Raw genomic sequence first — 271,498 nt, 5'->3', positions numbered from 1 at the left:
GCAAAATCAAAAGATAAAAGACATCAAATGAATGGATAACAACTGTAATATTTCTGACTTGGTATAGCCATTTTCTTATGTAGAAAATGGTTAATTGAAGCTAATTTTATAATGAAAGTGGCCGTAAACACCAATCAATTAAAGAGAAATGTGTCTCTTTAATCATGTGACAATTTATTGCGCGTTTTGCATTTCTGCTAATTTTTCCAAGTTCCAATGCTACATTTCTGGAAACATAAAGTATACGATTGCAGAAAATGTATTTATTACTTTTCCGAAAATTTTACTTGGTAGTAAATTATTGATATGTTAAATGATTTATTAATTCATATTTTTAAACAAAAAGGTTCTGATCTTATGTCTAAAATATACTAGATATAAAAAAAAATTAAAGTTTCACCTTAGTGAAAGATGATGATGTCGGAATCGTTATATTTTTATGTTTCACCAACTTAAAATGTCTATTATCGTCCATGCAATGATATAACTGATATTTTTATAAATGGCACAGTTAGTTATTCAATACATGGATTAAAAATGGTAACTACATTACTCTTGCGTTTGCGTTACTTACACTTTTTATCAAAATGTGGGATCTGCTCGAGGAGGATTATATTGACTTTGAATATATGCAATGCATACTGCTGCTACAAAAAAAAATCATGCTGTTACAACCAGTTGTTGCAGGTTTCATTTAAACAAAATTCAAAGAACAGTTTTACTCCTTAATAATTTTCTCGAAAAAGTAACAATTTATTTTTTTCCGAAATCGTGACTATTTTCTCAGGAAAAGTACGTATTTATTTATGGACACGCAGACTTTTTTGCAGAAACGTGATCTTTTTACCAGGAAAAGTAATGCCAATTTGCGGAAACGTAAAACCCCGATCTTATTTGACCATTCCGCTAGGATGTGGTATCATCCGAGGCATTAACTATTGTACTATCATACAATTGCAGCTGTACATAACCTTCGAAAACGATAAAGTTGAAAAATATAGCACAGTGACCTTTTCCTAAAGTTTCTTGGCAAAAAAGAAAGTTACAACGCAATTCTATTGTAAAAATACTGATAAAATAGTTAATTATGTCAACATCTTGTACTGCATAAGCGGAATACACTTTGAAGTATTGATAAGTTGGATTTTAAATTGCATTAAATAAACAGATTGCGATTTGTTGATAAGACAAATGCATATAATTGCACCTGCTTCGAAGTTCTGTATTTTGTTAAAAAGTTATACATTTTAGTATAATGCAGGATGAGGTTGAGATGAGGGTCATAATGGGGTTTATGCAAAACATGCAGCATAAAGCATGATAGTAATGCCCTTTACCGTCAGGCGTCAAACGGTCATTTTGGGCTACCGTTAGCGTCAAAAACGTTAAAACGTTCACGTGATTCGTCAAGATACCCTGGTCGTGATTCGTCAGAAGTCTTAAATAATTATTGTTACCGTTATTTTTGGAAAAAGGTTAATGTGATTCGTCAAAATCATTAGATTTTTTTATCGTCTGAAAGAATGTTCATTTTCATGTCATCGTCATTTTACAAGATTTTTATTCGTCATGAAGGTACCCCAGTACGACCCTCATAAAAAAACCAAACTAATATAAAGAATGGAGAATAACAGGAAAATTTATAAAGAAAGAAGAAAAATGGCTATGAATTTGAGCGAGATACAGAATTAACGGACCCCGCCCAGACCCTCTTAGACAGAATCACGTTTCTTTAAATGACGTAAAACCATGCTCTTTTCGTTTTTTAACTTGTAGAATAATAATGTTTGATGTTCATCTGAATCAATTAATTATCGAAAATAGATCGCTTACAAGCTGGATGTAATTTCTAACATAAAATGTTAAAATGTAGTAACATCACATCCGTAACATGTAAAACCTTGACATTTTAATTTTGGTTTCAGCATCAAATATCAATTATGACGTCATATTGACTTTATAAAAACATGATAACAGAAAAAAGTCTTGAGACGAATGATTTCGATTTGAATGATTTGATGTTATTCTGGAAATCTAATTTATTCTGGATGATATATCAAAGTTGTACACCTCAATGCATTGAATGGCTAACAACGTTCGAAACAATGGAAATTTAGCAAATGACGTGACGTCGTTGTAAGGTTCAAACAATAAAATCGCAAATCGAACTCAAATAGCGAATAACTTCATCAAATAATCCTGAAACTAAATGTTGTAAAAACCAAAATGTACATGTTAACCTATAGAAAGTTCTATGGGAAACTTAACCAATTTCATTATTAAAGTTGTAATTTTACTAGTTTAACTTGATGCTGAGGATTATGTTTATCGCTCATAATAGTGTGTGATTGCCATATTACAGGATGATATTGCACGTGCTGATACCATGAATACAGATATATTTAGGGAAAACGGTACTATTTATTCTGCCATAGGCCACAATACTAACATTTTCTAATTTTACCACTTTTTATAACAAAAACCTGGATAAAACAGTTATGTGTTGTGTTAGTACTTTATTACTCTATTTTAAAAATTGAAGCCAAATAGTATCATGACCAATTTCCAACGGAGCTTGTTTATGTTATCCATGCCCACCGTCATTTTGCAGCAAATTTATAAAATTTTGAAAGCCTTTTCGAATAATTCTCTAGAAAATATTTCAATAGGTTTTAAAATTTATATTGTAAACATGAACACTGCAGTTGTTCATAGATAAATAAAAAAATATATTGTACCCTTACATCCAATCACGGCGCTCCTAAGTTGACTTCCTTCACCTGTCAAGGGCCAACCTAATGCTAGGAAAATGTAATACTACCGTTTTCCCTTTAGTGAATTAATCTTCAAAAGGAGACAGGTATATTTTTTTTCCTAACTGATCCCCGTTTTGCTCGAAGAATGATGTGGTCATTAGACAAGCAGATGTCAAAAAAACAAATATTCTGAATCCAGATTTTCTCAATACCCTATTGTGTTAAATTATATGAAAAAAATAATTTGGTAACGTCGAAAAAGTAGATTATACTCAGACAAGTCGTAGCCCCCCTTTTTTAAACAGTTAAATGGTTGCTTCCTTGTTGGTATCACTCGTGGGACATCGTTTAACTGATGTTGCCTCTGGTTTGTATGAGACTAGGATGGTTATCCTTCTTGGCAAACTCCGTACAGTGATCGTTTCCGTTCCGGAACTATTTTCCTTTACTCCATCGCGTAACGAAAAAAGCCGAAGGCAGTGATTAGTGTAGAGTAGTATGCGAACCCGTGTGCGAATCGGAGCTGGAACTGCCGGGGAGATTGCCTCCTTGGTGAATACGTCAGAGCCAAACAGATAAAGGACAGGGAATCCAGTTAGAGACAAACATGCAAAGTATGCTTGTTATGTATTGGTATAAACAAAATCACCCTCTCGAAATTATTTTATCTCTTTTCTGAAATACACTTGTTCAATAATTGTCGATTGCTTGATTACGGGTCGTTTATTGCTCAACATCCAGTGGCAAATACTTGATTCATGTTCAAGACAACAGATTAACAAAAAATACCTAGATCATGTAATAAAGGCCGTCTGGAATGAAGATCGGAAAGTCGAAAACAATTTTTAATGTGATGTTCCAACGTGAAATTATTGTATGTTAACAATAATATAGCAACTATTTCTTTGTGAAATATGTAATATTTTGGCCGAATTTAAAAACATCAGAAATTTAAGGACAATTTTTGATTAATACTTCGTGAACCCTTCTGTGGACGTCGTAATTAAAAATTGACCATTAAAACACTATAACGGCATGGACAGTCTACAGGGTGCTCATTATGAATTGCTCATTGTGACGTCATCCGCAGAATATAGATAGATGCTACATTCATTACAAAATTGTTAAGGCAACAATCTATAACACATTCTTGTTCGGTCCCGCTATTGCCTAAAGTTATGGGAAGTTTAAACACTCACATGTTTACACTCGCTACATTCTGTATATATACATGTCTTCAGGAGTTGTGTTGAATATTATTTGCCAAAATATTAATTTTTCGTTCCTTACTTTAGCATATATCTGATCGTTAGTTTTCTCATTTGAGTTGTTTGGAATTATGTCATGTAAAAGGACCTTTTTTACTTTTTTAAAGGTATAGTTTTGCTCATTGTTGAAGGTCCTATAGTGCACTATATACACTCTCGTTCTTTGCTCTCCGATGGATATATAGTTGTTTTATTAGCGATCATACCAGATCTTCTTAGTTTTTACAATATTTGCACGCTGTATGGATTATCGAAAATTCATCGCACTGCAGACGCTGAAATGGGGTCAAACTTTTAACTTTTCCCGTTTTGATTATTTTTTGAAACTGGTATTGAATTATACAGATAACAAGACGTCGATTTATAAGTTAGCGGGAACAATGCAATGTCACTTTGAGTGTCGATTTCAGCAGACGTGACCTGTCATATCATTTCACGAGATAATTGTTGCTACACTAATTGCTTTCTAGGGAATGTGTTCAATAAGATATTTTAATTAAATTGGAAAATAAATACATCATAATGTCTGCTGTTGTTGATGATTTTCTTTGTGATCCATTAATTAGACCATGGTTTTTATTCCGTTTTAGACGTATTTACAACTTTAACGACATTTATCACATTTTACGACATTACTACGTACGAGAAATTGTTTTACGTTAATGCAAAGAAGTTAGAAATTATTAAAAGTTCATCTCTATTCAGTTAAGAATTACAGATACAGACAAAACTGCATGCTTATTTGATTTAAAAGTCAATCAACTTTATAAAGAAATGCACGTTTTTAAGAAAGTCTCGTGCATGCTGCAAATTAAAAAAGAAAACAGAAGTACATTGCTACCTATAGGAACAAGAATGCATTTATGGACCCGTGTCCTATTCAGCTCACCTGGCCAAAAGTGGTTATTATAATGAATATTATTATAGATAGAGATAAACTGTAAAATGCAATTGTGTCCTGACAGCAAAGTAAGATCTACAAATAAGTCAAATGATCAAAGTGGTCATGTGACCCCTTAAGGAGTTATTGCCCTTTATAGTCAATGTTTAACAATTTTTCGTAAATTATTGTTATCTTTTACAAAAATCTTCTCCTCTGAAACTACTAAGACAAATTTAACCAAACTTGTCCACAATCATCATTAGGGTACGTAGTTTTAAAATTGTGTCCGATGACCCACCGGCAAACCAAGATGGCAGACATGGCTAAAAATAGAATATAGGGGTCAAATGCAGTTTTTGGCTCATATCTCTGAAAGCAAAGCATTTAGAGCAAATCTGATGAGGATTAAATTGTTCATTAGGTCAAGATGTATTTATTATGAAATGTTTAGACCATTCAGGCAACCTGTTGTTGGGTTCCTTCCCCTGAATTGGTAACTTTTGGTTATCATCTTGAATATTATTATAGATAGAGAAAAACTGTAAGCAGCAATAATGTACATCAAAGTACGACCTAAAAATAAGTCAACATGACCAAAATGGTCAATTGACCCTTAAGGAGTTATTGCCCTTTATAATCAATTTTTAACAATTTTCATAAATTTTGTAAATTTTCACAAAACATTTTCCACTGTTACCACTGGGCCAAGTTTATCGTAGACAGAGCAGCAAGATTATTCAGTAAGTAAGATTTACACACACATCACCATCAGCAAAACGCAATTTTATCATGAATCCATCTGTGTTTTTTCTCTAATATGCACATAGATTAAGGTTAGCGACACAGGCTCTTTAGAGCCACTAGTTATGTTAACAAATAATCTTCTTTATAACCTAAATTGGAAAATTCAAGAAAACATTTAACCGATTGAAAGGATATTTTTATGTTGCTAAGTTTTTACTAAAGAGTTTTTTTATGTTGTGTCTTGTGTACTATTACGAGTAATTTTGTCTTTTTAGTTTGAAGCCATGGTTTTGCAAATTTATTTTCAATCTATGAGTTTGGCTGTTCCTCTGGTATTTTCGCCCCTCTTTGGTAAAAATAATTGAAACAGAGAACCAAACTATTTAAAGAAATATTACGGTCATTTTAAAAATTAATTTAAATATACCTATATATATATATATGTTTCCGATGTGACCTGCTGATTCTAATCTATAAAGATATTCATTTTATTTTTCAAAACCAATTTAAAACTAATTATAAACATTAGATGACGCAAATACAACTGATTCTTTGATTATTCTATTCTTATGTACAGTAATTAATCTCCTGCAAATACGGAACAATTGATGTTCAATTTGAATCTAAAATAAACATTTATAGGTCGAAACCAATCTTATTCGAAACAACTTACTATTTTTGAAGTGATGGATTAACATATCAATCTCGTTAAATAATATAAAAATAGTTCAAAATAGATATAGTTTAATTTCAGTTCAACATGTATGTACTTTATATATATTTGTCTTTTTATGAAGATTTTTTTCTAAATGTATGTTTCGAAATTTAAAAGATATATTCGGTTTACTTCATCCATTTATAAATATCTTCCAATTATATCATCAGACCTTTCTGCATTCACCAATCAGGGGCGGATCCAGCTATTTTGTAAAGGGGGTTCCAACCTAGGATACAAAAAAGGGGGGAGTGTTCTGGCCATATTTTCCCATTCCTACCCAGACCTGACCCTACTTAGATCCGACGATGCCATGAACAAAACGATCACTGAAATTTCATTTTCTGAAAAAAAAATATCCGAGTGTCAGGATACTTCTTGATCACATGTACCTTTACAAAAAGTCAACTGCATCTATTGCCCTTAATTGAATTAAAGAAAGTACATGATTCTTATAATAAATCAATCACTGCGGACTTTTTCCAATTGTGTTTCCAATTTGGTGTCGACATACAAACACAAATCACGTTGGTCTGCTTCTTAGGCCTGCTTCAAATGATCCCGACAACAATGATAGTCGTGTCATACACTATTTTGTAGATATATCAATTTAGATTGACGGCATTATAAGTTTAAATAGGTTTGACAACTTAGAAATCGAAATATAACGCAAGTTCGCGACTTTGTGACATTTTTCAATAAGTTTAGTTAAGTACCTTGTGTTATATTAAGGTATATCGGACTTTTTTTTTAGACAAGTGCATGTGGCCAAAGATTAGAGAATGTAGTCATCTTTTATTTCCTTCTGAATGTGGAATACATGCGTAATAGAGGCTTCCGTTTTATAGTTCGGGATAACTTTTAGTGTACTAGCCATGTCCGATCACAACATGGATGCTAAAATAGTACTATTGTATTGTCATAGTTTTCAATCATTCGTCACATCTCGGCCGATTCCGTACCTCATCTAACGAGAGTAGCGGATTCACCCGAGGATTGCCGATTGAGTTTTCAATAATAAATAAAGCTTAATTTTAGTATATAATTATCTAAAAGAGTCACAAAGTACGACATTATGTTTGTGTGCCTCAAAGTGTAAGAATTTTTCTTGGGTCTAATTACGACTTAGATCTTTATAAATGTCCATATTTATATAAGATCAGATTTGGAGAATTTTGAATATTATAGACCAAGAAAATATGGACACTGCAACTAAATATCCTCTGGTAAGTTGATCGTTGTTATTTAAGATTCTTTTTGTCATACAGCTTTTCGAATGTAAATCCAGGAAAGCAATTCGGACGCATGGAATTAATAAATCAAAAATGTTTTTTTTTCGTCAAGCGTGCTGTCGTTGTTTTGTCGGATGTTGATTGATTGATTGATTGATTGATTGTTTATGTTTTAAGCACCACATTTGGGCTATTTCGTGGCGGCCAGTTTTTATAGTAGGAGGTAGCCGGAGCGCCCGGTGAAAACCACCAACCCTCGATAGGAAAACTGACAATCGTAGTCAATTAAGATTGGAGTCGAGTACACCCGCACAATCGGGGTTCAAACTCACAGTCTTAGTGTCGACTGGCTAGTGATTACAGTAGTAGAAGTACTTAGACCACATGGACACCGAGGAACCTGACGTATTTATAAATCTAGAACAAAGGACGCCCATGTAAGTAAGGGCTTTAAACACTGCTGGACTGCAGCAATCATTGGTGGTTATATTTCCATATCATAGTCAAACCTCAGAGTAAAGTTATTAAGGACCCATAATAGGTACTAGTGTAAAACCATTCAAACGGGAAAACCAACGGTCTAATCTATATAAAAAATGAGAAACACTTATGCACCACATCAACAAACGACAACTACTGAACATCGGATTCATATTGTTTATTTATATTAACGTAGCAATATCAAGGTTACCTTGACATTATGTAGGTTTATATCCCCGTCATAATATGTTAGCATACAAAACAGGGACTGCATGGGGGGTCCTTTATTTCAGTTTTCTTAAAAAAAATTCTCTGTTCTTTAAATTTTTATGCCGTTTTTCTCTATTATTTTCCTTCTTCTCTTTTCTGTATTTTTTTGCCCATTTTTCGTTATTCTTTACACCCTCAAACCACCTGCATTATTATCTATTCTGTAAACCCCCAACGACACCCTCATAAAATTGCTTGTAAATCCCGATCATAACGTGTTAACATATAAAATAACTTGTTACCTGATTGAGTAATTAGTTTCGACAGATATTTACATTCCAGAAATTAGTTCTTCCTACATTTTGCATAATTTACATAATTATGCTTCTGTTAATTATGATTGCTAATTTGTATCAAAGATTAAATCCCAGCTCCTTTGTTCTAACAGGGGTGATCTGAGCCGGATCACATCTACCAGATCACCCCAGTTTGAGTTTCTTTGTTATGCATGCTTTCCTTTGTTCTGTAACATTTTGGCGGGAATGTCAAATCCACTATAAAATTTATAATTAAATATACAATTATACCGAAAAGACTATCTATCAAAATTCACGTAGAAAAAAAACCCAGTGTATATGCTGGTATTCAAACTCAAGACCTTTAGCATATCAAGCCACGACACAACCACTACACTAGGAAGACTGGATAAGAACTATCAGTTATTTAACATACTTAAAGGAAGCAAGATATTTTTATAAGTGGGGCGAGTTGGCAGACATTTATTCAGTGGGGTTTAAACCCTTTTCGTTAATAAGTGAGTTGTCAGTGATTGTTCAGTTCGATTTTACACTTTTTCAAAAGTTGGGCAAGCCGGTAACAAGAGTGGGGCAATTTTTTTTCATAAAGTGGCGATATAGGTTGGGCCGATTGGCCAGTGAGGCGAGTTTACATTGTTTGATATCTACTCTACGGGGGTCAATTGGATATAAATCATATAGTAATGTATAAAGTATATTACTATTATAATGGTTGTGTGGCGTTCAAAACTAGATTATATGAATTGTAAATGGTTTTTCGTCTAATCTCAAACAGCTTGGATGTAAAATAGTTATCCCACTCGGACTTGGTGTGTCAGTGTTAGATCACCCTCTGGCCTCCGGCCATCGGGGTGATCTTACACTGACACACCGCGTCATCGTGGGATAACTATTACAGTGCACTGGGTTTACAATTATCGTTAATTAAATTCAATCTGCTCGCAGTGCGGTTTTATTTTTCATCCTTGATGTAAGTACTGAGTGCCAGTCCAAAATCGATGTCCTTCTTCCCGGTCGACATTATCTAATTCTGAATATACATGAAATATTTGCCGCTGGACAATTATCAAACAACAACCCAGGAAACACATGACGTCCTTGCGACGTTATGTATTGGTCGCTGGAAGGTCATGGCTGACGTTACGTTAGTACGACGTTGTTGCAACGTTGTGAGAATGTAATTTTACGTCACGTCAGATACGACGTAGAACCGACGTCAGGACAACGTTATTAATGTTTTTAATAACGTTTATATTACGTTGTTGCAATGTCATATTGCGACGCATCTGTCACGTATCTGTGCCGTTATAGCAACGTCGTCATATTTTTGGTCGATAAAGTATTAAGTTGATGGATTTTACGCTATTATAAAAGAGGAACCATGTTTTTGTCATCAATAAAACATCGTAATAATTAAAAAAATAATAAAAAATAATTGCAAATTCCAATATGTACTGTACATCGATCAAATAAATCACGTAATTTAAACGTTGTAGCAACGTAATTGTCGACATCCCTAAAATTTACAATAGCAAAATTTCTTCTTTTATTATGTACTAGATTTAATTTGTCTTGTTTGTATTGGTAGAACTAATGAACAATATTTGATATGAGGCAGGCATTACCTGTGAAAGGGGACGAAGTCTGTACGAATTTATTCATGTTAAAAAAAGATACGGAAATACCGTAACGTTTCCGATTTTGGTTCCGTTGTTAGGGCTTTTAGTTGTGACGCTATTTAACAAACTCCGGACAGTGATCGTTTCCGTTCCGGAACTGTTTTCCTTTACTCCATCAAAATTAGTGTAGAGTAGTATTCGGGCCCGTATGCGGATCGAACTGGAACTGCCGGGGAGTTTGGCTATTTAAGTGATGACGTCATATTCAAAGTAAACGCCATTCACCAAGCCACTGCACTAAGATCCAACGTAAGTACATTTATCTGTATTCTTTAACTGTTGTTTTTTTCTTCTTACTTTTTATAAAGTTTCTATTATAAAGGAACAGAATGATGTTCCCGTAAAGTTTTGACGTCATAAAACAAAACATCTGACGCCACAATGGAAAAGTGATTGTCAAAAGTTAGAGAGGCCGGTATATATGTCAAAATACAGGATTTAGTGTTTCAAGCATGATTTTTGTGCTCCAAGCATTATCACTACCAGCGACGTCACAATGTGCAAAATGATGTGAGAGGTGAAATTATCTGACAGTAACGTCACAATCGTGCCAATGCGGGTTTTCTTCGTATATATGTCGGAAAATATCAGCCGCTCGTCAAAAAGGTTCACATTGTGCCTCGGGGCTGATATTTTTACGATATCAGCAAGTAGAAAACCCGATAATTTATACATATCGCACCACTATTCTGGTTTTACAAGACGTGCATGATGTAATACATAAAACCATTTTCGAAGAGAGACATGATAGATATGAAATTAAATTTTGTCGAACTCTTGCTTTATAAATTATTTTTACAAAAAACTTTTGCTAATTTCGTCTGCAGAAACCTTACACACGTGTAGCTAATTTGATTATAATTGAGGTCAGGAGAGCGGGACTCTGAACGAGCTATCAGTGGTATGTATTTGCCATGTCATGTTAACTTTATACACAGACACAGTGATGGCATACCTTGAAAATAACTCAAGTGTATTTACAATATAAAGTCTTGTGCATTGAACTCATAAACTAGAGAACTGATAAAAATTTAGTATGAATAAATACAAAAGATTTTTTACAAAAATCAACTTTGTAGTTTTTAATTTCTGTCATTTTGGTCTCTTGTGGAGAGTTGTCTCATTGGCATTCATACCACATCTTCTTTTTTATATTTATATTTCTGTTTTTAAATTAAGGTTATGTTTTTTTTAATTACATATTTTAATTTTTATTATTATTTGAAAAATCCGGATAATTTTAAACATTTTTGACATTTTACTATGTTTTACAATTTGTATTTGTTAAATAGGTATATATTTGTATATAGTGTCTCATAAGCCTATGTAGGCTGGGTATTTGTCTTATCTTACTATTGTGTAGCTGCGGAACCGTAGATCTTAGGTCCTTATGTTATTTTTTTGACTATTTGCGGACCTCCGCAAATAGTCAAAAAATAACATAAGGACCTATAGGAGCTACGGTTCCGCAGCTAACTATTGTGCAATGTATATTATATAATATTATCTGTATCTATAACATCAGTAGACGAGTATGTGACACTTTAATAAAATAAATTATTATTTATAATTATTTATTTTTGCAAGGGACAATATAATTTACAAAAAAATCATACCACTACTCCTTTAATTATTATTATGTATATAATGACTGAATAAATAGTCAACGATTAATCTGTATTATATAATATATGTTCCAGACCGTATCTATGAGTTTTTGGACCGTATGCTTACTTTTTCAAAATACTCATACGGTAGAACTAATATAACATGTATAAAGAAGTTGTTCAAGTTTAATGCAAATGCATATATAAACAGATCAAGATAACTTAACTCTCAAATTTATATAAAAAAGTTCAAATGTAATTGAAATAAAAACTTTATATTTTAACTATTTAAAAAATTCGCGCTAATAAATCTGTCAATTTCTTGTATGTCTTAACATGTCGACCAGTAATACATTAATTGAATTATATGATCACTGAAATTGAAGATATCGGAAGAAAACATAATGTGGGAGGACACTATTTAGCAATTTTAGAAACAAAAATGTAAATGCAAGGGAACATGCATGAACAGCACACATTTCAACGCAAAAAAAATACGTCCATCTAATTGTAATAACAATTTGTAATACTAAAAATAAAGATTGTGATAATGGTTGTCTAAATTTAAACCATATGATCCAATAACATTAGGTCAGCTCGTACTGGACCATACTCATATACTCATACGGTCCGACCGCACGCGTATGGTTGGACCGTACGAGTATAACGTGACGGTACCCAAATTGCACCTATTTTGACAGTTTATTCATCTACGTTTTTTTATGATAAAGACACAAATGTCCATTCTGTGTTTATTTTGTAGCCGTATCCTTTGTTATAAAGGTACACCAATTTGATTTTTATTCCATATGGAATCATAGAAAAATTGGTCTAAACTGACCTCCAAACCATCAATGATTCTGAAATGAGGAGTACCCAAATTGCATCCATGCTTAAATTCACATCGTCAAAAGTCTAATAACAGAGCTTTTGTTTAATTTCTTCAAATATTTTGAACAATTGGATATTAGTCCATGCTTACTCTTCATTATTTTTTAAATTGATACTTGTAACATATTGTATTTGCTCATATTAAAAAGATGACGTTTCAGTACATTTTGCTTTTTCAGTAAATACTTCATCTGTTGATAAATACTGTGAACGTTTTGTGCATATCTAAATAGTTTTACCTATGTTGAAAGATGTGCTAAGTATCAAATCATAAAAATACAAATTGTTTAGTCTCTATGAAATCTTGTAAGATTTTCGCTGCTAGTTTTGCTAAATAGGTGCAATTTGGGTACCGTTACGTTACGTATATACGGTCCGGACCCCGCCATATATATGGCAAATTTGTAAATGTAAATTTTAAACATACATTTATGGTCATAATTTTCAATTATATTTTTTTTTTATATTTTGGCAGTGGCTTATTTGCCGGTGAAACAGTAATTATATAATATGATTATAATATCTCGATTAAAAGCGAGCTATAAATAGCTATAGCATAATTCAAAGTAATGGCTATTTTGCCGGCGCTGACAATACTGTAAATTTGTTTTTTTTACCGGTTCTTTGTGGAGTTTAAAAAGATATATCAGTCACAATGAAGATTGGAATATGTCATAATGTAAAAAGTAATAAAAAATGTAAAAAAGCTGTGTATTTAATTTGATAAATGATAAATCATTATGCCATCTAACAAAATCAATAGTGTAGCTTCAAACTCATAAATATTTAATGAAAATACCGAATTTGCCTTTGAAATTAGGGAACCACCATTTAACTATAGAAAAAAAAGGGGGGGGGGGTCATGGAGTTTTTTCTTAAGATTTCCAAATTGATGAAACAAAATATTCTGTTCGAGTACAGGACAAAAAATATTCTGAATCCAGATTCCACCCATACCTTATAGTGTTAGACTTAAAAAAAAAAATTTGATTGATATCGTTGAAAAATTAAATAAAATTGTTTGCACTTCACTGACTCAAGCAAAAACCATGACCCTCCTTGAAGTTAAATTGTTGCTCCCTGACAGTCTACGGTTTATTTTTAAATTATATTTAATATCACTATGCAAATTTTATCAATGTCAATTTTTGTAGAGTCTTACATGAAGAACTACATGTACCCCTCAGCAAGGACATCAGATATTGAAGAATTGATTGGGGAAACCCTAAAACATACACCCCCAGAACCAGGCGGAACACGCTATATGGTAAGAATACCATTATTTCCCCGTATAGTGCAACCTATATTGGAATATTTCCCAACATTATTATTGTTTGTATTCTATGTTGTTGTTTTTTATAATTCAGTACGAAATTGTTATAAGGTCTAAAATTTTGTCTTGTTCTGCCGTCTGTTTGTTCAAGAATATGCGATGGAATGGCAACAAGACAATGTATTACTTTATAAAATAAAATAAGTCTGGTTTTTAAGCGTCTCTCAGCTAGTGGTGGCCATTTCAACTGATTTAGCATGTTTGTGACACTGCTCGTGTAATCGTAGTTGTTGTGTACATAACGAGCAGCACGTCTCTGTACCTTTTCTAATTGTATCTGTTGTTCTTTCATATGGGGGTCCCAGACACTACAACTATATTCCAGTTTGGGTCTTACTAGTGCCTGGTATGCTCTTGATTTTGTTTCTGTGTATGATGTAGAATGTGACATTGACGGTTGACCCCTTTCAAAGAAACCACCAGCATGTACACACAACAATGCTGCAATGCTTTAGACAACATTGATCTAGAGACTTCATGATTTACATGTATAAAGTTTTTAAATGTAAAAAAAAAAAAAAATTTCCCTACCTACCTACCCACCTGCTGATAGTGTGGGTCGGCTATGCCAAACAAACAATTTTTTAAGGGTGGCCTTATAGATATGCATTTGTAACTAGCATTGTGAAGATCAAGATACTCTTTTGAGACAATAAATTAAGGGGAACATTAAATTTAACTGAATATATAATTATGTGGTTTGTGTGTTTTTCAAGGAGATTTGGAAAGCCACGTCTTACACACAGCTACATAGATCTAGTATTTATTTGCAATAATGTTTGACCTAGAATAATTACAATTTAACTTTTTGTACAAATAAGTTTTTGTATTGGCATTGCAGGAACCAACTGTTAAGAGGACAATTGCAGCAGCTCCGGAAATACCACTACCAGGGACCCAGGAGAACATATTTAAAATAAACAAAGTTAACGATCAATTCTTCACTTTTTGATATACAGATATAGGAAGATGTTGTGTGAGTGCCAATGAGACTACATCCGTCCAAATAATAATTTTAAAAAAGTAAACCATTATACGTCAATGTACGGCCTTCAACACGGAGCCTTGGCTCACACCGAACAACAAGCTATAAAGGGCCCCAAAATTACTAGTGTAAAAACCATTCAAACGAGAAAACCAACGGTCTAATCTATATAAAATAAAAAAACGAGAAACGAGAAACGCGTATAAATTACATAAACAAACGACAACTACTGTACATCAGATTCCTGACTTAGGACAGGTGCAAACATTTGCAGGCATTATTTACTTTTCATAAACTTTTTTTTATAACTTTCATGGGTGGGTATTTAGCTAGCCAGATATTATATTCAGAACGTGAACATGCTTAATGAGAAATGTATACTACGATGAAATAAATTGAATATAAAACCCTATAAAAAAAGAAGATGTGGTACTATGATTGCCAACGAGACTCTCCACAAGAGACCAAACGACACAGAAAATAACTATAGAGGTCAATGTACTGCCTGCAACAATGGGCAACTCCCATATCGTATAAGCAGCAATTAAAGACGGGTTAAAGAGACCGGGGCAACATCCCTCTTATAGAGTAACATATATGATAAATGCATATTATTTTTACAAGCACTATCAAGAACTGCATACGAATAGGCAGCCACTCAGCTATAGATGGCCCTAGGATTCATTTCTGTTATATCACAATTACTGAAACAGTAATTCGATTGAAGCTACATGTACAAAAAAAAAAGATGATGATGCAGAATATACGAATTCCTTTAGAGAATATAACCAACATATATCATCTAGAGATCACCTCATGGTCCCAAACACAGTTGATACTATGTGTTTGTATATACGATAATTTCTTGGCCAACTATAAAGCAAAATATAAAAGTGCAAGTATATTACGTCGACATAATGTGATATGAACGTTGTAGAAACGTAATTTTACGTTTTACGTCACCACAACGTTAATGTATAATGTTGCGATAACGTGATATAAACGTTGTTGTAATGTCAGGAATAACGTTGTAGAAACGTAATTTTACGTCACCACAACGTTGATGTATGACGTTGTGACAACATCGACATAACGTGATATAAACGTTGTTGTAATGTCAGGAATAACGTTGTAGAAACGTAATTTTACGTCACCACAACGTTAATGTACGACGTTGTGACAACGTCAAGAAAACCATACACTTTTACGTAAATACAACGTAATAACCTGACGTCAATGCGACGAAAACATGACGTTGTCACGACGTAATTATGACGTAACATTGTTAGCTGGGATTAGTAACCGAACTAACAATCCTACTATGAGAACAAAAAACCAAACTTAAAAATAATTGGCTTTCAACGACTTTATTTTAAATATAAGGGTCTGGATGGGGTTAACAGAATGGAAAATAATAGGCAAATTAAAAAAAATAAAAATTGTAAAATATTATGTCATTAATCAGACCGATAGTTTTCTCAGTTAAACTACTTCATAGTTTTCGGGTCATTTTATAGCTCACTATATATTAGTTTTTTTTTTCATTGTTTAAGGCTGTATGGTCGCCTATGATTCCTTAATAATTACGTCCACTTCATTTGAACTGATGTGGTCAGTTGCCTCAGTTGCAATCCTACCACATCTCCTTATTGTATTTACCGAATTTTCTGACACGATTAGATAATCACCTTCATTCTGTCAGTGTTGCTGTAACAACCTCAGTATTTGAAGTCACGAACTGCGAGATTTGCTTCAGGTGGAATAACTCCAAAAAATTCATAGAAAATAAACCTCGACTAGTGAATCACGTTAACGTCAGTTTTGTTTTCTTTTTAGGAATACGACATGTATTCGAAATTTGATTAAATATTGCCATTTAACCCTCTTGCTGCCGAGTTTTTTTCTTGCTTTGTCGCGCCAAAAGCATCTTGACGTTTCTTATCTGTGACGTTGCAAAACTTGTGCCTATCTGTAGAACTGCGCTTTCCCGCCGTCCATAATTTTTCCCGCGTCAATGTAGCCGTAATTATGAAAACGATGTATAAGTAATTTTACGGAAGTTAAATATGCTCTAAGATTGTCATAAACGATGTTTTTAATACCAGATTATTTACAAATACAACTTTTAACCTTGGAATATATTTTTTTAATCTTTCTTGTCTTAAAATAAAGTGAAAATAATATACCAATTGCTATACTAGCTTTAAGGGCGACTTTGTTTTATCTTTGTCAAGTGAAATGCATAAATGATTCTTAACCACCTATAAAATAGTAAAATATTTATTCTCGTTTTTTATTAGGTAATTGGTATAAGTACTGTAAAAAAATCTCTAAAATCATTATATAAACGGCAAAACAACGGCACTCAATGAAAATGAAAACAAAAACAAAGCGTGTACAAATTCATAAAAATAAATAAAATCTCCGAGCAGCTGTTCTATGTTCTATGTTCTATGATTCTATGAACTACTTCTTGTTGTAAAGTATCAAACGTGTCAGATTAAAATTATCATGATTTAAATCCTTGTTTCGGTAGGCGAGGAAATATTTTTTATATAAAAATTATTATCCATATTCATTTTGCTTATTTTTTAATCATGTTTATCATAATTTTGTTGACCACTTATTGCTCAAAATTTTAGAGAATACGAATTAAAAAAAAAAAACCCAGTAAAAACGAGGAAAGAAGTTCTCTAAAATGAATTTCTATTGTCTACAAGTGAACCTGAATCAATAATAAATCATTTTCATTTACTATGATAAGTACACACTGTAATTGACATACACGAAATATCTTTAAATCTGTTAATTGATAAATTATTCTCTTCTCAACGTTCAGTGGCAAATATTTCATGCACTATTAAGGACATTTGAAACTCAATATACAATAAATCTATTGCTCAATGAGTCCTACAAAGTAAAAGATCTGTGGTGAATGCCAGAAAAAAAAGAGGTTGCCACTTTGTGTCTATGTGTCTACTACTAATTTAACATCCCCATTTCGAATGAAAATAAACATTTTGAAGGCAGTGCTTCCATGATGAAACAGGTTTAAAATGTATTGAAATATCGCATGGCAATACAAGTACATCGGTTAACATGTGTGTACCTTTACAAAAAAAAATCCTAGCTGAGATTTCAATCGTGGTATTTGAGCCCTAAATAAATTATCCAGTTCTTTTAGCTAAAGCGTGTTTGGTGTAGTGTGAATGAATATTAATATTAAACGTAATCAAGTATAACAGTTACCTTTTTTTATGATTATTAATCAGGGATAAGATTTTTGATTTATATGAGATATTCTAATTGATAGATGTACGAAAAAAAACCGTAAAACAAATTTCTCGAAAGAATGCAACATTTTACATGAAAATGACGAACTAGATAATTAGTAAACACGTTAAATAAATTTGTATTATAGTACTAACAAGCTTATCATCCTGTATCATTTCTTGACATCCGTTTAAAGTATACTTTTAAAGCATTTTATTCAGTTTGCTTCATTCCCGCCAAAATCGCCCTTTTGACGCCGTATTTTGACGTTGTCAGTGCCCCTGAGTATTGTGACGTTACAAGGGACCTTTGACGTTCTACACAATCAACAAGATTTGTGTGTAAAAGCCATAAATGTCCCTTTGGCAGCAAGAGGGTTAAGGGGCAATAACTCCACAATTAGCCTTTCCAATTTAAAATTCATTGCCTGTTGGTCATTTATTCATCAAGCATAAATTAGTCCATAATACACAATCCTTTAGATAACCAAGAAAAGCGGACTGACCATAAGGAAAGGCGAGAAGTTATTACTACTTAAATAAAAGAGAGTTTTTAACATGACAAGCACATTTTGCCATATTAACACAACTGAAAGAGTTTAAGAAGGGTTGTATCTAAAAAAAAGTTTTTGTGTCTTCCTCTGTGACTTATTCGGATCTTCGGGCAAAGAAAAAACCCAACTAGCCCTATATCTGTCTATTTAACCCTCTTGCTGCCGACCGTTTTTCAAGGTTGCATTTCATATGCCGGAAAATACGACAGAACAACGTCTGTGACGTAACATGCCAAACAACGACGTCATTCGATATATGACGTCACGACATAATGACCAATACATTTGGGACCCACTGGAGAAAACATAACTCTGTTTTATCTTCGGTATTTTAATTGAAAGAGATACAGCATTGATGAGAAGCTTGCATAAATTTATCCATGGACATATGTGTCCCTCCGGCACTGCCGGTTTGGACATATGTGTCCCTCCGGCAGCAAGAGGGTTAACGGATTCGAAGTTGTGATTGTATAATGTATAATGTATCTTTTTTTTAAGAGTTATTGCCCCTGACATGTCAATAGTTAAGCAAATTTCGCAGTCGTGTTTGATTTTTAAACAACTATTAAATAACAGCAACGCTGACAGAGTGAAAATGATTAAAATTGAGAATGGAAATGGGGAATGTATCAAAAAGACAATAACCCGACCAAAGAGCCGAAAATGGCCAAAGGCAACACACGTGTTTCAAAACCACGAGAAAAACCCGCGGGATTTAGCTGTTGTTCAAATACTATACAGTAACATCAACTAACTGTCAATAGTATTTTCAAAGTCAGCATATTCTAATCTTATTAATAGTAACGACTAACTGAAAATTCGTGTCACGTGCACATTGCCTGCATTCAATTATAAACGGTAATTGTGCTTGTCATTTAAACCATTGTGGTGACGTCAGCCGATTCATTTAACGTGGATTCTTTTTCTAGAATCAACGCTTCCTAAATCCGTCGCTGAAATGGACTCACCAGATTATATTCTATTGTTTCCGTTGTGTGTCTAATTTCATTAAGGTTGAATTGACTAATTTACTGATTTCTGTTCACAAATGGAATTATTTTAAAAACTTACCTTTAATTTTTGTAATTTCTGTATGCCTTCACTGGGAATCGAACCCGTCCATGAATTCTGTTAAATGTTACTGACTTCAACATATCGATGAAACCTCTGGGCTACCAATTGGTTACGATTTATATAGGTTTATTTTATATATATAAATGAATAAATGATATACATCGGTTCAACATACACACAGGGCTTGTACCTTTATATATTAATAATAGGCAAATGTACAATATAAGTTGGTAGCCACGAGGTTTCATGGTTAAGATTAATGAGGTAAAGTTTAGGTCTTGTCTGTTTAGGTTCGAATCCCTGAATTCTCTTTGTTGTCAATAATCTCTGGTTTTCCAGTTTTTGTTCTTGTTTTGTATGTTATTGTGGATATTTTGTGTAATAAAAGCGAGTTTAGTCGTTTATAATCGGATTAATGTTGGCTATTCCACATCCACTTGTATTTCTGTTCATCTGATGAGTTAAGCCTGTTTCAACTGATTTTTATAGTTCGTTCTTATGTTGTACTGTTATACCACTGTCCCAGGTTAGGGGGGTTGGGATCCCGCTAACTTTTTTAACCCCGCCACATTCTGTATGTATGTGCCTGTCCTAAGTCAGGAGCCTAGCTGTAATTCAGTGGGTTTTTTGTTCAATTTTTACATAAATAAGCCATTAGTTTTCTCGTTTGAATTGTTTTACATTGTCATTTCGGGGCCTTTTATAGCTGACTATGCGGTGTGGGCTTTGTTCATTGTTAAAGGCCGTACGGTGACCTATAGTTGTTAATTTCTGTGTTATTTTGGTCTCATAATAAGAGTTGTCTCATTGACAATCATACCACATCTTCTTTTTTTATATTCCACATGTTTGAAATAAAAATGAATACATTCTTTTTGTCCATTATTATTTTATAAATTAATATAATAGGATTTCATCTGTTTTACCTCATAATTTTACAAATGTTAATTCGCAAATTCCTATGCAAGAAAATCGTTATGTGCCTAGAATTAGGCTTCGTGTTAAAAAATTGCGGAAACACATTTATTATATGCACTATATGTATCTTTTTCCATTTTCAATTTTAATAGAAATGAGTCCGAATAGAACTTATTTTGTATAAACAGATAATATTCAGATGCCTGATAATATGAAAATCTTAAAGGGCAGACGTGTTGTGTAATAATGTATTTGTATTTTTAAACATTTATTTGTGATATTTAATTTATTGTAATGGATCGTTTAACACGATAACATGGTTATTTAAACTCACTTACCTACAATACCTTCTAATAAAGAATAGGCGTTAATTTTGACAAGACATTAACACAATAGTTTAAGTTATAGATACAATGGATAAGCGTTGATTCATGAAAAACAAACCATTCGCCCTCCGGGCTCATGGTTTCCGGGCTCATGGTTTCTTTTTCAAGAATCAACGCTTATCCATTGTATCTATATCACTGAAATAGTCATTTGGGACTGAGTTATTTAGAACCTTGATCAATCTTATCAAAAATCTACGTGTCTCTTGATTTTGTTGTACATAACAATTGATTTATTCAGTTTTTGTAAAAACATATGTCCTAAAAAGTCAGTTGAATGATTGTCGTCAATTTGCGTTCGTCGTCCGCCCAGTCGTCTTCATAAATTTAACCATTTTGTTATAAATGATCGAAAACTTTCGAGACGTTCCGAGAATTTTATTCGGACTTCCGGCCGAGAGATATCGAGTGGCCCAAAGACATATCCAAAACTCGCCAATATATTTCGAAACAATTCCCCTCGAATCATTTTGCCAACTTTTACTAAATTTATTTTGAATCTTCCGTACGGAACCATTTTTTGAAACAGCATCCTGGATTTGACTAATCAACATGTAACCATCGATTTAGTCATAGATGCATAATTGGTTTTATTAGTTGTTCATTGGCTATGAACTAACTGTCAGTAACTGTAAATACTCTCTGATGTGTGCTTAATGTCTTTTTGTTGTTTGGATGTACAAGTACACGGCAACGTCCATTTAGGAGATTACTATATTGTATTTTTAGTTCCGACGGCATCAATTGGGGATTTGATGGTCGCAAATACCCGTTTACTGTCTCTGTGGCATCAATTGGGGATTTGATGGTCGCAAATTAAGTTTACTGACGACGCGTTTCATATTATCATATCCACAATTGATGCCGTCGGAGCTTAAATTACAATATTGTTATCTTCATTCTAATGAAACTGACTGAAAACGACCTTAAAACATGTATTTGAAATTTGTCATATGCCGCCTGCGCTTGCTCGTACGTCCCATAGCATCAATTGTCAATTGATGCCATGTAAATAAGTGACGTCATCCAATCAAAATGCATTAGCATTTGTTAGATGTCTTCTCTTCTTCTTTAGGTTTCTAGCGATCCTTCAATTATTGAAGATTATTCGCCGGGCGTCGACTATAAAATTTATAATTTACACTTTAGCAACAAAAATCCAAAATAACAAAATCAAAAAATCAACATAACGTATTTACATTTGAAAAAATGAATTGTGATAAAACTATATACATTTGATAACAGAATAGTTAGGGATAGAATATGGGGATGAGAGCAGATTCTGAGATCATACTCTTGAATCCCTGTACTGTACTGCATGATACTATTTGTTGTGGCAGATGATTCCAATTTATAACAGTTCGTGGATAAAATGAATATTTATAACTGTCTTTAGATGTTTGTATTTGCCTTAATGAGTGTGGATTGCTATGTCTGGTTCTATGTTCTAGTGGGATCAAAAGGTTATGTGTAGGGACTGCAACAATTTCATGTATAATTTTGTAAAAGAAAACAAGTCTGTATCGTAAACGCCTAATTTCGAGTGGGTACCAATTTAGGTCTGTCATCATTTCAGTAACTGAGCTGGTGTTATGGAAGCGGTTGCATGAGAAGCGTGCTGCTATTCTTTGAACTTTTTCGATTTGTGAAATTTGCTGTTTTTGATGTGGGTCCCAAATTGTTGAGCAGTACTCTAATTTTGGTCGGACAAGAGCTTTATATGCGTGAGCTTTAACTTTCGGTGATGCTATTTTTAGGTTTCTACGAATAAATCCAAGGGACTGGTTTGCTTTTGATGTCATGTTATCGATATGTTTGTCCCATTTTAAATTTGATTGAAGAGTTAGGCCTAAATATTTTGTAGAGTCGACTTTTTCTAGAGAGTGATTGTGTAATTTATAAGTGAAGTCTAAAGGTTTCCGTTTTTGAGTTACACTGAGAATGTTGCACTTATCAGGGTGAAAATGCATGAGCCAGTCCTGCTCCCACCTGACGGCCGCTTCTAAGTCAGACTGTAATTTAAGTGTGTCATCTGGTTTTTTAATTTCCCTATAAAAAAAGCTATCATCTGCAAACAATCTTAATGTACTATGTTCAATATATTCTGCCAAATCATTAATAAAGATTAAAAATAAAATTGGACCAAGCACTGTGCCTTGAGGTACCTCAGATGTTACAGGAATTTTATTTGATGTTTCACCTTCAAGGACTACTGTTTGTGTTCTGTTTGTTAAGAAATCTTGAATCCAATGATATGCATTACAATTTATACCGTAGAAACCAATTGTATACATGAGGTGGTGGTGTGAAACTTTATCGAATGCTTTTGCAAAATCCATTATTATGATGTCTATTTGGATGTTTTTATTATTTGAATTTGCAAGATCTTGAATAAATGATATTAGCTGAGTTTCTCAGGAGCGGGAGGATCGAAAACCGTGTTGTAAGTCATATAGAATTTTATTTTTTCCAGATGTTTCATTATGCTACTAGCAACAACATGTTCTAATAGTTTGCAGCAGATGCAAGTCAATGATATTGGGCGATAGTTTATGGGATCGTGTTTGTCGCCTTTTTTGAAAGCTGGACATACACTTGCGTGACGCCAGTCGTCTGGGATCTTTCCAGAGTTCAGTGATGCTTGAAATATGATTGATAAGATGGGAGTAATAGATGATTTACACTCTTTTAAAATTTTTCCATGGATGAGATCAGGCCCAGCGGCTTTGTTGATATTGATATTATTTAGAAGTTTTTATATGCCCTGTTGTTGTATCTTAATATCGGGCATCTGTGGATGTTTACTGACGCCCTTATCTGGTATTGGGTCATCTGTTACAGGTGTAAATGCTTTTTTGAACTGTTCATTTAAAATGTTTGCTTTTGCTTTTGAGTCAGATGTTAGTGAGCCCTCTTTTCGGAGTGGTGGTATGTTAGAGCTTTCAGACTTTTGTGTTTTTATGTAACTGAACAGATTTTTTGGGAAGCTCTTTGATATAGTAGTAGGGTTGTCATCAACTGGTATACCACATATCATATTTTCAATATAATGCCAATAAGATGTTCTTTGTTGTTTTTGTATATCATGTTTTAGTTTTTTAAGTTGGTCTAGTTTCCCTTTGCCTTTCAATTTGTACTTTTGATATTTTTTCTTGCACTTTTTCATTTGCCGTCTTATACTGTCTGTTATCCAAGGTAAATTTTTGCTGTTTCTCATCATTTTCTGTGGTATGTTCTCGGTGATAGTGTTTTGTATGTATTTCTATTTGTATCTATCTGATGATTTTAGCCTTTTCAACTGATTTTTATAGTTCGTTCTTATGTTGTATTACTGGTTAGGGGAGGGTTAGGATTTTGCTAACATGTTAAACCTCACCAAATTCTGTTCGTTTGTGCCTGTGATAATTCAGGAACCTGCAATGTTAGTCTTTTGATGTTGTGTTACATAATTGTTTTCCCTCATTATTTGAAAAGTAATTAGGCCGTTTCTTGATTTAATTGTTTTCCAATTGTATTTCGTGGTCTTTTAAAGCTGACTATGCGGTATGTGCTCTGCTCATTGTTGAAGGCCGTACGGTGATTTATAGTTGTTATTTTCTGTATCATATTTGGTCTCTTATCTCAGGTTAGGAGGAGGGTTTGGATCCTGCTTACATGTTTAAACCCGTCACATTATGTATGTATTTGTTAAGGTCCGTTAGTATATGATTTGTTAAGTTTAGCACGAAAAAATATTATTTTAATGGCAAAGCAATATATATTTCAGGAACAGTGGCATGTTTGTCAATAGGACAACCTCCACCAAAGATCATGCAAATGAAGTGAACGTGTTAGGAATTATGTGATATAGATACAATGGATAAGCGTTGATTCTTGAAAAAGAAACCATGAGCCCGCAGGGCGAATGGTTTGTTTTTCATGAATCAACGCTTATCCATTGTATCCATAACTTAAACTATTGTGATAATATCTATTCAAAATTAAAGCCTATTCTTAATTGGAAGGTATTGTAAGTGAGTTTAAATAACCATGTTATCGTGACAAATGATGCATAACAATAAATTATATATTATAAATAAATGGTCAAAACAATACAAATACATGTTGAAAACACCACGTCTGCCCTTAAAGATTTTATCAGGCATCTGATCATTTTTGACTAAATGAGACATATTCTATCTTATTTCTAATAAGATTGAGAATGAAAATGGGGAATATATCAAAGCCGGGGACAACAACTTGACAAAAAACATATATATAGCATATATTTAAAGCATGTGTCAGAAATTTTCAACAAGAAGTCTTATTCTAGGCATATCACGATTTTCTAGCATAGGAATTTGCAAATAAACAGATGAAATCATACTATATTGATTTATAAAACAAAAATGAACACCTAGAATGTAAACATTTTCATTTCAAACATGTGGAATAGTTAACAATTACACCCCAGTTCCTTTGTTCTAACAGGGGTGATCTGAGCCGGATCACCCCTGCCAGATCACCCCAGTTTGAGTTTCTTTGTTATGCATGCTTTCCTTTGTTCTGTAACATTTTGGCGGGAATGTCAAATCCACTATAAAACTTATAATTAATTTTACGGAAAAGACTATCTATCAAAATTCACGTAGAAAAAATCCAGTGGATATGCTGGGATTCGAACTCAAGACCTTTAGCATATCAAGCCACCACACATACCACTACACTAGGACGACTGGATACGAAGAATAGTAATTTGACATACTTAAAGGAAGCAAGATATTTTCATAAGTGGGGCGAGTTGTCAAACCTTTATTCAGTGGGGTTTTAACCTTTTATGTTAATTTGTGAGTTTTCAGACTGATTGTTCAATTTGATTTTACACTTTTTCAAAGTGGGGCAAGTCGGTAAACAAGATTGGGACGATATTTTTACAAAGTGGCGATATAGTGTGGGCCGATTGGCAAGTGGGGCGAGTTGACATTGTTTGATATCTATTCATCATGTTTGGGGGTCAAAAAGGGTATACATCATATAGTAATATATAAAGTATATTGTTATGGTTGTGTGGCGTTCGATTATATGAATTGTAAATGGTTTTTCGTCTAATCTAAAACAGCTGGGATGTAAAATAGTTATCCCAGTTGGACTTGGTGTGTCAGTGTTAGATCACCCTCCGGCCATCGGGGTGATCTTACACTGACACACCGCGTCCTTATGGGATAACTATTAATGATCCGATTATAAACTCGCTTTTATTAAACAAAATATCCACAATAACTTAAAAAACAAGAAACAAAACAGAAAAACTAGAGAATAGAGGCAAAAAAATAATAATATAAGGATTCGAACCTAAACCACCGAGTTCTAACTCATTAACGCATAACCATGAAACCTCGCGGCTACCAACTGATACACTACAATTGCCTATTATTGTATATTTAAATGTACAATCCATGTGTGTCCGTTGTACCGATGTTTATCAAATATTCATTTATATATATAAGTTAGACAATTGATTCGTAACCAATTGGTAGCCGAAAGGTTTCGTCGATATGATCATGTTAGTGACACTTAGGATAATTCATGGTTCGATTCCCAGTGCAGGCATATAAAAATTACAAAAATTAAAGGTAAGTTTTTAAAATAATTCCATTAGTGAACAGAAATCAGTAAATTGGCCAATTCAAACTTAATGAAATTAGACACACAAAGAACACAATTGAATATAATTTGGTGAGTCTATTTCAGCGACGGATTTAGGAAGCGTTGATTCTAGAAAAAGAATCCACGGTAAATGAATAGGTTGACGTCACCACAATGGTTTAAAGACAAGTACGGCCTACAGTAACACACCCATACTGTATAGTAGGCTATTAACATGATTAAAGGTCCCGACATGAAAAATATAAAACAATTCAATTGAAAAATTAACGGCCTAAGTTTAACAAAACAATTTTCGACAAACAAAACCATCGACAACTACTTAACAACAGTCTACTGATTTGCAACTTTTTTTCAACAGGTCAAAACAAACATTAGTTCAACACTTTATGAAATTAAAACGAGCTAAATCTATGTAAAACGGTGCACCCCTCCTTTATTGAGTCTTTGGTATGCAAACTTATGTTACATTACAAACCTTATAATGATTGATCTTATTTCTATTAAAATGTATATGACAAATCTTATATTTCAGTATCTAAGTTATATATTTCAGTAACATCACTTTAAAAGTCATATATGTAATATATTATTTGATTGCCACAGCATGTAAATGTTTTTACAAATAAATAAATTCATTCAAATTCATTCAAAAGCTGATCTCCATTAAATGCCAAATAGTATGTAAGTAATGTAATTAGTTCTCTAGTTGATGTTTAATTTACTGGTAAAACTTTTCCAACGTTGTAAACAAATTTCTAGAATTGATTTGACATTTGCAAACTTGTATATGAAAATTTATATTGTAAATATCAAATTAAGAAAGTTGCTTAGATTGATTGAATAGATAAATATAACTCTGCGTCAAATTTAATGTTTAGATTTTCTGTAAGCATTGCATCGATTAGTTTTAGGTCATTGAAACCATCACTTGCAGTATTGACGATTAGACAGTTTGTAATTAATATTTTATTATGGTAGTGTCTTGCCTTAAGAAAACTCTTTGCTTCCGTTATATTTTTTCTTTATTACACCCAAACGTAAACAACGTTAACACATTTAAACGAGGGTCTTCAACGGCGTCGTCTTCATTAGAACATAAGGGTAAAATGTAGATGTTGGCCTATATCTCTGAAACCAAAGCATTCAGAGCAAATCTGACATTGGATACAATTGTTTATCTATTTGTCATGAAATTTTAAGACAAACCGGACAACCTGTTGTTGGGTTGCTGCACCTGAATTGGTAATTTTTAAGGAAATTTAGCAGTTTTTGGTTATAATCTTAAATATTTTTATAGATACAGATAAAGTGTAAACAGCAATAATGTTTAGCAAAGTAAGATTTACAAATAAGTCAACATAACCAAAATGGTCAACTGACCCCTCAAGGAATTATTGTCCTTAATAGTAAATTTTTAACAATTTTTTTAATTTTTTTTGTAATTTTTGTATAAAAATCTTCTCTTCTCAAACTACTGAGACAAATTTAACAAAACTTTGTCACAATCATTATAAGGGTATCTTGTTTAAAAAAATATGTAAAATTGAGAATGGAAATGGGGAATGTGCCAAAGAGACAACAACCCGACCATAGAAAAAAACAACAGCAGAAAGTCACCAACAGGTCTTCAATGTAGCGAGAAATTCCCGCACCTTGAGGCGTCCTTCAGCTGGCCCCTAAACAAATATATACTAGTTCCCTGTTTGTCAATCAACAAGGCAGACCTAACTAACAAAAGAACATAGGGAGACAATGCAGTTTTTGACTTATATCTCAGAAACTAAAGCAAAAGTGAAACGGTTGTATTATTTCATGCATCAATTGTAAATAAAGATATCAGGTGAGCGACACTGGCTCCTTGGAGCCTCTAGTTCATTTTAAAAAAAAATTCTCTCATCTTTTCTTTGTTGACCTTTATTCTGCATTTTTTTTCAATTATTCTATTCTCTATAAACCCCATCCCGACCCTCAAATATAAAAAAAGAAGATGTGGTATGATTGCCAATCAGACAGCTCTCCACAAGAGACAAAAACGACACAGAAGTTAACATCTATAGGTCTACGTACGGCCTTCAACAATCAAAGTATCACATAGATTGTATCGTCCGTCATCATATATAACTTTTGGATAATTTCCGTTGTTTTATATTACTGCACCGCAGTTTCTGTTATCGTTATTTTTATGACAATTTTCTCTTTTATAAATTTTTTCAGACATTTAACATTTTTATTTCTTTGTGGACATTTTTCTCTCTTCTTTATTTCCTGGTTTAGTATTCTCCCCCCCCCCCTTTCTACTATTCTCATTTTTTGCTCAATATTGTCTATTCTATAAGACCCATTCACACCCTCTGACATGGTATTCGGATCTATCGCCTTAATAAGTCATTCATATTCACCACTGGGCGTCCGTCGTCTGTCGTCGTTTTCTTTTTACAGTTTGAGCTTTTTCTAGAGAACCACTGAATGGAATGCAACTAAATATAGCATGGATGTTCCTTATGAGGTGATGACCAAGTGTTGTTACTTTGAAGCCAATCCACCATCCAAGATGGCCGCCATCGGGGAACTTAGTTTAACATAAGACCCTATGGGAAATACATACAAATGTCTTCTTTTAGAGAACCACTAAATGGAATGGAACAAAATATAGCATGAATGTTCCTTATGAGGAGCTGAACAAGGTTTGTTACTTTGAAGCCAACCAATTGTCCAAGATGGCCGCCAGCTTATGTGCGCATGATCAACTCTTTTACAACTAATGCAATTAAACAAAGAGGCATTCAATTTTTATAATCAGTGTCGGACCCAGAAAGGGAGGGGATGTCGGTCAAGCAGTTGGAATCCCCCTTGTTATGTTGGACCATCAATGTATATGAATGGGGGTATACAGTCTCTTTCACCTGGGTTTAGAACCCCCTTTAAAAAAAAAAAAAAGACAAGACCCACCCCTGCATAACGATGCAACCATGAAATTGAGAGTTATATCGAACTATTCGTTTAATTTCCATGTATCATTCTAACATTGCCACACATATATAGCACGTATAGAAATAGCTGTTGTATTTTGTAAGGAAATAGATTGATGATATTGGAGTGTCTTGCGATTGTTGAAGGCAATTAAAAAAACGGGATTTATTGAAAAAATGTAATGGTTCCATAATATGACCATCTTCATCAAGTTGTACCTGCCAACTGTCACTATTGCGGGGGATTTCTCCCATGGAGGCTCCCAAATGTTAATTTTGACAAGCAAATTTGTCCACAATTTTTTGGACAAAACAATTATTAATTTATAATGGCCATAGCAAAAAAAAAACCAACAACATATAATGGTTTGTAGGACTATAAGAGACATCTTTCACATAAAATTCCCATTTTTAAAAGTTGACATGTATGTCAAGATATTTTACTTCTAGTTTTAATAAGCAGCCTTGTGAAATAAATTAATTCTGAAAATACAGATTAAAAGAAGTCTAAATAACGTGACCGCTTTATATTTCACTCAATCAATATTGACGATTTTTTTTATATGTAACTATTTACTATGTAAATTATAATCACAAATCGTAGTAAAATCAATACCGGTATAGTGTAAGTGATACCAAAGACGAACGGAGACCGACAAACAGAAACATGACAAATGTCCAATGTTTGTGTGACCTACATTTAAAATTATCCCAATTACGGCATTTCTTTACGATAATCCATTACGTTTTACGACAGTCTATCTCCCTTGTAGCATGTTGTTTTTCTTATAGATTTTGTTTTGTTGACAAAAGTTTTTGTCTCAAGGGCTATGTACAATTTTCTGCTAAGTAAACTTATTGAAATTGTCACGGAAAAATGTAAAAGCCTTACTAAGAGTGCATTTAATTCTACGAAAATGCTTTTCGACAGGAAACTAATCAATTATTTCATTTTAAGTTTCTCAGCCGAATAAACTTAGTTGTCTACGTTTTACATGATGACATTCACTACGAAGAGTTCAGTTTTCGGTGCACAAGAACATTTACAGTGGTTTGTTTTTTAATCTTTAGTACACTGTCAATAAACTCACCGTAGATCTCAGGATTAAAATGTTATACGACAGACGCACATTTTGTCTAATTAGGACTCTTCAATGACCCTCAAAGCAAAAAGTAAAAAGGCAAATGCTTTTAAAAAAGTTTAAAATGAAAATTTAGTTTAAAGACTTAAGATCTAATTTATAATAAATTTTAAGTAAATGAGATAATATCATCAACGGCAACATTTAAAAATCTTACAGACATAATGGTATTGTTGAATATTGACACTTTCTTGGTTGTTGTTGATAGCAAAATATATGAGACTCTGGATGGTTTTTTGAATAGAGAATAATGGGCAACAAGTTCAGAAATAAGGTAAAAAAATAAAAAAAAGATCGGGAAAAAATAAACCCAAACACTAAAGAAAGGAGAACTCATGTAGTGTTAATATATGTATATATGTTACAGTGAATTTGTATAATCAGGGATTATGTAGAATCCCTAAAATTTTCAGGGATTATGTATAATCACTGGTTAGTTTAGGGATTATATATAATCACTATAATTTGCAGGGATTATGTATAATCACTAGAAAAAACGTCAGGGATTATACAGAATAACTGAAATGATACTAAAATATATAACGGTGTCTTCCCATTTATCCAACTTTTTAATTTTTTAATTATTGGGTGTTGTCAGTTTGTTTTAGATTTATGAGTTTGACTGTCCCTTTGGTATCTTTCGTCCCTCTTTTAAACTTTTATGGTTCCAATCCTTCTGTTGAGATATTATCAATTATCTCAACATTGTCATAAGAATATGGGTTACGTTTCTTTGGTGTAGTTTGGAAACCTGATTCAAACCAGAAGGCGGACACATTTTATATAGTAATTTAACTGACAAACAGGTATTATATGAGGAAAATATACTATTGCGGTAATAATTTTCGATTTGAGTTATCTTTCATGGTTCTGATTACAACAAATTTATATCAACACTCTTTGCAAACGAATGCAACAATTTCTTTATGTATTTGCATATGTTAAACCCAATATGTTCTTTATTTTTAATTTATCTATTTTATCTTTAAGCTAAATGGGTGTCCTTTATTTCAGTATTGTTTGATTTTAGGTCGTTTTTCTCTAAAATTTTGTTTATATCTTTTACCTTTTTTTTACCCCCCCCCCCTTTATTCTCTTTTCTTCATTATTTTAATCATACGTTTCCCTAGTGTTTTTTGTCTGTTGATTGATTATTTTTTGTAAATTAGTCCATTCTCGGTTCTATGAAAGTAAAATATTAAAAAAAGAACCGACCTTCATTGAAAATTCAAAACGGAAAGTCCCTCCTCAAATGGTAAAAAATCAAAAGTTCAAAATAATCAAACTCATCCAATCTCTTTTACATTTTTGTTGGAAGGATATTTTACTGGGTTTGTCTCTTGGCAAAACTTTGTGTTACTGAATAAATCATTGAAGTGCATATTTCATAAATAAGATTTAGAAAAAAAATGTGAAAACGATTTCGATGCGCTATATAGTAAAATGTACAAATATAAATTGTTTTAGAGTTTTTGATGTATTCCAGATGCAGTGCAGAAGATCCCAAACGTACAAAACGCTGAAATATAAGTATTAAAAGGATGTAGTACTATGCATGTTCATTGCATTTTTAGTTTTATTATGAACAGTACTCTAAGTCAAAATGTGAAATAATTAAAACAAAAAATCCAATGACACAAAAAGAGGCATCTGCATAGTCAAAATGTGAAATAATTAAAACAAAAAATCCAATGACACAAAAAGATGCTTCTGAAATACAATACAAAAGTAAATAGAATCAGCTTGATATATTCAATAACGCGTATATATGTATCAAATTAGCGTAGAGTCAATTTTACCTAGAATAACATGTTCAGTTTTTGTATTCAAGCACAATACATAGATTGTTTATCTTTTTATTTGTTTGATTCTTTTCTGTGTCATGAAAAATAATAATCAGTTACAACAATTAAAAAAACCCACTGAAATGATAACAAATGGAACTGAAAGATATATGCCTGTGTTTTTGTGTTTACTCGGAACATCAGTGCTTCGACGTTCTTATTTAGACAAAAAATAATGATATATCCATCATATATCCACAGTTGTGAAAAAGATGTTTTAGGGTTTCGTTTTCTGTGTTACAAAATGATATTTCACTTGGGATTACTACTTGATTCTGTGTATCGTAAAATTTATCATTAATTCCTGGCATACCATTTGTTGTTCCTTTCTCGTCTGTCATTCTTTGTTTTGTTTTTTTAAATATTTACTTTAATAATAAATTTTCATCCTTTGCCTTTAAATGTTTGGATTTTATTATTCCTGATTATGGTAAATTTAGTAAAGTACGAAATTTATTTAGTCTCCAGTATATTTATCAGTCAAGATTGTTTTTTATTTGTCTTTTTAAATAATTATTTTACTTTTTATTGTATTTATTGTGATATCCATTTGACGTGACTCGGTACTTGTACATCCCGTCATTGTTTTATAAGGCTATGGTAATTTTTTTTTTATTTTTGTCTTTCTTTTTCATAATGTTCTTTGTTAATATGCACTTTTGTGTTTCTTTGTTACATATTTGTTTGGTTTTATAGTGATTAGGACTATTACACAATGTCGACTCCTTTTTGATATAAGTACCAATTATGCTGTTTGTTTTGTTTACACATCAATATAACGGAATTTTATGCGACTTTCATACAAGTGAGCGGTTTAGCTATCCACGAAAACAAGGTTTTATAAACTATTTCTATGTAAGAAAATGTCTGTACAAAGAGTTATTACATGTACCAGTTTTATAATTTGATACGCCAGACGCGTGTTTCGTCTGCATAAGACTTATCAGTGACACTTTGATCAAAACAGTTAGAAAGCCGAACAAGTATAAAGTTGAAGAGCATTATAACCCATGTCAGGAATATAAAGTTTGTCAAAGTAGCGTCAAACACCAAAATAAATCAAGCAATCTGGAATTTGCAGTGGCAGTAAAGAAAATATCAATCATTTCGATAAAACGAAGTGGTTCAATTTAAGGTTTAGACTATTTCAGGTTTTGTTTCTTTGTCAATTTATGTTATAATTATATATACCTCACCTACTTTTCTATTTGTTAGAAGCCCTATGTCATGACATTTTTGTCTGTTTATCTCTTTCAATTTTAGCCATGCCGTTGTCAGTTTATTTTCGATTAATGAGTTTGGTTGTCTTTCTAGTATCTTTAGTCCCTCTTTTCAAAGTTATTTCCTCTACACAATTTGTTAACTTAACATTAGCAATTTTTGCAGAACCAAACTTTTTTGTAGTGTACGAAAACTATCGAATTGTTCTTCACTGACCTACTTACATCTATGATGATACTATTTATATGTTAGTTATGCCTCTAAATGAATTATATGAGTTTTACAAATACAACCTATATCACTAATGACATAGAAAGAAAGACAACCAAAAAAAAATCCGAAATTATTTCACAAATATGAAATTAGGATTTATATACAGTCATTGAAAATAGATTGATTGTTGGTTGCTTAACGGCCAGTGGGAAATATTTCATGCATATTCAGGACGATTGAAAATAGATGATATTCAATACTTTTCGGGAAAATTTAGAGAATAAAAATGCACATATTTTCTAAATTTAAATGTTCATTTCAAATTCGCCAAATAACAGCAAGCATATAAACGAAATGATCCGAGGACGTTGGTGCTATATTTTGTCCAATATGCTGGTCCGTGATAGTATCACTGATGAGTCTTACGTAGACTAAATGCGCGTCTGATGTATTAAATTATAAGCTTGGTATATTTTGATAGCTATTATTTGTGTGTTTCTCTGTCCTTTATGTTCTCCTACTATTTGTATTGTAGTCCTGTCATGTAATGTTATCATTTTAATTTTATATTTAACATTGCCATAAAAGCCGGAGGTTTGGCTAGCCACAAAACCACGTTCAACCCACCATTTTTTCTTAAAATGTTTTGTACCAAGTCGGAGTAAATTGCCATTGTTACATTATAGTTCGTTTCTGTATGTGTTGCATTTTGGTGTTGTGTTTCAGTTATGTCGTTTTTCTCCTTTTATATTTGATCCCTCAGTTTTAATTTGTAACAGGATTTGGTTTTTTTTCGAAATCGATTTATGAATTTCAAGCAGCAGTATACTAGGAATAGATTACCTTAGCCGTATTTGGCACAACTTTTTTGAATTTTGGGTCCTCAATGCTCTTCAACTTTGTACTCTCGTCCTGAATATGCATGAAATATTTGCCACATGACGTTAAGCAACCAACAATCAATCAATCAACTGTGTACTTGTTTGGCTTTATAATTATTTTGATCTGAGCGTCACTGATGAGTCTTATTTAGACGAAACGCGCGTCTGGCGTATTAACTTATAATCCTGGTACCTTTGATAACTATATACTACTGTTGCCTTTATTTACAATCATGCTACTATCCTTTTATTCGGCACAAAATGTGCTACTCTTAGATTCATTATGTAGATTATACGTCTTTAAAAAGCTACTTCTGGTAAAATAATAATAATAAAATAATAATAATGGCGTCTTTCTTAGTTACCGACTGATAGAACGTGTTATTTACCCCTTCAAAATATTTGTCAACGTCCAACGAAAATTGTCGTTACAAACGAATTGCAATAGAATTAGCAATAGTTCAGTACAGATCGAGGATTGAAGGAAAGGGAGACAAAGCGTTATTGCACAAATTGGTAGAAATAGCGCCGAGTGAAGTGAAGCAATTTTTTTTAAACGTTCCTTTCAATCAAAGCCGCCCCTTCCAATTGACACATTGATAATCAGACCGAATATCCTTGTAAGGATATCTATGGTTAAAGTTATCCTCTCTTATTTAACTACAGTTGATATACCAGTTGGTCTCTTATTGAAAATTGTCTCATTGCAACATCTCTTTATGCTTACCTTCATAGTCGCAACGACTATGTCGTTTGGAGTCTGGGGGTTTAGTTGTGGGACCTTGGTAGTAATACAACATCAATACTTCTTACATGATTTGCATATTAGGGAATAATTTGATATGTTAGTCGGGAGGACCTCCGGTAGTTGATCGTGACATTGGTTTTTTTTTTGATAGACGACGTTGACAGAACTTCTTTTCGTAACAAATGTGAAGAAGACGACGGCGATATTAACCACGACGTTAACAAAATATTTCATTGCACATTAATCGTTATATTCCTTATTTCCAATTCCAAAGAATTATATGGATAAAACGCCCTTTTAAAGGAATTTATTGGTGCATGAACTGGACTAACTCACTCACAAACATATCATCAAAGTCCTGTGGACTTTAATCTGTTAATGAGTGAATTGGTCGAGATTATACACCAATAAATTCATTTAAAAAGGCGTTTAATTCTAATTTGACAATGTTGAATTGCATATTTGATTTTACTTTGACGTTTCATCGCTGAGCTCATTTTATGATTGCCTAGCTGACACATGATAGCGATTGTCGTCTACAGATGGTCATTGATATTGGGTATGGCTATGATAGATATGATAGATATCATAGAATACATGAGTAATATTTTAATTTTAATTCTAATAGGTACAACATAAAATGTTGTGTGTTACCAAATATTACTGTTAACATGATAAACAATCAATAAATTGCTACTTAATCTACAATCTCAATAAAAGTGATCTGAAGGTACTCATTCAGTTTATCTTTTAAATTATTTTAAAACTTAGTGTTAAAGACGATAACAATTACAGAAAAAATAAGTAAAACCTAAATCTTAGACATTAAACAAAAAACTGATGTTGACAGTTTGCCAAAAGAGTGAAATCTTTCAAATACATTTTTAACTGATTCTTAAAATTTACGCTGAAATATAAAAAAAAAGTTAAAATATCTGGAACATTTTTTCTAAAGAATCTGTCTCTTTTTTGTGATATTGTTTTACCTGTTAATCATGAAAAGATGAATTAGAGTTTTATTTAATATCTGATATTAATTGTTTAAATATTTCTTTCTGTAATTGTAACCATTCATGTGTTTGTTTATAAATGATTTTGAAATAAATGAAGAAGCTGGATAAATGCCTCTTGTTAAAACTGTTATTTTCTCTGTCAGTTAAGTTAAAATATATTAAATATGTGATGGTCTGCTTGAAATAAGAATGTTTGGTTACAATTACAGAAAGAAATATTTAAACAATCCATATCGGATATTAAACAAAAATCTAATTTTGAGAGTTTGCAAAAACAAGTACTCTCACAAAGTATTCTAGCTAGTTCTTTGAAAAATTAACTGAAATATATAATAAAACAAAATAATCTAAACATCTTGAACTTTTATAATTAACATAAAGATGATTTTTTCTAAGGGAGATTATTTTCATAAATACATTGCAAGTTAAAGAAATGGCATTTTTCACCGGTAAAATAGACAAATATTGATAGTAAATAAACAGAAAACAGAAAGAAAAAAAATGTTTATAAATCTAACAAATAATTTTATTCTGGTTTTTTTTTCTGATGACACATGAATATAAACGATTTATATCTTTTGTAACAATAAAAAGCAGTAGCAATCAGTATATATTATCATAATAACACAAAAATAATAATCAGTGGATAGTTTACGTAAAAACAAATCCATTTTTGAAACTGTTATAAAATCCTTGCATTTTTTTCAAAATCAAATATCTATGTAAAATTAATAACAAAATCTTGAGAGAAACAATCAATCCCCTTAAAATTTTCAATAGCTTTTTATCTGAAAAAAAAACCCAGGAATCAACATTGACTGCCAAAAAAAAAATTCCTACTCTAAGCATCAAATAGTAATTAATCTAACACCACAGATACTGGTTGAAATTAGGTTTACTCCATAAACATGAATATCATGTTCAAAATATAGAGTTGAAAACAAACCCGACAATGAAAGGTAAAATGATAGTTTAAAAAAATCTACCGTTAGGCTCCATGTAGTAAATTATCAAACAACACAAGTAATGTACCAAAATTTGATTGCAAAAAAAAACACAACAAAATGACAATATGAACAAAGTCCTACTACAAGATATATCAAGTAATAAATCTAACATCAAAAGCAATTATAGCAGAATTTCTCTATGTTTAATAGATTAAAAAAAAATCTAGAGATAAATATTCCGTTAAAATTTTCTAGCCTTATCTCAAAAACAAAGACAGGCATCTTTCTTTTTTTGTTGCTTTTTTAGTTTTGTTATTTATATACTTTCAATTTACAACAGTTTTACCAAAAGTTAGCTCTTTTTAAACAGTGTAGCACACATCCTTTAAAAGTATGAATATGACTTGTGTTGTGATAAACAAATACGCTTGCAGTGTATCTAATGTCATACAAATACATATATACAAGAAACACAACAAGGATCTGCAGAACTTTTAACATGTTTAACATATCAATTTAATAAGTAAATTTATATATTTCTCCTATTGTGAAATCCGAAAATAAGACAGTAAATTTTTTTCGAACTTCAGTTTTTACTAATGACACTAGTAACTTTTATAACACGTGTTTATGCGTCGTAAAGCAATCAACAATCAATCAACAGATCAACTCGTTATGACAACAAAATATAAAGTAACACGATAAGTATGTACAAAACTTTTGAGGAAAAAAAAAAAAAATACAAAAAATACAAACATCAGGTAGTGAAAAATCTAACAACTCAAGTAATGGAAGAACATACGTTAACTTCATTAACATGTGTATTATGTACAAAAGATAGAGTTGAAAAACAAAAACCAAAATTGAAAAATAAATACAAAAAAAAAAACATTTCTGTAAATTTTAAGTATGATTTTTTTTATTTAGTAATGGTATTAAAATATGTAATCTTAAGTGATGTAAGTATTATATATGCAAAAATTAATGTTTAAACCCTAACTACACAATGATCGCAAAAAAAAATAATTTTGAAACTAAAAAAAAAATAATCGCAAAATGACAATCTGAAAAAAAAATCCTACTCCAGAAAGGGGTGGGGGACTCTTTTGTTGGAAAAATTTTGTTGATTATATAGGGAGGTAAAAAAAACCAACAACACAATCAATCTGCAGCATTTGTCAACTTGATAATTTTAAATAATTTGCTTAAAATTTAGAGTAGGACTCAACAATTATAGCAAACACAAATCTTAAAATGACAATATGCAAAATACTACATGCTACCTTGAGACAGTAATTCAACAATATTACAATCAGAATAACATAAACATTTACATTAAAATAGTACCTCATATTTGTGAACATTGTATCACGTCTGAATATATTCGTGACCTTTAATTCATATTTTTATTACACAGGTGTGTACTTCAAAAAGATGGTATCTAATAAGCATGTGCAATATTTTTCTTCTGTTCCTGGTGATGATATTACATATTTTCTACTATTACTGTTAAATAAATCAGAACGAAAAAAATGTGACTTTAGAAAACTACTAAGAAACCTAAAACACCAACATAATGGCAGGATTACAATGGTTACGTAATCGTTATATCCATTGGCTTCAACAGAATACTTTGACTGCACAATAAGATCAGATATCTCTCGTCTGTTCCAGTGAAAAATTCAGGTAAACTGAAGCTGTGCTACATACATCTTGTGATAATTGTAGTATAACAGATATATTTATCATGTTTTATGAAATGAATATCAGTAAATATTATACAGAGACAGAAATAATGAAATGGATATCAAAAGACATCAAAAAGAGACAGAAGTAATATAATAATGGATTTCAGTAAATTTCAAACAGAGACAAAAGTACTGGATTGAAAAGAAATAGATATCAAACGAATACAGATATAATATGATAAATAGTTATAGACAGTAAACAGAGACATAAGTTACCGGATGAATCACAGTATACATCAAACATTCAGAGGTAATGGCACATATATCAGTAGATAACAAACAGAGACAGACGCAAAGGGACGAATAACAGTAGATATTGAACAGAGACAAATCTAATCATATAATTATCTCAACTTATCAAATAGAGACATGAATAATAGGACGAATAACAGAAGATATAAAACAGAGTCAGAAGTAATGGAATGAATGGCAGTAAACACCAAAAACAAAGACAGACATTGTGGGATGAATAGTAGAATATAGCAAATACATACAGACGTAAGAAATAGAAATAGATTTCAAGCAAAAAGGCAAACAACAAAATATTGAAAAAAGATCATCGTTTCATAGATCAACATTGGAATTCGTCTCAGTATGTCCTTGTTGACTTGCGATTTTGCTCTAAAAGTCAATGACTATTTTAATATGTCCTTCAAGACTTGCAATGAACAGAGAAAAACAGAAATTAATCATTAATATTGTCCCATTTATCAACGATAGGATTTATCTATAGCAACAACTTCACAATATCAGTATGTCCATTCTTAATTGTCTGTCTCAGCGGACTCCAGTTATCATTTTTATTATAACAGTTTGTCCTAATTGACTTGCCATGAACAGAGGACAACATACATTATTGCCACATAGATCAATATTTGGATCCTTCGAAAAACCAGCAACTTAACTATACGAGTATGTACATTGTGATTTGCCTGTCCCAGATTACTACAGCCATTATTGTCACATAGATCGCATTATGATCTTATGTCCTCATTGACTTGCCATGATCAGGTGACTACAACCATCATTGTTTCATAGATTAATATTGAAATTCCTCTTTTAGCAACAACGTTACGATTTCAGTGTGTCCATTCTGCATTGCTACTGTCAGCGGAGTACGGCCATCATTGGCACATAGATTAATATTAGGATTCTTCTCTAACAACAATTTTACAATATCAATATGTCCTTGCTGACTTGCCTTGTACAGAGGACTACAGCCATTATTGTCACATAGATCAATATTGGGATTCCTCTCTAACAACAATTTTACTATTTCAGTATGTCCGTTCTGACATGCCCTGTTTAGTGGACTACCATAATTATCGCCACATGGATCAATATTTGGATTCTTCTTTAACAACAACTTTACTATTTCAGTATGTCCATTCTGACTTGCCTGTCTCAGAGGACTACATCCCTGATTGGAACAAAGATCAACATTAGAACCCCTATTTAACAACAACTTTACTATATCAATATGTCCTTCCTGACTTGCCTTGTACAGAGGACTACAGCCATTATTGGCACATAGATCAATATTGGGATTCCTCTCTAACAACAATTTTACTATTTCAGTATGTCCGTTCTGACTTGCAATGTTTAGCGGACTACCATAATTATCGCCACATGGATCAATATTTGGATTCTTCTTTAACAACAACTTTACTATTTCAGTATGTCCATTCTGACTTGCCTGTCTCAGTGGACTACATCCCTGATTGGAACAAAGATCAACATTAGAACCCCTATTTAACAACAACTTTACTATATCAATATGTCCTTCCTCACTTGCCTTGTACAGAGGACTACAGCCATTATTGGCACATAGATCAATATTAGGGTTTTTCTCTAATAGCAACTTTACAATTTCAGTATGTCCTTCCTGACTTGCCATGTTTAGCGGACTACCATAATTATCGCCACATGGATCAATATTTGGATTCTTCTTTAACAACAACTTTACTATTTCAGTATGTCCATTCTTACTTGCCTGTCTCAGTGGACTACATCCCTGATTGGAACAAAGATCAACATTAGAACCCCTATTTAACAACAAATTTACTATATCAATATGTCCTTCCTGACTTGCCTTGTACAGAGGACTACAGCCATTATTGGCACATAGATCAATATTAGGGTTTTTCTCTAATAGCAACTTTACAATTTCAGTATGTCCTTCCTGACTTGCCATGTTAAGCGGACTACCATAATTATCGCCACATGGATCAATATTTGGATTCTTCTTTAACAACAACTTTACTATTTCAGTATGTCCATTCTGACTTGCCTGTCTCAGTGGACTACATCCCTGATTGGAACAAAGATCAACATTAGAACCCCTATTTAACAACAACTTTACTATATCAATATGTCCTTCCTGACTTGCCTTGTACAGAGGACTGCAGCCATTATTGGCACATAGATCAATATTAGGGGTTTTCTCTAATAGCAACTTTACAATTTCAGTAAGTCCGTTCTGACTTGCCATGTTCAGCCCAGTAGCTCCTTCATCATTACACTGGTTCACATCCACAATATTATGTAACACCCACTGAGCCATATCAGTATAACCATAACCACAAGCTAATACCAATGGAGTACTACCTGATACATAACGCTCCTTTGGTGAATGTGTATCATAGGTATTGGCCAATGTTACTTGATGTGATTTGTCCATGTATGTTAAATGATCTAATAGCTTTTGTCTAAATAATGGTTCGTTCGTATTTTTGTTATCGAAAACAACTCCTACCTTTCCTGCTGTCCAGTCCTTTACAAACCTTTCTAAATATGTTTCTAAATAATCATCTGGTATTTCAATAATGAAGTCTATATTTCTATTCTTGTCATCTGGTGATTTCCTCCATTGAAACCGTTCATGTACTAATTCACTATCACCATGGTCTATTACACATTCAATCATTTTCTGACCAAAGTAATGAGCAAGGAAATCAAACAATTTGTCATGTACAGTTTTATAAATACCATTATGTTTATGTACAAATGTGCCATCTAAAGTGTTAAGGGCCTCTTTAAGTTCTTCCTTAGAAGTACCTCTGTTTAATCTACAAGCTCCACATGTGTCTTCTAGGAGATGTCGTTGCTCGTTTGTAACTTTTCCTTTGAACCATTTTTCATTCAGTTTATTATCAAAAAGAACTAATAAACATAGACTACATATTTTATAGTTTCCTCCGTCACCATTACTTCTTAAATTATCTAGTTCATTTTGATAGATACTAAATGGATTTTTGAAAAATTCTTTAGCATCTCCATGTTTCTCCTCATGATATAAAGAGCATAAAAGTGGAAAAAATTCACAGTTCTGTGATAACCTATCAATATCGCTTAAGCTTAAACGAGTATACGTTTTTATCAAATGATTTTTTTCCACAGATGTAAGACATAACTTATCTGACATTAAATTGCATTCGCATGATTTAAAAGGTGCTAATATATTGAACTTATCATCTTTATATACTTGTAGCCTACATGATACAATAATCTTACAATATTTGTCTGCAATAACTGTGTTTATCAGAGATAACAGTTGTGTCCAGATCTGAATCTGTTGTTGGTTGGCAGTGAACTTTCCACAAATATCATCAACAATAAAGACTGTTTGTTTACCAGGTTGATAATAATTTCTGATATCATCTGGTTTTAACACGGGTATTACTTTGTACCCTTTCTTTTGTAAAACAAGTGCTGTATGTCTTGCAATAAATGATTTTCCTACTCCTGATGGGCCAGTTAAAGTCAAACAGCTGTTGTCCGATATACACTCAATTGCATAATCACTGGCTCGTGTAGTAACACACATCTCATCCTTTTTTTCCCAGTCTTTTAATTGTATTTCAATTTGATCTGGAAAAAAATACAATGTATATAGTTAGAAATAGAAAAATGATTGATTGATTGACTTTTAATGTCACTTTCAGCGCCGTTGGTTATATTATGGCGGTCAGTTTTTATTGTTGGAAGAAGACATATTGCCCAGAGCCACCGACCTTCTGTAGGAAAAGTATCATACCTAATTAATTATGATTGGAATCAAGTACACCAGCCATGTTGACGATTAAGATCAACTACATTTAAGTTTTCGCATGCTAATAATATAATACCCTCACCACTCAGCCACTGAGGCCCAATTAGAAATTCTCTCTTTCATAATTTTTTATAATCAGAAACGGCATTCATAAAATAGAGAAGAACAAAGTATATGGTATACTTAGTTGTTTCACATTTTGTATAGCTTACTATACATTATCGATTCTACTTTTTGTTGATGTGTGTTTATATGTTTGCATATGGAACTTTATAGACTCCGCTGTAAAACATAATCCTGTTCGGATTGATTTTACTAAAATATTATCAAAATAACAGAGTTCCAATGTCCTGCGTTTTACATCTTTTGCCTGTCAATACCAAATTTCATAAATCACTGGCAACATTTGTACATGGGAAAGCACTAACAATGCAATGTCCTATATAATTTACAATTCTAAGAGACATATCTCCTTTGAAAATGATCAGTACTGATTTTCGAAGTGTCCGACACACTCTAAATATACAACTTTGATAATCTAACTGGATTCGTACATACTGGCAAAGAAAATTAATATTATTCATATATTGGAATAGACATCAAGATTTCTGTTTACATGATTTCGTTAAAGATGCACAATCTTTTTCAACTAAGTCGATGATTTTCAACTATTTTGTGACCTTTTTTTTTAATAAATGCTTCAAACATTCCATGGTTATTGCGAACACATTGTATTAAATATAGACAAATTTAAATATTATGAGGTAACTAGAACCTGTTGGAAGCTCCTCGTCCCACATTATAAAATCTATAGTTAAAGTTGTGGCAATCATTGTTTTTGCAAATCGCCGATAACAACTGTTCGAATCGCCGATAACAACTTTGAATTTTTCGAAAACTAAGGATTTTCTTATCCCAGGCATAGATTACCTTAGCCGTATTTGGCACAACTTTTTGGAATTTTGGATCCTCAATGCTTTTTACTTGTTTGGCTTAATAAATATTTTGATATGAGCGTCACTGATGAGTCTTGTGTAGACGAAACGCGCGTCTGGCGTACTAAATTATAATCCTGGTACCTTTGATAACTATTTACACCACTGGGTCGATGCCACTGCTGGTGGACGTTTCGTCCCCGAGGGTATCACCAGCCCAGTAGTCAACACTTCGGTGATGACATGAATATCAATAATGTGGTCATTTTTACAAATTTCCTGTTAACAAAACTTTGAATTTTTCGAAAACTAAGGATTTTCTTATCCCAGGCATAGATTACCTTAGCCGTATTTGGCACAACTTTTTGGAATTTTGGATCCTCAATGCTCTTCGACTTTTTACTTGTTTGGCTTAATAAATATTTTGATATGAGCGTCACTGATGAGTCTTATGTAGACGAAACGCGCGTCTGGCGTACTAAATTATAATCCTGGTACCTTTGATAACTATTTACACCACTGGGTCGATGCCACTGCTGGTGGACGTTTCGTCCCCGAGGGTATCACCAGCCCAGTAGTCAACACTTCGGTGTTGACATGAATATCAATAATGTGGTCATTTTTACAAATTTCCTGTTAACAAAACTTTGAATTTTTCGAAAACTAAGGATTTTCTTATCCCAGGCATAGATTACCTTAGCCGTATTTGGCACAACTTTTTGGAATTTTGGATCCTCAATGCTCTTCGACTTTTTACTTGTTTGGATTAATAAATATTTTGATATGAGCGTCACTGATGAGTCTTATGTAGACGAAACGCGCGTCTGGCGTACTAAATTATAATCCTGGTACCTTTGATAACTATTTACACCACTGGGTCGATGCCACTGCTGGTGGACGTTTCGTCCCCGAGGGTATCACCAGCCCAGTAGTCAACACTTCGGTGTTGACATGAATATCAATAATGTGGTCATTTTTACAAATTTCCTGTTAACAAAACTTTGAATTTTTCGAAAACTAAGGATTTTCTTATCCCAGGCATAGATTACCTTAGCCGTATTTGACACAACTTTTTGGAATTTTGGATCCTCAATGCTCTTCGACTTTTTACTTGTTTGGATTAATAAATATTTTGATATGAGCGTCACTGATGAGTCTTATGTAGACGAAACGCGCGTCTGGCGTACTAAATTATAATCCTGGTACCTTTGATAACTATTCGATAAACATTATACTGTACAATACTAACACTGATTTTATCATTTTGAGATAACCCCCGTTACTTGAACTGTGACTCGTATTCGGACTTCAGTCGGAATCATATACTCATTGTGAATCTGTAATAGGGAGTATTTACGGATTCTACTGTACCCTCGCAGCTCTTCAGGGTTGCCTCGAATAATTGATAAATTTACATACAAACAAACAAGCACAATAATTGATATGTGTTACTGAATCACAAAAGCAATATGAAATACATTCAAAATATTTTGTGTACACAAGCTAGACTATGAAAACCAATTTTCGAAAGTACATGATGTATGTACGGACAAGTGTAAGTTTGTATTCCCCGTCGTCTATCATGCACACTATTTTACTATTATAGTCATTCGTAAATACATGATGTCTTTGTTCTGTACAGGGTTCATTTCTATAATCAGTAGTGTATTCTTTTCTTTTTTTACCACTGTCATTCTTAATATTTGTACTACCCATTTTTCTCCAATTATTTTTGTTGGGTCATTGTTCTCTATTCATTTATAGATTTGGCTCTATTCTCTTTTTGTTACCCCATCAACACTCTATATTGCATATTATTTTGCCTTTGAGTGGTCGATTTCCAAATGCTCTAGCAAATTTAAATGACAGCTGTAATGATCAACTGTCAGCCATTCTAACACGATTAAAAATTACCGTATTTGGTCATGTATAACCTTTTTTTACCCACGACTAGTTTGTAGATCGAATGTGTAGTAGACAAACATGTGGAGGGTTTTTATTGTTTTTCAATTTTATAATGTTTGACGTCCTGTGGCAAATACTTAATGAATATTCTCTACAAGTACTAGTTAGTATTATTACAGGCTTTTATTGTGAAAATATAAAATATTAAAACACATGACATCAACTAATATATACCTCTAATATTCTTTGGTATACATTCTTCCTGCTCAATTTCTATTTTCGTAATTTTCTCTTTTAGATCTGAATGTTCTTCTGTTCCTGAAATACGAACAGAAATTCTGTTGTCTATTATACTACGCGAATCGCATAAGCGTAATGTTAAATTCAAAATTATCATGCAAAACATATGTTAATATAAGAATTGGAAGATGGGACATGCACGACCTTTACAGACGAGCAAAACATATACCTTATAAAAAACTTTAAATGGCCTCAACAAGACAAATAAAACAATTGCAACCCTTTATTTAACATGGGAAGTTCATGTAACAGCAAACCGTGAAACCAAACGATATAAACAGACCCCGAAGAGCCTGTGTCCCTAACCACTATCTACAACATGGAAAATTAGTAGTTAACATTTTTTAAAGGGAAACAACGCAAGTATGAGTTAACTGAACATTTCAATTATTTTGACAACTTTAAAGATCGTATCCTGTTGATAACTTTTCCTTTCTTTTAATCATTCTAGTTTTAGTATTAAAAAAACGTAAAAAGAACCAGTAAAGGGCAATAACTTCATTAACCAGTTGTATGAAGATTAAATTCACTGTGATTTTACTGTAGATCTCGCCTTGTTGTCCATTTATGCTTTTCACTGTTTCTAATCTTATATTACAATTTTCCAGATAATAGGCAAACATTGAAAATAATGGGAAATCGTCACTTATGGACAGTTACTTCATTACAGATTAAATTAATTTGTCAAGTCTCATTACTAGTATATCTTAACTTTTGATGATAACTGCTTTTTAAGGTTTCCATTGAGATAGAGTTTTTTTTTAATTTTGTTATTAGACAAAACGCAAAAAATTCGGAAAAATCGTCATGAAAGGCCAATACATATAAAGTGTCGTCTGACGATTTTAGTTTTTGTGTCTTATTTGTGGATCTTGTCTTGCAGATCAGTTTTGCGATTTTTTTTTCTCTATCTATCTTTATTTTTGAGATATATTGTAAAAGAGGAAAAAATGGCAACATTCATTATTTACCAAAAAAAATCGTCTGACTGTTTTGACGTAAACGGACAATAGCTAGAACTCAACATTCTAAATAAATTTGCTCATATCAGAAATTCTCTTTTTTAGCGGTTTTCATAATAATAAGCAAAACTTGCACTTTAGTTCTATTTTAGCTATGTCGGCCGTCTTGGTTGACAAACGGAATCGTACAGATATTTTAAACTAAAAACCCAATGATATTTTTGGCCAATATTGGTAAAATTTGGCAAAGTGGTTTCAGACCACGTACGCAATGTGATCAGAAATGCTCATATGGCCTTGCAGCTTGGTGATATAAAAGTAGTTTAAAAACGGTATGACTCTTCAGATTGATATAAATCACACAATTATCAACTAACAAACCGACCTATGACACTGAGTACTGATCTTGGGTAAGTTATTTCAGACAGCAGCAGTCTGAGAGGGTTTGCCCTTGAACGACGTCAACATACGAGTGTGATGATAGTTTGCATAACAATAATAGTGTTGCTTTCTGTATATATATAACATATCAAGCAAACGAAAAAAACTCGAAAATAAATCGCTGCGAATTCGACTGAAAAGGATCCAATGCCGACAATGTGTCTTTTAAACTTTGTTTATTTTTTTAATCTAAATTATACGAAAAGGGTAGGTCCCAGAACCCCAGCGGTTCCACTATCGATTGAGTATTGAAATGTACTTCCTCCTTTATTTGACCTGATTAATTAGTTATCAAAGGTACCAGGATTATAATTTAATACGCCAGACGCGCGTTTCGTCTACATAAGATTCATCAGTGACGCTCAGATCAAAATGATTATAATGCCAAACAAGTAAAAAGTTGAAGATCATTGAGGGCCCAAATGTTTGTTCATTGACTTGAATACAAAACAAAACAAACACACCTGAAACTAAGCGCACCCTACAATGATATTCACTTTCCCTGTTAAATTCAACTTAAAAGAATAAACATCTATACCAAACAAAATAAAGAGTTCATAAGACTTCGGAAATTATAAAATGATTAAGAAATAAGCTTAATTATGACTACAAATTATTTCCGCAAAATGGCCTTATAACGGCATATAACTATACAAAGCAGTTATTGTATATATATATATATATATATATATATACACACATAGATTGAAAGGGGGGCCTAGATAAAATGTAAGTGTACTTGTATTGTTTAAATCTGTATTCTCATTGTTTGACCTCATGATGTAATTAATGAATCCAACGAATAAACTATAAATCAAAATCACTAAAGAAATTATGTTTTATTTGGCTGTAAATTTGTCATGGCATTATTGCAAGAAAGAAACACAATCAACTTGTCAATCAAAACTTGATGACGATTGAATTACTGAAGGATTATCCAGCAGTAACAAAGTTATATCAGGAGCCACTGGGTAGTCCATAGCAGCTTAAAGTAAATTCCGCCAAAATTACAAGTTGAGTAACTAGTTGCACAACTTGTAATCCGCCATAAAATTTACCGCATGACAAATTTAACAGCAAGAATCAACATCAATCAACTTCAACATCATTATCAACTTCGATGTCATTATCAACTTCAACATCATAATCAATTTCAACATCAACAATATTAACAACATCATTATCAACTCAACATCATTATCAACTTCAACATTATTATCAACTTAAATATTACCAACTTCAACATTATTACCAACTTCAACATTATTATCAACTTCAACATTATTATCAACTTCAATATTATCAACTTCAATATTATTATCAACTTCAATATTATCAACTACAACATTATTATCAACTTCAATATTATCAACTTCAACATTATTATCAACTTCAACACAAACATCAAAAACTTCAACATCAACTTAAATTCAATACTTAGAACTTCATTTCATTGATATTCATGTGGCAACATCAACATAAACCCCAGCTAAAATGCAATACTGTCAACATCTAAGCTATGTTATTCATTGTAAGGGAAAACCAAACAATGAGGAAATTTAAAGAAAATATATACATAACATTTTCAGAGCTCCTGGAATACACCCAACTATCTCTAATCCGAACGATGCACCTATAAGTTTAATATGACAGCTCCTATGACAATAAAAGAGCCAATTACCCAAATATCTTTCAGGTACCCTGTATTTAAGTGTTTCAACTATACAAGGTTTGTTCATACATAACCTTTTTTTAAAGTGTATGAAAATGTCCATCGTCTTTGTGTCTCAGCAATGTAGTCCGACATCAACCGGACAGGACAAATTGAAGTAGTTTATTCTTTTCCAGAATTGTCGTTACTGAATTACCCAGCTGATCTGTTTTCTGAGAAGGAACTTTTATAATAAGTGACCCTGAATAAGCATCAAATTATATCTTGGATCGTTTTACAATAAGATTTTCATAAAAACTTGAATTTGCAATTTCTCCAAAACTAAGAAACCCAAAATTCTAGCTGAAAATGAAGCTTTGAATAAACATGTTTCATATATTGAATAACAAACTAAATTAAGCGCATCTAAAAGTCTAGTTAATATACCAATAGTAATAGGCTTACGACAGACGTGTCGCTTATGTCACTGAGCATCTTTTGAACAATAAAAGAATGAGTGTTGTCCAATAAACCATTGATCTTATGATTAAACATAATGCCTGAAAGGTACGCATTCCCAGTGGAATAAGAATATTCATCCTTAAATATGTCAGCTACTATTAACTAAATGTGAAACGGGGCATGGCCATACGTCATACAGGTTTAGTTTATGTTTAAAGTTTTGAAATTAAATTAGTCCATTTGATACATAAGCCAAGTATTTGAATAACTCTTACACTACCGGTAAAGAGATTTAAAACAGAACTCGACAACCACTTGTCACCCAAAATATAAGAAATGCCATTATAATTTCTAAAATTATTTTCCAAACACGTAGATTAGAAATAGGTCGATAATAAAAAGGCCCCGTAATTCTACCATTTTTCAATTCACTCATGATTTTTCCAAGCTAAATTTGGATCTTGTAAAACAGACTTCAATGTTTTGCTTGTATGATGTGCTCGAAAACCATAATATCATACTGTGATTGCAAGCTGTAAACAAAATTATAAAATTTGAAATGATTAAATTGCATCCGTGGAACATTTGCCTGCTGACAGGGAAATCTTTAATTATTTATCGAAAAACGAGTATTTGGGTTAAAATTTCCATGTGTATTCAAAAACCTGTTTGACTGCTCTAGCACTGGACTGATACCTTGGTGCAAAATTGTTTGCATCAGGTGCCCTAGGGTAGTTTTGATACCTAGGAGCAGAATAGTCCGAAGTTACAGAACTTCGAGGATTATTCTTGTTATATGAATAATTTGTACAGTACATCGAAGGATGGAACTGGCTACATCTTATACATGAATTCATGGCTGTATACACAATTCATACGAGTACAAACGGCCTTAAAATTATAATCGTAGCAAGGACTAATAACTGTGTGAGAAGTATAAGAAGATGTCTGTGGCACATGATTTATGCCTACTGCAATAAACGGAAGCCATAGCTGCCCATCAATGACGTCCCATGCACGCATATGATCACGAGCTTCTCTAAGTCGAAATTGCATGTCAAATTTATAAACGTTCTCAAAAGTTACACCCCCTTATAATCGTCATGTAGCTAATCAATTCATTTGCCAATTCCGGGAATCTTTGCAATAAAATTTTCATATAATTTAAAAACCCTTCAGTCCACTCACCTAAGTTAGATAATGATTTACTTTTGAATATTTGTTTATGTCAATTAAAATGTCTCCATCTTCATCAAAACCGAGCACTTTTTTCGGTTGATCAATATTTGAAACAAATTTTTTTTAATTTTTTTTTGTAAAGTAATTGTGCCAAATCAACATATTCTAAATTCCATATTTGGTTTATAATTTTTTGTGGTACAAACACATCAACATCAGTATTAGTAGGTATAACTAAAATCTCACCGTTTTGTACAGAATTACGAGCTGTGGGCTGCCCTGGGTGTACACATCCCTGATCAGGAACTTGTTGTTCAGCGTGCTGCTGAGGAAGTTTGAGGTTCAAATGAGTTGTGGTTGTAGAATTGGCTGTAATGGTACAAACGGCTGTTGTGGTTATAACTGATGTGGTGGCAATAACTGATGTGGTGGCATTAATGGCTGTTGTTGTGGCATTAATGGCTGTTGTGGTGGTATTAACAGCTGTTGTGGAATGGCTATATTTTGTCTTACAATTTCAGCTCTCTTTGGGCGAAGCCTTCTGTTTACCGGTAGCTGTATTTGATTTTGCCTACGTACAGCACGGTTTGGCAGCACCCTCTCCCCTTTCCTCTCGGCATACTGGCTTAAACAAAATAATTACAATGTTAGTCAATGCATTAGTAAAATAGTATATCATTTGTCAATGTTACATCCCTTAATCAAACAATTGAATCAATATTGAAATACAAATATTTCAATTTTTACCATTGACTAATTAGTATTAAGATACAATGGCAATAACCAAAGTAGAAAAAACCGCAAATGCTTGATTGTGGCTGTCTATGTCCAGTGGCAGATATTTCAAGTATATTCATAATGATAATATCATATTGATAACGAAAGTCATAAAAGACAATAATTATTGTATCTACCGAATATCAATTGAAATGGCCTTCGTTAATGAGAAATATTCCTATCCTATAATCGACTATAATACATGAAAACTATGAAACAATTAAATCGAAAAGTATATATATTTAAATAGTCAACTAACATCCTTGATGGCTCGCAAAAGTTTACAAAAAGAAATGATTCATTAGGTACGGAAAGTGATCTAAGAAAACTTGACCTCATTTAAAGGCATTTTGAAGACATTTTCAAAACAATTTCACTTTTATCAATACACATAATAACAACGAAGAAATAGCAAATTTTCAAAATGGTAATGTTTTACTACTCTGGAAAAACTGTTGCCTCTCTTTAAAAATTAATAAAATATATATATATATTTTTTTTTTTTTTTTTTTTTAATTTTAATCATTTGGGTTATAGCTTTTGTTTATTTTCTTCTTTTACATCTTGTTAGTCAATTTCGATCCTCCATATTAAGTTTTTTGGTCAAAATAGAAGCTTAAAGCATGAAAATGTCAACCACTCTCATGAAATTCTATCGTCCAAAGTCACATAACATTACGATTTTTGTTTATTCCTTTTTTCAGAGCATCAGTTGGTATATTGAAAACGTAAAGTAAAACTTTATTAACATTTGAATGTAAAGAAACAAAATATGAAATATTACTCTTTATATACAAATGTATATGTTTGTGTGTGTGTATAAAAAAGATGTGGTATGATTGCCAATGAGACAACTCTCCACAAGCGACCAAATGATACAGAAATTAACAACTATAGGTCATCGTATAGCCTTCAACAATGGGCAAAGCCCATACCGCAAAGTCAGCTATAAAAGGCCCCGAAATGACAAATGTAAAACAATTCAAACGAGAAAACTAACGGCCTAATTTATGTACAAAAAATGAACGAAAAACAAATATTTAACATATCTACAAACGAAAACAACTGAATTACAGGCTCCTGACTTTGGACAGGCACATACGTACAGAATGTGGTGGGGTTAAACTTGTAAGCAGGCGCCCCCCCCCTGACATGTGACAGTACAACATAAGAACAACTATAAAAATCAGTTGTACCATGAGAAACAAGAAAAGTTTTGAAATATGTCATCTGTCTTTGTATTGTCATGATAGTTTTAGAATGTTCCCTTTTCATTAACATTTAATGAAATATTCTTATTCTTATATAGCATGTATAGTGAATGCTTATAAATAAAGATAAACAACAACCTTTTATTAATTATTCTACTGGACTAAAATACCTGTTGCACTGAAAAACAATGAAAATAATATAACATTATTCTTATTCCAGACATTTCAAACAAGTAATTATGTCAGATCACTGTATTAAAATACTTGTATTTATAAAAGTAAAGTAAATTCATATCTGTATATCAGTTACAATATTTATACAGTGAAATCTGTAAACCAATCTCATTCAGAATGCATTGAATGTGAATAGCATTCGTTGCCATACCTAGATTCATAGATTGTTTTCTTTATGTCCAGTGGCACCTATTTCATGCATATTTAGACTAAAAAGAATTTATATATACATTTATGTTGAAATTAATATGTGGCTTACTCACCGGTTACTTCGCGCTGCAAGATTTGGATTTGGATTAAGAATAAATAACATGGTAAATGTTCATTAGCGTATTAAGACAGTTAAACAATTAGATATAACAACTCGCACAATAAGTATAACCATCTACTCAATTTACAAATATAAATATAAAATAATATCCAAGAAAAGATTGACAATTTACGCAATGATAGAATTTAAATTCAGTTATAACACCAAAGAAAAAGTTCACGACTATTTAAAGCATTTAACAAAGTTAAAATTATTTAAGAAAGAAAAACCAGATTAACAGTTTAAATTGTTGAGCTATTATTTTTATAAAATGTTGCTTAATTCTAAAACTAAAAAAGAATACTCATCTTTTCTTCTGTGTTTTAAATTCTATAGCTTTGGTCAAGCTCCGTGTAAGGTTTGAATTCAAATGACCAAACCACACGAGGTAAATTGCACGGACTAACATTTCGCGGGCTAAACTAATTAGCATATTAAAGTGACCAGTATAAAATGAATCGAACACACCGTCAATTTAAATCAATAATAGGCATACCAAGTTATATAATTACAATAACTGAATTTAATTATTATTGAATTAAATTCTAATATTTAGCCAAATTATTTTATAACGCATTTACTCCAAAAAGTAAATCGGGTCGATAAAAGTGTAATACGGCGACTTTCCTGTTGTACCTTTAAAACACATCTATATAGCACGTGCACATAATGCCAGGTCGAAAATCATGAATTTTCCGCGTTATTTTCAACTATTTTCAGATGCATACAACTCCACATAAAGAACTACTTTAAACATGCCTTCATAGTTTATGAACTTCTTGAGTAACTGTATTTGCCAATTTCGTTCACAAATTATGTTTAGAAGGGACAAGTTATGAGATGTTTCTACTGAATCAGCAGTGGAGTATTCGTTGTAAGTTGAAAATATCGTCAGTTAAGGCTGTTTGCAACGTCATTTGTACCAGATTAGATATTTACGACAAACATTTTTTTGAAGCTGGATAATCGATAGACAATATTTAATATCTAAAATTGTCCTCTCCGCCGCTCAACTATTTACACCACTGTCTCGGGTAAGGGGTGGGTTTGGATCCCGCTAACATGGCCTGTACCAAGTCAGGAATATGGCCATTGATATATTATAGTTCGTTTTTGTGTGTGTTACATTTTGACGTTGCGTCGTTTGTTTTCTCTTATTTTTGAGTGAAAATACACATTGCGATTAGACGTGTCACGGTACTTGTACATCCCAAATTCATGTATTTGGTTTTGATGTTATATTTGTTATTCTCGTGGGATTTTGTCTGATGCTTGGTCCGTTTCTGTGTGTGTTACATTGTAGTTTTGTTTCGTTGTTCTCCTCTTATATTTAATGCGTTTCCCTCAGTTTTAGTTTGGCCCGATTTTGTTTTTTGTCCATGGTTTTATGAGTTTGAACCGCGATATACTGTTTACTCCCGCCATACTCTGGTTGTATGTGCCTGTACCAAGTCAGGTGCCTGTAATTCAGTGGTTGTCGTTTGTTGATGTTTAACATATTTACTTTTGTGGTATGTGATTTGCTCACTGTCGATGGACATACGGTGACCTTTAGTTATAAATTTCTCTGTTATTTAGTCTATTGTTGAAAGTTGTCTAACTGGCAATCATACTACATCTTCTTTTTATATATTTAGTTGGTTCATTTTTTAATCATACATTTAGAACTAGTATGCAAAAGCATTTCAGATTCCAATAAATTCTTTTTCTACAGTCATGCTTGAAGATTGCTCAGGAAACTTTCTTTTTCTAATAAAACAATACCTTTTTGCATAGTTGTTTCTAGCTTTGTTATTTTTGAACTTTGCACTTCTAGTTCATTGCTCTGATCATTCAATCTTTTGAGATTATGCCGAATACTGTCATCAAAATTCACAAGTTTCTTCAGTGTGTTGTAGTCTAAACTTTTGGATTTTGCAGCAGCTGCATCTGTAACATCTTGCTGATTTCCCAAACTATGAATCGCCTGAAAATCATAACAATGAAAACAATAAAATGATATTTATAAATCAAAGACATGTTATCATTGTAATCATCAGTTTTATTTCATCTTTCATGCAGATTATACTTGAATAAGCAGATAAGGATTGCCAATGAGACAACTGTTTACCAAAAGGTAAGTGAAAAGGACGTCAGCAATAACAAACATTGTTTTAATTGAAGTCGATTCTGAACCCTGAGATAGTTTTTGCTAAACTATATGTTGATCAAATTGTCATATGTAATGACAATGAAATATAACTAATTTGTTGATCATTATGGTTTAACAAAACAATAAACGATTAGACCAAATTAAAAAAAAATAGTATCAATTACTCTGAAAAAAGAAACAGGCAGAATAAAAATCAATCAGACAACGATCTTTTAAGTTGATTCAATAACGGCATGCTATAAACAAAGAAATGTCTAATCATTTAGAACTGAAAGATGTTATTAAATTAAGAATATGTTTGCGTGCTATATTTGTACGTACAATTCTCCTATCAACACAATTATTCTATTTAAATGTGTATGTTACTTTAGTTAACGCCATTTTGTTCTTTGTTAAAGTTGTCTTTTTGACATTGTTACACATTTGTTTATTTATATCGTTTCGCCGATCCAACTTATTCGTTAACTGCATGTTTACTTGTTTTTGTTTATATGTTTTTTTCCTCGATTTTTATTTTATTCTGTCTTTTAATATTTGAAGTTTATTTTATGTTATGGTAAAGTTGGTGACATTTGAAATGTTGTTCAGTGGTTATCAATTCTTATTTGTATATTTAGATAAGACCGTTAGTGTGTTGGTTTGAATCGTTGTAGAAGAGGGACGAACGATACCAAAGGGACAGTCAAACTCATAAATCCAAAACAAACTGAAAACGCCAGAGGGCAATCACTTGTCGAAAAAATGAAAGTCAAATTATTTTATCGGCTAAATGCCACTTGTTTGTAAATCTCGCCTTTCCATTGAAAACTCATTTTTGATTTAACGCCTATAAGTGAGGCACAAAAAACAGACTTGTAACGTTTATGTCCGTGGTCTGAATATGTTTATATATGTAATTGCCAATGAACCAATGATCTTGAGTATTGCCCTTGTTTTAGATTTAATCAATTTTTAATTGTATGGTACATCCCTCAACCATTTTTTGTAAACACTGAGCTAATCGTCTACGATATATTTACATATTTGTATATTTACTATGCATGTTGTTTATTTTTGTTTATAACCTTAAAAAATAATGATATTCATACCATTTCCAAATCAATCCATATTCTGTTGAAGTCTGTATCTGATAATTTGCCGTCTTTTGAATGTGAAACAATGAAATTTTTATAATGCTTTATCCGTGCTATGTGTGCACCATTAGACAATTCATGTGACGGTGGTAATGCATCAAATCCAAAAGCTGGTGGTAAGATATTTGGTGGCAAATGTCGTAGAAGACAGACCATTAACGTGGTATCTAAATCGACAGAGGAAACGACAGGTGACCCTACAAAAGCGAGATTAATTTAAGGCTAATGTGATTATCCAAAGTTCTATACTTTCAAAATTTTAACATTTGTCCTATATATTTCAATGTAAAGCGTACCTGCCAATCAAAGTGCATTATTATAGCAATATTCAACAGAGTAATGTTATTGAGTTTTTTTTCATTTTGCATTTCATTCATATGTGTCTCTCTCTATCTCTGCTTTAAATATATTGCCTAATCGTGTACTAGCTTGATAATCGAGGTCTGTTCTCGTATTAAACTCTGTCCAAATTTGTTAACATTAGCAAAATTATTACATAAGCAATGCATCAATACATTTACATTTTTTTCAAATACTGTTAAACAGTGTTATGTAATTGAACGTAATTGAGTGTCGCCATTAGCAAAGAAATCTACCACCTTATGTGTTGAATTTGTATAGTGTTAGTTTTTCGTTTTAATGAAGCAAACACGATGACTTTCTAATAGAATTATGATCTCTTAGTCAGTTGTCTCTATAACATTTTTGTTCTGTTCATACCCGAAATCGAATTAAGGAATGACTATAATATTTTTTCTGTCTATTAAGAAATAACATAAAAAATTGGTTCACACTGAAGAACAGGCGTAACGGGTTATTTAACAGTGTGCACAACATTTTTTATGTTATTTCGAATAGACAGACAAAATATTATAGTCATTCCTTATAATTTAATTCTAAATTCCATTTTAAACCGTAAAAAACCATGGAAAAACGTTGATGACGTCACGGTCACATGATTAAATAATGTATATGGGCTGATAACAAAATAACGTCAGCCAATCAGAAGACGCGTTACATCCAAAATTAAATTATTAAGAAATGTACCTGATGATGGGTATGAAATATTCCATTATTCCTGATACAATACTTTCCTTTGTCCTCTAGGTGGTTTGTGCAGGTCTAAAAGTATTGCCTTATTTGGTGGAAATGACAAATCTGATTGCAAATTTGGATGGAAACCATCAAAATACCGCCTGAGCGCTGTTGTTCCTACTCGGTAATTAAGGTAAACAATGCGAAGAAAATTATCTTCTTCCTTAGTTATGTTAGTCGCCATGACTATTTCACGTAGTGTAAACCTATACTATTCGTATAATTTTTTTTGCTGCACCCAACAAAGCATCATTGTTTTCTGAAAATGATATATTTCAAAAGGATTAAGATTCATTGTACACAAAGCGTTTAAGTTCAACAGTGTAATAAGCTGTAACTATGTATAAGTATATAGTGTCTTTGTTTATATATATGTATTAAAATGCATATGAATAGGCAAAGCAAGGCCCCCTCGAAGTAAGAATATATGTACATAGTATGAATACCATGGTCGTAGAGTAGGATTTGCTAAATGTAATAAAATTGAGAATGGAAATGGGGAATGTGTCAAAGAAACAACAACCAAACCATAGTAAAAACAACAGCAGAAGGTCACCAACAGGTCTTCAATGTAGCGATTAATGCTTACAATGTATATATGATTGTAGCAAGTATTAAATTTATGTTTAGTTGCTAGAGAATTTGTAAAAGATATATCTGTTTTTGATACATGTTATACTTTGAATAATATTTTGAGAAGGTCAATGGCAGATTTTATGAACAAAAACGACGTATACCGTTTTCTTTCTTCGCCGTACCGTGGAGTCGTACTATATAACTAAACCATTGTACCTGAGGGATCAATCATAAAAGTTCAAACTCCATATCGTGTAAAAAAATATTTAACTACTTTGCAAACACCTGATTATTCAAAACAGATAACACATATTTAAAGATTCCGCAAACAATTTTGAAACGTTACATCCTACGAAAAGAAAGGGTACAGTTATATATAAGTCCCTTGACAGAAGAAGGCAAGCGACCAAACAATCATATGGTCGAAAATAAACCAACAACGATATGAGACAGAGTTAACCCCAAGTGTGCTTCAGAAGCAGATGTGAAACTGACTATTGAAAAGAACATGAAAAATGGTTAAAATAAAAAAACTATCCATAACGGGTAAAGAGAAAAATCACTAACGAAAGAAGACTGATATGATCCAGAGTGTATCTAAGGTATTCTAGAACGGCAATAAACCTATTAAAAATATGGCACTTGCGTGAGGTTCAAATAATACAAAAACAAAATAACAAAATAATGAACTAAAAAAATTTGAAAAGTCCTTTATCAAATGATAAATTTCAAAAGCTCAAACCTATCAAACGAATAGAAAACAACTGTCAAATTGCTGACTTACTAAACTCAATTTCTGATGTAGAAAAATGTTAATTAAACTTGGTTTCATAGCTAGCTAGACCTGTCAGTTGTCGTAAATAACATACTCGCATAATGCATCGCATACAATTATGAGTTTTTCTTAAGCGAGGAATATAATTAAATATTTTTGACTTAAACCCAATTTTTTGTTTATGCTTATTAACTTGTAAAAATAAGTTCTGATATTTTTTTAATTTCTGATATTGGCCAACCCATTTTCAGTCTTAAACATTTGCCCTAAACAAGATCCATATACTTAAAAAATCCTACGAATTAAACTCAACGGACACTATTGTAAGAGTGGTAGGAAACAGAATCGTATACTTTGTTTGGTTGTCTTATTTATTTACCCCGTGTGAGACCTAATTTGTAAAACATGTACTGGTTCAAGAATATATCGGTGCCTTAATTATTTTACCTGACATGCAAGTCCATTTTTATAACTATATTCACATGTCTATTTCGTACGTATATGATATTCAAAATGGTAAGCTTTTTAAACCACTCAATCAGGGATTAATAAAGGACTCAAAAGAGCATTAATATAAAAAAAAAAGGTCAATGTGCTTGTTTTGGAGATATTAGCCATTAGAATGTTGGCGGGGAATGTTTTCTCTTGACTATTCATAGCTTTATCATTGACAACTTCAAGTTTAAGTTATCAAAAACTAAAAAAAAAAATTATAACGTTAAAAGACTTTTACAGATGGCTTATCATTATACATGTGAAGGATTCATAAACAGAAATATCAATAAAGGCATATGAGTTTGTGTTTAACTTGTCCATAATTTTAATACTTTTTCATTAAACATAATTTCGCTTTGATAGACAGTAGAAACATATTTGAAAGCTTGACATTGAAAAAGGAAATGGACCTAAAACACAATGTTTTGGATTGATAACGTAAAAAAATGGCACAAAAAAAAACTATTTGTGTTTGTTTAAGTAAATATACCCGACTTATATCGTTTTTATGTTAAGGGCATACATGTACTAATAAATACAAATGTGAAGTATGTGTACATTACAACTACTAGATTTGTATTTCATATTTTCATACGGAAAAAATAATGAAACAGAGGAGCAAAAGCCATGTGGATTCGCATGCACGTTATAATACCTGATATGTGTATACATAAGATCGGGAACATTTGTTTATCGTCTTTTTGAAAATGTTTTGTAATGACGTCATGCTACCCCATAGTCATCGTCCATACGCGCCATTCATTTCCATACGCGTCAAATAATAAATGAAATGCGACTTCATTCATACAATCAAACATCTATCACAATTCCTTTTCTACGCGGCAAAAGGTTTTACTTACTATTGAATTGTATTTTGTATTTTCAAACCAAAAACATATAGTTTTAAACACAATTGTCGATAAAAACAGTAAAGACATTCTTCTTTTTTGTATAATAAATTGATTAGCTTGAATATCTGATCGCCGCCCTTGTCGGGGTAGCTTGATACTCTTGCTGATAAAACAAGTAAATTAAACAAAAAGGCCTTATATGTGTAAATCAATAACACACAATAAAAGAAACAAACTCACCCTTCCTCATAGAAGAGATACAAGATGGCGTTTGAATGAAGTGATTAAAAATGGCGTTTAAATGCCTGTATTTGTTGATTTTGTATATCTTTTAAAACAGGTTTTATTCATTATTGTTCAAGTGTACAGTTACATGAAGTTTAAAGGGACAATAGTTCAATGGGAGCAACGAAATGGAACGAAGGCCTAATTCATAATTATACACGTGTTAAAATATTTTTAAATGTCTGATGATTTTACATGTGTGTGCTATCATAAGGTAGCTTTTAAAGTTATAATATGGACAGTAATTTAACAGGTTTTTAAAGTTTTGAAACACAACACAAGTACGTTTGACACTCTAAAAATATCATAATGGGATATTGATTTCCCATTTATAATTAGGATTTCAATAATATTTGTATTGTATGTTGAAACTAACCTAATAAGAATAAAAATGTATGATATTAGTAAAACATGTATGCTGCCAGACAGCCAAATATTGGGCCGTCTCAACATTCATGGTGATGGACAAACATGTATAAAACTTAAAAAAAAGAAACATTTTGTTAAACATATAAGAAAAACTCGACAAAAACATACTTAAAAGGCTTTGAGATGATTTCAGACGTTTGCAAGAATTAGAAATGACTTTTGACGATCAAAGATAACACATTTCCAAATTCAAACAACTTAAGCGACTTTTTCATGCAACAAATCGTTTGTTGCATTTTAAATACATTGATACATTAACAACAGAAAACACTCGGACAGTTTATATAAATATATTATGGTATGATAGACATGGCGTGGACCCAGCAATTTTTAAAAAGAGGGGTTTCCACACATGCATTGAATTGAAATGGGGGAGGGCGATTAACCCCGTATGCTCCCTTATAAAATCAACACATAACGGGAATACAACCGCCCAACATCCCCTGTATACGTCACTATAGGATAAATAGTTCAAGAAACTGAAATTACCAAAATGACGTATTCGGTTTTTTTATTTTTTGGTTCGTTGTTATAATTTGAATATGATACTAATGCATATAACTTGAAGGGGTATAGTTATCATTTGAATGAGCCTTGTGTAAAATGTTTGGTGTTTTTTTTTATAGAATTTATAACAGAAATGCATAACATATTCGAATTCATTAACTGTTGTTATATATTCATTGACAAATATAGCAGTTATATTTGAAGTTAAAACATTGTTTTGTTGTGATGTCATTCTATTGTTTTACCTGTTCTTTATTTCAGTGATTGGGCTATCATTTACTTGTAAGAAACCATTATTTTACCTTAAGCTGTCCAATATTTTTAAGAATAGCCCTCTTCTTTCTTAAAAATATTAAAGGTAGCATAACCGAATCGTACAGGTAAATGATAGTTCAATCACTGAAATAATAAAAAAAAACTATTGATTACCATCATTGTTTATATCATCACGGGTAGTAAGGTCGTCATATATAATATTATCCTAATTTAGAGCAATTTGATTGGCTGATATTGTCCTAATAAATTTCAGTACAATTTTTTATTACGTCAATTAGAATTATCTCCCTTATTTATTACGTCAATTGTAATTGTCTCCCTTATACCAGTGACCAAATAAAAAAAAGTTATATTTTTAATTTTTTACAGTTTAGATTAAATATCTAAAATATATTTGTTTGATACCGTCCTAATATTGAATTTAAATATAATAATATGTCAAAATCAGGATAAATTCGTTACACAGTGTTCAATTGTCCTAATACGGAATTTATCGGGTCAATAAAACTCATATCGGGTGAGGCAAATTTACCACTGTGTAACTAACAGTGCACTCATTGAAACTTAAGATACATTAACAGAATATAAATATAAAGCCCTCGTGAATTAAATCTTAAAGCATTTACTTAGTACCTTGTATCACAAGACAGTAAATTAGAATCAGAAATGGTAGTAAATTCTTCATATCTTGCAGATAACTGTTAAAAACAATATGGCAAACGATCAATTATGTTCATGGAATACACAAAACATTTATTTAACTACATAGTTCCTTCTTAAAGACAATCCATATGTGTAAACTTGTCTCATTTAGGACAACTATCTTAAAACGATCTTATTCTCAGAGATACATGCACACATTATAACATCTAACACATGCATATGTCTCTTTCACTGTTCACACACTCCCACCATTGTACATCGTACGTTATTACTTAGAGACAATTGTCACTGATCATATATGTCAACCTTCACCAATCATGCATTTTAACAAATAAATATTGTATTGAGCATGTTTATCTGTTACACATCATACTCCGTCATTGTTATCAATTCATTATTAAAACTATAACAAACATTTGTGTATGTTCTAGTAATGTTCACTGTCACAAATCATACTTTATTAAGCATATACATGAGGAGACTCAAATGTTTCCCTGTCACGCATGCACTTTCGCACATTACCGCTTTATAATACAGACATTAATTCCTGTTACTGATCACAACGTCAAATATCGCTTTTCATACATTCTCAAATCATATGTATAATCTAGACCATCATATATTTTAATTTTGATCTGCAAGCAAATCAAGACCATCACGTATACACGCCATGACAATATTTAATTTCATTCTGCAACCAGATCAATATCATAAAGCAATCACATCCTGATCATCCTGTATTCCAACTGCATCTGCAAGCAAATCAGGACCATTACGTTATCAAGACGATTATGCGATTAATATATGATAAGGATGTCAACACGTTTTCAAGTGGGCAATTCACGATATCCTTGTTTTCGTTTTAACAGTCTCAATAACACTGACTAATACAATTTATAATCTATATTGTTTGGCGTATAGATAATCTACCTGTACTGCTATTTCTATTTCTATTCGTTACTTACATATTTTTGTCTTTAAAACAATAAATGATAATCACCACTGACACTTATAGCATTCTGGAAACAAATAAAATAGGGGTTGTCAATATAAATATATAAGTAAAGAATTTGTATGGCTGATATTACATAGTTGTCTATTTCTTATTAGCATAGTCGTTAATAAAACTAATACAGCATATTCATCCTCTATTGTTGATTTAGAAACTTGCCTTTTGCGACACTCGAACAAGTGATTTGTCTTTTAAAATTCAATGATAAGAAAATAAATAACGTGACGTTTTCTGTATGAACAACACCTTATACATGTAGTATACAATATAGACCATACTTACAGTCGACGTATGAGTTATGTTTCTAATCCAAAACACCTTTGAAATTGCACATTTTTGTTGAAATTGGTGGGAAAGTTGTGTACAAATAATGACGGCATAAAACATCCAGTTTTTGCTGCTCGATCTCGATTATTGACATTTATCCTTATGTCTGTTTTGATTGTTCCCTTAATCTTGTCAATTTACCGAAGCTTAAAACAACTAGCATTTAACTAATGGATTTTGCTAGCTATAATACCCACCATAGTACTTGGAAAAATGTTTCTACTAAGTCACGAGTACGATAGATGGTTTCCATTCTTTCTATGGGTTGATACAGTTTTATTCTTGATTTGGCATTTTTTAAAGACTTCACCTTTCTAAATATACCTTTGAGTTCGGTGTTTTTGTTAATACGTTTAAAAAGATAAAATAGTAAACCACCTTGCTAACTGGTTGATCATTTTCATATCAGACAAATCTTGGATAGTTTAATCTATAAAACTGCAATTTACACAATATCTAAATAAAGCTTTGTCTTGACAAAATCCATGGAAAACTTGCAGAACTGTATGACCAAAATAGACCTATAAATCCACAATGAATTCAAGATCAAATTTGACATTTGGGAAACATAAAAAAGGATAGGAATTGAACATTTTTTTCTTGGTAATCCATGAGATTAGATAATTAAAGTGAGGTATAAGGAATTACATATATTTAAATGAAGATTGAAATCTAAGTCATGTGATTTACAGCCAAACTTCCAGTTTATCAATTAATTTACATCGGTACATAGTGTTGTGACCATTATATGTAATTTGATACTTGCTATCAATTATTCAACAATTTTCAAACTGACATTCGACTTTATCAAATAAAAAAAAGAATGTCATTTGTACAAACACATAATCAACAAATAACAAAAAATATCTTAAAAAAAAGATATCCGACGTTTTAAATTTGAGTATATTTTTAAAACTATCATTTCGATAACCTTCAGAAGCACAAAGATACCATTTAAATAACGTTTTCTCTGTTTGTGTTCAGTATTCTCGGTCCTCGTATCTTTCTGTTTACATTCACCCAAACCCCGCGGAAATATCACATGCCGGTAGGTGCGTTCTTAAAGTCATGTACGTTCGTATAACAAAGTTTACATTAAAAATTATATAATTGTCCCGAATAAACAGCTGTCACGGATGCAAAGAGCTATTGGAAAAACAATTATTTTAATAAAAATATAAATCTTTGTAAGATCTTGTTCAAATATTTATAGTTTTTCACTTGCTTTCCATCACGATATAGAGACATTTTTTCAAACACAACCAAATCACCCACCATGACAGCATTTTGTCAAATCACAGAAAGGATTTTCGAGCATGCGTATTCTGTTGTCATAGTTAAGCGTCCTTAAGTTCAAAGGGCACAAACCGAAACTCTACCGACTACGTCGGAAAAACTATATACAAAATTTACGCAATGTGTAAGGACAGTTAAGAAACCTAAGCACCCATCGGCGTTATAAACACCTTCCTAATTTTGAAGGCATTTTCCCCTTTCGTTCTAAAACTTGTTGCGGATTCAAAGCTTAAAACATTCAGATATTGATTCATAAAAATCCGATTGCGTTTTTTTTTTTGGTGGGTTTTAAACAAATGTTTAATACTTATGTTAATTGGAAAAATATTCAAACTTACCGTCCTACAGGTCAGAAAGCTGGTACATGAAATGACAAGATAAATATGATATATTGTTTTATTACTATTGTATTTGTTGTTATACATGCATATCTTATAGTATTGAATTTCAAGACAACATCAAAATTATTAAAATTTCACCAAATATATATATGAGATTTATTCAACAAACCAAAGACGATATTACGCGACGTTATGTTTGTTATATGAGTGATAATTTAAAAAAAAAAAGGAACACCGACTTCATTTGATGTACCCTGCCATACAAAGTTCAATTTCACTTATGAATTTGTTGTTTTGAACATTTTAAATGTTGATAATACATTATATTAAGAAGGTGTCATAAAGAGAGGTTTAGTTAATTTTACTGAATACAATTATAAGTAATAGTTTTCAAGCTAACTGCTAAACGAAATAAAAAGTAAAGCGTATTACCTGTTATTGGTAGTATTATTTTTTACTATTTTCTCTTCAGTTTTTCCTAACAAAATCACCGACAGGCATATAACGTATTGATTTAGTCGAATACAGTAATAAAAAATCTATCTAACATGTTCAAAGTCAAGTATTTGTAATATGAGTCACATACTCTTATTTCAATTTAAAAACAGATACAGATTTCTTGATTAATAAAGTTTTTCTATTCGATATACTTATATAAAGTATTATTTTTGGTTAAAAATCCTTTGTATTAATAACACTCGTTATAATACCAGTTTATAAGTGTGGCTTATCGTTCATTCAGCATAAAATTGCGTTTTCGTCCTGAACATTCATGAACCATTTGCCACTAAACGTTCTGCGACCATGCACTACTTATCAATCTTCCAAGAATGATTTTGGAGCTAGGCAAACGCGAGTGCCTCTACTCAGTAGACACCTTCATATCCTCATATTCTTGATCTTCGCTTTGGTGTTTTATACACAGCTAAGTTAGAGACATCAACGGTTAATGTTAATTTTCCAATACACCTATTGATTTCATTTTCTGTTTGTGTTTTAGGTGTTTCTACTAATAAATGACCATTATACAGTATCAACTATGTGACGTTCCAATTATGCTTAATTCACATGTTGGTGATCATTATTTGTTGGTTGGTAGTGGACAATATACATTATCTCCTTCATATCCGAAGATATGTAATTTTAACAGCATGAACAATCAAGTATGCCATGTGACGCAGCCGATTGGTAAACAGAAAACTGACGGGTGTTAACATATCAATATCAACAATATCTTGTCAAAAACAAGAGGATCAAAGAAGCAAGATCATTTGATTTCACTTTCAGATATATTGATGATTTTCTTTCCATAAACAATCTGAACTTTTCTAATTGGGTTGCATTAATATATCCCCCAGAATTAGGAATTAAAGAAACAACATACACGGCTTCCTCCGCCTCATTTTTAAACTTATATATCGAATAACTTCACCTGTATATAACATATATATTTCCCAACTTATTCGATATTTAAAAGCTCCATTTAACGTGGCTCGGTACTTAAACATCCCGTCAATGTACTTGTATTATCTTTCATCTTTTGCTGGTGTGTTTTGTATATGCGACTTTTTGTGATTCTTTGGTTCTTATAACGTGACTCTGTACTTATAAAGATCCCGTCAGTATGATTTTGTTCTATTATATGTAATAATGATATATTTCTATTATGAATTACAAAAATCTTTAAACCACAAACTTCAAAATTGTTCAATCGCGTAGTGGAGTGAACTATTTGTGGATTCCTATAAATTCTAAACATCTTTTGGACTATTTTTAATCTCGGTCTATTTCTGAATGTAATTCTCACATACTTTAGAATTTTCAACCCTGTATGCTAATATTGCCCATGTGTAATTTTACAATTCTTTGTATATACATTGAACGACAAATATATGTGACGTATAAACTATTCTGACGTCAGACACACGAATCAATGAATGTGTCAACCCACCATTTTTTATATAAGAAAATGCCTGTACCAAGTCAGAAATATGACAGTTGATATCAATTCGTTCGACAATGCCAAATGCACCACTGATTGGTTCACAATTATAAGACGATCAAAAGATGTTAACGACGTGTAAAAGAATATTGTAAACTCACTGAAGATGATAAAAAAATATATTACCAGTTGACAAAACAGACCATTAGAATCATATGTATCAACAACCATAAACTTTAAGGGAGTGGGGATATAGTATTTGTTCCGTTCCACCTTTGTTTTTAGCGGTTGTAAGAGTAATATGACTTTTTTTCACATTTAACATTATTAGAAGAAGAAAAAAATACCGAAATTTTTTTTTTCCGAGATTTAATTCACATTACTTTTTCAAAACAGTGCAGCATTCTTCTCTTGCAAATCTGGATGATCCAAGTTCAGAATTAAATTTGATGATAGCATACTCATTAGGAATAAAACTCTTGTGAATCGTGTCGTAAAATTTATTCTTCAAACTTTAATAATTTTGATAAAATTGTGATATTCGTGGTCAACATAAGGTAACGTATCGGACGTTATTGTATTTGAAACTATTTTTCTTTATTTTATCCAAAGTCGTTTGGAAAGTTTCGATTGTCTTTGTCGGTCGCCAACTTTGATTACTTGTAAAAAAAACAAGTTGTCTACCTTTTACCGATTGTGATACCGGTTTCACTTCACCATGAAGTCAGTCGGCCGGCTAGTTTGAGCGTCACTATGAGTTTTATGTAGACGAAACGCGCATTTTAAGTATCAAATTATAAGCCTGGTACCTGTGATAACTTAATATATACAGAAGGATGGTATTTTCTGTATTTAATAGTTTAAAAGGGAAACTTAATTGAAATAAATGTTTCTATGTGGCGATGCATTTTTTTTTAAATTTGGAGAATCAGTATAGAATATTTGATAACTTTATCTCTCACAATTTTGCGTTTTAGACGTATTCTGATATCAGTATTTCAATCCAAAATGTGTTTCCGGAATGTTCAAGATGGTTAAATGTCTATAAGAACGTACTTTCTACCTTCAGTCCAAATATTAAAATGATCCTTTTTAGTATCCCCCCTCTGCACCATCTTTTTTCGATTAATTATTGTCCATGATTTTCATTTAGATATACTATTCAAATTGTATATACATATAACTATGAACCAATCTGTTGAATGTTTAAAGTTTTCTGTTAACTTGTAAATGTGTAATATAACAAACAATAGTTATAATATATTGTAAAAAAAAAAAAAAAAAAATGAAAATTGTGTGAGAAATTTACAAACAAATACACTAAACAGATACAGACATTATTATTTAAAAGTTTTGTATACATCGAATTTCTCATTATGTACTAACATATTTCCGTTTACAAAGTACAACTGTTTCCTGACGAAAAGTCCGTCATAATATGGCGGATTACTTCATGATGTGAATAATTGGATTGTTAAACAAGAAAAGGTAAGGATTAGTATCATTGTTTTCATATTTGATAAATAACGGAAGAATAGGCAAATGAATTTTGGCAATTAATTTAGGTTTTTTTCGCTTTCCAACAACGAAGTTTGATCTTACAGTGTTTGCATATTATCTATTCACGATACTTCCGCCTCAATGACGTCAGTGTTATCTAATGACCAAGTAATAGTCTCGTTATTGCTTCTTCCTGTTACCAAAGATGACTGCAAGTGGAGTAGCATATATATATACAATTTGAATAGTATATCTAAATGAAAATCATGGACAAGAATTAATCGAAAAAAGATGGTGCAGAGGGGGGATACTAAAAAGGATCATTTTAATATTTGGACTGAAGGTAGAAAGTACGTTCTTATAGACATTTAACCATCTTGAACATTCCGGAAACACATTTTGGATTGAAATACTGATATCAGAATACGTCTAAAACGCAAAATTGTGAGAGATAAAATTATCAAATATTCTATACTGATTCTCCAAATTTAAAAAAAAAATGCATCGCCACATAGAAACATTTATTTCAATTAAGTTTCCCTTTTAAACTATTAAATACAGAAAATACCATCCTTCTGTATATATTAAGTTATCACAGGTACCAGGCTTATAATTTGATACTTAAAATGCGCGTTTCGTCTACATAAAACTCACCAGTGACGCTCAAACTAGCCGGCCGACTGACTTCATGGTGAAGTGAAACCGGTATCACAATCGGTAAAAGGTAGACAACTTGTTTTTTTTTTACAAGTCATCAAAGTTGGCGACCGACAAAGACAATCGAAACTTTCCAAACGACTTTGGATAAAATAAAGAAAAATAGTTTCAAATACAATAACGTCCTATACGTTACCTTATGTTGACCACTAATATCACAATTTTATCAAAATTATTAAAGTTTGAAGAATAAAATTACGACACGTTTCACAAGAGTTTTATTCCTAATGAGTATGCTATCATCAAATTTAATTCTGAACTTGGATCATCCAGATTTGCAAGAGAAGAATGCTGCACTGTTTTGAAAAAGTAATGTGAATTAAATCTCGGAAAAAAAAAATTTCGGTATTTTTTTCTTCTTCTAATAATGTTAAATGTGAAAAAAAGTCATATTACTCTTACAACCGCTAAAAACAAAGGTGGAACGGAACAAATACTATATCCCCACTCCCTTAAAGTTTATGGATGTTGATACATATGATTCTAATGGTCTGTTTTGTCAACTGGTAATATATTTTTTTATCATCTTCAGTGAGTTTACAATATTCTTTTACACGTCGTTCACATCTTTTGATCGTCTTATAATTATGAACCAATCAGTGGTGCATTTGGCATTGTCAAACGAATGGATAACAACTGTCATATTCCTGACTTGGTACAGGCATTTTCTTATGTAGAAAATGGCGGGTTGACACATTCATTGATTCGTGTGTCTGACGTTAAAATATTTTATACGTCACATATATTTGTCGTTCAATGTATATACAAAGAATTGTAAAATTACACATGGGCAATATTAGCATACAGGGTTGAAAATTCAAAAGTATGTGTTTTACTTTCAGAAATGGACCGAGATTAAAAATAGTCCAAAATTTGTTTAGAATTTATAAGAATCCACAAAAAGTTGACTCCACATCGAGATTGAACAATTTTGACGTTTGTGGTTAAAATATTTTTGTAATTCATAATAGAAATATATCATTATTACATATAATAGAACAATATCATACTGACGGGATCTTTATAAGTACAGAGTCACGTTATAAGAACCGAAGAAACACAAAAAGTCGCATATACAAAACACACCTGCAAAAAATGAAAGATAATACAAGTACATTGACGGGATGTTTAAGTACCGAGCCACGTTAAATGGAGCTTTTAAATATCGAATAAATTGAGAAATATATATGTTATATGCAGGTGAATTTGTTCGATATATACATGATGTAAGTTTTAAAATGAGGCGTAGGAAGCCGTGTATGTTGTTTCTTTAATTCCTAATTTTGGGGGAAATATTAATGCAACCCAATTAGAAAAGTTCAGATTGTTTATGGAAAGAAAATCATCAATATATCTGAAAGTGAAATCAAATAATCTTGCTTCTTTGATCCTCTTGTTTTTGACAGTGTTTGAAGGAACTCCGTTTCATATGAAAATAAGAAGAGGTCGGCAAGAATGGGACAACAGACTTAGCTTTGCAAATGACCCCCGTGATTACTCGCCGTTTATGATGTCTCTGTCTCTAGATTAAAACGTCTTATATTTTACAATCTGTCAACCACAGGGAGTACTCTACATTCCGTAAAAAAAATGTCAAATTCCTAAATTTCAATAAAAGATATTTAAAAAAATGAAAAAAAAACGTTGCTTTCGCGTTACTCTTTGTTGTCGAGTATCTCTCAAAATAACCAGATTAAGATTAAGACCGGATATACATTTGTTATCTACTTTGATATCCGTTGATATTGATATGTTAACACCCTTCAGTTTTCTGTTTACCATTCGGCTGCGCCACATGGTATACTTGATTGTTCATGCTGTTAAAATTCCGTATCTACGGATATGAAGGGGATAATGTATATTGTCCACTACCAACCAACAAATAATGATCACCAACATGTGACTTAAGCATAATTTGAACGTCACATAGTTGATACTGTATAACGGTCATTTATTAGTAGATATACCTAAAACTCAAACAGAAAATTAAATCAATAGGTGTTTAGGAAAATTAACATTAACCGTTGATGTCTCTAACTTAGCTGTGTATAAAACACCAAAGCGAAGATCAAGAATATGAGAATATGAAGGTGTCTACTAAGTAGAGGCACTCGCGTTTGCCTAACTCAACAATCATTTTTGGAAGATTGATAAGTAGTGCATGGTCGCAGAACGTTCAGTGGCAAATGGTTCATGAATGAACAGGACGAAAACGCAATTTTATGCTGAATGTACGATAAGCCACACTTATAAACTGGTATTATAACAAGTGTTATTAATACAAAGGATTTTTAACCAAAAATAATACTTTATATAAGTATATCGAATAGAAAAACTTGATTAATCAAGAAATCTGTATCTGTTTTTAAATTGAAATAAGAGTATGTGACTCATATTACAAATACTTGACCTTGAACATATAAGATAGATTTGTTATTACTGTATTCGACTAAATCAATACGTTATATGCCTGTCGGTGATTTTGTTAGGAAAAAATGAGGAGAAAATAGTAAAAAATAATACTATCAATAACAATCAGGTAATACGCTTTACTTTTTATTTCGGTTAGCAGTTAGCTTGAAAACTATTACTTATAATTGTATTCAGTAAAATTAACTAAACCTCTCTTTATGACACCTTCTTAATATAATGTATTATCAACATTTAAAATGCCCAAAACAACAAATTCATACGTGAAATTGAACTTTGTTCCTTTTTTTTTTAAATTATCACTCTTAAAACATACATAACGTCGCGTAATATCGTCCTTGGTTTGTTGAATAAATCTCATATATATTTGGTGAAATTTTAATAATTTTGATGTTGTCTTGAAATTCAATACTATTAGATATGCATGTATGACAACAAATACAATAGTAATAAAACAACACATCATATTTATCTTGTCATTTCATGTACCAGCTTTCTGACCTGTAGGACGGTAAGTTTGAATATTTTTCCAATTAACATAAGTATTAAAAATTTGTTTAAAACCCACCAAAAAAAAAAACGCAATCGGATTTTTATAAATCAATATCTGAATGTTTTAAGTTTTGAATCCGCACCAAGTTTTAGAACGAAAGGGGAAAATGCCTTCAAAATTAGGAAGGTGTTTATAACACCGATGGGTGCTTAGGTTTCTTAACTGTCCTTACACATTGCGTACATTTTGTATATAGTTTTTCCGACGTAGTCGGTAGAGTTTCGGATTGTGTCCTTTGAACTTAAGGACGCTTAACTATGACAACAGAATACGCATGCTCGAAAATCCTTTCTGTGATTGGATAAAATGCTGTCATGGTGGGTGATTTGATGGTGTTTGAAAAAACATCTCTATATCGTGATGGAAAGCAAGTGAAAAACTATAAATATTTGAACTAGATCTTACAAAGATTTATATTTTTATTAAAATAATTGTTGATCCAATAGCTCTTTGCATCCGTGACAGCTGTTTATTCGGGACAATTATATAATTTTTAATGTAAACTTTGTTGAACGAATGTACATGACTTTTAGAACGCACGTACGCATGTGAGATTTCCGCAGGGTTTTGGTGAATGTAAACAGAAAGATACGAGGACCGAGAATACGGAACACAAACAGAGAAAACGTTATTTTAATGGTATCTTTGTGCTTCTGAAGGTTATTAAAATAATAGTTTTAAACATATTCCTTAAATTTAAATACGTCGGTTATCTTTTTTAAAGATAGTTCTTGTTATTTGTTGATTATATGTTTGTACAAATGACATTCTTTTTTTAATTTGATAAAGTCGAATGTCAGTTAGAAAACTGTTGAATAATTGATAGCAAGTATCAAATTACATATAATGGTCACATAACTATGTACCGATGTAACTTAATTGATAAACTGGAAGTTTGGCTGTAAATCACATGACGTAGATTTCAATCTTCATTTAAATATATGTAATTCCTTATACCTCACTAGCATTATCTAATCTCATGGATTATCCAGAAAAATTGTTTAATTCCTAATCCTTTTTTATGTTTCCCAAATGTCAAATTTGATCTTGAATTCATTGTGGATTTATAGGTCTATTTTGGTCATACAGTTTTCCATGGATTTTGTCAAGACAAAGCTTTATTTCGATATTGTGTAAATTGCAGTTTAATAAATTAAACTATCCAAGATTTGTCTTATATGAAAATGATCAACCAGTGAGCAAGGTGGTTTACCATTATCTTTTTAAACGTATTAACAAAAACACCGAACTCCAAGGTAAATTTAGAAAGATGATGTCTTTAAAAAGTGCCAAATCAAAAATTAAACTGTATCAACCTATGAAAAGAAATGGAAACCATCTATCGTACTCGTGACTTAGTAAATACATTTTTCCAATTACTATGAAGGGTTTTATAGGTAGCAAAATCCCTTAGTTATATGCTAGTTGTTTTTAGTTTCGGTAAATTGACAAGATTAAGGAAACAATCAAAACAGACATAGTGATAAATGTCAATAATCGAGATCGAGCAGCAAAAAAAGTATGTTTTATGCCGTCATTATTTTTACACAACTTTCCCACCAATTTCAACAAAAATGTGCAACTTCAAAGGTGTTTTGGATTAGAAAAATAACTCATACGTCGACTGTAAGTATGGTCTATATTGTATACTACATGTATAAGGTGTTGTTCATACAGAAAACGTCACGTTATTTATTTTCTTATCAATGAAGTTTAAAAGACAAATCACTTGTTTGAGTGTCGCAAAAGGCAAGTTTCTAAATCAACAATAGCGGATGAATATGCTGCATTAGTTTAATTAACGACTATGCTTATAATTATTAAATATTCGAAAGAAACCAACAGATATACATTTAGGAATTCGATATACCAGATAAAAGATAACCCAAATCCATTGAAATCACTCAAAATATTTCCAATGACTCCAGATTACCTTCGCTATACAAATGAAGATAACTTGTAAGACAAACTAAATAATAATCATAATAAAAAACAACAAATAGTAAGTTTGAATTTTGGCAATTTTTTGTCATGGATTTATTAGGACAGTTCAACTATATATCAACCGGCCTATGAATTTGCATTCATCGACAATGTCTCATTAGTGTCCAAGATAAAAACATAGAAGGGCAACCATCATATGTTTTCTCCAAATGGCAACTGGGCTACCAGACGCCAACTGTGATAAATTCAGCCATTCAATAAATCAATATATTCAGTTCATATTCTGTCCAATCCATGACGCTTCTTTAACGATATCTGAAAATATACAACAGAGAGCAGAAAATATTCTCAAGGGTGGGATAGGGTGGGTTTTGTGTTCTTTCAGTTCAAATCACGCAATGAACAAATTACGAAAAGCATGCAACTTTATGCCAAATAAAAGCGGGAAAACCGCTTACGAAATTATGTAGGTAAAAGAAAGACGCTCAAGTCCTTCAAAATTAAAGAAAAGATAAATATAGTTTAGCAGACGATAATCTTAATTTATTAAATTGATTTAATGCTTATTGATTAAATCTTAATATTAAATATTCGAAAGAAACCAACAGATATACATTTAGGAATTCGATATACCAGATAAAAGATAACCCAAATCCATTGAAATCACTCAAAATATTTCCAATGACTCCAGATTACCTTCGCTATACAAATGAAGATAACTTGTAAGACAAACTAAATAATAATCATAATAAAAAACAACAAATAGTAAGTTTGAATTTTGGCAATTTTTTGTCATGAATTTATTAGGACAGTTCAACTATATATCAACCGGCCTATGAATTTGCATTCATCGACAATGTCTCATTAGTGTCCAAGATAAAAACATAGAAGGGAAACCATCATATGTTTTCTCCAAATGGCAACTGGGCTACCAGACGCCAACTGTGATAAATTCAGCCAAATGCTAGCAAACTTGTTTGTAAGCATCGCCAAACAAAATTTATCAATCCATGACAAAAATTAAAATTAACACACAAAACAAATGCAAAAACCTAGGTTTTGAACAAATATATTAATTGAACGGAGATTAACAACTAGATATACTAGACATTAGTTCAACGAAGTAAATCAACTATACTATACAACAGTTCAACAAAGTATATCAACTTTACTATACAACAGTTCAACGAAGTATATCAACTATAATATACAAACAGTTCAACGAAGTATATCAACTATACTATACAACAGTTCAACGAAGTATATCAACTATACGATACAACAGTTCAACGAATATCAACTATACTAAACAAGAGTTCAACGAAGCATATAAACTATACAATACAACAGTTCAACGACGAATATCAACTAAACTATACAACAGATCGACGAAGTAATCAACTTTACTATAGAACAGATCAACGAAGTAATCAACTAAACTGTACACTAAACAACAGTTTAACGAAGCATATCAATTATACAATACAACAGTTCAATGAAGTATATCAACTATACTATACAACAGTTCAACGAAGTATATCAACTTTACTATACAACAGTTCAACGAAGTATATCAACTATCCGATACAACAGTTCAACGAATAGCAACTATATTAAACAACAATTCAACGAAGCATATCAACTATACAATACAACAGTTCAACGAATAATATCAACTAAACTATACAACAGATCGACGAAGTAATCAACTTTACTATAGAACAGATCAACGAAGTCATCAAATATACTATAGAACAGATCAACGAAGTAATCAACTAATCTGTACACTAAACAACAGTTTAACGAAGCATATCAACTATACAATACAACAGTTCAACAAAGAATATCAAATAAACTATACAACAGATCAACGAAGTAATCAACTTTACTATACAACAGATCAACGAAGTAATCAACTAAACTGTACACTAAACAACAGTTTAACGAAGCATATCAACTATACAATACAACAGTTCAACGAAGAATATCAAATAAACTATACAACAGATCAACGAAGTAATCAACTTTCCTATACAACAGATCAACTAGATAATCAACTTTACTATACAAAAGATCAACGAAGTAATCAACTTTAACTTTACTATACAAAAGATCAACGAAGTAATCAACTTTACTATACAACAGTACAAATATAAACAACATGCAGAACAACAAAAATTATTCAACTAGGTATTTACAACTAACAACAAAACAGTTGTATTTTCAACTGAGCTGTTCAATTTGATGCATGCGTTTAACAACTGAAATAAATTATTCAACTGACAAACAACTTCATATGTCCATGCACGATGGCTTGCAACTTTAAACAGTTTAAAATTCATCTGGATATAAAAAATCTGTTTGGATAATACTTAATAAACAACTCAATGCTGACTAAATAGCATTAATAAAAATGTCATGCCAATATATGACAGATCGCCATCATCAGCGAAACGAGTTGGATGGATATCATCAAAATCAGTATGTTCAATAGCCTTGCCCCTAACTTTGTGTAAGTTAGATCTAACCCCTCTTTGTTTAAAACAGTCTGAAACTGAAATCTTGTCAATAATTTCCCATTTATATGGCAAAAATGAGGAACATCATTTCCAGGTCTTTTTTGCAAAAAAGCTTTCAAACTTTGTAAAGGACACATCTCATTTGATTCAGTTTATTTATTTTTCAACTAAAGTAATGAATCCCCCTTTTAGAGCAGTTTTTGAAGAAGAAAAAAAAAAAGAAAAGAAAAAAAAAAGAAAAAAAAAATATCGTAATAAACAGCTGATTTAGGATGGTCAATATAAACATCCCGCCTATGTAAAACATGCTTTTGCATAACATTCGTTGTAATGGTAAATTCACTCACACGTAAAAATGCAGCAAGCTAAGTTAAATGCTGTTTGAAACAATATTATTTCATAATTAGAAGAGCACACGTGCCTCAAAGCCACATTTAATCTAATCAAAATATCAATAGTCAAAGGTTCCCGAAGATCTTAAGAATTGTAAAGTCTATCACAATCACTCAAAAGTAACTGAATGATAAAAGATTTAGTTAAATCTTCATTCTCTTGAATTTAAATTTGTAACTGATTCCAGATATATATGATCTAATTGTAATGGTGAATAATGATTTAGTGACAAAAAAACAATATAACCAATAATTTGTCTGTTACTTGGTGGCCAACTAAGGGGAATAAAATATTCCATCCTGAACATATTGAACGAATGCAATGCATTTACATAAACATTTCTGGTACTTTGAGAAATTGAATAATTCAACAATTTTGAAGCTTCTATAACAAACGATCTAAGAATTCGTGTGGAATAGTCTGTGGCCCCAATTATGACCCTTGTAAAATTGTCCTTGGCCCATTTAAACAAGCTTCACAAACCAGTGAATGACCACCTGCACTGTCAGTATACAAATATAAATTTAAAGCATTTGAAACCCAATCTAAAATCTCGTATTCCTTTGGTCAATCTTATAAAATGATCAGATTTTTTTTTTTTATTAACATTTTTTTTTTAAAAGCCATATAGACGCCTCAAAAATGCCCTTCTGGAGGGAAGAGCCCTTGCACAAAAAGCCAACAAACCTGTTAAAGACGCATTTCTTTCAGAGTAACTGTTCTATTTTCCAATACCCAATTGATCGATCTTTAATTTTTTTTTTTTTTTTTTTTTTTTTTTTTAACACTGGTATTCTTACCTACATCTCCTCTGAATCAATAAAAAAAACCTATATATTCGAGTTTTTTTGCAAGGACCTTCTGGTTGCTATAGGAACTTCCAAGTTTGAACAAACTTTTCAAAAACGCAGTCATAAGAAAGAAACAGTCATCTTTTTGAGCTTCAACAATTATAAAATCATCAAGATAATGATACAAATTTTCAGAATGCGTTTTATTTTTAACTGACCAATGCAAAAAGGTTGAACATTCAGTAAAGACCATATAGTTTGATGCCTAGAAAATCGAAATCACCAGGATAACATTTAAGTGAAGGAAATGCCAATTTAATATAATTTTTGCCATTATGGCCAAATTCCCCATTTGTTTAACAATTTTGACTGCATTGTCAAATGATGAATAAGTGACCTCGGTAAAATGAGTATCAATAAAATCATTGATACTTTCATTCGGAAGCAAGACAAATAAGTTATCAATCTAAGTTCACCAGTTTTATTAGGAACTAAACCAATTGGAGAGCACCGAAGATTTGAAATAGGTTTATGTTTGAATGGGCCTGCCATTCGACCTAATGATATCTCATTATTTCTTATTAAACTTCTTTTGAGTTTCAAAACAGACATCAAATTTCATATTCACATGAACGTCTAGAACTTAATGAATTTTAAAACCATATTTAAATCTGTTAAAAAGTTCAACAGCGCTTTGCTTATCATGATTTAGTTCCAAAAGCTTAGAGAGTTCATTTACATTAACCGGAGATGTTCCTAGGGCCGAAATATTAAACTGGCCTGGATGTAGTTCTGAAAAATTATGAATTATTTTTGCTTAAAACCTCCTTTTGGGATTTGTCTTTTAGCAGAGCTGTTAACAAAAGGTGAAATGTGATTTCTCATAAACCTAGATGGACCAGTATTACCTTCATTGTCCATAAAGCGACGACATAGTAAAGCAGGATGATTAAAACCACATTTCAGACATGCCCGCCTGTATTGGCAATTGCGTTTATTGCAAAAACCTTTAAAATCTCAGCATTTATAACCAAAATTAGCCTGCTGTTGTTTTTGAGTATTGTTAATTAAAATACGCAACAACAACAAAAACCATCTATGGATGACCATTTTTAGTATGATCCCTTGATACTCTCAAACGAAATTGTTGGTCATAAGAATATCATTTTTCAACAGGATGATCAGCCGCTGCACCCCTTATTATTGATATATATGAGAAAAGTGCACTTGCTTTTCCAGGATACCTTTCAATTCCTGGGCATCAGCAATAAAACATTCAGTCCAATCCTCAACAAAATAAACATAAGGTTTTTCTTAACTTTGTTTTGTATAACCAGCATACCGTCATTAATGCCAATGGTGTTTTCATTTGTTTGACTATTGGAATTGTTGTGATGCATAAGGGACAAATCAATATATTCAAAATTCCAATTTTTCTTTTTTAAGCTTTTGACTTATCAATATAACAACCTCATTAAAACCAGGCAACATTAGATGTTCATCAAAAACTTCAATAACCTCACCTAAGGCGGCTTATTCATGTTCAATCTCTTGAATTCTACATCTGATTGCAAGGCAACTAGTTGACGTCCATCAACATCAACTTCGGGACGCCTTCTCTCATTCCTAAATGGTGGTCGAAGTTGTTCCCTGGGAGCCATTCTAAGACGAAGTCTTCAACTGGTTCCTGCCGACGACGCCTGCCTCTAGGCATTGTTATAAACTATTATAATTATAAAAACAGATTAGCAAAATACATCAAGTCTTAAAAGCCCGTTCATCTTTCAAAATATTAATTCAACCTCTTATTCAATCATTCGATTAAGATAAATGAAATACCACATATAGCCCACTACGTTGTCTTAAATTAAATTAATACATTTGAATGCATTAAACAACTGAAGTAGGTAACAAAACACAATTAAAACAATTGAAATGTCCCTACAAACCAAATATAACGTCGTTATAAACGGTAGGTTAAATTACCAAGCTTATCTAATTATCCGCAAATTAAAAAAAAAATATAAAAGATGTACGTGTAACAAATTAAACATTAGCGGGCATGTATATGTTAACACGGCATACACTACAAACATGTAATTACCTGTTTAACGAATATCGCTCATACATTACAATCAAAACAAATATATCACCTGTATTAAGACATTTAAATGTAATGCTATTCAATGATTAATATATGTGTGCACAAATGTAACTATCAAATAATAGTCTTATCAGTATAAATGCTATCCAAGTAAGCGATACATTGAATTAAGAATCAAACTATTTGCAAGAACAACTTTCAAATAAAATAAAATTATTCTTTTATAAATTACAGAAATAAATTCATTCGGAAAATTCAACTGCAACAACTTTATCTATTTATCACTGAATCATATGTACTTATCTTATGTCTGAATCAGCCTATCCTTTTTGTGTTCTTTCAGTTCAAATCACGCAATGAACAAATTACGAAAAGCATGCAACTTTATGCCAAATAAAAGCGGGAAAACCGCTTACGAAATTATGTAGGTAAAAGAAAGACGTTCAAGTCCTTCAAAATTAAAGAAAAGATAACTATAGTTTAGCAGACGATAATCTTAATTTATTAAATCGATTTAATGCTTATTGATTAAATCTTAGTAATAGACAACTGATTGCGGACCTCTTTTTGTATTGTTATGAGTTACAATTTATGACAAAAATAAGCAAAGACCCATCAAAACAACATCTGATAAACAAATTTTATAATACTTTTAGATATTTGGATGATATTTTGGCTCTCAATAATGACGACTTCAGTATGTGTATTAATGAAATTTATCCTGGTGAATTTACTTTAAATAAAGCTAATACTAACAATGACCACTGCCCTTTCCTCGATCTTGATATCTATATCACTAACGGAAAGCTGATACTAAAATTTATGATAAAAGGGATGATTTTTCATTTCCTATCGTTAATTATCCCTTTTTAGATGGTGACGTTCCCTTGTCACCATCTTACGGTGTTTATATATCTCAAATTGTACGATTCGCTCGTGTATGTAACAATGTTTTAGATTTTAACGAGAGAAATTTATGTATTACTGAAAAATTATTACACCAGGGTTTTCGATATCACAAACTAGTCAAAACATTTACTAAATTGTTTCATCGGTATAAAGACGTCATTCGTAAATATAGCTCAACATGCAGACTTCTTATACGTTCAGGTATTTCACATCCAATTTTTTTATGGAAATATTCTTTATAAAGCACAAAGGTGTCAGTATTCACCTCATAAACTTACAAAACCTTTGAATAGACTTATTAAGAAGGGATATCATTACGATACTGTTGTCAAGTCATTAAGGATTGCATATTTTGGCGTTAATATTGAGTCACTGATAAGGTCTTTGCGTCGGAACTAAACACATTTATTGTAAAACAGTTGTTGGCATGACACGGGTTATGTTCTTCTGATATATGTTATGATGGTATGATACTAAACCCCTAACGGGAAGGATTGTGCCTGATGTTCATATGATGAAATCATAATCTTTCAGTCAGTTAAGTTGACGTCTGAAGCTGGCATATCAGTTAACTGCTAGTAGTCTGTTGTTATTTATGTATTATTGTCATTTTGTTTATTTTCTTTGGTTACATCTTCTGACATCAGACTCGGACTTCTCTTGAAATGAATTTTAATGTGCGTATTGTTATGCTTTTACTTTTCTACATTGGTTAGAGGTATAGGGGGAGGGTTGAGTTATAGGGATTCAGTCGAGGATTATGCCAGGCAATGGGCTAAGCGCGAGAAGGAAGACGTAGACACTCTATCCGAATGGATAAAGGCAGTGAGGTCCTTAATACAAATCAGAATCAAGAAACTGAATGGGTCCATCAATGCCCATGCTACGTCAATCTTTAAAGACCCACATGTTGCTAAACACCTATCCGACCTCCATGATAAATATGTTGTTGTCCCCGCAGACAAAGCCCCAAATAACATCGTTTTTGTCTGTAAAAGTCATTACATTAATTGCTTGATAAACGAATTAGGTATAGACAATTCCAGTGTTGTTTATTCTTTAGTTTTCTATATTGTGTCATGTGTACTATTGTTTTTCTGTTTGTCTTTTTCATTTTTAGCCATGGCGTTGTCAGTTTGTTTTAGATTTACGAGTTTGACTGTCCCTTTGGTGTCTTTCGTCCCTCTTTCACTTGGAAACTCAACATATACCCTCACGACACTTACCAAAGAGGAAATCCTGGATAATCATAGGTCTGTTCTTTGTTCCTTTGGTATTTCAACCAAAGATGAAGAACTGGATCTTCCATTACTGTATTGGATACCTAAACTACACAAGTGTCCTTACAAACAGCGGTATATTGCTGGGTCTTCCAAGTGCTCCACAAAACCTCTTTCTAAATTATTATCATCCATTTTATCAGCAATCAAAGACGGGCTTCAAAGTTATTGTGAAACTGCCTATTCTAGAGGTGGCGTGAGTCAGATGTGGATACTTAAAAATTCCAAAGATCTTTTAGAGTACATACAATCTAACTCTCTTTCATCTTGTAACAGTATTAAAACATTTGACTTCTCTACTCTTTACACAAGTATTCCACATTCCAAACTTAAAGACAAATTAAAAGAGTTGGTATTACTTTGCTTCATAAGAAAGAATGGCCAACGTAGATACAAGTATCTTGTCTTAGGGAGGGATAAATCATACTTTGTAAAGAATCACTCTGATTCAAACAAAAAATTCTCTGAAACCGATATTATCAAGATGATTGATTTCTTGATTGACAACATATTTGTTACGTTCGGAGGACGTGTTTTTCAACAGACTGTCGGCATCCCAATGGGAACAAACTGTGCCCCTCTACTTGCTGACTTGTTTCTTTATTATTATGAGGCTGACTTCATGCAGGAACTTCTTAGGAAGAAAGATAAGAAGTTAGCAATATCCTTTAACTCTACTTTCCGCTATATAGATGACGTTCTTTCACTAAACAATTCAAAATTTGGTGACTATGTGGAACGAATCTATCCCATCGAATTGGAGATAAAGGATACTACAGATACAGTTAAGTCAGCTTCATATCTTGACTTACATCTAGAAATTGACAATGAGGGTCGGTTGAAGACAAAACTTTACGACAAAAGAGATGATTTCAGCTTTCCAATTGTGAACTTTCCATTTCTAAGTTGCAACATTCCAGCAGCACCTGCATACGGGGTATATATCTCTCAATTGATACGATATTCCCGTGCTTGCATTTCCTATCATGATTTTCTTGATAGAGGGTTACTGCTCACAAGGAAGCTATTAAATCAAGAGTTCCAAATGGTGAAGTTGAAATCATCCCTTCGTAAATTTTACGGACGCCATCACGAGTTGGTTGACCGTTATGGAATAACCATTTCACAAATGATATCGGATATGTTCCTTACGTCGTAACTACAATAACCTTCCCTTTCATGAATTTGACCTACCGAATTAGACTATTTACCGGATTTGTAATCACATAAGCAACACGACGGGTGCTGCATGTGGAGCAGGATCTGCTTACCCTTCCGGAGCACCTGAGATCACCCCTAGTTTTTGGTGGGGTTCGTGTTGTTTATTCTTTAGTTTTCTATGTTGTGTCATGTGTACTATTGTTTTTCTGTTTGTCTTTTTCATTTTTAGCCATGGCGTTGTCAGTTTGTTTTAGATTTATGAGTTTGACTGTCCCTTTGGTATCTTTCGTCCCTCTCGATGTCTCACAAACATGTTTAACCCCGTCGCATTTTTGCGCCTGTCCCAAGTCAGGAGCCTCTGGCTTGTGTTAGTCTTGTATTATTTTAATTTTAGTTTCGTGTGTACAATTTGGAAATTAGTATGGCGTTCATTATCACTGAACTAGTATATATTTGTTTAGGAGCCAGCTAAAGGACGCCTCCGGGTGCGGGAATTTCTCGCTACATTGAAGACCTGTTGGTGACCTTCTGCTGTTGTTTTTTTTTATTTGGTCGGGTTGTTGTCTCTTTGACACATTCCCCATTTCCATTCTCAATTTTATTAACTATGTTATATCAGCCATACACATTATTTTTGCTTAAATACTTATATTGGCAACTCCTATGTTATTTGTTTCCAGAATAAAGTTGTGCTATAAGTGTCAGTGGTGATTATCATTTATTGTTTTTGAAGACAAAAATATGTAAGTAACGAATAGAAATAGAAATAGAAGTACAGGTCGATTAGCTATACGCCAAACAATATAGATTATAAATTGTGTTAGTAAGTGTTATTGAGACTATTAAAACGAAAACAAGGATATCGTGAATTGCCTACTTGAAAACGTTTTGACATCTTTATCATATATTAATCGCATAATCGTCTTGATTACGTAATGGTTCTGATTAGCTGCAGATGCAGTTGGAATACAGAATGTTCAGGATGTGATTGCGTTATGATGTTGATCTGCTTGCAGAATGAAATAAAATATTGTCATGACGTGTATACGTGATGGTCTTGATTTGCTTGCAGATCCAAATTAGAATATATGATGGTCTTGATTATACATATGATTTGAGAATGTATGAAAAGCGATATTTGACGTTGTGATCAGTAACAGGAATTTTATGTCTGTATTATAAATCGGTAGTCTGCGAAAGTGCATGCGTGACAGGGAAACATTTGAGTATCCTCATGTATATGCTTAATAAAGTATGATTTGTGACAGTGAACATTACTAGAACATACACAAATGTTTGTTATAGTTTTAATAATGAATTGATAACAATCACGGAGTATGATGTGTAACAGATACACATGCTCAATACAATATTTGTTAAAATGCATGATTGGTGAAGGTTGACATATATGATCAGTGACAAATGTCTCTAAGTAATAACGTACGATGTACAATGTGGGAGTGTATGAACAGTGACAGAGACACATGCATGTGTTACAGATTATAATGTTTGCATGTATCTTTGGGAATAGGATCGTTTAAAGATAGTTGTCCTAAATGAGACAAGTTTACACATGTGGATTGAATTTAGAAAGGAACTATGTACAAAATGATGTAGTTAAATAAATGTATTGTGTATTCCATGAACATATTGATCGTTTGCCATATTGTTTTTAACAGTTATTTGCAAAATATGAAGAATTCGCTACCATTTCTGATTCTGATTCACTGTCTTATGATACAAGGTACTAGGTAAATGTTTAAAATTTTATTCACGAGGGCTTTATATTTATATTCTGTTAATGTATCTTATGCTTCCATGAGTGCACTGTTAGTTGCACAGTAGTCTATTTGCCTCACTCGATATTAATTTTATTGACCCAATAAACTCCGTAGTAGGACAATTGAACACCGTGCAACGAATTTATCCTGAATTTGACATATTATTATATTCAAATTTAATATTAAGACGGTATCAAACAAATATATTTTAGGTATTTAATCTAAAACTGTGAAAAATCAAATTTATAAGGATTATAAAGCAGCTTATCTTTTGTATTAGGTAACGGGTATAAGGGAGATAATTCCAAAATGACGTAATAAATAAGAGAAATAATTCTAATTGACGTAATTAAAAATTGAACTGAAATTTAATATCAGCCAATCGAATTGCGCGGAATTTCTCTAAATCAGGATCTTATTATATAAGTCGACCTTACTACCCGTGATGATGAAAACAATGATGGTAATCAATAGGTTTTTTTTCTTATTTCAGTGATTGAAATATTATTTACCTGTAAGAATCAGTTATGATACGTTTAGCTGTCCAATGTTTTTAAGAACGGAGAGGGCTATTCTTAAAAATATTACACAGCTTAAGGTAACATAATGGTTTCTTACAGGTAAATAAAAGTCCAACCACTAAAACAAAGAACAGGTCAAACAATAGAATTACATCACAACAATGTTTTAATTTAAATATAATGCTATATTGGCCAATGAATATATAACAACAGTTAATGAATTCGAATATGTTATGCATTTCTGTTATAAATTCCATAAAAAAACACACCAAAAGTTGTACACAAGGCTCATTCAAATGATAACTATACCCCTTCAAGTTATATGCATTAGTATCATATTCAAATTATAACAACGAACCAAAAAATAATAAACCGAATACGTCATTTTGGTAATTTCAGTTTCTTGAATTATCAGTGGCGTATACAGGGGATGGTGGGTGGTTGTATTCCCGTTATGTGTTGATTTTGTAAGGGAACATACGGGGTTAATCACCCTCCCCCATTTCAATTCAATGCATGTTTGGGAACCCCTCTTTTTAAAAATTGTTGGGTCCACGCAATGTCTTTCATACCATAATCATGATTATATGTTTATATAAACTGTCTGAGTGTTTTCTGTTATTAATGTATCAATGTATTTAAAATGCAACAAACGATTTTTTGCATGAAAAAGTCTCTTAGTTGTTTGAATTTGGAAATGTGTTATCTTTGATAGTCAAAAGTCGTTTCTAATTCTTGAAAACGTCTGAAATTATCTCAAAGCCTTTTAAGTATGTTTTTGTCGAGTTTTCTTATATATTTAACAACATGTTTTTTTGTTTTTTTTTTTAAAGTTTTATACATATTTGTCCATCACCATGAATGTTGAGACGGCCCAATATTTGGCTGTGTGGCAGCATACATGTTTTACTAATATCATACATTTTTATTCCTATTAGGTTAGTTTTAACATTCAATACAAATATTATTGAAATCCTAATTATAAATGGGAAATCAATATTCCATTATGATATTTCAGAGTGTCACACGTACTTGTGTTGTGTTTCAAAAGTTTAAAAACCTGTTAAATTACTTTCCATATTATAACTTTAAAAGTTTCCTTATGATAGCACACACATGTAAAATCAACATACATTTAAAACAAATTTAACTTGTGTATAGTTATGAAATAGGCCTTCGTTCCATTTCGTTGCTTACTATTGAACTATCGTCCCTTTAAACTTCATGTAACTGTACACTTGATCAATAATGAATAAAACCTGTTTTAAAAGAAATACACATTCAACAAATACAGGCATTTAAACGCCATTTTAATCACTTCATTCAAACGCCATTTTGTATCTTTCTATGAGGAAGGGTGAGTTTTTTTCTTTTATTGTGTTTTATTGATTTACACATATATTTTTGTTTTATTTACTTGTTTTATCAGCAAGAGTTTCAAGCTACCCCGACAAGGGCGATCAGATATTCAAGCTAATCAATTTATTATACAAAAAAGTAGAATGTCTTTACTGTTTTTTTTTATCGACAATAGTGTTTTAAACTATATGTTTTTGGTTTGAAAATACAAAATTCAATTCAATAGTAAGTAAAACCTTTTGCCGCGTAGAAAAGGAATAGTGATAGATGTTCGATTGTATGAATGAAGTTGCATTTCATTTATTATTTGACGCGTATGGAAATGAATGACTCGTATGGACGATGATTTTGGGGTAGCATGACGTCATTACAAAACATTTTCAAAAAGACGATAAACAAATGTTGCCGATCTTTTGTATACACAGCTCAGGTATTATAACGTGCATGCGAATCCACACGGCATTGTATAGAATAATTTCCTCTGTTTCATTTTTCCTCCGTATGAAAATATGAAGTACAAATCTAGTAGTTGTAATGTACACATACTTATGTATGCCCCTAACATACAAACAATATTAGTCGGGAATATTTAATTATACAAACACAAATATTCTTTTTTCTGGTGCAATATTTTTACGTTATCAATACAAAACAGTGTGTTTTAGGTCGTTTGCCCTTTTCAATGTCAAGCTTTCAAATATTTTTTCTACTGAATATTTGAATATCAATTTCTGTTTATCAAAGCGACATTATGTTTAATGAAGAAGTATTAAAATTATGGATAAGTAAAACAAAAACTCATATGCCTTTAAGGATATTTCTGTTTATGAATCCCCATCATGTATAATGATAAACCATCTGTAAAAGTCTTTTAACGTTGTTATTTATTTATTTTTTTGATAACTTAAACTTGTCAATGATAAAACTAGGAATAGTCCCCCGCCAAAATTTGTATGGCTAATATATCGAAACAAACACATTTTTAATGTTTTTGCTCATTTGAATCCTTTATTAATCCCTGACTGAGTGGTTTGAAAAGTTTACTTCTTTGAAACTGAGTAGCGACCTCTTTTGAATATCATATTCATACGAAATAGATATGTGAATATAGTTGTAAAAAATGGACTGGCATGTCAGGTAAAATAATCAAGGTACCGATATAGTCTTAAACTAGTACATTTTTTACAAATTAGGTCTTATACGGGGTAAATAAATAAGAAAAACCAACAAAGTATACGATTGTGTTTCCTACCACCCTTACAATAGTGTCTGTTGAGTTTAATTCGTAGGATTTTTTTAGTATATGGACCTTGTTTAGAGCAAATGTTAAAGTCTGAAAATGGGTTAGACAATATCAGAAATAAAAAAAATATCAGAACTTATTTTTACCAGTTAATAAGCATAAACACAAAATGGGTTTAAGTCAAAAATATTTATTTATATTCCTCGCTTAAGAAACTCATAATTGTATACGATGCTATATGCGAGTATGTTATTAACGACATAACGCGACTCTCAGACAACTGACAGGTCTAGCTAGCTATGAAACCAGGTTTAATCCACATTTTTGTACATAAGGAATTGCGTTTAGTAAGTCAGCAATATGACAGTTGTTTTCTATTCGTTTAATAGGTTTGAGCTTTTGAAATTTATCATTTGATAAAGGACTTTTAAAAAGATTTTTAGATCATAATTTTGTTATTTTATTTTTTTATCATTTGAACCTCACGCAAGTGCCATATTTTGAACAGGCTTATTGCCGTTCCAGAGTACCTTATATACACTCTGGTTGATATCAGTCTTCTTTCGTTTGTGATTTTACTCTTTTACCTGTTGTGGATATGGTTTTTATCTTTATCATGTTTCATGTTCTTTTCAATAGTCAGTTTCACATCTGATTCTAAAGGACACTTGGGGTTAACCCTGTCTCAAAGCGTTGTCGGTTTATATTCGACCATAAGATTGTTTGGTCGCTTGCCTTCCTCTGTTAAGTGTCTTAAATATAACTGTACCCTCTTTTTCCGTACGATGTAACGTTACAAAATTGTTTTCGGAAGCTTTACATAAGTGTTATCTGTTTTGGGAAATCAGGTGTTTGCAAAGTAGTAAAATATTTTTTTGCACGACATGGAGTTTCAACTTTTTTTATTTATCCCTCAGGTACGATGGTTTAGTAATAAAGTACGACTCGACAGTACGGCGAGGAAAGAAACTGTATTCGTCGTTTTTGTTCATTAAATCTGCGATTGACCTTCAAAAATGTTATTCATTTTAAATACATATATATAAACAAAGACACTATATATTTATACATAGATACAGCTTATTACACTGTTGAACTTAAACGCTTTTAAAAGTACAATGAATCTTAATCATTTTGAAATATATCATTTTCAGAAAACAATGATGCTTTGTTGGGTGCAGCCAAAAAAATATATATACGAATAGTATAGGCTTACACTACGTGAAATAGTCATGGCGACTAACATAACTAAGGAGGAAGATAATTTTCTTCGCATTGTTTACCTTACTTACCGAGTAGGAACAACTGCACTAAGGAGGTATTTTGATGGTTTCCATCCAAATTTGCAATCAGATTTGTCTTTTCCACCAAATAAGGCAATACTTTTAGACCTGCACAAACCACCCAGAGGGCAAAGGAGAGTATTGTATCAGGAACAATGGAATATCTTATACCCATCATCAGGTACATTTCATAATAATTCCATTTTGGATGTAACGCGTCTTCTGATTGGCTGACGTTATTTTGTTATCAGCCCATAGACATTATTTAGTCATGTGATCTTGACGTCATCAACGTTTTTTTCATGGTTTTCTACGGTTTAAAATGGAATTAAGAATTAAATTATAAGAAATGACTGTAATTATATTGTTTCTGTCTATTCGAAATAACATAAACAACGCTGTGAACACTGTAAAATAACCCGCTACGCGCGTTATTAAGTGTGCACCAATTTTTTTATGTTATTTTCTCATAGACAGAAAAAAAATATTATAGTCATTCCTTAATTCGATTTCGGGTATTAACAGAACCAAAATGTTATAGGGACAACTGATGGTACTAAGAGATCATAATTCTTTAAGAAAGTCATCGTGTTTGCTTCATTAAAATGAAAGACTAACACTATACAAATTCAACATAGAAGGTGGTAGATTTCTTTGCGAATGACGACACTCAATTACGTTCAATTACATAACACTGTTTAACAGCATCGAAAAAAGGTAAATGTATTGATGCATTGCTTATGTAATCATTTTGCTAATGTTAAAATATGTGGACAGAGTTTAAATATGAGAACAGACCTCGATTATCAAGCTAGTACACAATTTATGCAATATATTTAAAGTAGAGATAGAGAGAGACACATATGAATGAAATGCAAAATAAAACTTTACTCTCTTGAATATTGCTATAGTTAGGCACTTTGATTGGCAGGTACGCTTTACATTGCAATTTATAGGACAAATGATAAATGTTGATAGTATAGAACTTTGGGAAACCACATTAGCCTTAAATTAATCTCGCTTTTGTAGGGTCAGCGGTCGTTTCCTCTGTCGATTTAGATACCACTTTAATGGCCTGTCTTCTACGACATTTGCCACCAAATATCTCACCACCAGCTTTTGGATTTGATGCATTACCACAGTCACATGAATTGTGTGATGGTGCTCACATAGCACGGATCAAGTATTATAAAAATTTCATTGTTTCGCATTCAAAAGATGGAAAATTATCAGATACAGACTGCAACAGAATATGGATTGATTTGGAAAAGGTAAGAAATTAAAGAATATTATCATTTTTAAAGGTTATGTATTAGATACAATACACAGGTAACAAAGAAACAGTGCGGTTACAACCGTTGTCGTATAGTTTATCTGCACGAGTAGTCAGGTCTTGACCTGACTACAAGTGCAGACAAACTATACGGCAGGTTGTTTCCAGCCTGATGTTTTGTTACTTTTGTTTTGTATCTGACTTGTACGACGTTTCAATTAAGTAGTAGTACATTTTACAAGACTGAACATTTGAGAAACCTAAATAGCCATACAGCAGTAAATGTAAGTCATATTGTAAACACATGTATGCTTCATTTTCCTTCAACCGGTTCAAATGAAATTGATAAAAAAATACCCGTTTCCAGAAAAAGTGTTCATCGGGTTTTAACACGTGTCACTAAATTGTCCAATCGCAGCTAACCGTACAAAATTGGTGACAATAATAATAAAGTGAATGATTTTCTTCAAGATTTGCTGCTTATTTGGACATGTATTACACGAACACTTTTTTCAATCAGACAACGATCTTTTAAGTTGACTCAATAACGACATGCTATAAACAAAGAAATGTCTAATCAATACGGACTGAAGAATGTCATTAAGTTCAGGAATATGTACGTACAATACTCTTATCAACACAATTAATCTATTTAAATTTGTATGTTACTTTTGTTAATGCCATTTTGTTCTTTGTTAAAGTTGTCTTTTTGACATTGTTACACATTTGTTTATTTATATCGTTTCGCCGATCCAACTTATTCGTTAACTGTATGTTTACTTCTGTTTGTTTATATGTTTTTTTACAAGATTTTTATTTTATTCTGTCTTTTAATATTTGAAGTTTATTTTATCATGTTTATGTTATGGTTTAATCGTTTTTTGTTTTCTTAAACCGTAGTGATCCACAAAATTGGTTACTGTGGATTCATTTATTTTCGTGGGTACATGCATCAATTTTCGTGGATGGTTGAAAACTTGCATATTCGTAGATATTTGATTTCGTGGTTTTGACCTTCTCTGTATACAACGTCTATAAAAATATACATTTTGTTGAACACTAGATTTCGTGGTTCACCTTTACCCACAGAACCCACGAACATTGGTATCCAACTAATAATAATGAATCCATAGTATATTTTGTTGTCATTATATATGACAATTTTAAAAACATATGGTTTAGCATAAACTATCTCAGGGTTCAGAATCGACTCCAATTAAAATAATGTTTATTATTGTTGACGTCCTTTTTACTTACATTTTGGTAAACAGTTGTCTCATTGGCAATCCATATCTGCTTTTGTGAGTATTATCTGCATGAAAGATGAAATAAAACTGATGAGTACAATGATAACATGTCTTTGATTTATAAATACCATTTTCTTGTTTTAATTGTTATTAGTTATCAAAGGTACCAGGATTATAATTTAATACGCCAGACGCGCGTTTCGTCTACATAAGACTCATCAGTGACGCTCAGATCAAAACAATTAAAAAGCCAAACAAATACAAAGTTGAAGAGCATTGAGGACCCAAAATTCCAAAAATTTGTGCAAAATACGGCTAAGGTAATCTACTCCTGGGCGTAAGAAAATCCTTAGATTTTCGAAAAATTCAAAGTTTTGTAAACAGAAAATTTATAAAAATGACCATATAATTGATATTCATGTCAACACAGAAGTGCTGACTACTGGGCTGGTGATACCCTCGGGGACGAAACGTCCACCAGCAGTGGCATCGACCTAGTGGTGTAAATAGTTATCAAAGGTTTTATAATTTTCAGGCTATTCATAATTTGGGAAATCAGCAAGATGTTTTAGATGCAGATGATGCAAAATCAAAAAGTTTAGACTACAACACACTGAAGAAACTTGTGAACCAAGATGACAGTATTCAGCGTAATGTTAACAGATTGAATTACCATAGTAATGAACTAGCAGTTCAAAGTTCAAAAATAACAAAGCTAGAATCAACTATGCAAAAAGGTAATGTTTTATTAAAAAAATAGTTTACTGAGCACTCTTTAAGCATGACTAACATTTTACTGCATACATTCAAACATTTTAATTGCAAGCTTAAGTTTGTAAACAAATTGCCGTGGTTATATTTCTCTTGTCATTTCTAATTGAGATCGGATATTAAAATGCATTAAAACAAGGAATTATTGAAATCTGAAATGCTTTTGAATTGTACTTCTATATGTATGATGAAATACTCAACCGACTTAATGTAAAAAAAGAGGATGTAGTATAATTGTCAGTTAGATAACTTTGAACAAGAGACTAAATGATAGAGAAATTTATAACTAAAGGTCACCGTATGTCCATCAACAGTGAGCAAATCACATACCGGGAAAATAGATATGTTACACATCAACAAACGACAACCACTGAAATACAGGCATCTGACTTTGTACAGGCAAATACAACTAGAGTATGACGGGAGTTAACATGTTAGCGGGATTCAAACACACCCCTTACCCGAGACAGTGGTGTAAATAGCTGAGCAGCGGAGAGGAAAATTTTAGAAATTAAAAATTGTCTATCGATTATCCAGCTTCAGAAAAATGTTTGTCGTAAATGTTTAATCTTGTACATATGACGTTAAAAGCAGCCTTAACTGACGCTATTTAATTTTCATCGAATACCACACTGCTGATTCAGTAGGCACATCCCATAACTTGTCCTTCTAAAAATAATTTGTGAACGAAATTGGCAAGTACAGTTACTCTAGAAGTGTACAACAGAAAAGCCGTCGTATTACACTTTAATCGACCCGATTTACTCTTTGAAGTAAATGCGATATTTGGCAAAATATTTAGCCAAATATCGACTTTTTATCCCGAATTTAAGTTCGGATACTTGTCTCACTATTAATTTGATGCACATATCATCACCCTTGTATTTTGACGTCGTTCAAAAGCAAACCCTCTTAGACTGCTTCTGTCTGAAATAACTTACCCATAAAATCAGTGCTCAGTGTCATAGGTAGGTTTGTTAGCTGATAATTGTGTGATTTATATCAATCTGAAGAGTCATCCCGTTTTTAAACTACTTTTTATATCACGAAGGTGCAAGGCCATGTGAGCATGCTTACTCACATTGCGTCCATGGGCTATAACCACTTTGCCAAATTTTTCCAATCTTGGCCCCAAATATCATTGGGGTTTCTAGTTTAAAATATCTGTACGATGATTCCGTTTGTCAACCAAGATGGCCGACATAGATAAAATGGAACTGTGCAAGTTTAACTTATGTTTTGAAAACCGCTAAAAAGAGAATTTCTGATATGAGAAAATTTGTTCAGAATGTTGAGTTCTAACTATTGTCCGCTTACGTCAAAACTGTAAGACGACTTTTTTTGCAAATAAAGAATGTTGCCATTTTTTCCTCTTTTACAATATATCTAAAGAATAAAGATAGATAGAGATAAAAATTAAATCTCAAAACTGATCAGAAAGACAAGATCCACAAATAAAACACAAAAACTAAAATCGTCAAACGACACTTTATATGTATTGCCCTTTCATGACGATTTTTAGTTATTTTAAGCGTTTTGTCTAATAACAAAATTAAAAAAAATATATATCTCACTGGAAACCTTAAAAAGCAGTACTCATCAAAAGTTAAGATATACTAGTAATGCGCCTTGATAAATTAATTTAATCCTAAATGAAGTAACTGTCTATAGGTGACGATTTCCCATTATTTTCAATGTTTTCATCTGGAAAATTGTAATATAAGATTAGAAACATTGAAAAGCATAAATGGACAGCAAGGCGAGATCTACAGTAAATCACAGTGAATTTAATCTGCATACAACTAGTAAATGAAGTTTTTGCCCTTTACTGTTTTTTTAAAAACTTTTTTTAATACTAAAAAAAGAAAAATTAAAAGGAAGGAAACGTTATCAACAGATACGATCTTTATAGTTGTCAACATAATTGAAATGATCAGTTAAATCATACTTGCGTTGTTTCCCACTAAAAAATGTTAACTAATAATTTTCCATGTTGTACATAATGGTTATGGACACAGTCTCTTCGGAGTCTGTTTATATCGTTTGGTTTTACGGTTTGCTGTAACATGAAATTCCCATGTTAAATAAAGGGTTGCAATTGTTTTTATTTGTCTTGTTGAGGCCATTTAAAGTTTTATATAAGGTATATGCTTGTTTGTCTGTAAAGGTCGTGGATGTCCCATCTTGGAATTCTTATATTAACATATGTTTGGCATGATAATTTTGAATTTAACCTTACGCTTATGCGATTTGCGTAGTATAATAGACAACAGAATTTCTGTTCGTATTTCAGGAACAGAAGAACGTTCAGATCTAAAAGAGAAAATAACGAAAATAGAAATTGAGCAGGAAGAATGTATACCAAAGAATATTAGAGGTAATATTAGTTGATGTCATGTGTTTTGGTATTTTATATATTCACATTAAAAGACTGTAATGATACTAACTAGTACTTGTAGAAAGTATTCCTTAAGTATTTGTCACAGGACATAAAACATATATTTGAGAGAAAAAAACACTCCACATGTTTGTTTACTACGCATTCTACAAACTAGTTGTGGGTAAACAAAATCAGTTATTTTTAATCGTGTTAGAATGACTGACAGTTGACTATTATAGTTGTCATTTAAATTTGCTTAAACATTTGGAAATCGACCTCTCAAAGGCAAAATAATATACAATATAGAGTGTTGATGGGGTAATAAAAAGAGAATAGAGCCAATGCTATAAATGAATAGAGAACAATGACCAAACAAAAATAAATTTGAGAATAATAAGGAGTACACTTATTAAGAATGACAGTGGTAAAAAAAGAAAAGGATACACTTCTGATACAGAAATGAACCCTGTACAGAATAAAGACATCATGTACTTACGAATGACTCTAATATTAAAATAGTGTGCATGATAGACAACGGGGAATACAGACTTACACTTGTCCGTGCATACACCATGTACTTTCGAAAATTTGTTGTCATACTGTAGCTTGTGTGCACAAAATATTTTGAATGTATTTCCTATTGCTTTTGTGATACAGAAACACATATTAAATATTGTGTGTGTTTGTTTGTATGTAAATTTATCAGTCTGAATTATTCGAGGCAAATCGAGGAGAAATCTTGATGTCTATTCCATCTATTCCAATATATGAATAATAATTTTTTTTTGCCAGTATGTACGAATCCAGCTGGATTGTATGCCGGACACTTCGAAAATCAGTACTGATCATTTTTAAAAGAGATAGGTTTCTTAGAAATATAAATTATATATGACATTGGATTGTTAGTGCTTTCCCATGTACGAATGTTGCCAGTGATTTATGAAATTTGAGATTGACATGCAAAAGATGTATAACGCGGAACATTGGAACTCTTTTTATAATAATTCAGTAAAAACAATCCGAAAAGGATGTTTTACCAGGGAATCTATCAAGTTCCATATGCATAAATAGCCTGTAATTCAGTGGTTGTCGTTTGTTTATGAGTTACATATCTGTTTTTCGTTCATTTTTTTTTATATAAATGAGGCCGTTATTTTTCTCGTTTGAATTGTTCTACATTGTCATATCGGGGCCTTTTATAGCTGACTATGCGGTATGGGCTTTGCTCATTGTTGGAGGCCGTACGGTGACCTATAGTTGTTATTAAGTCTGTCATTTTGGTCTGTTGTAGACGGTTGTCTCATTGGCAATCATACCACATCTTCTTTTTTTATATTTGCATACAGTCATAGCAGTAGACAAACGATACATCATCGTCCACAAACTTTTTTTTTAATTTAGACTTACGACATTCGGTATGAAGGTTGTATCTTTTTTACGGTATTGTATATTGTTATAATCTTTTTTGTCATTTACTTTTGACCGTATATTTAAATGAATTGATGTTATTTGGAACATTTTAATCTATGTTTTGCTTTAAATTAGTATTAACCATGTATTTATATGTTTTTTCAATGATTTTACAATAAGCTATATCTTATAGTACCTTTCCATGGTTAGACAAGACAATATCCTTGTGTCTTAAAAGAAAATATCATTGTCTTGGGTAGTTCCAATTATAATGCTTTCAAAATAAGAAGCAAATGATGGCAACAAATGCAAGCCCGTATTACACTTCAGGTCGTCATCTAGCCTTCAACGATAAGACGATAATGTCAAAATATGAAACAACTTACACAACATACGTAATCCACTATTAATTGCCTGCTTATTATGATATAGTTAAATTAATTTAAATTGTCATTATTTTATCTCTAATTAGCTACACTTTATAATATTTTTTCAGACCAAATAGAAAACGAAATAACAGAATGGGAAATAAAGGATAATATGTTTGTGTCTACAAGAGCAAGTGAGTACGTGCTTGAGTGTTTACAGACCAACAGTTGTTTGACTTTAACTGCACCATCAGGAGTAGGCAAATCTTTTATTGCAAGACACACAGCACTAGTTTTACAAAAGGAAGGGTACAAAATAATACCAGTAAGAAAACAGGATGATATCAGAGATTATTATCAACCTGGTAAACAGACAGTCTTCATCATAGATGATATTTGTGGAAATTTTACTGCCAACCAACTACAGATTGAAAACTGGCAACAACTGTTACCTGTGATTAAAACAATTATTGCAGACAAATGTTGTAAGATTATTGTATCTTGTAGGTTACAAGTTTATAGAGATGATAAGTTTAATATATTAGAACCTTTTAAGACCTGTGAATGTAATCTAATGTCAGATAAGTTATGCCTTACAGCTGAAGAAAAATATATTATGGCAAGTATGTATATTGATTCAAGTTTAGACAATATTGATAAACTATCACAAAATAGTGAATTCTTTCCTCTTTTATGCTCTTTATATCTTAAGGAAAAACATGGAGATGTTAAGGAATTTTTCAAAAATCCATTTTTCGTCTATCAAACTGAACTAGACAGTTTGGGTAGGCATGGAGATGAGGGGAACTATAAAATATGCAGTCTAGCTTTACTAGTTCTCTTTAATAATCAGCTGAAAGACAAATGGATCCAGGGTACAGTAACACGTGATCAACAACAACTTATCGAAACTACATGTGATGCTTGTGGATTGAACAGAGGTACTTCCAAGGCAAAACTAAAAGAGGCCCTTCTCACTCTAGAAGGTACATTTGTACATAAACAGGATGGTATCTATAGAACAGTACATGATAAATTGTTTGACTTCCTTGCTTATTACTTTGGTCAGAAAATGATTGAATGTTTAATAGACCATGCTGATAGTGATTTTGTTCATGAACGCTTCATATGGAGGAATTCAACAGATGAAGGGAAAAGCAACATAGACTTCCTTATTCAAATACCAGAAGAGAATTTTGGATTGTATTTAGAAAGGTTTATAAAGGACTGGGCAACAGGAAAAGTGAGTGTTACATTTATGAACAACAATTTGAAAGTTTTAGATTTTAGACAACAGCTGTTGAAGCACTTACAAAATCTGGACAAATCACTTCAAGTCACATTAGCAAATACATGTGACACAGTATTATCGAAAGAGCACTATGGATCAGGTTCTACTCCGCTGATACTGACTTGTTTCGATGGTTATACTGATATGGTACAGTGGATATTACATACTGATGTAGATGTGGATCAATGTAGAGATGATGGGGTTAGTGGACTGTCCATGACAAGTCAAAACGGACATACTGAAATATTAAAGTTGTTGTTAGAGAGGAATCCTAACATCGATTTATGTCCAAATAATGGATGTAGTCCTCTGTACATTGCAAGTCAAAACGGAAATACTGAAATAGTAAAGTTGTTGTTAGAGAAGAATCCTAACATTGATATATGTCCAAATAATGGATGTAGTCCTCTGTACATTGCAAGTCAAAACGGAAATACTGATGTAGTAAAGCTGTTGTTAGAGAAGTCTCCTGATATTAATCTATGTAACTCTGATGGATGTAGTCCACTGTTCATGGCAAGTCAGAACGGACATACTGATATAGTAAAGTTACTGTTAGAGAAGAATTCTAACATTAATCTATGTGTCAATAATGGATGTAGTCCACTGAGACAGGCAAGTCAGGAAGGACATACTAAAATAGTAAAGTTGTTGTTAGAGAGGAATCCTAACGTTGATGTATGTGACAATGTTGGAGGTAGTCCTTTGTACATGTCGAGTCAGAACGGACATACTGATATAGTAAAGTTGTTGTTAGAGAGAAATCCTGACATCGATCTATGTCAAAATGATGGATGTAGTCCTCTGTACATTGCAAGTCAAAACGGAAATACTGATATAGTGAAGTTATTGTTAGAAAGGAATCCTAACATTGATCTATGTCAAAAGGATGGATGTAGTCCTCTGTACATTGCAAGTCAAAACGGACATACTAAAATAGTAAAGTTGTTGTTAGAGAAGAATCCTAACATTAATCTATGTGACGAAGATGGCTGTAGTCCACTGAGACAGGCAAGTAAGAACGGACATACTGAAATAGTAAAGTTGTTGTTAGAGAAAAATCCTTACGTTGATCTATGTCGCACTAATGGATGTAGTCCTCTGTTCATGGCAAGTCAGAACGGACATACTGCAATAGTAAAGTTGTTATTAGAGAAGAATCCTAACATTAATCTATGTCAAACTGATGGATGTAGTCCTCTGTTTGTGGCAAGTTAGAACGGACATACTGAAATAGTTAAGTTGTTGTTAGAGAGAAATCCTATCGTTGATCAATGTGACAATGATGGCTGTAGTCCTCTATACATTGCCAGTCTGAACGGACATACTCAAGTAGTTAAATTATTGTTAGAAAAAAATTCTAACGTCGATCTTTGTGACAATGATGGCTGTAGTCCACTGGACAAAGCAAGTCAGAACGGACATACTGATGTTATACGGTTACTGTCAGAGAAGAATAATAAATATTGATCTATGTGATATGGTCTTATTTTGGAGTATGTTTGATGAATATACTGCTATTCCACCAAATTGTCTGTCTCCATTGGATACCTGCTGAGCTTTATCCTACTACTTCTGTCTCCTGTTGATTTTAACTGCTATGTATACCTTTACTTCTGTCGCTGTTTGATATCATTTCATCTCATAATTTCTGTCTCTGTGTGAGATCAACATCTGTTTGGTATATAATGCTATCCATCACATTAGTTCTGTCTTTATTTGGTATTTCCTGCTTTTCATGTCTTAACGTTGGTCTCTGTTTGATATATTTTGTTTTGCATCCTATTATATTTATATATTATGTTACCATGTTCACAAGACTAATGCAGCATAACTTCACTTTACATCAATATATCCTGACTGTATCACCAGGAAAAAAAACCAATCAAATTTGATTTGCAGAAAACAATAGTGGTGAAACAAAATAATGTCACTGTACCGCACTCAGTAAACATTTAATTTTATTATTATACAGTTGTTATTTGATATTTCATGGTTGTCTAGTGTCACATTATATGTTATTCAGGTCTCAGACAGGGTATATACTGTGACATTCCCGGCTTAGAGTGTATATCCCCTAAGCCGGGAATGTCACAGTATATACCCTTTCTGAGACCTGAATAACACATATATTACGGATTACCCCTGACTTAATGTTATTTTCCAGAGCAGGTATTTGTTGACAACACATATATTATATCAGTTGAAAAACACAACCTGATATGTTCGGCATACGTAAAGGATTTTCTAATTTGCTGTGAACATAATATTATCGTGTATGTAATAATTAATAATAACAGTTTTAACATTAAATTTAAGTATTAAAAGTGTAAATTGCGTGATTTTGTATCAAAAATGTTTTATTGACTGAAGCACGTCATTATTTTTCCCTCTGTGAGCCTCTGACAGTCTGATGGCTTTTGACTACGTCACATAGTAACCGGTTTTATGATGACGTTTAAGAGGTTCCAATTGGGGATAAAAACGTCGTATATACCCCGGCAGTTTCCTGAATATATACTGACATCTCTGTGTTGTTATCCAATCACAAACCTCGTCACATTTGTAATCCGTAATATCTATAATACTAAAATTACGAGGTCCAATTTGTCAGCCGTCATCACGTAAAAACGACGAATCAAAGAATTTAACTTTATATTTAACTAATATAGTACAAAGGTGTAGATTATAAATTACCCCACTCCAGGCCCTTTTGTTTTCCATGTAATTAATATTGCCAATAATTAAGAAGTTCCGGGTTGAGTCCGATACCGATACCAATAGTATATTCACCTGTTTCCTATTACCTTATCTGTACGTTCCGCATCTGACAGGAGCACCACCAAACGGTGTATTCAGGATTAATATGCTATATACACGCGTCATAATCACAGGGTTGACACTACTTAATTGTTAAATTGTTACCTTTTGAAGTATTTTAATCAGTAAGACTTTCTAAGATAACAAATTTGGACTAAAAATAAGGCGTATAGGTACATTTTTCAATTTGTTAGTGGGCATGCATGACATAAAACAGCGAATCAAAGAATTCAACTTTATTTATAACTAATATATGACAATGCTGTTGATTAAAAAATACTCCATTCCAGGATCTTTTGTTTTCCAAATAGTTAATATTACCAATATTTGATAAGTTCCATTTCGACGGGTTCAAACAGAAAGATTTGAAAGCAGAGAAAACTGTGTATCTTATAATCGGCATAACTTTATCCGATGACAATACTAATACTAAAATAAAGCTTGCGCATAGTTATATACTTTAATTCATTCACGGACCCGCGATATCACGGGTGTGTTCTAGTATTTATTTATACTGATTCATTCTAGGTATGATTAATTTTTTGGTTCTTGTTATTATCTATCTATGTATATTTGTGTACTTTTGGTAGTATTTTTGTCGTTTTCCGTTTTTTGACATGGTTTTGTCAGTTAATTTTGAATTTACAAGTTTGAATAATTCTTTGGTATCTTCTTTGTCTGTTATTTACACTTCTATATCTTATATTACTAAATTAACTTATCTTATTTTACTGATTGTATTTAGACGTTATTAAACTTCACAACTGCTTCCTTTTCTAATGGTTAAGCAATGTGTATGGAGTTTGATTATTGTCATTTATCATATTATCATATTAACGATGACTTCTTTTTTCTCTTTTTTTTCTTTTTTTTTTGCCTCTAACGTTTTTCCTCTTCTTCAATTTTTGTACACGACAATAATTTTTAATTGATTGAACAATTTTTGCAATCATTACTTGGGTTGCAATATGTAATACATGTAGCTTGTTGTAGTACTTTTTTCATATTGTATTTTTACGACCATTAGTTGTTTTACTGTCAGTGTATTCTCTATATTTTGTACAACATAGTCATGTAATGCAAGTTTACAGATAATTCTGTCATAAAGGAAGTACTGGTTCTATTATTAAAACCAATATTTCCATAAATTAATTAGTATATGACGTCTTAGATTTTAGATTTAGGAATTTCTGGAACTAATTATTTGTAAAACGTTCTACATTACGTATGTTTTTGTATACATTTGCAATGGCTGACACGTGTGTCTAACATTTTGGATTTAAGAATTTGTGGAACTAAGTATATTGATCGGTATATTTTTTTTATAATACTTTTGTTATTTGTATATATTTTCAATGGCTTAAACTGTATACGATCTCTATCAATAACAATAATATGCATGTGTTTTAAGGACGTTTGCCCATCTGTTAAAAAACAAACTTTTTTAAAAAGTTAAAGATTGTAGTATATTAATAACGTAACTTAAAAACATACAAATATATATATTACTAATTAACGTGACAGGTTATATTTTATTTCAGGACCTTACTGTGTATTGTAAATTTTTACCCAATCCAATTGAGATAATAGCATTTAAACAGAAAATACCATGAAATTCATTAATAAGATCATGTTTGCTAAATATGTAGATCACTTAAAAGCGTTGTCATGCGAGTTTTTAAGACTCTGGGGCTTATACGAATGTTTTCTTTAAACAGTCACACGAATCAATATGGGTTTAACATAATAAAGAATAATAGACAAAAAAAATGCAAGAGAAAAAGCAATAAAAAAAAACGAAACAAAATTGACAAAAACATTGTTTTTTGTTTTTAAATAATGTAATATTTAGATATAATTATCTCCAATACACACCCTCAGCTCTCCTAAAAACAGTTTTCTGATATTGTGGCAAATGGATTCGGAGACTGAAAGTTTAATGTAATTAAGATACACGTTAATAACAATGTTCAGTGAAAATATGTGTGTAATAATTGGTAAAGTTTCAATTATGTATTATTATGAATTATATATTGTTTATAAAATTGTATCAGAATAATATTATTAATCAGTGATATATGCATTTTTGTCCGTGTATTTATAATCAATATTAATATCACCAGTGAAAAGTGACATACGGGTACTTTTAACTAACAATATCGGTTATGATAGTTTACTCCCTAAATACCTGCATATTCATTTTTATGTGAACAATTCAAGATAATATTTTCTTTATCAAGGCTACAGTGTATTGCTTATAGATTAGTTAAAATGAAAGCAGTTAATTGCATACTTACAGGTTATTTAATTCAAATTATTGTACAGAAAAAATATTTAAGTATTAGTATGCCCGGTTAATATTTAAGTGCATATTCTAAATTTAGAGCAGGTGTTACTCAGATTAAAATCGAAACTGTCATATGAAGGTTAAGATGTTAATAAAAGGTTTTGTTTTAATTGTCGAAAAATTATTTGAATATAATTGAAGATGAAAAACATGTTTTATTAGAATGCCCAGAAGATGCAGATTTGCAATACGATACTTTATAACAGTGAATGTAATATAGAAATTAATTAATTAATTAAGTTGTTATTTATGTTTCATTATTTTACAGCTAAAATCTGCCATGAAGTACTTTTTTAGAGAAAGTGTATTTTATACTCGTATTAAGTGTATATAATGTTTTTTTTTTATATAATTGTGTTTTTTTTATGTAATTGTTTTTAATATTATGGTGTTTTATGCTAAAATATATTGATACATTTTATAGAAGTAATATACATGTGTTTTAATGTGTTTATTACAGTCTCTCATAACTCTTTTTAAAGTGGCTCTTTCATAAATTGTTCTTATGATATTATATTGTGTTTTATATCAAATGTTTTAAAGACTCTAATAATATATTTATTGTTGTTGCTGTTTTTTGCGATTAAGGATACAGATATTTTTGTGTAATTGTTATCATCCGTGTTTAGGGTTTTTGGTTGAGGGTATCACCAGCCCAGTGGTCAGCACTTTTGTGTTGACTTGAGTTATCATTGATATGTTCATAATTATTAACTGTGAACAACAGTTTGAAATTTTGAAAAATGTATGTCTCTGTTTGAAATATTCTGCTATTGCCTGCGATCTCTGATTGGAAAAAAAAATGTTTTTTTTACCTCAGGAATAGATTACCTTAGCTGTATTTGGCATAACTTTTAAGAATGTTCGGTCCTCAATGCTCTTCAACTTCGTACTTTTTTTGGCCCTATAAAAAGGATGATTTAGATAAAGGTTTAGTTACTGCAATCAAACAAAATGTGTTTTGATTGTTATGAACTGCAATTGTTTTCATTGAATGTACATATGTATACGTATATGTTTGGATATTAAAAAAATAATAACATATAAAATGCTAGATGTGTTTGTTGTTATATATCTGATGATAAATGCCACAGCCAGACCCAACCTTGACTGTTCGTCCATTGACCAACACTCTCTACCATGTGTGCGTTAGTCCACCCCGCAGTGAACCCAGTAATGAGGATCAAAGTGTATATCACTTCTCACTTGTCAAATCATAATAATATAGTGTTATTAACTGGCTGTTTCTATATTGGCACTGGTATAGATTCAAGGTTTGCTGTATTGGCCTCGAGACCCGTAGGTATTTATTAAATAATCTAACGTTTTCAATACACATGTTTATGAATTACACCGTTACAAGTAAAAGAAAAAAATCAACTTCACCTGTACAGAGAATTTTAGTCCTTAACTATTCGGTGTAATTAAACAGATATATCATGTTATGGAGTGGTATTTGCGAAAAATAAGAGTCTTTGGACCGATTTCCATCGCCTTGTTGGCTTGGGAAATTTCACAGCCCCTTGACTGGTATTTAAAAGACAAATTTGTATGAACTGTCAAATTTGTAAGATTCATATTTTTTCAATAAGAAAAAATATATGACCTACCGTAAAGAGGATACAGAAATCATTTCATATCTGAACTTTTCACTGCTTTTCGCTTTTACGTCCATCATTATGCATGGATTTCTTGTCAACATTGTCAGATGAAATTTCTGATTCCTCGTCCAAGTACTTAATAAAATGCTTTAACAATTCATTTTATGTAGCAAATATAAAGTAACTGGGAAGAATAAATCAGACAGTTTAACTATTCTTACTCTGTCTTGGATCGTCTGCGTTTTGAATGTGATGATTGTTTACCTTAACGGATATGCAACAGTGTCAATAATAGAAAGCCGTACTCGAAAAGGCTGTGAATTATTTCCGTTTCAAGACTGCAAGACGTTAAAAAACATTGTACATCATTTAACCTTTTTATTTTATGATTACACAAATGTACCCCCATAGTTAAGTAATGGCGTTGGAAAATTGAAACCGGAAGTAAACGTCCTGTATTAGCCCATGCAATATGAGCTCTTGATTTATATCGACAGTGGAACGTTATCAGTATTGCACATGCCGATTTATCCGTATTAGGGCTGTTTAAATCGTATTATTTAATAAGATGTTGTATTATTTCCTAAGCGACAATTGACGAAGTGCATCATATCATATACGACGTAGACGGTTGCAACTGTGTATATCAACCAAAAAAAGATGTGGTATGTTTGCAATGAGATCATTTTCCAACAGAGATCAACTGACATAATATATGATTGCAACTGTAGATAAATTACAGAGTAAATAATCTAATCGCTAGATACCAACTTACAGATATGTTCGCAAATGTAGATATCGATATAAAAAGAGGTGAATTGATTACAAATGAGACCCTTTCCCACTGGAGACCAAATGACATAATATGTTCGCCACCGTGTGTCAATTTGAGAGTAAACATTTATCAACCGGATACTAAAGGACAAAGATGTTCACGACTAATAGGCCTAGATGAGTTTAAAAAAAAATCTGCTTCCCAATCATGTTTAATTACTTTCAGAATGAAAAACGGTGCCGGATCGGAAGTGGTGGAGGTTTTTGATATGTAGACAAATCCTTCTGCATAGAATGATTATATTGTAAATCACGTTTAACTCTGCGCTATTTCTATCATTTTGGACGATTTCTCTCTGTTTGCCGTTATATTTTATCCTCGATGTTTGTTCTGAAAAAAAAAAAGATATAACAATGGGTAACAACAATGAACAATGAGGCCTTACACGATTAGCAAAGTAAGTAGTAAAAGGTTTAATGTCAATATTGTGGTCATTTTTATAAATTTCCTGTAAACAAAGCTTAGAATTTTTCGAAAAACTAAGGATTTTCTTATCCAAGCAATAGATTACCTTAGCCGTATTTGGCACAACTTTTTGGAATTTTGAATCCTCAATGCTCTTCAACTTTGTACTTGTTTGGCTATTTAAATATTTTGATATGAGCGTCACTGGTGAGTCTTATGTAGACGAAACGCGCGTCTGGCGTACTAAATTATAGTCGTGGTACCTTTGATAACTAATTAAACATGACAAATCGACTTCAAGAACAATAATTTTAAGATAGTGTCATCTTTCGATCGTCGAATGTTCTAAATCTTAGTGTATTTCTGATAGATGATTGTACAGACTCAAAAATGTCTTTGTTTGGCTAAAATGAAGGGCACCGTCACCAGCCAATAGAGGCAAAATGGATATATAGAAGTTCTTTCTAATTTTGAAAACAATATTTCTCTTGCTTCGTTGATAAAAGGGCACTTAAAAAATAGTGAATACTATCCTAAACAGGATGACCACAGCTGCATGCGGGACTGAGTATAATATTTATAAGGTTTAAATCTGCATTTGACGAACTATGTCCACTGAGCGATTATAAAACGGGCTATTTTTGGACATTTTGAGAAACTATAAGTACTTGTTTTCTATGATAGAATTTTGGGTGGCAAGACGACTTTAATCAGTTGGATTTTCAATTTTGATTAAAAAAATGTGTTTGATTTTCTTCTTTTCTTTAAAATCATATCAAGATTCTTTAGTTTGAACATATTTTATTGTTAAAAAATGACAAATGGATTAGACAGAAGTTTTTAACTTAGTAACGTCTTCTCCTATACATATATCAATATAAATATGAATGAACATTACATATATCTGACTTTAACCCATTATTATTTTAGCATGAAGATCTAAAAATAAATTTGCCCCAAAAAAAACATTTCCCGAAAAACACAATCCATATATTGACGTTTTGTCCTTTTCAGGCCGTCACTGCGTCTATTACAATTAAGTTAAGTGACATCACTCACCATTACAGTTTAGAAGTGAGATCATCATTGCTTCAAAACAATAGAGGGAAGAGACATCTGAAACTGTCCTCCATTAAGAAGTAGGAAAATAAAAAAGAAAAGATACGAACAAAAAATCATGTCCGACAAAGTAATAACCAGTGTCAGTGAACATTGATTTTTTTTCAGAGCATGAACTCATTAATGTGTCACATATGCTATGAGCTAGTTCGTCTTTTTATATTGCATGTCTACCAAAATTGTCCCTATACACAAGAGTAAATTAGTTGTTGTTTTGGGATGTATGAATACCCTGCCACGTTCGGTATATTTTTATGTTTTTGCTTTGTGTCGATATAATGAGTTGATTCTTTTTCAACTGATCTTTAAAGTTTGTCCTGTTTTTTGTGTTGTTAGATATAGGAAGATGTGGTGTGAGTGCCAATGAGACAACTCTCCATCCAAATAACAATTTAAAAATTAAACCATTATAGGTTAAAGTACGGCCTTCAACACGGAGCCTTGGCTCACACCGAATAACAAGCTATAAAGGGCCCCAAAATTACTAGTGTAAAACCATTCAAACGGGACAACCAACGGTCTAATCTATATAAACAAAACGAGAAACGAGAAACACGTATATATTACATAAACAAACGACTTTTTTTACACCTTTGTCTCGGGTCTGGGAGGGTTCAGCGGTAACAAACATGTTCCAAACCACACATCATTTATCTTTATTCGGCAAGTGTGCTTTTATAGATAAGCCAGTTAGTTTAATATTTTCCTTGTTGGGGCCTTTTATAAATGACTATCCCTCGATTGGTTGTTCTCATTATTTAAAGCCGTATAGTTTTTGTGTATAGTTGCTTAAATCCACTTCATTTGAATTCGGCTGGACAGTTGTCTCATTGGCAATAACACTACTTCTCCATATCTTTATGTAAGAAATTGTTTACCTCGATGGTATCACTTTTTGAAGTTATACCAAGGGGTTCATTGATGACTATAAGTATTGGTTTCAGCCAGAAAAATAAACCAAAATGAAGTTATCCTTAGTTATTGCCTGGGGTAGGTTTGAAAATGTAAAGATATCTAAACAGACAATGTGTATTAGTATTTACAATGGCAGCATGACGAATAAAACATCTGGATTAGACTACGAATATACTTTGATCACCACTGGATTTTTGTCGGGTTTCTATAACGCAGTCTTTGTGGTTTAATGTTGAGTTTCATGGACTGCTGTTGTCTTTTGTTTAGAGACCAAAAGGCTCTGAAATGTTTATCATTATTTTCACGATAATTATATTTTTGTTCCTACGGACAAAGCTTATTGTCTTTGTATGTAAATCGTTCTACTACGAATGGCTTGTTAAGGAATTATGAATAAATTAGCACTCAGGAAATCCCACATACAAAAACATATCATTTGACAAGAATGAGATTTTGGCGAATCATAAGTCCTTCGTGTTTTTAACGAAGACTACATTGAAGAAAAACTTCACAAAATTCCGAACATACAACGGTGCATTGTCGGCTCATCTGCATGTTCGACTAAAGAATTGTTTATTAGATTGACAAATATTCTTTCTGCAGTGATATTCAGAAATATTGTGAAACTGTTTACTCGCGAAGTGGTATTAACAAGGCAGCAATCGTACTAGCAAACGAAAAACACGTTTGAAACATTCAATCAACAGCAACCTAGTATTAACAAGATCTTGACCAAGGACATGCAGTGGGTTGATGGTTTATCATTACATGATATAGTGTTGTAACACGACAACATAAAGCGACACAATGTGAAATATATATTGAAATCGATGAACCCGATCACAAAGACATTTAAACCAAAAAAGTAAACATACTGTAAAATTGAAATTATACCCTTGCTGTTTCAAAATAAGTTTTTGAATCATATATCCAATTTCTAAATTAAATGTAACTGTTAAATGCTTCTTTAATAAAATCAAAACTATTCTGCTATTGTTTGAATGGTTTAGAAATATTGTCTGCCTGCAGAATATTGCAAGTTTTTTTTCAAAGTGCAGAGAATGTGGTTGTCTACTTGCACAAGATATGGTATATATCATTCCTATTTTCAGTCCGTTGTGGAAAAATTAATATAATCCCATTCGACAGAGACGCTTAAATGTATCTCAAGCGTTGGCTTGAGACAAATCTAGGCATGACAATATTGATATGCCCGTTGTACAGATTGATAACAATTCAAAAATGACTACAGGACGCAGATTTTACAAATATTAAAATACATGTTTGGTGTTTTCGATTTCGAGGAATTTAGAGTTTATTCATGTAGGAAAAATTGTTGTTTTTATCGTTGTTTAACGTATTGAAAGCTTATCGCTCTCTCTATGCGTGGCGATGAAACATATGGGATAAAATAAAAAAACATACGGTCAACTTCGCAGAAAAAATCAAATCCTACCCTCGATATAGATGTTTCTACTCTTGCGGTAGACGCGGTAGAAATTTGTGTCTCGAAAGAATTATATTTTCAGTTTCTCACTGAACGAATACACTTAAGAGCATGGGGGATCCATCCTTTTTTAACAGGAGGGATTCCCAATACATGATGAATGGGTTTTTAACTTCATGTTCCAATTCAAATGCATTGATCATAAAATAAAGAAGGTTCTAACCCGTGGAATCCCTCCCCTCTTTTGATCTGAAATGAATCTCAGCTAGGATAAAAACTCATCATAAGTAGATATAGGAAGATGTGGTGTGAGTGCCAATGAGACAACTCTCCATCCAAGTATCAATTTAAAAAGTAAACCATTATAGGTTAAAGTACGGCCTTCAACACGGAGCCTTGGCTCACACCGAACAACAAGCTATGAAGGGCCCCAAACATTCTAGTGTAAAACCATTCAAACGGGAAAACCAACGGTCTAATCTATATAAACAAAACGAGAAACACGTATATATTACATAAACAAACGACAAATACTGTACATCAGATTCCTGACTTAGGACAGGTGCAAAGATTTGCAGCGGGATTTAACGTTTTAATGGATCCAAACCTTCTCCCTTTTTCTGAAACAATACCTGGATTGCAATTTTGTATTTGCGATATACGCACGTTGAATATTTTTTTATCTTTGAATTACTCCAAGTTTTTAAAGTTTATTTTCTTGTCAAGTGAAAGAGAGTATTTATCATAAATCGCTTTTACTCTTATTAATCAATTAAGATTTAGAGTCATAAACAAACTCAGTAATTACCTTTTCATACCTCATGGTTCCTTCCGCTGACGATTTTTTTCTTTTTGTTTGCAATGTTTATTTATTATAACTTATCTTTGATGCATTAGTGTTAATTCAAATCAGTTGCGTATCATTTACACTGAAGATCAATCTGCTTAACAACTGGGATTACATATAAGAAGTTGTGATATGATTGCCAATTCAATGACTCTCAATCCGAGACCCAAAGTCGACAACTAGAAGTCACTGTACAACCTTCTATAATGATACAAAAAACATAACGCTTGTAACCATACATGAATAATTTAATCTACTGGAATCTTACTGTCAAATTTATAAAAAAAAAAGGACAATCATACGCGTTATCAGGGAATTTGTTATAAAATCTTTACTTAAAGCATAAAGTTCCATTAATGGAGATATAAAAAATGACCTGCATCACGTTTATTTAAAATAATCTGTCAAAAAAGACGACAAGATGTTTCGGCAGTCTAAACTTGATGATAAACCTGTTCTCAAAGGGTTAATCAGATCATCAAAATGAGACTTATTGACGAATTCAAACATGCATGGTACTCGTTAATTAACAACTAACCAAAATGCCGACAATATAAACGATTACAAAACAGTGGACTTTGAAAACTGAATATTCTTGTTGACACACACAAATGTTTACATCATGTGAATTTTGAATAGGTTACAATGCGTTACAACGTACCTATAGCAAAGGTGAGATGGCAAAGCATTGCCCGAAATGAAGAACACGTACATTATGTAGTTCCAGTGATATCGGAGACGAATAATATTATTTGTTTTGGTTGTTCGAATTTGATGAACGATCGTAAATTGTTTCTTCAAACTAAATTTTGACATATTTCAAATATAATGTCCATTTGCTAACTGTTTAATACGAAAAAACAATCAGTTTAGAGAAAAATGTATCTATTTATTAAGTGTTTTATAATAAAAAAATAAAAAAGTACCTTTATGTAAATGTAAACGCATAAGAATCTAACTTACTTTTTTTCTATTTAGTTTTTAACCTTTTATTATGCATGTTACTAAGCATGTATGTCATCAACATTTTGCACTTCATTTAAGAATATCGCACTGCATTTGTTCAGTATGTTTTTTCTATAAACTTGTATTCAGTTTTTGGAGAATAAAGTATCTATGTATCTACCGGGATACCTTGATAAGCCTTGACATCTCGTGGTCAGTCACAAATAGAAACAAACACAAAAAGGGAAATTAGCGACGACTCAACTATTAGAAAGATATGCTGTCGCTTCGAATGTTATGATAATAATAAAAAAAAAATTAACACAGGTAAAAAACTCGGTAGAATTTGACTAAACCACTCGAATTATCCTATTCGTAAATAACAGTTTTAAACTGAAGGATTGTTATGAAAGAAACTATTCCGTTTTTTTCCCTAACGGTACATATGATAAACAATATAAAATCATAAGACATTTATACATTTAAACACGAATATAATTACAGAATAGGTCTTTGATCCATTTCAGTGCTTCCATTGACATATCACCCCTTTGAACTTCATGCTAGAATACAATCCGTTTAAAAATTGCACTTGTGTTTCTCTTTTGTAAGGAAGGGTAAGTTTTTATTTCTTTGGTTGTGTCTAAAATTGATAATGTACATAACATGGATTTAAACATTTATGTATGTGACTAGAAATATATTTAGTAAAATAGGAATAACCTACAATATTGACAGTATCTAAATATTTAGGTTAACGGAGTATAAGTTCAACATACAGTGTATGATATTCTCATAATTAACTAAAAACTTCCTGATGAATATGTTTTTTCCTTTTTTTGGCCTCAATAAAAAACTCCAACCCTTTAAACCGAATAAGTTATATCTGGTGTTTAAGACGACATTTCCTTTTCATCAAATTCATTCACTCATTGTAGCTGTTGTACTTCATTCAAACGCTTGTTTGCATCGTGAAGCATAATGTAAGGGCCAGTTGCTTTTCTAAAATAGTTTGTTCCTTGAAAATATAATATTCACTTTATACCATGGGTTATACAATAATGGCCTTTTTTGTTTTTTTATACTGACGTTACGGGCAAGAATAACAAGCGTGTCCCTGGGAATGAGCAGATACACCAAAATACAATGCCATTATTATAAGTTAAATTGATTGATACTGACCCCCTATATATTACTTGGAATTTTATTATCAACTTTTGTATTCTTTTTTTAAATTGTTAAATATTTAGCCTCAAGTACCAATGCATTAATTAATTGTCTAAATGCGTTTCTGGCTCAGCAAATATGGTACCCTGAGTTGTAATATACAATAAAGGGACATAACCAAGAAATGTATAATCAACCCAAAAAAAATCTGTGAAAGAAAAACAATATACTTATTTCCAGTCGACTACTTAAGAAAACAAGATTATTTCGATCTATAAGTGTTGAATGTGTAAGGTTTAAAAAGATAATTATATGTTAAATTTGTATTAGGTCAATTTAATTCAAATCACATTGGAAAGTTTTGCCATTTAAACTGTCAAATAAAAGACAAATCATGAATAGAACCAACTGCTTGCACCGTAGGATGTGTTCAATTTCAATATGTCTCTATTGACATGTTGTTATTGGATATTGTCATGCTTTATTTATATATACAAACAAAATGAAAATCTGTTCTATGTTACATTCCAACGCACTGAAGAAATTCATACTAAAAGCACTGTTACTATACCTGATCTTCAGCTTTAGGTTTTCGTTTAAAGAAATTATTTTTGAACTATTGGCTTTTTCAAATCAAATGAAATGCGTATTAATAGTCTTTGTGCACAATGTTAATTGTAGGCCATTTAAACGACAAATTATGTTATCATACATTTGTACAACATATACGTCATTGTAACCCTGTTAAAATGATTACTTATCAGCTTTTATTGGAACATTTCTATAATTCTTAAAAAATGTATTGTATGGAATTTTATTATCAACTTTTGTATTAAGTTTTAAATTGTTAAATGTCTAGCCTCAAGTACCACTGCATTGAGATTAATTGTCAAAATTTGCTTCCGGCTCATAAAATATGGTACCCTTATTGGTGTTAAACAATATATGGACATAACCAAGAAATGTATAATCAACCAAAATTATAATTTGTGAAAGAAAAAAAAATATACTTATTCCCGGTCAACTACTTTTTTTATTATCTATAACTGTTGGTTGTGTGTGGTCGTTTACAAGGATAATAATATGTTAAATTTGAACGAAGTCAATTTACTTCATATAACATTGAATAGTTTTACCATTTAAACTGTCAAATGAAAGACAAATAATGAATAGAACTAACTGCTTGCACCGTAGAGTGTTTTTAATTTCAATATGGCTTTATTGACGTTTTGTTATGTTATATTGTAATGCTTAATCAATATACACATACACAATCAAAATCTGTTTTATGTTACATTCGACAGCACTGAAGGAATTCAAACCCAAAGCATTGTTACAATACTTGACCTTTAGTTTCAGGTTTCCATTGGCATAATAATATAATGAGCTATTGTCTTTTTCTTTTGAAATGAAGTGCGTATTAATATGCTTTGTGCACAAGGTTAATCGTAGGTAATGTAAACGACACATTTGTATATGATACAAGTTATAAGTCATTGTCTCCCTTTAAACCTGATCAGTTTTCATCTTTTATTGGAACTTTTCTATCTTTCTTAATAAATGCATTGTGTGGAATTTTATTAGCAACTTTCGTATTAAGTTTTAAATTGTTTAATATTTAGCCTCAAGTACCATTTCATTGAGATTTTTTGTCAAAATACGCTTCTGATCCTTAGTGGTATTATACAATATATGCACATAACCAAGAAATGTATAATCAATCAAACATATGATTTGTGAAAGAAAACAAATTACTTACTTCCGATCGACTACTTACAAAATAAACGATTTTTTTTTATCAATAAATGTTGAGTGGGTGGTCGTTTACAGAGCTAATAATATAGAAAATTTGAATGCAGTCAATTGTATTCATATAACATTGTAAAGTTTTACCATTTAAACTGTCAAATAAAAGACAAATCATGAATAAAAACAGCTGCTTGCACCGTAGAATGTATTCAATTGCAATATGTCTCTATTGACATGTTGTTATTGGATATTGTCATGATTTATAAATATATACATACAAAACCAAAATATGTTCTATGTTACATTTGAAATCACTTCAACAAATAAATACCAACAGCACTGGTCCCATACCTGATCTTTAGTTTCAGGTTTCCCTATAAACACAAATACAATGAGCTATTGTCTTTTTCAATTGAAATGAAGTGCGTATTTACATGCTTTGTAGACAAGGTTAATTGTAGGTCAGTTAAACGACAACTTCTATTATCATAAAACATATAAATCATTGTCCGCATTTAAAACTGATAATGTATCAGCTTTTACGAGAACTTTTCTATCATTCTTGATAAATGCATGATATGGACGTCAGTTGAGAATAACACAGGAACTATATTTTCTTCTTTCACGAAGGATTGTGGTAGGTGACGTTTTGATTTTGATATAGATACGCTGATGGATTTAATATCTTTTAACTGATAAGAGACATAAATTACGACAAGATTATTAACAGTTGTATACGTTTATATTGAGCGTTTATCTAAATGAGAAAAAAGATTTCACATTGTTTTTCTATATTTCCATCTTTTAAAAAAAATGCATTTCCTAATATAACATTGTGTAATGTGTTCTGGTTTTGGTGTATTTCTGTAGTAAATTAAACATGATTTTATCCGTATAGATGCCTGCGATTGAATCACATTGCACTGTTTAACAATATATACACAGATATAATCATGAAATCTTGACGTTCTCTATTTTAAATCGTCGTTAGACTTCGTGTTATTTCAAATTATAGAAGAAAAAAAATGTTTTAAAATTCAAATTTGAAGCTTTGCAATTTTTTTAATTAACCAATTTCCCTTTGTCCAGACTTAATATTATTAATTTTCTAAGGTATTGAAATTAGACGGATCATAAAGTACATAATAAGAACGAGACAAATATAGTTTATACTTTTACGTCCACCTAAGTTAAAGAAATTAAAAGATTGGGACTGCATTTAAACAAAAAAAAATCCCTTGTATGTTTTTCTCCAAAAACGATCTCTTACTTTTTTTGAGAATTGTTTACAGCAGATCAATGTGCTTTATTTGGGTGCTCAAATAGTACACAGACAAAGATTCGTATGATATGCCAATGATTATATAAACACTTAAAAAACAACATACCTTAAATTTGGAATTTATGACCTTAAAGGAAAATCATAATAACACAAAAAATATATGTACATTTTATCTAAACCACTCGAATTTTATGATAAAAGTTTCAAATTAAAAGAATGTTGTGGAAGAAACTTTTCCGGTTTTTTCCATAAGGACTAAATTTGTTTAGGGGCCAGCTGAATGACTCCTTTGAGTGCGGGAGTTTCTCGCTGCATTGAAGACCCATCGGTGGTTGTCTATTCTATGGTCGGGTTTTTTGTCTCTTTGACTCATTACCAATTTTCATTCTCAATTTTCTGGTATTCAATATAGGTTTCAACAAATATATAATACTGGACTGTTTATAACACAGTTTTCATTTGAACTTTGAATGAAAAAATATAAAGACACACAATATCAATTCAGTACACCGAGTTTTAAAATAGTATATTTCTGGAAATTTAGATAAGGAATAAGTAGTCCGATATTACCTTGACATCTGATGTCTTTTTTAGAACGGAACCATGTGAATTCAGATTACAGTCCACCTATAAAATATGCTTATCGGGGCTTTTTATAACCGACTATATGCGGAATGGGCTTTGTTCATTGTTGAAGGCCCTACGATGACATATAATTGTTAATGTTTTTGTCATTTTGGTCTTTTGTTGATAGTTGTCTCATTGGCAATCATACTACATCTTCTTTTTTATATATTAGCTTACCTAAAGTTAACTAGAGCAAAACTGTCTGGAAATCGGAATCTATTTGTTTTTGATTATATAAATAATACGTCATACGATTCCTTATTCATTTTATTGTTCGAATATATAACATCTATTTTAACAATTCCTTATAAACACAAATACAGTTTATTTCTTATCTACCCTCCACGTTTGCAATGGTTTGCATACAATAGATTGGATAACGTGACAAATCTTCTTAATCATTGTTAATATATGCGGATCACTTTCAAATTGGTCATTTATATAAACTAAAAGACAAATTAAAAGAGTTGGTATTACTTTGCTTCATAAAAAAGAATGGCAAACGTAAATACAAGTATCTTGTCTTAGGGAGGGATAAATCCTACTTTGTAAAGAATCATTCTGATTCAAACAAAAAAATCTCTGAAACCGATATTATCAAGATGCTTGATTTCTTGATTGACAATATATTTGTTACGTTCGGAGGACGTGTTTTTCAACAGACTGTCGGCATCCTAATGGGAACAAACTGTGCCCCTCTACTTGCTGAATTGTTTCTTTATTATTATGAGGCTGACTTCATGCAGGAACTTCTTAGGAAGAAAGATAAGAAGTTAGCAATATCCTTTAACTCTACTGTCCGCTATATAGATGACGTTCTTTCACTAAACAATTCAAAATTTGGTGACTATGTGGATCGCATCTATCCCATCGAATTGGAGATAAAGGATACTACAGATACAGTTAAGTCGGCTTCATATCTTGACTTACATCTATAAATTGACAATGAGGGTCGGTTGAAGACAAAACTTTACGACAAAAGAGATGATTTCAGCTTTCCAATTGTGAACTTTCCATTTCTAAGTAGCAACATTCCAGCAGCACCTGCATACGGGGTATATATCTCCCAATTGATACGATATTCCCGTGCTTGCATTTCCTATCATGATTTTCTTGATAGAGGGTTACTGCTCACAAGGAAGCTATTAAAACAAGAGTTCCAAATGATGAAGTTGAAATCATCCCTTCGTAAATTTTACGGACGCCATCACTAGTTGGTTGACCGTTATGGAATAACCGTTTCACAAATGATATCGGATATGTTCCTTACGTCGTAACTACAATCCCCTTCCCTTTCATGAATTTGACCTACCGAATTATACTATTTACCGGATTTGTAATCACATAAGCAACACGACGGGTGCCGCATGTGGAGCAGGATCTGCTTACCCTTCCTAAGCACCTGAGATCACCCCTAGTTTTTGGTGGGGTTCGTGTTATTTATTCTTTACTTTTCTATGTTGTGTCATATGTAATATTGTTTTTCTGTTTTTCTTTTTCATTTTTAGCCATGGCGTTGTCAGCTTGTTTTAGATTTACGAGTTTGACTGTCCCTTTGGTATCTTTCGTCCCTCTTTTATATAAGTTTACTCACTGAAATTGTATGCGAATTATTGAAATAACCCAGTCACATGAAAAATTGTTTTAACAGGAAGGACTTAATACAAATTAATGGAGGAATGTTTAAATAACATCTTTCGTTTGTAATGTTAGTTTCGTCATGTGTTAATTTGACATCCCAAATATATTGGAATTACTATTCGTAAAGATAATCATCCAAATTAAAATGATTTCACAATGGTTTTATTTAGGCTGATGGGGTTTCAAGATTTCTATATATATACCTGCATTCCTTACATACCAAACCAACAACTATATTCATCTATCAAACAGCCAAGTATTGTACAAATAGCATATGCACGAATACATAAAGTCTACTTTTACTTTGAACAAATGGTAATGTGAATATTTCTTGTTTGGACTACAGGATAAATCAGATATACATTTTATATTTGCGACAAAGTTGTATATGCAGGATGTGAATATGATACTTCACTTAATAATGCATGATAGTTATAAAATCTGTAACTATTTATTAGCAGCTACAGCAAGGAGGATTTGTGCGTTTAATAAACATATCTTAGATATTAATAAAAGACGTTGTGGTATGATTTCCAATGAGACGTCTTTCCACAAGATAACAAAATGACACAGAATTAACACCTATAGGTCACCGTACGGCTTTCAACAATGAGCAAAGCTCATACCGCATAGTAGCTCTTAAAGGTCACCGAATGACAAGGTAAAACAAGTTAAACGAAAAAAATTAACAGCCTAATTTATGTATAGAAACGAACGAAAAACAAATATATTTCTACTTAATATTTGAATATCAATTTCTGTTGATAAAAGCGACATTTTGTTTAATGAAGAATTATTGAAGTTATTGGCAAGTTCAACACAGATTGGTGTGCCTTTAAATATTATATAAATACCAAATAAATATGCAATGAAATTGAAAATGAACATGTGGAATATGCCAAAGAGCAAAACACAGTCGAAAGCCACCAATGGGTTATCAAATGTTAAAGGCGGATAAAATGTAAGAAATTAAAAAAAAACGGCCGTTGATAAGCATAACATTTAACCACCGAACATTAGGTTAAAGTCCAAACAAATTATTTGTTTTTCTCACTTAGGAAACTCAAAATAACATCACGCGATTTCAGACAACTGACAGGCCAGACTAGCTAGTAAACCAAGTTTTAATCAACATGTTTTTACATAAGGTATTGCGTATAGCAAATCAAGAATATGGCAGTTGTTTTCTATTCGTTTGGAGAGTTATATTTTCTTGGAGTTCATTATTTTGTTATTTAAGTTCATCATTTGTACCTCACTCCAGTGTCATATTTTGAGAAGGTTTTTTGCCGTTCCAGAATACCTTAGATCAACTCTGGTTTAATTCAGTCTTGCGTTTGTAATTTAACTATGCATGTAGCACGTTTTCGATCTGTTCTTTATCTTTTCCTTTTTCATGTTTCTTTTCTATATAAAATTGTCAGTTCCACATCTACTTTTAAAGGAGATCTATGTTTTTTTGTAAGATTCGTGTCTTTATTTTTTATGTGGTGTTTTGTGTACAGTTGTTTCTCTGTTGATTCTTTTTTTCCATGGCTTTGTCAGTTTATATTTAACTATTTGTTTTAATGTCCAATTGGTATCGTTTGCCTTTTTCTGTTTAAGTGTCTTTTATATAACATGTATAAATGTAGCCTCTTTTTTAATACGATCAGCATGTTACGTTCAAAATTGTTTTTTTTTACCAGTTTGCAGAAGCTTTACATATTTGTTATCTGTTTTGGGAAATCATGTGTTTGCGCAGTAGTAAAACACAATTGTTTTCAAGACAAAGGGTTTCAACCTTTACTCTCTAGGTACGATGGTTTAGTTGTATAGAGCGACTTCAAGGTACGGGAAAAAAGGACGGTATTCGTCGTTTTTGTTGTTTTAATCGGCGATTTACAGTTTCAATTTATCAGCTTTTTTATATCTGGTTTTAAAAAGTCTCTCAACCTTTGTTTAATGTAGAAAAACAGATATGTCTTTTTAAAATTCTCTAGCAACGGAACAAGAATATAATACTTGCTACAAACATAAATAAGCATTTCAAATAGCAAACCCTAATCTACAACCATGTTATTCATACAATGTACATATTCTTACTGCCTTGTTTCGAATCTTTTTATTTAAATTAATACATATATTTGAACAAAGACACTATATATACATGCATAGTTACAGCTACTTTCAATGTTGAACATAAACGCTTTGTGTACAATAAACCTTAACTCTTTTGTGTAATCTCATTTTCAGAAGTCAGTGATAAACAGTCAAATCATGATTATTAGGGAGGAGCAAAAAGACTTATTATAGGCTTACACTTCATAATTTGAACATTTACTAAATTTATGTTGTCATGGCGACTAACATGACTAAGGAAGAAGATAATTTTCTTCGCATTGTTTACTTAAATTACCGAGTAGTAACAACTGCGCTAAGGAGGTATTTTGACAGTGTACATCCAAATTTGCAATCAGTTTTGTCATCTCCATCAAATAAGGCAATACTTTCAGACCTGCACAAACCACCCAGAGGCCAAAGGAAAGTATTGTTTCCAGAACAATGGAATACTTTGTATCCATCATCAGGTAATTGTCTCCTTAAACTTAGAATATGAATAACATGATAATGTGGTAGATACTCTTGATGGTACTCAGATGTCAAAATATAATTAGAAACTCATCATATTGTCTTTTATACAAACAATCAAAAACGACAATTACTATAAAAATTTAGTCTTAATTCAGTGAAAGTTAAATTCGTGGTCTAGTTGCATCAAGAAATGACTTCATTTTGTTTAATCTACCGTTATGAGATATTGAACGAGAGTGTTGTTAATTGATCATCATCATTAACAAATGGCTTATGGTTAAAAATTGTCCATGTTGGTAAAAAGGAGTTAATTGAATTCAAATTTCCAATTGGCCGTTTCAGAATCTAAAGCATCATGGGTAATTTCATTGTTCGTACCCTAAAGTGAAAATAACGTTACGTCATTGGTTGAATTTCGATTGTTTAGGACGTTTTAAACCAATCAAAACGCTTTGGTGTACGCTTTTGAAAATATTACCCAGGATGCATTAGATTCTGAAACGGCGAATTGAACAAGAAGCCATTGCGATAAATTATGAAATTTGTAGTTATTGTTACGTATCCTTTTTTTATAACACAAACATTGGGTGTTAGATGATACAGGTATATCATAATTAGCAGTATATGTAATCAGGTATCTTTTACAATGTATTATTGAATTGGTGAATTAGGCGTTTCAGGTTAATAAATTTGAAAAGAGTACATAGTTACAATTAGAGAACGGACAATAATTACCAAACTAGTTTACAAATTAAGCAATATATACATATATGTAAAGTACAAGTAGACAGAACCATGCACGATGGAAAGGTATCATGAAAAATAGAGTTTTCGGCAATGCGAAATCGTTAAAAAGCATAACTGTCCTTCCATATGGCTACACTAAAGAAAGCCCTTTGACTGATGGATACACTTAACAATGAATCAGTGCTAAAACTGTGAGTGAATTTAAAGTTCGACACATAGCAGTTCATGAAATAAAAATGAATGAAAGAAAACATATTAAATTGTTAATCCTTTTTATAGGGTCACCTTTAGTATCATCTGCCGATTTAGATGTAACGTTGATGGTTTGTCTTCTACGAAATTTACCACCATATGTTTCACCACCAGCTTCTGGATTTGATGCTTTACCACTATCAAATGATTTGTCTCATGGTGCGCACATAGGACGGATAAAGTACTATAAAAATTTCATTGTTTCGCATTCAAAAACTGGAAAACTATCAGATCCAGTTTTCAACAGAATATGGATCGATTTGGAAATGGTATGAATATTATTGTTTTTTCATAGAATTGCAAAAACTGTGCGTCGTCATCCGAAGTAATTAATTTACTAAGATACATTGAGTGCAAGTGAATTGATCTCCATGAATTTGTTTTAAAGGGTTTCATACTACAAAAGGAAGGCTGCCATTGATTCTGGGGGCTATTTTCCTAATTGTTTACGAAATGTTCTATAGCGCGAAAAAACCCACTCCCCCTCATCTTCTGAAAATGTCCCCTTCCCTTTACGGAAAATTGAGCTCCTGTGTACTTACAAATGCAGTATACATTTTTAACTAGCTGGAAAAGCTATGACATTTTGAAAAACTGATATCTGAAGAGTGCCACTTTGTCCAGGGTATAGGTTGAATTTACCATGCCTGAGTAAGGATATTTAAACTATGTTATAACATGTTTGATACTTACTAAGTATATGCTTTATTACTATATTACAAAAATGGAACAACTATGACCAATTTAAAACATGAGGTCTAAATGAGGGTTCAGGTTTTTATAGTAAGGGACTCAATTTTCTACTGCTCAGTAAAATAGATTTTAACAAATGTCTAAGATATTTTATTCCTTCCAAGCATTTAGTAATGCATTACAACAACATAAAATAGTAAATATATAGGGTTCGTTTTTCAATGGAAGGAGGTTCAATTTTCCAGGGCTGAGTGAAAAAAAAAATCTAATCTGTTTTATTCCTACCACATGTACCAAGCATTTTTATTAGACGAATACGAATACATTTTTATTAGACGAGCGAAAATATTATTTAGATTTTGTGTTTTTGTGTAAATAAAATGAACAAAATCTAGATGTCAAAGAAAACAGGCCGGCTCTTGGTAATACTGTTATGCAACAGAGCTTTGTTTATTTGATTCTAATCAATTTACAATTAATTCTAAATATTAATTCTTTCAATTTATCTTCAATAGAAGTGATCAGTTTTATCTAAAAATTGATCAAATGTCCATATCACAATTTGGTATTCTAATATTCATACTCTTACATTAAAACAAAATACATAGCAATATAAATTATTCTTCGCTAATTTGTCATGCGTAGGCATTATACAATGTATAAATCATCAATGTTCACCTTACTTACGCTTTATATAAAGATATTGATAAAATATTATATAACCCTATAGTTTTGCATGGATACATGCAACTGGATAAAATCACACTTGTCAGTACTAAATGATGAGACATTGACATAGTTTTTCTGAAAGTGTTTTGTACGTCTTCTTTTTTTTTCATTTTAAGATAATCGGTCATAATTCTTCATTTTGGTCAACTCATTTATTGTTTTTATCTAACACCGGAACTACCAGAAGATGAATGTCATGATTGAAGAAGTTCACTAGAAATTCATCTTATGATATCTGTAAAGATTGTTGCCAATCTTTAATTTAAAAACAATATTTTTGAAATCTGGATATTAAATAATGACTTAACAACTTTTAAAAGTATCAGAGATTATTATTATCAATAATAATAAATACAAGTAAATAAAATACACTATGCTGAAACGTTTGAATGTGGTTTTCGTGTATGCGATATAACATCTTGGAATCTTTCAAGATTAGTTCAATTTCCGTTTCGTTATAAGAAAAGTCCGGTTTTTATCCTTGCGTGTAAGAATATAGTTCGCTACCGGTCAAGGTTTATCATGTAAACAACTGTCAGTACGAACAGAAATATGGATTAAAAAGAAAGCAAGCACGATGTCATAAGTTCCGACACCGATTCAACAATATCAAGCATGTAAATACAAGTAACTAAAGAAATGAAGGATTCATAACAAGCTAAAAAACAAAGATGTTATTTTAACGCCACATGTTGGCGGAATTTCGTAACGTTAAATCGGCAACTGTCAAATTTGCCGGGAACGACGTTACGTTTACAAACAGGTACTGCCGCGATATTTAACGTTCACAACAATTTATATACCTATATGGAGTTATTTTCTTTCATAACGTCAGGTCATTCTTTTTCAGGATCAACCTGGACGATACCATGTTTCAATGGTATATGCTCCAAGGCATAACATAATGACCTGTGTAAGGTCATTATTTTCCTTGCTAAACATGCAATCTATGATTTACTACAAAATTGTATTCGTCTAATAGTTATTTGTTGCCGATTTGGAAATTTATTTTCAAAAGTTCAACCGATGATAGATGTAAAAGAAACCGTCATTGTAGACCTGCAATTTAATTTTGAAACAAATAACGTGAAGTTTTGATGATTTATCGCTATAATAAAAAAAAACATTAGCATATAGGTCAGATGCATTTTAATGTAGACTTTCATAAAATAAATCCAGATTTAACATATTCGTGTGTAAGATTTTGAAAATCTTATTGAGTTAAACTGAATAGGTTGATTAATTTTTGGTTGATTGGTTAACGTCCAGTGGCAAATATTTCATTCATGTTCAGAACGATTCACACTGAATAGGAAATCATACTGTGACCTACATGTATTTATATTCGTCTTCGTGTCAGTTCGTAACTTTTTAAAATGTATGTAAACCTTTTACTCTATCAAATGATTCACTAATAACATAATCTTATATTCTATTGAATAACATATTAACGTAACTCACGAAAGGGTTGGGTGCGGAGGGTATATTATTTTATCCTGATTATCTTTTAATAAAATGTATTGCTATTCGAAAGACAATCTTTCTGAATTTTTAATTCGATTCAAGTAAAATGGTTAAATAAATAACAACTTTTCCGCGATAGAAATAACATAACAAATAGAAAAAAATACCCCCCATTTTCCATAAGCTAAGTGGTACAATAAATAACTTACAATTTGTCATCCACCGTTATCTAATGGTAACAATACATTCGTGTCTTACTTCATGCAGTTACAGTAATATTTTTTATTGTGTATGGATAACAATTTTTAAAAGGTTATTTCTAAATTATTTAGTGAGTTTTATTTCACATTTCAAATGAGCCGCAGGGCGTATTGAAACCTGAACGCATTATAAATGAATATCCCACTTTAGTGTTGTCGGTAAAATAGGATACTAAATTTGACAAATCTTTAAAAAAATAATATTTTTTGACGGTATATAAGTCAGATAATGCATATTTTAAGGTTGTTCTTGTCGTAGAACCCATCTCGGGGAGTCAGGATAGTTCAAAGAAAGACCTCCCTCCGGTCGGTCTTTCATTTGATCAATCTTGATACCCCTCGGTGTGTTCTACGACAATAAAAACCTTAAAATATGCATTATCTATAACATCCAAACTAGGTATGAGGTAAATTACGAGTGAAAATTCAGTCAACATTAGGTTAAACAAACTCTTTCTAAGGGACCAGAAACGACATCACTTAAAACAACTGCATAATATATAATTGCTTACATCTATTTTCAGTAATCTTTTGGTAGGTTGTCGTCTCATTGGCACTCATTTCTAATCTCCTTATTTAAGAATTATCTACATGAAAGATTATATGAAACTGCTCATTACACTATTTGATTTTTAAAATATTATTTTCATGTTTTCATTTTTTAGGCGATACATGGTTTGGGAAATCAGCAAGATGCTTTAGATGTAAGTGATGCAAAATCCAAATGTTTGGACTACAATGCACTTAAAGAACTTGTAAATATTTGTTTGAGTATTCGACGTAATCTGGAAAGATTAAATGTCCATGGTAATGAACTAGCAGTGCAAAGTTCAAAAATGAAGAAGCTAGAATCAGCGGTTGAAAATATGGAAAAAGGTAATATCTTATTAGAAAAAGAACGATCTGTGTGCACGAATCTATATTTTTCTCATTACATTAATGAGCATGTGTTCAGACACTCTGCTTGAAATCTGTTTAGATTTTTCGTGTTAACTATAACAATGAGCTATACTTAGCAATAACAATGCACTGAATGAATAATAAACAATAAATATTCTAATCTGGAATTATTTTAGGTTCTAAAAATTTGTATGATGAAAACTAACCCAATTTCATACGGTAATCTCTCCGCCTATGGTTAATGTTATTTTCACTTTTATATATTTTAGTATAAAGGTGGTATAACGTTTAACTGATTCAACATAGGTATCTCCCTGTAGTGATATGTACCACCTTAATTTACTTATTCATAATTTTCCACATTTCAATACTACTTAGTTAAAGTGTGATACATTTCTTATCAATTTTCAAGTATTTAAGATAAATCCAGATTCAAATAACTTCTTGGATAGACATTCATTTCAATAGTACAAATATTTACACAACTTTGATCATTGTTTTATTTATTTTGTTGTCAATAAAAGAAACAAAAAATATTATCGCTATATACAGCTATGAACATGTATGGTCATACATTCGGTACATGCCTACATTTTGTCAATGCACGCAATCAATGTTTTCTTGTTATTTATGGTGTCATCACAATAAATCCGCTGGGTATGTACTGATTGAAATTTTAGTCTTAGATATATTACAGTAATTTGTTCATCTAGTCATCTTTCTTTCTATTTATAGAAACATCTATTTCTCCGTCCCAGGGTCCATCTGCCAATTCTAACAAACATTTGATGAAATCAATTCTCAATCAACATAATGATTGACTTAACTTTTCCTTTAATTTGCATTATCCCTAGTATGCCTTAATTAGTTTCCTCAAGCATTACATTATAAAATAAACACTGGGTCGATGCCACTGCTGGTGGACGTTTCGTCCCCAAGGGTATCACAAGTCCAGAAGTCAACCTTTCGGTGTTGACATGAATATCAATAATGTGGTCATTTTAATAAATTTCCTGTTTATCAAACTTTGAAATTTTCGAAAAACTAAGGATTTTCTTATTCCAGGCAGAGATTACCTTAGCCGTATTTGACACAACTTTTTGGAATTTTGAATCCTCAATGCTCTTCAACTATGTACTTGTTTGGCTTAGTAAACATTTTGGTATGAGCATCACTGATGAGTCTTATGTAGACGAAACGCGCGTCTGGCGTACTTAATTATAATCCTGGTACCTTTGATAACTTTATCCAAGAGTTATACGAAGTAGACAGTCAGGAAATATACATTATGGGCTTTGCTCATTGTTGAAGGCCGTACGGTGAACATTAGTTGTTAATGTCTGTGTCATTTTGGTCTCTTGTGGACAGTTGTCTCATTGCCAATCATATTACATCTTCATTTTTATATTTCATACTTAGTTTAACATAGAAAAATATAAGTCGTTCTCAAATTTATTTTTAAGTGTCATGTACTATCTCGTGTATGCTTGAATCATTTATTGGTGTTTTTTTTTTTTTGTGAATTTCAATTCACTTTTGAACCTAGAAAAAATGTGTGGTTTTTCATTCAAGATTTTAGGACATTTAACAGTTATTTAAAGTTCAATATCTATACACCAAAGGGTATTCTCGTGCATTTTTTTCTGCATCTGATTTAATGGCTTATAAATATCCAACCTTATACTTAAAAAAATGTCAATAAGCACTTTAACGGTGTTATATTAACTCACAGCTGATTATGTCATTAGTTGTTATTGAATTTAGACCTTTCAGTACATAACTACAAGTTCCCTCAAATAATATCGGTATGCTATGGCTTATGTCTTTTCGTTAGTTGTTTTGATATAATGATTGTCGATTCGATGAGTGAATCCTCTTGTTTTAGTATTTTGCTGTTAAATCACTTTACCATGTTAGTTGTAGGGTTGGTCGGCTATATTTGTTTCTCCTTTGATTTTTTTACATTGAAAGTGTGTATGTCAATGCCTTTTGAAGCTTTCAACGTGGTCTTAGTTATGCTCATGTATGAAGGCTATTCGATGACCTATAGCTGCTTACTTATACCTTATGTCACATGATCTTATTTTTTTAACATGTCACTGCCATACAAATTTTGGTAATGAGTTTCCGTGGTGTTTTAATCAAATGGATCTGAATGCTGTCCTTATTGTAGAAAAAGAGGAACATTCTGATCTTAAAGAGAAAATAATGAAAATGGAAACTGAGCAGGACGAAGTTATACCAAAGAATATCAGAGGTATAGTATCAGTTTATATGCTTTGAAACTTTATAACTTGACAACAGAGGACTGTGGTAAAAATATTTAAAAGAACTATTAGTTTTAATTAAATGATAAATAAAGTTTCCAAAACTGTTAAATAAACTAAAAATAGATGACATCACAATGAAGGCCAGAGATCACTGTTGTTTTTTTTTTTGCTTTTTTTTTGTTAAACAGAAGATAAAAAAACCAATCAAAAGTCAGTGGCAAAAAGTATAAATTAGATCACATGTTAAGGACATTTGACATATATATGCATGTTTAACCCCGCCACATTATTTATGTATGTGTCTGTCCCAAGTCAGGAGCCTGTAATTCAGTGGTTGTTGTTTGTTTATGTGTTACATATTTGTTTTTCGTTCATTTTTTATATAAATGAGGCCGTTAGTTTTCTCGTTTTAAATTTTTCTACATTGTCATATCGGGGCCTTTTATAGCTGACTATGCGGTATGGGCTTTGGCCATTGTTGAAGGCCGTACGGTGACATATAGTTGTTATAATGTTTGTCATTTTTGTCAATTGTAGACGGTTGTCTCATTGGCAATCATACCACATCTTTTTTTTATATTTGCATATAGTCATCGCAGTAGACCAACGATACATCATCGTCCACAAACCTTCTTTTTTTTACTTTAGATTTACGACATTCGGTATGAAGGTTGTATCTTTTTACGGTATTTTGTATTGTTATAACCTTTTTGTCATTTACTTTTGACCATATATTTAAATAAATTGATGTTAATATGGAACATTTTTATGTATGCTTTTTTTAAATTTAGTATAAACCATGTATTTATATGTTTTTTTCAATGATTTTACAATAAGATATATATCTTATAGTACCTTTCCATGGTTAGACAAGACAATATCCTTGTGCCTTAAATGAAACTATCAGTGTCTTGGTTAGTTTAAATTATAATGCAATCAAAATACGAAGCAAATGATGCCAACAAAGTCAACCCCGTATTACACTTCAGGTCGTCATCTAGCCTTCAACGATAAGACGATAATGTCAAAATATGAAACAACTAACACAACATACGTAATCCACTATTAATTGCCTGCTTATTATGAGATAGTTAAATTAATATTAATTGTCATTATTTTATCTCTAATTAGCTACACTTTATAATATTTTTCAGACCAAATAGAAAACGAAATAACAGAATGGGAAATAAAAGATAATATGTTTGTGTCTACAAGAGCAAGTGAGCACGTACTTGAGTGTTTACAGGACAACAGTTGTTTGACTTTAACTGCCCCATCAGGAGTAGGAAAATCTTTTATTGCAAGACACACAGCACTAGTTTTACAAAAGGCAGGGTACAAAATAATACCCGTGATAAAACCAGATGATATCAGAGATTATTATCAACCTGGTAAACATACAGTCTTCATCATAGATGATATTTGTGGAAATTTTACTGCCAACCAACAACAGATTGAAAACTGGCAACAACTGTTACCTGTGATTAAAACAATTATTGCAGACAAATGTTGTAAGATTATTGTATCTTGTAGGTTACAAGTTTATAGAGATGATAAGTTTAATATATTAGAACCTTTTAAGACCTGTGAATGTAATTTAATGTCAGATAATTTATGCCTTACAGCTGAAGAAAAAGATAGTATGGCAAGTATGTATATTGATTCAAGTTTAGACAATATTGATAAACTATCACAAAATAGTGAATTCTTTCCTCTTTTATGCTCTTTATATCTTAGGGAAAAACATGGAGATGTTAAGGAATTTTTCAAAAATCCATTTTTCGTCTATCAAACTGAACTAGACTGTTTGGGTAGGCATGGAGATGAGGGGAACTATAAAATATGCAGTCTAGCTTTACTAGTTCTCTTTAATAATCAGCTGAAAGACAAATGGATCCAGGGTACAGTAACACGTGATCAACAACAACTTATCGAAACTACATGTGATGCTTGTGGATTGAACAGAGGTACTTCCAAGGCAAAACTAAAAGAGGCCCTTCTCACTCTAGAAGGTACATTTGTACATAAACAGGATGGTATATATAGAACTGTACATGATAAATTGTTTGACTTCATTGCTCATTACTTTGGTCAGAAAATGATTGAATGTTTAATAGACCATGCTGATAGTGATTTAGTACATGAACGCTTCATATGGAGGAAATCAACAGATGACAGGAACAGTAAAATAGACTTCATTATTGAAATACCAGAAGATTATTTTGAATTATATTTAGAAAGATTTATAAAGGACTGGTCAACAGGAAAAGTGAGAGTTGCATTTATGAACACTAATTTGACAGTTTCAGAATTTAGACAACAGCTTTTAAAGCACTTACAAAATCTGAACAAATCACTTCAAGTCACATTAGCCAATAAATGTGACACAGTATTATCAAAAGAGCACCATGGATCAGGTAGTACTCCGTTGATACTGACTTGTTGTAATGGTTATACTGATATGTTACAGTGGATGTTATATAACGATGTGGATGTGGATCAATGTAGAGGTGATGGGTTGACTGGGTTGATTTTCGCAAGTCAGAACGGTCATACAGATATAGTAAAGTTGTTGTTAGAGAGGAATCCTAACATTGATCAATGTGACAGTAATGGCTGTAGTCCTCTGAGACTTGCAAGTCAGGAAGGACATACTAATATAGTTAAGTTGTTGTTAGAGAAGTCTCCTAATATCGATCTATGTGACAATGTATATGGTTGTAGTCCACTGTACATGGCAAGTTACAACGGAAATACTGATATAGTAAAGTTGTTGTTCGAGAAGAATCCTAACATTGATCTATGTCGAAATAATGGATGTAGTCCTTTGTACATTGCAAGTCAAAACGGAAATACTGATATAGTAAAGTTGTTGTTAGAGAAGAATCCTAACATTGATCTATGTCAAAATGATGGATGCAGTCCTTTGTACATTGCAAGTCAGAACGGAAATACTGATGTAGTAAAGTTGTTGTTAGAGAAGAATCTAAACATTGATCTATGCTGTAATGATGGTTGTAGTCCTCTGTACATTGCAAGTCAACAAGGACACGCTGACATAGTAAATGTGTTGTTAGAGAAGAATCCTAACATTGATCTATGTCAAAATGATGGATGTAGTCCTCTGTACATTGCAAGTCAAAACGGAAATACTGATGTAGGAAAGTTGCTGTTAGAGAGGAATCCTAACATTGATCTATGTCGTTATGATGGTTGTAGTCCTCTGTACATGGCAAGTCAAAACGGACATGCTGAAATAGTACGGTTGTTGTTAGAGAGGAATACTGATAAATGTAATTATAATGAATGCTTTAGTCCTCTGTACATGGCAAGTCAAAACGGACATACTGAAATAGTAAAGTTGTTGTTACAGAAGACATCTACTATCGATATATGTGATAAAGATGGCTGTAGTCCAATGTACATAGCAAGTCAGAACGGTTATACTGATATTGTGAAGTTGTTGTTAGAGAAGAATCCTATTGCTGATCTATGTGACAATGATGGCCGTAGTCCACTGTACATGGCATGTAATAATGGTCATACTGATATAGTTAAGTTATTGTTAGAGAGGAATCCTACAATTGGTATATGTGACGAAGAAAGTTGGAGTCCTCTGGATATAGCAATTCAGAAGGGACATACTGATATAGTGAGGTTACTTTTAGAATAGAATGTTTTTGTTTGATATATTGCTTTTCTTTCATTTACGTCTATCGTTGTTTGATATTTACTGCAATTTACCTAATTTCTTCTCTCTGTGTTTGATATCTACTGATATTCATCCAATTATTAATGTCTTTTGCTTATTGTCCCATTACTAATATATTTAAAAAAAAACGGTTACGAAATACTTACCGCAAAACTTCATTATACGTGGACATTTAATGATTGTGTGCTAGTAAAAAAATAAACATATTTGATATATATATGTTCCGGACCATATGAGTATTTGGACCATACGCGTATGGTCATGGCCATATGCGTATACTCATATGGTCCGACCATACGCGTATGGTCCGACCGTACGCATATGGTCGGACCATATGAGTATAATACTCGTTTGGTTATTAACGGGCCGGACCATATAAGTATATGGACCATATAGGTATTTTTTTTGTAAATCACATTATAAAAGTTTCAATAATACAAAACCTTTATCTAAAAAACAATGAATTATTTTTATAATTCAAATACCAGTAAAAAAAATATATATGTCATAGTAAGTTTTCATCGCTAATTACATTTTTGCATGTAGGCTCGGGGTGACATTTACTTCCTCATTGATCAATAATGACCATCGGTATAAATTGTGATTATTATAGTTTTGACAAGTACGTAAAACTAACAGTGAAACATGTAATTTTTATTTAGCTAATCTTTTTGCTATAATATAAAAATAAAATTAACTATATGATAGCGACTTTTTAAAGAACGGTCATACCATATGAAGAGTTTAGAAGTATTAAAAGTAAACTGTAACAGAGTGTTATTTACCCCGACCATACGCGTACGGTTGGACCATACGCGTATGGTCGGACCATATGAGTATATACCCATATGGTCATGACCATACGCGTATGGTCCAAATACTCATATGGTCCGGAACATATATATATTTGATACACTAGAGTTGATGTGAACCTTTTTCACAGGAATTCAAACACATTGGGTTGATGTAAAATACATGTTTAAGTAAGCAATGAATGTGGTTGTTTATAATCTTGTATATGCTTTGTGTGCTACTTGTTTACTATTTGTTTGTTATGTTCTGATTGAGATTGTGATATGGTGATGACTGCTGTACCTCTTTTTGACAATTTCACCTATTACTCTGTATACCACCCATGTAAATTTAGTTTACACATTTTGCTATTTAGGAGATAGCTATATTGTATTTTAAGTTCCAACGGCATCGATTGGTGATTTGATGGTCGCAATTTAAGCATGTTAAGTGTACTGACGACGCGAATAACAGTATTTTTCCACATTGTCATTTAATAATAATTGGTATTTTTTTCTTCATTTTGTACAAAAAAGTCATATTAATTAATGATGTATAGCTGGTTATGATTTATCGTGTTCTTGTATGATGTTTTCAACGGTAGGACCTGTTTTCCTAATATAATTTTATGTTTTATTTAATTTTTACTTGAAATATTTTTATGTTTTAACTTATTTAATATCATACGTATTCAATCAACATATTTTATTATAAAACTTCTGTTGTTGAATTATTTGTTACAGGGACAAATGATAAAGCGTGTGATTATACTAATTTCTTCATATTTTCATTATATGAATTTTTTTTTCTAGCTATTAATGTTGCTTTCTGTTTTTCTAATCTACATTTTGTACATAAAACTTATTCACATCAATCTTACGCATTTTCTGATATTTATTGATATTGTAATACAAGTATACCCCAATTTCTACATTTGAAAATGCCTGTACCAAGTCAGGAACATGACAGTTGTTGTCCATTCGTTTGTGTTTTATCATTTGATTTTGCCATTTAAATAGGAACTTTTAGTTTGAGATTTCCTCGGAGTTCAGTATTTTTGTCATTTTACTTTTTGCTATCATTACTTGTCTTGTTATATAAATGGAGCGTGTGGTAGGAATATGTGTTCATATTGTCATTGTATCATTTTTTGATAATATCAACATTGAAAACTCTTTAAAAAAAATCAAAATCATGACAGCCGTTTGCGTTTAAAATTTGCTGTAATAACTTAATGCTCCATCAGTAACTTACGCTCGGAAAAGTATAATTATTGTAATTCTAAATTCATGTCTTAGATCTAAAATTTCAGAATTTTTGAATTATGTTAAGGAAACTAATGATAGTGATAACTTAAATGTTCTAGGGAATTTTTAGATGTTACTTGCTGACGTATTTCTAAAACTTAACAACACTGTTGTTCATTTGTATCAAGGATGTTCACTCCTCTTTGTAAAAAAAGTCATCTTTTGAAAAAAAAATTGTTATATATATGTTACAGTAAATAGGTGAAATTAGGAATTACACGTAATTACTAAACGTTTCAGTAAATACCTGTAAATACTACCCAATTTAGTAATCACATGTATTTACTAGTTGTTTCAGTGATTACTGGTAATTACTGATTTTTTTTTGTCATTTTTACAGCTATTTACTAACTTGATGTTTTTGTTTTAAAATTAAAAACATAATTCAAGATACCAAATAACAAAGTAAAGGGATAGGGATTTTAAGGGAGCTTACTTAAGAATGTAGGAATATAAGGCACATCAAAAGTGCATACTCTTTAGTGTTTGTGAATTCAAACTGGAAACTGGTTGTTTTATATGTTTTGAAACACTGTAAATATATACATGCAAGACAATGGTATCTATCTCCAATTGATTTTCATAATTTGGTTAAACTAAAATCTCCATCATGCACTGTGGTTTAAAACTTTAAAATAACTTTCTCCAAATATCCTGGATTTCTACCAAACATGGACAGAAGCAAAATTTTCATGATCATATGTTAATATCCAAAAGTAAAGTTTTTAAAAAGAATCCTTTTTTTTTCGTATATTACTAAGTCTTATAAATGGACTAGAGTTTGTTCCCAGTTAACATTTCATACACTATGCAGTTAAAGTTTTTAAAACATTATCATTTTTATTAATGGTTTAACAATAACAAAAAAATATATTTAATTTTGTTTATATCTCGAAGCTTATGCACACAACAGTTCATTCCAGTTCTTAACCAACATAACGTTACCTTATCTGTATAAGGTAGTAAGTCTAAATATTCTTAAAATTCAAAGTTTTCTTTAAAAATTAAAACATAATGCTCTAGGAGAATTTTCCATTTCTGATTTCCATGTCTGCTGAAATTGGTTTAAAATAATCTGTATAATGCTCAATTTGAACCATTTTGGATTAAAACTAAAGTTATACTCGGATTCAACCAAATATTTGAAAGTCCATATTTATTCAAGATATTTTTTATAGAAATCAACCATTCAAATTTTACTGTACTGTACTTACTGATCTTTTAGCTAGTATTACCATAACTTTTGCTCACCTGACCATAATACAACATTGTTTTAGCAGTCAGTAAATAGGTGTAAAAATTCATTTTAAAATTAGTAATTACTGGTAATAACTGGGCCGTTTCAGGAATTACTTGTATTAACTAAGTGCATCGGGGATTACATGTAATTCCTAAATTTTAGTATTTACATGTAATTCCTAATTTCACCTATTTACTGTAACATATACATAGCATTTAAATACAGAACTTTAAAAGCAAATAAAAAAATCTGTATCCTGTTTTTTTTTAGATAAATAGAAAATTGTATGAGAAATCCTTGTCTCAAGTATTTGTCATAAATTTATCATTGATACGTTGGGTTTATAAAATAGATTTAGAAAAATGCAACGATTTTATAAGATTTAAAAAAAAAAATGTATTGTTTTACTGTAAAATATATACTGCTTAGTACTATTGATTATTGTGATAAATGATATAAACTAATTGTAACTTGTCTTTATTAACATGATATTTATATATTATTTATATTTGTAAAACAAAAATATTTTTTATAACAGAAAAAATAACTAGAATAGAAATATGTACTGGCTTTATATTCAATATTTTTCACTTCTTTCATCTTACACTGGATTCATTATTATTCGTTAAATACCAATTTCCGTGGATTTTGTGAGTACAGGTTAACCATGAAAATAATCGTGCAACAAATTTCAAATTTTATAATAAGGCAAAACCACGAAAACAAATATCCTATGAAGTTTTCCTCTTTCCACGAAGATTGGTACCTGAGAATATAAATTATTCCACAGTATTTATTATCAATGTTCATATCACAAGTGAACAATGACATTCGTTTTACTTGTAATATAATTATACAAATTATCTCCCTTTGATAAGTTCGTGTGTATGTCAATTTCGAAAGTTCAAGATATTAAGATTATTGTTTTTATTTTAAGAATTTCCGTTAAATTTTCATAAATTATTTAGAAATGTCTGCGACTATTTTAACTACTTTTGTAAACTGTCAAACCAAAAGTTTTGTTAAATTTCTGAGAGAAAAAAATCAATTATTTGTTTTGAATTGTAATCATCAAAGTGTTGGTCTATATCATCAATTTTTAAAGTACTATATAGATAAACTAGCTGTTATTTCCATGGCAGATTACTTAAAAATGTAATTATTGTGCAATATATTTTCTGTTGTAAATAGTGAAATTATAACAAGGAATAATTCAGCCCCTCTTTTTAAAGAAATTAATTTGACTTCGCAATTATTGATTTTATGTTGTCGTGGAAAAAAAAACAATAAAAAAAATAAATTAAAAAAAATAACTAAGTAAAAATGTATTTATTATGTGATTCAAAGTTTGAAGATAATGTTTATATGAAAAGACAAAAAAATATATTCACTACTTTAATGCCAAATAACAAACTTTCTAAATAACTGTTATACATTGGTGAACTTTTAAAAAGAGATTATAAAAAGTGAACAAAAGCAGGACAATGATTTATTAACAACACATAGATAAAGCCAAAGGAATCCGAATATTAACAATGATTTTAGTGTACATATGCATACATTTGGATGTTAAATAAATTAAAACATTTACAATGGAGCATGTGTTTTTGTGATATATTTGATTACAACCACAACAGCCTGGTCAAAACTTGATGACCCTTCAGTATGCAACACACTTTTATTATATGCCAGCTAATCGACCCCCTACAGTGAACCAAGAGATGCTTGTCAAATTGCATACTAAGGTTTACTTCATCCTTGTCAAATCAGAATTATTAGACGTTGTATGACTGTCAAAGACACAATTGACATAAACGTTTGGAAATGTAAGTCAGGGTCTTTTATAGAACATACCCATTTATCGAGTCAGGAGTGGATTTTGACTGTCAAAGAGACAACTGACATAGCTGTTTGGAACATCAAGTCAGTGTCTGGTAGAGAGGAGACCTAGTTATCGAATCAATTTATGTTATTTTCACAATAGAGTACAAAGGCTGATAAGATTTTGAGGGAGTGTTTGATTTTTGAATAATTCCAAGTCAGGAGTGAATTTTGACTGTCAAAGAGAAAATTTACATAGATTTTCGAAACTGTAAGTCAGGGCCTTTTAGAGAGGAGACCCAGTTATCTTATCATTTTCTCTTATTTTCTCCATACAGTCCAAAAGCTGATAGAGCTTTTAGGTAGTCTTTTTTTTATTCCAAGTCAGTAATTAAGTTTTTCTTTCAATGTCTAATTGGTTCAATAAATATCGTATGGAGATATACCCCTACATCTAAAAGTCAGACATGTTCTTTAAAAGTCAATCTTCATTTGTTCCCTGACGGTTGTATATTGAAATATCGTCTTTCGAAGATGTGGTATTAGTGCTAATGAGACAACTCTCCATCCAAGTCACAATTTATAAAAGTAAACCATTAAAGGTCAAGGTACGGTCTTCAAAACGGAGCCTAGGTTCACACCGAACAATAAGCTATAAAGGGCTCAAACAATTACAAGTGTAAATCATTCAAACGGGAAAACCAACGGTCTTATCTTTATAATAAATGAAAACGAGAAACACTTATGAACCATATAAACAAACGACAATCACTGAACATCAGATACCTGACTTATGACAGGTTAAAAACAATTGCAGCGGGATTAAACGTGTAAATGGTACCAAACCTTTTCCCATATCTGAAACAGCAGTATAACATCACAACTGAGAAATAGACACTATAAAATATCAATAGGAATGATTTAACTCAATCATAAAAACGAGTTGAAATATGTTCAGTTACGTAGATACAAACAGCCTTGTGAAGTTCGATGTAAACTTTAGCATGACGTACTGACGTCAATGCGAGATGCCTTAGTATATAGTTCCATGTAGAGCTAATCTTGACGCATAAAATCAATGATGTCAGCCATCTATAGCGCATCGTAGACATCATCATGACGGACAAACATCAATGCGAATAGCCCCATGTAATGTCATTTTGTGCTGATTAGCACAGACACACGCCAATATCAATATCCATACGGTACAACATAAAACACTATAGAATAAACAACACGAACCCTACCAAAAACTAGTGGTGATATCAGGTTTTCCGAAAAGGAAAGCAGATCCTGTTCCCCCTGTAGCACCCGTCGTGTTGCTAATGAGGTAACAATTCCGGTAAAAAGTATAATTCGGTGGGTCACATTTATGAAAGTGAAGGGAATTGTAGATACGACGTAAGGATCATATCCGATATCATTTTTGAAACGGTTATTCCATAACAGTCAACCAACTCGTGATGGCGTCCGTAAAATTTACAAAGAGATGATTTAAACTTATTTATTTGGAACTCTTGATTTAATAGCTTCCTTGTGAGCAACAACCCTTATCAAGAAAATCATGATAGGAAATGCAAGCACGGGAATATAGTATCAATTGGGTGATATATACACCGTATGCAGGTGCTCCTGGAATGTTGCTACTTAGAAATGGAAAATTCACAATTGGAAAGCTGAAATCATCTCATTTGTAGTAAAGTATTGTTTTCAATCGACCCTTATTGTCAATTTCTAGATGAAAGTCAAGATATGAGGCCGACTAAACTGTATCTCTTGTATCTTTTATCTCTAGATCAATGAAATAGATGCGTTCGACGTAGTCACCAAATTTTGAATTGTTTAGTAAAAGAACATCATAAATATAGAGATACGTAGAGTTAAAGGATATTGCTGATTTTCTATCTTTCTTCCTAAGACGTTCCTGTATAAAGTCAGCCTCATAATAATAAAGAAACAAGTCGGCACGAAGACGGGCACAATTCGTTCCCATAGGAATGCCGAAAGTCTGTTTAAAAACAGGTCGTCCGAACGTAACAAACATGTTGTCAATCAAGAAATCAAGCATCTTGATGATGTCAGTTTCAGGTATTGTTTTTTGTTTGAATCAGAGTGATCCTTTACAAAGTACAATAGTTATCAAAGGTACCAGGATTATAATTTAGTACGCCAGGCCCGTGTTTCGTCTACATAAGACTCATCAGTGACGCTCATATAAAAAAAAGTTATAAACCAAGTGTTTCTTTACAAAATTTGTACATGTGTTTCTGGAGAAAGGTCTAATGATTAGTAACATAGAGTCATATTTACCTATACATGACGAATACAAGTCGATACACATAGCCTTATATAGTACCTTGTAAACTTTAACTTGACGAACAAACGCGTCAATGCAAGAAGCCCTGTGTATTTCTATGTAGAGCAAATTTTCACGGTTACACGTCAATGATGGCAGCTATCTTTAATGCATCGTAGAGCTCATCATGACGGACAAACATCAATGCGAATAGCCCGTGTAATGTCATGTTGAGCTGACAAGGACAGACACACGTCAATACCAATAGCAATGCAGTGCCTTGTACATCTCAGTAGGACAGACTGAGGAATGTCGGCAAAATGTCAATGGGAGTTGCCATGTATAGTGCCAAGCAGAGCCCATGATGACGAACAGCCGTAAATGAGAGCACCCGTGTCTAGTGCTTAATAGACCTTATCATAAAGGACAAATATCAACATGAACAGCAATGTATAGCACAATTATAAGTTAAGCATGAATTAGACATGTCCTAGCTATAAAATACTACTAAGAGCTCACAATGACGGACACAAGTCAATTCAAGTAGTCATGTATAAGGCATTCTAGAGCCCATCATCACACACAAACATCAACACGAAATTCCATGTAGAACTTTGAAGAGCTTACAATATCAGACACATGTTAATGCATAGAGATATGCATTTTCATGTTCAGCTCGTCATGAAGTTTAGAAGTCAAAAAGTTACCTTGTCTGATAACACATCATTATCAACTTATATTGAAAAAAAATGTTGGGATCAACATAAAAGTATTTCTGTAATTCGTTTGTAAATGTCAGGATATGTTCATTATATGAACGACTTTTTTTTTATTTGTTTACTCGAATATGTATTAAAAAAACTTTGTTGCACATGAATAAGTGAAAGCATTGTAATGGTACATTCGATTTCAAAATATTATCACTAAAAATAATAACTGGCTATTACATTAAACTACTCTATTTTCTTTTTATCTTCATGTTTCTGGTTCGTTTTTATCGTCTTGTATAAATAAAAGATGTCTGCTAGTTTTTTTTTATCATCATTTGTATAAAAAAAAAATGGTTTAAAGATTTTCATTTAGCAAAACAATTCTATATATCACACTACCATTCTCTTTAATTGGTTCATCGAGTGTCTTAAAGTATTATTATTTCTTTGTTCTGAAATTTAGGTTTCTGGACTTTCAAAGCTTTCGCTTATTTGCAGTTAAAAAAAAAACAATGTATTTTTGCTTTGTTTACATTTTGAAATGAAGAGCGTGTGTCAGTTCATATTTTCCTGCAAAGTTAATTGTACGAAATCTACGTTGAAGTATTGTAGATGGTTTTGAAATATAAATATAAAAGTTAAATGTTTTTTGTCTTTCTTATTGAAATGTCTTCAATTGTACGTTCTTCACTGGACGTTATCGCATTCATTCAATTGAGACGATAAACACATAAGTTGAATACCATAATACATTTCTTCAAATTAGATATATCATCTCTAACTCATCAATCTGATATCAAGTACAATCAACGTAGCATTTTAAGAATTTACTTGATATATAATAAACAAGTTTTTTAAAGGGCAACTGTAATAGAGGAACAGGAGCTGCCGTCCATTCTTTGGGACTGTATTTGATTAATGCACAGACATCTATTAACATTATCGTGCCAAATCTCCCCCTTTCAAAAATGAAAGATCTGTTACTGGTTATTTGTTAAATTGTTAAATAATTAAGGAAAAGATAGCTTTCAGACAATGCTTTGAGAATTTCAAAAGAAAAGATAGGGTCACCCTGATTTTTTTCCGGGTAAAATACAAAATAGAAAAATTCCATGTAGAATCCTTTAGAAAATGCACTAATTAAGAGTTACCTCCCATTAAAAGGGCAATTTAGAAAGAAAAAAAAATAAAAAAAAAACAAACAAAATTATCAACATTAGCAAAAATATTAATATTTATAAAAAATGGAAAACAACACGTTTAATAATTTATTGCGTCCGAAGCGCTTTTCTGGATTTACCTTCATCAGGAACGCTCAAAGCCAAACATTTGAAATCCGAAGATGTATAAGTACCGAAAATTGTTGAAGAGCTATATGTTAAAAATACCTAAAATAAATAGCCAAATTCATCTAAAGCCAATTTTGCCTGAGGGAGTTGAAACCTTAGTTTCATAATAATTTCAAAATTTATAAACGGACAATTTTAGTAAAGTTTGTTAAATCATGTCAGTACCGAAGCACTGACTACTGAGCTGATGATACCCTCGGGGACTGATAGTCCACCAGCAGAGGTATCGACCCAGTGATGTAAAAAATGGAAAACAACACGTTTAATAATTTATTGCGTCCGAAGCGCTTTTCTGGATTTACCTTCATCAGGAACGCTCAAAGCCAAACATTTGAAATCCGAAGATGTATAAGTACCGAAAATTGTTGAAGAGCTATATGTTAAAAATACCTAAAATAAATAGCCAAATTCATCTAAAGCCAACTTTGCCTGAGGGAGTTGAAACCTTAGTTTCATAATAATTTCAAAATTTATAAACGGACAATTTTAGTAAAGTTTGTTAAATCATGTCAGTACCGAAGCACTGACTACTGAGCTGATGATACCCTCGGGGACTGATAGTCCACCAGCAGAGGTATCGACCCAGTGATGTAAAAAATGGAAAACAACACGTTTAATAATTTATTGCGTCCGAAGCGCTTTTCTGGATTTACCTTCATCAGGAACGCTCAAAGCCAAACATTTGAAATCCGAAGATGTATAAGTACCGAAAATTGTTGAAGAGCTATATGTTAAAAATACCTAAAATAAATAGCCAAATTCATCTAAAGCCAACTTTGCCTGAGGGAGTTGAAACCTTAGTTTCATAATAATTTCAAAATTTATAAACGGACAATTTTAGTAAAGTTTGTTAAATCATGTCAGTACCGAAGCACTGACTACTGAGCTGATGATACCCTCGGGGACTGATAGTCCACCAGCAGAGGTATCGACCCAGTGATGTAAAAAATGGAAAACAACACGTTTAATAATTTATTGCGTCCGAAGCGCTTTTCTGGATTTACCTTCATCAGGAACGCTCAAAGCCAAACATTTGAAATCCGAAGATGTATAAGTACCGAAAATTGTTGAAGAGCTATATGTTAAAAATACCTAAAATAAATAGCCAAATTCATCTAAAGCCAACTTTGCCTGAGGGAGTTGAAACCTTAGTTTCATAATAATTTCAAAATTTATAAACGGACAATTTTAGTAAAGTTTGTTAAATCATGTCAGTACCGAAGCACTGACTACTGAGCTGATGATACCCTCGGGGACTGATAGTCCACCAGCAGAGGTATCGACCCAGTGATGTAAAAAATGGAAAACAACACGTTTAATAATTTATTGCGTCCGAAGCGCTTTTCTGGATTTACCTTCATCAGGAACGCTCAAAGCCAAACATTTGAAATCCGAAGATGTATAAGTACCGAAAATTGTTGAAGAGCTATATGTTAAAAATACCTAAAATAAATAGCCAAATTCATCTAAAGCCAACTTTGCCTGAGGGAGTTGAAACCTTAGTTTCATAATAATTTCAAAATTTATAAACGGACAATTTTAGTAAAGTTTGTTAAATCATGTCAGTACCGAAGCACTGACTACTGAGCTGATGATACCCTCGGGGACTGATAGTCCACCAGCAGAGGTATCGACCCAGTGATGTAAAAAATGGAAAACAACACGTTTAATAATTTATTGCGTCCGAAGCGCTTTTCTGGATTTACCTTCATCAGGAACGCTCAAAGCCAAACATTTGAAATCCGAAGATGTATAAGTACCGAAAATTGTTGAAGAGCTATATGTTAAAAATACCTAAAATAAATAGCCAAATTCATCTAAAGCCAACTTTGCCTGAGGGAGTTGAAACCTTAGTTTCATAATAATTTCAAAATTTATAAACGGACAATTTTAGTAAAGTTTGTTAAATCATGTCAGTACTGAAGCACTGACTACTGAGCTGATGATACCCTCGGGGACTGATAGTCCACCAGCAGAGGTATCGACCCAGTGATGTAAAAAATGGAAAACAACACGTTTAATAATTTATTGCGTCCGAAGCGCTTTTCTGGATTTACCTTCATCAGGAACGCTCAAAGCCAAACATTTGAAATCCGAAGATGTATAAGTACCGAAAATTGTTGAAGAGCTATATGTTAAAAATACCTAAAATAAATAGCCAAATTCATCTAAAGCCAACTTTGCCTGAGGGAGTTGAAACCTTAGTTTCATAATAATTTCAAAATTTATAAACGGACAATTTTAGTAAAGTTTGTTAAATCATGTCAGTACCGAAGCACTGACTACTGAGCTGATGATACCCTCGGGGACTGATAGTCCACCAGCAGAGGTATCGACCCAGTGATGTAAAAAATGGAAAACAACACGTTTAATAATTTATTGCGTCCGAAGCGCTTTTCTGGATTTACCTTCATCAGGAACGCTCAAAGCCAAACATTTGAAATCCGAAGATGTATAAGTACCGAAAATTGTTGAAGAGCTATATGTTAAAAATACCTAAAATAAATAGCCAGATTCATCTAAAGCCAACTTTGCCTGAGGGAGTTGAAACCTTAGTTTCATAATAATTTCAAAATTTATAAACGGACAATTTTAGTAAAGTTTGTTAAATCATGTCAGTACCGAAGCACTGACTACTGAGCTGATGATACCCCCGGGGACTGATAGTCCACCAGCAGAGGTATCGACCCAGTGATATAAGTTATACTCTGATAAATTGGTTCTTTTAAATGAAAATTCATATTAAATATCTGCATTCCTGCATCAAATTTTGCTAACTTGATAGAAAATCTGGACCTTTGGTTCACTGTTTTTCACAATCCAAGATGGAGGAAGACACCCATACCACCTTAAAGTAGCTTTTAGTAGCAGTGTAAAACATAATAGTGTCCTGTGAAAAGTTGTCCACCAGGACATTTTTTCCTAACATTTTATTATTTAATAATGTCCATTGCCATGAAATATTGTCCTTCGAGTGGACAGAATTTAATATCAAATGTTATGAAATAATGTCCACCTACAGGACAAGTGTTTATAATAATATGTCCTCCAAGGAAAATGATATTGAACAGCATCTATTACTTGTTTGAATTTAAATCATTTTACATAAGATAAGGATGGTATGGGTGCCAAAGAGGCAACTCTCTAAGCAACATTGTATTAAAAGTAAGCAATTAACATACCTCCAGTAATAAAAAAGACAGTGACTATCATTTAATATTGTAATCATATAAAAAAATGTCATGGCAGACATTCTGGCCTGTGGAAAAATGTCCACCTGGACAGATTAATATAATCAATTCATGTTCAAGTTCATGCACACTTTTTTATACATATTTGCATAGGAATTTTGTCCGGGACACATTTAAATGAATAAATGTTGTCCATGGACAGTATTTACTATGAAATAATGTCCGCAGGACATTATTACATGGGGACAATATTAAATCCTCCAACAACGGTGTTTTAGTTGTTGTTTTGGGGATGTATGTATATAACCTGCCACGTCCGGTATGTTTTATGTATGGTGTTTTGGGTTTGTATCGATCTAATGAGTTCAGTCTTTTTCAACTGATCTTTAAGGTTTGTTCTTATTTTGTGTTGTTAAAACGTTGTCTCAGGTCTGGGTGGGTTAGGCGCTCACAAACATGTTTAAAACCACACATTATTTATTTGTCTGTCCAAAGTCAGGAGCCTGTAATTCAGTTGTTGTGATTGGTTCATGCTTGATATATTTTTTTGGCAATTTTGCTTTTATAAATAAGGCAGTTAATTGAATTGTTTAATACTTTTCTTTTCAGGGCCTTTTATAGCTGGCTATACCGCGATTGTTTTTTCTCATTTAATTGAAAGTCGTACAGTTTTTGTCTATCATTGCTTAAATCCACTTCATTTGAAATCGGGTAGAAATTTTTGAAGTTATACTAAGGGGTTTTTTAATGGCTAAGAGATTTGGTTTCAGCCAGCAAAAAAAATCAGACTTAAGTGTTTGTTGTGGTAGGTTTGAAAATGTAACGATATATAAACAGATACTATGCATTAGTATTTACAATAGCACCATGACGAGTGACACATCAGAATCAGACAATGATTATCCTTTGATCACCACTGGATTTTTGTCGGGTTTGTGTTACTCAGTCTTTGTGTTGTAATGTTGAGTTTTATGGACTGTTGTTGTCTCTTGCTCAGAAACAAGAGGCTGTGAAATGCTTATCATCTGCTCACGATAATTTTATGTTTGTCTTTGTGTGTAAATCGTACATCTGCGAATGTCTTGTTAAGGAATTGGGAATAGATTAGCACTCAGGAAATCCCACATACAAAAACATATCATTTGACAAGAATAAGATTTTGGCGAATCATAAGTTAGTATTGCCTTCAAGAAAAATTAACTTGAAGAACAAATCAGATGACTTACAAATGTACCTAAACTTAACACAATTTCGTACAATCAACGGTGCATTGCCGAATCATCGACTAAACATTGTCTATCAAATTGACACAAATTCTATCTGCAGTGAAAGAGGGTCTTCAGAAATACTGGGAAACTGTTTATTCGCGTAGTGGTATTAACAATATGTAAATTCTAAAAAAATCTTTAGATATTCAAGACAATTTAAAACTTTATCTTTTCGAAAATTAGTTCTTTTCAAACTTTCAACCCTATAAACCACCATTTCCCATGTCAAATTCAAGAAAATCGTCAAAATGAAATAATCCATAGTGCTTTTCAACATAAAAACGGTAGCATACGCTATACATTTATTACATTGGGATACCATAAGGAATATTGTATTGATTATGAACAAAAAGGTAAAACATGTTACAAAGCCGGACAAGTGATCAGTATGCTGGAGTTTTCTTATTGACACCATAATTGTTAAATTTGGAGGTAGACTTTTTCAACAAATTATCGGTATTCCTATATGATTGAACTGTGCGCCTCTCCTTGCCGACCTCATCATATTTTATATGAATATAAGTTCCTTCAGAGACTTGTCAAATACAAGAAGATAGAGGAAGCCCTGTGAAATAATTCAACATTCAGATATATTGATGATGTTCTCTCAATTAACAATCCATGTTTCTGATTTGATTTGATTACTATATACCCCAAAAACTTGAAATTAAAGACACTGCTTCCTCCGCCTAAGTTTTAGACTTTTAATTTAACATATACGGTCATCTTATAACCATCATCTATTTCAAGTTACAAATTATCAATTTATCCCACCTTAGTAGCAATATAACTACTCAGACTTTTCGAAGCGTCACCAGTGTCTGCGCAGAAAGTTGATAAACCAGGGGTATGTCAAAGAATGTCTTGTCCTCTTTATAAGAAAGAAAATACCGAGACTTTGTTGATTAATATTCCGTTCCAACTTCACAGATAATACAATGGTCTTTGAGTATAGATTCTGGGTACTGACGTTGTTTATAATCTTAAAAACGTGTTATAGTATTCTCTTATTTGTCTTTATGAATATTACTTTCACTGTTTAGTCTGTTCTTTAGGTGATATTTAGTTGACGTGGCCCTGCAGTTATAAATCCCATCATTGTTGTATTGTTCTATGATATGTTTTGTATTATTTTCTTTCATTTGTGCATGATGCTGATTCTGTGTGCCTTTTTGCGTTTCTTGGTCACATATGACGAGGCTCTGTACTCTGCATCCCGTCATTGTGTTATTGTTCTATGCTAATGTCTGTATTTCGTTTTTACTAATATGCTTTGTATGTGTGCCTTTTTAAGTTTCTTTCTTGTATGTGATGTGGCTATGTACTTAAACATTCCGTCATTGTGTTATTGTCTTATTGTACCGTGGAATTTTTTGGTTTATATATCAGTTTGTTTTTATAGTGATAATAACACAACTTTGACTACAGTACCCATATTTTTGACATTTTTACAGATTATATCTGTTTGTTATGTTCACACATCGTTGTTAATCATGTTAATATAATGAAATTTTATACGACTGTAATACCTGTGAGAGCTTTAGCTAGCTATAAAACCAGGTTCAATTCACCATCTTCTACATATGAAAATGTCTGTACCAAGTCTGGAATATGACAGTTGTTGTCCATTTGTTTGATATGTTTGTGATTTTGGTTTTTACCCGTTTGATTAGGATCTTGGCGTTCTGAGTTTTCCTTGGAATTCATTTTTGTTTTCGTGAGTTTACTTATTTCGGTATATTTCTCCCCCTTTTTATGTGTGTACATACAAATGATTTATATCGATTTCGAAACATAAACTTGGGATGGCTTTTTCCATATGCATTATATATATCCTACGCTCTGGTGCTCCAACGATCCAACAAGTTCAAAAAAGGCCGTCAAATGTCAAAAGCATCCTCGGACTCAGTGACGCCATATCATCCCACGTTGTCATTATTTTTAAAATGTTTGAAAATCTTTCTGTAATAAGAAACTTCCCTTATGAAGACACTTATTTCGTTTGAACCCAGTTATTTTATTTTTACAAGAACATATCCTTGACAAAAAGAATAACCTCTGACCATTGTATTATAAAATGAAATACAAAGGGGTGATAGGCACTATTATTATCAGATGACTGACATTGGGTTCCTGGATTTTATACACGTATCATTTTTTAAACATATAATAAAAAGTCGAGTTAACGTTGATTTTGTTAAAACGACAAGCTATGCAAATGTAGTATACTTCTAATAGCTTATAGATGAGAAAAGTGCTTTGACATTCAAAGTAAATAACTTCATCTGAACTTATTAAGGGCATACAGTTACATGGGAGATAATGACGTTGCTTACGTAAAATGTTATTTTCTCGGCGTCAAACTATGACATATCGGGAAAAGATGCATTTTTCGACTGATGTTTATCATTCAAACTGATTTAATTTGAAAACGAGTTCATGGACCCCTATTGTTTAAAACTATAGTTTGTTTCATTTTGCAGGGAGATTATGTGGACCAAATTTTATAAAACTGTAAATAGTGCAATATTTTTTATTTTGATAAATATACAGCAAAAATGACGTTTTTCTCAATCCATGACCATTTGATAAATATGAGTGATTTCCGAATAAAAAATGCATACATTGTTAGAATACTTTCGAATAGAGAAATGCGGCCACAAATCCGAATTTTGAGCAAATATACAAAATTTCGACCTAATTTAACTCAAAAAGTAGCACATGCAGGTATATTTTTATTACATACATGTATTTGATTTAATCAGTCAAAAAATAGCCTATATGCAAATGTTCATCAAACTCTAAATACGGGATCAAAACTGTATCGTATGCCCTTAAGCAATAAAGTACTAGTAGTATATCATGAAATGTAATAGCCAATGATTTACAATAAAGAAATTTCTGAAAAGTGAACAAAATAAAAATAAGCGGGTTGAGATATTATATCGTTGTGTTGCAAAGAATTTTTCGTTTGTCTAGGATTTATACATTCAAAACATGCCGTTGGCGTTTTTGTTTTTTAATTGCTATGATTTAAAACCAAAACTTCAATTCAATACAAGTACTACGAATAGTCAGATTGATAAATGAAACTATCTGTTCTACAATTGAAATAATAGAACGTGACTCATATCACCAATAAATGACTTTTGTAAATATCACATGTTAATAGATTGTAGATTTAGTATAACTTCATTTGACTAATTCAATACGTTATATTACTGCGGGTGATTAGATTAGAATAACTTATTGTAAAATGATTAAAAGTAATACCATCAGATATTAGACGTTAATTTTCAATTTGTTTCAAATTAAAATTAAAAATAAAACCATTTAGCTTGCAAACTATTAGTTTTAGTTTTATTCAGTAAAATCAAATAAACAACCCTTTATGTCACCTTCTCAATCTAATTAATTTATCTCTGTAATCATTTAAAATGCCCAAAACAAACAAATGTATACGTTAATATGAACTTACTGTTACAGGGTACCATGAAGGGAGTCAGTGTTCATGTTTTTAATTCTCGCTCTTCATACACAAGCAGAACGTCTACTCATATCACCCATAGCACTTTGGAAAATTGCATATTTATCGGGTTAAGATTCAATGCTACAGTTGTTGTTTTAAAACTCAATACTATTAGATATACCTTCATGACAAAGTATACAATTGTGATAAGAACAACACATCATATTTATCTTGTCATTTCATGTACCAGCTTTCTGACCTGTAGGATGGTAAGTTTGAATGTTTTCCCAATTAACATTTATATGTATTAGTATTCAAAATTTGTGTAAAGACTATGAATAAGACAATGAAAATAGAACTTTTATGAATCTTTTTCTAGATAGTTTAACATTTGAAACCGTAAATTGTTATACAACTTAATAAAATATGTATTTGACATTAGGAAGGGGTGCATTATTTTTTAGCTGTCCTTACACGCGGCGTAATTGTTGAATATTTTTTTGGGGGTTGATTTTAGCTTTGTACGGATGACATTGTATTTGTATTTTGATATAGTTGAATGTTAGTTGGAAAATATGTTTAATGATAATTGATATCAGTGTAACAATCTACATATATTGCAGCACACATAACTACGTATCTATGTAACTTTATTAATAAACTGGAAGTTTCCCTGTAAATCACTTTACTGCGATTTTTTTTCTTTATATATATGTTCAATTCCTCACTTTCATTGTATGATCTTATAGATTTTTAAGAAAATAATGTTCAACTCCTCCCCCTTTGGTATTTTCTGCAACTGTCAAATTTGATCTTGAATTCATTTAGGATTAAAAGGTCTATTTTTGGGTATACAGTTCCTCAAATATTCAGTAATTCGTGTGTTTATGTACTTAAATGAGGCCGTTAGTTTTCTCGTTTGAATTAATTTACATTGTCATTTCGGTGCCTTTTATAGCTGACTATGCGGTATGGGCTTTGCTTATTGTTGAAGGCAATACGGTGACCTTTGGTTGTTAATATCTGTGTCATGTTGGTCTCATGTTTACGCCAGACGCGCTAGACTCATCGGTGACGACTCTCGAATTCAAAAGAGTTAAACAGGCAAAATAAAGTACGCAATTGAAGATCATTGAGGACCAACATTCTGAAGGTTTTGCCAAATACAGATTAGATCATCTATTTCTGAAGAAGAGAAGCCTTACTATTTCAAAAATTCAAATGTTTTGTAAACAGTTAAGTGACTGACCCGATATCTCCTCTCCTCATGTATATTTTAACAGTACTTGCCGGAACTACAATTATTTATCATGACGACCACTTCAACCTGTTTTTGTTTCCAATTGATATGAAGCATGGAACAACTTAAACATTTTTCTTTTACAATTTTTGGAAAACATATTTGACTTCTTTATATTTTTTGTTTTAAATTGAGATATCATTCTACTTTATGCTTATTGTTGATATTTTAGTCCATACTTAAGCGAATTCATTCACCATCGACTTAATGTCTACATATCACATTTTATTGTGTTATGATATTACTCCGCCAGTTATGAGGCCTCTTTAAATATTTTTAATATTGCAATCAAATAAACAAAAACACAATACACACCAATTGAGAGTATGATTTTACATTGCAGTATAAAGACAACAAAGGTGCATTGATTTAACGATATAAGGATTCGGCACAAAACGGGGAAAAAGATCAGAAGAGCTTTGCATTTCCCCGTTTCTAAGCCTTATCCTTATATCATTAATTTGTCATGTCAATACACTATTATTGCCTACGACATAGTACATTAATTCAATAAATGTTTTGAGAAATACTATACGCGACTGTGTTAGCATGATGATGGTTAGGTTATAGATGCAAGTCAGTTTGCCCAATTTTAGAAGAAAGCAATTGGAAAGATCTTTATTCAAAACATAGATAATGGAATGTCATTTAATGACTAACATGATTCACTCCGATGCTATTTTCTTGTTCTAAAGGAGTACCCTCGATAAGGCCACTACTTTTTATTTAGTTAGGATACCATGACAATCATCACATTGTATAGTTTGTCCAGTCAGCTGATAACATAGACATATTGAGAATGGCGGAATCTGGTGAGGACGTGGTCCAGGTTACAGATAAAACAGACAATCAGTTATCTCAAAATAGTCAGACAGATCTACAATCATTATCGAGTCAAAAGACAGGTATTATGTATTTACGTTTTCTCAATAGATTTAAACAAAGATTTAATTAACGAAAAAAAAAAAAAAAAAGGATTTAAAGCATCAACCGGAAGATTAACAAACCCTTTATTACTTTTCTGAAACTATTGGTTAGTTTTCACAAACAAGGGTTACAGTGTTCCTTACAATATCTTGTTTGTAAATAAAATCAAATTCCCCAAATCGAGTTACGGAACCCTATGTGTATATATATATTATACCAATCAGGTTGCCATTTTTTTTCTAATTATTCTTCATTGTTTAGAATTTAACATAATTATTGTATGCGGTTTTTTTTATTGTTTTTTTGTTTTTGTTTTTTTTGGTAAACGCGAGGGGGAATGTAGAATACTTCGTTTAGTGAACCTTTACCTATGAAGCTATGTGGTTATAAGGGCACATGGTCTATTGATCCTGACAATAATTTCTATATTATGTCGATTTGTTTCGTGGGTGTTGCGAAAGTAATACTTCACGTTGCTGACCATTTAAAACTTTTTATTGCAGAATGCCATGAAAGGAGCGCATATAGTTGGTCAAATAAACCACAATCGTAAGTTGTTTAACCATTGTATTTGCTAGCCACAAATCCTTGTTCAACTAATCATTTCTTCTTAAAATTTCCTTTACCAAGTCAGGAAAATGGCAGTTTTTATCTTAAAATATATAGGTTCAAAATATAGTAATTGATCATTATGTAGCGACTTTCTGTTATGACATCGCAAGCGTTGCTTAGGCCCAAGTTTTCTTTGTTGTGTCTTGTGTCTTGTGTACTATTGTCTGTTTTGTCTTTTTTCCCTTTTTGGTCATGGCGTTGTCAGTTTATTTTGGTTTGATCTTTTGCACATTTTTTGCAAGAAAAATATGATATTCATCTTGATCTGGATACGATGTCACATCCTTGGCCAGTACTGCATGGCTCGTGTGTCAATGTAAATAACTAACTTACAACTTGGGACCCCTTTCAATTTATGTGAACTACATGTACTTTACTGAATCTTTCGCGAATTAAATATTGGGAATGAAATTTGGAGTTAGAAGGTTGATCTTTAAACGTTTTTGACAGCGTTATTCTGCATTTATAAAGTATCCAAGGCAGGTGATGCAACTTTAGCATAACGGGTTTACTCAAAGTACTGAGTTTAAAGCAAACGTTTGAAGTTTATTATCGTATAATTGTCAATCATTGATATTATCCTCAAAAGAATAATATGATTGCCTTATGCCACTAACTGACTTAATTTAAAGAGATCAAGTCATGATATCTAAAATATTATCAAGCTTGCCAATATTTTTGTATAATTCACAACATCAAGTTTATATTAAATTCACTGTACCATAGGCATATGGAAAATGAACTACACATCCATTTAAATTGTTTACCAAAAAGAAAATATTTTGTAACGGTAGAAACTAAAGTCTAACGTAGTTTTACCTGTACTTTCTACAACTGACAATAATACGCATGCGTAAGACAAAACAAAGGTGCTTTTCTGTGTATAAATAGCAGTCATGTCTTGTCGGAATTTGCTCCATTCATCTTCTTATTTGTTATCATTCTCAATATAAATGAAATATTTTCCATTGAATGGAATGCAATCAGTAATAAAATTCACAATTACGTGGAGGTGTTACAACAACAAAAAAGAAAATTTAAAACTAGTAAATTAAACGCTATCAATCAACGGAACGAATAAACATTTCTAGCTTTTTGAATACAGTTGTAGAAACAATTCAAAAAGTTACCATTAAAATAAATGTGTACTTGCCACTAATTTTTGTGTGCAGATGTCTTGTTATTCCAATCAGTGGTTGCATCAACCGTCTGTTTAAGTTGTCAGTACGGTCAGCCTTAAGTCAACCACTAATACATTGCCAATGATATGTATGCAGGTTCAAATTACTTAATTTATCCCATTTGCAAGATTTTAATTTGGAACCGGTCTATCATATAAGGTTTGGTCTCGATCTGCTTATAACTCATCTGGATGTGTGTGTAATTAACTAAGTTTAAGGGAAGCGTCTTCTAAAAGGTCAATATCATGTATTATGCAGTTGTATGCAGCATTTGCATATCTACATGTTTTGGCCATGGTGATGTCAGTTTAATTTCGATCTATGAGTGGGAATATGTCCATCTGGTATCTTTTGGCCCTCTTTTGAAAAGTTTGCATGTCACAGACAATAGTGTTGCCATTTTTATTTCAACATTTGCATATTATACTATCAAATTATATACAAGTGAGACATATCTTTGGGTCCACATATTGTTAGCCAACCATGTAAAGTGGAAAAATCTAACAAATGGTTTTGAATTCAAATTATATTAATATTTAGAACTGTTTCTCTCAGTCTCTCAAGTCACATGATCCTTAAGTTACATAACATAATCTATATTTGCAGTATACCAACAGAAGAAGACAATTTATTAAACGCAGCGTGTACTATTCTCTATAATGTACCCAAGGCTATTGAACACTACATAGACAGAGAGTACAAAGGAGGTTTTCTCCAATCTGTCCGTGATTATAAAGATCAGCTGAAGACTAAACTCAGACCAGAGGAATGGGATTTACTCAGCCAACACATAGGTACACTTCTTACATATCTTATAAAATGTACCTTAAGTTTTTATGTTGTGTCTTGTGTACTATTTGTTGTTTCTTTGTCTTTTTATTTTTTAGCCATGGCGTTGTCAGTTTATTTTCGATCAATGAATTTGACTGTCCCTTTGGTATCTTTCGCTCCTCTTTTGAAAAGTTTTCTAGTTCTTAGATTGTGCTAAAACTGATAATAATTGAACAATAATTCTTCTGTAAATGAAATTTGCAAATGGTGTTGCTATATATATGACTGAAGTCAACTATATATAATACATCATATCAATTGGATACAAGTATTACCTTAACCTTTTTCCCCTTGAATACATAGGCTATAATAAATCAAAACAATATATTCATATTGCCGATAACCCAGACAACTTGAAAGACACCGGATTTTAATAAGTTGAAAATATTATTCATAAGCATAAATACATAAATAAAGTAATACAATTATAGATAATTACTGAATGCTGATATATGACATATATGTTGTATATTTAGTTAAATACCAAATAATAACAAAGGCTCTTCCATCGACGATCCCGCCGGCCAGGAACAACCAACTAAAACGAGTTAACTCGGGTCAAACTACATTAAGTACCAAATATGTAGTGGAAAAAATTAGAATCCTGTGTCCAAAACCTATGCTCGGAAGACCGTCTCAAGAGGTATACTTGGACAGTATAAAAAAAAAAAAAAAAAAATGAATTATAATTAAAAACCAATTGTTCAGAGAACAATTGTAGGTCTTTCCACTAGAAAAGATCTTTTTTGATATTGAAATATTAAAAATCAGTTTAAAATGTTAGTTCCTATGGCTGTATGATGTATTTATATGAATTTAAAGCAAAGGTCAAAATCTAGAACGTCATATTAACCTATGACCTTGACCTCAATTTCAAGTTCACAAACCAAGGACCTTAAATCAAAAGACCCAAGGTCTTTAATATGTTTGGTTTATTAGTAATATCACTTTACGCGTAATTCTAAATGTAAGATGGGCAAAAACTCCTATTTATTGTCTGCGCACCCTTTCAATCAAAATATACAAGTAAGGACATGTCGCAACTAACAATTTATGAAAAATTATTTGTCGATATGTCATAAGGTATTTGAAAATAAATGAAAATAAGCCAAAATCAAAATTTAGAATATGACCTTGACCTTTGACCTTGACCTCATTTTTATTATTTTCGACCAAGGACCCCAAATCTAAAGACCCTATGTCTTTATCACTTATGGTTTACCATTTAGAAATGCATATCACTTAATTTAAGGGAAAAGGGGGAATAACTCTCATATGGAGTCTCCGTAAAGCTTCGGTCCAAATGAATATCCTAATCCTGAAGATGTAACGAGCAATTTGGTAAAATAAATTTGTCGTAATCTTTAACGGTTGCGAAGGAGTAGTGGCCACAAGAAAAACAGTGTTTGGGGAGATAACTCTTACAACGTAAAGTATTTTGTTACACAGTTGTAAATTTTTAAAGCGTATAAACTATACGATACCATATTCCAAATATCTAAGCGACATCTTTTGAAACATCAATAATACGCAAGAAAAAAAATTAGGCGGAAGAAAAAAAAAAAAAAAATAATAATAATAATAATAATAATCAGAACAAATTCAATAGGTCTTTCCACGGAAAGGTGGAAAGACCTAATTATTCGTTACAAAACGCCACTTACCATGCTAACCATGAGCAGAAACATGAAGTAAACTAAAAATGTTACATATGTGAAATACGTAAAAATAAACTTGACACTACGACTGTTGGGTAGAAAGTGAAGGCTTTCAAAATATTTTCCCGCACATGAAAATTTTCACGTGACGAAATTAGAAAATTCATACGCATCGTTAGTACAAATGTTTCCCGCTATTCGTTGAAACGCGGGAAAATGTAAGTATTACCTTAAATGTTTTCCCCTTGAATACATAGGCTATTATAAAACAAAACAATATATTCATATTGCCGATAACCCAGACAGCTAGAAAACATACAAAGAAAGGGTTGAAATATGAGTAGAAAGTCTATAATCCAAGACTGTGAGATACAGAGAAAATCTACAGCTTCTGTCCCTGGACACCATACTTTTGAATTAAATCTCTCACATTGAGAGTTATAGTGAGTTGCAAATCTGTCTACCGTACAAATGTCCCATAAATTACACAGATAATGATAAATCGAGGAGTCTATTCCCCAATCGTCATGATCCATGACTCTGTTCAGATAATCTGCATTATTATTTTCAGTTCTTGGTATCCAATTAGGTGTTAAGTTAATCTTTTGAACTTCGCAAAAATCAATCATAACGGTAGAAATTGATTGTAATTTCAATTTCTTGCTACCTACTTTCAAAATATGCTCAACATTCTTGTTATCGAAATTAATTCTAATATGTTTGTTTTCAGAGACATTTTTAAACGTCTTTAATACCCTTCTTACACATTCTAATTCTCTCCATGAAGAACTTTCACCCATTTCCAATTTGGTCTAATTACCAAATGTTTCAAAATTCTCAAAATTAGACTGAGCAAAAGGTGTAATATAACCACCAAAGCCCACATCTGAGGTGTCACAAAAAATCTCATAGTCAAACAAAGTATTGACTGTTACCGTGCTTATCTTAGCACCTATTGTATTGATATTTCTACAGTGAACATTCCAGTACATAAATTCGCTTAAAGCTTCGTGCGATATTCTCATACAAGCTTACCAACTAGCTTTATACATAACACAATCATAAAGAAATCTAGTATTTCTACGTACTACATTGCCAAAAACGGCGTCCATGGAAATAAGCTGACCAACAATACTTGCTATGAATCTAGCTCTGAATAAAATCTTTCCGTTAGTCACTTGCAACAAAACAAAATTCAAATATTTTCCAATTTCTTTATCCTTTCTTCCTTGACAAATATGTTACCATTTTTGGTGTCCCATGTGAAACCGAGCCAATCTAGTTTTTGACAAGGAAACCAGTGCGATATTTCATGCGCTGTTAAAAATCCCAAACCCTCTAATTGAAGTTTAACTTGTTTACTACACTGTAAAGCAGTGGCAAAATCTTTATCGCCCACAAGACCATCATCTAAAAACATTATAATTCTCTTGCCTTGAGATCTGAAATCTTTAACCATTCTCGCAAAACTTTTGAAAAGATATATCCTGCGGTTGAAATTCCAAAGGGTAGAACAGCAAACACAAAACATTTTACTGTATTATCAAAAAGCCATGAAAACCCCAAAATACTGTTGATGTTCTTTAAATATCTCAAGATGATGATATGCCGATTTTTAATCATAACTAAATATGAAATCATTTTCATTCAACAATTCTCTAGCGACTTTACAATCTTCGTATTTAAACCTGTATTTAAATAAGTGTGGGTTTATGTGACGACAGTCAAGGACGAGTTTGGGTTTACTCGATTTGTTGAAAGCTACCGTAAGTGGGTTAACGACTAACGGTATAGTGCTTAATTCTTAAATACAACCTTTTTTCAATAGGTTTAAAATGTCTGATGAAACAAAATCTTTGTTGTCTAATGAAGATTTGATGTATTCGATCAGGTTCTGTTTTAAACGGTATTTTGTAACCGCTTTCGATTATGTCGAGAATGTAATGATTATCAGTTATCAATTTCCATTTATCTTACCTGATCTTTAATCTACCTATAGGTGTGCCAGGTAATTATAAAACAGCATCAGATGACAACTGTTCAGTCGTTACATTCTTGTTTTGTAAATCGTATTTGCTCGTTATTGAGACAGAAGATAAAATAGTAAATTTATGTTCAAAACTAATATTATTTATCTTTGATTCAGATGATACCAAATCGATATTTAAAGGTAATAAATTGAATGTTCTTATCTTTCACTTCTTACTTTGTGGGCAATGGGCTGTGTTTCCACAAGTGAAACATCTACCAGACTTGTAGTTTGAGTTCTTGTCTTCAGAGCTCCTGTCTTTGTTATATGGAACTGGTCTTGGACGTTTTTTTGCATTTTCCGCTTCAGATTTTCTTTCAGCTCTAGATTGGGCTCTATTCGCTATTGTGTCCTGTTAAATTGTTCCCTTTAAAAAGTTTTGGATTCTCATACCGGTATATTCTAATTATAATTTTTGGACTAGTTTGAATCTCGGTCTATTTCTGTAATTTATTCTTACATACTTTTGATTTTTTAACCCTGTATGCGTACATTGCCTATGTAAATTTTAAAATTGTTTGTATGCACATTGAACGACAAATTTATGTGACGTATATAATTTTTCTGACGTCGGACACTCAAGTAGATCCATGTGTTCGTGGATAGGTTTTTGTGTCCTGTTAAATTGTTCCTTTTAAAAGTTTTGGATTCTCATAAATTCTATGTATAACTTTTGGACTAGTTCGATTTCTGTAATTTATTCTTACATACTTTTGATTTTTTAACCCTGTTTGCGCTCATTGCCTATGTAAAATTTAAAATTGTTTATAATCTAGGTACTTTTGTATGCACATTGAACGACAAATTTATGTGACGTATATAATTTTTCTGACGTCAGACACTCAAATCAATCCATGTGTTCGTAGATAGTAGATGTTGTTGTGTCCTGTTAAATTGTTATACGATGATGACTGATGTTCCCATATTTTGACTATTTTATTGATTGTGACTGTTTATTTAACGCATCATGTAAATGTAACGGAATTTGATGAGACTGTTATTAAAGTGAGAGGGTTAGCGCTATAGAACCAGGTTTAATCCACCATTTTCTACATTTGAAAATGCCTGTACCAAGTCAGGAATATGACAGTTCTTGTCCATTCGTTTTTGATGCGTTTTGTTTTTTGATTTTGCCATGTGATTATGGACTTTCCAAATTGATACCTTCCGATATCTTGTCTTTTGCCGCGGCTACGTTGGAGAGGCTGACATCAGGAGTATCTAGCAAGGAACGGTCCTCCGTTAACTTGGGAATTACTTTTACTGTCGAAATTTATTTTCGTTTTCTTTTCTTTGAAACTTGTAATTGTCTGATACTCTTTCCTCTATTTTGTTGATCTGTGCGTTGGAAATATCAAACTGAGACTGTTGAATGTTGGATTGTAAACGATTCAATCTTGAGTCAATAATTGCGCTCATATTGTTCAACATGTACTGCTGAGACATAGCGATGACACTTTTTACCTTGTTTGCAATGTCTTCCCGAATCTGGGAATCTAACCCCATGTCCATCTTGACACTGCAACTGTAGGGTAGAAAGTGAAGGCTTTCAAAATATTTTCCCGCACATGCACATATTCACGTGACTAAATTAGAAAATTCATACGCATCGTTAATACAAATGTTTCCCGCTATTCGTTGAATCGCGGAAAAATGTAATTATAATTGGATAATAAATTGATATAAAACAAGAATAAAGCCAAACAAGAAAGTAAGAAGCTTGTAAAGGTCCAATACATGTCTTTTCCAGACAGTTTATTAAGAAACTTAAATTGTTTAAACTCAGGTTGTTAATTGTGTTTGTCAATGAGGCAACTATTTATAAGGATTTGTCAATTATGTAATTAAAAAATTAAATGTCGAAAGAACATAAAAGATCGCCCAGCTCGAATTGTAAGTCTTAAACAAAACTATTTTGAATTCAATAGCCAAAGGTCACATCATTGTAATCAGCCATAAATGCCGAAGAGTGCCGGGTTGATAACAGATATTATATATGTCTGTCAGTCACACGTGTTGTTCAAGGATGATTAATAGTCAACATATTTTGTTTACCCCTGGTAGGCATCAAATCCCTTGTCCGTTTGTTCGTCTGCACTTCCTATAAGTTTTGTGTATGACCATAAAAAGAAGATTTATTTAGATTAATTGTTTTCACTGTAAGTGGAATAAGGGTCATTTGAGTGTGTTTTAATGGAACGAGGACCACTGAAAAAGGTAAAAATGAAATTTCAATTTTTTTACTGTTCCAAAATTATGGTACTAGAACATTTTAAAATCAAAATATTTTGGTTTTAATATTTTTTAATGGAAAACTTCTTTTTGTTATAATTGTTTAAAGGAAAGTTTTGGACCACTAAACAGGAGCATTTTTTGACACATGTTTTTAAGATTTAACCAGAGTATAATCCTTTGTTATCTAAAGTTACATTTACATTGAAATATATACTTGTGGTTTATTTTTGTTTCACATAACTTCAACATTCTAATGATCCCCAGACCTGAAAAAGATCAGAAAATGAAAACATTCAGATGTTCATTCACTGTTTTTATCTCATATATATTTCCGCTCAACTAACAATGGCATCAGAACATAAAAAGACTGTCTTAGAACAATTGAACAGATTATTTCATATTGATGTAAACTGTCTAGAACAATTGAAAATGTTCTTTCATAATATTTATGCTGATTGTATATCGGACAACAAAGAATAGAAACTATCTAAATGATAACTACGGTAACCATTTTTTTTTATTTGGTTTCTTTTCCAGTTCACCACAGACTATACCATTTCTATGATCAGATAATACAAGACACCATTCTAGATAATGATGTCCTTGATCTACTGGTTTCCAGATGTATCCTAAGAAAAGAAGACAGAGCAGAAATAGAACACCATCCAAGACAGTCTGACCGCAATAAATCAATCTTAGATTTTCTAATTCAAAGACCAGAAGATTCCTACAGTGTGTTACTAGAAGTTCTTAAGGAGTCTTCGGCATGTTCTAAAGACTTGATAGAATGTATGGAAAGCCAATTTTATTCCCATCATAAAGTTGTTTCGAAGTCGAAAGTTAGATCAAGTAGTGAGTACTTTGTTCACATGATAATTAAAAGTATGAAATGGGGTGTCGGGTATTTTAAGAACTAATGCGACAATAATAAAATAAAATGAAGGGGAGAGGGAAACCGACGCTTGTAAATAACAAAACACAAATACATAATGCATAGAAGAAGAATAACGCTCACAGTTACTAAGAGCAAGATCAAAGTACCCAACATGCTATTATATACGTTTCTGGTTTTTTTTCATCCTACAATGCACCTCCGTTTTGCATTTTCCTTGAAGCTATGTTTTGTGGTAAAATTTTATTTTTAAACCCTTATACGTGTGTAGCTTCTTTTGAGTGTCTATACGCGATTTAAATATGTTCCAAAATGACAAAGCTGCAAATGATAACACAGTAAATCGCTTTTCTTTGATGTAGTTACAGGGTTCCATTCAGTCAGAATACAAAAGAACTATCACAATCTGACTCGGAATTTGTCTAATACAGAATGTATCATAGATTCATTAATATCAAAGGGAGTGTTAGATCCTGACGACCGGTCAGAAATAGTTTCTAGTGGAGTACAAACCAAAATGAGCAGAAAACTAATAGACCATGTCAGAAGTAAACAAGATTATCAGTTGTTTCTAGAGGCACTGAAGGAGGATCCTACGAATGCAATGCTGGTATCTGACTTAGAATCAACAGACGTCAATCCAGACGACTTAAAGTTACTTCAAACAGGTCTAGTTTTTTTTTTTACTAATGCTAAATATTTATGCACTCAACATAAAAATAAAGTCTGAATGCCAATGAGACAAATATTCCACCAGACACTAAAGGATGTGGATGTAAGGTTATGTGTCGCCATTCTGTTTTATTAAGCAACTTAATAAAAAAAGGTAAGTTAAGATTAAATCGTCTGTTGATTCTTTATTTCTGCTGTTGTTTTGTTGAGGAACTAATAAATCTTTCGTCTTTATATGTTGCTTATTTTTTAATGAATGTTAGTTTATTTATTTATATTAAATATAAAATGCAAGGACGTATGTTAATTATATACACACACAAATGTTTGCCATACATTTAACCTTAAAAAGTTTTGAACCCTTTGTGAATATATTTTTCGTATTTGAAAATTAGAACCGGATAATTTTAAACGTAACCTAAAAAAAAGCCGATCTTGTAAAATTGCCAATGAGACAATCCATAGAAATGAAGCGAAAGCAAATTAACACATGCGTATTTTTGGTTTAATTCGTTTTCTGTTGATATGTCCAACTTTACTATTACCGTTGGAGCTGGGTTTTTTAAATTATTTTCGTGTTAGTTACTCTGTTAAATACTAAATGATAATCCTGGTACCTTTGATGACTATTTACATCACTGGGTTGATGCCACTGCTGGTGGACGTTTCGTCCCTGAGGGTATCACCAGCCCAGTAGTCAACATTGCAATGGATAGAAACAAGTGCCTGTGGATTAAATATAAAATAACTTCGCCAAAGCGATGTTTTGCCGACATCAATCCATCACAAATAAAGGAGGGTACGGTACCGTTAAATCGTTTACGGGTAAAGAATTATTATCAGTTTTTGATAATACTTAACAGATTTAAATAATTATCATCGGAAATTGTCCCTAATGGCCGGGCCTAATGGATAGTAATTTAAATTAAACCAGCTTTATTATGCTGCATACATGATATATTTGCGACTCAGTCATTAAATTTACTTCAGGTTAACCGACATTACATTTTCCTGATAATTTATCAAACCTAATTCAAATTAAATATAAATTTGAATGAATTCATTAATGCACTTTTCTGCAATAATATTCAAACTTTATTATTTAACGAAGGCTTCTGGTATGTAAATAAAATTATAAAAGGCTTTTGAATTATAGACACAATAAAAAATAAAGATGGAAAGTCAACCACACAAGTCTGACAAAAATAAACGGAAAATATCTTGAGATATAGTTTTTCCCTGCCTCAAATTTCAAATAACTCAAATGCAATTTATATAGGTAACATCAAAATTTAAATAATAATTCATATGCAATTATAGTATTTAATAAAAATAGTTAGTCTACATAAAAAATTGAATTAAACATATTTAGATCACGTTTTCAAGTGTTCACGGCCGAAATCGATAAGTTTTCATTTTTTAAGGGTATAAAAATGATCTGTTACGTCAAGGTGACATTTTGTTCACCACGGCACCTCGCTGTAATTGCATAAACATTTATTTGCAATCATTTTTAAACCATTAGATATAAAGTTTCAGGTGCTTATATTCAATAAATTAAAAAAATATTATTTTGGCACTGCATCTGGTGATTTTTAACTCAATTTGCAGTGGTTTGTGCAGCAGACTTTGGGCTTATAATATAAAAAAAAGGGAGAAGTACGAATTAAAATTGATTAATATTTTTTATTTAATTAATATGTTTAAGTCTACGTGGCAGACTTTCAGTTATTATAAACCGTCTCCTTTCTAATTTTTATTTTATTCTTAAAAGGGGAGCAACCCCTGATAAACACTTGGACGTTTCACTCGTTTTTTGTCCAAATTATTAAATTCTGAACACGACTGGACACGGTCTGACAATATCTTAACATAATTTTGTATCTATTGTATATTTTGGTCTGACATGGTCTTAACGGGTCCAAACAGCTCGCTAGAAGATTCAGTCTTGTTTATCTTGACATGCCTTAACGGATAGATTTACCTGATGAGACTATCGATCGGAACGACGCCTTACCGGTCTTAAAAATCTTGACGTTTTTTTTCTAACAGTAAATCCAGTCAATTAAGATATGATCAGACCAAAATTACCGTTACAGACTGAAATCGTGCTACTAGTGAGGAGTCCTACCAAATAAAAACTCCAATACAGATTTTTTTTATCTTACAGGAGCTATATTACCATCACTTACAAACTCACCAGGGTTCCAGACAATGGTGACATTAGTTTCTTTGGTAACAGCTGTCCAGATTTCAAAAACAGAACCAAAAAGCCACGGTACCAGTTTATCAGCAGACTTATACAGACTTCAGTCATGGTACAAAAAGATACTTAAAATGACAGTGTTGGATTCGCATCAATATCAACAGTTTGTTCAAACAGTAAAAGAAGTACGTTATTATCAGAAGTTTGCATAGTAAAAGTCTTAAAAGGGATATTTTATTTATTCTGTTTTTGTTGAGTGTTAATGTAATCATTTGCAATACGCTCTTGTCAAAAAACAATTGAACATTATTATTAATACATGGTTAAATTAATCTGTCATTAAACATAAAAAAAACTTTTTTGCATTATCTTACTGTTGATTAGTTTTTTGCTTTGCTTATACAATCGATGTTCAAAGGAGCAGAGGTTGTTTGTGAAAACTTTTTAATTTGTTTCATTAGAGTTATTGACATATCTTGATTGGACTACATGAACCAATGGAAAGAGTGGATAACAATTGTTGTATTTTTGACGTGGTATAAGTTTTTCAAATCCAGATTGTTGGTCTAACATCGTTTAATTGATAGCTAAACCTCCTAGTTGTATATCAGTTATTAGATGATAAAGGTTGACCATATTAATATACTGTAAGACAAAGGAACAAAAACGTACAATATATTAAAGTTTTGTTCTTTATCAGACCGTAATTATCAGGCTGATCCAGAAAATTAGATACTGCAGTCGATGCAGTAGTAGATTGTGAGACCTGATCCGGCATATTCAGAAAATTTTCCAATACATCATGTTCCCCCTTTGCTAACTGTCCTCCCCTTTAAACCATAAAGCTGCTACTAATAGTGGGGTGATATTTTTGTTGTTGATGCTGTTGAATTAAAACAATCTTCTTTTAGTATGTACAAGAGATCTAAATTTAAAAGAGAGACAAATGATATCAAATGGACACTCAATATGTAAATGGAAAATAGAATGACAACGCCATCGCATAAATAGAAGAGAGACTAAACGACAGTATTCACCACACAACAACAAAAACATCTGAAGACAGAGCAATACGATAGCCATACAATAAGGGAATGATCTAGATCTAGATACTCTAAAATGGTAAAACAGAAAGCAGATCTTGCTCAACACTGGTCACCTGTTATGTTGTCATGTTAAGAATAGGAATAGATTTTTTTATTATCAATTTAATGATTTGTTTGATTTGTAAACAGATATTGGTAAGACTTGGTGAAGATGATGATGCTGTAGATATGACATGGAATGTTGGGATGCAGAAAGATGTCAGGAAGGTTCTTTGTGGTTTAAAAGGTAACCTTATTGACATGTAGTAAATATATGTGAAGAAAAAAATGTCTGGCTTCCTCACATAAGTATTTTTATGGGTACATTTGCAAAAACACAAACAGAAAACTAAAGACTAAAATAATCTAGGTAAACGTTGTTTGATGCCTTTATTCTACTTCAACAGTGCCATGTCAATGCGGACAAGTTCAATAGCTAATACGTATCAACTGATTATTTATTCAGCAGGTCCCTCACAAAAATAAAGTGTTCAGTGAAAACAGAGGTCACTAAATTCCGAACCATAAAAATGAACCAAAATTAGAAAAAACAAACATTCAAGACATACAACATGTACAAAGGCCAGAGACTCCTGACATGGAACAAGGGCAAAAATGCAGCGGGATTAGTGAATATAATCTCGCTTTTGATTTTGAAAATATTCTGATTTGTCATTCCAGAATGTTTTGGTAATTTTAAGAGATATGTATGATTTTATATGTCAATTTGAGCTAATGTCTTCAAATATTCCATTATATTCTTGCACCAATTTGAAAGACACAATAAGGGTACACCATGGCTTCAAGGTGCAGCTGCTATTTTAATTAGTTGATATCGACTTTATTCTTGGTTTCAGTAACTACACGTATCCTTTGATTATATTGGTACTTTGTGTTTAATGTCTTTTTGTTAGTTGTCATTGTTGGATTTGTGTCAATACTTTTGTCATTCGATATTTATAATTTGTTCGTGTTTTTGCTGTAACATCACTGTCACATGTTATTGTAGAGAAAGCCGCCCTTAAGTGTTCTCGTTTGAATATTTGACATATTGCCGAATCAATTAAAACTTGCTATTTGGTAAGGGTTTTGCTCAGTGTTGTATGGTGCCTTACATTTTTTCTACTTTATTCGGACGAGACTCGTTGCATTGACAATGATGCCGCTTCTTGAAGTTCTTTTATTGACATGTGTATGGCAAGATAATTTTTAGTATACAATTTCGTAAATGCATTTCCTTGGTGCAATCCTGGTAATAGCCCTCAGGAACAATATTCTCATCTTATTTCAGAAAAGGAAGAACATTATGGTCTTAAAGAGAAAATAAAGAAAATAAAGATGGAGCAGGACGAAGTTATACCAAAAAATATTAGAGGTATATTATTAGTTTATATGCTTTGAAACTGTATATCTTGACAACAAAAGACTGTAGTAATAATATTTAAATGAACTATTAGTTTTAACTAAATAATTGATAAAGTTTTAAACACTGTTAAAGTAGATGAAATCACAATGAAGATCAGAGATCTTTATTAGGTCTTTCCACTTTTCCGTGGAAAGACCTATTGGTTTTCTTCTGATTATTATTATTAGGTCTTTCCACTTTTCCGTGGAAAGACCTATTGGTTTTCTTCTGATTATTAGGTCTTTCCACTTTTCCGTGGAAAGACCTATTGGCTTGTTATCTCTTATTTTCAGAAATCATATAAGATATTGACAAAATATTTTCATAAAATTGTTAGTTACAACATGTAGTAACACATAAATTTTAGGCGAAAGGGTACGTAGACATTTGACGTGAGTTTTCCCCCTTTTTATATCTAATATCATATGTATGGTAATATAACTCATAAACAATATAAAATAGAGGACTAAAGTCTTTTGATTTGATGTCCTTGGTTGATGACCTTGAAATTGAGCTCAAGGTCATTGGCAAAATTAACGTTCTAGATTTTGACCTTTGCTTTTACCTCATATGTATACATGATAAAGACATGGGACTTTTTGCAATAGGTTGCAAGCAATGTGACCTTGTTAAAGCCAACCGGAAGTGACCTTTTGTTTACCGGAAGTAGCTATTTTTTGTTCTAAATAAATGTAAAAGTATATAGAACCATATATTTTTGGAATCAGTGTCAATTAAATTATCGAACTATACCGGAAATTACGTCGTTTGAACCGGAAGTTAACAATTATCTCCCTTATCTATATCTTTTTCCATAGAAACCATACATTTTTGGAATCAACGTTCATTAAGCTGTCATTTGACGGTTCAATTGACATTTAAAACCAAATTTTTAATATTTTCATATAAAAAAAGATCCTTACTGGTGGAAAGACCATCAATAGTTCTCTGAACAATTGGTTTTTAATTATTATTATTATTATTTTTTTTCTTCCGCCAACTTTTTTTTCCTTCACAGTTTTTTTGTTTCGCAAGATGTCGCTTAGACATATGGTACATGATATCGAACAGTTATTACGCTTTTGTAACTGACACCGCGTAACCAAAATCTTTTCAATGTAAGAGTTATCTCCCCGAACACTGTTTTTCTTGTGATCGCTTAATATTCGCAACCGTATAAGAAACCGACAAATTTATTTTACCAAATTGCTCGATATATCCTCAGGATGATTTGATTTATTTTGACCGAAGTTATCTGGAGACTCCATATGAGAGTTATTTCCCCTTTTATATTTGATATAAGTGATATGCATTTTTAACTGGAAAACCATAAGTGTTAGAGGCCTAGGGTCTTTTGTTTTGAGGTCCTTGGTCCAAAAAAATGAAAATGAGGTCAAGGTCAAAGGTCAAGGTCATGATTAAAATTTTGATTTTGGCTTGTGATCTCTTATTTTTAGAAATCTTAGAAGATATTGACAAAATATTTTCATAAAATTGTTGGTTACAACATGTAGTAACACATAAATGTTAGTCGAAAGGGTACGTAGACATTTGACGCGAGTTTTCCCCCTTTTTATATCTAATATCATACGTATGGTAATATAACTCATGAACAATATAAAGTAGAGGACTAGAGTCTTTTGATTTGAGGTCCTTGGTTTATGACCTTGAAATTGAGCTCAAGGTCATATGCTAATTAAACGTTCTAGATTTTGACCTTTGCTTTTACCTCATATGTACACATGATAAAGCCATGGGACTGTTTGCATTAAGTTGTAAGCAATGTGACCTTAAAAAACACAACCGGAAGTCACCATTTGTAAACCGGAAGTAGCTATTTTTTGCACTAATCAATGTAAAAGTATATAGAACCATATATATTTGGAATCAGTGTCAAGTAAACTATCAAACAATACCGGAAGTAAACTTTTTAAACCGGAAGTAAAAGATTATCTCCCTTTTCTTTTTTTCTTCTTATAGAAACCATATATTCTTGGAATAAGCGTTCAATAAACTGTCATTTGACATTAAAACTGACATTTAAAACCAAATTTTAATATTTTCATATAAAAAAAAAGGTCTTAACTGGTGGAAAGACCATCAATGGTTCTCTGAACGATTGGTTTTTAATTATTATTATTTTTTTTCGCAAGATGTCGCTTAGACATATGGTATATGATATCAAACAGTTATTACGCTTTTGTAACTGACACCGTGTAACCAAAATCTTTCCCATATAAGAGTTATCTCCCCGAACACTGTTTTTCTTGTTATCGCGTAATCTTCACAACCGTATAAGAAACCGACAAATTTATTTTTGCAAATTGCTCATTACATCTTCAGGATGTGCTGTTTTATTTTTACCGAAGCCGTATAGAGATTCCATATGAGAGTTATTTCCCCTTTTGTATTTGAAATTTTGAAATGTATTTTAAACTGGAAAACCATAAGTGATAGAGACCTAGGGTCTTTTGATTTGAGATCCTTGGTCCAAAAAAATGAAAATTAGGTCAAGGTCAAAGGTCAAGGTCATATTCTAAATTTTGATTTTGGCTTATTTTCACTCATTTTCATTAACCTTATCAGATATCGACAAATTATTTTTACTAAATTGTTAGTTGCGACATGTCGTAACATAATAATTTTGGTTGAAAGGGTGCGTAGACAATAAATGGGAGTTTTAGCCCCTACCACATCTAAAATTATGCGTAAAGTGATATTACTTATTAACCATACATATTAGAGACCTAGGGTCTTTTGATTTGAGATCCTCAGTTTGTGACCTTGAAATTGAGGTCAAGGTCATAGGTAAATTTGGCGTTTTAGATTATGACCTTTGGTTAAAATTCATATCTATACATCATAAAGCCATAGGAACTGACATTTTAGACTGATTTTTAATATTTTAATATCAAAATAGATATTTACTGGTGGAAAGACCTTCAATTGTTCTCTGAACAATTGGTTTTTAATATTGTTCTTACATCTCTTCTGAAAAAAAAATCCACATCCTTGTTATCAGTTGAACTTGGACACTAAAAGGCCAAACGACCCCAAACTTTGCAGTCAGCAGGGCATACATGTACTAAAGGTTTATAAAACAACGTGGTGCCGATATCTCTCAAGACTTTTCCTAGAGAAAAAAAATGGCAATGCTGTAAAAATCGCTTGCTAGGTCCGTAAATCTCAGTGAAATGCTACAATAAAATGTCCGCTCCTAGATTGAAATACTTATCTGTGTTACAAACTGGTGCTGAAAAATGTACATTATCAGAAAATAATCCTTAAATGTGTATTAAAGTTACACCGGATCAATTAAATCCAAAACATGCACTGCAGGTGAACTGTGATCAAAATGTCAATTTCCTCCTACAATGACAAAAGAAATTACATTGTGTACATTCCGTCTCTATACATGTTGTCTGTTCAACATCCCGACCTAAAGAGAAATAAAATGACTTAGTTTTCGTTTTTATAAACCCAAGTCACGTGATGTCTCCTCAATCTGGCGCGCGCGCTGTACCTAAAATAAAATAAAAACTTTCCAAACTAAACATGAAACTTCCCCGGAATAATATAGACCCCTTACACAAACAAACAAACAAACAAACAAACAAACACACACACACACACACACACACAATCATGTTTTAAAGGGGGGAAAGACCGTTTACAATTGCTTTTGAAAAGCAATTGATTTATATTGTAAAACGGCAATTTTAACCATTCTGTTCCGTTTAAATAAAAAAAAAAAAAAAAATCTCCCTGGGACCCCCTTTTGCCCCCCCCTTTTTTTTTTACCCTCCACTTACAAATGAATATAGCTTGTGTGCTATCTATTCTATCAACGGATAGGAACGACAACTCCAGTTTTTTCCCTATTATTAGGTCTTTCAACCTTTCAGTTGAAAGACCTATTGTATTTGTTCTGATTATTAGGTCTTTCAACCTTTCGGATGAAAGACCTATTGTTTTTGTTCTGATTATTATTTTTTTTTTTCTTCCGCCAAATTTTTTTTCCTTCACTGTTTTTTTGTTTCCCAAGATGTCGCTTAGATATATGGTATATGATATCAAACAGTTCATACGCTTCTGAAACTGACACCGCGTAACAAAAACCTTTACCATGTAAGAGTTATCTCCCCGAACACTGTTTTTCTTGTTATGTCTAAGGTTTCGCAACCGTATAAGAAACCGACAAATTTATTTTTCCAAATTGCTCGTTATATCCTCAGGATGTTCTGTTTCATTTGGACCGAAGCTATCCGGAGACTCCATATGAGAGTTATCCCCCCTTTTATATATGATATAAGTGATTTGCATTTCTAACTGGTAAACCATAAGTGATAGAGACCTAGGGTCTTTTGATTTAAGATCCTTGGTCCAAAAAAATGAAAATTAGGTCGAGGTCAAAGGTCAAGGTCAAATTTTAAATTTTGATTTTGGCTTATTTTCACTTACTTCATTAATTTTATAAGATTGCGACAAATTTTTTTTACTAAATTGTTAGTTGCGACATGTCGTAACTTATAAATTTTGATTGGAAGGGTGCGTAGACAATAAATGGGAGTTTTTGCCCCTCTTATATTTAGAATTATGCGTAAAGTGATATTACTCATAAACCATACATAATACTGACCTAGGGTCTTTTGATTTGGGATCCTTAGTTTATGACCTTGAAATTGAGGTCAAGGTCATAGGTTAATTGGACGTTCTAGATTTTAACCTTTCTTCGAAATTCATATTTTTATATCATAAAGACATAGCAACTGACATTTTCAATTGAATCTTAATATTTTTATATCAAAATAGATCCTTATTGGTTGAAAGACCTTCAATTGTTCTTTGAACAATTGGTTTTTAATTATTATTAGGTCTTTCAACCTTTCGGTTGAAAGACCTATAGGGTTTGTTCTGATTATTATTAGGTCTTTCAACCTTTCAGGTGAAAGACCTATAGGGTTTGTTCTGATTATTATTATTATTATTATTAGGTCTTTCAACCTTTCTGTTGAAAGACCTATTGTATTTGTTCTGATTATTAGGTCTTTCAACCTTTCTGTTGAAAGACCTATTGTATTTGTTCTGATTATTATTATTATTAGGTCTTTCAACCTTTCTGTTGAAAGACCTATTGTATTTGTTCTGATTATTATTATTATTATTATTAGGTCTTTCAACCTTTCAGGTGAAAGACCTATAGGGTTTGTTCTGATTATTATTATTATTATTTTTTTTTTTTTTTTTCTTCCGCCAACTTTTTTTTCCTTCGCTGTTTTTTTGTTTCACCAGATATCGCTTAGATATAAGGTAAATGATATTGAACAGTTAATACGCTTCTGAAACTGACACCGCGTAACAAAAAACTTGACCTTGTAAGAGTTATCTCCCCGAACACTGTTTTTCTTGTGGCCACTACTCCTTCGCAACCGTATAAGAAACCGACAAATTTTTATTTCCAAATTGCTCGTTATATCCTTAGGATGTTCTGTTTCATTTCAACCGAAGCTATCCGGAGACTCCATATGAGAGTTATCCCCCCTTTTATATATGATATCAGTGATATGCATTTCTAACTGGTAAACTATAAGTGATAGAGACCTAGGGTCTTTTGATTTAAGATCCTTGGTCCAAAAAAATGAAAATTAGGTCAAGGTCAAAGGTCAAGGTCAAATTCTAAATTTTGATTTTGGCTTATTTTCACTTATTCTCATTAACTTTATAAGATTTCGACAAATTCTTTTTACTAAATTGTTAGTTGCGACATGTCGTAACTTAACATTTTTGATTGGAAGGGTGCGTAGACAATAAACGGGAGTTTTTGCCCCTCTTATATTTAGAATTATGCGTAAAGTGATATTACTCATGAACCATACATTCTACTGACCTAGGGTCTTTTGATTTGGGATCCTTGGTTTATGACCTTGAAATTGGGGTCAAGGTCATAGGTTAATTGGACGTTCTAGATTTTGACCTTTGCTCGAAATTCATATTTTCATATCATAAAGCCATAGCAACTGACATTTTCAACTGAATCTTAATATTTTCATATCAAAATAGATCCTTATTGGTTGAAAGACCTTCAATTGTTCTTTGAACAATTGGTTTTTAATTATTATTATTATTATTATTTTTTTTTTTTTTTTTTTTCTTCCGCCAACTTTTTTTTCCTTCGCTGTTTTTTTGTTTCACAAGATGTCGCTTAGATATTTGGTATATGATATCGAACAATTAATGCGCTTTTGAAACTGACACCGCATAACAAAAACCTTTACCTTGTAAGAGTTATCTCCCCAAACACTGTTTTTCTTGTGGCCACTACTACTTCGCAACCGTATAAGAAACCGACAAATTTATTTTTCCAAATTGCTCGTTTTATCCTTAGGATGTTCTGTTTCATTTCAACGGAAGCTATCCGGAGACTCCATATGAGAGTTATCCCCCCTTTTATATATGATATCATTGATATACATTTCTAACTGGTAAACTATAAGTGATAGAGACCTAGGGTCTTTTGATTTAAGATCCTTGGTCCAAAAAAATGAAAATTAGGTCAAGGTCAAAGGTCAAGGTCAAATTCTTAATTTTGATTTTGGCTTATTTTCACCTTTTTTCATTAACCTTATAAGATATCGACAATTTCTTTTTACTAAATTGTTAGTTGCGACATGTTGTAACTTATAAATTTTGGTTGCGAGGGTGCGTAAACAATAAAAGGGAGTTTTCGCCCCTCTTATATTAAGAATTATGCGTTAAGTGATTTTACTCATGAACCATACATATTAAGGAACTAGTGTCTTTTTATTTGAGATGTTTAGTCTATGACCTTGAAATTGAGGTCAAGGTCATAGGTAAATTGGACGTTCTAGATTTTGACCTTTGCTTAAAATTCATATTTATACATCATTAAGCCATAGGAACTGACATTTTCAACTGAATTTTAATATTTTCATATCTAAATAGATCCTTATTGGTTGAAAGACCTTCAATTGTTCTTTGAACAATTGGTTTTTAATTATTATTATTATTAGGTCTTTCAACCTTTCTGTTGAAAGACCTATTGTATTTGTTCTGATTATTAGGTCTTTCAACCTTTCTGTTGAAAGACCTATTGTATTCGTTCTGATTATTATTATTATTATTATTATTATTATTATTTTTTTTTTTTTTTTTTTTCTTCCGCCAAATTTTTTTTCCTTCGCTGTTTTTTTGTTTCATAAGATGTCGCTTAGATATTTGGTATATGATATCGAACAGTTAATGCGCTTCTGAAACTAACACCGCGTAACAAAAACCTTAACCTTGTAAGAGTTATCTCCCCGAACACTGTTTTTCTTGTGGCCACTAAGGCTTCGCAACCGTATAAGAAACTGACAAATTTATTTTTCCAAATTGCTCGTTATATCCTCAGGATGTTCTGTTTCATTTTGACCGAAGCTATCCGGAGACTCTATATGAGAGTTATCCCCCCTTTTATATAGGATATAATTGATATGCATTTCTAACTAATAAACCATAAGTGATAGAGACCTAAGGTCTTTTGATTTAAGATCCTTGGTCCAAAAAAATGAAAATTAGGTCAAGGTCAAAGGTCAAGGTCAAATTCTAAATTTTTATTTTGGCTTATTTTCACTTATTTCATTAACCTTATAAGATATCGACAAATTAATTTTACTAAATTGTTAGTTGCGACATGTCGTAACTTATAAATTTTGGTTGCAAGGGTGCGCAACAATAGATGGGAGTTTTCGCCCCTCTTGTATTTAGAATAATGCGTAAAGTGATATTACTCATGAACCATACATAATAAGGAACTAGTGTCTTTTGATTGGAGATGTTAAGTCTATGACCTTGAAATTGAGGTCAAGGTCAAAGGTTAATTGGACGTTCTAGATTTTGACCTTTGCTTTGAATTCATATTTATGCATCATAAAGCCATAGGAACTGACATTTTCAACTGAATTTTAATATTTTCATATCAAAATAGATCTTTAGTAGTTGAAAGACATTCAATTGTTCTTTGAACAATTGGTTTTTTATTAGGTCTTTCAACCTTTCAGGTGAAAGACCTATTGTTTTTGTTCTGATTATTATTTTTTTTTTTCTTCCGCCAAATTTTTTTTCCTTCACTGTTTTTTTGTTTCGCAAGATGTCGCTTAGATATATAGTATATGATATGGAACAGTTGATACGCTTCTGAAACTGACACCGCGTAACAAAAACCTTTACCATGTAAGAGTTATCTCCCCGAACACTGTTTTTCTTGTTATGTCTAAGGCTTCGCAACCGTATAAGAAACCGACCAATTTATTTTTCCAAATTGCTCGTTATATCCTCAGGATGTTCTGTTTTATTTTGACCGAAGCTATCCGGAGACTCCATATGAGAGTTATCCCCCCTTTTGTATATGATATAGGTGATATGCATTTCTAACTGGTAAACCATAAGTGATAGAGACCCAGGGTCTTTTGATTAAAGATCCTTGGTCCAAAAAAATGAAAATTAGGTCAAGGTCAAAGGTCAAGGTCAAATTCTAAATTTTGATTTGGGCTTATTTTCACTTATTTTCATTAACCTTATAAGATATCGACAAATTATTTTTACTAAATTGTTAGTTGCGACATGTCGTAACTTATAAATTTTGGTTGCAAGGGTGCGTAGACAATAAATGGGAGTTTTCGCCCCTCTTATATTTAGAATTATGCGTAAAGTGATATTACTCATGAACCATACATAATACAGACCAAGGGTCTTTTGATTTGGGATCCTTGGTTTATGACCTTGAAATTGAGGTCAAGGTCATAGGTTAATTGGACGTTCTAGATTTTGACCTTTGCTTGAAATTCATATTAATACATCATTAAGCCATAGGAACTGACATTTTCAACTGAATTTTAATATTTTCATATCTAAATAGATCCTTATTGGTTGAAAGACCTTCAATTGTTCTCTGAACAATTGGTTTTTAATTATTTTTTTTTTTCTTCCGCCAACTTTTTTTTCCTTCACTGTTTTTTTGTTTCCCAAGATGTCGCTTAGATATATGGTATATGATATCGAACAGTTAATACGCTTCTGAAACTGACACCGCGTAACAAAAAACTTTATTTTGTAAGAGTTATCTCCCCGAACACTGTTTTTCTTGTTATATCTAAGGCTTCGCAACCGTATAAGAAACCGACAAATTTATTTTTCCAAATTGCTTGTTTAATCCTCAGGATGTTCTGTTTCATTTTGACCGAAGCTATCCGGAGACTCCATATGAGCGTTATCCCCCCTTTTGTATATGATATAAGTGATATGCATTTCTAACTGGAAAACCATAAGTGATAGAGACCTACGGTCTTTTGATTTAAGATCCTTGGTCCAAAAAAATGAAAATTAGGTCATGGTCAAAGGTCAAGGTCAAATTCTAAATTTTGAATTTGGCTTATTTTCACTTATTTTCATTAACCTTATAAGATATAGACAAATTATTTTTACTAAATTGTTAGTTGCGACATGTCGTAACTTATAAATTTTGGTTGCAAGGGTGCGTAGACAATAAATGGGAGTTTTCGCCCCTCTTATATTTAGAATTATGCGTAAAGTGATATTACTCATGAACCATACATATTAAGGAACTAGTGTCTTTTGATTCGAGATGTTTAGTCTATGACCTTGAAATTAAGGTCAAGGTCAAAGGTTAATTGGACGTTCTAGATTTTGACCTTTGCTTTAAATTCATATTTATACATCATAAAGCCATAGGAACTGACGTTTTCAACGGAATTTTAATATTTTCATATCAAAATAGATCTTTATTAGTTGAAAGACCTTCAATTGTTCTTTGAACAATTGGTTTTTAATTATTATTATTATTATTATTATTATTTTTTTTTTTTTTTTTCTTCCGCCAACTTTTTTTTCCTTCGCTGTTTTTTTGTTTCACAAGATGTCGCTTAGATATTTGGTATATTATATCGAACAGTTAATGCGCTTCTGAAACTGACACCGCGTAACAAAAACCTTTACCTTGTAAGAGTTATCTCCCCAAACACTGTTTTTCTTGTGGCCACTACTACTTCGCAACCGTATAAGAAACCGCCAAATTTATTTTTCCAAATTGCTCGTTATATCCTTAGGATGTTCTGTTTCATTTCAACGGAAGCTATCCGGAGACTCCATATGAGAGTTATCCCCCCTTTTATATATGATATCAGTGATATGCATTTCTAACTGGTAAACTATAAGTGATAGAGACCTAGGGTCTTTTGATTTAAAATCCTTGGTCCAAAAAAATGAAAATTAGGTCAAGGTCAAAGGTCAAGGTCAAATTCTTAATTTTGATTTTGGCTTATTTTCACCTTTTTTCATTAACCTTATAAGATATCGACAATTTTTTTTTACTAAATTGTTAGTTGCGACATGTCGTAACTTAAAAATTTTGGTTGCGAGGGTGCGTAAACAATAAAAGGGAGTTTTCGCCCCTCTTATATTAAGAATTATGCGTAAAGTGATTTTACTCATGAACCATACATATTAAGGAACTAGTGTCTTTTTATTTGAGATGTTTAGTCTATGACCTTGAAATTGAGGTCAAGGTCATAGGTTAATTGGACGTTCTAGATTTTGACCTTTGCTTGAAATTCATATTTATACATCATTAAGCCATAGGAACTGACATTTTCAACTGAATCTTAATATTTTCATATCAAAATAGATCCTTATTGGTTGAAAGACCTTCAATTGTTCTTTGAACAATTGGTTTTTAATTATTATTATTTTTATTTTTTTTCTTCCGCCAAATTTTTTTTCCTTCGCTGTTTTTTTGTTTCACAAGATGTCGCTTAGATATTTGGTATATTATATCGAACAGTTAATGCGCTTCTGAAACTGACACCGCGTAACAAAAACCTTTACCTTGTAAGAGTTATCTCCCCGAACACTGTTTTTCTTGTGGCCACTAAGGCTTCGCAACCGTATAAGAAACGGACAAATTTATTTTTCCAAATTGCTCGTTACCTCCTCAGGATGTTCTGTTTCATTTTGACCGAAGCTATCCGGAGACTTCATAGGAGAGTTATTCCCCCTTTTATATATGATATAGGTGATATGCATTTCTAACTGGTAAACCATAAGTGATAGAGACCCAGGGTCTTTTGATTTAAGATCCTTGGTCCAAAAAAATGAAAATTAGGTCAAGGTCAAAGGTCAAGGTCAAATTCTAAATTTTGATTTTGGCTTATTTTCACTTATTTTCATTAACCTTATAAGATATCGACAAATTATTTTTTACTAAATTGTTAGTTGCGACATGTCATAACTTATAAATTTTGGTTGCAAGGGTGCGTAGACAATAAATGGGAGTTTTCGCCCCTCTTATATTTAGAATTATGCGTAAAGTGATATTACTCATGAACCATACATATTAAGGAACTAGTGTCTTTTGATTTGTGATGTTTAGTCTATAACCTTGAAATTGAGGTCAAGGTCAAAGGTTAATTGGACGTTCTAGATTTTGACCTTTGCTTTAAATTCATATTTATACATCATAAAGCCATAGGAACTGACATTTTCAACTGAATTTTAATATTTTCATATCAAAATAGATCTTTATTAGTTGAAAGACCTTCAATTGTTCTTTGAACAATTGGTTTTTAATTATTATTAGGTCTTTCAACCTTTCAGTTGAAAGACCTATAGGGTTTGTTCTGATTATTAGGTCTTTCAACCTTTCAGGTGAAAGACCTATAGGGTTTGTTCTGATTATTATTATTATTATTTTTTTTTTTTTTTTTCTTCCGCCAACTTTTTTTTCCTTCGCTGTTTTTTTGTTTCACAAGATATCGCTTAGATATAAGGTAAATGATATCGAACAGTTAATACGCTTCTGAAACTGACACCGCGTAACAAAAAACTTTACCTTGTAAGAGTTATCTCCCCGAACACTGTTTTTCTTGTGGCCACTACTCCTTCGCGACCGTATAAGAAACCGACAAATTTATTTATCCAAATTGCTCGTTATATCCTTAGGATGTTCTGTTTCATTTCAACCGAACCTATCCGGAGACTCCATATGAGAGTTATCCCCCCTTTTATATATGATATCAGTGATATGCATTTCTAACTGGTAAACTATAAGTGATAGAGACCTAGGGTCTTTTGATTTAAGATCCTTGGTCCAAAAAAATGAAAATTAGGTCAAGGTCAAAGGTCAAGGTCAAATTCTAAATTTTGATTTTGGCTTATTTTCACTTATTCTCATTAACTTTATAAGATTTCGACAAATTCTTTTTACTAAATTGTTAGTTGCGACATGTCGTAACTTAAAATTTTTGATTGGAAGGGTGCGTAGACAATAAACGGGAGTTTTTGCCCCTCTTATATTTAGAATAATGCGTAAAGTGATATTACTCAGGAACCATACATACTACTGACCTAGGGTCTTTTGCTTTGGGATCCTTGGTTTATGACCTTGAAATTGGGGTCAAGGTCATAGGTTAATTGGACGTTCTAGATTTTGACCTTTGCTCCAAATTCATATTTTCATATCATAAAGCCAAAGCAACTGACATTTTCAACTGAATCTTAATATTTTCATATCAAAATAGATCCTTATTGGTTGAAAGACCTTCAATTGTTCTTTGAACAATTGGTTTTTAATTATTATTATTATTTTTTTTTTTTTTCTTCCGCCAACTTTTTTTTCCTTCGCTGTTTTTTTGTTTCACAAGATATCGCTTAGATATAAGGTAAATGATATCGACCAGTTAATACGCTTCTGAAACTGACACCGCGTAACAAAAAACTGTACCTTGTAAGAGTTATCTCCCCGAACACTGTTTTTCTTGTGGCCACTACTCCTTCGCAACCGTATAAGAAACCGACAAATTTATTTTTCCAAATTGCTCGTTATATCCTTAGGATGTTCTGTTTCATTTCAACCGAAGCTATCCGGAGACTCCATATGAGAGTAATCCCCCCTTTTATATATGATATCAGTGATATGCATTTCTAACTGGTAAACTATAAGTGATAGAGACCTAGGGTCTTTTGATTTAAGATCCTTAGTCCAAAAAAATGAAAATTAGGTCAAGGTCAAAGGTCAAGGTCAAATTCTTAATTTTGATTTTGGCTTATTTTCACCTTTTTTATTAACCTTATAAGATATCGACAATTTCTTTTTACTAAATTGTTAGTTGCGACATGTCGAAACTTATAAATTTTGGTTGCAAGGGTGCGTAGACAATGAACGGGAGTTTTCGCCCCTCTTATATTTAGAATTATGCCTAAAGTGATATTACTCATGAACCATACATATTAAGGAACTAGTGCCTTTTGATTCGAGATGTTTAGTCTATGACCTTGAAATTGAGGTCAAGGTCAAAGGTTAATTGGACGTTCTAGATTTTGACCTTTGCTTTAAATTCATATTTATACATCATAAAGCCATAGGAACTAACATTTTCAACTGAATTTTAATATTTTCATATCAAAATAGATCTGTATTAGTTGAAAGACCTTCAATTGTTCTTTGAACAATTGGTTTTTAATTATTATTATTATTTTTATTTTTTTTCTTCCGCCAACTTTTTTTTCCTTCGCTGTTTTTTTGTTTCACAAGATGTCGCTTAGATATTTGGTATATGATATCGAACAGTTTATGCGCTTCTGAAACTAACACCGCTTAACAAAAACCTTTACCTTGTAAGAGTTATCTCCCCGAACACTGTTTTTCTTGTGGCCACTAAGGCTTCGCAACCGTAAAAGAAACCGACAAATTTATTTTTACAAATTGCTCGTTATATCCTCAGGATGATCTGTTTTATTTTGACCGAAGCTATCCGGAGACTCCATATGAGAGTTATCCCCCCTTTTATATATGATATAAGTGATATGCATTTCTAACTGGTAAACCATAAGTGATAGAGACCTAGGGTCTTTTGATTTAAGATCCTTGGTCCAAAAAAATGAAAATTAGGTCAAGGTCAAAGGTCAAGGTCAAATTCTAAATTTTGATTTTTGCTTATTTTCACTTATTTTCAAATACTTAATAAGATTTCGACAAATTATTTTTACTAAATTGTTAGTTGCGACATGTCGTTACTTAAAAATTTGGGTTACAAGGGTGCGTAGACAATAAATGGGAGTTTTCGCCCCTCTTATATTTAGAATTATGCGTAAAGTGATATTGCTCATGAACCATACATAATACAGACCTAGGGTCTTTTGATTTGGGATCCTTGGTGTATGACCTTGAAATTGAGGTCAAGGTCAAAGGTTAATTTGACTTTCTAGATTTTGACCTTTGCTTGAAATTCATATTTTTATATCATAAAGCCATAGGAACTGACATTTTCAACTGAATCTTAATATTTTCAACTCAAAATAGATCCTTATTGGTTGAAAGACCTTCAATTGTTCTTTGAACAATTGGTTTTTAATTATTATTATTATTTTTTTTTTTTTTTTTTTTCTTCCGCCAACTTTTTTTTCCTTCACTGTTTTTTTGTTTCACAAGATGTCGCTTAGATATTTGGTATATGGTATCGAACAGTTAATGCGCTTCTGCAACTGACACCGCGTAACAAAAACCTTTACCTTGTAAGAGTTATCTCCCCAAACACTGTTTTTCTTGTGGCCACTACTTCTTTGCAACCGTATAAGAAACCGACAAATTTATTTTTCCAAATTGCTCGTTATATCCTTAGGATGTTCTGTTTCATTTCAACCGAAGCTATCCGGAGACTCCATATGAGAGTTATCCCCCCTTTTATATATGATATCAGTGATATGCATTTCTAACTGGTAAACTATAAGTGATAGAGACCTAGGGTCTTTTGATTTAAGATCCTTGGTCCAAAAAAATGAAAATTAGGTCAAGGTCAAAGGTCAAGGTCAAATTCTTAATTTTGATTTTTGCTTATTTTCACTTTTTTTCATTAACCTTATAAGATATCGACAATTTTTTTTTATTAAATTGTTAGTTGCGACATGTCGTAACTTATAAATTTTGGTTGCGAGGGTGCGTAAACAATAATAGGGAGTTTTCGCCCCTCTTATATTAAGAATTATGCGTAAAGTGATTTTACTCATGAACCATACATATTAAGGAACTAGTGTCTTTTTATTTGAGATGTTTAGTCTATGACCTTGAAATTGAGGTCAAGGTCATAGGTTAATTGGACGTTCTAGATTTTGACCTTTGCTTAAAATTCATATTTATACATCATTAAGCCATAGGAACTGACATTTTCAACTGAATTTTAATATTTTCATATCTAAATAGATCCTTATTGGTTGAAAGACCTTCAATTGTTCTTTGAACAATTGGTTTTTAATTATTATTATTTTTTTTTTTTTTTTTCTTCCGCCAACTTTTTTTTCCTTCGCTGTTTTTTTGTTTCACAAGATGTCGCTTAGATATTTGGTATATGATATCGAACAGTTAATGCGCTTCTGAAACTGACACCGCGTAACAAAAACATTTACCTTGTAAGAGTTATCTCCCCAAACACTGTTTTTCTTGTGGCCACTACTACTTCGCAACCGTATAAGAAACCGACAAATTTATTTTTCCAAATTGCTCGTTATATCCTTAGGATGTTCTGTTTCATTTCAACGGAAGCTATCCAGAGACTCCATATGAGAGTTATCCCCCCTTTTATATATGATATCAGTGATATGCATTTCTAACTGGTAAACTATAAGTGATAGAGACCTAGGATCTTTTGATTTAAGATCCTTGGTCCAAAAAAATGAAAATTAGGTCAAGGTCAAAGGTCAAGGTCAAATTCTTAATTTTGATTTTGGCTTATTTTCACCTTTTTTCATTAACCTTATAAGATATCGACAATTTTTTTTACTAAATTGTTAGTTGCGACATGTCGTAACTTATAAATTTTGGTTGCGAGGGTGCGTAAACAATAAAAGGGAGTTTTCGCCCCTCTTATATTAAGAATTATGCGTAAAGTGATTTTACTCTTGAACCATACATATTAAGGAACTAGTGTCTTTTTATTTGAGATGTTTAGTCTATGACCTTGAAATTGAGGTCAAGGTCATAGGTTAATTGGACGTTGCAGATTTTGACCTTTGCTTAAAATTCATATTTATACATCATTAAGCCATAGGAACTGACATTTTCAACTGAATTTTAATATTTTCATATCTAAATAGATCCTTATTGGTTGAAAGACCTTCAATTGTTCTTTGAACAATTGGTTTTTAATTATTTTTTTTTTTCTTCCGCCAACTTTTTTTTCCTTCGCTGTTTTTTTGTTTCACAAGATGTCGCTGAGATATATGGTATGTAATATCGAACAGTTAATACGCTTCTCAAACTGACACCGCGTAACAAAAAACTTTACCTTGTAAGAGTTATCTCCCCGAACACTGTTTTTCTTGTTATCTCTAAGGCTTCGCAACCGTATAAGAAACCGACAAATTTATTTTTCCAAATTGCTCGTTATATCCTCAGGATGTTCTGTTTTATTTGGACCGAAGCTATTCGGAGACTCCATATGAGAGTTATCCCCCCTTTTATATATGATATAAGTGATTTGCAGTTCTAACTGGTAAACCATAAGTGATAGAGACCCAGGGTCTTTTGATTTAAGATCCTTGGTCCAAAAAAATGAAAATTAGGTCAAGGTCAAAGGTCAAGGTCAAATTCTAAATTTTGATTTTGGCTTATTTTCACTTATTTTCATTAACCTTATAAGATATAGACAAATTATTTTTACTAAATTGTTAGTTGCGACATGTCGTAACTTATTAATTTTGGTTGCAAGGGTGCGTAGAAAATAAATGGGAGTTTTCGCCCCTCTTATATTTAGAATTATGCGTAAAGTGATATTACTCATGAACCATACATATTAAGGAACTAGTGTCTTTTGATTCGAGATGTTTAGTCTATGACCTTGAAATTGAGGTCAAGGTCAACGGTTAATTGGACGTTCTAGATTTTGACCTTTGCTTTAAATTCATATTTATACATCATAAAGCCATAGGAACTGACATTTTCAACTGAATTTTAATATTTTCATATCAAAATAGATCTTTATTAGTTGAAAGACCTTCAATTGTTCTCTGAACAATTGGTTTTTAATTATTATTATTATTATTATTATTATTTTTTTTCTTCCGCCAACTTTTTTTTCCTTCACTGTTTTTTTGTTTCCCAAGATGTCGCTTAGATATATGGTATATGATATCGAACAGTTAATACGCTTTTGAAACTGACACCGCGTAACAAAAAACTTTACCTTGTAAGAGTTATCTCCCCGAACACTGTTTTTCTTGTTATCTCTATGGCTTCGCAACCGTATAAGAAACCGACAAATTTATTTTTCCAAATTGCTCGTTATATCCTCATGATGTTCTGTTTTATTTTGACCGAAGCTATCCGGAGACTCCATATGAGCGTTATCCCCCCTTTTGTATATGATATAAGTGATATGCATTTCTAACTGGTAAACCATAAGTGATAGAGACCTAGGGTCTTTTGATTTAAGATCCTTGGTCCAAAAAAATGAAAATTAGGTCAAGGTCAAAGGTCAAGGTCAAATTCTAAATTTTGATTTTGGCTTATTTTCACTTATTTTCATTAACCTTATAAGATATCGACAAATTATTTTTACTAAATTGTTAGTTGCGACATGTCGTAACTTATGAATTTTGGTTGCTAGGGTGCGTAGACATCAAACGGGAGTTTTCGCCCCTCTTATATTTAGAATTATGCGTAAAGTGATATTACTCATGAACCATACATATCAAGGAACTAGTGTCTTTTGATTCGAGATGTTTAGTCTATGACCTTGAAATTGAGGTCATGGTCAAAGGTTAATTGGACGTTCTAGATTTTGACCTTTGCTTTAAATTCATATTTATACATCATAAAGCCATAGGAACTGATATTTTCAACTGAATTTTAATATTTTCATATCAAAATAGATCTTTATTAGTTGAAAGACCTTCAATTGTTCTGTGAACAATTGGTTTTTAATATTGTTCTTACATCTCTTCTGAAGAAAAAAAATCCACATCCTTGTTATCAGTTGAACTCGGAAACTACAAGGCCAAACGACCCCAAACTTTGCAGTCAGCAGGGCATACATGTACTTAAGGTTTATAAAACAACGTGGTGCCGATATCTCTCAAGACTTTTCCTAGAGAAAAAAAATGGCAATGCTGTAAAAATCGCTTGCTAGGTCCGTAAATCTCAGTGAAATGCTACAATAAAATGTCCGCTCCTAGATTGAAATACTTATCTGTGTTACAAACTGGTGCTGAAAAATGTACATTATCAGAAAATAATCCTTAAATGTGTACTAAAGTTACACCGGATCAATTAAATCCAAAACATGCACTGCAGGTGAACTGTGATCAAAATGTCAATTTCCTCCTACAATGACAAAAGAAATTACATTGTGTACATTCCGTCTCTATACATGTTGTCTGTTCAACATCCCGACCTAAAGAGAAAGTTTTCGTTATTATAAACCCAAGTCACGTGATGTCTCCTCAATCTGGCGCGCGCGCTGTACCTAAAATAAAATAAAAACTTTCCAAACTAAACATGAAACTTCCCCGGAAAGACCTATAGGGTTTGTTCTGATTATTATTATTATTATTATTATTATTATTAGGTCTTTCCACTTTTCTGTGGAAAGACCTATTGTTTTTCTTCTGATTATTTTTTTTTTTTTTTTTTTTTTCTTCCGCCTAATTTTGTTCTTGCGATAAACATTTGTTTCGCAATATGTCGCTTAGATATTTGGTATATGATATCGAACAGTTTATGCACTTTTGAAATTTACCCTGCGTAAACGAATACTTTTCTTTGTAGGAGTTATCTCCCCAAACACTGTTTTCCTTGTTAGCGCATCTCCTTCGCAACCGTAAAAGATTATGACAAATTTATTTTACAAAATTGCTCGTTATATCCTTCGCATGATTTGTCCTATTTTGACCGAAGCGATATGACCGCTCCATATGAGAGTTATTTCCCCTTATGCATCTGATATAAGTGATATGAATTTCTATCTTATAAATCATAAGTGATAGAGACCTAGGATCTTTTGATTTGAGGTCCTTGGTCCCAAAAAATGAAAATTAGGTCAAGGTCAAAGGTCAAGGTCATATTCTAATATTTGAATTTGGCTTATTTTCACTTATATCCAAAGACTGTATAAGATATCAACAAATTATTTTTACTAAATTGTTAGTTGCGACATGTCGTAAGATGTAAATTTTGATTGCAAGTGTACGTTGAATGTAAAAGGGAGTTTTCTCCCCTCTTGTATTTAAAAATACGCGTTTGGTGATATAACTCATTAACTAAATATAATAAAGACCTATGGTCTTTTGATTTGAGGTCCTTGGTTTATGACCTTGAAACTGATCTCAAGGTCATAGCTTAATTTGACGTTCTAGATTTTGACCTTTGCTTTTATTCTATATGTATACATGATAAAGATATACAACTTTTAGAAAAAGATATCAAACCATTTAACCTTGTAAAAAACAACCGGAAGTGACCTTTTGTAAACCGGAAATAGCTATTTTTTTGTACTTTTTAATATAAAAGTATATAGAACCAGATATTTTTGGAATCAGTGTCAATTAAATATTCAAATATAATCGGAAGTAACATTTTTCAAACCGGAAGTAACAAATTATCTCCCTTATTTAAAAAAAATGTATGGAAACACTATATTTTTGGAATCAGCTTACTAGGAGCTATCATTTGACGATTGAAATGACATTTTAAACTTAGTTTCACAACTTTTCATATCAAAATACATTGTTTTGATGGAAAGACCTTCAATTGTTCTCTGAACAATTGGTTTTTAATTATTATTATTATCATTATTAGGTCTTTCCACTTTTCCGTGGAAAGACCTATTGGATTTCTTCTGATTATTATTATTTATTTATTTTTTTTTTTTCTTCCGCCTAATTCATTTCCTTCGCTGTTTTTTTGTTTCGCAAGATGTCGCTTAGATTTTTGGAATATGATATCGAACAGTTTATACGCTTTTGAAACCAACTCTGCTTAACCGAATACTTTCCCTTTTAAGAGTTATCTCCCCGAACACTGTTTTCCTTGTTATCTCTAAGGCTTCGCAACCGTATAAGAAACCGACAAATTTATTTTTCGAAATTGCTCGTTATATCCTCAGGATGTGCTGTTTTATTTTGACCGAAGCCGTATACAGATTCCATATGAGAGTTATCCCCCCCCCCCTTTTATGTTTGATATAAGAATATGCATTTCTAACTGGTAAACCATACGTGATAGAGACCTAGGGTCTTTTGATTTGAGATCCTTGGTCCAAAAAAATGAAAATTAGGTCGAGGTCAAAGGTCAAGGTCAAATTTTAAATTTTGATTTTGGCTTATTTTCACTTACTTCATTAATTTTATAAGATTGCGACAAATTTTTTTTACTAAATTGTTAGTTGCGACATGTCGTAACTTATAAATTTTGGTTAAAAGGGTGCGTAGACAATAAATGGGAGTTTTCGCCCCTCTTATGTTTAGAATTATGCGTAAAGTGATATTACTCATGAACCATACATATTAAGGAACTAGTGTCTTTAGGTTTGAGATCCTTAGTCTATGACCTTGAAATTGAGGTCAAGGTCATAGGTTAATTGGACGTTCTAGATTTTGACCTTTGCTCCAAATTCATATTTAGACATCATAAAGTCATAGGAACTGACATATCAACTGAATTTTTAATATTTTCACATCAAAATATGTTGTAAGTGGTGGAAAGACCATCAATGGTTCTCTGAACAATTGGTTTTTAATTATTTTTTTTTTTCTTCCGCCAACTTTTTTTTCCTTCACTGTTTTTTTGTTTCGCAAGATGTCCCTAAGATATATGGTATATGATATCGAACAGTTAATACGCTTTTGAAACTGACACCGCGTAACAAAAAACTTTACCTTGTAAGAGTTATCTTCCCGAACACTGTTTTTCTTGTTATCTCTAAGGCTTCGCAACCATATAAGAAACCGACAAATTTATTTTTCCAAATTGCTCGTTATATCCTCAGGATGTTTTGTTTCATTTGGACCGAAGCTATCCGGAGACTCCATATGAGAGTTATCCCCCCTTTTAAATATGATATAAGTGATTTGCATTTCTAACTGGTAAACCATAAGTGATAGAGACCTAGGGTCTTTTGATTTAAGATCCTTGGTCCAAAAAAATGAAAATTAGGTCAAGGTCAAAGGTCAAGGTCAAATTCTAAATTTTGATTTTGGCTTATTTTCACTTATTTTCATTAACCTTATAAGATATCGACAAATTATTTTTACTAAATTGTTAGTTGCGACATGTCGTAACTTATAAATTTTGGTTGCAAGGGTGCGTAGACAATAAATGGGAGTTTTCGCCCCTCTTATATTTAGAATTATGCGTAAAGTGATATTACTCCTGAACCATACATATTAAGGAACTAGTGTCTTTTGATTTGAGATGTTTACTCTATAACCTTGAAATTGAGGTCAAGGTCAAAGGTTAATTGGACGTTCTAGATTTTGACCTTTGCTGTAAATTCATATTTATACATCATAAAGCCATAGGAACTGACATTTTCAACTGAATTTTAATATTTTCATATCAAAATAGATCTTTATTTGTTGAAAGACCTTCAATTGTTCTTTGAACAATTGGTTTTTAATTAGGTCTTTCCACTTTTCTGTGGAAAGACCTATTGTTTTTCTTCTGATTATTTTTTTTTTTTCTTCCGCCTAATTTTGTTCTTGTGATAAACATTTGTTTCGCAATATGTCGCTTAGATATTTTGTATATGATATCGAACAGTTTATGCGCTTTTGAAATTTACCCTGCGTAAACGAATACTTTTCTTTGTAGGAGTTATCTCCCAAAACACTGTTTTCCTTGTTATCGCATCTCCTTCGCAACCGTTAAAGATTATGACAAATTTATTTTACAAAATTGCTCGTTATATCCTTCGCATGATTTGTCCTATTTTGACCGAAGCAATATGACCGCTCCATATGAGAGTTATTTCCCCTTATGCATCTGATATAAGTGATATGAATTTCTATCTTATAAACCATAAGTGATAGAGACCTAGGATATTTTGATTTGAGGTCCTTGGTCCCAAAAAATGAAAATTAGGTCAAGGTCAAAGGTCAAGGTCATATTCTAATATTTGAATTTGGCTTATTTTCACTTATATCCAAAGACTGTATAAGATATCAACAAATTATTTTTACTAAATTGTTAGTTGCGACATGTCGTAAGATGTAAATTTTGATTGCAAGCGTACTTTGAATGTAAAAGGGAGTTTTCTCCCCTCTTGTATTTAAAAATACGCGTTTGGTGATATAACTCATTAACTAAATATAATTAAGGCCTATGGTCTTTTGATTTGAGGTCCTTGGTTTATGACCTTGAAATTGATCTCAAGGTCATAGCTTATTTTGACGTTCTAGATTTTGACCTTTGCTTTTATTCTATATGTATACATGATAAAGATATACAACTTTTAGAAAAAGGTATCAAACCATTTAACCTTGAAAAAAACAACCGGAAGTGACTTTTTGTAAACCGGAAGTAGCTATTTTTTGTACTTTATTAATATAAAAGTATATAGAACCAGATATTTTTGGAATCAGTGTCAAGTAAATATTCAAATATAATCGGAAGTAACATTTTTCAAACCGGAAGTAACAAATTATCTCCCTTATTTAAAAAAAAATGTATGGAAACAATATATTTTTGGAATCAGCTTACTAGAAGCTATCATTTGACGATTGAAATGACATTTTAAACTTAGTTTCACAACTTTTCATATCAAAATACATTGTTTTGATGGAAAGACCTGCAATTGTTCTCTGAACAATTGGTTTTTAATTATTATTTTTTTTTTTCTTCCGCCAACTTTTTTTACCTTCGCTGTTTTTTTGTTTCGCAAGATGTCGCTTAGATATATGGTATATGATATCGAACAGTTAATACGCTTCTCAAACTGACACCGCGTAACAAAAAACTGTACCTTGTAAGAGTTATCTCCCCGAACACTGTTTTTCTTGTTATCTCTAAGGCTTCACAACCGTATAAGAAACCGACAAATTTATTTTACCAAATTGCTCTTTACATCCTCAGGATGATTTGATTTATTTTGACCGAAGCTATCCGGAGACTCCATATGAGAGTTATCCCCCCTTTTGTATATGATATAGGTGATATGCATTTCTAACTGGTATACCATAAGTGATAGAGACCCAGGGTCTTTTGATTTAAGATCCTTGGTCCAAAAAAATGAAAATTAGGTCAAGGTCAAAGGTCAAGGTCAAATTTTGATTTTGGCTTATTTTCACTTATTTTCATTAACCTTATAAGATATCGACAAATTATTTTTACTAAATTGTTAGTTGCGACATGTCGTAACATAGTAATTTTGGTTGAAAGGGTGCGTAGACATTGACTGGGAGTTTTAGCCCCTATTATATCTAAAATTATGCGTAAAGTGATATAACTTATTAACCATACATATTAGAGACCTAGGGTCTTTTGATTTGAGATTCTCAGTTTGTGACCTTGAAATTGAGGTCAAGGTCATAGGTAAATTTGACGTTCTAGATTATGACCTTTGCTTAAAATTCATATCTTTACATCATAAAGCCATAGGAACTGACATTTTAGACTGATTTTTAATATTCTAATATCAAAATAGATATTTACTGGTGGAAAGACCTTCAATTGTTCTCTGAACAATTGGTTTTTAATATTGTTCTTACATCTCTTCTGAAAAAAAAAATCCACATCCTTGTTATCAGTTGAACTCGGAAACTACAAGGCCAAACGACCCCAAACTTTGCAGTCAGCAGGGCATACATGTACTAAAGGTTTATAAAACAACGTGGTGCCGATATCTCTCAAGACTTTTCCTAGAGAAAAAAAATGGCAATGCTGTAAAAATCGCTTGCTAGGTCCGTAAATCTCAGTGAAATGCTACAATAAAATGTCCGCTCCTAGATTGAAATACTTATCTGTGTTACAAACTGGTGCTGAAAAATGTACATTATCAGAAAATAATCCTTAAATGTGTATTAAAGTTACACCGGATCAATTAAATCCAAAACATGCACTGCAGGTGAACTGTGATCAAAATGTCAATTTCCTCCTACAATGACAAAAGAAATTACATTGTGTACATTCCGTCTCTATACATGTTGTCTGTTCAACATCCCGACCTAAAGAGAAATAAAATGACTAAGTTTTCGTTATTATAAACCCAAGTCACGTGATGTCTCCTCAATCTGGCGCGCGCGCTGTACCTACAATAAAATAAAAACTTTCCAAACTAAACATGAAACTTCCCCGGAATAATATAGACCCCTTACACAAACAAACAAACAAACAAACAAACAAACAAACAAACAAACAAACACACACACACACACACACACACACACAATCATGTTTTAAAGGGGGGAAAGACCGTTTACAATTGCTTTTGAAAAGCAATTGATTTATATTGTAAAACGGCAATTTTAACCATTCTGTTCCGTTTAAATAAAAAAAAAAAATAAAAAATCTCCCTGGGACCCCCTTTTGCCCCCCCCCCTTTTTTTTTTTACCCTCCACTTACAAATGAATATAGCTTGTGTGCTATCTATTCTATCAACGGATAGGAACGACAACTCCAGTTTTTTCCCTATTATATTGTTCTTACATCTCTTCTGAAAAAAAAAATCCACATCCTTGTTATCAGTTGAACTCGGAAACTACAAGGCCAAACGACCCCAAACTTTGCAGTCAGCAGGGCATACATGTACTAAAGGTTTATAAAACAACGTGGTGCCGATATCTCTCAAGACTTTTCCTAGAGAAAAAAAATGGCAATGCTGTAAAAATCGCTTGCTAGGTCCGTAAATCTCAGTGAAATGCTACAATAAAATGTCCGCTCCTAGATTGAAATACTTATCTGTGTTACAAACTGGTGCTGAAAAATGTACATTATCAGAAAATAATCCTTAAATGTGTATTAAAGTTACACCGGATCAATTAAATCCAAAACATGCACTGCAGGTGAACTGTGATCAAAATGTCAATTTCCTCCTACAATGACAAAAGAAATTACATTGTGTACATTCCGTCTCTATACATGTTGTCTGTTCAACATCCCGACCTAAAGAGAAATAAAATGACTAAGTTTTCGTTATTATAAACCCAAGTTACGTGATGTCTCCTCAATCTGGCGCGCGCGCTGTACCTAAAATAAAATAAAAACTTTCCAAACTAAACATGAAACTTCCCCGGAATAATATAGACCCCTTACACAAACAAACAAACAAACAAACAAACAAACACACACACACACACACACACAATCATGTTTTAAAGGGGGGAAAGACCGTTTACAATTGCTTTTGAAAAGCAATTGATTTATATTTATTATTTTTTTTCTTCCGCCAACTTTTTGTTCCTTCGCAATTTTTTTGTTTCGCAAGATGTCGCTTAGACATATGGTATATGATATCGGACAGTTATTACGCTTTTGTAACTGACACCGCGTAACCAAAATCTTTTCAATGTAAGAGTTATCTCCCCGAACACTGTTTTTCTTGTGATCGCTTAATATTCGCAACCGTATAAGAAACCGACAAATTTATTTTACCAAATTGCTCGTTACATCCTGAGGATGAATCGATTTATTTCGACCGAAGCTATCCGGAGACTCCATATGAGAGTTATTTCCCCTTTTATATTTGATATAAGTGATATGCATTTTTAACTGGAAAACCATAAGTGTACGAGGCCTAGGGTCTTTTGATTTGAGGTCCTTGGTCCAAAAAAATGAAAATGAGGTCAAGGTCAAAGGTCAAGGTCATGATTAAATTTTTGATTTTGGCTTGTTATCTCTTATTTTCAGAAATCTTATAAGATATCGACAAAATATTTTCACATAATTGATAGTCGCGACATGTAGTTACACATAAATTTTAGTCGAAAGGGTACGTAAACATTCGCTGCGAGTTTTTCCCCCTTTTATATCTAATAAAAGTCGTATGGTAATATAACTCATTAACAATATAAAGTAAAGACCTAGAGTCTTTTGATTTGAGGTGCTTGGTTCATGACCTTGAAATTGAGCTCAAGGTCATATGTTAATTTAAAGTTCTAGATTTTGACCTTTGCTTTTACCTCATATGTATTCATGTTAAAGCTATTAGACTTTTTGCATTAGGTTGCAAGCAATATGACCTTGAAAAAGCTAACCGGAAGTGACCTTTTGTAAACCGGAAGTAGCTAATTTTTGTAATAAATTATTTTAAAAGTATGTAAAACCATATATTTTTGGAATCAGCGTCAAGTAAACTGTAAGACAGTACCGGAAGTAACATATTTTGAACCGGATGTAAAAAATTATCTCCCTTATTTATATTTTATTGTATAGAAACCTTATATTTTTGGAATCAGCGTACAATAAGTTGTCATTTGACGCTGAAATTGACATTTAAAACCAAATTTTAATATTTTCTTATAAAAAAAATCATTACTGGTGGAAAGACCATCAATGGTTCTCTGAACAATTGGTTTTTAATTGTGTTTGTGTTTGTTCTACACAAGAAAATAAACATCAACAGTCAGTGGAAAATAGTAAAAAGTAGCTGACATATTCAGGACACATGAATATAGTCGTTCCAATAATACAGCATTGACAAGGCCAAAACCCTTTTCCTTTAACTTACAACATTTTGGTTAAAGGTGAATAACTTATTGACGTTGCTGTATATTGGTATAGCATTTGTGTGTCATTTACCTTTGACCTTATCGTCAACTAAATTAATTCAATGGAACATTTTAATGTCCAGTTTTCAAAACTTTAATGTAAACCATGTATCTTAATGTTCTTTTAAATGAGTTTACAATTATCTATATAGTTGCAACACGTTGCAATTGTTAATCAAGACAAAATCCTAGTGTCTTTTGAGAGAATATCATTGTCTGAGGGTAGTTTTTATTATAATGCTATCAAACAAACTGATGGGATGTGATGGTCACTGAGACAAGCCAGAATAACACTACAGGTCGTTATTTAGCCTTCAGCAATGACATTATATTGTAAAAATGTGTAAGAACTTACTGTGGATTCATCAGTATTCGTTTATTCGTGGGTTTCGTAGATACAGGTGAACCACGAACTCAAATGTTAAAAGAATAATATATTTACAATAGGATATGTCTGAAGATATTGGCAAAAACAAGAAATCTGAAGAAAATGGAAGTTTTCAGCAATCCACAAAAATGTATACCCACGAACAGAAAGGATCTACAGTACACAATATACTCAATCCACTTCTGAATGATAACAAAAATATCATGTAAATTGTATTTTGTTTATTTCTGAATAGCTACGTTATAATATGTTTCAGACCAAATAGAAAAAGAAATAAAAGAATGGGAAATAAAGGATAAGATGTTTGTGCCTACAAGAGCAAGTGAGTTCGTCCTTGAGTGTTTACAAGACAACAGTTGTTTGACTTTAACTGCCCCATCAGGAGTAGGCAAATCTTTCATTGCAAGACACACAGCACTAGTTTTACAAAAGGAAGGGTACAAAATAATACCAGTGAGAAAACCAGATAATATCAGTGATTATTATCAACCTGGTAAACAGACAGTCTTCATCGTAGATGATATTTGTGGAAATTTTACTGCCAACCAACAGCAGATTGAAAACTGGCAACAACTGTTACCTGTAATAGACACAATTATTGCAGACAAATGTTGTAAGATTATTGTATCTTGTAGGTTACAAGTTTATAGAGATGATAAGTTTAATATATTAGAACCTTTTAAGTCCTGTGAATGTAATTTAATGTCCGATAAGTTATGCCTTACAGCTGAAGAAAAAGATAGTATGGCAAGTATGTATATTGATTCAGGTTTGGACAACCTTGATAAGTTATCACAAAATAGTGAATTCTTTCCACTGTTGTGCTCTTTATATCATTGGGAAAAACATGGAGATGTTAGGGAATTTTTCAAAAATCCATTTTTCGTCTATCAAAATGAACTAGACAGTTTGGGTAGACATGGAGATGAGGGGAACTATAAAATATGCAGTCTAGCTTTGTTAGTTCTCTTTAATAATCAACTAAAAGACAAATGGATCCAGGGTACAGTAACACGTAAGCAACGACATCTTATCAAAGCTATATGTGATGCTTGTGGATTAAACAGAGGTACATCCAAAGCAAAACTTAAAGAGGCCCTTCTCACTCTAGAAGGTACATTTGTACGTAATCAGGATGGTATATATAGAACTATACATGATAAATTGTTTGATTTCCTTGCTCATTACTTTGGTAAAAAAATGATTGAGTGTTTAATAAACCATGGTGATAGTGATTTTGTACATGAACGTTTCATATGGAGGCAATCAACAGATGAAGGGAACAGTAAAATAGACTTCATTATTCAAATACCAGAAAAGTATTTTGAATTATATTTAGAAAGGTTTATAAAGGACTGGTCAACAGGAAAAGTGAGAGTTGCATTTATGAGCACTAATTTGACGGTTTCAGAATTTAGACAACAGCTGTTAAAACACTTAAAAAATCTGTCCAAATCAACTCAAGTCACATTAGCCAATAAATGTGACACAGTATTATCAAATGAGCACCATGGATCAGGTACTTCTCCCCTGATACACACTTGTTTTTATTGTCATACTGATATGGTACAATGGATGTTACACAATGATGTAGATGTGGATCAATGTCGAGTTGATGGGGCTACTGGACTGTTCATGGCTAGTCAACAAGGACATACTGAAATAGTAAAGTTGTTGTTAGAGAGAAATCCTAACATCAATCTATGTGCAAATAATGGATGTAGTCCTCTGTACATTGCAAGTCAGAACGGAAATACTGAAATAGTAAAGTTGTTGTTAGAGAAGAATGCTAACATTGATCTATGTCAAAATGATGGATGTAGTTCTCTGAACGTTGCATGTCGAAACGGAAAAACTGATGTAGTAAAGTTGTTGTTAGAGAAGAATCCTAACATTGATCTATGTCAAATTGATGGATATAGTCCTCTATACTTAGCAAGTCATGTCGGAAATACTGATATAGTAAAGTTGTTGTTAGAGAAGAATCCTAACATTGATATATGTGAAAATGATGGATGTAGTCCTCTGTACATTGCAAGTCATGACGGAAATACTGAAATAGTAAAGATGTTGTTAGAGAAGAATCCTGACATTGATCTATGTCAAAAGGATGGATGTAGTCCTCTATACATTGCAAGTCAAAACGGAAATACTGATGTTGTAAAGTTGTTGTTAAAGAAGAATCCTAATATTGATCTATGTCGAAATGATGGACGTAGTCCTCTGTACATTGCAAGTCAAATCGGAAATACTGATGTAGTAAAGTTGTTGTTAGAGAAGAATCCTAACGTTGATCTATGTCAAATTAATGGATATAGTCCTCTATACATTGCAAGTAATAACGGAAGTACTGATATAGTAAAGTTGTTGTTAGAGAAGAATCCTAACGTTGATCTATGTCAAAATAATGGATGTAGTCCTCTATACATTGCAAGTCAAAACGGAAATGCAGATATAGTAAGGTTGTTGTTAGAGAAGAATCCTAACATTGATCTATGTCAAAAGGATGGTTGTAGTCCTCTGTACATTGCAAGTCAAATCGGAAATACTGATGTAGTAAAGTTGTTGTTAGAGAAGAAACCTAACATTGATCTATGTCAAACTGGTGGATGTAGTTCTCTGAACGTTGCATGTCAAAACGGAAATACTGATGTAGTAAAGTTGTTGTTAGAGAAGAATCCTAACATTGATCTATGTCAACGTAATGGATGTAGTCCTCTGTACATTGCAAGTCAGAACGGAAATACTGAAATAGTAAAGTTGTTGTTAGAGAAGAATGCTAACATTGATCTATGTAAAACTAATGGATGTAGTCCTCTGTACATTGCATGTAAAAACGGAAATACTGATGTAGTAACGTTGTTGTTAGAGAAGAATCCTAACGTTGATCTATGTCAAATTAATGGATATAGTCCTCTATACATTGCAAGTTTTAACGGAAGTACTGATATAGTAAAGTTGTTGTTAGAGAAGAATCCTAACGTTGATCTATGTCAAAATAATGGATGTAGTCCTCTATACATTGCAAGTCAAAACGGAAATACTGATGTAGTAAAGTTGTTGTTAGAGAAGAATCCTAACATTGATCTATGTCAAAAGGATGGTTGTAGTCCTCTGTACATTGCAAGTCAAAACGGAAATGCAGATATAGTAAGGTTGTTGTTAGAGAAGAATCCTAACATTGATCTATGTCAAAAGGATGGTTGTAGTCCTCTCTACATTGCAAGTCAAAACGGAAATACTGATGTAGTAAAGTTGTTGTTAGAGAGGAATCCTAACATTGATCTTTATCTTACCTCCTATACATTTCTAGGAATATGATTGGTTAAAAGCGACCTCGTGGAGACCGTGTATATTCAATATTAGGTTAGTAGGGAGGCGGGGCTTATTTCAGTATTAGGTTAGTAGTGAATTTGCGACTTAGGCACTGTTTGATTATTTCAAATATTGAAAGTTCTTTTTAATATTGTTATATCAAGGTTGTTTATTATAAATATCTATCGTTTACATTAGTTTTTTTAGTGCATATCAATTGAAGTAGGTTCTTAAAATTGAACACCTGAACACTTTATTACAGAAATAAGGAGATGTGTTATGAAAGCAAATAAGACAACTTTAGTCTAAATTCAACACATAAAGATAGTCGGTAAGATAAATTCGTTACATAGTGTGCTAGTGACCTAATATGATATATACAGGGTAAGTAAATTCCATATGGGGTTCGAGCTTCGCTCTCACCCCATATGGAATTTACTGACCCTGTATATATCATATTAGGTCACTAACACACTATGTAACTTATAATGTCGTATTGATGGTTGTAGTCCTCTGTACATGGCAAGTCAGGAAGGACATATTGATATAGTAAAGTTGTTGTTAGAGAGAAATCCTCACATTGATCTACGTGACAAAGATGGCTGGAGTCCTCTGTACATTGCAAGTCAGGAAGGACATACTGATATAGTAAAGTTGTTGTTAGATAGAAATCCTAACATTGAGCTATGTGATTACAATGGCTGTAGTCCAATGGACAAAGCAAGTCAGAACGGACATACTGATATTATACGGTTACTGTCAGAGATGAATTTCAAATGTTGATCTTTGTGATTATGGTCTTATTTTGGAGTTTGTATACTGCTATTCTTCCAAATTGTATGTCTCAATTTGATACATGCTGAGCTTTATCTTATTACTTCTGTCTCTTGTTCATTTAAACTGCTACCCATCACATTACTTCTGTCGCTGTTTGATATCATTTCATCTCAGTATGTCTGTCTCTGTGTGATATCAATATCTGTTCGGTATCTAATGCTATCCATCACATTACTTCTGTCTCTGTTTGATATCATTTCATCTCAGTATGTCTGTCTCTGTGTGATATCAATATCTGTTCGGTATCTAATGCTATCCATCACATTACTTCTGTCTCTGTTTGATATCATTTCATCTCAGTATGTCTGTCTCTGTGTGATATCAATATCTGTTCGGCATCTAATGCTATCCATCACATTACTTCTGTCTCTGTTTGATATCATTTCATCTCAGTATGTCTGTCTCTGTGTGATATCAATATCTGTTCGGTATCTAATGCTATCCATCACATTACTTCTGTCTCTGTTTGATATCATTTCATCTCAGTATGTCTGTCTCTGTGTGATATCAATATCTGTTCGGTATCTAATGCTATCCATCACATTACTTCTGTCTCTGTTTGATATCATTTCATCTCAGTATGTCTGTCTCTGTGTGATATCAATATCTGTTCGGTATCTAATGCTATCCATCACATTACTTCTGTCTCTGTTTGATATCATTTCATCTCATTATGTCTGTTTCTGTGTGAGATCAACATCTGTTTGATATCTAATGCTATCCATCACATTACTTCTGTTGCTGTTTGATATCATTTCATCTCATTATGTCTGTCTCTGTGTGAGATCAACATCTCTTTGGTATCTAATGCTATCCATCACATTACTTCTGTCTTTATTTTGGTATTTTCTGCTTTTCATCTCTTAACGTTGGTCTCTGTTTGATATATTTTGTTTTGCATCCGATTATATTTATATATTATGTTACCATGGTCACAAGACACATGCATCATAACTTTACTTTAAATCAATATATCCTGACTGTATCACCATGAACAAACAACTGATGTAGTAAAGTTGTTGTTAGAGAAGAATCCTAACATTGATCTATGTCAACGTAATGGATGTAGTCCTCTGTACATTGCAAGTCAGAACGGAAATACTGAAATAGTAAAGTTGTTGTTAGAGAAGAATGCTAACATTGATCTATGTAAAACTAATGGATGTAGTCCTCTGTACATTGCATGTAAAAACGGAAATACTGATGTAGTAACGTTGTTGTTAGAGAAGAATCCTAACGTTGATCTATGTCAAATTAATGGATATAGTCCTCTATACATTGCAAGTTTTAACGGAAGTACTGATATAGTAAAGTTGTTGTTAGAGAAGAATCCTAACGTTGATCTATGTCAAAATAATGGATGTAGTCCTCTATACATTGCAAGTCAAAACGGAAATACTGATGTAGTAAAGTTGTTGTTAGAGAAGAATCCTAACATTGATCTATGTCAAAAGGATGGTTGTAGTCCTCTGTACATTGCAAGTCAAAACGGAAATGCAGATATAGTAAGGTTGTTGTTAGAGAAGAATCCTAACATTGATCTATGTCAAAAGGATGGTTGTAGTCCTCTCTACATTGCAAGTCAAAACGGAAATACTGATGTAGTAAAGTTGTTGTTAGAGAGGAATCCTAACATTGATCTTTATCTTACCTCCTATACATTTCTAGGAATATGATTGGTTAAAAGCGACCTCGTGGAGACCGTGTATATTCAATATTAGGTTAGTAGGGAGGCGGGGCTTATTTCAGTATTAGGTTAGTAGTGAATTTGCGACTTAGGCACTGTTTGATTATTTCAAATATTGAAAGTTCTTTTTAATATTGTTATATCAAGGTTGTTTATTATAAATATCTATCGTTTACATTAGTTTTTTTAGTGCATATCAATTGAAGTAGGTTCTTAAAATTGAACACCTGAACACTTTATTACAGAAATAAGGAGATGTGTTATGAAAGCAAATAAGACAACTTTAGTCTAAATTCAACACATAAAGATAGTCGGTAAGATAAATTCGTTACATAGTGTGCTAGTGACCTAATATGATATATACAGGGTAAGTAAATTCCATATGGGGTTCGAGCTTCGCTCTCACCCCATATGGAATTTACTGACCCTGTATATATCATATTAGGTCACTAACACACTATGTAACTTATAATGTCGTATTGATGGTTGTAGTCCTCTGTACATGGCAAGTCAGGAAGGACATATTGATATAGTAAAGTTGTTGTTAGAGAGAAATCCTCACATTGATCTACGTGACAAAGATGGCTGGAGTCCTCTGTACATTGCAAGTCAGGAAGGACATACTGATATAGTAAAGTTGTTGTTAGATAGAAATCCTAACATTGAGCTATGTGATTACAATGGCTGTAGTCCAATGGACAAAGCAAGTCAGAACGGACATACTGATATTATACGGTTACTGTCAGAGATGAATTTCAAATGTTGATCTTTGTGATTATGGTCTTATTTTGGAGTTTGTATACTGCTATTCTTCCAAATTGTATGTCTCAATTTGATACATGCTGAGCTTTATCTTATTACTTCTGTCTCTTGTTCATTTAAACTGCTACCCATCACATTACTTCTGTCGCTGTTTGATATCATTTCATCTCAGTATGTCTGTCTCTGTGTGATATCAATATCTGTTCGGTATCTAATGCTATCCATCACATTACTTCTGTCTCTGTTTGATATCATTTCATCTCAGTATGTCTGTCTCTGTGTGATATCAATATCTGTTCGGTATCTAATGCTATCCATCACATTACTTCTGTCTCTGTTTGATATCATTTCATCTCAGTATGTCTGTCTCTGTGTGATATCAATATCTGTTCGGCATCTAATGCTATCCATCACATTACTTCTGTCTCTGTTTGATATCATTTCATCTCAGTATGTCTGTCTCTGTGTGATATCAATATCTGTTCGGTATCTAATGCTATCCATCACATTACTTCTGTCTCTGTTTGATATCATTTCATCTCAGTATGTCTGTCTCTGTGTGATATCAATATCTGTTCGGTATCTAATGCTATCCATCACATTACTTCTGTCTCTGTTTGATATCATTTCATCTCAGTATGTCTGTCTCTGTGTGATATCAATATCTGTTCGGTATCTAATGCTATCCATCACATTACTTCTGTCTCTGTTTGATATCATTTCATCTCATTATGTCTGTTTCTGTGTGAGATCAACATCTGTTTGATATCTAATGCTATCCATCACATTACTTCTGTTGCTGTTTGATATCATTTCATCTCATTATGTCTGTCTCTGTGTGAGATCAACATCTCTTTGGTATCTAATGCTATCCATCACATTACTTCTGTCTTTATTTTGGTATTTTCTGCTTTTCATCTCTTAACGTTGGTCTCTGTTTGATATATTTTGTTTTGCATCCGATTATATTTATATATTATGTTACCATGGTCACAAGACACATGCATCATAACTTTACTTTAAATCAATATATCCTGACTGTATCATCATGAACAAACAACTGATGTAGTAAAGTTGTTGTTAGAGAAGAATCCTAACATTGATCTATGTCAACGTAATGGATGTAGTCCTCTGTACATTGCAAGTCGGAACGGAAATACTGAAATAGTAAAGTTGTTGTTAGAGAAGAATGCTAACATTGATCTATGTAAAACTAATGGATGTAGTCCTCTGTACATTGCATGTAAAAACGGAAATACTGATGTAGTAACGTTGTTGTTAGAGAAGAATCCTAACGTTGATCTATGTCAAATTAATGGATATAGTCCTCTATACATTGCAAGTTATAACGGAAGTACTGATATAGTAAAGTTGTTGTTAGAGAAGAATCCTAACGTTGATCTATGTCAAAATAATGGATGTAGTCCTCTATACATTGCAAGTCAAAACGGAAATACTGATGTAGTACAGTTGTTGTTAGAGAAGAATCCTAACATTGATCTATGTCAAAAGGATGGTTGTAGTCCTCTGTACATTGCAAGTCAAAACGGAAATGCAGATATAGTAAGGTTGTTGTTAGAGAAGAATCCTAACATTGATCTATGTCAAAAGGATGGTTGTAGTCCTCTCTCCATTGCAAGTCAAAACGGAAATACTGATGTAGTAAAGTTGTTGTTAGAGAGGAATCCTAACATTGATCTATGTCGTATTGATGGTTGTAGTCCTCTGTACATGGCAAGTCAGGAAGGACATATTGATATAGTAAAGTTGTTGTTAGAGAGAAATCCTAACATTGATCTATGTGACAAAGATGGCTGGAGTCCTCTGTACATTGCAAGTCAGGAAGGACATACTGATATAGTAAAGTTGTTGTTAGAGAGGAATCCTAACATTGATCTATGTCAAAATAATTTGATTTGCAGAAAACAATAGTGGTGAAACAAATTAATGTCACTGTACCGCACTCAGTAAACATCTAATTTTATTATTATTCAGTTGTTTTTTATATTTCATGGTTGACTAGTGTCACATATTTATTTATACTGAATCAGTCTAGGTATGATTAATTTGTTGGTTCTTGTTGTTATCTATCTATGTATATTTTGTGTACTTTTGGTAGTCTTTTTGTCGTTTTCCGTTTGTTGACATGGCGTTGAGAGTTAATTGTGAATTTACGAGTTTGAATAATTCTTTGGCATCTTTTTTGTCTGTTATTTACACTTCTATATCTTATATTACTTAATACACTTTTCTTATTTTACTGATTGTATTTAGACGTTATTAAACTTCACAACTGCTTCCTTTTCTAATTGTTAAGCAATGTGTATGGAGTTTGATTATTTTCATTTATCATATTATCATAATAACGATGACTTCATTTTTCTCTTTTTTTTCTTTTTTTTTTTTGTTTGCCTCTTACGTTTTTTCCTTTTCTTCAATTTTTGTACACGACAATAATTTTAATTGAGTTAACAATTTTTGCAATCATTACTTGGGTTGCAATATTAACTACATGTAGCGTGTTGTAGTACTTTTTCATATTGTATTTTTACTATCATTACTTGTTTTACTGTCAGTTTACAGATTATGTTGTCATAAAGATAGTACTGGTTCTATTATTAAAACTTATAATTCGATAAATTAAGTAGTATATGACATATGTCTTAGATTTTGGATTTAAGAATTGGTGGAACTAATTATACTGATATGTAAAGCGTTCTACATTACTTATGTTATTTGTATATATTTGCGTTTGCTCATTGTTATGCGTTTACTTTTCTACATTGGCTAGAGGTGTAGGGGGAGGGTTGAGATCTCACAAACATGTTTAACCCCGCCGCATTTTTGCGCCTGTCCCAAGTCAGTATTATTTTAATTTTAGTTTCTTGTGTTCAATTTGGAAATTAGTATGGCGGTCATTATCACTGAACTAGTATACATTTGTTTAGGGGCCAGCTGAAGGACGCCTCCGGATGCGGGAATTTCTCGCTACATTGAAGACCTGTTGGTGACCTTCTGCTGTTGTTTTTTTCTATGGTCGGGTTGTTGTCTCTTTGGCACATTCCCCATTTCCATTCTCAATTTTAATTACACTGTATGATTTGTATATATCAAAATATTGTCAATGTATTAAGGGTATTTGCTCCTTTGTTAAAAAAAGCAAACATTTAAAAAAAAGTTATAAATTGATAGTCTATAAATAACGTACCTTAAACATACAAATAGATATATTACTAATTAACGTGACAGGTTTTATTTTTATTTCAGGACCTTACTGCGTATTATAAAATTTTACCCCAAATTTATTAATAAGATCCTACTTGCTACATATGTGCACCATTTGAATGAATGGAATTTCATTGATTAACTTTCCGCTGCATTCGGATAACACAATAGGGTAATAGCATTTAAATAAAAACATTAAAGAGTTATCATGCGAGTTATCCATACTCTGGAACTGATAACTGAATTCTTTATACAGTTATTAAGATAACGATGCGTTTTACAGAAAAGGGGATAATGAACTGAAAGTGCATAATAAATAGCAAAAAAAATACCAAAAATAAGAAACAGAAAAATAAACAAGAAAATAAAGAATGAAAAATATTTGGGTGTTTATTAAAACATTAAGAATAGAGAATAATTGGCAACAGATATAAGAAAAAATATAGCAAACAGTAAATAATATTAAGAATAAAGATATTAACTGATCTCCAATACACACCAACAGCTCTCGAACAATCAATTAACTAATATTGTGGGAAATGGATTCTGAGACTGAAAGTTTTATGTAACTAAGATATATATAAATTACAATTTTCAGTGAAAATATATATGTAATGATTGGTAACGTTTTACTTGTATGTATTGTTAGGAATTATATATTGTTTATATTGCAATACAAAACTATTGTGTTTGCTAAATTTGTATCAGAAGAAGATTGTTTATCAGTGTTATATGTATTTTTTTTTTATTTACTTTTTTCTGTATATTTATAATCAATATTAATATCACCAGTGAAAAATGACTTACGGGTAATTTTTACTGGCAATGTCGGTTATGAGAGTTATCTGCCTTGGATGCATTCATATTTATTTGTATGTGAACAATAATATTTAAATTATTTTTATTATTTATATTGCAGTGTAATTTTTTATAATTTGCTAAAATTCTTGTGACAGTTTTTACTTTTCTTTGCAAACATTCAAAATCAAATTGTTGTTCAATTTCTGAGATTAATTGTACCTTGATTTCTGATTGTAGTCGTTTAAGTTTAGGTCAAATCATTTTGAAATTTATTGAAAGATAAGTCAAATCAGCATTTAATTGTTCGAATTAATGTTTGGTACACACATAGTTTATGTTGTGAATATAAGGATTAACTTTGATTAAGCAGTTATCTATGTCATGAAAAGAAGTTGTATGAAAATGTTACCATGCTAAACGGAACATTATTATGATGATTATTAAGATATTGGTCTAGGAATTACAAACTAACAACATGGTTATATTGTAAATAACAACTATTGTATTCATTGATTGAACAAATGTATATATTTAGATTTTGAAATAATTAACATTAAAAATGAAACATGTTTTTGTTGTGATAAACTGAATGAAAACAACCAATGCGATGCCCAAACTTGACCCATCTTCCAGGGGCCAACCAATTCTACCATGTGTCAGCTAGTCAACCCCACAGTGATCGCGTAATGAGAGCGAAAGTGCATACCAATGTACTCCTTACCCTTGTCAAATAATGTTTTATGATTGTTTAATAGACAATTCACCACCAGATACCAAATGATACAGATGTTTGCCAATGTAGATATAGACAGTAAGAAGATGGGGTTATATTGCCAATGAGACAACTCTCCAATAGAGATGTTCGCAAATAAAGGTCAATATTTGAGTAGACAATTAACAACCAGATACCAATGACATCGATATTTGTAAATATAGATAAGGAAAGTCAGAAAATGTGGTAGGATTGCCAATGAGTCAACTATCCAAAGGAGATGTTAGAAAAAAAAGGTTAATAAATGAGTAGACAATTAACCAACAGATACCAAATGACAAAGAGGTTCACTGCTGTAGCCAGTTAGAAAGGAGAATCTGCTGTCAATCAAATTTCTGTTATTTTCTAATTAAATGCAGTGACAGATTTTTGCCATAACACATAATTTTTAGCGGCAATAAAAAAGATCAAAACAAATGTTACTTTCCTATTTGTACAAGTCTGTGCGATTACGTTCTGCATGCCTTCCCACGTATCCTAGGTCTGCATCTGTAATATGTTTAGATTCACTCACCATGACGCATATGAGGCCTTCAGCAATGAGCAAATTCCAAACCGTCTATCAGTAGTCTAAAATGTTTCAGGATAACCAATCGACATAAAGTAGGAAAACATATCAGATACTGTCACATTTGGTTGATATATAATCATTTCAAATAGTTTCAGCTTTAGTTGATTCATCATTTATAATTAGTTTAAAGGCTATTTCAGATGTTAGGTTGATTTTTTTTTAAAGGACCATTCAAGTTGGTGGCATATTTCGTTGAGTCAGCTGTATGTTAAAATAACCATTTCAGAAGGTGTCTTTTTTTGCTTATTTGTCAGTGTTGATTTAATGGTTTGTTATAAAGGATCATTTCAGATGGTGTTCGGTTTGTTTTATTAAATTGTTTTGTTTAAAGGGCCATTTCAGATGGTGTCATGATTGGTTGATTTTATTGGTTAGTTATATGGACCATTCCAGATGGTGTCATGTTTGATTGATTTATTTGTTTGTTAAAAGGACCATTGGATATGGTGTCATGTTTGGATGATTAATCAGTTTGTTAAATTGACCATTACAGATGGTGTCATATTTAGGTTGTTTATTAGTTTGTTAAATGGGCCATTGCAGATGGTTACGTGGTTGGGTGGTTTATTAGTTTGTTATAATGACCATTTTGTATGGTTTTATGTTTAGTTGATTTATAATTTTGTTAAAAGGGCTATTTCTGATTGTGTAATATTTGTCGGATTTAATTGTTTGTTAAAAAGGATTATGTCAGATGGTATCATGTTTGGTTGATTTATAATTTTGGTAGAAGGGCAATTTCTGATGGTGTCATATTTTGGTGATTTAATGATTTGTTAAAAAGGACCATGTTAAATGGTGTCATGTTTGATAGATTAAATGTTTTCTGAAAGCGACCATTACAGATGGTGTCAAGGTTAGTTGAATTAACAGTTTATAAAAAGGACGTTTACAAAAGAGGGACGAAAGATACCAAAGCGACAGTCAAACTTATAAATCTAAAATAAACTGACAGCGCCATGGCTAAAAATGAAAAAACACAACTAGACAAACAAAAGTACACATGACAAAACATAAAAAACTGAAGAAAAAACAACACGAACCCCACCAAAAACTAGGGGTGATCTCAGGTGCTCCGGAAGGATAAGCAAATCATGCTCGACATGTGGCACCCGTTGTGTTGCCTATGTGATAACAAATCCGGTAAATATTCTAATTCGGTAGGTCACATTCATGAAAGGGAAGGGGGTTGTAGTTACAACGTAATGAATATATTCGATATCATTTGTGAAACGGTTATTCCATAACAGTCAACCAACTGGTGGTGGCGTCCGTAAAATTTACGAAGGGATGATTCCAACTTCACTATTTGGAACTCTTGGTTTCATAGCTTCCTTGTAAGCAACCCTCTATCAAGAAAATCATGATAAAAATGCAAGCACGGGAATATCGTATCTATTGGGAAATATATATCATGTGTGCAGGTGCTGCTGAAATGTTGCTACTTAGAAATGGAAAGTTCACAATTGGACAGCTGAAATCCTCTCTTTTGTCGTAAAGTTTTGTTTTCAACCGACCCTCATTGTCAATTTCTAGATGTAAGTCAAGATATGAGGCCGACTTAACTGTATCTGTTGTATCCTTTATCTCTAGTTCGATGGGATAGATGCGTTCCACATAGTCACCAAATTTTGAATTATTTAGTGAAAGAACATCATCTATATAGCGGAAAGTAGAGTTAAAGGATATTGCTAACTTCTTATCTTTCTTCCTAAGAAGTTCCTACATGAAGTCAGCCTCATGATTACAAAGAAGTCGGCAAGTAGAGGGGCACAGTTTGTTCTCATTGGAATGCCGTCAGTCTGTTGAAAAACACTTCCTCCGAACGTAACAAATATTTTGTCAATAAAAAAATGAAGCATCTTGATAATATCAGTTTCAGAGAATTTTTTGTTTGAATCATAGTGATCTTTTACAAAGTAGGATTTATCCCTCCCTAAGACAAGATACTTGTATCTACATTGTTCTTTTTTTATGAAGCAAAGCAATACCAATTCTTTCAATTTGTCTTTTAGTTTAGAATGTGGAATACTTGTGTAAAGAGTCAAATGTTTTAATACTGTTACAAGATGAAAAAGAGTTAGATTGTATGTACTCTTGAAGATCTTTTTTAATTTTTAAGTATCCACATCTGATTCGCGCCACCTCTAGAATAGGCAGTTTCACAATAACTTCGACGCCCGTCTTTGATTGCTGATAAAATTGATGATAATAAATTAGAAAGAGGTTACGTGGAGTACTTGGAAGACCCAGTAATATACCGTTGTTTTGTAAGGACGCTTATGTAGTTTATGTATCCAATACAGTGATTCAATACAAATGTTGTCACTTGTGTTTGGTTGAATTGGTTGTTTGTTAAAAGTGTCAATTTAGACCGTGTCATGTTTGGTTGATTTAATGGTTAGTTAAAAGTACCATTCAAGATGGTGTCATGTTTGATTGATATATTTGTTTTTGGTTGATTTAGTTGTTTGTTAAAAGGACCATTTTAGATGGTGCCATGTTAAGGTGATTTAATGGTTTGTAAATAAGGACCATTTTAGATGGTGCCATGTTAAGGTGATTTAATGGTTTGTAAATAAGGACCATTTTAGATGATGTAACTAACATTAATTAGTAGATTTTCATCCAAATTTTTCAAAAAAATAGGGCGGGTAGGATTTTTTTATTTTTTTTTAAATTTTATTAATATGAAACCCTCGTCTTCATACCGCTGGGGTATACGCAAGTTAGAATAAGCTTATATCATGTATATACATGCTGTTAAAGGAATCATACCAAATTTTTAAACTCTGAAATAAATATCTCTTATCGACAACCACTGTCATACATGTACATGTAAATGATGCTTTCAATATCTATTTATAGTAAACATTAAAAAAAAAGAGAAATGCTCTCTTCAGTTCGACTATACCAACACCAATTTTTTTTTTTTTTTTGCTTTCTAAGCAATGGTTTGTAGTCTCCATAAACCATAAACATAAGAAAATGTAGTGGTACAATTTTATGCGACAAAAGTATTATGAGTACATAATAAAATGAATACTACATTTTGTAGGTGTTGAAAGTAATTATGATGTAAAATATGAACTTCACCAAAAAGAAGGTGTTGTCTAATGACTACATTCAGGGTATTGGGACAGAGGGTGTTGCTGTTTGTGAACAAAAAACGACAGCCATGGGTAAATCTACGGGCTTGTTATAATGAGATGCGTATGTTTGTTGACTTTTTTTTGCTCAATTTACGGTCATAAATCTTACAAGTTTGTGTTTGTGTCAATTTCTTTAATCTCGTCATGGTTTTTTTTACATTTTTTTCTACGATTCTAGCGCTTTGGATATCATTCACAGTCCAAATTTTCTGACACAAAGTCATTGAATTTCATATAAATAAAAAAAACATGTTTTTCTATTGAATCATTTGTTACACACCGCAATTTGCGTTTTTGGACACAGCGTTTTGCTCCTAACTCAAATATGTCATGCCCTTCTCGTTATCCATCTCTATTCTCGAAAGATGATGTTGTCATCATAGAGCAGCACAATATGTCGACTTAATCATATTCGTTCTCTAAAGATTACTTGAAGTAATACAAAACCGAAATTTGTAAAAGGATTTTTTAAATGAAACGAAATAATCGATGGTTTCCGGTAACGGACATGAACAAAATCCGGAAATCGTTATTTAATTTAAATTAAGAAAAAATGGGGCAGGACGATTTTCAGAGGGGTGGGCTTGGATGAAAATCTATCAATTAATTTTAATTGGCCTAATGATTGTTTATTAAATGGTTAGTTAAAAGAACCATTTCAGATGGTGTCATGTTTTTTTTTATTATTGTTTTTTTTTATAGAAAGACCAATTCCAATGGTGTTATGTTTAGTTTATTTCATAGATTTTTAGATGGATCATTTCAGATTGTGTCATGTTTGCTTAAATAAATGGTTTGTTAATATGACCATTTCAAATGGTGTCATGTTTGGTTGATTTGGCTGTTTGTTAAAAGGACCATTTCAGACGGTGTCATGTTTGGGTGATTAACTGTATTATCAAAAAAGAGTATTTCAGATGGGGCCATGTTTGTTTATTAAATGGTTTGTGAAAATGACCATTTCAGATGGGGTCATTTTTGATTGATTTATTTGTTTGTTAAATGGACCATTTCAGATGGTTTCATGTTTATGTGCTTTTCTACCTTAATGTTTGTTTGTTTTGTTCACGCATCTTTACCAATATTACAAAATTTGATGCAATTGTCGTGTGAGAGGTTAAGCGCTGTAAAACCAGTTTCAATCCACCATTTTCTACATTTAAAAATGCTTGTACCAAGTCGTCAGGAATATGACGGTTCTTGTCCATTCATTTTTCATGTGTTTTGTCATTTGATTTCCGATTGAATTTTCCTCGGAGTTCAGTATTTTTGTGATTCTACTTTTCGCCTAATACTTTATTTCATTTACTGATTCTAAAACAGTGTGCTTGTAGTTAAATTTTGTATGTTGTGTCTGTCTATGACGATAGTTGAGAACCATAGTCTTAGTCTTTTTACAACAAACAGTGAGTTGCCAGATATTGGAAGGAAATTATATGTATCTTTCGTGTACCTATTTTTTTTTTATCTTGACATTGCAAACTAATATTCTGCATCATACAATTTCGAATAACGGAACTTTCCTAAAGAATAGCGGTTGATAATTATTTCCTGAAAAAAATGAAATATGATGAATTAATTATACTGCTTATTGCTGAAAAAATGCTCACATGATCTAAAGAAGTTAGTGTGTTCAGTGCCCTGCTGCTACACTTTTTGTCGGTCAACCTATTGTCGGCTGGAGAAAAGGAGCTGTTTTATTTTGTTTTTTTTTTTAAATCTTTAGTGAATAATCAAATACTACTGACTAGTCCTTGTATTAATTTAATTCAAAGTCACTTGAAAATGTCTGTAAAAGATCACTTGAAGATGTCTGTAAAAGATCACTTGAAGATAATTGAACAAAGTTACTAAAAGATACATGTACCAAGTATATTAAAAGTGTTTGTCATTTGAAGATGCATGTATAATGTCACTTCAAGATACCTGTATCAAGCACTTGTAGGTTTATGTATCAAGTCACATGAAGATGACTGTACGAGGTCACTTCAAGATGACTGCAACAAGGCACTTGAAAATGTATGTACTAAGTCACTTGAATATGTACGTATTAAGTCACTTGAAAATGTTTTTCAAAGTCTTTTGAAGATGCATGTACTAAGTCATTTTGAAATATCTAAACCAAGTCACTTGAAGATACCTGTACTAGTCACTTCAAGATGTCTGTACAAATTCACTTCGAGTTACATGTTCAAAGTCGCAGGAATATTCATGTATTATGTCACTTAAGTATGAATGCACCAAGTCAATTGAGGATGTCTGTACCAAGTCTCTTGAAAAATGTATGTACCAAGTCAATTTAGGATGTCCGTATCAAGTCACTTAAAAATGTCTTTACTAAGTCGCTTGAAATGTCTGTAACAAACCACTCGAAGATGCTTGTACCAAGTCACTTGAAGAGGTTTTTACCAAGTCAATTGAGGATATCTGTACCAAGTCACTTGAAAAATGTCTTTATCAAACTACTTTAAGATATCGTTACCAAGTCACATTGAGGTGCATGTGTTTCAAGTCAGGAATATGGCAGTTGTTTTAACTTGTGTCATGGAATGATAGAGTTTTGTTCTGTCAGTTATTTATGGATTTTCCTATTGAAATTCCTCTCGGACAACGATATGTAAATTACATTTTCATTGTTTTGAAAATTTACAGCAACAGACAGGCGGTAGATACCAAATTGGGGGAAATTCAAAGTCTGATGTGCTTTCTAGATAAACTGACAATACCATCTAAACAAAATGACGAAAAGATGTAGAAAAGTATATATAACCATGATAACATAGTATGTAACACTTAAATTGGACGACAAACTCCACATAACACCCAAGTTGCCTCGGAGTTCAGTACTTTTGTGATTCTACATTTTTCGCCTAATACTTTATTTTATTTACTGATTCTTTAACAGTGTGCTTGTAGCTAAATTTTGTATTTTGTGTCTGTCTATGACGATAGTTAAGAACCATAGTCTTAGTATTTGTACAACAAACAGTGAGTTGCCAGATATTGGAAGGAAATTATATGTATCTTTCGTGTACCTATTTTTTTTTATCTTGACATTGCAAACAAATATTCTGCATCATACAATTTCGAATAACGGAACTTTCCTAAAGAATAGCGGTTGATAATTATTTCCTGAAAAAAATAAAATATGATGAATTAATTATACTGCACATTGCTGAAAAATGCTCACATGATCAAAAGAAGTTAGAGTGTTCAGTGCCCTGCTGCTACATTTTTTGTCGGTCAACCTATTGTCGGCTGGAGAAAACGAGCTGTTTTATTTTGGGATTGTTTTCAAATCTTTAGTGAATAATCAAATACTACTGACTAGTCATTGTATTAATTTAATTCAAAGTCACTTGAAGATGTCTGTAAAAGATCACTTGAAGATGTCTGTAAAAGATCACTTGAAGACAGCTGAACTTAATTACTTAAAGATATATGTACCAAGTATATCAAAAGTGTTTGTCATTTGAAGATGCATGTATAAAGTCACTTCAAGATACCTGTATCAAGCACTTGTAGGTTTATGTACCAAGCCACTTGAAAATGACTGTACGAGGTCACTTGAAGATGACTGCAACAAGTCACTTGAAGATGACTGCAACACGTCACTTGAAGATGACTGCAACAAGTCTTTTGAAGATGACTGCAACAAGTCACTTGAAAATGTATGTACTAAGTCACTTGAAGATGCACGTATTAAGTCACTTGAACATGTTTTTCGACGTCTTTTGAAGATGCATGTACTAAGTCACTTTAAAATATCTAAACCAAGTCACTTGAAGATACCTGTACTAGTCACTTCAAGATGTCTGTACAATGTCACTTCGAGTTACATGTACAAAGTCACAGGAATATTTATGTCTTATGTCACTAAAATATGAATGCACCAAGTCAATTAAGGATGTCTGTACCAAGTCTCTTGAAAAATGTATGTACCAAGTCAATTTAGGATGTCCGTATCAAGTCACTTAAAAAATGTCTTTACTAAATCGCTTGAAATGTCTGTAACAAACCACTCGAAGATGCTTGTACCAAGTCACTTGAAGAGGTTTTTACCAAGTCAATTGAGGATATCTGTACCAAGTCACTTGAAAAATGTCTTTATCAAACTACTTTAAGATATCGTTACCAAGTCACATTGAGGTGCATGTGTTTCAAGTCAGGAATATGGCAGTTGTTTTAACTTGTTTCATGGAATGATAGAGTTTGGTTCTGTCAGTTTTTATGGATTTTCCTATTGAAATTCCTCTCGGACAACGATATGTAAATTACATTTTCATTGTTTAGAAAATTTACAGCAACAGACAGGCGGTAGATACCAAATTGGGGGAAATTCAAAGTCTGATGTGCTTTCTAGATAAACTGACAATACCATCTAAACAAAATGACGAAAAGATGTAGAAAAGTATATATAACCATGATAACACAGTATGTAACACTTAAATTGGACGACAAACTCCACATAACACCCAAGTTGCCTCGGAGTTCAGTACTTTTGTGATTCTACATTTTTCGCCTAATACTTTATTTTATTTACTGATTCTAAAACAGTGTGCTTGTAGTAAAATTTTGTATGTTGTGTCTGTCTATGACGATAGTTGAGAACCATAGTCTTAGTCTTTTTACAACAAACAGTGAGTTGCCAGATATTGGAAGGAAATTATATGTATCTTTCGCGTGTACCTATTTTTTTTTATCTTGACATTGCAAACTAATATTCTGCATCATACAATTTCGAATAACGGAACTTTCCTACAGAATAGCGGTTGATAATTATTTCCTGAGAAAAATGAAATATGATGAATTAATTATACTGCACATTGCTGAAAAAATGCTCACATGATCTAAAGAAGTTATTGTGTTCAGTGCCCTGCTGCTACATTTTTTGTCGGTCAACCTATTGTCGGCTGGAGAAAACGAGCTGTTTTATTTTGGGATTGTTTTCAAATCTTTAGTGAATAATCAAATACTACTGACTAGTCCTTGTATTAATTTAATTCGAAGTCACTTGAAGATGTCTGTAAAAGATCACTTGAAGATGTCTGTAAAAGATCACTTGAAGACAGCTGAACTTAATTACTTAAAGATATATGTACCAAGTATATCAAAAGTGTTTGTCATTTGAAGATGCATGTATAAAGTCACTTAAAGATACCTGTATCAAGCACTTGTAGGTTTATGAAACAAGCCACTTCAAAATGACTGTACGAGGTCACTTGAAGATGACTGCAACAAGTCACTTGAAGATGACTGCAACAAGTCACTTGCAGATGACTGCAACAAGTCACTTGAAGATGACTGCAACAAGTCTTTTGAAGATGACTGCAACAAGTCACTTGAAAATGTATGTACTAAGTCACTTGAAGATGCACGTATTAAGTCACTTGAAAATGTTTTTCGACGTCTTTTGAAGATGCATGTACTAAGTCACTTTAAAATATCTAAACCAAGTCACTTGAAGATACCTGTACTAGTCACTTCAAGATGTCTGTACAATGTCACTTCGAGTTACATGTACAAAGTCACAGGAATATTTATGTCTTATGTCACTAAAATATGAATGCACCAAGTCAATTGAGGATGTATGTACCAAGTCTCTTGAAAAATGTATGTACCAAGTCAATTTAGGATGTCCGTATCAAGTCACTTAAAAAATGTCTTTACTAAATCGCTTGAAATGTCTGTAACAAACCACTCGAAGATGCTTGTACCAAGTCACTTGAAGAGGTTTTTACCAAGTCAATTGAGGATATCTGTACCAAGTCACTTGAAAAATGTCTTTATCAAACTACTTTAAGATATCGTTACCAAGTCACATTGAGGTGCATGTGTTTCAAGTCAGGAATATGGCAGTTGTTTTAACTTGTTTCATGGAATGATAGAGTTTGGTTCTGTCAGTTTTTATGGATTTTCCTATTGAAATTCCTCTCGGACAACGATATGTAAATTACATTTTCATTGTTTAGAAAATTTACAGCAACAGACAGGCGGCAGATACCAAATTGGGGGAAATTCAAAGTCTGATGTGCTTTCTAGATAAACTGACAATACCATCTAAACAAAATGACGAAAAGATGTAGAAAAGTATATATAACCATGATAACACAGTATGTAACACTTAAATTGGACGACAAACTCCACATAAGACCCAAGTTGCCTCGGAGTTCAGTACTTTTGTGATTCTACATTTTTCGCCTAATACTTTATTTCATTTACTGATTCTAAAACAGTGTGCTTGTAGTAAAATTTTGTATGTTGTGTCTGTCTATGACGATAGTTGAGAACCATAGTCTTAGTCTTTTTACAACAAACAGTGAGTTGCCAGATATTGGAAGGAAATTATATGTATCTTTTGTGTACCTATTTTTTTTTATCTTGACATTGCAAACTAATATTCTGCATCATACAATTTCGAATAACGGAACTTTCCTACAGAATAGCGGTTGATAATTATTTCCTGAGAAAAATGAAATATGATGAATTAATTATACTGCACATTGCTGAAAAAATGCTCACATGATCTAAAGAAGTTATTGTGTTCAGTGCCCTGCTGCTACACTTTTTGTCGGTCAACCTATTGTCGGCTGGAGAAAAGGAGCTGTTTTATTTTGTTTTTTTTCAAATCTTTAGTGAATAATCAAATACTACTGACTAGTCCTTGTATTAATTTAATTCAAAGTCACTTGAAGATGTCTGTAAAAGATCACTTGAAGATGTCTGTAAAAGATCACTTGAAGATGTCTGTAAAAGATCACTTGAAGATGTCTGTAAAAGATCACTTGAAGATGTCTGTAAAAGATCACTTGAAGATGTCTGTAAAAGATCACTTGAAGATGTCTGTAAAAGATCACTTGAAGATGTCTGTAAAAGATCACTTGAAGATGTCTGTAAAAGATCACTTGAAGATGTCTGTAAAAGATCACTTGAAGATGTCTGTAAAAGATCACTTGAAGATATCTGAACAAAGTTACTAAAAGATATATGTACCAAGTATATTAAAAGTGTTTATCATTTGAAGATGCATGTATAATGTCACTTCAAGATACCTGTATCAAGCACTTGTAGGTTTATGTATCAAGTCACATGAAGATGACTGTACGAGGTCACTTCAAGATGACTGCAACAAGGCACTTGAAAATGTATGTACTAAGTCACTTGAATATGTACGTATTAAGTCACTTGAACATGTTTTTCGAAGTCTTTTGAAGATGCATGTACTAAGTCATTTTGAAATATCTAAACCAAGTCACTTGAAGATACCTGTACTAGTCACTTCAAGATGTCTGTACAAATTCACTTCGAGTAACATGTTCAAAGTCACAGGAATATTCATGTATTATGTCACTTAAATATGAATGCACCAAGTCAATTGAGGATGTCTGTACCAAGTCTCTTGAAAAATGTATGTACCAAGTCAATTTAGGATGTCCGTATCAAGTCACTTAAAAAATGTCTTTACTAAGTCGCTTGAAATGTCTGTAACAAACCACTCGAAGATGCTTGTACCAAGTCACTTGAAGAGGTTTTTACCAAGTCAATTGAGGATATCTGTACCAAGTCACTTGAAAAATGTCTTTATCAAACTACTTTAAGATATCGTTACCAAGTCAAATTGAGGTGCATGTGTTTCAAGTCAGGAATATGGCAGTTGTTTTAACTTGTTTCATGGAATGATAGAGTTTGGTTCTGTCAGTTTTTATGGATTTTCCTATTGAAATTCCTCTCGGACAACGATATGTAAATTACATTTTCATTGTTTAGAAAATTTACAGCAACAGACAGGCGGTAGATACCAAATTGGGGGAAATTCAAAGTCTGATGTGCTTTCTAGATAAACTGACAATACCATCTAAACAAAATGACGAAAAGATGTAGAAAAGTATATATAACCATGATAACACAGTATGTAACACTTAAATTGGACGACAAACTCCACATAACACCCAAGTTGCCTCGGAGTTCAGTACTTTTGTGATTCTACATTTTTCGCCTAATGCTTTATTTCATTTACTGATTCTAAAACAGTGTGTTTGTAGTTAAATTTTGTATGTTTTGTCTGTCTATGACGATAGTTGAGAACCATAGTCTTAGTCTTTTTACAACAAACAGTGAGTTGCCAGATATTGGAAGGAAATTATATGTATCTTTCGTGGACCTATTTTTTTTTATCTTGACATTGCAAACTAATATTCTGCATCATACAATTTCGAATAACGGAACTTTCCTAAAGAATAGCGGTTGATAATTATTTCCTGAGAAAAATGAAATATGATGAATTAATTATACTGCACATTGCTGAAAAAATGCTCACATGATCTAAAGAAGTTATTGTGTTCAGTGCCCTGCTGCTACACTTTTTGTCGGTCAACCTATTGTCGGCTGGAGAAAAGGAGCTGTTTCATTTTGGTTTTTTTTCAAATCTTTAGTGAATAATCAAATACTACTGACTAGTCCTTGTATTAATTTAATTCAAAGTCACTTGAAGATGTCTGTAAAAGATCACTTGAAGATGTCTGTAAAAGATCACTTGAAGATGTCTGTAAAAGATCACTTGAAGATGTCTGTAAAAGATCACTTGAAGATGTCTGTAAAAGATCACTTGAAGATATCTGAACAAAGTTACTAAAAGATATATGTACCAAGTATATTAAAAGTGTTTATCATTTGAAGATGCATGTATAATGTCACTTCAAGATACCTGTATCAAGCACTTGTAGGTTTATGTATCAAGTCACATGAAGATGACTGTACGAGGTCACTTCAAAATGACTGCAACAAGGCACTTGAAAATGTATGTACTAAGTCACTTGAATATGTACGTATTAAGTCACTTGAACATGTTTTTCGAAGTCTTTTGAAGATGCATGTACTAAGTCATTTTAAAATATCTAAACCAAGTCACTTGAAGATACCTGTACTAGTCACTTCAAGATGTCTGTACAAAGTCACTTCGAGTTACATGTTCAAAGTCACAGGAATATTCATGTATTATGTCACTTAAATAGGAATGCACCAAGTCAATTGAGGATGTCTGTACCAATAATTTTGAAAAAATGTATGTACCAAGTCAATTTAGGATGTCCGTATCAAGTCACTTAAAAAATGCCTTTACTAAGTCGCTTGAAATGTCTGTAGAAGATGCTTGTACCAAGTCACTTGAATAGGTTTTTACCAAGTCAATTGAGGATATCTGTACCAAGTCACTTGAAAAATGTCATTATCAAACTACTTTAAGATATCGTTACCAAGTCACATTGAGGTGCATGTGTTTCAAGTCAGGAATATGGCAGTTGTTTTAACTTGTGTCATGGAATGATAGAGTTTGGTCTGTCAGTTTTTATGGATTTTCCTATTGAAATTCCTCTCGAACAACGATATGTAAATTACATTTTCAGTGTTTAGAAAATTTACAGCAACAGACAGGCGGTAGATACCAAATTGGGGGAAATTCAAAGTCTGATGTGCTTTCTAGATAAACTGACAATACCATCTAAACAAAATGACGAAAAGATGTAGAAAAGTATATATAACCATGATAATAGTTATCAAAAGTACCAGGATTATAATTTTATACGCCAGACGCGCGTTTCGTCTACTTAAGACTCATCAGCGATAACACAGTATGTAACACTAAAATTGGACGACAAACTCCACATAACACCCAAGTTGCCTCGGAGTTCAGTACTTTTGTGATTCTACTTTTTGCCTAATACTTTATTGTATTTACTGATTCTAAAACAGTGTGCTTGTAGCTACATTTTGTATGTTGTGTCTGTCTATGACGATAGTTAAGAACCATAGTCTTGGTCTTTTTACAACAAACAGTGAGTTGCCAGATATTGGAAGGAAATTATATGTATATTTCGTGTACCTAATTTTTTTTTATCTTGACATTGCAAACAAATATTCTGCATCATACAATTTCGAATAACGGAACTTTCTTAAAGAATAGCGGTTGATAATCATTTCCTGAAAAAAATAAAATATGATGAATTAATTATACTGCACATTGCTGAAAAATGCTCACATGATCAAAAGAAGTTAGAGTGTTCAGTGCCCTGCTGCTACATTTTTTGTCGGTCAATCTATTGTCGGCTGGAGAAAACGAGCTGTTTTATTTTGGGATTGTTTTCAAATCGTTAGTGAATAATCAAATACTACTGACTAGTCCTTGTATTAATTTAATTCAAAGTCACTTGAAGATGTCTGTAAAAGATCACTTGAAGATGTCTGTAAAAGATCACTTGAAGATATCTGAACTTAATTACTTAAAGAGATATGTACCAAGTGTATCAAAAGTGTTTGTCATTTGAAGATGCATGTATAAAGTCACTTCAAGATACCTGTATCAAGCACTTGTAGGTTTATGTACCAAATCACTTGAAAATGATTGTACGAGGTCACTTGAAGATGACTGCAACAAGTCACTTGAAGATGACTGCAACAAGTCACTTGAAAATATATGTACTAAGTCACTTGAAGATGCACGTATTAAGTCACTTGAAAATGTTTTTCGAAGTCTTTTGAAGATGCATGTACTAAGTCACTTTAAAATATCTAAACCAAGTCACTTGAAGATACCTGTACTAGTCATTTCAAGATGTCTGTACAATGTCACTTCGAGTTACATGTACAAAGTCACAGGAATATTTATGTCTTATGTCACTTAAATATGAATGCACCAAGTCAATTGAGGATGTCTGTACTAAGTCTCTTGAAAAATGTATGTACCAAGTCAATTGAGGATGTCCGTATCAAGTCACTTGAAAAATGTCTTTACCAAGTCGCTTGAAATGTCTGTAACAAACCACTCGAAGATGCATGTATCAAGTCACTTGAAAAGGTTCTATTGAGGATGTCTGTACCAAGTCACTTGACAAATGGCTGTACCAAATTACTTTGAGATTTCGTTACAAAGTCACTTTGAGGTGCATGTGTCTAAAGTCAGGAATATGGAATTGTTCTTAACTTGTTCCATGGAATAATAGAGTTTGGTTCTGTCAGTTTTGATGGATTTTCCTTTTTAAATTCCTCTCGGACAACGATATGTAAATTACATTTTCAGTGTTTAGAATTTTTACAGCAAAGATACCAAATGGGGGGATATTCAAATTTTGAAATGCTTTCGAAATAAACTGACAATGCCATCTAAATAAACTGACGAACAGATATAGAGGGGTATACATAACACAGTATTTAAAACTAAAGATTGGACAACAAAAATTTCACCAAACACCCAAGTTGCAGCTTGACAATTATTTGTACATTTGCTCTTTCCCTGTTGTACATTTGCTCTCTGCCTTTTGTGTTGCACAATAGTTGTTGTAATAAAGTCTTGCGAACCGTTATGTATTATCAGTTCTTAACAAGCCAAGTTATTCATTTTCAAAATCATTCTGACACCGAATCACACCCACCCCTATTTCCTCCCGAAAATAATTAATCACCCAAAATCCTATAGTTCGAATAGTAAAAATAATCATTGAATCAACTGTACGGGAATCGTTATTTCGTTTAAAAATAGCTAATTTTGTGTTAAACTTAGAAGATTACTGTATTGTAGCGTTTACAGCTGGACATATTTGCCAATGGACGTTTAGCAATACAAACATATATATCATAACATAGGTTATTACTGGATGTGAAGAGATCTATCAAACTATAGCAAATGATAATATAGAGATAAAAGGTTGGTATGTCATCTTGTGACCTAGTAGATTCACAATTTTAATCAGTTTATCTAATAAAATCATGGTATTTTAAACAATACATGCGTTCCCAAGTTCATTCAAAGTTCAAACGCCTCGTGTTGAATACATTATGTTACCTTTACACAGTCCATCAACATCTGGTGCGGATCCATATATTTAAAAGGGGTTCCAACCATATGTTCTCATTTGAAATCATTAGTTGTCCAACAAAAGGGGAGTTCCAACCCCATGAACTTCCCCTGGGTTTGCCACTGAACATAAGTACATGTATCTATATAGCTACTTAATGTATATATACGGTATAGCATTATTAAATAACCCAAATAATCCAGTTCTGATATTACGCTCCTTCTCGATCACTACATTGAAGGACAATAACCGTAAGGGGGCGCTGTAATTATTTGAGTTAACTATTTCTTGGGATATAAGTTGTTTTTGAAAATGCAAATGAGACTATCCAGACCAACGAAAGATAACTTCTGATAATTTAATGGCGTTGCTTTGCTTTGTCAGCTAGAAAATAAACAAATGAGTGTGTCACTTCATTTAAATTTGTTATTATTAATAGACTTATTTGCTTTTCTGTGGTATCATGCTATACTTTTTTTAGGATTGTGTTAACGATAACGAATGTCTCTTCAAATAAGGATATGTGCATGTACATAGTTGATTGACATATGATGATCTTATGATAGATGATTACTTATAAGGGTCTTAGTCTAGTCATTAAGATTACGATGTCCTAAGTTGTAACAGGGGTCATTTTTTTGGGAAAGTGAAATTTAAATGTCCGTTTCGTTTGCAAACTGTTTACGTGAACATCGATATCATTAATGAAAAGTTTTTTTATTTAAAAAGATATACTTGTAGTGTTTTATTTTATGATATTTAATGCAATGCATTGAAAATTCTTAAAAAAAAAAGTTTAGTGATGTAGTTGTTATTTGTTCATTCAATCGTTTGTGCTGTTAACTTAATATTTAGTTTGTTGAATGCAATGTAAAATTATCATGCATTAATGCCATTTGCATCTGCTTCAATTTTCTCTATAAAAAAATGACTTCTAGTTTGTTTGATAACTTTTTAATTGGCAAGTTACTTTCCATTATTTTATGTCATCATCTAGTACACTATTTACTGTAATGTAGGTCATTATTTTGTACAATATTGACTGTATTGTAGGTCTTTATTTTTTACAATATTGACTGTAATGAAGGTCATTATTTTGTACAATATTGACTGTAATGTAGGTTCTTTATTTTGTACAATATTGACTGTAATAAAGGTCATTATTTTGTACAATATTGACTGTAATGAAGGTCATTATTTGATGCAATATTGACTGTAATGTAGGTCATCATTTTGTACAATATTGACTGTAATGTAGGTCATAAGTTTGTTAAATAGTCCCGTGATAAATATAAAGAAAACAAATTTGATTACGCAACATCCTCGATAGAAAATCTTCGTTGAATGATAACGCAATCGGACGCTCTGTTTCTGTTTCAATAGTTTTGAATGTTAAGTCCATGGATGTTCAAAGTCACCGTCGTATTCATTTCATTAAACGTCGACAGTATAAGTCCGGAGTCGTGTGGAAAATTTCGATTTTCTTTGTCGGTTCCCATCTGTGATTACCTGTGAAACTTGTAAATGAACAATTTGTCTTCCTTTTACCGATATTGATATCGGTTTCACTTCACCATTAAGTCAGTCAGCCGGCGAGTTTAGCTATTTTCAAAATTCCTTGGCGACTTTAATCGTCATTCCGGTGGAAAGATTATGGATGAGGCTGAGCGTCACTGTTGAGTTTTATGTAGACCAAACTCGCATACCTTTCATGAAATGATAGTCTACAAGCAGATGTACCAACCATGTACCGTTAACCCTTACCCTATCATACATTTTATACATTTACTTATCGAAAAGACACTATCAAAGTTCATTTGAATGTTGTATTCAATATAAATTGTCATGCAAGTTCCATATTGGGCTCATATGAAAGATAATTGATCGACTATTTCATAAAAAAAAAAGTTTGAAGGTGATTCGACTGTTTTGGTCCCGTGGTATTAGTCCAGCAGCTATGTCCAATATTTTGGGATAATTGATCACTTTATGGTAAAAGCATGAAACTTTGCACAGTGTTAGTTATGATGCTTATAAACATTTTTGAATATGGAGCCATAAAAAAAATTCCATAAGGGCCGCCAACAGTCATGAAGTCCAAAAATATAGTATAATTTAACATTTGACAATAAAAGCACAACACTTTGCATATGGCCAGTTATGATGATTATTATTCTTTTTTGAATATGTAACAATAAAAAAAATCCATAATGGCCGCCAATTTCAAAATGGCCGCCAAAAGTCATGAGGCAGAGTCCAAAAATATGGTATAATTTATCATTTGAAAATAAAAGCACAATACTTTGCTAATTGCAAGTTATGGTGCTTATTGATCTTTAATGAATATGGAATAATAAAAAATAATTCCATAATGGCCGACAAATTCAAAATGGCCGCAACAAGTCTTACTATCAGAAACTATATCGTGTAACTTTTTCGATTCAAGCGTCACTGATACGTCATTTGTAAACGAAACACGCGTCTGGTATACAGAAGTTATCCACAAGGAATATATAAACTAATTTGCGATCATAGTTCATACAACATGGCTACTGAAAAGACATTCAGGGTATCAAGTGTAAAATATGACAAACCGACTAAATCAAATAATATTGATTCGGCAATTTGCTTCCTATGCTAAGAAGTTAAAGATGAAAAACTTATATGCCCATTTGACTCTAAACATCTCAATGTTGGTGCTGGTTATCAATCTTTAGCTGACAATATTAAGAAGTTTCATGAATTACGATTGATACCTGAAGGCATTAATGTGTGCATCGGAAAATTACACGAGGGATCTGGAATAGCACAGTCTTTCATTGACCAAAAGGCATGTTGGCACAAATCTTGCAACTTTAAACTATACAGGACAAATTTGGATAGAGCCGAAAACCGAACCTCACATGAGAGAATAGATGATAAAGCAACCACATCTAAAGAGAAAACTAAACATAGCTTTTCCGTTTAGTCAACCAGTAACCCGTCTGTGTGCCTTTTCTATAAGGAAAATGGCCAAGAAGCCCTTCGAGAGTCCTCAACGTTTGGAAAAGATACACGTGTGAGAGAATGTGCAGTACAATTAAATGACACGTTGTTACTTGCAAAGTTAAGTGCCAGTGATCTAATTGCACAGGAAGCAAAGTACCACTCTAAATGTTTAGTTTCCTTTTATAATGGTGCATCTCGAATTGAAATAAAAATTGATAATGTTAAATCTAAGAAGGAAAGTCAAATCCATTGTATTGCGTTTTTAAAACTAGTCTCATATATAAATGAAACAAGGAATGAAACAAGGTCAGCCGATGAGACAGTAAGTGTTTACAAGTTGTCAGATTTATGTAAACTTTATATGGAAAGAATAACATGTCTAGGTGCAGATGTTTCATCTCGAGTTAATAGTATACGACTTAAACACAGAATTGTAATGTCCCTAACTAAGATGCTTATAAACAAGGTCTTGAAAACTTTCTTGCTTTCAAAATTGACATTGGTCCTGCATTGAAGAGCGTCTGATTAGAAGACTTTCACAATGAGTTTGTCAACATATCAAACGCAGCTACGTTTGTTCGTAAAGATATGTTCGCATCAATTCAGAATTTAAGGAACCTTCCTAAAGGAATACCAGTCATTGCTTACTTTGGTCAGTATGCTTCAGTTTTGACCCGACATTTAGGATCGTTCATATTCTCAGTCGACATCAACAATATCACATCTTCTGATGTATAGTTGTACAAAGAAACTATTCAACCGTCATATGAAAGATCATGAACCTCCAGTGTGTGCTTATTTGGGAATCATGATCCATGTAAGACTAGAAAACGTGATCTAGTAGATACTTTTTTCAAACTTGGAATGTCTGTCTCCTACGACCGAGTGTTAGAAATTTCTACTTCCATGGCCAATGATGCTTGTCATCGTTATGTCCAGGAAGGTAGTGTTTGCCCTACCAATTTACTACAAAATGTATTTGCTTCATCTGCTGTAGACAACATTGATCGCAATCCAAGCAGTATCTCGTTAAAAGATTTTATTCCATGGTAAAGGTATATCTTTATTCCAACATATTTCAGAGGAGGTTTAAGGCGTTGTTCAAACATTTCACCAATCTGAAACTGCCAGTCAAAGAGAGTGTCATTTTTACCAGAGAGTTTTTCAAATCTTCCACCAGCTGTACTCAGATTCAGCGAACCAGCTGATATCCTATAAGTTGAAGGAGAACTTTCAATTGATATGTCCTCATTCCAAACTGCATTAAAAGGGGAATTCAAATGGCTGAAAAGCTGTGGATAGGTTTTGACACTGGAAAGAACTTCCTATATATTTCAATTCATGGATTGTGCGCTGCTATAAGACCATTGAAGTTGAAAGTCTTTCCACTGTTCCACTCATTTACCGGTTGTGACACAGTCTCAGCTTTTTTCTGGTAAAGGTAAGAAATCAGCTTGGGACACATGGTCCGTATATGAGAAGTTGTCAGAAGCATTTCTGCAGGTTATTGAGAATCCAAATGAATTGGAAATTTTAAAAATGTTAAAAGTAATAGAATGGTATGTTGTGCTTTTGTATGATCGGTCTAGTACAGCTAATATGGTGAATGAGTTAAGAAAACAGTTAATGTCACAGAAGACAAGAATAATTGACAATATTCCTCCAAAACGAGATGCATTTCTTCATTGACCATACGAAACGTGAAGCTTACCAAGGTAGTGTTATTTTGGGCAATTGTTTAGTTGCAAATCAAAGTATGATATCACCAGATTTATTTGGTTGACAAAAACTTGATGGTACTTGGGTGTCATTCTGGTCTGTGATTGCTGAAACTTAAATGTCATGCCAAGAGCTCATCAACTGTCAATGTAAGAAAAGATGTCGAAGAGCAAGTAAATTCTTTAAAACACAATTAAAATGCACAGCATTATGCCACTGTTCACCGGAATGTGAAAGAGAAACTGATTGAGACTGTGCTTTCATTTGATTTTCCTGCATTTGTATCATATTTTAGTTATAATTTAATCTGTTGTTATGTTAAATAGTTACTTGTGAGTCTTTTTTTATTTCTTATCTCATTTCTAAAAAAGAAATACTCTTTGCACTGATTCAATACTGCATATATAGTTTTTTTTCCATTTCAGGAAAATTGTGAAATTTTCTAAGGTCGTTACCTGTAACTGTGAAAAATAAGAACTCGTCAAAGACGCCATTTTGAGGTGTATCGGCCATTTTTATTTCATAGTTAATATCACCTGTTGCTATAAAACTGTGCAATCTCATTGGTTTAATTTATCTGGTTACCTGTTTATGTATACAATGTACTAGTTACCAGTAACCAGAAAAATGTGACCAATGGGAAGGCACAGTTATATTCACTTCCTAAGTTAACCGGATGTTAAGTCCTTACAAATTCATTGGTCTGGAAAATGGTCAATAATTATCATCTCAAGTGTGTTTTTCTGTTTGAGGGGTATTCTCAAGGTACGTGAGAATTGTTTCATTGTTAAGATAAGTCAATTACCGAAAAACTGGTGTACTTTTATTCGTGAAAAAGTCAAGGGAAATTAAAAAAACAATTGGTTGAAGCGAACAGATTGAAAATTTCCTTTAGCTACCTTGTGTTTTATTTTTGTACTGGTATGGATAGTAAACCCCACATTGACAGAAACAAGTGCCTGTGGTGCTTGTTTTAAAATAAATGATCCATTTTTTTTTTAATAATTTTTATACCATATTAAAAAACCTTAAAACGTCAAATTTTGACATGTTGAACGGCGCCATCTTGAATATCGCCGCCATTTTGAAATATTATCTTTGCACCCAGGCATTAATGATACATTGTAGGCCTTTGTCGATAGAAACTGATCAGTTTCACGGATTTGGTAACTTTCTATCACACCATGATGGAGTATACATACAAATACTGTCAAACTTAGACATGTTGATGCGCCATTTTGAATTTGGACGCCATTTTGATGATTTTTGTATTATAAGGTTTGAAAAAAATAATAATTGACATATCTTAGTTGTATTTATCTAAGTTTGTGACATCTTCTGAACTTATTAAAATTGAAGACTTCATGAAGTGAATTGTGTTATACTTATGTCGGCCATCTTGAATGTGGCGGCCATATTGGATTTTTTTTTCATGGCTCCATATCTGAATTTTGCCTATACCCCTTAATCTTTCACTATGCCAAGTTTCATGCTTTTACCATAAAGTGATCAATTATTCTGATATCCGCTGGGCTATATGTTTCATATGAAATTTAGGGAAAATGTGAAAAAAAAATTTAAATCCTTTTTGGGAAAAAGTCGCAAAGACACATACTGTTGCGCTAACAGAGTTAATGTTTTGGTAGAAACACGATGCCCAATGTCTCTTTTAGATAAACAAAATTTGTCATTTTGTTAAAAACGGAGGAAATGCAAGATATATGCCTTAAAATATCGATGTCAGTAACATTCAAATAGCTGATTTCAGAAGCTAGTTTTCTCAATATCCAAACTCTGATACTACTAGTATTGGCTTGTCTAAATCGTTCTCAGTCAAGCAGTAAACTAAATTTGTTTTTTAACAAAGGAAATTCATTGATAACTTAATGTGGCAAGACCTGAACCTAACCGATGAAGAAAAGGTGAAAATAGGGGGAGAGGCAATTGAGTTGATTGATGTTTAAAGGTTTCTGTTAACTTGTTTTAAAATGTGTAATATATTGAACGAAAACTCATTTTCAGTGTTTTAGCAAGCAATAGTTATAATATGTTGTTTTTTGTAAAATCCATCAAAACAATGAAGATTTTGTAAGAAATTTACAAACAAATACATTAAACAGATTTAGATATTAGTATTCAAACTTTTTTTGTATTCATCGAATTTCTCATTATGTACTAACACATTTCCGTTGACAAAGTACAAGTATTTCCTGACGAAAGGTTTGTCACAAAAGGGCGGATGACTTAATGATGTGAATGATTGGATTGTGAAACAAGAAAAGGTAGGGACTTATACCATTGTTTTAATATTTACTAAATAACTGAAGATTGAATTCTGGAAAAAAAAGTTAGTCTTATTACGCTTTCCAACATCGAAGTTTAATCTTATAGTGTTTACATATATATTCATGATACTTCCTCCTCATTGACGTCACTGTTTTCTGATTGTCAAGTAATGGTCTCATAATTGCTTCTTCCAATTACCAAAGATGACTGCACGTTGAGTGATTAAATTTTATACAGTATGTTCCACAAATATTAGTATTATTGTATGATCAGGTTAACTACACACATTATGAGTGTTTTACTTGTTGAAGACAGTGAACTTACAAAAAGATGTATTATTCTTACAGTGAAATGACCATAGTGTATTCGATACCATTAACACCGAGTCTTTGATAAAACCTTTCAAAATGCTTATAAGTAAGTCCACATGACATGTCAACTAAATGAAGTGAAATTTTGCACACATGTTATGATAGCCAATAGAAAAAAATTGTTAACTTTAAAAGTATATTTTACGCTATTTTTAGATATTACAGTGCCACCTTCTGAAAAGGGCTCAATTTCCCGAAAACTTTACAAAATTATCACAATTTTGTTACTCTGAATATGCTAGACAAGGTTATGTTTACCTGTTATTTGAATTGATTTTCTTAACACGCATCATTCGTCCTTCGAAAGTTGTTAAAATGTTAAAGCTTGCGTAAAGGTAAAATTTGGGGCTGACCTGTCTAAAAAAGGCATTTTGGGCATATTTTTGATACTTGGTAAAAGAGTATCAAAAGACTTGACATCTCTTTAAGAACTATGATTTTGTAAATCTGTTTAGTATTTTTATACAGGTTTACATGCATTCTACAAGTTTAATAATTTTTTAACCTGGGGTCTCTTACACCGTTAACATGGCAATAGAATAAAAATGGGTAATTTTCACATATTTTTTTACAATAATCTGTGTATTTAATCATGAAAACTTTTTTTTTTACACTGACTTTGATATTTGGCATGAAGGTTTATTACATTAAGACATCATATCTCATAAAATGCAAACTACTAGAAGACCTTGACCTTTGAACTCAAGGTAAACTAAATGTTTGATTTTTTTCTACTTTTTGTGACTGAAGCACACATGTTTTCTCCCTTGAAGAAGTTTTATAATACTTGACGCAAATGTCAGCACCCAATATGATGTGTTGTGTACCATAAAAAATGACCTTGATATTTGACCTTCAAGGTCAAACATATAATTCTATATTTCACCCTAAAACAAACATATTATTTCTTGCCATGTCAGTATGAAGGAGAAGTGTACTGACTACCTGTAAGACAACTATTCACCACAGTTGAAGTGGTAATAGGCAATGAATATGCCACAGAATTGGCAAGACCCTTGTAGTAGAACTAAGGGTTTTTCACTGGGGGTCATGTCCAGCTCCCTGATATAATGACGTTGCATATTTAGATTTATCTTGACAATCAAGTTCAGAACGCAATCTCTTACCCATATGTAATCTAAATTGCCTTTCTGATTCCACATGGGGGGGGGGGGGGGCATGCCATATCCCATTCATACAATTGAATATCATAGCTTGAAATATGTTCATATTCTTACATCTAAAATATATATATATTTGCAATCATATCTTTGAGTAAAATATTGTTTTTCCTGGGGCGCGCGCCTTGTAGACACCAGTCAGATACCCAACAATAAACTATATACTCTAAAGAATATATCAGGACTAGATTAATTAAGTGTACCATATATTTTGTCCCTTATGCCCTACCCCTCGATTCATAAATTATTAAATTTATTGAAAACAGTTCCTACTCATGAACCATATATTCTTACTTGCAATTGCAATCTTATTTTACAAGAGTGACTGCTACAGATGAGACATTAGTTTCAGTTTACTAAAACAGTTCTAACAAGTTGTAGTAATTAAACAAATGGTAGTGTTTGACTATATGGAGAAACTTGAAATACTGCAAATTCAGAACTGAATGTATGTAATAATATTATTTAAATTGCGTATTCATGGTTACCGTCAAACATGCGAGTTTAATCAAAGCGTGTAGAGACCTATGGGTGGACAATGGCTAGTTGACTTCTGAGATGAAATAGTGTATCCTTGATATATACGCAATATATATTCTTGGTGTCCCCCTTGGCATCTCAAAGCGGCCGGGGATATATAATTGCTGTTCGTTTGTCTGTCTGTCCGGGCATCGGTTTGTATTGTAAACTATCTAGCATTTATAATCAATCTTAATATAAAGTATAAAATAAAAAAAAATAAAAACGTATTTTAAAACAAAAGTTTGATATTCTTTTTATTTATTATTTATCTATTTATTACTAATTTGAAGTGTTGATTAAAACACAGACTGCAATAGATTTAAAATGATCATTTAAAAAAACTGTATGTAACAATGTTATCCCAAATGTCAAATACTTCGAAAGATGTACGTGTAACTTTTTTTTACCTGAACTGTAACAAAACTGCTATAAATAAATATATTGGCTTCAATGTGTCTTATTGGCCGAATGGTATTCAGATCAGTAAACAAAGATTATTTCTTTCTATTTTCTAAATGGAATGATAATAAAATGGATTGACGAATCAATAGACCTTTGATGGTTTTTGTTATCAAAAAGTGTAGTGTCAACCAGGAAAAATATTTTTTATAGACATCGTTCGTGACTGCATGTATTTGCTAGATGTGATTTTGTTCATGTAGTTGCTTTGCAGCAGGAATTTTCAATATCAACCATATAGTAGAATAATTTTTCTCAAACATTCGATGAAGATATCACTATTGATAAAATGTCCATTAACCCATTATATTATTCGTGAGTTTGCCTTCTCTTTGATTATGTTAGGTTATATATTAATCTAATTGTTCGAATACTGGTTACCCTTTTTTGCATATGGTGTTGAAAAAACAATGTGTTTAGTTAGTAAACAAAACTAAGACTCTAATAACTAACGATATTTAAAATATAATCATGTACATGTACGCTAATTGGTAGATACTATTCATTGTGTATCGATTTGTCCTGATCAGTTGCTGTTACAATAATTCATACACCTCTGTTTATTCAATGTATGAATGCACTTAATTTACTGCACATCTATTGGTATAAGAGAAGAAAAAAGTTAGACCATGAATGTGCGACATACAACCAGACCATGCAGACGTATGTCAAATTATCAACGGTACCATTTGTATTGTATCAAATGCTCATGAAGCTAACATGTACCTCTTCAGATATGCTCAGGATATAAATATGAAAAGATCAAAACTAAATAGAAACACGCAAGACTGATAAACTCAAATGACCAAGAAATATAGTCAAACTAGAGCTATATTTAGATTGGAACTATCATAAATAAAGTCAAACAAGAGCTATGTGTCGATAGGAGCAATCCTAAATATAGGCAAACTAGAGCTATGTTTAGATAGAAACAATTTTAAATATAGTCATACCAGAGCTTTGTTTTGATAGGAACAATCCTAAATATCGTCAACCAGAGGTATGTTTAGATAGAAACAACTTTAAATATAGTGAAACCAGAGCTACGTTTCGACAGTAACAATCCTAAATATGGTAAAACCAGAGCTATGCTTAGATAAAAACAATTCTGAATATAGTCAAAACAGAGATATGTTAAGATAGTAACTATCCGAAATAAAGGAAAACCACAGCTATATTAAGATAGAAACAATCCTGAATATAGTCAAACCAGAGCTATGTTTCGATAGGAACAATCCTAAATATAGTAAAAACAGAGCTATGGTTATATAAAAACAATTCTGAATATAGTCAACACAGAGATATGTTTAGATAGTAGAAATCCGAAATATATTAAAACCGGAGCTTTATTTAGATAGAAACAATCCTGAATATAGTTGACCCAGAGAGCTATATTTAAATAGTAAGAATACTAAATCTTAACGAATTTTCCAACCTAATATTTAGATAGGTGGTTTTGAAAATGTTAAAATAATTGTATAAAATTTGAAGCATGGTTCAATAGCTCTTATACAAAAATCCATGAACTATATTATAAACCTAAGTATAAGATTATAATCAAGATGATTGAATAACTTGGAAGTTTTTAATGTAAAGGTTCTATAAAAACGTTCGTTTAGTCTTAGATGCATGATTTTTTATTAGTTGTTAGTGGCTTTGAACTAGCTGTCAGATAACTGCGAGTACTCTCAGATCTGTTTTTTACGTCTTATTGTGTCGGGATGTATAAGTACCCGGCCACGTCTACTTGTATTTTTGTCCATCTGATGAGTTAAGCCTTTTTCAACTGATTTGTATAGTTCGTTCTTATGTTGTACTGTTATACCACTGTCCCAGGTTAGGGGGAGGGTTGGGATCCCGCTAACATCTTTAACCCCGCCACATTAATTATGTATGTGCCTGTCCCAATTCAGGAGCCTGTAATTCAGTGGTTGTCGTTTGTTTATGTGTTACATATTTGTTTTTCGTTCATTTTTTTACATAAATAAGGCCGTTAGTTTTCTCGTTTGAATTGTTTTACATTGTCTTATCGGAGACTATTATAGCTGACTATGCGGTATGGGCTTTGCTCATTGTTGAAGGCCGTACGGTGACCTATAGTTGTTAATGTCTGTGTCATTTTGGTCTTTTGTGGATAGTTGTCTCATTGGCAATCATACCACATCTTCTTTTTTATATATAAACAGGTCATGATTGACATGATTCATGAAAATTGTGTCAAGACCAAATGAACTTAACCGTACTCATGTTTACCAATTTGCAACGAAAACAAGAACACTGCTTATTGAAACAGACGTGTTATCATTGCAATCATAATATTGACACAAAAGTATTGTCCTATTACTTAAAACACTTTCCGAAATCACTTGTTTGAAACCAATTTGTATAAACAGCCGTTGAAGCAAGACAATAATGTCAATGATATTGAATGTATGCATTAGCAAGGTCTTGCTCGTTCTGATTTGGACGCTAAATTCAAATTGTTGCCAAGCTTTTGCATCACTATTTATCGTTTGGGAATTGTATTAAGCAACAGCAATGTGAGCTTGATAACATTGACCATGAAAACATCATACATCTTCTTAAATTAAGAGATAATTCATGGCAGCCGTAGATTTGTTTTTATTCAACTATGGGTTAGGCATTCAAAAAAGAAGAAAAAAATTGCATTTATTTCATTAGTTATTTTGATTCGTTATATCATGGATAATGTCAATGTACATCGAAGCACCATCAACTTTTTTCTGGAATTTCTTTTTAGCTGAATAATGACACTCTTAAGCTTGTTCCACAATTTTAAAATCTAGTTGTTTCAAGAGCAAAATATGAAAAAAAACAATATCATTTTGTTTATTAAGTTTTAAAAGTCTCTACATATGGGTGTGGTGACAATCAGCAACTAAACTTGTTAACCAGATGTTCTGATTGGTGAAATTCAACGTATGACAGTTAATAGACAGCTCCTAGAAAGTCTTTTATAATTGCCGACAGGTCAGCTACCGAAGTTTCTTTAGCCCCAATGAAGCAAACAGTTTATTTCGACACGGAGAATTTGATGGGACTAGAACTCTATGTATCTGCTACATACTAAGCTTAAATCCTTTTCTAATTTGTGTTTATCAATGACAAAATGAATGATCTGGCCACATGTGTTCTTTAAATGAAAATATTTGAGATGGCATTTTAAATTTGGTAATGAAGATATATTGTCCTTACATTTATAATATATGGTGCAAAGTTACTACAATTTATTAGTTGCTTAGCATATGCGTTATTCATTGTGCCAACATTTCTGTTTTTAATTTAAGATACTGGACCGTCAACAAATCATTACTTTTGTTAGTTTTAATAATCAATAACATAATCAAAAAATAATATTCTGTTGATTCCTCCTAAACTTTAATATAATAACAGCTAAATGCAATTACATTATTACATTGTATGTACGGCATTCAATGTTAAATAGAAAATAGGGTTGCCATTACAAACTGTTTAAAAATGATAATAAGTGTTTTAACCTTCAAACTAAATATTTTAAACAACCTTATCGCTATAAACGTAAACATGTCCGGCGTTAAAGTATAAGTTTCCTGAAGACAAATTTGCGACTAAATGACATATTATAAATTAATGATAATATCACATTAGAGTTAAAAATCAATATAGATAAGTATAGTGTCATTGTTTCTTATAAACATATATTTTTTATTTGGCCTTTTTAACATTTCTTGATTCGAGCGTCACTGATGAGTCTTTTGTAGACGAAACGCACATCTGACGTAAATATTAAATTTTAATCCTGGTATCTATGATATGATATAGACAACTGTTGTACATGTCTAATACACACTGCAGTTTTTAAAATTACAATTGACCACTCCCTTGGAACTTTTTGTAAAAGTTATGCTAAACATCTGCATTATATTGTATACAATACCAACTTCTAAGAGCCCCTGAAACATCCTTTTTCAGCATGAAATTGAAATTGTTAATGGAATAAAATTGGAAAACTTGAACTTTTATTTAACCAAATCAAATAAAATTACCCTGTTATGTGACCTTTAAACTGTTTATCTGTGAGTCATTTGAACTCTTGTTGATAGTTGTCTGAACAAAAATGCTGAATGTTAGTCAAACCACACCTCCTTATATTTATATTGTAGTCAAACAGGATTGGTCTCCTGAGTTTAGGGCTTCCTAGACTCTCAGGATGTTAAAAATCCATTTCAGAATGTCATGCTTGTCAGTCTAGTCAAAACTAACATGATTAACTGTAAACATGTGCTTGTCCTGATATGCATGTCATATTTGATAATGAACATCAAACCTCATTAACCAATTCGTTGTCATATTTATCAAAAAGACAGTAGAGTACAGTTACATGTATAATAAGAAGAAATAATTTATTCCAGTTCAGGCAAAGTGCAAAGACATTAAAAAAGACCATATTTTTCCAACCTTTTATCATGCTTATACTTCAAATGTACATGTATCACCCATGTTTGCAGTCAACCATTCAAAATGGTCTGATTTATAAACAGTTTAACTTATCAATCAATGTAACTTGAATATTATGTACCTGCTCCAACAGGAATAAAAAGGCCTTCTCTGCTACATAAATTCCTACTCAATTGTGCCATCGTCACTTCGGTCACTTTCTTATTTCCATTATGGTCTGGATAGGCACAGGACCTTGAAGGTTTCCATAACAACCCTATAGTGTACCAATGTACAGGGCACACATTCAAGTTTGGTTGAAAGCTACAATATCAAATACATTTTTGAAGAAGAATCAAACTTGGCTTAAGCATTGAAAAACACTGACTGTTGAGGACAAATGTTTCATGTTCACAAAAATAAAAAAAAACACCTGTAGTATGATTATCAAACTCATTATATATGTCATGCATGGTGAAATTCATTTTAGCTTTCTTCATTTGTTGGTCACCTGGTCAAAAAGCATGCACATGTGAACATTCTTCCAAATTTGCATTAGACTAAAGAATATAAATCTCTTTCTGTCTATAAGGAATAGCTATTATCCCTACATTCAGGTTCATGTTTTACGAGTAGACAAAAACAAAATTGTTTTGCATGTTTTAAATTTGTCAAAAATGGATGCTAGTTGTAAATATTTTTTTCTATCTATTCATGCTTATCAATATATCAGGTGCTTATTATTTATGTTTAAAATTTAAACCATTCTAAGCCGACATTGTTTCATGATTTGACTATTCATAACACAACCAGTTGCAGGTATCAGCATAAACAAAATTATACTATCTTTAAAAGGGGGATTGGAAATTTACAAAAAAATCTAAAGAGCATTAACTCATTAACTGAAAGGAGATAATAATAAACATTGATTATCACGTTTTTTCAATGTGAGAATAATTATTTAATTACCTAAAAAGTCCAAATCTGTATGATATGACATCAGCCTCCCATTTTGATTGGTGGCCACTTGGCAACTTGCAAAACTTCAAATGGTTGGAAATGTTTTTGTGCATTCAGAAAGCGTCACATGTTCTTCATCTTTAGAACATGTAGCAGAAAAAAACACACTTGTCCCTGCAATTGACACTGTTTCGTCTGTTTATCAACAGTGACAGCCATTGCAACATCGCCTTATATGTAAACATTCTTCTAAGGGAAGTAATTGGGATAATTCCACTGATGATTAAATTGTTACAGTTGTCCGGTTTTATCTAATAAATTATGTGCATTTCATCGATACATTGACCCGGACTCTTCTGCTATGTAACGGGGTGTCGTTTGCTAATGTTATAGAGTATTAATTTCCGTATTAGATATAGAAAAAGATCAGTAAAAACAAAGGGAAAGGCGATTAATTTTAATCTTTATAATTTTCATCAGTGTTAAACATTAATACGTGTTGTGCACCTGTTTAATACCCCACCAATGAAGATAAAAATGTTTTGGTGCATTTGCATAATACTATTGGGTCCTTTGTTCTGTTGTATATAGTTTTAATGTCACTGGAGCCTATTTTAACTATAATTTTAATCATCGATTTATATTAAAGTAAAATATAAATAAGGAGCTTATTTAGTCATTTCTCAAATAATGTTTTTATGAAAAGATATATCTTTCAGTTTAAAACAACTATTGGTGTATTAGTTTATGATATGTTGCGGGTCATAACAATTTAATCAACATAGTGTTGTACTGAGTTCTTGTCTAATCGTAAATTTTAACATGATAATGTGATTAACGGTTGGAACATAAAGAATTCGGATTTCTGCTGAACCATATCACTCTTTTATCATTCGTCTATGACATTGCTTCTTTTGCACCCACAAGGTCTAGCAATTCTTTCTAAGAACCTTAAACCGTTGGTATATGTATATGTGGTTTAAATCACAAACAGGCATGGTATCCTACATGTATACGATATCTTTGTAAACATGTTATAATCATGTTGTAAGTAAACGTAACAAAAGTCGTTAGTAGACAATGTCGGTTTTTGATTTCCCATTAAAGTGACTCATCGTTCTATTATGTTTAACTTAAAACATTGTTGTGACGTCATTCTATTGCTGAACCCGTTCTTTATTTCAGTGATTGGACTATCATTTATCTGTAAGAAACCATTATTTTACCTTTAGCTCTCCAATATTTTTAAGAATAGCCCTTCTCGATCTTTCTTTAAAATATTGGACAGCTAAAGGTAGCATAACTGACTTTTACACGTAAATGATAGTTCACTCACTAAAACAAAAACAAAACTATTAGTAAAATTACCCCAATAATGTTCATTCTTTAAACATAAATACAACCAAATGACAAAAGACAATTAATAAAACATTTGATTAAAGTCACCTTCCAATACAACAATTTTGTCACTCATCAAAACGGTTTCTTAAGGAAAAAAATCACTTTCAAATTGATTTTAACCCTTCCAATACTTGTATCACAGCCATTTTCTCATGTTTTGGGGTTGTCTCTTTGAGCACTAACATGACTAATTCAATAAGTTGATTATGCTCGTTGTAAGTCTTGCTTTTGTTGCTTTTATGAATTTCCTTTTTCAAAAAATTTATTCCCTCCCGTCTTTAGGTTATAAAAATTGATCTCTGGTGTTGCTCTTATTCTTCCTAGCATCATTTTCAACTGCAATTAAAATGAAAAAGCAACATATTGTTGTACTGAGTTCTTGTCTAATCGTAAATGATAACATGATAATTTGATTAACGGTTGGGACATAAAGAATTCGGATTTCTGCTGAACCATATAACTCTTTTATCATTCGTCTATGACATTGCTTCTTTTGCACCCACAAGCTCTGACAATTCTTTCTAAGAACCTAAAACAGTTGGTATATTTATATGTGGTTTAAATCACAAACAGGCATGGTATCCTACATGTATACGATATTTTTGTAAACATGTTATAATCATGTTGTAAGTAAACGTAACAAAAGTCGTTAGTAGACAATGTCGGTTTTTGATTTCCCATTAAAGTGACTCATCGTTCTATTTAGGTTATTAAAATTGATCTCTGGTGTTGCTCTTATTCTTCCTAGCATCATTTTCAACTGCAATTAAAATGAAAAAAGCAATTAAGTAATGTTTTTAAAATTTGAAAGGTCATGTCGCAATACAAGGACCATGAACAACCTTAATCTTACTTTTACTGCTTGGTCTGTTTTTGGTGATAACCATTTTACGTCGCCCGGTACTTATCCGTCCCGTCAATAAGTTGTTTGTATTATCTTTCTTTTTAGCTGGTGTGCTTTGTACGTGTGACTTTTTTTGTTTCTTTTGTACATATTACGTCGCTCTGTCCGTTTAAACATCCCGCGAGTATGTTATTGTAAACATGAAACATTAGCTATACACAATGGTCGCTTGTTTTATTTATCAATTTTAAATTTTAGATTTTTTCATTTGACCTAATCACACCTTTGATAACAGAAAAGATAGGCATAACAACTATTTACCTTAATGAATCTGTGTAGTTCCTTTGTAAATCGAAATGAAAAAAATGATGAACTACTTGTATAACTTTTAAAGCTTTAACATGCTTAATACATGTGAAATGGTAAGACATAAAATTTAAGAAGCTGATAAGGAAAGTTACTATTATTATGTATATAAATATGTTAGTATCTAGATGCATCTACATGTAGGAGAATATAAAAGCTTTATACCGAAATAAGTCGCTATGACCCATTTTAACTAAGATTGACCTTTAGGTATATCAATGACATTGATAGTTTCTGTTTGTAGTGATTTATTCATTAATTGACTAATGAGAAATTAAAGACTTAGAAATTGACATGTATTTTGTAGAAACCCATTCTTTGTGCAGGCTATGTTGTGCCATCTAAATGAATTTGAATATTTGTGTGATATTGGCGTCTCTTTGACGTAAATCCACATTTCCTTTTATTCATGAAATATAGTTTATATACTTAGTTCATGACACCATGATGGAAAATGTGGGATACATATGTCTGTTATATTGAAAATTTGGATGTTTCAGAACCCTAACATACAAAGCAACATGTCTAATTTGTCTAAACATTATACAATCTATCTGAAAACATAGACAAATATATATGGCGGAATCTGGTGAGGACGTACTACAGTCAGTTGACAAGGTAGACAAGAATCCGTCTCACAACAGTCAGACAGAGTTACTGTCATTTTCAAGTTCTAAGACAGGTACTTGTTTTTAACTCATATATTGACAACAAACGCATTAATTGTAATCGTAGTGACTACACTTGCAAGCCCGGCCCCGAGTAAATCGTCATTTGAGATCGATTGAGCATGCCTGGCTAATCTCAGAATCTTTTTCATCACTTTTCATAGACCACAACGAGTGTTGGTCAAGGTTTGACAGACTGGCTCTGTGAGAGTTTCACCTGAGGTCATTAAAGTAAAACACATAAACTGTGTTCTTATCATCACTTGTTTCTGAAACTCAGGCATCGGTACAGGACTCTTAAAGTTGTAAGGAATTATTCCCTCCTCACAAACATCATTATTAAAAACAATACCAGCGTATTCATACGTGATTTTTTTGTATGACGAACAAGATTATTATTCCAGTTCGACTACCACATCATGCACATGTCAAGATGAGAATCATTACTGATGAAGGATATGAGTTATCCGAACTACATAAAATATTAAAATTTTAGTATTTTGTGAGTGATATTTTATAATTCTGGACTTGCTTTTTACATACACATGATACATTTATATTATAATGTACATTTATTGATTAGGAAATGATTCTAAATATACTTAATTGTTTCTTTTGATTTTAAAAAAAGTAACAAAGATCTCTGCAGAACGAAACATGCGTGTAACGATATGTCTTATTTGTCTTGCAGAATTTCAAGGGAGAAGTACAGATGTTCGGTCGAAACAAACAGAACCGTAAGTTTGTTTTATTTGCTATTTAACTGGTTAAATATGTCGGTTAAGAACTGAACGATTAATCGGTAGATATTCTGTTGTGACATCACAAGTTATTTTGAGAAATCGAAACATGAGTAGAGACAATGTCATGTCCGCTAACTCCTTTGATATTATTGCATCATGCATATGGCAAGTTTCATAACTCTCTTAGTTACCTGGAGCACTTTATTAATTCTGTTAAAAATGAGCTATTTCCGCCATTTGCACATTTTTTATGATATCTGGAGCTGGATGTTTTTATCCTGTATTTACGTTTTAAAAAATGAAAGAAAAAGTTTTGACAGCACGTTTTTAATGGATAAAGAGTACAGTATAAGGCAGATATCAGTCCGCTTACAATGTATGCTATTGATGCATTGGAAAAACCAGGTTTCATCATCACAACAAAAGTTTGAAGTTAATATCGTTCTAATGGTAATCATTGTTATGGTGCCCACGTGATTAACATAATTGCTTTTGTTACTGAAAATGTAGAAAAAAATGTTCGATTGTGTTTTTGAAAGACTAAGTTGTGTTTTATACTTCATTTAAAGTACACTCAGCTCTTACCGTGCCTTACATTCAAAGTTCCATATATAGTCTATATTTACAGAATATTTGAAGAGGAATACAACTTGTTACAAGCAGCGTGTACTATTCTCTATAGTGTACCTAGAGCTATTGAACACTACATAGACAGAGAGTACAAAGGTGGTTTTCACCAAGCTATAACTGATTTTAAAGATCAGCTGAAGACTAAACTCAGACCAGAAGAATGGGATTTACTCAGCCAAGTTATAGGTATAGTATTTACTTATATTACGTAAGTAAATGTACCTTAGTATAAACATATTTATTTATAGTGGATTGTTATTACCCCGATGTGCTTACTGCTACACCACGGCTGTCCACCTAAAACATTTCCTTTAAGAATAAGAAGATGGTTGATAATTGCCAATGATGAAACTATACACCAAAGCAAATATAGACGCTCATATCTAGTTCTTATATTGTACGAATAAATTGAAAACTTTTAAAATCTTCTCTAAATTGAATTTGAAATTTGAGTTGATTTTAATCTGATTGAGATCAACTGTGAATTATGAATCATATTATTGGGAAAACATTGGAAAATAAACAGATATGAAACGAAAATTATGCAAATATTGTTGGGTTCTTTTTCACTTTAGCGCCTCACAGTTATGGTACTCGCTTATTAAAAAGAGAATATTCCAAAATCTAGATTGTTAGTATAATATATGAACAAAACCTCTTTAAAATTAACTAAAATGATAAAGTAATAGGTTGTACCACCAAACTTTTAACATTAAAATTATGAAATCGTATATATCCTCCTTGATAATGCGTTCCTATTTCTTTCAAAATTAAAATAAATACTTGTGATTTGTGTTGTTCGTCTAAATATTAGCATTCGAACGAAAACATGGCGTTAATTAAAATAAAGAAAGGGCAAACATTCAGTTCCAAATTGCACTCCACTGTTTTCATCTAACTCGTATACAATTTCAGTCACTGACAACACAGAATATCTGAAAATATACAAAATAATGTTAAACGTATAAACTTACAGCCTTTCAACTTTGGCTACAATATTACTCTCAGTTTCTACAGGCAGGAGTCATTATGATTCCTTAATCACCTCTCTAGGTTGAATTTCTGAAAATATAGACAATATAATGAAGTATGTATATGACACAATGCTCTAATGATATTGTCATCATCGCGATGTCTACTGTTTCGTTTTATTATAGTGTTTCCATTGTATCTTACCTATGCAATGTGTGTACAATGTTAGCTAGTACACATTACGATAGCGAGTCATCATCATATATTGTATACCAACTCATAACCTTCGTGTTTACATCGTTTACGTCGTTTATATCGTAGAGATCTTTGGAAAAAGCGTGTCTGCATTGTTTAAATTGATTACCGCATGTATTCCTTTGTTGTTGCATCGTCAACACAGTGGTGTGGAAAATATATTGTCGTCTGTTATATGTTGACAGTACCTCGTATAAACCATGTTTATAATTCTATGTTAGTAATTTAAATTGTTTTAACATCGTTAACATTGTCAGCATTGCAATTATATCGTGTCGACGTTGCGTTAATTTTGTAAACTGAATCTTTGTGTTTACGTTGTTAACATTGCAAACATCACTACTTTGATTATTATCGTTTCGACATCATATTTAAACTATATACCCGTATTATATTTATGTATTTACATTTTTTACTTCTTAAACATCACAATGTTTAATCTAACTTGTTGAAATTATGTTCTTAATGCGTTTTTTGTCTTTGGCTTTGTGTTTATGTTCCGGACCATATGAGTATTTGGACCATACGCGTATGGTCATGACCGTATGCGTATACTCATATGGTCCGACCATACGCGTATGGTCCGACCGTACGCGTATGGTCGGACCATATGAGTATAATACTCGTTTGGTTATTAACGGGCCGGACCATATGAGTATTTGAACCATATAGGTGTATGTATTTTTTCAAATTACATTATTTTTAAACGTTTCAATAATACAAAAACTTTATCTAAAAAAACAGTGATGGTTTAAAACATGACAATTTTTTTTAATTTTATAATCCAAAAAACTACGTAAAAAAAGTATTGATGCCATAGTTAGTTTTCATCGCTAGTTACATTCGTGCATATAGGTTTGGATGACATTCACTTCCACACGGGATCATAGCTTTTTTGCATTTGCAAGAAATTTGTGCACGATCTTTTTCATTTACACATTTTGTTTGCGAGTGAAAAACAAGCCTTTTTGCAGCTGCGTTCTGTGATACCAAGTTCTTTAGCAATTCCGATGTCTATGGTGTTTTTAAGAAGCTCTAGATCTCAAATATCGTAAAATGACTGCAATACACCATCTTCACAACACAACTTAAATAAACTAATAGTATGCTACTTTCCAATGACTTCTTATGTAACAGTTCATTAAGAATTGTTTGGAATTTAATTTTTAGTCGACATATTGCCAATTACTCGTAATAACTAATCGGTAATGACCATCGGTATAAAATGTGTTTACACTAAATTTGACAATTAAGTAAAATTAACTATGTGAAACTTCTTATTTTTATTTAGCTTATCTTTTTATTATAATATAATGATAGAATTACCTATATGATAGCGTATTTTGAATGAACGGTCAAACCATATGAAGAGTTTAGAAGTATTATAATTAAACTGTAACAGAGTGTTAATTACCCCGACCATACGCGTATGGTCGGACCATATGAGTATAAACCCATATGGTCATGACCATACGCGTATGGTCTAAATACTCATATGGTCCGGAACATTTACATTGTTTTAACATCGTGTTTATATTTTGAAACGAGACTGTACTGTGGATTCATTTATTTTCGTTGGTACCAATTTTCGTGTTTTGAGGAAAACTTATATAAAATGTTTACATTGATACAAGATGAAAATTGGATTTGTCCAATCAAGATAGTTAAATTATCAATTTTGAAGTAGGAGCCTCTTCGAGGTTTTTAAAATTTATAATTTAACTTTCAAGATTTGATTCATTCAATAATCCACGTGTAGTTATGTAAGAATCTGTTTCTATAATGATTAACATTTTATGTTCCATTTCTTGTTAAACGAAAATCTCTTTCGGTCGCCTTCCACATTCCACGAAGATAAAATAGAGAATGAAAATGGGGAACGTGTCAAAGAGACAACAACCCAACCATGGATCAGATAGCAGCAGAAGGTCACCAACAGGTCTTCAATGCAGCCGGAAATTCCCGCACCATGAGGCGTTCTTAAGCTGGCCCTTAAACAAATATATGTATAAGTTCAGTAATAATGAACGCCACACTTAACTCCAAATTGTACACAAGCAACTTTGTCAATTTCACTAACACCTGTTTGTTAATTAGATTCGTCTAGTGAGCTGACACAGGTTTTGACCCTTGAATCATCAAATCATCATCTGAAATCACAGACAACCATACGTTGATTGAATGTATTTATACTATGGATGCAGACAGTGATAAAATATAAAAGAATTAGAGAAATATTTATTAATAACTCGTAGTTTGAAAGAATTTAACTGCTGATATACACCATTCAGCTTATAATGGTGATGTAATACAGGACAACACAAAACTATCTTACATACCTGGTAACACCCTGTTTTATTTCTTTTCCAGTTCATCACAGATTATATCATGTCTATGATCAGATAATACAAGATACCATTTTAGATAATGAAGTCCTTGATCGACTGATTTCCAGATGTATCTTACGGAAAGAAGACAGAGCAGAAATAGAACACCATCCAAGACAGTCTGACCGCAACAAATGCATTTTGGACTTACTAATTCTAAGACAAGAAGATTCCTACAGTGTGTTATTAGAAGTTCTTAAGGAGTCTACGACTTGTTCTAAAGACTTGATAGAATGTATGGAAGGTCAACTTTATTCCCATCATAAAGTTGCCTCTCAGCCGAAAGTTAAATCATGTAGTGAGTTCTTTGTCTACATGTTGATAGCTTTTAATGCCAATGCGAAAGTTGTATTTATTTATTTTTTGGAAAGGGGGAGGGGTAGGGTGAGACTGGGACCGAGACTTGTTAATAAAGGAACATACTATGAAAATATCACTCAAAGAAAACATACTCACAGTTATGAATAGAAAGATCAAAGTACTTAACCTGCTAGTGTATACGTTTGTGTGCACAGAAAAAAAAACTAAATATACTCTCTTTTGTTACTAAGACTTGTTGACTTGCAGTAATTTAAAATTGCTATACAGATGTCAAAACTACGCTTTCATAAATGATTCCTTTCGAAACGTCTTCTAAATTCATAGGAATCGGACATCACTTGAATTAAAACATTGTGTAGTTATTAAATATATGTGAAATCACAAAATGAATTAAAAAAGTTTCAATGCGAGATGGTAAATAACATTAACACTTTATTTTTTTGATATAGAAAAATTTCAAGAAAACCATTGATTTTTTTTCCCGATGTATTCTTAAATGTTTAAACCTGCAGGATTTGTTTGAACCTTTCATACGTCAGGAATCTGATATTGAGTGGTCGTCGTTTGTTGATGTGGTTCATAAGTGTTTCTCGTTTCTCGTTTTATATATATATATAAGACCGTTACTTTTCCCGTTTAAATGGTTTTACACTAACCTACTCATTTTGGAGCCCATTATAGCTTGATGTTCCAACGCTTCAGCTGTCTGATGATAACAATAACCATATCATTAAGGGTAGCTTGATGTTCGGTGTGGCGTTCCATAGTTAGACATGGTTCTATTGTCAAAGAACGTCTGGACCCTTTTTAAAATATCATTGGAAGATACTTATACCTTGATCATAAACATTCGATACAAACTGCACATAGTTTAGGAACTGACGTAGTTCATCATCTTGTGTTTTCAATTTTAATGGTATATCAACACTCATTTAAACTATTTATTCCTTTTTTGGTAGTGTAATTTTGACGTGTCTCGGAACTTCTACCTCCAGTTATTGTGTGATTGTGCTATGGTCATATTTTGTATTATTGCCTTTCAGTTATGTTTTGGTGCTTTCTCTATATATTTGTATTATTTTCCCTGTTGTTAACACATTTGTTCCTTTTTGTATTAATTGACACATAACACAATATGGATTGATTTACCCCTTGTTTTACTTTTATATCTATTAATTACGTTTGTTTTGTTCATATATTGTTGTCAATGCAAGTGAATTTCGTGTAAGTAAGAGTTAGCTACAGCACCAGGTTTGAACTACAATTGTCTTTGAGAAATACATGCCTGAAAGAAGTCTGGTATGTGACATTTTTTTTTTAATTTGCTTGATGTGTTGAAGCTTTCGAATTTAATTTTTTTGTTATTTTACTTTAATTTTATAATAAAATTCTAATTCGCGTGCAATTTCTTGTTAGTGTTTATAAGCCATTTAAATTTACTAAAAAAAAGGCAAAATTTAGCGTGATAACACAGTACATTGATTTTCTTTGATTTAGTTACAGGGTTCCATGCAGTCAGGTTACAAAAGAACTACCACAATCTGACTCAGAATTTGTCCAATACAGAATGTATCTTAGATTCATTAATATCAAAGGGAGTGTTAGATCCTGATGACCGGTCAGAAATAGTTTATAGTGGAGTACAGGTCAAAATGAATAGAAAACTGATAGATCATGTCAGAAGTGAACAAGATTATCAGTTTTTTCTTGAGGCACTCAAGGAGGATCCTACGAATACAAGACTGGCAACAGACTTAGAATCAACGGAAGTAAAATCAGATGAATTAAAGTCACTTCAAACAGGTCAAGTAATGTTCTAAACAAATTTTGAATTACAATTTGCTCAACATACACATAAAGTATGATTGCTAATGATACAAAGTCCCATCAGAGACCAAATGAGTTGGCACTAACAATAAACGTATAGATCGCCATGCGGCCTCCTTATAAAGTGTAATCATCACACTACAGTACTAAAATGGTGTAAAAGACCATGACACGAGAAAATGAGAAACAATTTTATGGAGATGTATGCTAAACAAAACATATTTGACATCTTGAAAAAAAAGTGACAATTCAAATGTAATTAAATAGACAAAAATTACAGAAGTCAGGTAAATATAATTATTGAACATATAGTTATTAAGATGGGTAATGGCACTATAAATTCAAGACTAGATAGGTACAGTTTACTGCAATGACCATGATTATCAAGGCAGTTTGGGGAACAGAAGGATTAAATATTTCTGCTAAACAAGTTTCGTTCGTCGTCATAAATAGAATATATCTTATTCTACAATATAAACATCCAACACATTAAAAGGCATCAATTCGTTGTTGTCTAAATTAAGGTTCTACTGTACCACTGTCTTGTCAACACTGAGGTTGTGATTTCGAATTATTTGTGATGCATGTGTGTTTGACACCAATGCTCTAAACTAATATTATCATTTTTCCTACCCCAGGTCGATGATTCCTTCTAGGCGTTCTGGCTTTCTTCTCATATACTCGACCGTCGCTAATATAACATAGTACTGAAAGTTGGGTTGAACAACAAACCGTTCATCAAACAATCCAACACATTTAAATATGAATACACATCACAGGTTTTAATGAAATGTAAATGAAATGTCCAACTAAAGATTTTTTTTTAAACGAACAGATGTTTACCTTACAGGTGTCATAATACCTACACTTACAAACAAACTAGGGTTCCATGCAATGGTTTCATTAGTATCTATGGTAAAATGTGTACAGATATCAAAGACAGAACTAGAAAGCCATGATACCAGTTTATCAGCAGACTTATATAGATTACAGTCTTTGTATAAACAGATGCTTAAAATGAAACTGATGAATTCGCACCAATATAAACAATTTGTTCAAACAGTTAAAAAAGTAAGTTATTTTCTTAAATTTACACAGTACAAGTCTTAAGAAGGATATTCTATTGATTCTATTTTCGTTTATTGTTTCTTGTCAACAACCGATTGAACAATAACCATTATACAAGGTTTAATTAATATATCATTAAAAAAGGGTTGACCCTGATGTATGCATTATCTTACTGCACAATATAGTTTTGTTTTGCCTATAATTTGATTTTCTGGTAGCAGAGGTTGTCGGTGAAATGTTTAAAAAAAAATTGTTTTATTGTTTTTGACATATCTTTGAGAGAGCTCATCCAGAAATGCACTTTTTTTACATGCTTTTGAAAACTATTCTCCCCTTTTAAACAATACAGCTATTTCTTATTATGAGGTAATATTTGTATTGTTAAAAAACTGAGAATGAAAAGAAATCTGTTATTATGTACAAGTGATCGGAATAAAAAAAAAAGACTTGTGATGTCAAATAGACACTGTATATCATTTTTATCTGGTATCACCTAAGATGAACAAAGGTTTATAAAAAACATATTAATCAACATTACATTGCCTTGTACATTTGTTGAGGAAGCTATATAAATGGAAAATACTGACAACGCCATGACATTGACAGAGGAAAAACCAAACGATAGTTTACACAATACAGTACAACACATGTAAAGACTGAGCAATACGATAGCCACAACAATATAGAATGATTGAAGATGCTCTAGAAGGTTAAAAACAGATATTGCTCCACATTTGGCACCCGTCGTGTTGTCATACTTAAATTAGAAATATATTTTGTTTTTCAATTATCAATGTAACCATTTGTTTGATTTGTGAACAGATAATGGTCAGACTAGGTGAAGATGATGATCCTGTAGATATAACATGGAATGTTGGACTGCAGAAACAAGTTAGAAAGGTTCTTTGTGATTTAAAAGGTAGCCTTATTGACATGTAGTATAAATATGTGAAGAAAACAAATATCTGGCTTTCTCATATAGGCATAGTGAAAAAAAAGTATTGTTATGGCCCATAACTTATGGGTACATTCACAAAACACACACTTAAAATTAAAGACTAAGCAACATGTATCCCTATAAAATCTAGGTTAACTTTATCAAATGCCCTGATTCTACTTCAAGAGTGGCATCCGTAAGTTTACTCATGTCAACGTAAAAAACGAAATAATAATGCTTATTAATTAATCATTGGCTATTGAAAATGAAGAATGACAGGATTTATGACATCTGTAGCTCTGACCAAATAGTAGAAAACAGCCCAAGGCCACCAATGGGTCATCAACAAGTGCAAAAATCCTGCAACCGTAATTTTGCTTCAACTGGCCCCAATCCCATTACATATACTAGTCACACTAAACTCCTTAACATATAAATGAACTAGAATTTAAAAAAAAGAAAAATACAAGACATACAAAGACCGGAGTCTTCTGACTTGGTACAGGCACAAAAATGCAGCGGGGTTAAACATGTTTTGTGAAACCTTAACCCTCCTCCTTATCTTTTAGCCGATGTAGAATAGATGTACAAGTATGTGTCACTGTAAATGGCATCTCTGGAAACCTTGTACTATAGCTAAATGTAACATTTGATTTTCCGATGCTCATGTAATTTTAACACAACAATTGAAATGGTAAAAGAAAGCACCTGTTGAGTATCTAACACAATGGTAATTAGTCACAGGCTACGGGACTTCAACCGGATGAATCAAGAGATTTTTTTATATTTTGCACTAACATCAATATGCCTGAATTGATTTGCTCAAAACTTTCTGTAACAAGATTTACAATTTATCATTCCAAGGCTATAGGAATTTGACCGTCAAATAAAATGGATAAATAAAAAAACATTTTTAAATGTTATGCACTGGCTTTATTTGCTTGGACCAAACTTCTACAAATTTAAAATGTTATTGGGATTAGTGAATATAATCTTGCTTTTGATTTTGAAAATATTCTGAATTGTCATTCCAGATTTTCTGGGAATTTTTAACAGATATATATGACATTATATTCATATACCTAACGGAATCTTTATTCATGATTTTTTTTATATCTGCTTTAATGCTTTCAAATATTCCGTTTTATTCGGCAACTACTTTAATGAGCACAATAAGAATACATCATGAACTCAAGGTGCAGCTGCTGTCACATGTTTTGGCGGGACAATTTTATTTAGTTGTTTTATTTTATTCATGTCCATACTTTTATCAACCGATATTTGAAGTTTGTTTTGTTGTTACATCACTCTCTCCTCCAGCCGCCCTTAATTGTTCTTAATTGAATTATCTGCAGTTGTCATTTCGAGGCCAATTTTAAATTGATTTGAGGTAGGGTGTATCTTCTAGTTTTTGAATATATGTGTCTTACGTGATAATTTAAGTATACACGTTCGTTAGTGCGTTTTCTTAGTGAAATCATGGTAATAGATCTCAGGAAAAAAATCTGTTAAAATTTCAGAAAAAGAAGAACATTCCGATCTTAAAGAGAAAGTATTGAAAATGGAAACTGAGCAGGACGAAGTTATACCAAAGAATATTAGAGGTATATTATTAGTTCAAATGCTTTGCAACTTTATATCTTGACAACAAAAGTCTGTAGTAAACTATTCTGCTTTCAAACCACTGGCAGCTCAAACAGAACCGAAACTCTAATTGAAAAAGTAAAATACCAAAAATACTGATTTCAAAGAGGAACATTCAAAACAAAGAGTCTGTCAAATGGCAAAATCAAAATGTCAAACAATTCAAACGAAGGAATAATACCTGTCGGATGGATATTACACAAAATAGGCTAAACAGTAAAAGTAATATTAACAAAGACAACTAAAAGAAGACTATAACAGGTTAATAAGATGATAACAACGTCAGTACCTAGAATCCAGACTTCAAGACCGTCATGTAGTACTTGTAAATACCGTATCTGAGCTACTGAAAATTACATATAGTTGACCCTGTCATATTTGAGTCTGAACAAAATTGTATCATACAGTGCTGTAGTCAACCAGTTGTATATTTACACACTAACTCGTCTTAGAGAAAGGACCACTTTTTTTGTGTTTCATTATTTCGAACTTTGAATTAGTTTGTTCAAAACAAACCACAAGAATAAAAACATCCAAATCAGTGGAAAATAGGACAAAAGACTTAAAAAGGTGAATACTTATTAGAAAATAAAAGCAACAGAGGTATTCCGCTGTATCATAAAACATGTAAAAGGCCAGTAAAAAGTTGAATTGTATAAACTGTAAAACTTTCATATATCAAGATCTCGTACGTTACGTTCAGCGTTCTCGTATTCTATTCCTTAATAAATGAAAACATGTTAAATTTGCCGTTTCTGCACTTTTACTTTATTTTGCCTCGCCCAAATGTTATTCTGATTATATACAATGCTTATTCACGTTACTATCACAAACTGCATAACAAGTCCGAATTTGAGGAGTGTTATTTTTACTGTTCACGAGTTAGGTTCCACTTTTCATTGGAATTGTGTCCGTTATTGGAACTATTGCTGAATATGCCGTATATTTACAAGCAGGGTATGTGTGTCCCATGGACACATTCGTCTTTGATTAAATTCTAACATCGTAGTGCTATTGGACATAGACATGCATAGTTGCATGTAGTCATCAAAGTATGCCAAAAATAAACCGTTGGTTAGGCCAAACATGTTTTCATTATTTGTATTACTTACGACATTACGTCATTTCTGGATTCATTTCCGCGCACGCCTGTATGACGTCATTTACCAGATAGATGGCTCGTTTGTTTCCCTGCTCTATTAAAAGTTTCCAGCACGAAAAACGATACCCATGAAAATAAATGGAACCACAGTACACGATATACTCAATCAACCTCTGAATGCCTGTTGTAAATGATAAAAAAAATCATGCAAATTGTTATTTTTTTATATCTAAAAAACTACTTTATAATATGTTTCAGACCAAATAGAAAAAGAAATAAAAGAATGGGAAATAAAGGATAAGATGTTTGTGACTACAAGAGCAAGTGAGCACGTCTTTGAGTGTTTACAGGACAACAGTTGTTTGACTTTAACTGCACCATCAGGAGTTGGCAAATCTTTTATTGCAAGACACACAGCACTAGTTTTACAAAAGGAAGGGTACAGAATAATACCAGTGAGAAAACCAGATAATATCAGAGATTATTATAAACCTGGTAAACAGACAGTCTTCATAGTAGATGATATTTGTGGAAATTTTACTGCTAACCAACAGCAAATTGAAAACTGGCAACAAACGTTACCTGTGATTAAAACAATTATTGCTGACACATGTTGTAAGATTATTGTATCGTGTAGGTTACAAGTTTATAAAGATGATAAGTTTAATATATTAGAACCTTTTAAATCCTGTGAATGTAATTTAATGTCAGATAAGTTATGCCTTACAGCTGAAGAAAAAAATATTATGGCAAGTATGTATATTGATTCAAGCTTGGAAAACTTTGATGAATTATCAAAAAATAGTGAATTCTTTCCACTTTTGTGCTCTTTATATCTTAGGAAAAAACATGGAGATGTTAAGGAATTTTTCAAAAATCCTTTTTTCGTCTATCAAAATGAACTAGACTTTTTGAGTAGGCATGGAGATGAGGGAAACTATAAAATATGCAGTCTAGTTTTATTAGTTCTCTTTAATAATCAGCTGAAAGACAAATGGATCCAGGGTACAGTAACACGTGAGCAACGACATCTTATCAAAGCTACATGTGATGCTTGTGGATTAAACAGAGGTACTTCCAAGGCAAAACTCAAAGAGGCCCTTCATACTCTAGAAGGTACATTTGTACATAAGAAGGATGGTATATATAGAACTGTACATGATAAATTGTTTGATTTCCTTGCTCATTACTTTGGTAAAAAAATGATTGAATGTTTAATAGACCATGGTGATAGTGATTTAGTACATGAACGTTTTGTTTGGAGACAATCACCAGATGAAAAGAACAGTAACATAGACTTCATTATTGAAATACCAGATGATTATTTTGAATTATATTTAGAAAGATTTATAAAGGACTGGTCAGCAGGGAAAGTGAGAGTTATATTCGAAAATAATAATATGGAAATACCATTATTTAGACAACAACTATTACAGCACTTAATAAAACTTGACAAATCACAACAAGAAAATTTAGCCAGGGACAATGATACAGTGTTATTAAAAGAGTACAATGGATCAGGTGATACCCCACTGATAAGAGCTTGTTATCATGGTTATACTGATATGACACAGTGGATGTTACAAAATAATGTGGATGTGGATCAATGTCGAGACGATGGGGTTACTGGACTGATAATGGCCAGTCAGGAAGGACATACTGATATAGTTAGGTTGCTGTTCGAGAAAAATCCTAACATTGATCTTTGTCAAAATAATGGCTGCAGTCCTTTGTACTGGCCAAGTCAACAAGGCCATACTGAAATAGTAAAGTTGTTATTAGAGAGGAATCCTAACATTGATCTTTGTGACAAAAATGGTTGCAGTCCACTGTACGTGGCAAGTCAGAATGGACATACTGAAATAGTAAAGTTGTTGTTAGAGAGAAATCCTAACATTGATCTATGTGACGAAGATGGCTGGAGTCCACTGAGACAGGCAAGTAAGAATGGATATACTGAAATAGTTAAGTTGTTGTTAGCGAGGAATCCTAACGTTGATCTTTGTGACAATGAAGGCCAGGGTCCTCTGTACAGAGCAAGTCAGGAAGGTCATACTGATATAGTCAAGTTGTTGTTAGAGAGGAATCCTAACATTGATCTACGTGACAATAACGGCTGTAGTCCTCTGTTTATGGCAAGTCAAAATGGACATATTGATATAGTAAAGTTCTTGTTACAGAGAAATCCTAACATTGATCTATGTGACGAAGATAGCTGGAGTCCACTGTACGTGGCAAGTCAGAATGGACATACTGAAATAGTAAAGTTGTTGTTAGAGAGAAATCCTAACATTGATCTATGTGACGAAGATGGCTGGAGTCCACTGTACGTGGCAAGTCAGAATGGACATACTGAAATAGTAAAGGTTTTGTTAGAGAGAAATCCTAACGTTGATCTTTGTGACAATGAAGGCCAGAGTCCACTGTACAGAGCAAGTCAGAAAGGTCATACTGATATAGTAAAGTTGTTGTTAGAGAAGAATTCTAACGTTGATCTATGTGACAATGATGGGTGGAGTCCACTCAAACAGGCAAGTAAATATGGACATACTGAAATAGTAAAGTTGTTGTTAGAAAGGAATCCTAACGTTGATCTTTGTGACAATGAAGGCCGGAGTCTGGTGTACATAGCAAGTCGGGAATGACATACTGATATAGTGTGGTTACTATTAGATATAGAAAAAATTGGTATTCTATAAGAGAAGAATCATAATGTTGATTTTTTGACATTAATGGTCCTCTGAACAACAATAAAACAAAGCAAGTCAGCAAGGAATACTGATACATTAAGATAACTTTTAGAGAGGAAGCCTAATGATGGTCTATGTGAGAATTGACTTTTTTTTTTTAAATATATTGGGGTTGGGTTCTTTTTGTTTATTGCATTTCATCTGATAAAGTTTGTCTTTGTTTTATATCTTCTACTTTTCATACCATTTCGTCTTTTTCTGTTTAATATATCTTATTTTTTTATTCAAATACTTCTTTCTCTATTCATTTCATTATTCCTTTACCTGTTTGATGTTTACTTCTGTCTGCCCAATTACTAATATCTTAAAAAACTATCATGGTTACAAAACTCATGCATTTTAGCTTTACTTTACATGGATATTTCGATTGTCCACCAGGAACGTAAAATAAATTCTTAATGTTGATATGTGAAAAACAATCATGTTGATGGTCATGAAAAGTACTGCTTAATATCATTTTGTAACTACACGATGTATATTATTACTAATTTGTTTTAGTTTCTTCTGTGTTTTCTTAAGTCACATTTCTTTTGTCTTGATTTCATCACCAGGAATATAAGAGATATATTTAAGTGTGATGTGCAGTAAAAACCATTCAAGAATTCAAATAAATATATCTTAAACCGTTAAAGAATGCATTGAATAGAAGAGAAGAGAAGAGACATGGTTTATTCAACCAGTTGTTGTCGTTTGTTGAAGGCTGTATGATTACATACAATTGGTGTCATTCTGTAGTGCTATTTAAATAAATTAAACGTGTTTCAAAAAACTACTTGTCTTATGATACCACTTTTTTGCATTCACTTAAAAGTGTTCTCTTAAAACAGGTTTCACTGCATTTTCAGTCTGAAGCTTTCTTATTTTACTTGATGATATTATGTTTTTAGATGGGATAATACAACACTCATATGATCTACTATCTAATGATTATTGTTATGTTATTTTATTTGTTGTGTTGTTGGATTACTGTCTTAATGTGGTAGAACTCTTTTTTTTATTGTTCTTTTGTAATTATGTTTTTTTTGTTGTTGATTTGTTTGGCTATAAAATTTAGAATGGAAATGGGGAATGTATCAAAGAGACAACAACCCGACCATAGAAAAAAACAACAGTAGAAGGTCACCAACAGGTCTTCAATGCAACGAGAAATTCTCGCACCCGGAGTCGTCCTTTAGCTGGCCCCTAAACAAATATATACTAGTTCAGTGATAATGAACGCCATACTAATTTCCAAATTGTACACAAGAAACTAAAATTAAAATAATACAAGACTAACAAAGACCAGAGGCTCCTGACTTGGGACAGGCGCAAAAATGCGGCGGGGTTAAACATGTTTATGAGATATCAACCCTCCCCCTATACCTCTAGCCAATGTAGAAAAGTAAACGCATAACACTACGTACATTTAAAATTCAATTCAAGAGAAGTCCGAGTCTGATGTCAGAAGATGTAACCAAAGAAAATAAACAAAATGACAATTATACATAAATAACAATAGACTACTAGCAGTTAACTGACATGCCAGCTCCAAACTTCAATTAAACTGATTGAAAGATTATGATTTCATCATATGAATATCAGGCATAATCCTTCCCGTTAGGGGTTTAGTATCATACCATCATAACATATATGAGAAGAACATAACCCGTGTCATGCCAACAACTGATTTTTGAATAAATGTGTTTAGTTCCGATGCAAAGACCCTATAAGTGAATCAATATTAACGCCAAATTAAGCAATCGTTAATGAACTGACAACAGTATCGTAACTATATCCCTTCTTAATAAGTCTATTTAAAGGTTTGTTAGTTTCTGCGGTGAATACTGACATTTTTGTGCTTTATAAAGAATATTTCCATAAAAAATTGGATGTGAAATACCTAAACGTATAAGAAGTCTACATGTTGAGCTATATTTACGAATGATGTCCTTATACCGATGATAAAATTTAGTAAATGTTTTTGACTAGTTATCTATGTTTTTCTATTCTACATTTCGTACATTTTGTCTGAATATATTAAATCTTAAGTTTACAGATTTTGCTATCATTACATGCGTGGTTAAATTATTTACTAAATGAAGCGTGTGATATTTTGCTTTATTTTTATTTTTGGCTATCATGTTGATTCTGGTTTTTCACTATACATTTTTTACATACTATTCATGTAAATTAGGTTCACAAATTTTGCTATTGTAACTTATTTTGTTGGATTATTTACTAAATTGATCGTGCGATTTTTCACTTTGTCATTTAATACTTATTGATATCTGTATCTACTTTTTGTACGAAATAGTCTGATTAATTAAGATTAGATATGTTGATATAATTCTCGTCTTGTTGTATTATGTAATAAACGGTACATGTAGTAGAAATCTTTCTTCATTATGTAATTTTATGATTTATATATTTTTTTGCTGTCAATGTTTTTCTGTTTCAACTTATTTAATATTATACGAATTAAACAAATTATTTACAAAAAAAAATTTTGTAACAGAAAAATAACCAGAATAGAAATATTTATTAGCTTTATATTCAATATCTTTAATTTCTTTCTGTTTATTCTGGATTCATCAATATTCGTTGGATACCAGTTTTCGTGGATTTCATGGGTACAGGTAAATTACGAAATTAACGTGAAACGAATTACAAAGTTTGTATATGGTTTTATAAAGACCAAGGCAAAACCACGAAATCAAATTTTTCCTCTATCTATGAAAATTGGTATCCACGAGGATAAATGAATCCACAGTGTTGATTATCAATGTTTATATCACCAGTAAAAAAAAAGACATTCTCTTCACTTGCAATAGTATTCTGAAAATTATCTCCCTTAGAATGTTGAAATTCATCTTTATGTAAATTTCCAAAGTTCAAGATATTTAGATAACTTTTTCCTTATTATTTCAGCTTAATTTAAAAGAATTACTAAGAAATGTTTGGGACAGTTATAACTGTCTTTGCAAACTGTCAAACCCATTTTTTTTTAATGTTTTAGATACAAAAAAACATTTTTTGGAATTGAAATCCTCAAGTGTTGGTCTTTAACCATGTTAACATTCATTTAAAGAAATTATTTGATAGATAAACAGAAAAAAAATTGAGTCAAAGCTGTTATTTCCATTACAGATTAATAAAAAATGTATTGATTGTGTTATAAATTTGATGTTGTAAATAGTTAATTTAAAAAACGGAATAATTCAGCCCCCTTTTGTAGAAGGTATACATTTGACCTCGCAATTATTTATTTTATGATTGTCAAAATATAAACAATAAAAAAAAGAAATTAAAAAAATGTATTTATTATGTGATATAAAGTTTGGAAGTAATGTTTGGTAACTCATAAGATGTTGTGTTGTTAATATTTGAGTTACAAAGAAATTGTCCAACCTCTTTTGATGAAGGACTTAATCTGATCGAACAGTCATCGTGGTCATTTAATTTGTAACTGTCAGGTAAAACAATATAACAGAAGTGAGTTAGTTTGTCAAAAAGAGATCTGAATCTAAGGCATGGTAAATGTGATGCTTGAAAGAAATCTATATTGGTTTAGAAACTGCAAAATAACAGTATATAAAAGGAGTTCTAAGAGTAAAAAATGTATTCACTACTTTAATTCCAATTAACAAGCTTTTTAAATGACTGTTATAAATTGATAAACTATAAATAAGAGATTTTAGAAAAAGCGGGCAAATGATTTATTAGCAACACATAGATAAAGCCAACGAAATTCGAATATCAACAATGTTTTTATTGTACATATGCATATATTTGGATGTTCAAAAAATTTAAACATTTACAATGGAACATGTGTTTTTTGTGATATATTTGATGACAACCAGCACAGCCATCCCAACCTTGATTACCCTATATTATTCATCAAACTTGTATTCTATGTCAGCTAATTGACCTCTACAGTTAATCAATGGGTGAAGGTCAAAGTGCATACTAAGGTGCACTTTATCCTTGTCAATTCAAAATTAGAAGATGTTGGATGACTGCCAAAGGGACAATTGATGTTCGAAACTTTAAGCCAGTGTCCATTAGAGAGAAGACCTAGTTATCTTATCAATTTCTGTTCTTTTCTCAATACAGTCAAACAACTGATATGGTTTTTAGGGAGTCTTTCGATTTTTCAAATTTTAATTCGAAGTCAGGCGTGAATTTTGACATTCATTGCTTGATTAATCAAAACAAATCGTATGGAGATATGTCCCCCCTGTGTCTAAAAGTCAATAGTGTTTTTTAATGGTCAATCTCAAATTGTTCCCCTGACAATCGTCTGAAGAATTATCGCCCTTTATCTACCAAGTGTTATATGACAATCATTCATAATCAATATATTGTTTATAAAAAGATCGAATGAAGATAATGTCCTACCTCTAAAAGTTAGGAGTGTAATATGACAAGCAATCCCCTATTGTTTCTCCGATATTCGTTAGATAAATCATCGCCCTTCCTCTACAAGTCAAGTCTGGAGTGTAATTTGACTTACATTTGAAATTAATATTTTGGTTATAAGACAATCCTGTGAAGCGATACCACCATTCCTCTTAAAGTCAGGAGTATAAAATGACAATTTCGAGACGATCGAGCGAAAGGACACGTCTATCCCACTGGAAGTCGGGCGTGAAAGGTGATATTCAATCTCCAATTGTTCGTATGCAGGTTATGAATAGAAACACCAGCCTCTAATTTCAAGTCAGAGTAACGAGGTGACAGTTAATCATAAATTGTTCGTATGCAGATTATGAATAGAAACACCACCCTCCAAGTTCAAGCTAGAGTAATGAGTTGACAGTCAATCTCCAATTGCTCCAATGACGATTGTGTTGTTAGATACCGACATTCCTAAAAAGTCTGGAGCATAATATGACTGTGCATTATCATGTGTTCCCTATAAAATCGTATAAAAAACAAGTACCTCATTATTCTAGTTAGTAATCAAATGCGACAGTCAATCCACGATTAATGTAATGATGGTCGCGTGTAAAGGTATAACCCTCCACTTTATATAAGTCAGGGTGTAAGTGTGGCAGTCGATCACTTTCAATTTACATGACGATTAGGTGAAGAGACAACACCTTGTCTCCTATAGTCAGAGATGCAATGTTACAGTCTTTCGCATGCAATAATACAGCCTTACAGATGGAAAACAAAACACAACAACTAGTTCATGACGATCGGATGAAAAGATATTAACCCTCCACTTTATAGGAGTCAGAGATTTAGTGTTGCAGTCATTCACTAATCATTCACATGATGATCAGACGAAAGACCATACCAGCCCGAGATAATTCAAAACTTTAACTACATAGTCCGCATAATAGTCAGTTCGCAACTGCTTTCCTGACAATCGTTTTAAGAGACACCTAACAGGCACTAGAATTCAGACATGTAATGTTATGGTCAGTATGCCAATGTTTCCCCGACAATCGAGTCAAGAGACATAATCGGCGCACAAAGTCAGAGAAGTGATATTATAGTCAGTCTGCCTCTTCTTCCATGACGATTGGATGAAGAGCCATCAGCATCATCTACAATTCAGAGGTGTAATGATATATCAGTACGCCACTGCTTCTAGGACGATCGAGTGCAGACATAACTACTAGCCAATGCAATTCAGAGGTGTAATGCAAAAGTAAGTCAGCCACTGCTTCCACGACAATTGAGTTAGAAGACACCTCCCGCCCACTACAATTCAGAGATTCAGAGGTCAGTTAAAGTCAGTCCGCCACTGCATCCATGATGATCTGGTGAAGAGACACTACCTGTCCAATACAATTCAGAGGTGTAATGTAATAATCTGTCCGCAACTGCATCCATGACGATCGGGTAAAGAGACACTACCTGCCCAATAAAATTCAGAGGTGTACTGTTAAAAACAGCCCTTACTGCATCCATGACGCTCGAGTGAAGAGACACTACCTGCCCAATACAATTCAGAGGTGTAATGATAAAGTCAGTCCACTGCATCTATGACGATCGGTTGAAGAGACACTACCTGCCCAATACAATTCAGAGGTGTAATGTTGTAATCAGTCCACAAATACTTCCATGACGATCGAATTATGAGACACCACCCGCCCACTACAAGTCAGAGTTGTAATAAATACTTTTACAGTCCACCACTGCGCCCATAACGATCGGTAAAAGACATTATCCGCCCGCTACAATTTAGAGTTGTTATGTAAAGTCAGTTCTTCACTGCTCCCATGACAATCGAGTAAACAGACAACATGGACAACACCCTAATCTACAAATCAGAGGTTTGATATGACAGCAAATCACTAATTAATCCCCTGACAATCTCGTGGTGGGTTAAGATACCATGTTTTTCCTAAAAGGAAGGAAAACATAAAATCCAAACAAAAGAAATCTAATAATAAACGAAAAAATAATAACCAGAATCCATGCACATTAATAGTTTTTCAGAACATTAACTAATCAATATGTCTATGTGCAACCTCCTGTTTGTACATTGTGCATTGAGCTAGTTCGTCTTAATATTTACCCGATCTTTTGAATATTTCCCTATGAACACCAATTGAGGAAACCTTCAATGCGAGAAGTCATGTTGAAATTACCTTTCCCAAACATAAACAAAACGTTGACATGAAGTGTGAAGCTCATTATGTCGAATAAACTTCAATACCGGTAGCCATGTATTGTAATTTATATATCATCATGACGAACACAAGTTCTAATTCGAAGCCTTGTAAATAACCACTTAGAGCTCGTTTGTTTGAACATACGTCAATATCGGAAACCATGTAGTGATGTGTAGTCAAAACCTCGAGCTCACATTGACATATACGCCATGCTAAACTTACCATGACGGACAATAGTCATAAACAGTTGACATGCAGTTGTATGTACTAAAATCTCACTATAAATGACAACTGATATGTTACACTCGCAATACGACACACGTTAATGCAAGTAGCCGTGTGATTGTATTTCAAACTCATGCCAGAAAAACGAACATTCAACTTGCCATATGATATCTTGTAGACATACACACATCAACATTGATAGCCATCTAGTGTAATGATAAAAGTGATTCTTTTCGAGCCACTAGATGTATCATTCTTTTTAAATTATTCGTGAGTCACCGTCTATCCAAGTTCAAATATCTAACGAATAAATTGAAAGCAATTAGAGAAAACTTTTGAGTCATATATGATAATTGCTTTCGTCAGTCATGTATTGTATCTTATTGAAGGACGTTTTAAATGAACAACCCTGTGTCCTCTTTCGAATAGACTTCCCATAATTGGCGTATTACCAATGATTACGAAACATTAACAAATCTATTTCGTTACAAATATCGTACATATTCTTTATTGGTAAAATGAATGTACTACTGTAAATATGTGACTATTAATTTATTTATCGAGTCTTAACTTTATTTAAAAAAACATTTATCCTTGTGACATCACGTTATCAAATTGAAGTAGTGTGCAAACATTTATAAACTTTAAAAAAATGCTGGTTTTTTTAAATTTGGTTCAAATTATCTAGTTATTTTTCTCCAATTAAAATCATAGAGACATGTACCTGATGTATTTTAATAAGAAATTAACACAAGCGGAAACAAGTAAAACAAATATACCCATGTCTAAGGTGAATGGTAAAAAGGGGAGTCCATAAAAACAGACACAATCAAAATTATCAACCAACGGAAAAACTGTATAGAAGATTGGTTGACCGTTATGGAATAAACGTTTCACCAATGATATCGGATATGTTCCTGACGTCGTAACTACAATCCCCTTCCTTTTCATGAATGTGACCTACCGAATTAGACTATTTACCGGATTTGTTATCACATAAGCAACACGACGGGTGCCACATGTGGAGCAGGATCTGCTTACCCTTACAGAGCACCTGAGATCACCTGAGATCACTTTTAGTTTTTGATGGGGTTCGTGTTGTTTATTCTTTAGTTTTCTATGTTGTGTCATGTGTACTATTGTTTGTCTGTTTGTCTTTTTCATTTTTAGCCATGACGTTGTCAGTTTATTTTAGATTTATGAGTTTGACTATCCCTTTGGTATCTTTCGTCCCTCTTTTGTATGATGCATAAACTTTTGGAACAAAGTCGTATTAATCAGAAAAATATTTTCGAACATTTAGGTTTCATTTGTCCTTCTAATTTTAATATTTTTACTGTTGGTTTATATCTTACATATCGTACATACTTGCATGAAGGAATCACACATGTACCTCTTTTAAAAATGTCCTATTTCTCTTACTTAATACACTTTTTTCATTTAATTTGATTCGGGGTTCGTATTTCCTTTTAATCATTTCTTTGGAAAAGGGTTGCTGTTCACAAGGAAGCTATCAAATCAAAAGTTTCAAGTGGTTCATTTGAAGTCGTCCTTTCGTAAGTTTACCGACGCCATCATGAGCTGACCATTATGGAAAATGAGTTTCACAGAGGACAACGGATATGTTCCAATACATGCAGTCGTAACTTCAATCCCTTCCCCGTTGATCTCGGATATGACCTACGAAGTATACTTATCAATGGGTTTATACCAACATTAGCAACACGATGGGTACCGCATGTGAAGATGGATATGCCTACTCTTCCGCAGTTCCTGGTGTTTGGTGTAGTCTGTGTTGCTCGGCCTTTACTTTTCTGTGTTGAGTATTATATTGATGTTTATCTTTTTTGTCATTGCTTTGCCAGTTTATTTTCGACTTTTGAGTTTGAATGTCCCTTATATAACAATCGCATCTCTTCTACAACTGCTCATTTTGTTAATGTGCCTAACATATAATTCGTAAAAAAAGCATTCTTCACATATTGCATTGTAACCTATATTTTCATATTCATGATAGAATAATAGCATAGCGATACAAAAATAAATTATTTTTTTTTCGATTGTTGTAACAATAATAACATAACAATTTTCAAATTACATGCGGTTATGGGTTATATATTTGACACATCAGTGAACAGGTGATTTTCAGTTTTTTTTTTTGTAACGTTACGAAAGACGGTGAAGATTAAAAGCCAAGGAGAGAATCAGCACATACAAATTGAAAAAAGATACATTACGATGGCAAATTACAATTAAACAACGAAAATATAAACAATACTATTGAAAACGCTAGTTGAACTGAACAACATGAACCCCACCACAAACTGGATTTGATTCGAAATGAAAGGCACATCTTTTTGCACAGATGGGGCTGGTTGTATCTATCCTATATAATATGTTAATGAGTAGTGAACAAGCATTACGCAATTGAGAATTATAAATCTACTTTAATCTAATCCTGCTATATACAGAAAAATCGTAAATCATTGTTCAATTAAATGTGCTAAAATTTTATGAAGGGTCGTTCGGGTCATTATTCACTATGTTACCCGTACGCTAGAGGTAATTGACCCAACACACTTTTTGTGGCATCTGCCGTCCATAATATGTATACAGGTAACTAACCTTTAAATTTGAATATGGTGTATATTACTTAGGATAAATAATTATAATCATTGCACCAAAGCAAACTTTTGGGATGAATCTTAAATATATGTGTTCGTCGTTCGTATCAATTAGATTATTCCCGTTTTACAGATTCCTAACAGATTGACAGTATTGTGGTGTAGGTTGCATATGTTTAATAGTTATAAAGAAAGAAGTATAGCATAAACACAATTTCGTAATTACACTATAAGCATTCAGGGGCGGATCCAGGGGAGGGTCCGGGGGTTGCAACCCCCCTTTATTCGGCCGATCAATGCATTTGAATGGGAGCATATAGTTGGACCCCCCCTTTTACTCTGGGTTGGGAACCCCCCTTTTTAAAATGGCTGGATCCGCCACTGCCATTAAATATACCATATGTATAAATTGTATTGGAAATCAATTTAAACTCCAGAGCTAGTGAACACCAGGTAGTCCAAAATTCAAAAGAAGTCTTCCTTAGAAAAGAAGATCATTGACACAATAAAATTCAAAATAAAAATAAAAACATTACGGGCAGAAAGATTCAAAATTGTAGTGTTCATGTAGTATGCAATAGACAGTGGTTGTTGTTTGTTCCTGTGTAAAATATTTGTTTTTCGTTCATTAGTTTAAATATAAATCCGGCCATTATTTTCTCTTTGCACTGTTTTACATTTATCATTTCGGAGCCTTTAATAACCTGTGCGGTATTGGTTTTATTCATTGATAAAGGCCGTACGATGACTTATAATTGTTTATTTATGTGTCATTTGGTCTGTTGTTGAAAGTTTATTTATAAATATTTATCTGGAACAAGTTATCAATAAAAATATTGTTACCCACTTCTTCCAGAATAACTAAAAACGTAAATATATGACTTGTAACTACTTTAAACTCTAGTCGTTCAATTTTTTAAATTACAGTTATTATAAAACTTTGAATGTAGGGCGTCATGTATCATAAGGACAGGAGAACAAATGAAAACTTCAACGTTAAACATAGAGAAAATAATTCAATAGAAGTTGGAGTAGGTTTAAATATTTCTTTTCAATAAGAAATGATTCATTGCAAGTACGAAATTTATAATTTTCCTTTTTCAATGACATCCCTTTAAATCTCAAGTTACAAAAGATTTGAAAAAATATATATGTTATAGACACTTCAGGTAAATTTGTACTTGTAGCCGCCATTATGGTATAAAGAGGGCTGAAAATGTATAGGTAAGTTAACTAAGATGCATTGTAGTAAATGTATTGGAAAAAGGGCGATTGCCGTTTCAGATTATAGTATCATGTTAAAAACAGAAATGGGGTCTAATTATTGTCTAATCAGATTGGTGTCAGTTATCATACAACTGTTCCCACATGTTAAATGATATGTTATGTTAATATTATTATTATGGGCATATGTTGTCTTCCATTTACATCAGTACAGCCTTATATGTCAGTTACCAGTTATAAAACTTCTGATTCTAAGAACGAAAATGTCGTGCAGGTCATAAAGAAAATGTTTGACAATATTTACCTGTATCACTGTGTATGAGCGTCTTATAACACACTTAAATAATATCAATACTACTTGGTAAAAGGTTAAAATGAAAAATGCTGCAGGTAATTGTTTGGGATAAAACAAGTTTTGCCAGTGGTCTTAACATTTAATTGGTAAAAAATTACGCCATATTATAATAGATAACCGAATAAGAACATGAGGAAACTGTGGTATTTTTTTTTTATTTATCATGAATGTTTTAATTAATCTTTGTTAATCAATATTTGCTTTGTTCGGAACATTCATGAGTTGTGGAAAGAATGCTTAGACATGTATCCAGACAAATTGGTTGCTTTCTATATTAGATAAAGGCAACAAAAGTATACCGCTGTTCAAAACTAATAAATCCATGGACAAAAAAACAAAATCGGGGTAACAAACTAAATCCGAGGGAAACGCATTAAATATAAGAGGAGAACAACGACACAACACTAAAATGTAACACACACAGAAACGGACCAAGCATCAGACAAAATTCCACAAATATAACATCAAAACCAAATACATGAATTTGGGATAGACAAGTACCGTGACACGTTAGGTGTGTTCCCTAATCAAGGTTATCAGCATGGTGTTAGTAACCATACAATGGTGCCAGACTTCCAAAAATATTGTTCATATAACATTTACGCTATTAAATGAAAATTGTGTATTTGTACATGTTGTATTGTCTTAAAATACGTAATTACAGCCTTATATTTCAATTATCTTATAAGTACTATTATTATCACAAATCACATAAAACATTAAAGTTGATCCATTATTTCCATTTCTTAAGCAAAATTTAAGAAAAAAAAAGTATGATTCTATAAAGAATATTAAACCATACATTTTTATTGTTCTTTTGTTGATGTCTTGACAACAAGAATACAAAGGATAAAACTTCAATAGATGTTTGTATCGTAATGTATTTTGAATTACTTGTCATTGAATATTTAAATATAAAAGTCCCTCAAAAATAATTACACATTTTCGCTTCATAATTTGGGATGCCATTTAAATTAAATTAGTTAAATATGTATTATTATAGTTATTCTTGAAGACGTTTTGCTTTTATTAGACGAAACAAGCTGCTCGTATATGTTTATCTTTGCAAACGTTGTTTTCTTCAGTCTTATGCTACTTAGGTAAAACAGTATTTATACTAAAAGCAGTATAGATAGCCACATGTACACGTATAGCTTTTTGATGATTTGTGTGTTCGTCTGTTGTTGATTAGTTTGACTAAAATAACCACAGCCAATTTATGTTTTACTTCACACGACTTTTCATTTTACACCAAACAGTTGATAAAGTATATAAATATGAACAAAACTAATGCAATTTAGAGTGTCAAAGATATTACAAAAAAATTAAAAAAAATTTAGTATGATTTTAAACAAATGTTTCTCTCGTAATTTCATTAGAATGTTTCCAGTCCAATATATGAGAGCACTTCCGAGCAAATACCGAATCTTTTAAACTCGGTAAATGACTCAGAACTTCAGGAAAGTTCGTAGACCCGAAAATCTGGAGTCGGAAGTTGGCAATAAACTCATATCAGATACCAGGATTAATTTGTGTATTTACTCAGACGTGCGTTTCATCTACAAAAGACTCATCAGTGTTGCTCGAATCCGAAAAAGTTAAAAAGTCTAAATAAAGTACGAAGTTGAAGACCTCATTATGAAATGCTATAATATTATACTATTACACTTTTATTAAAAGATTGAACCATCAACATCTTTTTTTAAGGAAAACTAGGCCGTGATCCCATTTTTGATTTTATCTTTTATTAATTCAGAAGTATTGATTAACGAACAGAAATTATCTCATCGAATTTTAGACAATTCTATCGTTTAATGTTTCTTCAAAAAGGAAACTTACCCATACATCAATAAAACAAAATAACCTTAATGTCGTTAATTAATGTATTAATACGAAAATACAAGGTCCGTGATCCACAGCTTTTATATTGAAATTTGAAATTACTTTTACCAATTTATAAGTCTTTTACAGAAGCCTACGAATAATTGCTATCGCCGATTCTTTTTTTTTACACCCCAGCTACCTTATTGAATGAAATGGATAAATGCAATTATAATAGGCAACCGTTAGGCCTTCAAAAATGAACAGAAATCGATAACCTTTTGTTTTTTATAAAAGGCCCCGACAAAGTAACATCATGTTCTTCACCTTCTCCCATCTTCCCTATCCTTATACTCTATAATTCTATAATAATCATCAATATTGAGACTTGTGAAAAATAAATCTTCAAACCTGTATTCTCTATTGCTCTGAATGATACGCAAAGCTCAACAGAAGAATACACATTTCGCAATCCTTTCGAAATTGAAATTTAATCAAGAAAAAAACGAATGTTCTAACATTTGTTAATTATTCTTGGCATAAGTATGCTCTAGATTTAGTTCTTTGAAAATAATATTTTTTTAAGAATATTTCGGAATTTAAATAAAAAATGGAAGTATTTACCGTTTATCTATCTAAAAAAAAACATCACTGGCAACTTTTTCGTTAAAATTAGTACAAACAATATTCAAACGCAATCAAACATAATGTCATTTTAAAGAATAGGGGTCCATAAACTCGTTTTTTAGTTAAAGCAGTTTGGATAATAGAATTCAATTAGAAAATGTATCTTTTCCAGTAATGTCACAGTTTGAAGTCGCGAAAAATCACATTTTACGTCAACAATGTCAAAACATCTGCTGTAACTGTATCGTATGCCCTTTAACGGTGTTATATACTCAGTAGACAGGTGAACAAAATAACCCAACCTTTAAAACAAGAAACATTTTTCAATACAAGTACAAAATGTATGATTGTTTTATTTTCAATAATACTCCTTTAAATATAAAATTATATACGATTGTTTGGTATCTGTTGCTTCAAAGCAACTTTTCATTTTGTTACCGCCATTTTGGTGTGAAAAAGGATAAACAAATTATAGGTTATTCTAATAAAAAGAAATTTGAAGTAAAAGAATAATTTATACCAAACTGGAACAACGATGATGGCTGTTTCAAAGATTCAGTAAGGGATTAGTAAATTGTTAACTGTTGACGCATTACCTCTAAAAGACGAAAACCGTTATCAGCATGGTGTCAGTAACCTTACAATTGTACCAAAACTATATGTCATATAACATTAACGCTATTAAATGAAGATTACGTATTTGAACTGTCTTAAAATACGCCACAACAGCCTTATTTATTTCAATTTTCATATACGCACTATAAGTACCACAAATCACATGAAATATTAAAGTTGATCCATTGTTTCCATTTTTTAAGCAAAATTTAAGAAAAAAAACTGAAAAAGTCAAATGCTATAAGGTATAAAAACGAAAACATCATTATCTAAATTCTTTTTTAAAGTTCAAACTGTCAAAAATATTACTTGTAAGCATACACATATTATTGAACCATACATGTTGATCGTGGTTTTGTTAAATGTCATGACAACAAGAATACAAAGGATAAATCTACCAATTTCACAAATGTAATTTCAATAGTTCACTGTGTTTATATTGTGATATTATTTTGTATTACTTCTTTTCAAATATATAGTCATTGAATATTTAAATATAAAAGGTCCTTCAAAAATAAAAGCAGATTTGAGTTCCATAATTTGGGAAGTCATTTAAATTCAATTTGATAAATATGTACTATTATAGTTAGTCTTGAAGACGTTTTGCTTTTATAAGACGAAACAAGCTGCTCGCTCGCATATGTATCTCTTTGCAAACGTTAGCTTTCTTCAGTCCAATGTTACATAAGTAAAACTGTCTTTCTACTTAAAACAGTAAAGGTATGCACATGTACACGTATATTTTTTTAAGATTTGTTTGTGCGTCTATTGTTGATTTCTTTGAGGAAAATAACCACAGCCAGTTTATGTTTTACTACAATCGACTTTTCATTTTACACCCCAACAGTTGATATAGTATATAAATATAAACAAAACTAATGACATTTAGAGTTGAAAGATATTACCAAAATTAAATTCTATTTTTAAGGCATCATATCGGTTCTGTATAATAAAACACGTTTTGAATTTCAACAACATCAACATCAAACCTTTTTTCTTATTTGCATTGAATATACCATGTGTATCAATTGTATTGGAAATCAGATGATAACACAATATTGACTGCTGTACCCCTATTTTTGACATTTTTACTCTTTGGGTATGTTTGTTTTGTTCATGCATCGTTGACAATGTAATGGAATTTGATGCGACTGTCATACAAGTGAGAGGTTTAGCTAGCTATAAAACCAGGATCAATCCACCATTTTCTACATTAGAAAATGCCTGTACCAAGTCAGAAATATGACAGTTATTATGCCTTCGTTTGATGTGTTTTGACTTTTGATTTTGCCTTTTGATTTTTGATTTTCCTTTTTGAATTTCGTCGGAGTTCAGTATTTTTGTGTTTTTACTTTTTAGAGGTCATGGCCACCTGTAAGTCAAAATTAAAACAAAAACCTTTATAGAAAAATTATAGAAACAGTTTGATTTGCAAAATTAAAAAACAATAAATAAGGGTAGAAGACGGTGGTTGTCGTTTGTTCTTTTGTATACTCCTTGTTTTTCGCTCAGTATTTTCCACATAAATGAAACTATTGGTTCTATTTTAAATTGTTTTACACTTTTATCATTTAAATGCCTTAAAAAAAGCCTGTGCGGTACAGGTTTTACTCATTGTTAAAGACCGTACAGTGACTAATAGTTGTATGTGTCTGTGTTATTGGGTTTTGTGAGTCTTTGTTTACTCCTTGGTTTTGATTGTTATTGTCTTGGTCTCGTGTGGAAAGTTTATTTATACTACATAAATTTTTATCTCTTGGATAAGCAATTAGAGGAAATCTTATAACATACTTTGTATCGAAATATATAGCGAAAACTTAAATATCTAATTTGTAACTAAGTGAAACTCTTGTCGTTCTTATTTTTTAAATTTCAGTTAATAAGAAATATTGATTATAGGGTGTCACATATAATGTAGACAGGAAAACATAGGAACAATTCGACGTTAAACATATAGAAAATAATTCAATAGAAGTTGAAGTTTGTTTAATTATTTCTTTTCAACGAGAATGTATTCATTGGAAGTACGAAATTTATAATTTTACTTTTTCAATAAAATCCCTTTAAATCACACAAAAGATTTGAAAAAAAATATATGTTATAGAAACTTAAGTTATTATTTTTTTGTTTTGTAGCCGCCATTTTGGTACAAAGAGGGTTGACACATGTATAGGTAAGTTAACTAAAAACCATTGTAGTAAAGTTATTGGAAAAAATGGCGATTTCTGTTTCACAGGATATAGTATTATGTTAGAAAATGTGAATACACTATGGGGTCTAATTAAAGGGTAACTGTTGAGGTAATGCATCAAAAATACAAAGAGAAGGTATTAGCTTGGTGTCAGTTATCTTTGGAAAGCCACATTGAACCCCCCCTCCCTCGATTATAATAATTTTCCCCTTAGAAATGAATCTTCAACTGCCGGGGGAACATTATAATTTTTTCCTTAGAAATACTTTAATTTAAATAAATTTTCGGCCTTTAAAATTCACGCCGATTATTTTCAATTTTTAGATTTATGATAGTGTGTATATTTTAATGCTGTGGCCGTATTGTAAAGTAATTATAAAGCTTTTTGTATAGGTATTTGGTATAAATGTACTGGCGTAATAATATAAATGTACTGGTGTAATGCTGCAGGATTAATGTACCAAAGGCGATATTATGATAATTCATCCGTCCATTATGATGTTAAACAAATGTTTCTTGCGTAATTTCATTAGAATGTTTCCAGTCCAATACTAGGTGACAACTTCCGAGCAAATACCGAATCTTTTAAACTCGGCAAATGACTCAGAATTTCGGGAAAGTTCGTAGAGCAGAAAATCTTGCGTCGGAAGTTGGCAATAAACTCACCACAGATACCAGGACTAAATTGTGTATTTACCCAGACGTGCGTTTCGTCTACAAAAGACTCATTAGTGTCGCTTGAATCCGAAAAAGTTAAAAAGTCCAAAGTACGAAGTTGAAGACTCGTCATTATGAAATGCTATACTATCATACCTTTTTTTAAAGATTGAACTATCTACATATTTTTTAAGGAAAAATAGGCCCGTGATCCCCTGTTATCCTTTGTTATATCAGAAGTACTGATTAACGAACAGAAATTTTCTCATCGAATTTTAAACAACTCTAT

The 271,498-nt window shown here is 32.1% G+C and overlaps 6 protein-coding genes and 2 long non-coding RNA genes across 9 annotated transcripts; 6 read left to right on the top strand and 2 right to left on the bottom strand.

Annotated features, from left to right (window-relative positions):
- The first annotated feature begins 10,465 nt into the window (after positions 1 to 10,465).
- On the top strand, positions 10,466 to 15,052 carry LOC139495298 (uncharacterized). The gene is made up of 3 exons (XR_011657316.1): positions 10,466 to 10,533; positions 13,937 to 14,049; positions 14,957 to 15,052. It is a non-coding gene; the product is annotated as an uncharacterized lncRNA (long non-coding RNA).
- A 24,516-nt stretch (positions 15,053 to 39,568) lies between these two features.
- On the bottom strand, positions 39,569 to 57,570 carry LOC139495297 (uncharacterized). Its single transcript, XM_071283605.1, has 4 exons — positions 57,335 to 57,570; positions 55,859 to 56,060; positions 46,802 to 46,885; positions 39,569 to 43,546 (listed from the first exon to the last, which is right to left on the bottom strand). The coding sequence occupies exons 1-4, from the start codon at positions 57,533 to 57,535 to the stop codon at positions 40,716 to 40,718; spliced, it is 3,318 nt and encodes a 1,105-aa protein (XP_071139706.1). The 5' UTR covers positions 57,536 to 57,570; the 3' UTR covers positions 39,569 to 40,715.
- On the bottom strand, positions 49,095 to 53,688 carry LOC139495296 (uncharacterized). The gene is made up of 2 exons (XR_011657315.1): positions 51,809 to 53,688; positions 49,095 to 50,154 (listed from the first exon to the last, which is right to left on the bottom strand). It is a non-coding gene; the product is annotated as an uncharacterized lncRNA (long non-coding RNA).
- A 12,090-nt stretch (positions 57,571 to 69,660) lies between the features above and the next one.
- LOC139495292 (uncharacterized) lies at positions 69,661 to 254,243 on the top strand. Its single transcript, XM_071283598.1, has 10 exons — positions 69,661 to 69,737; positions 239,459 to 239,640; positions 240,318 to 240,363; positions 240,998 to 241,185; positions 244,597 to 244,911; positions 246,432 to 246,737; positions 247,612 to 247,832; positions 248,652 to 248,748; positions 250,287 to 250,370; positions 251,771 to 254,243. The coding sequence occupies exons 2-10, from the start codon at positions 239,535 to 239,537 to the stop codon at positions 254,155 to 254,157; spliced, it is 3,750 nt and encodes a 1,249-aa protein (XP_071139699.1). The 5' UTR covers positions 69,661 to 69,737; positions 239,459 to 239,534; the 3' UTR covers positions 254,158 to 254,243.
- LOC139494074 (uncharacterized) lies at positions 90,614 to 100,695 on the top strand. The gene is made up of 5 exons (XM_071282245.1): positions 90,614 to 90,918; positions 91,767 to 92,008; positions 93,793 to 93,994; positions 96,322 to 96,405; positions 98,315 to 100,695. The coding sequence occupies exons 1-5, from the start codon at positions 90,687 to 90,689 to the stop codon at positions 100,693 to 100,695; spliced, it is 3,141 nt and encodes a 1,046-aa protein (XP_071138346.1). The 5' UTR covers positions 90,614 to 90,686.
- On the top strand, positions 113,322 to 132,923 carry LOC139495293 (uncharacterized). Of its 2 annotated transcripts, none has more exons than XM_071283600.1 (6): positions 113,322 to 113,375; positions 121,460 to 121,794; positions 122,825 to 123,066; positions 126,609 to 126,819; positions 129,017 to 129,100; positions 130,268 to 132,923. In XM_071283600.1, exons 2-6 carry the CDS (start codon positions 121,563 to 121,565, stop codon positions 132,784 to 132,786), a joined length of 3,288 nt encoding a protein of 1,095 aa, XP_071139701.1. In that variant the 5' UTR covers positions 113,322 to 113,375; positions 121,460 to 121,562; the 3' UTR covers positions 132,787 to 132,923. The 2 variants fall into 2 exon arrangements, with proteins under 2 accessions (XP_071139701.1, XP_071139700.1); XM_071283599.1 differs by lacking the exon at positions 113,322 to 113,375 and adding an exon at positions 116,135 to 116,311.
- On the top strand, positions 198,291 to 200,284 carry LOC139494073 (ankyrin-1-like). The gene is made up of 2 exons (XM_071282243.1): positions 198,291 to 198,495; positions 199,620 to 200,284. The coding sequence occupies exons 1-2, from the start codon at positions 198,291 to 198,293 to the stop codon at positions 200,282 to 200,284; spliced, it is 870 nt and encodes a 289-aa protein (XP_071138344.1).
- Positions 200,798 to 202,989, top strand: LOC139494072 (ankyrin-1-like). The gene is made up of 2 exons (XM_071282242.1): positions 200,798 to 201,002; positions 202,127 to 202,989. The coding sequence occupies exons 1-2, from the start codon at positions 200,798 to 200,800 to the stop codon at positions 202,987 to 202,989; spliced, it is 1,068 nt and encodes a 355-aa protein (XP_071138343.1).
- Positions 254,244 to 271,498: the final 17,255 nt, after the last annotated feature.

This window comes from Mytilus edulis, chromosome 11 (genome assembly GCF_963676685.1).
Source record: "Mytilus edulis chromosome 11, xbMytEdul2.2, whole genome shotgun sequence".
Lineage (NCBI taxonomy): Eukaryota > Metazoa > Mollusca > Bivalvia > Mytilida > Mytilidae > Mytilus > Mytilus edulis.
Note: the sequence above shows the minus strand (reverse complement) of the source record. Positions and strands in the feature narration are given on the sequence as shown.

What these genes read in the sequence shown, in the direction of transcription:
- LOC139495297 (XM_071283605.1), bottom strand. Translation starts at nt 57,535, where the DNA reads ATGGTCTGTCTTCTACGACATTTGCCACCAAATATCTTACCACCAGCT. An exon ending in TATGGATTGATTTGGAAATG is followed by an intron (nt 56,061 to 57,334) that starts GTATGAATATCA and finishes TATGATTTTCAG; the next exon opens with GCGATTCATAGTTTGGGAAA. An exon ending in TATACCAAAGAATATTAGAG is followed by an intron (nt 43,547 to 46,801) that starts GTATATATTAGT and finishes ATTTTTTTCCAG; the next exon opens with ATCAAATTGAAATACAATTA.
- LOC139494073 (XM_071282243.1), top strand. Translation starts at nt 198,291, where the DNA reads ATGGCAAGTCAGGAAGGACATATTGATATAGTAAAGTTGTTGTTAGAG. An exon ending in TAGTCCAATGGACAAAGCAA is followed by an intron (nt 198,496 to 199,619) that starts GTCAGAACGGAC and finishes CAACTGATGTAG; the next exon opens with TAAAGTTGTTGTTAGAGAAG.
- LOC139494072 (XM_071282242.1), top strand. Translation starts at nt 200,798, where the DNA reads ATGGCAAGTCAGGAAGGACATATTGATATAGTAAAGTTGTTGTTAGAG. An exon ending in TAGTCCAATGGACAAAGCAA is followed by an intron (nt 201,003 to 202,126) that starts GTCAGAACGGAC and finishes CAACTGATGTAG; the next exon opens with TAAAGTTGTTGTTAGAGAAG.
- LOC139494074 (XM_071282245.1), top strand. Translation starts at nt 90,687, where the DNA reads ATGGCGACTAACATAACTAAGGAGGAAGATAATTTTCTTCGCATTGTT. An exon ending in TATCTTATACCCATCATCAG is followed by an intron (nt 90,919 to 91,766) that starts GTACATTTCATA and finishes TCGCTTTTGTAG; the next exon opens with GGTCAGCGGTCGTTTCCTCT. An exon ending in TATACCAAAGAATATTAGAG is followed by an intron (nt 96,406 to 98,314) that starts GTAATATTAGTT and finishes ATATTTTTTCAG; the next exon opens with ACCAAATAGAAAACGAAATA.
- LOC139495292 (XM_071283598.1), top strand. Translation starts at nt 239,535, where the DNA reads ATGGCGGAATCTGGTGAGGACGTACTACAGTCAGTTGACAAGGTAGAC. An exon ending in GCCGAAAGTTAAATCATGTA is followed by an intron (nt 244,912 to 246,431) that starts GTGAGTTCTTTG and finishes TCTTTGATTTAG; the next exon opens with TTACAGGGTTCCATGCAGTC. An exon ending in TATACCAAAGAATATTAGAG is followed by an intron (nt 250,371 to 251,770) that starts GTATATTATTAG and finishes AATATGTTTCAG; the next exon opens with ACCAAATAGAAAAAGAAATA.
- LOC139495293 (XM_071283600.1), top strand. Translation starts at nt 121,563, where the DNA reads ATGGCGACTAACATGACTAAGGAAGAAGATAATTTTCTTCGCATTGTT. An exon ending in TATGGATCGATTTGGAAATG is followed by an intron (nt 123,067 to 126,608) that starts GTATGAATATTA and finishes TTCATTTTTTAG; the next exon opens with GCGATACATGGTTTGGGAAA. An exon ending in TATACCAAAGAATATCAGAG is followed by an intron (nt 129,101 to 130,267) that starts GTATAGTATCAG and finishes AATATTTTTCAG; the next exon opens with ACCAAATAGAAAACGAAATA.